At 39.2% G+C, this 210,818-nt stretch overlaps 3 protein-coding genes across 7 annotated transcripts; 1 reads left to right on the top strand and 2 right to left on the bottom strand.

Moving 5' to 3' along the window:
• Positions 1-12,676: 12,676 nt before the first annotated feature.
• On the bottom strand, positions 12,677-21,720 carry cutc (cutC copper transporter homolog (E. coli)). Of its 2 annotated transcripts, XM_063008558.1 has the most exons (9): positions 21,652-21,720; positions 20,469-20,539; positions 20,288-20,347; positions 19,128-19,337; positions 15,920-15,955; positions 14,850-14,983; positions 14,314-14,341; positions 13,510-13,615; positions 12,677-13,408 (listed from the first exon to the last, which is right to left on the bottom strand). In XM_063008558.1, exons 2-9 carry the CDS (start codon positions 20,536-20,538, stop codon positions 13,297-13,299), a joined length of 756 nt encoding a protein of 251 aa, XP_062864628.1. In that variant the 5' UTR covers position 20,539; positions 21,652-21,720; the 3' UTR covers positions 12,677-13,296. The 2 variants fall into 2 exon arrangements, with proteins under 2 accessions (XP_062864628.1, XP_062864629.1); XM_063008559.1 differs by lacking the exon at positions 15,920-15,955.
• Positions 21,721-23,614: 1,894 nt separating this feature from the next.
• LOC134326355 (cytochrome c oxidase assembly protein COX15 homolog) lies at positions 23,615-28,952 on the top strand. The gene is made up of 9 exons (XM_063008504.1): positions 23,615-23,795; positions 24,246-24,424; positions 24,786-24,908; positions 25,015-25,201; positions 25,849-26,016; positions 26,126-26,207; positions 26,670-26,824; positions 27,235-27,348; positions 28,098-28,952. Exons 1-9 carry the CDS (start codon positions 23,721-23,723, stop codon positions 28,227-28,229), a joined length of 1,215 nt encoding a protein of 404 aa, XP_062864574.1. The 5' UTR covers positions 23,615-23,720; the 3' UTR covers positions 28,230-28,952.
• An 8,486-nt stretch (positions 28,953-37,438) lies between these two features.
• Positions 37,439-198,477, bottom strand: LOC134325913 (Kv channel-interacting protein 2-like). 4 transcript variants are annotated; one of them, XM_063008110.1, is made up of 9 exons: positions 198,373-198,477; positions 43,681-43,780; positions 41,099-41,219; positions 40,427-40,496; positions 39,890-39,960; positions 39,695-39,802; positions 38,631-38,735; positions 38,324-38,386; positions 37,439-37,979 (listed from the first exon to the last, which is right to left on the bottom strand). In XM_063008110.1, the coding sequence occupies exons 1-9, from the start codon at positions 198,443-198,445 to the stop codon at positions 37,932-37,934; spliced, it is 759 nt and encodes a 252-aa protein (XP_062864180.1). In that variant the 5' UTR covers positions 198,446-198,477; the 3' UTR covers positions 37,439-37,931. The 4 variants fall into 4 exon arrangements, with proteins under 4 accessions (XP_062864180.1, XP_062864179.1, XP_062864182.1 ...); XM_063008109.1 differs by lacking the exon at positions 198,373-198,477 and adding an exon at positions 45,616-45,739; XM_063008112.1 differs by lacking the exon at positions 43,681-43,780 and having other exon boundaries at positions 41,099-41,223.
• Positions 198,478-210,818: the final 12,341 nt, after the last annotated feature.

The following is a 210,818-nucleotide window of genomic DNA, read 5'->3' as shown; positions in this document are numbered from 1 at the left end:
TAATGTCATTCTTCCCTCCACTTTAAACCACCATGAAATATGTATTCCAGATGCTCCATTGGGTTCCAGACAGGAAACTTTTGTGTTGATATGTTGTAAACATATAAACAAGCTCATATGATAGTTTGCTAATATAGCTAACTAACACGGCATATCTAGGCACTCCCTAAGAGTATAAGAATTCTTATATTGCCATAGGTATATGGTCATATATCCATTAATGACTTAGTGTTTCAGCAACACCTACTGCTAAAAGATGTAAAAAAAAATCAATTACAGATAAAAAATAATAGGCCTGTCCTGTCTCAGCATGACTTTGCATATTCACTGATCTGCACAGTCATGTTTGCAATTTAAAAGCCCACTATTTCATTTCAATAAATATTAACAAGGAATTATTTTGTATCCAATCTGTTTTAAAAGCAAAGTGAGCATAGTAAAAGACATACCTGGGTATAAGGAGCACACATCCTAAACCCCTTAACATAGTAGTATTATAGTATTATTGAAAAAGTCAACTTTTACCATGTTTCTGCATATGGACAGATTTCTGTTTGGGAAAAGCCTAAGAACGTTTCCAACCCAAAATTTGCCTTGCTTGGTCATATAACTCCAACAAACAGGACACACTTCATTTACCAGGTGCATGCTGTGGTGTAAATGAACACCAGAATGAAATCCAGTTCTTTTTATACCCACCAGATTTAGTAGGTCCTTGAAATCAACCCTCAAGCCATATGTAAATACACTGGACACTTCTGACTGATGTTTCATGAACATCCTGTTCTTAGGTTGCTACATAGTGAAACAATATGGACTATGTTTTCCTTCCTGGATGTCCTGGTTCGTGAAAGAAAAGTGCAAAAAAATACCACAACAATTTGATTTCAGGGCATTAACAAACTACAACAGAAATAAAACTGGTTTTCAATCAATTAAAACCCACATACATGACAAAGTAATAGAAAGTCATTCCCATCATTAAGTGATTTAAAAATGGTATAAACTATATATATATATACTGATCAGCCATAACATTACGACCGCCTCCTTGTTTCTACACTCACTGTCCATTTTATCAGCTCCACTTACCATATAGGAGCACTTTGTAGTTCTACAATTACTGACTGTAGTCCATCTGTTTCTCTACATACATTTTTAGCTTGCTTTCATCCTGCTTTCACCGTTATTTAATGGTCAGGACTCCCACAGGACCACCCCAGAGTAGGTATTATTTAGTGCGGTGACACTGACATGGTGGTGGTGTGTTAGTAAGTGTTGTGCTGGTATGAGTGGATCAGACACAGCAGCGCTGCTGGAGTTTTTAAATACCATGTCCACTCACTGTCCACTCTATTAGACAATCCTACCTAGTTGGTCCACCTTGTAGTTGTAAGGTCAGAGACGATCGCCCGAGTTGGTGATCTTTAAGATCTTCATCAGTGGTCACAGGATGCTGCCCATGGGGCGCTGTTGGCTGGATATTTTTGGTTGTTCTCAGTCCAGCAGTAACAGTGAGGCGTTTAAAATCTCCATCAGCATTGCTGTGTCTTAACCACTCATACCAGAACAACACACCTAACAACTAACACACCACCACCATGTCAATGTCACTGCAGTGCTGAGAATGATTCACCACCTAAATAACACCTGCTCTGTGGTGATCCTGTGGAGGTCCTGACCAGTGAAGAACAGGGTGAAAGCAGGCTAAATAAAGTATGTAAAGAAATAGATAGACTACAGTCAGTAATTGTAGAACTACAAAGTGCTTCAATATGGTAAGTGGAGCTGATAAAATGGAGAGTGAGTGTAGAAACAAGGAGGTGATTTTAATGTTATGGCTGATCGGTGTATGTTTACATCAAACCTTAAGTTAAATTGGCTTCTATAAATAATGTGGTCGTGTACTGGTTTGGAAAAAGTTGTCTTGGTACACACTGCACTTCCTATGATATTGTTGCTGACCACGTGCATTTCCTTATGGCCACAATCTGCCCAGCTTATTATGTTTACTTTCAACATAATAATGCACCATGACACAATTTACAAGCCATCTCACACTGGTTCCATGTACACAACAACATGAGTTCAGCGTGTTGAATCCTTGAGTGTGTTCCTAATAACGTGTTACAATGTTTAACTAACTATGGTACGTACAGTGCATACCACTGTGGTTAAAGGCAACACATTCACCAGGGATTTTTATGGGATCTGAGTCAGAGGTAAACGACTGCCCTTTGGTAATATTTTCACTTAATCATTACATGAAGTTGCATAACACCATGTGGCAGATGACTTTGCAATGACACACTGATGCAGCATTACAAATAAGGCAGGACATCAATACACAATTTGGTGAATTAGCCAGACTTCATGTAGACATCTGAGGCAGACATTTATAGATCTTAAAATCAAAAGTAGAAATCAGACTAGACATATGCTGCTTGTTAAACTTAGCATGTGAGCACACTGCTGGACAAACAACAAAGGTCTGTTTGATCAATAGGATTATTAGTGTAATCAGTCATAAATCCCCTCCTGTAATTTGTATATACAGGGTTCATATACAGGGTTTGTATATACAGATTCTAGTATCCAGTATTCAGATCCCTTGACCTTTTCTACACTTGATGGCATTGTGGATTTCATTTTGATTAATATAATTGCTATTTTACCCATCAATTTACACTTAAAATGTAAATAATAATGATAAAAAAAACTCAGAAATCTATCATTCGTGCCCAGGTGGCACAGCGGGATATTCCACTAGCACACCAGCACCGAGATTCTGAACTCCTCGGTTCAAAACTCGGTGTTGTCACCGGTCGGCAGGGCGCCATCTGGCAGGCATAATTGGCAGTGCCTGCAGCAGATACTAATTGGCCACCGTATCTGCAGGGTGCGGGCCGGACTCTGTGTGTGTGGGTGGGTGGATGGGTCTTCATACGCTGTGTAAGGACCCCGATTGGTGGAAGAGACGCCTGTGCATAGTGCATGGGTGAGAAGAGGAGGGCTGTGCACGTGTCTGAAGAGGCGTGTACAGCGACGTGCTCTCCTCAGATGCAATCTGGTATCTCTCAGCAGCGGAAGACAAAATTGAGTGTGCTAAATCGGGAGGAAAATGGGAGAAAATGCATTAAAAAAAAAAAATCTATTATTCACAAAAATATTAAATCCCCTTGATGATTACTAGCATCACCAGCATAATAACTAAATTCCTGATAAGTGACCAGCAAATGTCAGCAAACCAAAGCAAACACAGGTCAACTAAACTAACAAAACCTGCAAAACTAGCATAAAATGACACTTCAACACTAATAATGATAGTTCACTAGCAAAAACTTTAAGCACAAAACAGCATAACCAGTAAAAACTCAACAATTCTGGAAAAAAAGAACCAACAAAGCTCAAAATAAATGCTGGTTGGTGACCAGCATAACTATAATTTTGTTTTGTTTGTTTAGTAGGATTTTAACGTCATGTTTTACACTTTGGTTACATTCATGACAGGAACGGTAGTTACTCATTACACAAGATTCATCAGGTCATAGGTTTATATCAAACACAGTCATGGACAATTTAGTATCTCCAATTTACCTTACCTTAAAAAATGTTTTGATTATCAAGAGTGAAACAATCAGAAAATACCAAAAACTGCTGTGTATATGTATATATATACAGGGGTTGGACAAAATAACTGAAACACCTGGTTTTAGACCACAATAATTTATTAGTATGGTGTAGGGCCTCCTTTTGCGGCCAATACAGCGTCAATTCGTCTTGGAAATGACATATACAAGTCCTGCACAGTGGTCAGAGGGATTTTAAGCCATTCTTCTTGCAGGATAGTGGCCAGGTCACTACGTGATGCTGGTGGAGGAAAACGTTTCCTGACTCGCTTCTCCAAAACACCCCAAAGTGGCTCAATAATATTTAGATCTGGTGACTGTGCAGGCCATGGGAGATGTTCAACTTCACTTTCATGTTCATCAAACCAATCTTTCACCAGTCTTGCTGTGTGTATTGGTGCATTGTCAACCTGATACACGGCACCGCCATTGGATGCACATGGTCCTCCAGAATGGTTCGGTAGTCCTTGGCAGTGACGCGCCCATCTAGCACAAGTATTGGGCCAAGGGAATGCCATGATATGGCAGCCCAAACCATCACTGATCCACCCCCATGCTTCACTCTGGGCATGCAACAGTCTGGGTGGTACGCTTCTTTGGGGCTTCTCCACACCGTAACTCTCCCGGATGTGGGGAAAACAGTAAAGGTGGACTCATCAGAGAACAATACATGTTTCACATTGTCCACAGCCCAAGATTTGCGCTCCTTGCACCATTGAAACCGACGTTTGGCATTGGCACAAGTGACCAAAGGTTTGGCTATAGCAGCCCGGCCGTGTATATCGACCCTGTGGAGCTCCCGACGGACAGTTCTGGTGGAAACAGGAGAGTTGAGGTGCACATTTAATTCTGCCGTGATTTGGGCAGCCGTGGTTTTATGTTTTTTGGATACAATCCGGGTTAGCACCCGAACATCCCTTTCAGACAGCTTCCTCTTGCGTCCACAGTTAATCCTGTTGGATGTGGTTTGTCCTTCTTGGTGGTATGCTGACATTACCCTGGACACCGTGGCTCTTGATACATCACAAAGACTTGCTGTCTTGGTCACAGATGCGCCAGCAAGACGTGCACCAACAATTTGTCCTCTTTTGAACTCTGGTATGTCACCCATAATGTTGTGTGCATTGCAATATTTTGAGCAAAACTGTGCTCTTACCCTGCTAATTGAACCTTCACACTCTGCTCTTACTGGTGCAATGTGCAATTAATGAAGATTGGCCACCAGACTGGTCCAATTTAGCCATGAAACCTCCCACACTAAAATGACAGGTGTTTCAGTTATTTTGTCCAACCCCTGTATATATATACAGTGTATCACAAAAGTGAGTACACCCCTCACATTTCTGCAAATATTTTATTATATCTTTTCATGGGACAACACTATAGAACTAAAACTTAAATATAACTTAGAGTAGTCAGTGTACAGCTTGTATAGCAGTGTAGATTTACTGTCTTCTGAAAATAACTCAACACACAGCCATTAATGTCTAAATAGCTGGCAACATAAGTGAGTACACCCCACAGTGAACATGTCCAAATTGTGCCCAAAGTGTCAATATTTTGTGTGACCACCATTATTATCCAGCACTGCCTTAACCCTCCTGGGCATGGAATTCACCAGAGCTGCACAGGTTGCTACTGGAATCCTCTTCCACTCCTCCATGATGACATCACGGAGCTGGTGGATGTTAGACACCTTGAACTCCTCCACCTTCCACTTGAGGATGCGCCACAGGTGCTCAATTGGGTTTAGTCCATCACCTTTACCTTCAGCTTCCTCAGCAAGGCAGTTGTCATCTTGGAGGTTGTGTTTGGGGTCGTTATCCTGTTGGAAAACTGCCATGAGGCCCAGTTTTCGAAGGGAGGGGATCATGCTCTGTTTCAGAATGTCACAGTACATGTTGGAATTCATGTTTCCCTCAATGAACTGCAGCTCCCCAGTGCCAGCAACACTCATGCAGCCCAAGACCGTGATGCTACCACCACCATGCTTGACTGTAGGCAAGATACAGTTGTCTTGGTACTTCTCACCAGGGCGCCACCACACATGCTGGACACCATCTGAGCCAAACAAGTTTATCTTGGTCTCGTCAGACCACAGGGCATTCCAGTAATCCATGTTCTTGGACTGCTTGTCTTAAGCAAACTGTTTGCGGCCTTTCTTGTGCGTCAGCTTCCTTCTGGGATGACGACCATGCAGACCGAGTTGATGCAGTGTGCGGCGTATGGTCTGAGCACTGACAGGCTGACCTCCCACGTCTTCAACCTCTGCAGCAATGCTGGCAGCACTCATGTGTCTATTTTTTAAAGCCAACCTCTGGATATGACGCCGAACACGTGGACTCAACTTCTTTGGTCGACCCTGGCGAAGCCTGTTCCGAGTGGAACCTGTCCTGGAAAACCGCTGTATGACCTTGGCCACCATGCTGTAGCTCAGTTTCAGGGTGTTAGCAATCTTCTTATAGCCCAGGCCATCTTTGTGGAGAGCAACAATTCTATTTCTTACATCCTCAGAGAGTTCTTTGCCATGAGGTGCCATGTTGAATATCCAGTGGCCAGTATGAGAGAATTGTACCCAAAACACCAAATTTAACAGCCCTGCTCCCCATTTACACCTGGGACCTTGACACATGACACCAGGGAGGGACAACGACACATTTGGGCACAATTTGGACATGTTCACTGTGGGGTGTACTCACTTATGTTGCCAGCTATTTAGACATTAATGGCTGTGTGTTGAGTTATTTTTTTGAGTTTTTTGAGTTATAAATTGGACAGTGAGTGTAGAAACATATATATATACAGTATATATATATATGTTTCTACACTCACTGTCCAATTTATCAGCTCCACTTACCATATAGCAGCACTTTGTAGTTCTCCAATTACTGACTGTACAGTAGTTCACCTGTTTCTCTACATACTTTTTAGCCTGCTTTCACCCTGTTCTTCAATGGTCAGGACCCCCACAGGACCACCACAGAGCAGATATTATTTAGGTGGTGGATCATTCTCAGCACTGCAGTGACACTGACATGGTGGTGGTTAGTGTGTGGTGTGCTGGTATGAGTGTCACTGCTGGACTGAGAATAGTCCACCAACCAAAAATATCCTGCCAACAGCGCCCTGTGACCACTGATAAAGATCTAGAAGAGGACCAACTCAAACAGCAGCAATAGATGAGCGGTCGTCTCTGACTTTACATCTACAAGGTGGGAGTGTCTAATAGAGTGGACAGTGAGTAAACACAGTATTCAAAAACTCCAGCAGCACTGCTGTGTCTGATCCACTCATACCAGCACAACACACACAGTGCTGAGAATCATCCTGCACCTAAATAATACCTAATCTGTGGTGGTCCTGACCATATGGTAAGTGGAGCTGATAGAATGGACAGTGATTGTAGAAACAAGGAGGTGGTTTTAATGTTAGGGCTGATCAGTGTACATTCATGTATCTTTTGTTTTCCTTATTTACAAATGCACAATGTACCCCACATTATAATATGAGCAACAGAGCATAAAGCTACTAGTACCAAGCGTGCATGCTGTAGTCCTGGGTACATTACAGAAAAATACAGACCGTGTTTATTAGAGAGGCTTGATAATGAACATTAGATAATAACAGATATTTAAATATAAATGTTAATTCATTTGTTGTAAATACTAGAGGCTAATTAAGCAGCTATTCCTGGAAATATCTAGGTCTGTAATTTAGAATAGCAGTAAGAAAGAATGGACTGAAATGTAAGCTTCGATTGGTTGTTAAAAAGCATGTTCTGTCCTTTGTTTTCTATAACCTTCGTATACAAACTGGGTCTGCTTTTTTCATAAGAGTTTGAAATCAATTAGATTTGTTTAATGCAATTTTTGGTAGTAAATGTAAAAAACAAGTGAGGATTTTAATGGGTTATTACAGATGGCATTTAACTAAGTGGACTAATTGTATTAGAAGCTTTCAATTAGCATCAGTAAAGCAAGCTTTTAAAATCATAGGAAAAAACAATGAAGTCATGTGATGAAGACAATGGGTTTCCAGCTGAGTGAGGTGTCTCACATTATACATCAAAGACATCAAATATGATGCATAAGCCAATCACAATACATGAACTGTGTAGGTGTATTAATAGGCACACTTATTGCAGAAATGCGACCACTATTGTCAGGTCAGGGCAACTGCATGAGTGGTGGATGACTAACAGAGGGGATAGCATGACTCTACTAGCATGACACGGCTCTTTGCAGTAACATTGGGAAACATTAAACACCCTGGACAGGGCACCAGTCCATTGCAGGGCTTCAGTCCCAACAAAATATAGTGTAGTCTTGTGATGCCAGTCTTTTAGCTTGACAATATTAAAATCTGGAGAATCTGGTGGGTAATAATGGCTTAAAAGGTGAAAGGGAACATGGTAAAGGAGAAAATGAAAGACCATTTTGAATTGTTTAAACCAATCTGTGCCTCTTGAGAACAAAGCTGAAATTTAGAACACTGGAAGCAGCTCTGTCCCAAATCACATACTACAGTTTTAAATAGTATGTCTAATTAGTGCACTTTGATTTATTATTACACAATCTGAAGGATGTAGATTGGGACACAGAGAGCCAAGAAATCCTATTCCTTAAACTATTGCCAGGGTAAAGGGTATTCTTGTCTTGTGCCCAAAGTCTCCCACTTGCCTGGGGGTCATGGCAAGTGGGAAACGCTGAGCACAAGACAGGAATGAATACATCAAATGTTGCTTGTAAAATGATGAGCATTTAGGGAAATTTATTTCAGCATTTGTAGCCAACGTTTGTGATTTTGCAACCACTGAATGTGCTGACTCAAAAGTCAAATTTACTCAAAAACAATCAAAAACACTGAATTCCCAATACTGCTGGTAATTTGTGCCTTTAGTACTCCCCGATAGATACCACTGCCAATGTTTTGTAGGAATGCACTGAGAACTTCACTGATTAAGCAAAGTGTCTCAAGAAGTCACCTTTTAAATGGCATCTGTTATTAATATGCATAGTGTAACGGTTACTGGGCTAGACAGACAGGAGGGGCGGACACACACGCAGAGATGTATGATACAAACTATATTTAATAATAATAAAGACAAGACAAAGGAATACAAACAAACATACAGAGCTAACAGGGAAAACAAAGCTAATAGGGCTAAACGGGCTAACGGGGCTAAACAGACAAAACAGAACTAAACAAAGACTAAACAGGCTAAATGCTAACAAGCTAAACTAAACACAAAGGAACTAAACTAAATGCTAACTAATCTAAACATACAAAGACTAAGCTAAACAGGATTGAACAGGGACTAACAGAACTAAAGCTAATTAACAAAAGGCTAACACAGAGAGCTAACGAACAAAGGGCTAAGGATAATAAAGGGAGCTAAATAAACTAAACAGACAGGAACATGAACTAACTAGACAAGAACAGAACAAATAGACCGGAAGGGACGGAACTGAGCAAGGCAGAATAGTTCAGACGGAACTTCAGGTAACAGAGTCAGGTAACAGAGTCACCTAACAGAGTCACCTAACAGAGTCACCTAACAGAGTCACCTAACAGAGTCACCAACCAGCCTTTCCCAGAGCCTCTCTTAAATTCTGGCAGATGGGGCTAATTAGCCCCAGCTAACCAATCAAGAGAGGGGAGCTGGCTGGAGACTGAATGGGCTCATGGAGAGGAGGGCGTGGCACACAGGAGCTTCAGAGCACACTGAGGCTCCAAGCGTGACACATAGGCACTTGTACAGACTACATTAATCTAGAAATTATACAAAGAACCATTGTTAAATGCCAGTATTTTAGACTATTCCAAAACTACGAATAAAAATTTTATAAAACTGTTAGTTTGCTAATGAACTGTTGGGTTTGAAGAGTGGAGCATGTTGCATTTTGTGATGGTACATGTGCTAAGAGCATGGCACCCTCTGGTGCCCAGAATTTACCATATCAGTCAAAGTTTACATGCTGAAAAAATTGTAGTTGGTTAAATATTAATACATGTATCTAAACTTTAATTTTATAAAGACAGTTGAGCTGATACCAAGGAAAATGGACTGCTGCTGACCTTCCCGTCCACACACTGGCTACCACTAGCAGATGTAATCAAACTGCACTTTGTGAAGGTCCAAAAATGCAGACAGAGTAGCTGGAAAAAGTGAAAATCTTTGTGGATTCAAAAACATTACAATACAATCAAATGCAACACCTGCCTTTGTGGAAAGACAAGGGCAGTCAAGAAGCAGTTTCATTTCATTCAACACCCTTCCAATAAGCGTAGAGAGCACTGTGATTGTTTTGCTATTGCAGGGAGCAGCAGAATCCATCAGAGAGCTTAGATACTATGGAAATGCTAACATACTGGATCCTGAGTAAAGAACAGACTTCAAGTACAACTGTGAGCTTATCAATTCTAAGCCATGTCTTGCTGGCCACTGTGTGATTAATAATGTACTACGTCTAAAAAAGGACAGGGGATTAGTTTCAAGGTCACAATCATTGTTAAAGATGAAGATTTTTTTACCAAAGCATCATCTTACATTTTGTGACCAAATTTGACAATGTATTAGCAGTAGAAGACGAATTTTATTATTCCAATATTGTAGTCCAATCTACAGCTGCTTTTTGACTAGTAAATTATCCTGCCTCCCCTGCGTGCTATATATTTTAGATATACACCGATCAGCCATAACATTAAAACCACCTCCTTGATTCTACACTCACTGTCTATTTTATCAGCTCCACTTACCATGTAGAAGCACTTTGTAGTTCTACAGTTACTGACTGTAGTCCATCTATTGCTCTGCATGCTTTGTTAGCCCCCTTTCATCCTGTTCTTCAATGGTCAGGACCCCCACAGGACCACTACACAGTAGGTATTATTTGGATGGTGGATCATTCTCAGCACTAAAGTGACTGACATGGTGGTGGTGTGTTAGTGTGTGTTGTGCTGGTATGAGTGGATAAGATAAAGCAGCACTGATGGAGTTTTTAAACACCTCAGTGTCACTGCTGGACTGAGAATAGTCCATCAACCAAAAATATCCAGCCAACAGTATCCTGTGACCACTGATGAAGGTCTAGAAGATGACCAACTCAATCAGCAGCAATAGATGAGCAATCGTCTCTGACTTTACATCTACAAGGTGGACCAACTAGCTAGAAGTGTCTAATAGAGTGGACAGTGAGTGGACACAGTATTTAAAAACTCCAGCAGCGCTGCTGTGTCTGATCCACTCATAGCAGCACAACACACACTAACACACCACCACCATGTCAGTGTCACTGCAGTGCTGAGAATGATCTAACACCAAAATAATACCTGCTCTGTGGTGGTCATGTGGGGGTCCTGACCATTGAAGAACAGGGTGAAAGCAGGCTAAAAAAAAGTATGTAGAGAAACTGATGGACTACAGTCAGTAATTGTACAGTAGAACTACAAAGTGCTTCTACATGGTAAGTGGAGCTGATGAAATGGACAGTGTGTAGAAACAAGGTGGTGGTTTTATTGTTATGGCTGATCGGCGTATCTTTAATTTCCTTCAGTATAATATCTATCTATCTATCTATCTATCTATCTATCTATCTATCTATCTATCTATCTATCTATCTATCTATCTATCTATCTATCTATCTATCATACAACCTTTGGCAGATCCTTCGTAGTGCAGAAGGGTCTTGATCTAATGATATGCTAATGATAAATCACTGCAAAATACAGAAGTGCTGGTACAAATTTAAATTTGTACACATAAATAATGCATGTGGTGCCATTGTGTGAATAAACTGCATCAATAAGGTCTGTTCAAATTTTTAGTAAAAAAAAATGTTTTTCTGTCTACATTTCAAGATCAAAAACAAGTTAATTTTCCAACTGGAACATCAGTACAAAACGAGAAATGTATGTTTTTGTTTCTGTGCCTTGAAGCATGATGGATGGATCAAACCCAGCTAAACCTGAGGCAGGTAGGGCTCGAGATTCACTGCAGGATTTAAACACTGTCATTAGACAGCTGGAAGCTGATCCATTTTTGGCTTTGTAAGCTAGCATCAGGGTTGTGAGTCTAATGCAGGCAGTTACAGGAACACAGCAATGTACTGATGTGGATAATCTTAGATAGATGGTGTGAAGGATGTACACGCTATGGCACTCTTGTGAGTTTAATGATTTCTGAAACAGCTGAAACACATACTTCTTTGTCAAGGAAAATTTGAGAATTAAGAGTTCATTGTGGGTTTTCTAAAAATAAAGCAAAATTTAGGTCAAAAAAGTGCCTTAAGAGAAAGTTTCTACAGATAAAATACAAGAAACAATAAAAACAGGTCAGTCATGAATTGCAAGCTGCAAGAAAAGGCTGGTTTGGGTATTTGGGGGAAAAAACGGCTTTAATTCTAAAACTAGCATGTCTAGCATTAACAGCCATGGCACAATTAAAATACTCATTACATTTTTTTGCCCATTTGTGTTTGTGATATTTGATAAGAAAATGGCCCATGTCTGTATGATTTAATGCACTGCGCTGCTGTTACATGACTTGCTGATGGGATTAAATAAGTGTACAGTCAATTCCTTGTAGAGTGGCCAGTAATTTAAAAAAATTGCACCCTTGATGTTTTAAGTGTCCCTGCCAATATATGATTACAGCCTTGCTGCACACATAATCCAAACACAGCATGAGGAATCAACTTATTGAAAAGGAATAAATTTATGCCAGGGACGCCATCCCTTCCTTACCTTCACTCTAGTGCTCAGACACTGGTAATTATTTTTAGATTGCTGCAGATCAGACACTGATTAGTATTTGTATCTGTGTGCAAATCAAGGTCCATAATGACAAAATTTGACAAGTGAGGTCTGTAGGAACTCCAGCAGCCTGCACAGAGCCCTTAAGTCGACCCCACTAAATGTTAATTATAAGCCAGTCTGATGTTTTTTGTCTAACATTAGTGCATGAGCTCACAAATAAATAGGCACAAATTCCTGTGCGAGTCTCCAAAATCATGTGAAAAGCTTACCTAGAAGAATGAACACTGTTATAGCTGAAATGAAAAAAGAACCATGTATTAACAGTTTTAAAATGGGATTTCAGACGCTGAATCAGTTTGTCAACACAATACAGCACGTTGTCATTAAATATCACACAAGAACACAATGCAGACATAACAGGTCTCAACTGACGTGTTCATTTTGACTAAAAATAAATCTGGCAGACTAAATAAAATGATACGATTCAAGAGGCTGCACTCGCCAAATCCAATCATGATTTATTTGAAGAATTACAGTGTAAGCAGGAGAATTATTTAAACCTTTTCATAATGGAACATAATTAGACTTGAACACGTCCGCTAACAGCCAAACGCTTATAATGGGTTCAAAAAGCCACAATTATTCAAGCTGATTGTGAGCATTCAAACCTGGTAAATCAGAACATTTTGATTTAAATAATAAAAAAAAAAATTTGTTGCTATTCAGTCACGTTTTCAGCACTTGAAACAGTTATTGTCAGCTATAGAGAATAAAAACAGAAAATGTATGAATGACTTCTGTAAACATCAAAAATGGAACCTTCTGAAATCCCATTAGCACACAGGGCAAAGGGACTGTTCCAATTCAGAAGGGACCTGCTCCCCTGAGAAATACGTCCCTTGGTTTGCACCTACAGAGTGTTCTTGGCAATGGCATTTAAAGTGCGCACTTTACCCACGTCAGCTACCTTCAGCGAATACTCAGACGCAGTTAGTGAGGCACCCATGCACACGCTGGAGTTCCTGTGGAGAAAAAGATCAAAAGAAACATGGTGGAAAATGAAGTAAATGGTTCAAACAAAAAAATCTTCTCTCTTGTTTCTGTCTTTTGTTCAGTGCTTCACCTGAATTTCATGGCTGAGTCTTTAGTGGAGCGGGATGAGCAGTGAAACTCCTGGGCACCGGATCCCTCGAGAATTCTTTGAAGATTGCGCTCAGTGATGCCTCCTCCTGAGCAGAAACATCAAAAAATAATCGGTTCTGTTTATTTCACATTTTCTATTTCTAATTTTGTTTGGTCTCATGTATTCTGTATACACCAACCAGGCATAACATTATAACCACTGACATTTGAAGTTCATAACACTGATTATCTCTTCATCACGGCATCTGTTAGTGAGTGGATATATTACGCAGCAAGTGAACATTTTATCCTCAAACTTGATGTGTTAAAAGCAGGACAAATGATCAAGCATAAGGATTTGAGTGAGTTTGACACCGGACAAAATGTGATGGCTAGACGACTGGGTCAGAGCATCTCCAAAACTGCAGCTCTTGTGGGGTGTTCCAGATCTGCAGTGGTCAGTATCTATCAAAAGTGGTCCAAGAAAGGAACAGTGGTAAACCGGCGACAGGGTCATGGGCGGCCAAGGCTCATTGATGCACGTGGGGAGCGAAGGCTGGCCCGTGTGGTCCGTTCCAACAGCTGAAGACGTTAATGCTGGTTCTGATAAAAAGGTGTCAGAATACACAGTGCATCACAGTTTGTTGCGTATGGGGCTGCATAGCCACAGACCAGTCAATTAGGAAGGTGGACATAATGTTATGCCTGATCGGTGTATGAGGTGTTTTAAGACAATATGTTGTCTTAAATGTATGTAAAAGCAGTAATGCAATACAATATTCAAAATGTATTGTCACTAACTTACCTGGCATTATTATAATCCTGCCTTTAGCCTGTCAGGAAAGAGAAGACAGAGCTTTATAATAAACTCTTATAGCCTCATGTGCCTTTTCTTTACTGTCTATGTATAGAGTCAAAAGCTCACATACAATTGTGAGACTGATTGTTTCCCTAATTTTGCACATTTGTCACACTTAAATCACACTTAAATGTTTCAGATGTTCAAACTAAATGAGACAAAAATGTAAGTAAACACAAAATAAAACAATTAAAGGATCATTTCTCTAAAAGAAAACTGTCCTACATCAGATGACCCTTCATAAAAAGGAGATACTCCCTTAAGCAAATCATTCATCCAGTTAAGAAATGTCATTAATAACTTGCTGATTAGATTTGCCACACCTATTAGTCAGCCCTGTTTAAACATTAAAAAGAACCTTTTTAGCACAGTGAACTACACTAAATTGCTCATTTCAACAAGCAGCACACTATTCTGTAATGAAAAGAAATTCTGAAAGAGATAATGTCATTAATGGTATTAGCCTTGTATATAAATATGACCTGTTCAACAAGGCGCTTAATGATGGGTAAGCCCTCCAACGCTGAGCAGTCACAGCCGCTGGTCAAAATCCTCTCAAACCCCAGGGACACCAGAGTTTCTAAAGCAACCAATGGATCATGGACCATATCGAAAGCTGAAATGCACACAGCAACACATCTTAATAAACACTGTTAACATATTATATATCTACACTGATCAGCCATAACATTAAAACCACCTCCTTGTTTCTACACTCACTGTCCATTTTATCAGCTCCACTTACCATGTAGAAGAACTTTGTAGTTCTACAATGACTGACTGTAGTCCATCTGTTTTTCTGCATGCTTTGTTAGCCCCCTTTCATGCTGTTCTTCAATGGTCAGGAGTCTCCCAGGACCACTACAGTGGAAGATCATTCTCAGCACTGCAGTGACACTGACATGGTGGTGGTGTGTTAGTGTGTGTTGTACTGGTACAAGTGGATAAGACACAGCAATGCTGATGGAGTTTTTAAACACCTCACTGTCACTGCTACAAGGTGGACCAACTAGGTAGGAGTGTCTAATAGAGTGGACAATGAGTGGACACGGTATTTAAAAACTCCAGCAGCGCTGCTGTGTCTGATCCACTCATACCAGCACAACACACACTAACACACCACCACCAGGTCAGTGTCACTGCAGTGCTGAGAATGATCAACCACCTAAATAATACCTGCTCTGTAGTGGTCCTGTGGGGGTCCTGACCATTGAAGAACAGCATGAAAGGGGACTAACAAAGCATGCAGAGAAAAGTGCTTCTATATGGTAAGTCGAGCTGATAAAATGGACAGTGAGTGTAGAAACAAGGAGGTGGTTTTAATGTTATGGCTGATCAGTGTATATTTCGAAGTAAACAGTGCACTAAAAAGTATTCAGTCTTCTACACTATGTTTACATTCTACTGATTTTAACTGAATATTTTAAATGAATAAAAAAAACTGCATCGTCAGATCGAAAGAAAAAGTTCAAAGCTTTTATAACACAAGCTGAACATTTTTCTAAGACACAGTAAGAATAATAGAGTGAGCACTTGAACAAAAACTATTTACCTCTGTGAAACGTAACTGGAAGAGGCCGACAAGCCGCTATATAACATAAAAGAGAAACAAACATATTAAATTCCATCCATCCTAATCCTACATCCCAGCTGGTATGACTTTGATCATTCTGATATATCTATATACAATCCAGAAGATTAAAATAAATAAAACTATCCTCCTGTATTGAATATTGTACAATAAATAAAACCAGCATCCAATCAATCAAGTCTGGTAAGTGCCAATCTGTTACACCAGGTCTGAAGAGGACAGAACCGTGAGCTGGCAACACGGTGCCTAATATGCAGCATCACTTTCTTCAAAGCATGGGAAACATTACTGATCATTGTTCCAACACTATAGGGCCAAATATAAGTGGACACCGCTCTTAATTATTGATCTTGGGTGTTTTAGACACACCCAAAGGGGTAAAAATTAACAACATAAAACAACATCATGGCAACATTAAAACCACCTCCTTGTTTCTACACTCACTGTCCATTTTATCAGCTCCACTTACCATATAGAAGCACTTTGTAGTTCTACAATTACTGACTGTAGTCCATCTGTTTCTCTACATACTTTTTTAGCCTGCTTTCACCCTGTTCTTCAATGGTCAGGACCCCCACAGAGCAGGTATCATTTAGGTGGTGGATCATTCTCAGCACTGCAGTGACACTGACATGGTGGTGGTGTGTTAGTGTGTGTTGTGCTGGTATGAGTGTATCAGACACAGCAGCGCTGCTGGAGTTTTCAAATACCGTGTCCACTCACTGTCCACTCTATTGGACACTCCTACCTAGTTGGTCCACTTTGTAGATGTAAAGTCAGAGACGATCACTCATCTATTGCTGCTGTTTGAGTTGGTCATCTTCTAGACCTTCATCAGTGGTCACAGGACGCTGCACACGGACGCTGTTGACTGGATATTTTTGGTTGGTGGACTATTCTCAGTCCAGCAGTGACAGTGAGGTGTTTAAAAACTCCATCAGCATTGCTGTGTCTGATCCACTCATACCAGCACAACACACACTAACACACCACCACCATGTCAGTGTCACTGCAGTGCTGAGAATGATCCACCACCCAAACAATACCTGCTCTGTAGTGGTCCTGGGAGAGTCCTGACCATTGAAGAACTGCATGAAAGGGGGCTAACAAAGCATGCAGAGAAACAGTGCTTCTATATGGTAAGTGGAGCTGATAAAATGGACAGTGAGTGTAGAAACAAGGAGGTAGTTTTAATGTTATGGCTGATCAGTGTATTTCCACATTCCACATTCCTCAGGGTTGTGAAAGAGGATAACCAACAAGCGTGCATTCAGGTGTCCACATACTTTTGGTCACACAATGTATTTGTTTTAACAGTAACCATGCATCATTGTTCAGTGCACCTTTACTTGTGGTCATTTTAAATCATGATTATTAGTATGGTAGCATGACTAGGACAGGCCTAGTGTTGTGTTCATAATAGATGTCATTTATTTCAGCAGAGGGAAGTAAAACTGGGAAATAAACACACAATATTTTCTGACTGCTTCAAATAAAGCTTCCAGATGACACCAAATTCCTTCCTTTTTATTTGTATTTGTAATGTTTTCTTTCACGTATTTGTTTGCACTGGGCCACCTCCAAAACCATTTTACATTCTTGCTGATGGAGTTGGAGTATGGAGGTGGAAGCAATCTTATACTGCCAATAAAGTATTCATTTAGGAAAGACTTACCGCATGAATGCATTACTCCCAGGCTGTGAGGACACTCGGATTGGAATTGTTTTCATTTTTTCCAAAAGGTGTGCTCACCTTGTGCACAAAACAGACACTATACAGACACTGTATGAACACCGGACCATGAGCTTGTAGGACGTCCTATTCTAAACCATGTGCATTATCATAAAGTGCATCCCCCCAATGTTGCAGCTATTACCAGCCTTCAATCTTCTAAGAAGGCTTTCCACAAGATTTTGGGACACTGTGGGTTCTTGCCCATTCAGTCAGAGAGAGTTCCTCCACAACAAACTCGTCAAGCCATGCTTTTATAGATCTTGCTTTAAATTAAGTAATGGAACCGTAGCTCTCGGGCAAATTATGCTAGCCTAATACCGCTGGGTTCCTGGGTTCAAATCCTCATCCCTTTTCACAACTGTCAGTTTGGTTAGTTTGGTCTTTTAATACAAGCTATTCTCTAATGAATTCCATTTTGTCTCTAAGGCAATTACCAATGTTCCAAGTTTCCTCCTGTTTCAGTGGAGTCCAAGAGATTAAGATATGGCTTCTTTAATCTTACAGGACATATATTTTAGCAAAACTGTTTTCCTGAGGGGGAAGCAAGGTCCTGCAAGGTCCTGCGTTCGATCCCCATGTTCTCCCCGTGTCTGCGTGGGTTTCCTCCGGGAGCTCCGGTTTGCTCCCACAGTCCAAAAACATGCAGTCAAGTTAATTGGAGACACTGAATTGCCCTGTAGGTGAATGGGTGTTTGTATGTGTTTGTGTCTGCCCTGCGATGGACTGGCTCCCCATCCAGGGTGTTACTGTGTGCCTTGCGCCCATTGAAAAGCTGGGATAGGCTCCAGCACCCCCCCCCCCCTTCCACGACCCTAATTGGATAAGCAGTTAAGAAAGCGAGTGAGCGAGAGTGTTTTCCTGAGCTCTTGTAACATTTCCTTCAAACATAATAGGGTCTATTCGAAAACCTAGTGAGCTCTCTTATCTACATAGACAGTATTTTATGTCATCATACGCGCTCCTAAGAAGAAGGCTGTTTGAATTCTTAGATACCTTAAAACGCTGTAATCTCTGTCTAAGTAGTGTGTCTAAATAACCTTCCTTATAAGTCAATGTCTTATTAGAATCCTATCTATTTAGGCAGTTGCCCAGGTAGGCACTAAACAACAAAGCAGCTCACTAGGTTTTCAAACAGACCCATAGTGTTTTGATGGTAAGGTTAAAAAATTCAAGATAAGTCAGATTTATATTTTACAGGTCAGACTGAAATCAAGCCTGGCCTTGTTTAATAAGTTAACCTGACCTCAAATAAAATTTTGTAAACGAGTTAATTGCCTAGTCACAGGGAAAATGACTTTTCATAAGCGTGATAATTGTGTTTAATTACTTCGCTCCTTAAATAAATAAAAATATATTTAATGACGTGTATTAATAGAAACCCCGGCACTTAAAATATTGCCTATTTTATCCCCATGTCCAGACTTCAGAACTCACCCAGCAGCTCCATGCAGAGCTCAGCATCCACCCGCCCGTCCTCCGTCAGTGCGCCCAACACCAGGCCATCAGCCCTGTGCCTTTTCATTAGCTCTATGTCCCTTTTCATGACCTCCACCTCCCGCTCGCTGTAGAGGAAATCTCCTCCACGGAGTCGGATCATCACATACACAGGGATCTGTACGTTTTCTTTGACCACCTGCAGAAGACCTGCGAATTGAGATTTCAAATAACATTATATACTGTTCTCAGGTTTTTAAATCCACCCGGACAATCCACAACACTCCTAAAGGGCAATGTTCTGTGGACAGATGAGACAAGGATTTTAGAAGAAATGCACAACGCTATGTGTGAAATGAAAAACATTGTGCACGTCAGTAAAACCTTGTCCTGACTGTGAATCATAGTGGAGGGTGCATCATGGCTTAAGATGCTTTGATACCTCAGCATGGACAGCTGACATGATTACAGGAAAAAATGGAATTAAAAAAATACATAAGAATGTTAAGAGTAATGATCCATCACCTGAAGAGTAGTAAAAGTTGGCTTATGCAAAAATAAATAAATAAAAATTGCAATGCAATTTACCAAGTAAATCAACAGCAGAGTTATTTGCATAGCTAAATAAATTGTTTTTGGGATTGGGATGTCCAGTTTAGACCTAAACCCAGTTGAGATAGTGAGGCATGACTGAACTGAGTGAGCTGTTAATGCAAAAGACACTAGAATGGTCTACAATCTGTCTTCATTGTTGAGCAAGTCTGTTTGTTTGGTAATTGGGATTTTAACGTCATGTTTTACACTTCGGTTACATTCATGACAGAAACGGTAGTTACTCATTACACAAGATTAATCAGTTCATAAGTTTATATCGAACACAGTCCTGGACAATTTTGTATCTCCAATTTACCTCACTTGCATGATTTTGGACTGTGGGAGGAAACCGGAGCTCCAGGAGGAAACCCACGCAGACACGGGAAGAACATGCAAACTCCACACAGAAAGGACCCGGACCTTCTTGCTGTAAGGCGAAAGTGCTACCCACCGAGCCACCGTGCCACCCCGAGCAAGTCTGTTAAACAAGTGTTCTTTTGTGCCAATTTAAAGTCAGAGAGTGCTGTCAAACTTTATTAATGGACAGGACAGGTTTGAGTACTTACCAACGCTGGGTGTGATGCCTCCTTCTAGTAAACTGGAACACAACTCAATACGACCAGCACCTGCATTTAAAGTAAATTTAAAACTACACTTTTTAGTATAGAAAACCTAATATAGGTTATAAAAACCTAATTGAATATTATAAGATATTAAAATATTAGTAAACACTCTTTGTTATTGTACCTCCTCTTTCTGCATTTATCGCTGACTCAACTGAATCCACACATACCTCCATCAGAAAGCCTTCAGCCATCCTAAAATATATAACAGTAGAAAAAAGAAGAGATTTGTTATTCATCATTTTATGGTAGGCTGTTAGTATAATATTGCTAAAACATAACAAAAACAAAACAAAAACTTGGACCCCCCTGCTACATACTCATCTTGTCCCAGTCAACTTACCCAACTGGGATACTGCCTATTCTTGGTTTGTTTGTTTGTTTGTTTATTAGGATTTTAACATCATGTTTTACACTTTGGTTACATTCATGACAGGAACAGTAGTTACTCATTACACAAGATTCATCAGTTCACAAGTTTCATGTCAGACACAGTAATGTACACTTTTGTATCTCCAATTCACCTCACTTACATGTCGTTGGACTGTGGGAGGAAACCGGAGCTCCCGGAGGAAACCCACGCAGACACGGGGAGAACATGCAAACTCCACACAGAAAGGACCTGGACCGCCCCACCTGGGGATCGAACCCAGGACCTTCTTGCTGTGAGGCAACAGTGCTACCCACTTCGCCACCGAGCCACCTGTCCATTCTTGGGAGATTTGTGTCTACCTCTACACTATTAATAAAGCCTTAAATGTGTTTTGTTTGTAGTTAATACTTAACTGAATAGCTAAAAGTATGCAAACACCTGACCACAAGCCTGCTGTACATCTTATTTCAAAGTCATGGCATTAATACAGTGTTAGTGTTCCTTCAGACCAATCTTGTCAGAACTTGGGACTGGTGTTCATGAACAGTGCACAGTGGCACTGCCATACTGAAACAAGTCTTTACCAAACTGTTGCCCTAACTTTTATACACCTTTTAGCAACAGGTGTGACTAAAACCAGCTACCATATGTGTGTATGTGTGTATGTCTATTTTTCACCCATATGCAAGTCGTTGTGCGCTATTAACACAAAGTATCCAGCTTTTGTGACAGATAAACCACAATTTATTGAATTATTTAAATGTTTTACTACTTTACTTTGTCGACAAGTATCTGTTTACTTCGCTGTAGCCAACATGATTAATTAACTTGTAAGGTAACGTTATAACACATTTTCCACCGTGTGCTTTAAACATTTATAAAGCGACACAATGAATCAACAATGAAGGCCGCAATTTCACCCCATTTATTTTACCTTGTTACTGGTTTGGTTTCACATTAGCGTCCTACACGGCTTTAGCACCATTAGACGTCACATTAAGGCGGATCGGTTGCAGCCCAAACAACCTCTTGCTCCCTACACATGTGCACTGCAGGAGAATAGAAGTAATGGTGCTCAGAGTCTATGCAGATCACTACATTACAAATTATAGGATTGGCCCCACTGTTGACGTGCTGCCAGCCAGCTGTGAATTTAAACGTGTAGAAAACTTCTATTTGTTGTAATAATAATAGTAATAATAATAATAATTATGAGTAATAATAATATTATTATAAGTAGTTAAGTAGTTATGAGCTTGAATAAATTATGAACAGAAGCTAAATTATAAAAACACAAAAATTACAGGTTAAATTGGATAACAATAAACAATTTCCAATAGCATTTATTATTATTATTATTATTATTATTATTATTATTACATAACTAAGCACTTAAGCTGACTTGTACTTATTTACTAACATCTTGTTCCATCCTTTTCCATTTCCCAAAAAAAACAAAAAAACCCACTTTGGTTCTAACAGGTTTTAGCAGATTTGTGTTCTTCGACTGTTGTTTACCTAAACTTGAGAAATGAAATGTTCACTTTGGAAGCACTTCTGTAAGTCGCTCTGGATAAGAGCGTCTGCTAAATGCTGAAAATGTAAATGTAAATGTAAATATTACTATTATTATTATTATTATTATTATTATTATTATTATTATTACTATTACTATTATTATTATTATTTTTTTATTTTTTATTATTATTACTATTATTATTATTATTATTATTATTAATACTATTATTATTATTATTATTACTATTATTATTATTATTATTATTATTACTATTATTATTATTATTATTATTGTTACTATTAGTATTATTATTATTTTTACTATTACTATTCTTATTATTATTATTATTATTACTATTATTATTATTACTATTATTATTATTATTATTATTACTATTATTATTATTATTATTATTGTTACTATTAGTATTATTATTATTTTTACTATTACTATTCTTATTCTTATTATTATTATTACTATGATTATTATTATTACTATTATTATTATTACTATTATTATTATTTTTATTTTTACTATTATTATAATTATAATTATTATTACTAATATTATTATTATTATTATTATTATTATTATTATTATTATTATTACTATTATTATTATTATTGTTGTTGTTGTTGTTGTTGTTGTTGTTGTTGTCGTCGTCGTCTAGGGTGTTTCTGCCTTATGCCTGGTGTTTCCCCGGTGGAAGGGGACCAGCTGCGACCGTGACCAGGATAAAGCGGTTGATAAAAACTAAATCAAGATTATTATTACCAATAAAGTTTTATAACAATTAACAAAATAGCTGTTAAGAAAAACATTTTTTGTTTAAATTATTATATAATTATTATTATAATCCTAAAACAACAGTAATTCATTTATTAATTGTATTAACTTAAATGTTTATATTAAATTTATTTTGATATTAGATTTTAATGCATTATATAAATTATTTATATTATTAAAAGTGTATTAAATATTTGAAGAACTACAGATTTTACATCTGTTATTAAAAAAAAACTTTTACGACATTATAAAGTGATAACATATTTGACAACTACTACTATTTAATATAAAATGTAACAATTATAATGCATTTAAAATATTTTATTACTTTTTACCATTCTATTGTTATTAATCATAATAATTCATAATATTAGCTGCATATTTTTACTTTATTATCATTTATTTTAAACGTATTTAGTGTTTAATTGCGTTTGGTTAAACGCCTTTTGGCTATGTTTATTTGTAAAGTATATCTTTATTATAATATCTTATTAAATATATTTTAATACAATTTTAATAAGCGTTTGACTTAATACAAAATAAAAGTGGGCGCTGTGACGTTGCTGTGACGTCAGAGGGCATCGCAGAACGAAAGCGTGAAGCAGCATGGCGCTTCCCTGCGAATGTCATCAGTGAGAGTTACACATGTGTACATGGATGTGTTCTTTATTATTTTGGATAGATAAGATACACTGACCATGCTGCTGCCCACGCTAAGACATGTAGTCCAGTGTGGCTATAGAACTACAGGAAAAGGATTTACACAGAATCACGTAAGAACATATGATTACATTTATTATGTTATTTAATGTAAACATCATGCTTGTTCTGTACTTTCAGTTTTACAGCTCGACAGTAAGATGTATCATGGATTAGTGCAATATATAATATTATAGCATTAATGTGCTATTTAATATACTCGATATACTCGATCTGCATTAGCTTAAAGGTTTGGTTAGCTACAGTTAATTACAAAGCATCAGTACATCTGTGGAAGTTTTGCAGCATTTAAGTGTCTGTTACAGGAATTTTACACTTTATTAAACATTAAATGACTGCATCTGTATACGTATGCAATGATCAAATGCATTTATCTCAGTTAAACCCTGATTAATATAAGATAATCTCAGAAATGACTTGCCCCCCATTCTCACCCAGTACTACTCAGTAAGTTGTTTATTTATTATTACTGTAGAAACTCACCTGGCTTGTATTTTCCTCAGGTCACACCTTTAAGACAATGGCTGCTCCAGAGAGGCCAGAATACAGCTGTTGCTCAGACTGGATCTGCCATGGGCTCAGTGACGGTTCCTAATTCAGCAACAAACCGTATCGTAGGACGCTGGCTGGTGGGCTGTAGTGGCCTCGTCCTGGGTGCTGTCGTTCTTGGAGGAGTAACCAGGTCAGTTGATGAAGACATGTCACAGTGAATCATTCTGGTCTGCATACCTGATTTGGCACTGTTTTTACTAAGAATACCCTTCCTGGCGCAACCCTACTTATTTTTCCGGGCTTGGGACTGGCACTAAGAGTGCACTGACAGGTCCACCTACCAGTGGCTAGGCTGTTTGGTGACCGGTCGATAGCAGCACTGAGATTCGAACCCCGGATCTCATCGATAGTGGGCTAGCATATTTTACTGCTGCGCCCTTCAGTCTGAGACCATAAAATATTAAAATAGTTTTATTTTATAAGACTTAAAATGCTGTAATACATGTGTAATAACAATAAATTAAATTAATTTAATGAAAATTAAATTCCAGACTGACAGAATCTGGACTCTCCATGGTAGACTGGCACCTGGTGAAAGAGATGAAGCCGCCTCGGACGCAGGCTGAGTGGGAGGCAGAATTCTCCAAATACCAGCAGTTTCCCGAGTTCAAAATGTCAGTCTATTTATTTTAAATTTAGTAGCTCTAAAACCACTTTTTTTTGCTATTTTATCCATTACATTTTCTCCTGTGTATCACTTTTCTTCTTCATTGCCAACAGAATGAACCATGATATGACCCTGACCGAGTTTAAGTTTATTTTCTACATGGAGTGGGGGCATCGGATGTGGGGCAGGCTTGTGGGATTAGCGTACATCTTGCCCACTATGTATTTCTGGAAAAAAGGTTACTTTAACCGCTCATTGAAGGGGAAAGTCGTCGGCCTGTGTGGCTTTGTTTTCTTTCAGGTATGGTGCTGATCTTAATCGCAATTGTTTTAGATTATATTAATGGTTTGGGGGACACTTTACAGTGCAAAAACAGATTACCAGGGTAAAATAACGTCACAGTTGAGCTGGCCATTATTTTGATAACAGGATAGCCAAGTAAGCTGTGCCTGTGAGTGGCATGTGATGGCATACATTACATGGTCAAAAGTATGTAGACGCAGCAAGAACACAATATGTCCTTATTGAACATCAGATTCCAAAAACACACATTCACTATATGGCCAATAATCTGTGGAGGCCTTATTATGAACCTGTTTTATCTCCAAACATGGGACAGCCTTCACAAGATTTTGGAATGTGTCTGGGGATAATTTGTGCCCATTTAGTCAAGAGACCATTTGTGAGGTCAGACACTAATGGTTTGCCGTTAGTCTTACAATGTTATCAGGCGGTTTTTGAGGTCAGGTCTTTGTGCTGGCCACTAAAGTTCCCAAACTCATCATATTCCCATATCATATAGACCTGTTAGCCTTGAGTGTGGCTAAAACTTTCCACCTTACTGTGTCCAAATACTTTTGGCCGTTTGTGAGTTATTAAGTTATGTATCTTTGTGCAGAATGTACTTTACTTCAGTAATATAATAATTTTACATATGATGATATTAGGGACTTCTGGGCTGGTACATGGTAAAAAGTGGACTGGAGGAGAAGCCAGACTCTTACGATGTTCCCCGTGTTAGTCAGTACAGACTGGCGTCTCATCTTGGTTCAGCTCTAGTGCTGTATTGTGCCAGTCTGTGGACCGGTCTCACCCTCATGTTCCCTGCAAATAAGGTGTGCATTCACACACACACACGTTTCCTCATGACCTAAAATTGCAGTTTGTCACGAGTCAAGTGATCCTGACAAGGATGATGATAATTGTAGCAATTTATGTTCTCAGTTTCCTGACACCAAACAAATTGTGCAGCTCAGAAGGTTCGCCAAGGGCACAGGAGCATTGGTCTTCCTTACCGCTCTCTCAGGTAAATTCTTCTCACTTAATGTTTATAATTGGGTATTAATTAACAAGAACTTTATTAGAAACCAGCGTATGGGTGGCTGAGCAGGTCTATTACAATCGCCCATCACCATAGCTTGAATCAGTCGGCCATCTGCTCACACAATTGGCTATCTCTGAGGGCTGATGGCCGAAGCCCTCTGATAGATTGGCCCCTTGTCCAAGGGGAAACCTGCCTTGCTCCCAGAGTTTCCCATTCTAATTAGACCCACCAAAACCCTGACCAGGATAATGTGAAGACTTTACCTTCTGTCTGGATTTCCATCAGCTACACTTTTCTCCTTCCTCCCAAAAATACCAGTAACACCAATAAGTGGATTAGCAGCTCAACTGTGATTGAGTGAGCGATTGGTGACCCAAACCAGTAAAAGGTGTTCAGTAAAAAGGAATAAATAGGGATATAAACGATCTGGTTTTGTCTTACCAGGAGCTTTTGTAGCTGGCCTTGATGCTGGATTGGTGTACAATTCGTTCCCAAAAATGGGTGATTACTGGATCCCAGATGATCTACTCGCCTTCTCTCCAACCATCAAGAACATTTTTGAAAACCCCACAACAGTTCAGTTTGACCACCGCATACTGGTAAGCAGTTCAGCATGGCTTAAAGAAAAGCTTTTACCAGACATATGATGGAATTGGGTTAATGGTTAACAAAAAGCTTAACAAATATGCTACATTTTTACAGAATCTTCTGGCTTGATTGAGTACTAGAACACATTTGCTTGGCTTGAACAAATAACAATAACAGAAATTGTAAGCAAATTTAAAACGGGTGCTTTGGTAGAGACCTGACCGTGGGAACAACCACTAAATAAGGGATTGCAGAATTAAAAATGTGGCGTACTGTAGGGTACTCCTCCATGGAAGAGGCTGCATAAACACCACACAAAGTATTTTCATTCTTTTGCTGTAAGAAGTGCCTTTACGTTAACTTGTGTTGCTGTAGCCTTGCTCTCCTGCTGTTTTCTAAACACTTGTTTATGTTCTTCTAGGGCATTAGCTCATTAGCAGCCATCACCGGCCTCTACTTGTTCTCCAGACGCATGCTGCTGCCTAGAAGAGCAAAGATCGCGATCAGCTGTCTGACCGCCATGGCTTACACTCAGGTCAGCGACTCATTTCATATTCGCTTAAACAAACAAGGTCATTAACAAGTCAGGAAAGCAGCTAATCACAAGCTGTCAGTTTGTATTAGCAGATCAATTTTCCATTTGACCCACCACCTTGTCCAATTTAGTTTGTTTTTTTTAAATGCAGACTTTGGGACACGACTCATGGTGACACTAAAACGGAATGCATTTTTAAGCCAGCTATTTGTTAGCAATGCTTTTGACCAAATTATTGATAGACTTTTTAAGGTGAACAGATTTAAGGTGCAAATTTTTAGATCATGGGGTTGATCCTCACCTCCAATGTCCCAGTATCTGTGGATAGTGGAAGTATAAAGCATGACATGGCATAATTCACTGCTGACTGGTGGAAAGAAGCAGCCGGCGACTGTGTGTCTGAGGGGGGTCCAGTGGTAGTCCTCAGCCAGCACAGACATGGTGAAGGGAATTGGAAATGTCTAAATTTGGAAAAAAAAGGGAGAGTTAAAAATTTAAGTCGTATGTAAAATGTGTGTCACCGGTGTCCCAGTCCCAACTCAATCATAACTCGTGGTATACTGGTTCCTGCTGGGACTGTGGCTAGAACAAGTGGATGGCCTTCATGGCAAACAACTTGAGTAAACAGTTAGATAAACAGAAAAGAGGAGAGAACAATAAAAGCCCTTCGAATGAGAGACTCAAATACCAGTTGTGTTGTTTATCTTGTTGAATTGCTGTTCAGTCACATCTCGTTGTTTATTTCCCAGGTGGCTCTTGGTATCAGCACCTTGCTGATGTATGTACCCACATCTATGGCTGCCACTCACCAGTCTGGATCAGTAGCGCTGCTCACTTTCGCCATTTGGGTCCTTGCAGAGTTACGGAAGGTGGCTAAATAGATCAGCAGAGACTATTATTATATTATACTATTAGACTATTGCAGATCTATAATCTATATATTAAGATTGTTTCAGGGATCTGCAGAGCTAATTAGGGCACTTACTGTTGAGATCTGATCTGAAGAATGATGTATGCAATCTGCAATAATGAAATATTTCATTGTGGTCTGAAAATAATAATAATTAATATGTCATGACTTGATAGTAAAGCTGCATGGTTACTGTGACATGAATGAATAAATAATACTCACCATCAAGAATTCTTGCTACACAGTTCTACAGTAGAATCAAATGGAAAATAGGCCCTATATCAAGTTATGTATGAATAAGTGCACTGGTTGATATTGTTTCCAGTAACATAACATATAATGTGGAAACATTTGGACAACACAAACAATTATTAGAACAATTTAATCAGTGCAAGTACGTCTTAAGCAACATCATTTGAAAAGAGCAGAGCTTTGCTTAGCTTGTGAACATTCCTCCCAAGAGTTAAGTTACAACACACTGCTCACAAATGTAAACATATTGATAAATAATTAGCATTTTTTTACATTATGGTTGTGGGGGGGGAAGTATTTACAGCTGTTGTTTACCTTGTTTGGTTAAGACTAAAGACTACACCATGAACCTTTAACTTATTGCTTCTGATTTGTCTGTATGCTTGGATGTAAAGTAAAACAGTGTGGTGTCTTTATAAAATAAAAATGGATACTGACATAATATTTCAATTTTTTCTCTTACAATAATTTCTGACATTTGTATTAAAGAGGTCCACAAATTCCTGATTGAAGAAAAATGATTATTTTTGGGTTTAACTATTTGCTGCAGAGAAGCAATAATCAGAAAAAAACCCCCAAATAAAATAACTAGTGTTGAAAATAGGACAAAAATGAAATATGTTGCAATTCACATCAACAAAATGACAAGTTTAGTAAGTTTGTGAGAGACATAATTGTGTTAATTTGATTCATTATAGTTTTTTATGTAATATATATAATTATATAAAAGTGTATATTACTTTATATATACACACACACATACTTAGCATATACACTGATCGGCCATAACATTAAAACCACCTCCTTGTTTCTACACACTGTCCATTTTATCAGCTCGACTTACCATATAGAAGCACTTTGTAGTTCTACAATTACTGACTGTAGTCCATCTGTTTCTCTGCATGCTTTGTTAGCCTCCTTTCATGCTGTTCTTTAATGGTCAGGATTTTCCCAGGACCACCACAGAGCAGGTATTATTTAGGTGGTGGATCATTCTCAGCACTGCAGTAACACTGACATGGTGATTGTGTGCTAGTGTGTGTTGTGCTGGTATGGGTGGATAAGACACAGCAATGCTGCTCCTCACTGTCACTGCTGGAATGAGAATAGTCCACCAACCAAAAACATCCAGCCAACAGCGCCCCGTGGGCAGCGTCCTGTGACCACTGATGGAGGTCTAGAAGATGACCAACTCAAACAGCAGCAATAGATGAGCGATCGTCTCTGACTTTACAACTACAAGGTGGACCAACTAGGTAGGAGTGTCTAATAGAGTGGACAGTGAGTGGACACGGTATTTAAAAACTCCAGCAGCGCTGCTGTGTCTGATTCAGCACAACACACACTAACACACCACCACCATGTCAGTGTCACTGCAGTGCTGAGAATGATCCACCACCTAAATAATACCTGCTCTGTGGGGGTCCTGACCATTGAAGAACAGGGTGAGAGCAGGCAAAAAATTTATGTAGAGAAACAGATGGACTACAGTCAGTAACTGTATTACTACAAAGTGCTTCTATATGGTGAGGGTAGACACAAGGAGGTGGTTTTAATGTTATGCCTTATCGGTGTGTATACAGTAGTGTTAAAAAAAATAGCAGTGATTTTAAAAAAGCGAATAAAGCACAAAATCATTATAATAACTTTTATTTCCATAAATGCAAATGCACTGAAAATACTACACTTTCAATTCTAAATCAAAACATTAACACAATGTAGCCAGTTTGTGTTCATCCTTTACAGAAAGTTAAGAAAAATGAATATTAGGCTGCCAGCATTTTTCTTTAAAAACTCAAAAAATGTATCTATAAACTGAAAATGTTTGAGGTTTCACTTTACTTGAAATTACTGAACTAATATTTAGTGGCATAACAATTGTTTCTGAGATCTGTGTTGCATGGAGTCGACCAACTTCTGGCACCTCTGAACAGGTATTCCAGTCCATGATGATTAGACCACATTCCACAGTTCTTCTGCATTTTTGGGTTTTGCCTCAAAAAAACGCCTTTCAGATGTCAGAACACAAGTTCTCTCTGGGACTGAGGTCAGGGGATTGTGCTGGCCACTCTATTACCTCAATCTTGTTTGTCTGTGAGGTGTCTTCCTTAACGATGAGGTATAGACGAGGAATGAAGAAATTACTCCGTCGACACTGTTCTGGGTTTACAAGCAAATCATTTATTTCAAACCAAAACAGTATTGATCCGAACACCCAAGCTGATCGGGAGAGGAGGAAGCCAATTTGTGCTCGCTCTGGCTCTCGGCCGAAAACTCCTCTCCTTATATACTCAGGATTTACATACAGGAGAACATCTGTTTTCAAAAGCTTTCAAACACAAAGAATGGAAATAGACACGTGGTCTATAGAGACCTTGGCTCCCAACTTCCAACTTCACCAGGAGATCCTTACAGTTCTTGAAAAGCTTTCCCCAAACAGAGCCTCACATAGATGCATTCCAGATGTGGGGACATACCTATATGGGCCTCTCATAGGACAGACTTTGTTCATAGTAGGGTCTCTCCTTTACATAAACCTACATAGACCCATCCAAGCCTAGTGACCCCAACACCATGAGACCCTTAAACACCAAACGAAGGCCATGATGAATGGTGCCTTCTACAGATTTGTGTTCCCTAACAATGCACATATGAATAAAATACACATATGAAGTAATATATTGTATATAAAATACACCTCATCTGTAACCAAGATGTTTTGGGTCATTGTCATGTTGAAACACCCATGTTAAGGACATTTCTTCTTTGACATAGGGCAACATGATCTCCTCAAGTATTCTGATATATTTAAACTGATCCATGATCCCTCGTCTGTGATAAATAGGTGTAACACCATGGTATGAAAAACATCCCATATCATCATTTTGTACCACCATGCTTTACTGTCTTCACAGTGAACTTTAGCTTGAATTCAGTGCTCAGGGGTCGTCTGACATACTGTCTACGGCCACTAGACCCAAAAAGAACAATTTTGCTTTCACCAGTGCACAAAATGTTGAGCCATTTCTCTTTGGACCAGTCAATGTGTTCCTTGGCAAATTTTACCCCATTCAGGACATGTCTTTTTCTTAACAACGGGACTTTGCAAGGAGTTCTTGCTGGTAAATTGGCTTCACTTAATCATCTTCTGTACTCACTGGGAACTTCAGATGTTCCTAATTCTTTCTGGAGGTGATCACTGGCTGAACCTTTGCCATTTTGGCTATTCTTCGATCCATTCGAACAGCAGTTCCATTCTTCCTTCTGCATCTTTCAGGTTTTTTTGTCACTTCAAGGTATTTAAGATCATTTTAGATGAGCAGACGATAATTTGCTGCACTTCTCTGTATGTTTTTTCCCTCTAAAATCAACTTTTTAATCAAAGTACGCTGTTCATCATTACAATGTCTGGAACAACCCATTTTACCCAGTATTTCAGAAGGAAATGCACTATGATCAACCTGTGCAACATTTGTCACCCTCCTATATTAAATAAGGGCCAAAATTGACACCCGTTCTTCTGCAGAATGAATGACTTCACCAACTGAACTCCTCACTGCTATTATTTTGAACAACCCACTTTCAATCAATGCTTCGATTACTCAGAATGAGCAGCATGCATGTCCTAATTGTTGGGTTTGTTTTGTTTTCATTACTCTACTACACTTTCAAGTAAATTATTTGCTATGTAGAAATAGCATTTCTACTAAAAACAGTGATTTATCAGGTTAACGGTGTTGGACTGCTATTTTTGTGAACACCACTGTATATACGTATATATTTCTTTCCACAATTATTCTAGGGTCATACCATCCACATCCTGTATGTTTAAATGAGACACCTCACACAGATCATTGCATAGCAGGTTGAGATTTTTTATTTGCTTTGTACAAAATATACACTTTTTTTGAGGTTTGAACGCAGTGCAACCAGTTGAGGCTAGCTAATACAGCACATTATTATTTTTTCATGCCAGTAGAGACCAGAAGAGTGGCTACCTGAACAACACTGCCGTCTAGTAATGCAGTTTACAATTGCACAGAATGAAACCAAGGTGGGAGTTGTTTGCCATCCAGGACTTCTGCCAGGCTGCACAAATAATCCAACATCCGTGTACATTCTTCTAATTATGATGTTAACGTGGTTTCAGACAATGAAGCACATATTTCTGACAGTCTGACTGAAAGACAACAAACTAAAGGTACCCATGAGTCGAGCCCTACACTAACACATATTTCATCCATGTTTAACTCATGGGTACATAACAGTAGACTTATTAATGCCTCAACTTCATAATCCTACATTATAATTGACTTGAAAGTGTGCTACGTTTAAGGACATTAATTCTTGTTAATATTTTTAGAGAAATTGAGGAGACGCTATATGCTTGATATCCAGAAGCCATTAGCGTGTGCACAAGTTTGCAAAAAGTTGTAACGGCCATGTCCACCTTTTTACATTCCAATTTTACATTCCAATTCATAACAATGTTCTGTTATGGTTTTAACTCCAGTTGTTGTAGGTGTAAGAGGGAACTTTCCCCATTCTTGCTCAATATAACACTTCAACTGCTTAACAGTCCAGGTTCTATATTGTTTACCGGGCAGCGGTAGCTTAGTGGTTGTAGCACTGTATTAGTGATAAAAAGGTTGGTGGTTCAATCCTTTAATCCACACTGCCACTGTTGGGCCCCTGAGCAAGGCCCTTAACCCTCAATTGCTTGCATGGTTCTCGCTAGCACTGGAGTGGATACACGAGGTTAATGTTAAGTATTTTTGGTGACCACAATATCCCTTTTCTACAGTATATAATGTATATATAATTAATATTTATTGAAGCAGAATTTGAATAAACAAATTTGACAAATTTGAACAAGTTTAGACAAATGTAAATAAACACTCTTAGATAAAATATCAATAATATATATATATACAGTGTATCACAAAAGTGAGTACACCCCTCACATTTCTGCAAATATTTCATTATATCTTTTCATGGGACAAGACTATAGAAATAAAACTTGGATATAACTTAGAGTAGTCAGTGTACAACTTGTATAGCAGTGTAGATTTACTGTCTTCTGAAAATAACTCAACACACAGCCATTAATGTCTAAATGGCTGGCAACATAAGTGAGTACACCCCACAGTGAACATGTCCAAATTGTGCCCAAAGTGTCAATATTTTGTGTGACCACCATTATTATCCAGCACTGCCTTAACCCTCCTGGGCATGGAATTCACCAGAGCTGCACAGGTTGCTACTGGAATCCTCTTCCACTCCTCCATGATGACATCACGGAGCTGGTGGATGTTAGACACCTTGAACTCCTCCACCTTCCACTTGAGGATGCGCCACAGGTGCTCAATTGGGTTTAGTCCATCACCTTTACCTTCAGCTTCCTCAGCAAGGCAGTTGTCATCTTGGAGGTTGTGTTTGGGGTCGTTATCCTGTTGGAAAACTGCCATGAGGCCCAGTTTTCGAAGGGAGGGGATCATGCTCTGTTTCAGAATGTCACAGTACATGTTGGAATTCATGTTTCCCTCAATGAACTGCAGCTCCCCAGTGCCAGCAACACTCATGCAGCCCAAGACCATGATGCTACCACCACTATGCTTGACTGTAGGCAAGATACAGTTGTCTTGGTACTTCTCACCAGGGCGCCACCACACATGCTGGACACCATCTGAGCCAAACAAGTTTATCTTGGTCTCGTCAGACCACAGGGCATTCCAGTAATCCATGTTCTTGGACTGCTTGTCTTCAGCAAACTGTTTGCTGGCTTTCTTGTGCGTCAGCTTCCTTCTGGGATGACGACCATGCAGACAGAGTTGATGCAGTGTGCGGCGTATGGTCTGAGCACTGACAGGCTGACCTCCCACGTCTTCAACCTCTGCAGCAATGTTGGCAGCACTCATGTGTCTATTTTTTAAAGCCAACCTCTGGATATGACGCCGAACACGTGGACTCAACTTCTTTGGTCGACCCTGGCGAAGCCTGTTCCGAGTGAAACCTGTCCTGGAAAACCGCTGTATGACCTTGGCCACCATGCTGTAGCTCAGTTTCAGGGTGTTAGCAATCTTCTTATAGCCCAGGCCATCTTTGTGGAGAGCAACAATTCTATTTCTCACATCCTAAGAGAGTTCTTTGCCATGAGGTGCCATGTTGAATATCCAGTGGCCAGTATGAGAGAATTGTACCCAAAACACCAAATTTAACAGCCCTGCTCCCCATTTACACCTGGGACCTTGACACATGACACCAGGGAGGGACAACGACACATTTGGGCACAATTTGGACATGTTCACTGTGGGGTGTACTCACTTATGTTGCCAGCTATTTAGACATTAATGGCTGTGTGTTGAGTTATTTTCAGAAGACAGTAAATCTACACTGCTATACAAGCTGTACACTGACTACTCTAAGTTATATCCAAGTTTCATGTCTATAGTGTTGTCCCATGAAAAGATATAATGAAATATTTGCAGAAATGTGAGGGGTGTACTCACTTTTGTGATACACTGTATATATATATATATATATATATATAAATATATATATAATTGATATTTTATCTAAGGTTATAAAGTTGGGGTGTTTATTAAAATGTGTCTAAACATAAATACTTTGTAAGGTCCGCTGTTGTCTCCGCTGCTGGGGGATCCCTGATTGCAGTCGAGGTGGTTATATTGCTGCTCACGCCTCCTCCGACCCACGTTCAGCCCTTTCACCCATGCACTCTGCACAGGCCTTTCTCTATCTGCTAATCAGTGTCCTTACACAGTGTTTGAAGACCCCACCCACATAGTCCGTTCATCCCACCCTAGCAGAAACGTGTCTGCTGCAGGCACTGCCAATTATGCCCGCTAGATGGCGCCCAGCCGACCGGTGCCAACGCCGAGGTTCGAACCGAGGAGTTCAGAATCTCGGCGCTGGTGTGCTAGAAGAAAATCTAATAATTCTATTGATACTTTGCCGTAATTAAAACCTCGGTCTACATCAGATTAACCTGTTTATCTTGAAATACAAATAAGATTTTTGTTTTTGCCACAATCGTGGCTTAAATTATAACTGGAACAAATGAAGGACTTTCTTTTCTCCTCTTCTAGTCTGGCTTGGTCGTGCAGAATTCACAGGGATACTTAAACTGCAAGATGTCTGTGTAGCGATGGCTTCATTAAAGGGACTTAATTTTAATAGATTTTTCTCTAAAAATATTACTGCAACTGCATCAGTATTGATTTACATCAACATTGCAATTTAAACTGTATATGAATAACGTTACTGACATTAATTGCTTTAATTCAACTTAAGTTGACATTCATCACATTTTATTACTCACCTCTATATTTTTAACATGTGTGAGATTCAACCTCTTGTTCTACAGTCAGTGTAAGTCAATATGTAGGTTGTGTAGAGTAACATTGTTGCATTTTATTTCCCATTTGACCTTTAGGTAGAAAAATGCTCATCTAATAAGGGCACAAACTCTATTTTTGCGTCATACAAACATTTTAAGATACTAAAATTAATCTGGTGGCCTTTAAAACTCTTATTTGCATAAATTCTCAAGCAAAACATGATAATTTGAGCTTTTACTGCTAAGGTAGGCAACACACTTAAGCAACCATTAAACAAACATCCATATGCAATGGTGGGCCAGTACTGGCCGGTTTTAATCGATAGTTATTGCTTTATATACTAAATCTGGACACAGTTTATTGGAAAAAGTTTTTTAGTTAAAAACTAAAAATCCAGTGTCAGAATGATTCATTGTGATAGCAACTTTACATAACACAATCCTTAGATCTGATTGTGTAGAGTATGTATCAACAATGCAACTAAAGTGTACACCGATCAGCCATAACATTAAAACCACCTCCTTGTTTAATGTGTTCCACCACACATTGTCCATTTTATCAGCTCCACTTACCATATAGAAGCACTTTGTAGTTCTACAATTACTGACTGTAGTCCATCTGTTTCTCTGCATGCTTTGTTAGCCCCCTTTCATGCTGTTCTTTAATAATCAGGACTCTCCCAGGACCACCACAGAGCAGGTATGGACACGGTATTTAAAAAATCCAGCAGTGCTGAGAATCATCCACCACCTAAATAATACCTGCTCTGTGGTGGTACTGTGGGGGTCCTGACCATTGAAGAACAGGGTGAAAGCAGGCTAAAAAAGTATGTAGAGAAACAGATGGACTATAATCAGTAATTGTAGAACTACAAAGTGCTTCTATATGGTAAATGGAGCTGATAAAATGGACAGTGAGTGTAGAAACAAGGAGGTGGTTTTATTGTTATGGCTGATCAGTCAGTGTACGTGCACCACAATACTGAACTGACCCCTACGTTCCACCGTCTCAATGCTCAGCAAATAATTGTATTTAAAAATGCAGTATTGATTAATGATAAATCTGTGTCATTAAAATGTATACATTTACTACGATTTACCGTGCATTTTGCCTAAATTGTTTAAAAACTACCATGGTACTGTGGTCTTGCTTACTGGTAGCCTTGTCAGCATATTGGCTGGCAGATGGAAACAACTTAAAACTAGAGTCTTCCTATATTTTAGTGCGGATTTTTTTACTTGAAAACAGCATTTTAAATGCATCAGTAATAATGTGGACAAGATCTAAGAGTTATAATTGATTCACGGTGAAAACATTGGGTAGCACATGATTTCACTAACACAAAAGAATGGACAAGGGCTGTGAAATTCAAGCCATTAAATCCCTATAAACCCAGATTGCACAAAAGTATATAAACACCTGACCATAAGCTTGTTGGAATTCCCACACAGTTGGAAGCATATAACTGATTCTATACACCAGGTAGCAATTCTAAATGTTTACAAGGGGTGTTCACATATTTCTACTGGCATCAACCACTTTCTATGGACCTTGGCTTTAACCTGGGGTTTTCTTAGTAATGGCACAAAACAGTAGCACACAATCCGAACGAGGCACACATGGATGGCAGACCGACAACAGACAGGCTTTGGACTAGCTCAGGTAATAGATTATATTGTGTTGGTTATTTGTGACATCATGCGGTAATAAAAATCAGTCTGATATTGGGGAAATGTCCAGTTGTTCATAACGTTTATCCATTCATGGTACCATATACCTTCATGGTAGCGAACGTTCCTCCAAATTTCTGTATAATGTCAGACTGATGTTGTGGTTGTCTCTAGTCCAGCTCAGTTCCAGCATGTAATGTAAGATAAACAAGAGTAGATCTAAAAGCCAGTTTGATGCATCATCTTTTAGTATGTCTCTGGGAAAAAGAAACAAACATAATGTCCTCTGGCTGTATAGAAAGGAAAAAGGAGGAAGCCTCTGGCTGACCAGTTCTAAAGTTTTTGTAATTTCTCTCTGGTCCTTGGTCTCCTCTCTTTTAGAACATGTACCTAAATGACGTTGTCAAAAAGTTGCATGGACTGCATGATATTTTCATCCTGGTAAGGACAAAAATAGGTAAAGAAACAGATCAACACATGAGCAATATCTACAAACCAACCGTCCTGATGGTTGATAGCATTAAATTGGTTAAACTGATAAGTAGAAAAATTCAATATCAAAATTTTATAGTACATCTGCTGCTTTAAAGTGTGTGTGATGCATGCAACACATTACAAACAAACACGGTGACCGGATCATGTTTACACCTGTGTTATATCATCTTTCTTTTTAACATTTAATAATAAACTGAACATTTAAACTGATTTCATTTTAATTGTTTGCCTTAAACTGGCCACTGTGTGTATACTGAGAATGTCATGCTATGGCTGCAACAATGTACCTTTTGGCATGATTCAATAAACTCATCAATGGTGACCACACCGTCATTGTTACGGTCCATTTTCTGGAAAACACAGACATTAGAAAATATGTTTAAAATTCAACAATTACCTTTGAGTATATTGATATTGCTTATAAAAAAATAAATAAAATATGAATATTAGATTAAATACCAATTAGATACCACAGATATACACAAAAATACAGATTTTTCAGATTAGACAATTAAAGGTAAACATTTAATTAAAAACGTATTTTAATTAAAACATATACACAAAATGGCATATTTATATATAAAGATGGCACACCTGAAAGAAGCTCTCAACATGTTCTCTGGGAGCATCCTCTTGAATACAGGGGTATGTGTATTTACCCATCATGTCATAGATTGACTTCATGATGTCTAACATCTCCTAATAGTCAGATCAAAACACACACACACACACACACACACACACACACACACACACACAAATATGAATACAAATTTTATTTATTAGTTTAAACAAAACACCTGATTGATGTGGGAAGTCATTCTGACACAAAATAATAACTTTAGTTACTTTAGTAACATTAGTACAATTAGTGCAAAGTCAATACAATTACAGTTTCGAGACCTCTAAAAAATACAATTTAAGAGCATTGTGGTTCATGTTCTATAAATCATTATAGAAAAATTGTTTAGCTGAATCATCCAAATTTACTTTCTTAAACAATGAGACATTCTCGTTAAATACGTATGTCCTGGTACATCACTTCATTTATGTTTTCTTTAACGTGTAATGCTCCAGTACCATTTGCAGTCAGCAGCCCCATATTATATACCTTTATACATATGAGGGATCAAAAAGTTTCCACACTTTTATATTTTGGTTGTAAACAGTGATTGGTCGTGTCTGAGAGAGGGCTTATAGTCCGGATTTAGCGCCATCTGATTTCCACCTTTTTGGACGCTCAAAGAAGCTTTAAGGGAAAGAAGATTATCATGTGATGATGATGTGAAAGCAGCGGTGCATCAGTGGCTATGTGCTCAACCAAAAAAATTTTTTGCTGATGGCATTAAAAAATTGGTACGATGCTGGGAAAAATCGCCGGAAGTAATAAACTTGTGTAATTTGTTTTTGAAATTCCTAATAAATAGAGTTTAAAAAGTGCGGAATCTTTTATGACTCTCACTATAAATACCATTATGAATTCCAAATAAACAAAATTTCATGCACATAATTTCACAATAAGTCAAAAAAGCATTAAAAGCAAAGAACCAACGAGAAGTTATAATTGCTTCAATGATATGATTCAATTGTGTGACAATCTTCTTAAAATTCATTTATATGAAATACCCACAAATACATCTTTTTTACATTTGATTCACCTCTTTGGTAATGCACCCATCTTTATTGAGATCGTAAAGGTTGAACGCCCAGTTGAGACGATCATTTATTGTCCCCCTGAGGATGATGGACAGACCAATGACAAAGTCCTGAAAAAAGCAACACAACAATTCAACTGGGATTCCGCCAGTATCAGGCTTTGGTGAAATAGGAGCGCACAAATGAACTGCACTTACCTCAAAACTTACTGATCCATTTTTGTTAGTGTCAAATGCTTCAAATAAGAAATGTGCATACACACTTGAATCTGAGGGGAGAAAAATACATTTATGTCTTTTCATAGTATAGATACAGAACATTCAGCCAGTTATATTAGATATTTTATACAATAATACACACAACAAATATCAGACTTTTGTTATTGATTAATTATTGCATAAATGCAGGTAATTCAAAACCATTATATTCATTATTTACATTATACAGTGCTGTAAATACAATATTACCCCCATTTCAGTGTTGCCACTATTAGCAAGGCCCTTAACCCTCATTTGCTTCAACTGTATACAATCAGAATTGGAAGCTGCTTTGAATAAATGTGCCTGCTAAATGATGTACATATAAATAATATTAATATAATGTCTGACCCTACACATTATTATTGTGTCAAAGATCTATACAGGATCGCTCAGTACTCCAGAATAAAGACAAAGAGAAAATATTGAGAGGAAAAGTCTGCAAATAACATATGAGAGTGAATTGTGCTGACTCACCTCCTTGTGGGAAGAACTGGGAGTAAATTACTTTAAAGGTTTCTTCATTCACAACACCACTGGGACATTCCTACAACACAGAACAGTGATTTGTGTTAAATTAATGTGATTTTTAAATAATTCAGTACAAGCAGATATTTCGGCAGCACACCAGCACTGGGATTCTGAACTCTCTAAGTTCAAATCTCAGCTCTGCTACCGGTCGGCTGGGTGCAATCTAGCAGGCACAACTGGCAGTGTCTGCAGTAGACAGAATTGGTCACTAGTGTGCTGGGTGGGAAAAGAAAGGGACACTAATTGGCCATGCTAAACTGGGAGAAAATACATAAATAAAATACTAAAAAATAATAACAATTCAATACATTATTTCACTTTACCAACAGTGTTACAGATATTTATTTATATAATTATTTACAAGATAAAATTGGATTTATTTTTTGTTAAAAGCCCAGCAATGTTAGATTAACTAAAGCAGTGGCCCTCTAGTAACTTTTAGCTGTAAACAGTTGCTTAAAGAACTTAAATGGGAATTAAATGGAATGGAAATACCTTTAATATTATAATATGCAATTTAAGCTTTCATGTTAATCTTAAGCTGACTGCTCAGGTTGGGTCAGCATGTAAATGTGACCCTGGTAAATAATAAAACTTCAGTATGGAGGAGAACCTCACATTTTTAAAGCCTCTGTAAAGCACTTTGAGTTCCTTCCTGGTGAACTTGGTTTGCTCCTGCAGCTTCTCCAGCCCCTCTGGCCGATGACACACTGTAGAAAGCTCAAAATCATCCTCGATGCTGTCTGTGAAACACATACAAGCTTGTCAGAACCTTAACAAACACCTCACTCTATTCACACCTTATAAACATGACTTGCGCTATCATTTCTGTGCTATATGCTGTACAAAGAGGTAATAGCAATATATTAACATTAACCCATTATTGAATAAAATAGTCACCAGTGACATGTTTATGGAACTTTTTAACATTATTTGCGATACAACTATTTAACATATGTACTGTAGATATTTCATTCAATTATAATAATGGAACACTGGACACAATATGTGTGTTCTGATTTTTTGGCTGCCATTTATTTTTATTCATTTTTAAATCCATTTTAAATCCATAAGTACATTTAGAAAGCTCTTTATTTTTCCTGACACACAAGGATGCATAATACTAATAGTAATAGATAGAAAATAATTGTAGGTGGCCATATTTGCCCATATCTAGCCTGTGAAACAACTAAAAAATAAATGAAACAAAGCTTGGTCATCAATGAATGTATCAATAAATATAATGCACATATTGCAGTTGTGCCTTGTGTTTCAGACTAATGCAGTTCTAGTGTGGCACAGCCACAGTTCTACAACAGAAAAAGTCATCTTCAAAAATATTTTGAATATAAGCAAGATTCTCTTACGTTCATCATTAAGAGATAAGATACATAATAGAAAATAATTTAAATGTATTCTATTTTTGTAATCATTAACTAGAAGTAAAATGGTCTTACTGCACAGGTAGATAATTTTGCCTGATAGTCTATTCCATTTTATAATTATTTAATCTATCCCTTTCATGATTCTGTAAACATAAACAATCTGAAAGATGAGTTTTGCTAAAAAGAAAATGACATAAAGAAGTACCCATAAATAATTTATAGTAAGAATTAAAAATGGCTAGGTGTTCACATTTAGCCTACAACATCTGAGGGGTAAATTATAAATGTACAGTATACAGTCAATTATAAACTTTATACCTTTGAGGGGTGCCCCAAACAAAGTAGCTGGAGCACAGGTGACACTATACACAATCAAGTTTAGTCTAGATCACCATGGAATTAGAGATTAAGACATCTGGAAAACACTGCTTCAAAATTGGCCACTTAAAGCTTAACTGATGTATGTCTATTTAAGTGGTACTTGATCATTTAGACATGTTTACATATTGTCATCCAGCCACCTAATGCACTACATCCATGCTGGCAGAGATGAACATCAGACTCACAAACACCATCTGACCCTTTTTACCCAGTCAGGTGCAGGCTTCTACATAGAATCATAAGACGCCCAGAGAAACATGCTATAAATATTCCTTGGCCGTTTATGTCGGTGCCACAACCAGACGGGATCAATTACATCTGAGTTGTGCCCAAGTAGGTCATCAGTGGCCTTGCAGAACAGACTGCTGCACCTCCAGAATGCTCCATGGTAGTAATAGTTTCTTCTTCTTCTTATTATTTTCCTTGGCCTTTTATCCCGTTCAGTTGCGTGGTCGGCTCTCGGCGGATCACGATCCGCGTATCGATTTGGCACAATTTTTACGCCGGATGCCCTTCCTGACAAAACCCTCCCTATTTTTATCCGGGCTTGGGACCGGCACTACAATGCACTGGTTTGTGCATCTAGCGGCTAGGACAGTTCAGTGTTTCCAATTAGCCTGGTGGCATGTTTTTGGACTGTGGGAGGAAACCGGAGCACTCGGAGGAAACCCACGTGGACACGGGGAGAACATGCAAACTCCGCACAGAAAGGACCCGGACCCGGACCGCCCCACCTGGGGATCGAACCCAGGACCTTCTTGTTGTGAGGCAACAGTGCTACCCACTAAGCCACCGTGCTGCCCACATGGTAGTAATAGTTTACTTTACTTAAAAGGGAAGATGTAGACTCATGTATGTAATTAACCCATAAAATATGTAAATAGTAATACATAAAACATTACATATAAAGCAATTAATATCAGCTTTTACAAAGGTAACCATACAATGGCTGACCCATGTGCTTTGACCCCAGCTTCCAAACAAGCTGGATATGCTGAAAAAGAAGTTCATTGTACTGTACACCTATCTATCTATCTATCTATCTATCTATCTATCTATCTATCTATCTATCTATCTATCTATCTATCTATCTATCTATCTATCTATCTATCTATCTATCTATATCTGACAAATAAAGATGTTCTTCATTCTTCTTCTTCATTTTCTACTTAAGCAGCTGCCTAGGTAGGCAGCAAGGCAGCTTACTACGTTTAAGAACAGACCCAATATCTTATATAACTGATTTTATACACCTGTTAGCGATGAAAATGAATTTGACTGGAATGGTCTTGACTGCAAGGAAAGGGGTGTGTCAAATGGTGAATGAATCTTCTGTTATGTGTGTGTTCATCAGTTGTATATGTCTTATACGTGTGTGGTGGGATTGGATACAGGTTTATACAAAGAAAAGAAAGTGATGCGATGGTGAGTCACTTGCATTCACTGACTGAGGGAGGGGCACTGGGCCCACAGCAGGGCAGCAGCATGAGGAAACACTCTTTAATGCTTTTTTTGCTTTGGCTTGGAGTGTTACCTGCAAGTCACCAACCACAACAAAAAGTTAGATAACGAGTGAGATCATATGAGAATGCATGCAAAAGGAGCAGCTACGAGCACATACACAAAGAGACTGCATGCATTTAAAAGGCGGACCACATCTGCAAATAGCCACAGATGAATAGTCTACTCTTGGAATTTATAAGCTCATGAATATAACAAATTTAGCTTCAATGACGGTTCATGAGCTGGAGTCAGAAAAGAGACAATTCCTAGCTTCATGTCTCTCAAGGCAAGTATGCTAGCCCTGAACCTTTTAGGTTAGTAACTTAAATGTAATATAATAGAAAGAATTAGATGACAAAAAGGGGAAAAAATCTTTAACAAACTGTCTCTTTTTTGTTTTTAAAAATAAGTGAATTGAACAAAAATGGAAAGGGAAATGGAGCTCCAAGTATTTAGTCATAACAATTAATTAATTCTGTAAGTTATGCAAATCCCATGCAACACAACACTCTGCAAGCGACTTTGCTGACCGGGCTTTAATAAACACTTTAAACACTGAATCAGTTTTGCCAAAGTAAACATTCATCAATCTCAAGGAAATTCAAATGAAAACTGGCTTTTGGGGTCAGGTGAGCGTATGTAGTGAAAAACGTTATTTGACTTCAAAAAAGTCTCTGAAATCAGTAAGAATACAATGTGTGTTCTTATTGTCGATGGTATAAAAACAATTGTATAAAATAAAATATATGCTTCAAAGTTTGTGGCAACAGTTTGGAGAAGGACCTTTACTGTTCCAGCATGACTGTGCCCCTGTAAACAAATTAAGGTCCATAAAAACAAAGTTTAACTATTTTCGTGTGGAAAAACCTCAGTGGCTTGGACAGAGCCATGTGCAAACACACAAAACAAACAATGTCTTTAATAAGTACTTAAATACACAAAACTATGATTGGGAATATGTTGTATTTTGTTACAAAAATGACGCTCTTTTAACCAGTCACAATCCTCCGGGAGCTCCGGTTTCCTCCCACAGTCCAAAGACATGCAAGTGAGGTGAATTGGAAATACTACATTGTCCATGACTGTGTTTGACATTTGATGTGAAACTTGTGTAATGAGTTTGGTTGTTTGTTTATTAGGATTTTAACGTCATGTTTTACACTTTGGTTACATTCATGACAGAAACGATTACTCATTACACAAGATTAATCAGTTCACAAGGTTATATCAAACACAGTCATTGACAATTTAGTATCTTCAATTCACCTCACTTGCATGTCTTTGGACTGTGGGAGGAAACCGGAGCACCCGGAGTAAACCCACGCAGACACGGGGAGAACACGCAAACTCCACACTGAAAGGACCCGGACCGCCCAACCTGGGGATCCAACCCAGGACCTTTTTGCTGTGAGGCGACAGTGATATCTGTGTAATGAGTAACTTCCATTCCTGTCATGAATGTAACCAAGAAGATGAAGATGAATCCTTTACTGTCATTGCACATTGTACTTGTACACTTGCACAACAAAATTGAAATACATACCCAAACAACAGCAAACAATGATAGCACTATATATAAATATACAAATCTAAATCAACATTCAAACAAAACAGAAGCTGAACAGAAGCTATTGCACATGTCCCATTGCACATGTCCCATTGAAATTTTTTAATTTCAGTTATAAGTTGCACATTGGCCCATTAAAAGTGAAATATGAATGTGCACGAGACCCGTTGAAATGACACATGACGTTAAAATCCCAATAAACAAACCAGTCACAAAAATTAAACCAATACCCTTGAAACAATCCAAATAAAAAAAGACGGTTGCATAATGATCTCGCAATGCTTGTCTTCTCATCTTACCTTTATCAGAAAAGTCAAGTATTCCCAAAAAAAGCAAGAGCCTGAGAGAGCTGCAAAACACTAACAGAACGCCAAAGGTCTGTAAGCCCTCCACCTCCCATTCCTCCCTGAAGAACACCAACATGATTCTTTCAGAAGCTTAAAAGTCCTTCCATTCTTTCTCAGAGTCAGATGTCTCATCCACAATACTCCAAGTGGACACTTTTCTGGACTACAGTTCCCTTGAGATTTCCAAATTCACAATTTTTTGGTTATTCCTGTTCTGCGATGAGCATGGTGATGTCTTTAAAAAATCCTTAATCTGTATTAACTTAATAGTCCATCATATCAGATGAAAAAAAGCAGATGAAAAGAAGCAGACCTCCACTCAAACCAGACATTTCCCCCAGTGAATTTAAGTCACGCCTAATTTCACCATTCCCCTACCTCCCTAAGCATAATTGGGTCATTCTTTTCGTTTTTTGAGTCACTGCTGGATCAGGAGGAGGAGTAGGTGGGCATGTAGGCGGGCAGCAGTGGGCATGCTGGCAGATGTGACATTGTCTCTTGCTTTCTCGAAGCCTCTTTCTGTATCTCTGTATATTAATCTATTTCCTAAGGCGTGCAGCCTCTTTCCTGCCAAAACTCCTCATCTCAATGTTACAACAAAGCAGCCATTGAAATATGAGGGAGTGGCTATTTTGGGCTCTACTACGTGTGAACTATCAAGCATACAGTCACATAATTCATAGAGACAACCACTGGCAGTAAAATGGGCTGATTACACATTTACACTGGAGATTACACTGATCAGCCATAACATTAAAACCACCTCCTTGTTTCTACACTCACTGTCCATTTTATCAGCTCCACTTACCATATAGAAGCACTTTGTAGTTCTACAATGACTGACTGTAGTCCATCTATTTCTCTACATACTTTTTTATCCTGCTTTTACCCTGTTCTTCAATGGTCAGGACCCCCACAGGACCACCACAGAGCAGGTATTATTTAGGTGGTGGATCATTCTCAGCACTGCAGTGACACTGACATGGTGGTGTGTTAGTGTGTGTTGTGCTGGTATGAGTGGATCAGACACAGCAGCGCTAAGTGTGTCCACTCACTGTGCACTCTATTAGACACTCCTACCTAGATGGTTCACCTTGTAGATGTAAAGTCAGAGACGATCGCTCATCTATTGCTGCTGTTTGAGTTGGTCATCTTCTAGACCTCCATCAGTGGTCCCCCACGGGGCGCTGTTTGCTGGATATTTTTGGTTGGTGGACTATTCTCAGTCCAGCAGTGACAGTAAGGGGTTTAAAAAACATACCACTCATGCCAGCACAACACACACTAACACACCACCACCATACCAGTTTCATTGCAGTGCTGAGAATGACCCACCACGCAAATAATACCTACTCTGTAGTGGTCCTGGGAAAGTCCTGGCTATTGAAGAACAGCATGAAAGGGGGCTAACAAAGCATGCAGAGAAACAGATAGACTACAGTCAGTAATTGTAGAACTACAAAGTGCTTCTATATGGTAAGTGGAGCTGATAAAATGAACAGTTAAAAAAACAAGGAGGTGGTTTTAATGTTATGGCTGATCGGTACAAGTAGAACTAGTAATGAAACTAGAAATCCATCCCAAATCACAAGATCTATTAATCACCAAGTGCATCAGAAATCAGATGATTCTCACCTGCAGCCAGCTGCCCCTTTATTATAATTATTATATTATTAGTAGTATTAGTAGTAGCAGTAGTAGTATTACTGCTGTTTATAATAGCATTTACTAAGCTTTAGTTAAGTTCAACAAGTTACAGACCCAAACAGCAGTGTGTGTGTGTGTGTTTGTGTGTGTGTAATGTTAATCCTGCACAGCATATGAATCACAGAGAGACAGAATCATTTAACAATCGCCAGATTTAGACGTGTACCTGCAAACCTATCCCACTCCAATTAGATTAGAACCACTGGAGGTGAAAAACAGACAAGTCGTATAACAAATGACCCCCATGTTCTCAAATTTGGGCGACTCGATTTCATTTAATGCTGAAAAAAGGTTGGTTATTTTTATAGATCATTGTCATTACTTATATTTAATATTCTGTCTGGATGTTGGCTACATTATTACAAAGCTAATTACAACTAATTAGATGAGCATGTTGAATCCACTTTAACAGACCAAAAAGGAGGGAGGTTTATAACAGGGGTCAGGATTTGGTGCTGTAGTGTATATATATACAGTATACACTGATCAGCCATAACATTAAAACCACCTTCTTGTTTCTACACACACTGTCCATTTTATCAGCTCCATTTACCATATAGAAGCACTTTGTAGTTCTACAATTACTGACTGTAGTCCATCTATTTACATACTTTTTTAACCTGCTCTCACCCTGTTCTTCAATGGTTAGGACCCCCACAGGACCACCACAGAGCAGGTATTAGTAGTGGATGATTCTCAGCACTGCAGTGACACTGACATGGTGGTGGTGTGTTAGTGTGTGTTGTGCTGGTATGAATGGATCAGACACAGCAGCGCTGCTGGAGTTTTTAAATACTGTGTCCACTCACTGTCCTACACTCCTACCTAGTTGGTCCACCTTGTAGATGTGAAGTCAGAGACGATCGCTCATCAGTGGTCACAAGATGCCGCCTACGGGGCGCTGTTGGCTGGATATTTTAGGTTGGTGGACTATTCTCAGTCCAGCAGTGAGAGTGAGGTGTTTAAAAACTTTAGAACGGCATGAAGACAGTATGAAAAAGGGCTAACAAAGCATGCAGAGAAACAGATGGTCTACAGTCAGTAATCTATATGGTAAGTAAAGCTAATTAAATAGACAATGTGCGTACAAACAAGGAGGTGGTTATAATGTTATGACTGATTGTATATATATATATATATATATATATATATATATTCTTTCACAATTCCACAGTGCTTAAATTATGCTCCTGATACGAAAGCTGGATAGAATTGTCACACAATGCATTAATTTATTTTATATATTTTTAATGGGTGCAGGCAAACTAGCCCTCTCTATATGGGCACAGAGAGACGTCACCAGATGGAATCACTATATGGCAAACAGCATCCTCTAATACGTTTAGGTGGTGCGGAAATACCAATAGCTGACAGGTGTTTGAAATCAATTAGATAAGGACTATGTGTAATACAGTATTTTGCACGAAGCAAGGTCCATAAAGGCGTGGCTTGTTGAGAGTTTGGTGTGACCGCAGAGCACTGACCCTGCCATTGTGTAAAGTCACAACCATACTGGACTTTTACTACAAACGTTGCCTGGGCAGAGCGAGAAACATCATCACGGACTTTTCTCTCTGCTTCCGTCTGGCAGGCGTTACAGGAGCCTCCGCTCTTGCACCAGCAGACCCAGGAGGAGCATCTTCCCCGAAGCTATAACCCTCCTGAATTCCACCTCAACACTTTAAAAAGTATCACAGCACACTTTGTACTGCACTGAACACTTTTTACAAGTATACTGTTTCATCTATATTTGCACAATGCACTATTGCACTATTTACACCCGCAAAACTGTAAGGTATATGTTGTATATATGTTATACTTATATACTCTTGTATTACTACAATATTTCTGTGCATTTTAGTCACTTTTGTCACTCACTGTAAATACATACCATTCATATACACTGCACAATCAGCAACACCTGTACTACTACATACTCTATACTGCCAAAAGTATTCGCTCGTCTGCCTGCACACGCATATGAACTTGAGTGACGTCCCATTCTTAATCCATAGGGTTTAATATGATGTCGGCCCACCCTTTGCAGCTATAACAGCTTCAACTCTTCTGGGAAGGCTTTTCACAAGGTTTGAGGAGTGTGTTTATGGGAATTTTTGACCATTCTTCTAGAAGTGCATTTGTGAGGTCAGACACTGATGTTGGACGAGAAGGCCTGGCTCGCAGTCTCCGCTCTAATTCATCCCAAAGGTGTTCTATCGGGTTGAAGTCAGAACTCTGTGCAGGCCAGTCAAGTTCTTCCACACAAAACTCGCTCATCCATGTCGTTATGGAGCTTGCTTTGTGCAGTGGTGCGCAGTCATGTTGAAACAGGAAGGGGCCATCCCCAAACTGTTCCCACAAAGTTGGGAGCATGGAATTGTCCAAAGTCTCTTGGTATGCCGAAGCATTAAGAGTTCCTTTCATTAGAACTAAGGGGCCGAGCTCAACTCCTGAAAATCAACCCCACACCATAATGCCCCCTCCACCAGACTTTACACTTAGCACAATGCAGTCAGACAAGTACCGTTCTTTTGTCAACCAGCAAACCCAGCCTCGTCCATCGGATTGCCAGACAGAGAAGCGTGATTCTCCAGAGAACACATCTCCACTGCTCTAGAGTCCAGTGGCGGCGTGCTTTACACCACCGCATCCGGAAACCCATTCCATGAAGCTCTCTACGCACTGTTCTTGAGCTAATCTGAAGGCCACATGAAGTTTGGAGGTCTGTAGCGATCGACTCTGCAGAAAGTTGGCGACCTCTACGCACTATGCGCCTCAGCATCCGCTGATCCAGCTCTGTCATTTTACGTGGTTACCACTTTATGGCTGAGTTGCTGTCGTTCTCAATCGCTTCCACTTTGTTATAATAGCACTGACAGTCGACTGTGTAATATTTAGTAGTGAGGAAATTTCACGACTGGACTTGTTGCACAGGTGGCATCCTATCACGATACCACACTGGAATTCACTGAGCTCCTGAGAGCGACCCATTCTTTCACAGATGTTTGTAGAAGCAGTCTGCATGCCTAGGTGCTTGGTTTTATACACCTGTGGCCATGGAAGTGATTGGAACACCTGAATTCAATGATTTGGATGGGTGAGTGAATACTTTTGGCAATATAGTGTATGTCTCCTCAATTTAAAATGGGCACAAACTCCCAAAGACACACCGAAGGTTTGTGGGAAACATCCCAGAAAACTGAGGGCAGTTAAGGATCCAATATAAGAAGCAAGTCAAGAAATAGAGAAATCAGTTTAGAATAATTGGCTTTTGAACCATTTTCTCTCCATTTCAATTAAGAAAAAAAGGCCTTTCTTTCACTGTGCTTGTATTCAGGATTTTATCTCCAAACCTTTCTGCAACCAGGAGGTGGCACTACATAGTTATAAATCCATGCATTTTTTTACTTCGTCACACCTAAACCTACAAAGAAATGTTATGTATATTCAACACTTCAGATAAACAAGAATAAAAAAGGCACTAAAATCATACTACACAAAATTAACATATAATAAATAATATATAAGGCCTTAAAAGTTCCCTTTCTGATAGACCATAAATTGTTTTTGTTTGTCTCATATTTATTTATTTTATTAAGATTTCACAATTATGTCTACAGGTAATTACTGCTTACACAAGATTCATCAGTTTAAGTTTTAATGTTAAACACAGTCATGGACAATTTTGTATCTCCATTTAACCTGACTTTCTTTGGACTGTGGGAGGAAACAGGAGCTCCTGGAGAACATGCAAACTCCACACAGAAAGGACCCGGAACACTCCACCTGGGAATCGCATCCAGGACCTTCTTGCTGTAAGGCAACCATGCTACTACTCTGAGAAATGCTAATGGCCACCTTCTGCTAAAAATAAAACACCTAAGGTATCATTAGATATTCCAAAGCCTCACGGCTATGGTGAAACCACTCACACATCCTGCTGCTGTATTGAGTTCTGTTTTTCACACCTGCTTTCTCCAGCTGGTGCAACAGATCTCTATTAGAGCTTATAGATGCCAGGAAAGCTTTCACACCGACAACTTTAATGTAAGGAAAATATAGCACAGCTGGACTGAAGACAGGAAGAGTTCATCATAAAAAATGATAAAAGTTTGAGCTGTTTGCTGACAATATGTTATCAGCATTGAAAGAACAGTCTGGTTCAGAAGTCCAGATGTCAAAACAATAAAGGATTGTATTATTGAGCTTACAACTCCATTGCATTGCACCCTGCTTTGCAGCAACAACAACTCCTCCGGAAATATTTCCCACATGATTTTGAAGAAAGCATATGGGGATTTGTGCCTATTTAATCAAAAGAGCATTTGTAAGGTCAGACGATGTATTAAATGTATTGTAAAATGTTCAGGAATTTTTAGAATAATCCTAGACACAGTTTTTCTGGTTTGCATAAGAAGAAGGGAAGGAAAGTAAAGAAAGGCAAAGAAAAGAAAAGAAAGAAGGAAATAAATAAAGAAAGAAAGAAAGAAAGAAAGAAAGAAAGAAAGAAAGAAAGAAAGAAAGAAAGAAAGAAAGAAATGAAGGAAGGGAAGTAAGTAAGAAGGAAAGAAAAGAAGAAAGAAAAAAAAGAAAAGAAAGAAAAAAGAAAGAAAAAAGAAAAGAAAGAAAGAAAGAAAAAAAAGAGAAAAAAGAAAAGAAAGAGAAAAAAGAAAGAAAGAAAGAAAGAAAGAAAGAAAGAAAGAAAGAAAGAAAGAAAGAAAGAAAGAAAGAAAGAAAGAAAGAAAGAAAGAGAAAAAAGAAAGAAAAGGAAGGGAGGAAGTAAGAAGGAAAGAAAAGAATTAAAAGAAAGAAGGGAAAGGAGAGGAAAGAAAAAAGAAAAGAAAAAGACATTTACGTGCTTCCTCTAAAGCTGCACTGTAACCTACCCACCCACCTTTCCAAAACAATGTAATTTTATTATTTCATTATTGCCGGACTAGCAGAATAGCACTTCAAACACTTGAACCTGGTCCTACATAACTCAACACACAATATCATAATATATAAATGATTAATAAAGCCAATTTTCCTCCCAAGATAAACTGTTACAGGACACAGAATATCATTAACTGACCTCACACGTGAATATAGTGTGTAATGACAGCTTAATTGCTCCCTTTTGGAAGACATAAAAGTTCTGTGGTTATAAATACATAGCAGATTCCCCTAAAGCCTCCTCAAACACCTGCTAATGAACCTGCCCTCAAATCCTAATGAGTTTCAGTTAGTAATAGGCATGCAGGAATAAATCACCTGGCCAGTATTAATTATTCATCTCAGTCTGACTCTGTGAGTGGAAAAAAAGATTCAGAGTGTGATCTAATCCACCTGCAAAGTGATGAAGATTAAATTGATGAAGGGTTTAAATTGAATTTTTAATAAGGGTTCAGGCCTGATTTGCTGATTAAATGCTGCATTATGTCACTATTTAAAAAGATAAAAATAAAAACATCTGGAACCAACAACAGCTGATTAATTAAGCAGCAGCTTAGATATTGTCAAAAGGTATTGTTCATTCTGGTGAAGGAAAATCCTAATGCTACAGCATTAAGATACCGTGACATAATAGAGCTACCTGTTGCTACATGCAGCGCAAAAGCACACATTTCACGAGCTTGAAAGAGATGAAACAAATATGATTGCTATTAAATGTAATGAAAATAATTAATGGTTTTTGCTAGTTATACATATTTAATACTTAAAGCTAAAGCATACTTCGCAGGGAGTATACTTAAATACTAAAGCATTTAGACACCTGACCATTAGCTTTACTGAGAAAGACAGACAGACAGATAGACAGACAGAAAGAAAAAACAAAAAGAAAAGAAAGCATAAAAAAGGAACAAAAAGAATTAAAGGAATAATAAAAAGGAAGAAAAGAAAGAAAGAAAAAATAAAGAAAGAAAGCAGGAAAATAAAATAAGAAAAGGAAAGAAGGAAATAAGAAAGAAAAAAGAAAAAAAGACCCATTTTAGAAAAAAGAAAAAGAAAGAAAGAAAAAAAATAAGAAAAAAGAAAAAGAAAAGAAAAAGAAAGAAAGAAAGAAAGAAAAAAGAAAGAAAAAAATAATAAAAACAAAGAAAGAAAAAGAACAGAAAGAAAGAACAATGAAAAAGAAAGAAAAGAAAAATAAAGAAAAAACAAAAGAAAAAAAAGAAGAAAAATAAAGAAAAAACTAAAGAAAAGAAAAGAAAAAAAAAGAAAGAAAGAAAGAAAAAAAACAAAAGAAAAGAAAAAAAGAAAAGAAAAGAAAAAGAAAAAAAGAAAAGAAAAGAAAAAGAAAGAAAAAGAAAAGAAAGAAAAAAAAAGAAAAAAAAGAAAAAAAGAAAAAGAAAGAAAAAGAAAATAAAGAAAGGGAAAAAAAGAAGAAGAAAGAAACAGAAAAGAACGGACAGATAGATAGATAGATGTTCTATCATGTTCCAAATCTAGTGCAAAGCCTTCCCAGTAGAACAGAGGCTGTAAACTGCAGCTTATGTAGAACCAGATTCATATTAACAGCATCTAATGACTGACTGAGAGAAACACAAGTGAAATTATGTAAAAAAATCTCTTTCCTACAAACTTCACTCCATCCAGCTAACTAGCGTCTGTCACGTATAGCACTGCAGAAGACTGATGGAGACGGGCTGCATTGGTTTCTTGCCTTTTACTCTGTCTAATAAATCACAGCTTTAACTGCTGGATCAATATTTACATTTTGTCTGGGGAAAAAATTACGTTGGGCTCCACATGGGGCTAGAAAATGAAAAATACAAAGCTATTTCTCTATTTGAAGCAGCACTTTGACTCTGAGGTAAGATTTTTCATTTCAGACTGAAATCATTACATTTTATCAGTACAGGACAGCAGCTGTCATCTTTTTTTAAGAAGCAATACACAGACTGACCACAGTCAGACCTGGAGTTGTGTTTATAAAAGAATGACTATATAAGGCAGGGTTTTATTACTAGTTATGAGTTCTCTTCCCTAATAAAATTCCTTTGTTGTTGTTGCTGCCTGTGTTGCTTTTACTGCGTCATATCAAACAGTTCGTCTCATTGGAGGCGCTTTAAAAAGGTCAGCGGCAAACTGGGTCAAGGTTCAATCAGGTAAGCGCAAAAATTGCGAGTCCAACACGGTAAAAGTGAGCGGTGCACTGCTCAGGTAAGTGCCACACTCCTTAGAAAACCACGGCACAGTCAGCGCAAAAACGGTTTTGCCGCTTATCGTGTGAATGCACCCTTACCCTGTGATGCTCTGTCTAACAGTTCACAGATGTTTGCTTTTAGAGTTTGCACATGCTGACAGTGTAGACTAGGGCTGCAAGTATTCTATCGATTATTCCAGCGATTAATCGAGTAATCGGATAAGAAATACTTTTGCTTTAATAAAAAGCAAAAATAAATACATATAAGATTAAATAAGACGTGTCTCCTAAAATAAACTGCATATTTTTATGCCTCTAATTTGTGCAACTTTCAGAACTAAGTTTCAGCTACAGCTCACGCATTACATAAACCTTTTATGTTTTGTTGGGAGGCTTTGTGGCATTTGTAGGAGGCAAAAAAATTTCTGTCAGGATTGTATCTCCCAGATGAGGTAGATTTGGCGTTTGTGTGCGTGTACATGTGTGTTCGCCTAAGCCTTCAAAAAAGCCTGTGGTGGTTGTAATGAAGAAAAGTCAGTGTATCATGGTGTGGATGGTGTAGATCAGGGGTGTCAAACTCACGGCCCGCGGGCCAGATCCGGCCCGCCACGTCATTTTATGTGGCCCGCGAGAGCTTAAACGACTGTACGATTGTTGTGATGGTTCAAGTCGTTACAGAGACGCACTTATAATTTAATAGGACACCTGCGCCTACTGGTGACATCGTAGTCATGGCAACTAACTTTAACCTTCGCTGAGAAGCCATGTGACTTTTATGGCAAAAGAATGCGGGTAGTAATGTAAACAATAATAATAAATATAAATAATTATCTTGCAGTATAATACCAAAGCATCGTCTGTAAGTAGTGGCGTTTATATTCTCAGTTGTTTGTAAATGTTTAGTGAGTATATCACAGCGTTTTAGTTACAAATTTACCGTAATTAAATACAATTGTTACCGTTACTATAGCAATTAGTATCTTTACACAAAATGATAACTCCTTACCTCTATTTTACGTTTGGTTAAATCTCATATTGTACCAGATGTAACACTTGACTACAGCTGTGTGCTTTTACTGTATTAAGTTCTTTATTGTTTTTATTGTTTGTATTTTTACTTCATTCTGGTGCACACAGTGTATCACACAGCTGGGAAGCAAATAAAACCGACTGTATTCTGAAGAGAGCTGTCTGTCTGTCTGTCTGAGCAAGGGGGATAAACTATTAGTGAGGGCAGAACAATTGTCTTAAAATACACTGTAAAATCCTACATTAACTGCATCTCTCAAAATGCATGCTGATTTTGTGACCTGCAAAGTGATCCCATCCCACCAGTAGATGATGTTAAGAAATATTTACACATAATCCCAAAAAGAAGATAAGTAAGAAAATTAAGCAGAAGGAGAAAATGTAATGAAAATGAAAACAAGTTTGTGCTTCAGGAAGAGAAACCGGTGCGTCTCTTGTGTTATGAGGCTGTGTCTGTGGTAAAGGAGGACAATATAAATGCAGAATTTAACCTCCAAGAAAAACAACAGACTGCAATCACAGCAGGATACGTTACAATCGGCCCTTTGAGGGCCACCATAATGCTGACGTGGCCCTCGGTGAAAATGAGTTTGACACCCCTGGTGTAGATGGACGCTCTGATGGTGTGGATGTTAATTTTTTCCAGATTAAAATAATCCCCAACTTTCTGTCGTTTTCTCTCTCTCTCCATTTTGCAGTCCGCGCTATCAAATCTTGGCTGTGTTTAAAATCGCACTTTCATACTGAACAGTATGCAGGAGCGGCGAGCGTGTCCAAATACGTAGTATTCATTAAACTGTACACGGAAATTACCCGGTTTAAATCCTGTTAAGTACTGTTTAAGTATGAGATTTCTGATGCAGCCCTCGGCTTCTTCACGTCACCTGCCTACAGCGTGAACGCGTTGTGCAAAAGCAAAAGTCAGTGCGAAACACCGTGAGCTGTAAATAGTTGTATGGATTAAACAATGACTCGATGCGAAAAATTTGCATCGATGATTTTTCAGCCCTAGTGTAGATGTATTGTTACAATAGTGTTGTGTCTTGCAGTCATTCTTAATTTTTACAAATTTTCAAAGGCTCTTTAGAAAAGCAATTTCTAAGTAATCAAGCTAACACACTTACGGTAACCATATTACAAGACGGACTAATGGACTGCAGAGAAACAGACAGAGAAAGGAATATGAGATTAATTTCATTATGGAAAGTTAACGATACCAAATCCAAGTACCATCCATCAGAGCTCATGTTTCTATTAAACGTGTTCCAACGTATGGCTGAAAAGATCAATAGCTGCTGCTGGTCCTGGACATGAAAGTTTTATTGAAAGATTGTGTGATGACAGGCCTCTGGTTTCTACCCGCCCCATGCATTTTTAATAACTTGTCAGACACCAGAGTGAAACAAATCTTAATATTTTCTACAACCTGCCATGATGGCGGAGCTCTTATTCAATGTTATGATATCAATCTGTTCAATCTGTTCTTCTCTTATGCTTTCTATGAGATCATTGAGATGAATGTGCAGTAATTTGTGTAAATTGTTTAATTCTGATTTGCTGTTCAAAGCAGATTTATTTGACCACTCACATAAGCTTTATGTATATATTATTATGTATACTGTATATACCTAATATACCTAACACTATATGTAAATAGCTATAGTTATAATTATTATACTGACCATAAATACACTGATCAGCCATAACATTAAAACCACCTCCTTGTTTCTACACTCACTGTCCATTTTATCAGCTCCACTTACCACATAGAAGCACTTTGTAGTTCTACAATTACTGACTGTAGTCCATCTGTTTCTCTGCATGCTTTGCTCTGCATTCCTTTCATGCTGTTCTTCAATGGTCAGGACTCTCCCAGGACCACTACAGAGCAGGTATTATTTAGGTGGTGGATCATTCTCAGCACTGCAGTGACACTGACATGGTGGTGGTGTGTTAGTGTGTGTTGTGCTGGTATGAGTGGATCAGACACATTAATGCTGATTACGTTTTTAAACACCTCACTGTCACTGCTGGACTGAGAATAGTCCACCAACCAAAAAAAATATTCAGCCAACAGCACCACAGGGTTACCAGGACTGGATTGTTACCACTGTGTGACCCGACTGTATAACTATGTGGTTTTAAACTTGAGGCAACAGTTTGGGGAAGGACTTTTACTATTTAACTATGACAGTGCCCTCATACGCAAGGTTACTTTTAAATGCAACAGTGACTGCAGAAAATTGTGTCCTTATAACTGACAATGCCTTTATGAACAAAGCAAGGCCGGCTGAGCAGTGGAATAAGATCTTTATCAAATACAAATGTTTAGATGTCCACATAATACACCCCGCCTAGTTACTGAGTTAAGGTTTTAGCCACACCCACTACTGACAGGTGTTTAAAATCACTTATATTCAAAAGAATGGTGGAATGCCTTAGCAGAAAATTGGAGGCTGCCTTTCTATCAGAACCAGCATTAACTTCTTCAGCATTGTGAGCTACAGTAGCTCATCTGTTGGATCGAACCACACAGGCCAGCCTTCGCTCCTCACGTGCATCAATAAGCCTTGGCCGCCCATGACCCTGTCGCCGGTTTACCACTGTTCCTTCCTTCGACCACTTTTGATAGATACTGACCACTGCAGACCGAGAACACCCCACAAGAGCTGCAGATTTGGAGATGCTCTGACCCAGTCGTCTAGCCATCACAATTTGGCCCTCATCAAACTCAATCAAATCCTTACGCTCACCCATTTTTCCTGCTTCCAACACATAAACTTTGAGGATAAAATGTTCACTTGCTGCCTAATATATCCCACCTACTAACAGGTGCCGTGATGAAGAGACAATCAGTGTTATCACTTCACCTGTCAGTGGTCATAATGTTATGCCTGCTTGGTGTATATGACAGAAATTTTTTTGCAAATGTATAAAATGCAGCTGCATGCAGGACTGCAGGAGCATTCTATAGCTGGGTTCCACAAAGCTTTTACTGTTTCACATATAAAAGAAGACATACTATTCACAAACAGCTTAAATTTATTTCAATTTTATATATTTTTTTAAGTTGTTGACTCTTTTTAGGACCTTTGCTTTTTAAAATACAGCGTCTGTGACATTGCTTGTGACATTGCTTATTTAGACAAAACAAATTCCTCTGTGGTTTACTGCTTTTTGGAACCCTGCTACCTCTGGCAATTACACATAGGGATGTCTCCGCTTGTAAACTTGCCATTTTATCTATAGAGCCATAAATGAAAACGAATAGGCCGTCTCTTTCTTGTAGTGCTTGCCAACGCCGCCACCCTCCCCATCCTGCAGGTCTCTTACCGATTTTCTGACCCTCTGTTGCCTAAATAAAGTTTGTCAGTCAGCCATTTTAATCAGAATAATGGACCAGTGGGACTAAACTCATCAATAGAATAATGAGAATTAATCAAGACATCTCAGGCAGTCTTAATAAATCTAAATATCTATGCTATGGCTATGATATAATGAAAATAAATTAAAAAATAAAAAATAACTGAATTATCAAATTGGTTGACTTGGAAATTTGATATGGTCAAAAATATGTAGACAATTTTAGATTACTGACTTCAGATGTTTCAGCCACACCCATTGCTAACAGGTGTGTAAAATAAATGCTATGGTTTTAACTGTGACAATGGTTTGGGGAAGGCTCTTTTTTGTTCCAGCATGACTGCGCCTTGAAAAGTTTGGTATGGGCGATGGTTCAATGGTAGTTGTCTGCACAGAGCCCTGACCTTAACCTCACTGAATACTGTTGGGATCATCCATATGGATGGATGGATGGATGTAGATAGATGGATGGATGGATGTAGATAGATGGATGGATGGATGGATGGATGTAGATAAATGGATGGATGGATGGATGGATGTAGATAGATGGATGGATGAATGGATGGATGGATGGATAGAAAGATAGGTAGATAGGCAGATGGATGGATGGATGGATGGATGGATGGATGGAAAGATAGGTAGATAGGTAGATGGGTGGATGGATGGATGGATGGATAGAAAGATAGGTAGATAGCCAGATGGATGGATGGATAGACAGACAGACAGACAGACAGACAGACAGACAGATAGATAGATAGATAGATAGATAGATAGATAGATAGATAGATAGATAGATAGATAGATAGATAGATGATTGATAGATGGATGGAAGGATGGATGGATAGATTCCATGGATAAATGTGTCCACTACCAATTGCGATATGCCAACCAGTTATTGCTTAAAATAAAAGAGCGATGTCAACATCCTCCACACACACTCCCATGTACACTAATCATTGTAGGGTGCCCATGCCCCTTTTGCTATATAAATAATTCCTACATGTCAACAAAATGCACTGTAATGTACTGGTGACCTGTCTAAGGAGAGATCTACCAAGTTTCGCCCAGTGATTTGGACCCACTGTGACCTTGAATAGGACAAAGCGGTGGTAAAAGAGACCATGGGTCTGCCTTGTTGCCTACTGCCTACCTAGACAGCTGCCTAAGTATAGAGGATTCTAATAAGACATCAAAGTCATAAGGTAGATTATTTAGACGCACTGCTTACACAGTGATTACGGCGATTACGTCACCACTGTTAGCTTCAGGCCATTCAAACCAATGGGCTGAGGCGGCACAACCCGCTAGCATGCAAGCTAAAATCTTCCTTTGTGTAACGAAAACAGTAAAATTGTCACTGACAGGCCTGAATTTGCAAATAAATGACACTTGTACACCTTTATACAAATAAAAAATCAACGGGAATGTATTTATATTTCACAAGAGCTCGTCCATTATATTTGTATTTTTTGTGAGAAAAGTTGTGCCGCACTGAATGCTGGGATTGCCTTCACCGCTATGGAAGCATCGGATGCTCCCTTGTTATTCAGTCAGATTATCGTTCAGAATTAAGGCACCTCAGTAAGCAGCATTTTAAAATATCCAAGAATTCGGACAGCCTTCTTCTTGGGAGCAAGTGTAGGGTGATGTAAAATGCGTCTATGTGGAGAGATCACAAGGTTTTTCAGACAGACCCGATGAATGAATGCCATTTAAATATAGAGTCTTCACACCCCATCTGCACAAGACGTACTATTATAAATACAGAATGTCCAGACCGATTGCACCTATTGTAGGTCATCATCATGATTACTGATTAGGTGTATTTGTAGCTCATTAGTCTCAGTCTGATTAAACACTACTCCGGATTGTCACAGCAATTCCAAACCATGTGCTCTAAGTACTTGTCTGCATTTAATATGTTTAATATGTTTGACCTTGGACTTTGTCCCTTATGCTCTTCTATGCTTTTTTTTTAATTGTATTAGCATTTTGGAAATTGCTTGCTTGAGATTCACTGCATATGGACCCCGATAACTAGTCATGTTACAGGAAAATTCTAGACTTTTTTAATGAGCCATAAATAAACATTTCACCACATTGCAAATCTTTTTTGCACCTTATTAATAGCAAAAATAGCTCATGGTGTTTCGGGACTCCTAGTGCCCTGCATCATACATAAGCATCATGTCCCCAAAGAGCACCATTTCTAATCTGATTAAAGACTCTGGATCAACTACTCACCATAAAACTCTTTGAATGTATAAATATATCAGAAACATGCTGGCCTAAGTTGATTCCAGATTCCAGACTCATGTATCAAAAAAAATGTTGACATTGAAGGTTCTTAGCATTTTATTATATGATTTTACATTTAAGTAGCTGTTGATAAGCTAAGTTGATTGGGTATAACTGGATCTTTATGCTACATGTTGTCCTCGCCCAGATCAGTGCTTGGCTCAGACAGGCTTTTACAATGGTATAATATATTTATCATCAAGCTAGGGCTATGTTCCCAACATGCCCCAGAAGGTGGACTGACTTTTTTGTTGTAGCTATAAGTATAGGAATGAGTCTGTAATACCCAATGATGACTTGTGCCCTGCCCAGGGAGTACCCCCCACCCCTTAACTCTATTGTGGTGGGATAGCCTCTGGATTTACTGCAAAATCTAATCGAGATAAAGCAGTAACTGGATATAAAGGAAGTATTAGTGCATTAAAGCTTTAGCGTAATGGATTTGATCATGGTCTCTGCTTACAGTTGGTATGGTTGATCATGCCCTCCCCGTGTCTACATGGGATTGTTTTGAATATCCTCATGCCTTAATCAGGCTATATTTACACCTGGTGCCCAATATTCCCTAAAATTTGTCCTCAAGCCGCTCAGGTGGTGCAGCGGTAAAATACGCTAGCACACCAGAGCTGGATTTTCGAATACATCATGTCGAATCTCAGCTCTGCCATCCGGCTGGGCTGGGCGGCTGCATGAACAACAATTGGCTGTTGTACTGAGTATTGAGTGCATTTTATTCGGGGATTCCATAATCAATGGAAAAGTGTGCTTCTCTACACATATGATCATCTCGGTAGTCTGAGCTGCGCCTCAAAAGAACAAGCCAGTAAAGTATTTTGCTCCTGATAGTTTGTATGTACAGTTTATTTCTTACTTTATAAACTCTGAGAACTCTAAAGATGCTCAGTTACACTAGGACACCTCATAGCGCAGATTAACCAGTAAACATGAGACACTTGAACGCAATGTGAATTAAAACCTTACATTTTGAATTTCACAGGAAACGGTCGTGAATTAGGTATATTCTTAACAATAATCATCCAATTTCCAACCACAATCTCTGTCTAGGATGTTGGATTAGTCCTGTGCTAGTAAAGCTGGTCTTGCATCTAGCTAAAGTCAATGAGCTGTAGAGCAGCACTTCTCAGACCATTTGAAAAGACTTTTTGCTGGCAAACTGCAAAGTATTGTTCTTGTTATAATTGGTTGAGTGTGTAGCCACTGATGCACCGCTGTTTTCACATCATCATCACATGAAAATCTTCTTCCCCTTAAAGCATCTTTGAGCATCCAAACAGGTGGAAATCTGATGGTGCTAAATCCGGACTATAAGCTCTCTCAGTCTCTCAGACACAATTAATTACTACTCCTCCCACCCTCAGTTTCCAAGTAAAATATAAAAGTGTGGAAACGTTTTGAAGATCCCTTGTACATGTATTAGGTCAAAAAGTACTAGCTATCAGCGCCCAGCTTGCACACCAGCACCGAGTTTCTGAACTCCCCGGTTCGAAACTCGGTGTTGCCTCCAGTTGTCTGGGCGCCATCTAGCTGGCATAATTGGCAGTGCCTGCAGCAGATATCTGCAAGGTGGGGGCCGGACTATGTGTGGGTGAGTGGTTCTTCAGACGCTGTGTAAGGACCCTGATTGGCGGAAGAGACGCCTGTGCAGAATGCAGGGGCGAGAAGAGGAGGGCTGTGCACGTGTCGAAAGAGGCGTGTACGGCGACGTGCTCTCCTTGGATGCAATCAAAATTGAGTGCGCTAAACCGGGAGGAAAATGGGGAGAAAATGCTTAAAAAAAATTACTAGCTATCAATGATTGTAGTCATAGTCAATATCACGTTTACATAAGAATAGCACTTACAAGGTCTATGCCAAGGACAGGACCAATCAACTACTACAAAAAAAGACATGAATGTCTTGACATTTACTGAATAATCAGCTCCAATTTCCATCGACATCTCTTCTTGTGTGAGCCAAGTTGTTGGGGAGACAACCTGTCTCAAGCTGCAATACCCCACAGTTGAGAGACTAAGCCAGACATCCCTTGAATAGAAATGCCCTCTGCACAGTTTGACTCTTGTTCACCTGACAGTACTTTGACACGTATTCATTACTCTACTTCACTGACATTAAGCTATGTGGTGCTAAACAGAAGCAGCAAGTGTTGGCATGCTTCTTGCTATTAATAATTTACCGCTCTAAAGGCGCGGTGCAGTGAACTCAGCCTCCACCAGAGACAGAATAAAAATAATGAAGCTTGAAGTTTTCCAACAGAACAGACGGGCAATAAAACCCCTCCACCCAGAGCTTATTTCAATTCCTAAGCCACTTTTTATTATTAAAACAGCTGCTATTAAAGATAGCACTTTACCTAATTTGTCTGGAAAATTTATTGGATTTTGCCCACGATGTATTCCTCTAACGCTTTGCCTGGAGACAGATAAATATATCTATATTTCGCCCAGGCTGAGTCTGGCACGAACCCCCGGGCGAGGACGGTAAAAAGAACTTTACTTTTTAATCTCAAGATGAGCAACCGGAGTTGGCACGTATTCTTAGCTGGGCACACTCCAAGAGACACATCAGTAGGGAGGTCTGGGCTGGGAGTGTTATGCTTGTGCTTTGATTTATTCAGCTTCTTTAACACATAAAAACGGCTGCTGCTCAGAGTACTGCTTTACTAAGTTGTTGCCAAAGACAATGAATGTAAAGGGGATCTGATCAAACAAAGGAAGATTTGTTTACATCAGTTTTATCATTAATCCACGGAAGCCTTTTTATTCTTATACCTACATTGGGCCCCAGATGTAAATATAACCTGATTAAGGCATGAGGGTACCCAAAAAAAATCATGTAGACACAAGGAGGGCATGTAAACACAGGGACGGCATGACCAACCATACCAACAGTAAGCGGAGACCATGATCAGATCCATTACGCTAAAGCTTTAAGGCACCAACCCTTCCTTTATATCCAGTTACCGCTTTATCTTGATTTGATTTGCTGTAGATCCAGAGACTATCCCACAACACTAGAGGCAAGGGTGGGGGGTACTACCTAGGCAGGGCACCAGTCATAATAAGGTTTTACAGACTCATTCCTGCACTTATAACTAGAACGAACATGCCAGTCCACATACTGGGAAATGTTGGGGAGTTAGGGGAAAATAAAGGTACCCAGAGGAAACCCGCATAGACACATGACAGCATTCCAAATTAAACTAAAGGTTTGTTGGCATAATGTTGATGAAATAAATAAATAATTGGCCGTTCAGGTGGCGCAGCGGTAAAAACACACGCTGTTCACCAGAGATGAGATCTTGAATACATCGTATCGAATCTCGGCTCTGCCTGCCGGCTGAGGCTGAGCGGCCACGTGAACAACGATTGGCCTGTTGTTCAGATAGGGGCGGGACTAAGCCGGATGGGGACTCTCTCTCAGACTAGTGCGATTACGACCTCTGCTGGCTGGTTGGTGGCACCTGCACGGAGATGGGAAAGGAGTGCGGTAGAGGGTGTGGCTCTCCATACACGGCGCTGTACTGCACTGCACTCGTCAAGTGTAGGTGATAAGATGTTCGATTGCTGTGCACGTGTCGGAGGGGGCGTGGAGCAGCCTCGTCCTCCCCAATCAATAGCGGGGACCAGCATTAGTGAGAGGATGATTGATGGGCAGAAATTGGATGCGCTAAAAAGTGGGAGAAAAAAAAAAGGGGGGAAGGGGGGAGGGGGGAGGGGGGAGGGGGGAGGGGGGGGTTTAAAATAAATAAATAAATAATTGAAGAGATGAGTCTAAAAGCCTTTTATGATACTAGGATGCGAAAGTACTGTGGGTACCTTGGGTCTTCCAGTCTTGGGCCTCAGAATGGCGTTCTTGTAGAAGATTACAACACAACACTGTATTTTCTAAAACACCACAAAGATTAGACTTGCTGGTGTTTAGACAATAAAACAACTGTTGGTTGAAGATAAGTGTGTTTGAATGGGTCAGAGAAATGATTGTTTTATGAATTTATTGGTTTTCAAATTAAAGATGAGATGAAGCAGATCACTTTAACATACAGCAAAGTCAACACTCAAAAATACTTTGATAAAACCCCTTGACCCATGTTTTCAGGCAGAGCGTTTACATTTACATTTGCGTCATTTAGCAGATGCTTTTATCCAAAGCGACTTACAATTATCACTGAATTCAATACAATTTGTGCAACTGAGGGTTAAGGGCCTTGCTCAGGGGCCCAACAGTGGCAACTTGGCAATGGTGGGGCTTGAACTGGTAACCTTATTATAAGAAGTCCAATTTGTTTGTTTGTTTATTAGGATTTTAACATCATGTTTTACACTTTGGTTACATTCATGACAGGAACGGTAGTTACTCATTACACAAGGTTATATCTAGCACAGACATGGACAATTTAGCATCTCAAATTCCCCTCACTTGCATGTCTTTGGACTGTGGGAGGAAACCGGAGCACCTGGAGTAAACCCAAGCAGACACGGGGAGAACATGCAAACTCCACACAGAAAGGACCCGGACCGCCCTACCTGGGGATCAAACCCAGGGCCTTCTTGCTGTGAGGCGACAGTGCTACCCATGTAGCCACTGTGCCGCCCAAAGAAGTCCAGTACCCTAACCACTGAGCTACCAGAGACTGGTCAGCATCGTACCCAGGTTAAAAAACAAGCTTTCCCCCAAACAAACCAAACATGTTCAAACAGAATCAAAGTTGGAACAAAAGTGAAAATATAACATCTTTACAACCAGACCCTCACTGTTCTTCAGATAAACAACTGATATGAACACAAGGTATCAATAAAAGGGTCTGAAGCTGATCAGGATAAAGGGACCTGTTCATATAATGTGGTAAACAAAATGATTAATAGACAGAATGGCTGTTTAATGTTGATGTTAAAGCATGTTCAAGGATGTATATTTATTTACAAATTTCTCTTAGCTGGCAGCATAGAGTTAAAGCCAGTGGTAACTTGGCAATGATAAGTCCAATACCTTAACCACTGAGCTACCACAACCCACTGAGCTACCAGAGACTGGAACACAGCATCACACCCAGGTTAAAAACAGATTTTCCCCCAAACAAACCAAACAGGTTCAAAATTGGAACAAAAGTTTAAGTGTAACAACTTTACAACCAGACTCTCACTGTTCCTGAGATAACTGACTGATATGAGTACTGAATAATGTATTAATAAAAGAGTTTGAAGTCAGAAGCTGATCTGGTCAAGACCTGTTCATATGATGTGGTTTATTTTATTAAAAATCTAATGTGCATATGGTTATTTTGTATTGCATTTCTGCCCAGGAGCAGATTACATTTACATAAAGCAAAGTCAACAATCAAAAATACTTTGATAAAACCCCTTGACCCATGTTTTCAGGTAGACCAGGTTTAAAACAGCTTTTCCCCAAACGAACCAAACCAAACAGAAATATAACATCTTTACAACCAGACCCTCACTGTTCCTCAGATAAACAACTGATATGAATACAAGGTATCAATAAAAGGGTCTGAAGCTGATCAGGATACCAAGGCCAGTTCATATGATGTGGTAAACAAAATTATGAATAGACAGAATGGCTGTTTAATGTTAATGTTAAAGTGCGTTACATTAAGAGAGTTCAAGTGGGTATAAAAAGTTGTATTTTTATTATTATTATTATTATTATAGAGGCTAGTCAACATACACTCACTGCGCTGACCAAATCTGCTAATGAGCACTATCTAATCTGCAAAACTCCTGACCACAACACACATTTCACATCAACTAATAAAGCAATAAAGCTATAACAGTGTAAAGCTCTTGGAAAACACCACTAAATTAGCTCTTATCCTCCGGAAATACACCGCCCATGTTGAGCAAAACAATTTGCCCTTATTCTTCAGAAATACACCCCCTGGTAAATGGAAATCAAAGACTCAGATTTCCTCATGGAGACATCAAATGAGCGTCACTGAAAGCCTGTTTGTGCTGGGCTATTGATTAGGCTGTAAATGCACCAAGCTGAAAAGCAGAGGGAGGTGAGGTGGGGTGGGGGCTGCTCAAGGTTTGACGGGTTAAAGTTTCAGAGCCAACAGTTGCAGCGAGTAACCAAACTCCATAACCTACGCTGCGGAGGGATCCTCAGGATGCTCGAGCATCACTCAGACTTTCTGTGCACAATAAATACATTCCCTGACCTCAGCTGACAATCTGAATGACCAACTGAAAACAACATTACCTTCTCCTCCAACTGGATCGAAAAGTCCAAACTGCTCCAGGACCTTGATGAAAAGTCCCATGACCACCAGGACGGCGATGATTTCAAGGCCATCCAGGTTTGTCATGTTGGAGCACACTTATCGCATTGTCCCCCAGGATTCCAAGGTCTTTCAACAGTTGAGCAAAAAAAAACTACAACAAAAAACTACAATTCCCGGAGTTCTCGTCTTATAGACAAAAAAATTGTCAAGCAAGTCAAGCCAGCCCTGTAGCCAGGAACATGAGCAAGAGGATGGTCGAGAAAGTCAGGGGATACCCTTGCTTGCTCGGCGTCTTCCCGTGGGATCTGAGACCTCCGGGCCACTTTCCAGTGAACTCCATCAGACGCAACAACACAAAACAGCCTGAGTAGTGATTGTCAGCGTGCAATCTGACAATGCAAGAAGTAAGGCAAAGGGAGGGAGGGAGGAAGTAAGAGAGAGACTGAGAGAGAGCAAAGGAGGGGGACAGAATGGAGGGAGAGGGGGAAAAAGAGAAGTATGCCCTCCCTATCCAGTGACACTTCCTTCATTGATTTGCTTAATGTAGTTTCCAAGGTAACTGCCAGTGGATATTTAGAGGCACCTAGGTGGTAGAAGCATGTTGGCAGTTGGAAGAGATGTATGACAAATGCAGTTCCAAATTAATATATTTGACTCATGTTCTGAAAAAAAATCTGTAGAATGTTCTATACCTCATGTTAGCACACATCCAGTTATATTTCTTATCTGTATAAAGTTCACTTGTCTTTTTTAGTGGAAAAAACAAAATCTGGAGGTCTGGAATAAACAAGCTTAACTTCACCGTGGGCTCAAAGGCCGAAGGGCTTTTTAATATCTGTAATTAGCAACTAAATGTAAAAAGACTAACGGTAAGACTTGGCCATCAAGAGCAAGCAGAAAGATGTGGTAACATGAGTGGAGAACCTCATGTAATAAAAAGCTTAAGCTTAAATTTCTCTTGCAACCTCATCTGCATCTGAGGTGACCTCATGTGGAGCAGCAACCCCAAGATTGAGAACCTCTGGCCTATTTTTTTTTATTTACTTTTATTTTATTACGATTAACATAATGTTTTACACACTTTGGTTACATTCATGACAGGACAGGTAGTTACTCATTACACAAGATTCATTAGTTCAAGTTTAAAGTGTCAAACACAGTTCTGGACAATTTAGTGTCTCCAGTTCACCTCACTTGCATGTCTTTGGACTGTGGGAGGAAACCGGAGCTCCCGGAGGAAACCCACACAGACACGGGAAGAACATGCAAACTCCACACAGAAAGGACCTGGACCGCTCCAAGGGTGGGGGGTACTACCTAGGCAGGGCACCAGTAATAATAGGGTTTTACAGACTCATTCATGCACTTATAACTAGAGCAAACATGCCAGTCCACATACTGGGAAATGTTGGGGAGTTAGGGGGAAATAAAGGTACCCAGAGGAAACCCGCATAGACACATGACAGCATTCCAAATTGAATTAAATTAAATTAAATTAAAGGTTTGTTGGCATAACGTTGATTAAATGAAGAGAAAAGTTTTAATGAAAATGAATAACTGAAGAGGAGGGGGCGTGTCAGTTGGGGCACTCCTCAGTCAGCAGCGGAGGGTAGTATCGGTACAGAGGAAGCGTAATGCAATCAGGGAAATTGGATACGACTAGATTAGGGAGGAAATTGGAAGGAAAATTGCAAAAAAAAAAAAATAATAATAAAATAAAAAAAAATACTGTAGACCCCACATGGTGAACATTTTCATGTCCAACTATTCTTTGCCTACAAGTAAGATTTTTGTTGTTAGCTTGAGCCAGGCATCCTAAAAGCTCCTGGATGGATTATTCTACCTGAGGCCGGAGTTAATTCTAAGGATGTTTTTAAGTCCTGGATAGCTCTCTCCTCTCTTTCTCTCCTTTTTGCCGACTTGTCCTCTGTTTCCATGGCTTTGTAGGGTTGATCTGTTTTAAATGCCATACAGACTCTGTCTCTCCTAATTCGTCACAGGATAATGAACAATTTCACACACTTAAACTAGATATGGGGGCAATTTTCCTGTCTTTCCTTGTCATTCTCAAATGCCAGAAGAGATGCCATTTTCTCTCTAACGTATTGTATTGTCCTTTTTCTTGCTGTCTATCTTTTGTTTTTTGTGACTTAAAAACATTAAGCCTTAAAACCGTTTGTATTTTATAAATATAGTAAAAGTTTTTTTCCCTCTAATTGTACTACAACATACAAAATAATTGCCAAATAATTGCCATTTAATAAATTGTCATTTAATTTATTTATAGCCAAGAAAACATTGTAAGAAATTTACAGAGAAGTGTGTGTTTATTATTATTTCACATCACTATGTGGGGTCTATCAGTATGGTAACAACCTTCACAAAACAAGTTTATGTAAGATTCAAACGGACTTAGAATGTAACCATAGAAAAGCATTGATTTAGAGCAGGGGTGGGGAACCTTTTATCCACTGAGGGCCAGATTAATAGTTACTTGGTCATGGGCCACAGACTACAATGACGCAACATACAGCCAAATAATATAGGCTTTATAAATACATGATGCTGATGGTATGCAGTGTTTATATTTGATCTCAGACTTACCTTATCATAATTTCAATGTGACGGTTGTGAATGTTTGGTCTTGACCAGCTGTGAAATATCTGGGGGCAATGACGTCGTGGCAAAACGCAACTGGTATGTGGCAACATAACTCGTATTTGTTATGTCTGTTGTCTCGTCTAAAGTTTAATTAATTGCATAAAGCCCAGACAATAAAATCTAGGAAACATATTTTGGGCCACATTTGATTGAGCGGTGAGCCGTATACGGCCCACGGGCCGGAGGTTCCCCACCCCTGATTTAGAGTAACAAAAGTAACCATCTCAAAGTCACTGAACATAATGCATCTCAGAGCTCATTTGAGTCTATTGCAAAGGAATTTTCATCATCATTTCTTAATGTAATTTGTTTAAACTAGGGCTGTTACATGATAAAACTTTTTAATCGAGATTAATCGTGATTAAAGAACCAAATTAACCGTGATTAATCGACTGCAAAAATAACTAAGCAAAATTTGAACAGTTATGCACATTTTTATTGCAAGAAAATGTTTACCAATAAAAAAATTTAATAAATTATGATAAAATGATTCAATCTAAATTATTTTTAGAAAGCCAGTCAATGCCTATATAAAGTTGTTAACAGCTACCCATCTTTCAGCCAGTTATTTGAGGATCTTTTCCTGTTCGTAACCCTGCCACTGGAAACAGGCGCTCAGAGTACTAATATGAACCATTTCTATGCAACACGTATAACGTCATGTCGACCCACATCGTTAACTGTGTTAAAGCGTCTAAAGTCTATGACGATCCATTTAACACCAGTGTTTGTAATGTTCCCACGATGTGTACAGTCCATGTCAGGCTTTAAATCCAAATTACTCTGAAATAAAGTTAGACTGAGTCTGAGCTCATTTTGCCTGTAACGTGTATCCGTGCGCACAGACGCCTGATGAGACAAATGTGTGTTTTGACCAAAGATGATATTAAAGCGTCAATTAATAACTGTAATTTTGTCTAGTGATGATTTCCCACGCTTTTTGAAGACAAAAATTATTATTTAAAGCAATATGTAGCAGCAGCAGCTAGAGTAATTTGTAGCTCACAACCGCAAACTGGAAAAAGAGCTGTTATCACTACACAGTATAAACACAATGTTGCTGTGTTAAAGCAGCGCAAATTACCAAAGTGAGGTATGTTAAAGTGGCACAAACATAGCCCAATAAAAATCGTTTGATTAAAAATGTTATTCTCGATTAATTTTTTTAATCACCCTAGTTTAAACCATTCTTACTATGAAACAGTGGTGTTAGCTAGGGTGACCAAATGTCCTCTTTTTCCCGGACATGTCCTCTTTTTTGGACCCAAATCACCAAAAATATCTGAGATTCGGCTCCATGAGCTATACTACAGTACTTTCACCTTTCTCTTTAGGTCCCACCTTCTCACACTTCTCTTAAAAACAGCCAAGCGCAAATACAAATTTACAAATGAATTACAGAAAAAATCTGTGTTTTTGTCTCAATTGAGATCCTTGGGAAGCAGAATCCATGACCTGCAATGCAGTGTTAAATTAAGGTGCCAATTCAGCAAAACATTAAACAGCACTTAAAGGAGAGAGAGTTCATCAGGTAAACAGGTTACTGCTGCAGAGGGAGTTTTTGCATTTCACACCACAAAGCATCTCAACAGCAACAGATCAACAGACTTGCAGCACGTCTGCCTTGTTTAAAAGTCTTTCCCTGATTCTAAAACAGAATAAACATTTCCAAACACGTGTACTAAGGTAGAGGTTATTGTCAATGCCATGACTGCGCCACATTCTAGCAAAATAGCTCTACTGATGAACTATTTTATTTGTTGTCGTTATTGTTTAGGGCCAAATACTGAATGGGAGGGAATAAGATTATCTGGCCATAAATGCATTAGTAAGCTGTAGCTGTTTATTTATTAAAGTTCAAAAATACAGCTGCATGGTAATTGATACATTTGTCAAACTTTATACACATTGCCATGGTGCCACCCCAAATAACTTTGCCAATCTCCCCTGAACCCGAGCCAAACATTCAACCCAGTGTCCGTCTGGCCCATGCTGCCATCCTGCCAAGTGTCCTCTTTTTTGAAAATCAAAATATGGTCACCCTATCTTAGCATTATGTTATAAAGATATTAAATAGACCCAAAACACACCAAACAAAACCTAAAATGACCAGACATGACCAGACCAAACTTACTTTAAGCTTAGGTTACGACAACCAAAGGTGGCTCAATCAGTACTAATCACATTCTTTCCCACACGCCAATATATTTTACCAATATTAAATGTGAGAGCTGTAACAGTTTGATCCAGAACTTGCTCAAAACATGTCATACATCATAATTCCAGTACAAGCAAAAAGGCTGGGGGCTTTTAGAACAAGTAATACACAAATCCAGCCAGTTGCAGGAGGTTTGTACTCAGTGGAGCTTGTAGATAGTGACCTTGGGCACAGCGTGAACGATAAAAGGGGAAAAAAAGACAGCAAGAGAAAAAGATATTCCAGGAGGGACTTCAGACTACATTATACCCAACGCACATTTTTAGGTCTTTCCAAATTAGAATGATACTTTAAAGTGTAGAAAGTAAAGGTGATCCCCTTGTAAGCAGAGCCTGAATTGAGAGCTGACAGCAATTACGTAACGCTAATGGTTATTCAGTGCACTTTTCTAGACGTTTTAAAAAAGAGCAATCAATACGTATGTAATTTACTCGCCCTGCCGATATTCCCAGGAAACGAGCACGTACCATCATCAGTGGAAGCCTCTACCATTCACTGTAATAGCGTATGATGATCACCTTACCTGGAAGGTCAACGTAATATAATCTTTAATGCAGCTCTAGTAATTGTTTTGATTGCCAAGGTCTTGGATAATAACCAGCTTTGAATTATAACCCATTTTAATCCATAAACGTTTGGCATTGTTTCTCAGAGGCATAACTCATCCAGTTTTATAAGGTACAGTAGACCCTTGAGTTACGAACGATTTACCATACGAACATTTTGGGTTACGAGCGATCTTTTTCAACTTAACGTACGAACGAATTTCGGATTACGAACCGAAATTCGTGAAACACATGACGTCACGAACAAGTTGACTCCAACCGTCTCTCTCTCTCTATTTATATATATATTTATATGTCAATGTGTATCAGACAGAGGAAACAGTGAGTAAGAGAGAAGAAGGAAGTTTCGTGCAATTACACCTACAAAATACAACGCTATTGAAATAAAGAAGGAAATAATAGAGAAATATGAGTTATTGTTGTTTCTGGTAGATACATTTTATAAAAAAAGAAGAAAATGTATTATGGTGTATGGTACAGCACACGTACTGCACTGAAATGTGATGTGTGTGTGTTTATGTACAGTACAGGACTACAGTGTATTGTTGTTTATAAAAACACGACTCGGGTAACTGAGTTTGGAAAACTCCCAACCAATTCTGTGGATGAAGAGGGGGGTGTCAAAACACAGATGAGTATTTTCGCCTTTAAGACATGAAGCCTCGCACCGTCGCTGGATGTTCTACACTATATTGCCAAAAGTATTCACTCACCCATCCAAATCATTGAATTCAGGTGTTCCAATCACTTCCATGGCCACAGGTATATAAAACCAAGCACCTAGGCATGCAGACTGCTTCTACAAACATTAGTGAAAGAATGGGTCGCTCTCAGTAGCTTCCAGTGTGGTAGCGTGATAGGATGCCACCTGTGCAACAAGTCCAGTCGTGAAATTTCCTCACTACTAAATATTCCACAGTCGACTGTCAGTGGTATTATAACAAAGTGGAAGCGATTGGGAACGACAGCAACTCAGCCATGAAGTGTTAGGCCACGTAAAATGACAGAGCTGGATCAGCGGATGCTGAGACGCATAGTGCGCCGAGGTCGCCAACTTTCTGCAGAGTCAATCACTACAGACCTCCAAACTTCATGTGGCCTTCAGATTAGCTCAAGAACAGTGTGTAGAGCTTCATGGAATGGGTTTCCATGGCCGAGCAGCTGCATCCAAGCCTTACATCACCAAGCGCAATGCAAAGTGTCAGATGCAGTGGTGTAAAGCACGCCGCCACTGGACTCTAGAGCAGTGGAGACGTGTTCTCTGGAGTGGCGAATCACGCTTCTCCGATGGACGAGTCTGGATTTGGCGGTTGCCAGGAGAACGGTACTTGTCTGACTGCATTGTGCCAAGTGTGAAGTGTGGTGGAGGGGGGATTGTGGTGTGGGGTTGTTTTTCAGAAGTTGGGCTCGGCCCCTTAGTTCCAGTGAAAGGAACCCTTAATGCTTCAACATACCAGGAGATCTTGGACAATTTCATGCTCCCAACTTTGTGGGAACAGTTTGGGGATGGCCTCTTCTTGTTTTACTAAGTCATAAGCATAGTAGAAATGTGTTTTTGCTTTAGTATAGTCTGTCGATACTGCAACACTTGACAGGCCGGTCACACCATGAATACTGCAATCTTACTTTGTCAGACACTATTCCAAAAATAAATAAATAAATAAAATACAGAACTTTGTAGTATTTTCAAAAAGCAAACTGCACAGGAAGTAAATTTGGGTGAAAGCTCGTCAACCAGTGGAAGGGAAAAAGCAATTTTGATGTAGAACAAAACAAATCTGTCTTGCTTACCCATTTTGTATCAATTTTCTGTTATGTCTCAGCACAAGATCCATCACCTTCATCTGCTAGCTGTAAGAACTACAATGGATATTTGTCATCATCCTGCAGGGGCATGTATTCAGAAATACACTACATGAAGAAAAAAATAAAATACCTGGACACCATCCAATAACAACAGAAAAATGTTTGTGAATTTTAGTTTATAGTTAAACCAGTTTATTGGCCTAACAGTTTGATTCCAAAATGACTTAAAATCTTAAAATAAGGGAAAATAGTACATACACCGATCAGACATAACATTATGACCTCTAACAGGTGAAGTAAATAACACTGATTATCTCTTCATCACGGCACCTGTTAGTGGGTGGGATATATTAGTCAGCAAGTGAACATTTTATCCTCAAAGTTTATGTGTTAAAAGCAGGAAAAATGTGTGGCTAGACGACTGGGTCAGAGCGTCTCCAAAACTGCAGCTCTTGTGGGGTGTTCCCGGTCTGCAGTGGTCAGTATCTATCAAAAGTGGTTCAAGGAGAGCCGCTCAGGTGGCGCAGCCGTAAAAACACATGCTGGAACCAGAGCTGGGATCTCGAATACATCGTATCGAATCTCAGCTCATGAACAACGATTGGCCTGTTGTTCAGATATGGGCGGGACTAAGCCGGATGGGGTCTCTCTCCCATGACTGGTGCAATTACGACCTCTGCTGGCTGATTGATGCACAGAGCCTGCAGCCTGCACAGAGATGAGAAAAGAGTTATCTCAGGGTGTGTCCTCTCCGTACACAATGCTGAGCTGCACTGCACTCGTCAAAGTCCAGGTGATAAGATGCATACAGTATGCTGCCCACGTGTCGGAGGGGGCGTGGGTTAGCTTCGTTCTCCTCAATCAGAGAAGGAATCGGCATTGGTGGAGAGGAGGCATGATGTAGTCGGGCAATTGGACGCGCTAAAAAGGGAGAAAAAGGGGAGAAAATGCATAAAGAAAAAAAAAATTATATATATATACAGTGTATCACAAAAGTGAGTACACCCCTCACATTTCTGCAAATATTTCATTATATCTTTTCATGGGACAACACTATAGACATGAAACTTGGATATAACTTAGAGTAGTCAGTGTACAGCTTGTATAGCAGTGTAGATTTACTGTCTTCTGAAAATAACTCAACACACAGCCATTAATGTCTAAATAGCTGGCAACATAAGTGAGTACACCCCACAGTGAACATGTCCAAATTGTGCCCAAATGTGTCGTTGTCCCTCCCTGGTGTCATGTGTCAAGGTCCCAGGTGTAAATAGGAAGCAGGGCTGTTAAATTAGGTGTTTTGGGTACAATTCTCTCATACTGGCCACTGGATATTCAACATGGCACCTCATGGCAAAGAACTCTCTGAGGATGTAAGAAATAGAATTGTTGCTCTCCACAAAGATGGCCTGGGCTATAAGAAGATTGCTAACACCCTGAAACTGAGCTACAGCATGGTGGCCAAGGTCATACAGCGGTTTTCCAGGACAGGTTCCACTCGGAACAGGCTTCGCCAGGGTCGACCAAAGAAGTTGAGTCCACGTGTTCGGCGTCATATCCAGAGGTTGGCTTTAAAAAATAGACACATGAGTGCTGCCAGCATTGCTGCAGAGGTTGAAGACGTGGGAGGTCAGCCTGTAAAAAAAACCCGCAAACAGTTTGCTGAAGACAAGCAGTCCAAGAACATGGATTACTGGAATGCCCTGTGGTCTGACGAGACCAAGATATACTTGTTTGGCTCAGATGGTGTCCAGCATGTGTGGCGGCGCCCTGGTGAGAAGTACCAAGACAACTGTATCTTGCCTACAGTCAAGCATGGTGGTGGTAGCATCATGGTCTTGGGCTGCATGAGTGTTGCTGGCACTGGGGAGCTGCAGTTCATTGAGGGAAACATGAATTCCAACATGTACTGTGACATTCTGAAACAGAGCATGATCCCCTCCCTTCGAAAACTGGGCCTCATGGCAGTTTTCCAACAGGATAACGACCCCAAACACAACCTCCAAGATGACAACTGCCTTGCTGAGGAAGCTGAAGGTAAAGGTGATGGACTAAACCCAATTGAGCACCTGTGGCGCATCCTCATGTGGAAGGTGGAGGAGTTCAAGGTGTCTAACATCCACCAGCTCCATGATGTCATCATGGAGGAGTGGAAGAGGATTCCAGTAGCAACCTGTGCAGCTCTGGTGAATTCCATGCCCAGGAGGGTTAAGGCAGTGCTGGATAATAATGGTGGTCACACAAAATATTGACACTTTGGGCACAATTTGGACATGTTCACTGTGGGGTGTACTCACTTATGTTGCCAGCTATTTAGACATTAATGGCTGTGTGTTGAGTTATTTTCAGAAGACAGTAAATCTACACTGCTATACAAGTTGTACACTGACTACTCTAAGTTATATCCAAGTTTTATTTCTATAGTGTTGTCCCATGAAAAGATATAATAAAATATTTGCAGAAATGTGAGGGGTGTACTCACTTTTGTGATACACTGTATATACAGTATATATATATATATATATATATATATAAAAAGTGGTTCAAGGAAGGAACAGTGGTAAACCGGTGACAGGGTCATGGGCGACCAAGGCTCATTGACGCATGTGTGGTTCGATCCAACAGACGAGCTACTGTAGCTCAAACTGCTGAAGAAGTTAATGCTGGTTCTGATAGAAAGGTGACAGAATACACAGTGCACCACAGCTGCAGGGCTGTTTTGGCAGCAAAAGGGGGACCAACACAATATTAGGAAGGTGGTCATAATGTTATGCCTCATCAGTGTATAATGTCATTACCTAAGAGTAATTAAAAAAAAGTCTTGTACAGTTATCAGCAACTTTGTCACCACCATAATGCGTCACATTTGCCACCACTATCCATTCATGACACCTCATCCACGGTGATCCATATTTTATCTCTTTAGTTCTGTCATTACAAGAATTGGCTCCAAGGATCCGCTCACCAGATGCTCCATCCAGTATTGCTATGCAGGGCTGATGCAAGCCTACAGCATGTTTAATGATGATAAACACAAGAGTCTGGCCTGTCCTCTGGAACAACATGAGAAGACAAAGACATCTCTATTAAGGGACAGGAACTAATGCATTGGCAACTTGAGTAGTAGCAAGTGTACCAGCTTTTTGACCTTGGTTAAACTTTTGATTTAAAAGGATTGGGCCCTTCATAATATATGCTAGACAGTTTTATAAAAGTAAAAGTAAAAAACAACCATGTATTAGAAGAGCATCTAGGTTATTTGTAAATGCTGCACGTTCTGTTTCTGATGTCTGAAATGTGGAAATCTTTGTCATCCGTTTGTTGTAATTGTTCAAAATTGCTCCACAGTTATTAAATAGCAGGTTTTTGTTTTATTAGGATTTTAACGTCATGTTTTACACCTTGGTTACATTCATGACAGGAACGGTAGTTACTCATTACACAAGATTCATCAGTTCACAACGTTATATCGAACACAGTCATGGACAATTTCGTATCTCCAATTCACCTCACTTGCATGTCTTTGAACTGTGGTAGGAAACCACAGAGACATGGAGACCCGCAACACAGAAAGGACCCAGACCGACCCACCTGGTGATCAAACCCAAGCCCTTTCCTTGTTTCTACACACATTGTCCATTTTATCAGCATCACTTACCATATATGAGCACTTTGTAGTTCTACAATACGCTCCATATGCTGGCAAAATAGGTTAATCAACAACACTGTTCCCACTAAAATTGAATAATGTATGTAGGTAATCTTTCACATGTAATTTATATTTCTTCCTCCTCCACATCTGCTACAGGCCCAGCCCGTATGTCAAGTTTTAAAACCCAGTGTGGCCCTTCAGCTAAAATGTTTGCTCACCCCTGATATACCTGAGGCACTTTACCATTTTTTTTCACTGCCATCCTGGCACCCATGCAAGAACACACTATTTACGATGAAAATCTAGAAAATCCTCGGAAATTGTTCTGTCCAGAAACAAAAGCAGAGAAGCAACAAAACCGACGTCCACGTTCACTGCTTATCTGATCTCCACTGCTATCGATTTTTCCAAATTGCTCAATTGATATAAAGGGCAGGATAATAAGGCTGCACTCCCCATTACTCCATGCTTGGGAGATGAAGAAGAATGCGCTTGATAAGAAGAGCTTTTGGGATAGCATTTCGTTTCACTTGATATACGATAATGGCCATGATTGCTTTTTGCTAGCTATAAATATGGCACCATGGAGCCGATGTGGATGTTCCATTGTGATAAGGACCTTTTTCAGGAAAGAATGAGCTGAACAGTGAATCAAAAGCAAAGTGATTTCATAAAAACATGCTCCGTGTGGCCAAGAGGTTTGTTACATTTACGTTACATTTTCAGCATTTAGCAAACGCTTTAATCCAAAGAGACTTACAAAGCGACTTGTCCTGTGACAGTATACTGTCTGAGCAATTGATGGTTAAGGGCCTTGCTCAAGGGCCCAACAGTGGCAACCTGGCAGTGGTGAGGCTTGAACCAGTAACCTTCTGATTACTGGACTAGTACCTTAACCACTAGGCTACAACTGCCTATTAGACATCCCATTCCAAAACCACGGCTTCCATTCAGGCTATAAACAGCTTATGATCAAGTTTGTGCCTCCGATCTTTGAAATGTATTAAATTAAAACAGTACAAACACTTGATTGTAATGCTGTACCTTATAAAACCAGCTTAGAAACACTTAGTCATATCACCTTTCATTTGAACAACACAATTATTTCAGGACTGAAGACTAACTGATCCAGTTCTAAACATGTTTTTTGCATTTTTCTATTTTCTATTAACTGTTTTATATTGTGCTTCATAATACACTACATGTATTTACATGTGTGAAGACCCATCAGGTTGATTCCAGATCAAACCTTCCTACATTTCAGGCAAGCTCAAACGCAAAGCGGACAGTGTTTCTTTTTTTACGCATTTTCTCCCCATTTTCCTCCCAATTTGGCACAATCAATTTTCTTTCTTCCGCTGCTGAGAGATACCAGATTGTATCCGAGGAGAGCACGTCACTGTACACGCCTCTTTCGACACGTGAACAGCCCTCCTCTTCTCGCATTCTGCACAGGCGTCTCTTCCGCCAATCTGGGTCCTTACACAGCGTATGAAGACCCACCCACCCACCCACCCACCCACACGTAGTCCGGCCCCCACCCTGCAGATACGGTGGCCAATTAGTATCTGCTGCAGGCACTGCCAATTATGCCTGCTAGATGGCGCCCAGCCGACCGGTGGCAACACCGAGTTTCGAACCTTGGAGTTCAGAAACTCGGTGCTGGTGTGCAAGCGGAATATCCCACTGCGCCATCTGGGCGCGGGACAGTGTTTCTAGACACTGCTGTTGAAATATGGCTTTGCTGGGCAAACAAAAAGAGTATTAATTTATTTATAATTTTTATTATTATTTTATTTATTATTCCAAAGCAAGGTTCAGTAGTGTGACAGTAAACATTCTGAGCAATTGAGGGTTAAGGGCCTTGCTTAAGGGTCCAACAGCAGCAACCTGGCAGTGGTGGGGCTTAAATCAGCAACCCTCTGATTACTAGTCCAGTACCTTAACCACTAGGCTACAACACAGTCATGGACAATTTAGTGTCTCTAATTCACCTCACTTGAACATCTTTGGACTGTGGGAGGAAACCAAAACTCCAAGAAGGAAACCCACACAGACACAGGGAGAACATGCAAACTCCACACAGAAAGGACCCAAACTGCTTCACCTGGAAATTGAACCCAGGACCTTCTTGCTGTGAGGCAACAGTGCTACCCACCAAGCCACCGTGCCGCCCCAGTATTAATTGAAATGTGTAGATGCAATGATGGAACATGTTTATTGATTACAGTTAGTCCATGCCATTTTGATTAGGGATGTAACCATTCACCACAAGACAGTTAATAATGATTCAAAAATTCCACGATTCAAATCGATTTGACATGTAAAATGAATCAATAGTCACTTTAAACAGCAGAGGGCACTGGCGCTATACACCTCGCCTGGTTGACGTCACTGGCGCTATATGCCTGGTTGCCAAATTCGGGTTTTTTCAGCCAAATTGGGCTTAATTCAAAATTGTTTTGCATAGTTTGTACCTACCTCAGAAATAAAAGGGCATACATTATTTAGATAAATAAAAGATAATCACAAATACAGTATTTTATTTTATTTTTAATAATAAAAGGAAACTTTGTCATATTTTTTCTTCAATTTCAGTTTAAAAAATCAGGAAAAAATCGTATCGTGAACCCAGTATCGTAAATCGCATCATGGGTAGAGTGTATCGTTACATCCCTAGCTTTGATCATAGGTCACAGTCATTAAGATCTGGTTTTGGTCTTGCTCTTAAATACTCCCCAAAACTTCTGATGATATTCCAGTTCCAGATGAAATTGATTAACAAATCATACTGTAACTGAGTAAATAAAATAATTATCATTTAAAGTCAAGGTTGATCCAAAATGAACTGAGTGGCATAGTAATTCAGCATTTAGATCACCATAAAGAGTGTGTGTTAGGTGCTTGTGTGTGTGTGTTTTTCCAGGTTGGAAAAGAGCCACCTACACACATTTAACTCACACCTCATTCACTGTCTAACTGACCTCTATTTACATCATGATTCCGTATGTTTACTCCTTCATTAAACTGTTTATTCTGAGGGACTTGTTGAGCTGTTTTAAAATAGCCACAGGCTTTAAGGTGTCTGTATTAAAGAACAACACTGCTGACAGATGTGCATAGACTGTAAATTACCCTATTGAAATGTCTTTTCTTTGTGTAGGGTATTTTCCAGTATTACAGTTGGATAAAAACACCTATCATTAGTGACATCACATGAATGGTGCTATTTAGTATGTAAATATATATAACGTTATTGTAAACAAATTGTTAGTCATGATAAGTTTTGGTTTTTGCTAACCATAATCATTTCATAATTTCTTTTGTTACCACAGCTTATTTTAGAGTCGCGATGGGTTTGTCTTCCCAGAAACACTAAACACAAAGCAGGAATACACCACTGACAGGGAATCTATTCATTGTGGGGTTTTGGCACAATGCAGTAAGCTATGATCCACTTGTGTTTGCAAAGACTGAACCCTTGGTTGATGCTTATTGTGGAATAATTAAACGGGTATAACAAATATCCTATAACTTTTATTTTGCTCTTTTTATTTGCAGTGCATGCGTCAACTTGTACATGAGTTTATATTTATAAATAAAAATCAAATTGGTCAAAGACAATATTAAAATATATTAAAATGAATATTTAGTTTTTTATTGCATTTTAAAACGTCCTGACTTTTTCAGAATTAGGGTTTGTATTATTAGGTGCAGGCGGTTCAAAGTTTAAGACACATATATTGTTTATTTCTAGAATATAATACATTTGTGGAAGGGGGGTTATAAAATGTGGCATATTCAAATGTTATGGCACATTTACCAATACAATAAATCAAGGAAATATAGTGAAATTCTACACTAACATCCACACAAAGACAATGGCATACGAGTTTAAAAATACACAATTATTATTATTATGATTATTATTATTATTACTTTTATATAGATTGATATATGTACTTCAATCATTGAAACTAATGCACTTTATTCGCATAAAGGTGTTTAAAAATTTTAAGTTGAAGACACATATATGGTTTATTTCCAGAATAAAGTAAATGAGGGGGAAAATAAAATGATAAAATGTGACATATGCAAAAGTTATGGCACAATTTCCAATACAATAAATCAAGGAAATACAGTAAAATTTTATACTAACATTTACACAAAAATATTGCATATGAGTTTGAAAAATACGCGTAATGTTATTATTATTATATAAATTGATTTATGTAATTGAATCAATTTTACTAATAAACTTTGAAAAAATTAATCACATAAAGTTGTTTAAAATTGTAAACATCAAAGTTAAAGCTGATTTTTAAGTTTAAGACACATATACTGTTTATTTCCAGAATACAATATATTAAGGGGAAAATAAAATGATAAAATGTGGCATATGCAAAAGTTATGGCACATTTCCAATACAATAAATCCATGATCCAATCCAAACATCAAAATTAAAGCAGATTTTAGACCCAATTACTATCTTTGTACCCACTTATTATTATTATATTGAGGTTTTTGTCTTTTGTCTGTTTCTGTTGCAGACATCAATTTCAGAATTCACAAGTACACTATATTTAATAAGGTAATGCAATAAATATAGTTAATTTTGGTAAAGGTAATGGTTAAATGGATTTACTGCATTTACTACATTTAACATACTTAATTTACTTCACCTTTATGTGCGTGAATCAATTTTACCAATAAATCTTGAACAAAATCACATAAAGTTTAAAATTGTAAATATCAAAATTAAAGCTGATTTAAGACCCAATTACCATCTTTGTACCCACGTTATTATCATATTAAGATTTTTTGTCTATTTCTATATTAAATATGATTCACAACTAGAACTATAGTTTTACAAAAATAAACAGACATACAATGCTCACCTGTTCTGAATGCCGAATAAGAAAATGGAAAGACCAAAATAATCACCAGAATATAAATCTCTCCGTAACCCTCATGAGCAGGCACTACACTTTCCAGGCTGTCACACATATTGATGCCAATCCACCACCTATCCACATATCTAACTGTTTATGACACTCTTACATGAGTGTACATGCATACATTTGTTCCACCTACACACAGTTACAAAGGTACACCCATCCACACTGTCCTTCTACTGTATTTTCCATCAAATCATGTGGTCTGGTACCAAACGCTCAGGTAGGGTGATCGTGGGGTTGTTTTGGAATAGCCACAGTTTTTACAGCCTGGTGTTTATCTTAGAATCATAGCATAACAAAACAACACTGTTGATAGATGTGCAGTAGACCATAAGTTACATATTGAAATGTCTTTTGTTGGTGTAGCATAGAGCATTTTCATAGAGCATGTTCAGATAAGAACGTCTGTCATCGACAGTGACTTCATGGGGATTGTACTATTCAATATGTTAAAAATAAACGTAACAGTAGGTCAGTTCAGATTTAATTCTATGCACCTGTCCACAATGGGGGTGGCTAAAGCATCTGAAGTCAATACTTCAAAAGGGCACACATGCTTTTGGCCATATAGTTTATCTTTTTAGAAATAGTGTGTGCCCGTATACTGGACATACTGCTGGAAGGATGTGTGGGCTACCAATCTTTAAATAACTGCTTTTAATTATTTACGCTGCTGGGCTTTCAGGCATGAGCTGTTTATTTCGGGTCTCACCACATGATCAATACAGGTTTTGCATCTGGGTTATGGACAGATGACCTCACACCCTCTTATTTAATTAAGTTGTCATGCATGGTGGTGAGAGTACTATGCTGTATAACTGGTCCATTGCAGAAAGTAAACTAAAGATTATCTCAACAATCTTTAGCACAAAACTGCATGTTTTAGGAGGACGATGAACCGAGGCACACGCCAAACTGTTTTAATGACTAAAACGAAATGCCATTTCCAAATTTCTGACCCCAACCCATTTATTCCACTTTATTCCATGGCCTATCTTAAATCTTGTGATTAAAAAACACAGTTGATCAACAAGGTCCAGTTTGTGTGTGTGTGTGTGTGTGTGTGTGCGTGCGTGTGTGTGTGTGTGTTTGTGTATGTGAGTAACATGAAGAGAGAAGCTCATTTATTAGTAATGCTCTGTCACTCCTCCTGTGTGAAATGCTAAAATATTTTCTTTTTTCTTTCACCCCAAGAACTCAAGTCTTGCTTTATACCCTCCACTCGCCAATGTCTCTTCACACACACAAAACAGAAAGCTTTAAGCTAGCACATCGGCAGGACAGTGATGAAAACATTACATTTACATAAAAATAAAACCATAAGAATGCTCCACTACCACTGGGATCCAGGGTTCGATTCCCCAGTGGTGGTATCGGCCAGTCAGGGCTCTACATACAGACATGATTGTCTATGTCTGAGGAGGGGTGGCTGAGGCCCTGCAATGGATCAGCGTCCAGTCCGCAGTAATAAAACCATATGAAATTAAATAAATAAAACCATTTACATGAAGGCCTTCATATTGTAAATACATGCTGCCAAAAGTGTTACTTCTTATTAACGATGTATTTAATTGTGTCAGAATACTTTTTCCTGTAATTTTTAACATAAACAAATATATGTTTAATAATGTATACTGTTGTATTTATGGATACAGAGTGAAAGATGTGTACATTTGAGTTCAATAGAAGCACCAGAGGCATATGAAGTCCAAAACTGATCAAATGAGATCACAGTACTACACTAATGTGCAAAACCTTTAAAAACAATTTAAAACAGTTTATTTTTAAACTGTTATTAGTTATGCATCTTTTTATATTTCTGTATTTCTATTTTTAAAATATGTATATTTAAGATATTTTATATCTCTACACTCTTGAAGCTGCAGTAACACTGCAAAGTTCTCAATGTGGGGGTAATAAAAAGCTATATTATCTTAAAATAAATGTTTGAATAAATGTTTTATATCTCAGTTTATCAAACATACACCCATAGCATCTTAAGTAAATCTAATACCGTATGCCAAGATGACACAAAAACGATCCCTGAAAGAACTGTAATAATAACTTAATGTCACTAGAGGGCAGTACAGTTATTGTATTACACCAGATCAAGCTTCTGCCAATAAACTGTCAAACACCCGTTGAAAAAGTTGAGACATTCACCGCAAAACATGAAAATACATGATTTAAAACAATAAAAAATAATGAAAGATAAGGGAGTAATTAGCAGTTATGACAGATTGGACAATATGGAACAAATGTAAAACCAAAAGCAGACAAATGAAAAGTGACAGACTAAAGTTGAAGGTCATTCTGTGTATGACAGTAGTATCAAGACATATTATAATATATACATATACAGTAGACCCTTGACTTACGAATTTAATAGGTTCCGAAGGGCTGCTCTTAAGTCAAAATGTTTGTTAGTTAAATCTATTTTTCCCATAAGAAATAATGTAAATAGAATTAATCCGTGCCAGACCTCCCAAACCCCCCCCTTACCTAACCTTTCTAATGTCTTAAATGCTCTTTTTTGTTATAAATACAAGTATATTTTCCCTTAAATCTTAAATTACAGAATAGACATTACTGTAATAAACAATAATAAACAATACACAGTAGTACTGTACTGTACATAAACACACATCACATTTCAGTACAGTACGTGTGCTTTACTCTCATATTTCTCTATTATTTCCTACTTTATTTTAATAGTGTTGTATTTTGTAGGTGTAATTGCACGAAAGAATACTTTACTGAGCCGAGTTCCTTCTTCTCTCTCACTCACTGTCCCCTCTGTCTGATACACAGTGACAGCTACTGGCAGGAGTAATTATACAACAACAAATGTAATAGATTCATTTTCTCACCACTACGCTTTCTCTGCACATTCTTTGAGGGCATTTTAATATTGAATTTTACTAAATATAAAGAAAACACCGAAAAAACACCGTCCACTCACTGTATATATATAGTGAGAGAGACGGTCAGAGTTAACTTGTTCGTGATGTCACGTGTTTCGCGAATTTCGGTTTGTAATCCTCACAGCGAGAAGGTCCTGGGTTCGATCCCCAGGTGGGGCGGTCCAGGTCCTTTCTGTGTGGAGTTTGCATGTTCTCCCCATGTCCGTGTAGGTTTCCTCCGGGTGCTCCGGTTTCCTCCCACAGTCCAAAGACATGCGAGTGAGGTGAACTGTAGACACAAAATTGTCCAAGACTGTTCGATATAACCCTGTGAAGTAATGAATCTTGTGTAATGAGTAACTACTGTTCCTGTCATGAATGCAACCAAAGTGTAAAACATGACGTTAAAATCCTAATAAACAAACGTTACTGATGTATGAAATGTCCATGTTAGTTTATACATCTACTATAATTTATAGTTTGTATATGATCCGTCTTCTGTATTCAGAAATGAATTCACAACTGTTGTTTTTGGTTGTTATGATGGAACCAGCACATTATATTCCTGCTTGAAGGTGCTTGACTGAGGCTGCATTGTAAATGAACTATGTAGTATGCCCTGATAAGACCTTTATAGACATTTATTTTAGTGCAAGCGATTGGTCACACATGCAGATGCAGAAAGCTGGTAGCAACAAGACTTCCAATATACAAAAGTCAAATAACCAATCACTGATGATCAGAGCATGGTCATAATCAGATACAGTTAATCCAGGTATGATGTCTACATAAAGTCAGATTTTAGTCAAAACCTTGGCTTAATTACAATCTAATTGTAAACACAGCACATCTGCCAAGCCAATTTAGTGATACACAACATGCATTATTTAATTCTAATCCTTCATGTGGACTGGCTTTTCTTAGACTGCTGTGTGAATATTTCAGCAGTGTCCTCCAAACTTTGCTGCACCTTCAGCAATGACCTATAGAGAAATGTGTGAATGTGTGAGTGTGTGCAGTGCATGATGAGCTCCGAGCGTACAGAATAGGACATCCAAAGCAACATCTTTCACTGAGCTAGTGCAACTCTCTTCGAATGCCAATGAGGACACACACAAATACACACAGACCAGGGATGGTGCTAAAAGGCTGCAAACATGTTGAAAAATATCACTTGGTGGGAATAATTAAATGTCATTTTAAATATAGAATATAGCTTTTTTGTTCTATATTACATAATTCCAAGCAGAATATTAAGCAACAGTTCTTTTAATGTCCACTCACAAAATTTTCAACGTGCAATGAATGCCTTGAAGGTTACCAGGTTTTTACCTGTATGAAGCTCTTACGATATGAGTGGCTTTTAACTGCTAGACCCTTTACAACAAGCAATTGCTTGGAGTGCCTCTTTGTTAGGTTAAGTAAGAACCCAGTGGTCACTAAAACAGCTACAAAGGTCTTGCATCGCTCCATTAATCAGGCCCTTATAGCATGATAGAAATCTGTTGAGCTTAGAGTTTGCTAAATGACATGTAAATGACATGTAAAACTATGGGTCTGTCCGAAAACCTAGTGAGCTGCCTTGTTGCCTACTGCCTAACTGGGCAGCTGCCTAAGTAGTGAGGATTCTAATAAGACATCGAGCTTATAAAGCAGATTATTTAGACGCACTATTAAAACAGCGATTACTGTGATTACATCACCGCAGATTTGCTTACTGAGCTAACACAGCCTCAGGCTATTTAAACCAATGGGCTGAGGTGGCACAACCCGCTAGTATGCCAGCTAACATCTCCCTCTGTGTCCCGAAAGCATCAGATGCTCCCTCGTTATTCATTTAGTTTATAGCTTCGAATTAAGACACCTCAGTAGGCAGCATTTTAAGGCAGCTAAGAATTTAGACAGCCTTCTTCTCGGGAGTGTAGATGACGTAAAATGCGTCTATGTAGAGAGATCACTAGGTTTTCAGACACACCCATTAACTTGTTGGGCAGAACTGTAAGCACTGTACATCACTTGGCTAATACTATGCCTACTGTGAAACATTTGGTGGCTGTTTTGGGGATCATTTTTAGAAGAAACTACATAAAGTCTGATACAAACTGAGAGCTGAATATCTTTGATGAAAAAAACTCAAAACTGTGACTAGAGGCTGCTCAGGTGGCGCAGCGGTAAAAACACATGCTGGAACCAGAGCTGGGATCTCGAATACATCGTATCGAATCTCAGCTCTGCCTGCCGGCTAAGGCTGAGCGGCCACATGAACAACGACTGGCCTGTTGTTCGGATATGGGCGGGACTAAGCCGGATGGGGTCTCTCTCTCATGACTGGTGCAATTACGACCTCTGCTGGCTGATTGATGGCGCCTGCACAGAGATGAGAAAAGAGTGCTCTCAGGGTGTCTTTCCGTACACAACGCTGAGCTGCACTGCACTCGTCAAAGTATAGGTGACAAGATGCATACGGCATGCTGCCCATGTGTTGGAGGGGGCGTGGGTTAGCTTCGTTCTCCTCAATCAGAGCAGCGATCGGCATTGGTGGAGAGGAAGCATGACGCAATAGGGCAATTGGACGCGCTAAAAAGGGAGAAAAAGGGGAGAAAATGCATTAAAAAAATATATTTAAAAAACTAAACAAAAAAAAAAACTGTGACTGGAGTAACCACTCGCCTTCCAACATGACAGTGACCCAAAGCATACTGCCAAAACAACACTAGAGTGGCTTCAAGGCAAGTGTTTGAATGTCCTTGAGTTAAACCCCACTGGACATCTGAAAAGAGACCTGAAGATGGCAGTTTTAAGATGCTCACCATCCAATCTGACAGTGACTGAGAGAATCTGCCATGAAGAATGAAAAGGGTGAATAAAGGCTCGCTGCCAAAAGGGTGAATAAAGGCTCTATATAATTTTGCAATAAGAGAATTTTAAGTAACATATAGAAACATATTTTCACTTCATTATGGGTAATTATGTGCAGATTGATATATAAAAATGTCAAGTCTATCCAATCAAAGCCAATTCCACAGCTCAATAAAGTCAGTAGTGGTTTGAATAAGGCTCAGAATTATAAATTGTAATAGATGGGCTACAATAATAGTACATTTATTATTTTAAACATACACTGAGAACTAAATTTAGATTTTCAACACGCTGCTGAAGTTAAAAGAACAGGCTGGTTGTAACAGGGGAGCGTGATTCATGATGCTAGCTCAGAGATTTGGATTAGGATAAATTAACTCATTCCCTTAAGCACATTTTACACAGGAACAAAGTGTGTAATGACTGAAACAGCAGCTCTCAAGGTTTTATATGCTTTATAACATTCCTTAAATAATGAATTTATATAAATTTAACGTGGTGATTAAATAGGATGAGGCCTGATGTATACACGTCTGCACCAGTGCCGGTCATTTCCCTAATTGAGTTGTGAAACTGAGAGAGGAATACAAACTCTCTAGAATGCACCCAAACCATGACTGGGGTGATAGTTCACCTCTCAACATGACAGTGACCCAAAGCATAGTGCCAAAACAACACTGGAACAGCTTCAAGGCAGAGTCCTTGAGTTAAACCTCATTGAAATAGCAGCTCTTATAGTTTTTATATGCTTTCACATTCCTCAAATAATTAATTCATATTAATGTTGTGAAGTGTTTGTCAAAAAGACAAGTAGTAATGTGATTACCTGAGGTTTACCTAAAGTACCAGTCATTTCAATACAAACTCTCTAGAATGCACCCAAACCATGACTGGGGTGACAGTTCATCTCTCAACATGACAGTGACCCAAAGCATAGTGCCAAAACAACACTAGAGTGGCTTCAAGGCAAGTCTTTAAGTGTCCTTGAGTTCAACCCCATTGGAGTTAAATTAAAATTGCAGCTCTTGTAGTTTTTATATGCTTCAACATTTCTCAAATAATTATATATAATTCATATTAATTTTGTGAAGTGTTTGTTAAAAAGACAAGCAGTAATGTGATTAAATAGGTTGAGGCCTGATGTAGCTGCCCGCAGTTTAAAACACTGATCCTCGCCGACAAAGCCAAAAATGGACCAGCCCCAAACTACCAGAGGTGGAAAGAGTGCTAAAATATTGTACTCAAGTAAAAGTACTATTACTTTAATGAATTTTTACTTAAGTACGAGTAAAGTTACTAGTCTAAAAATCTACTCAAGTAAAAAGTAAAAAGTAACTCGTTTAAAATGTACTCAGAGTAAATGTTAACAAACTTGTGTCCAGATGAACTGATTCAACGTTACTTTTTTAGCAGGAGGGCGTGTCTCTTCTGTGTAATGCAAACAGGACAATTAGATATAAATCTCACAATAGTTGTTTTTAATTAAAATATAATAGAAAAAAAACATGTTGATACAACATTTAAAACATTTAGGGGTGTGTAATGTGGAATTTTAGTCCCTTAAAACTTTTTCAAACCGTATAACCACTAGTGATGTGTCGTAGAATGATTCGATTTTATTGAACGGCCCTTTAAAATGAAACAAAGGAACCGAGTCGCGCTTCTGGGACTCGTTTTATATATATACGTCTCTTTAAAAGGAACCGAGCCAAAAGATCCGACTCCCCATCGCAGAATTCACTGCAGCAGTTTCCCAGACGCGATTTTTTTTTGCGTTTTTTTACTCAGTAACGGATGTTATTTAAAATGTAGCGAATTACAATTCTTAATACAAAACATACTTAAAAGTAAAATTACAGGCTGTAAAATCTACTTTAAAAAGTACAATTACACAAAAAACTACTCAATTACAGTAACGCGAGTAAATGTAACTCGTTACTTTCCACCTCTGCAAACTACTTAAGAAAAATAATCACACCTCATTGTGTACTACGCAACCTTCAAGCTATTAGTCTTGCTCGCCTTGTGTCTCCACTCAAAACTTAGGGAAGACAAGCATCAATATTTACTAAACACTTAAGCTGAGAACTAACATGTACTTACTATATGTACTAGCTAGCATGTACTAATAAATTGTTCTAACAGGGTTTCAGCAGATTTGTGTTCTTGGACTGTTGTTTACCTAGAGTAAGGAAATGTTTACTATGAAAGCACTTCGCAGTCAGTCACTTCGACTGTCAGTCGCTCTGGATAAGAGCGTCTCCTAAATGCCGAAAATGTAAATGTTTACCTGCCTGTCACTAAAGTGCCGATCATTTCCCTAATCAAGTTGTGAGGTGTGAGCTAATCCTCTTAGTTTTCATCCATACATGTGCACAGGACTGTGTTTCAGTGCCCCTGTGCAAAAGAACTGCACACATATTAAAGAATAGCTGTCATGATCCAGGAAAGAGACAGATCAATGCTGCATCAGTGCTATCAGGGCGACACGGCATGCTAGAGCACATGATTAGAGTGAGATTGGAGTCCTTCACTTTACAGATGGAGGACAAAAATAGAAGTTGTCGTCCGCGTTGCTGCCTGTCAGTTATACACTGTTGTGTTACGTACGTGCTTTACCCCGTTACTGACGTGTACATCGCTGTGCACTTTCCAGGGATTTGTAGGCTGATGACTGACAGATAGAACTGAGAACAGAAACACACATCCTAAATTAAAATTAGTTACAGTAGTATCACAACCCATAGTCATTACATAGACAATCATTCAGAAAGAATTAGTGTGATTGCAGTAGGCATAATAATAAGACTATATACTACACTGATCACATTAAAACCACCTCCTTGTTTCTACACTCACTGTCCATTTTATCAGCTCCACTTACCATATAGAAGCACTTTGTAGTTCTACAATTACTGACTGTAGTCAATCTATTTCTCTACATACTTTTTTAGCCTGCTATCACCCTGTTCTTCAATGGTCAGGACCCCTACAGGACCACCACAGAGCAGGTATTATTTTGGTGTTAGATCATTCTCAGTACTGCAGTGACACTGATGTGGTGGTGTGTTAGTGTGTGTTGTGCTGGTATGAGTGGATCAGACACAGCAGCACTGCTGGTTAAATACCGTGTCCACTCACTGTCCACTCTATTAGACACTCCTACCTACTTGGTCCATCTTGTAGATGTAAAGTCAGAGACGATCGCTCATCTATTCCTGCTGTTTGAGTTGGTCATCTTCTAGACCTTTTTTTCTAGACCCAAACCATTTTTGGTTGGTGGACTATTCTCAGTCCAGCAGTGACAGTGAGGTGTTTAAAAACTCCAGCAGCATTGCTGTGTCTTATCCACTCATACCAGCACAACACACACTAACACACCACCACCATGTCAGTGTCACTGCAGTGCTGAGAATGATCCTCTACCTAAATAATACCTGCTCTGTAGTGGTCCTGTGGGGGTCCTGACCATTGAAGAACAGCATGAAAGGGGGCTAACAAAGCATGCAGAGAAACAGATGCACTACAGTCAGTAATTGTAGAACTACAAAGTGCTCATATATGGTAAGTGGAGCTGATAAAATGGACAGTGAGTGTAGAAACAAGGAGGTGGTTTTAATGTTATGGCTGATCAGTGTAATAATAATAATAAGCCTATTGTTATCCATTAGTCTTATTATTATTATTATTGTTATTATTACACGTTTTTTGTTCGGTTTTTTTCATCCACAATTTTCAAGATAAGACACCATTCCAACTCTAAATCTAACTGTAATTCTAAATATGCGCACCCGTTCACCCATCATGCCCACTAACTACATGAGCAAAAGTATTCGGACACCACCAACTGCACGACCAAAAGTATTCACCACCCCCACGTACTGTACCACTGCTAAGCTGCAATCACTTCTCTAGTCATTATTATAATCAAATTATTCTACAATATGTTTTCTTTAGACCAAAATTCTGTATTTAAATGTAACTGTGTTAAATAAGTGACATGCCCTAAAGAAAAATGTGCAGCCGACTCGTTTCACTACTCCTTCAGGATAAGATTAGAGGTCAAAGGTGGCACTCCTCTACCCCGTCCTCGAGAGATTGGCAAATTAAGTCTGGGGAGGAAACAGAACTGTAGGAGGAATAAATGACCTTACTTGTCATCTAACAAGGACAGAACTGAGCGAGGTAGCAAGGGAGAAGATAAAAAAGAACAGAATGTGATTCACCATGACAATCGGGTGCTCCGTTGCCATGGAGACCACAACAACGAACCAAACCGGTCCCCATGGCGACACGACGTCCTAGCGTTTCTTTTCGCAACCTGCAAGACTGTGTTAAGTCGTATTTTGGTTTTGCTCTAAGACACAATTTGACTGTCTGTGTGTATTAACTCCCTCCCTATTAAAGTGCAGTTTTAAGCGGGTAATGATTCTCCTAACGGTTCAATGAGGGCAGATAAGATGTAAGTGGGATTTTGTTTGCTCCTTATTTACATAAAACCAAGCATAATCATTATTCCTATTAGATGGGTCAGTGAAGATGGGCGGATGTTTTTTCTGCTGCAGGAACTAGTAATCTTGACTGTCAGTATACGTTGTCAGAAATACCAAGACATTTAAAGGTGGCATGTTCTGCCTTCTGAGGTGAAATTGGACTTTCCATGAAGACAATAATCCCAAGTAAACAAAAGCTTGGGTAAAGAACCAGTGCAGGAATATCCTGAATTCAATTATTAGAGGTCATCAAGGCAAAAGAATGCTTCACCAAGTACTGACACTTGGGTTTGAATAATAGTGCACAGATGTTTTTCATTTAAACTCAAATGAAGTTAAATTGGACACTCATGTGGTGCAGTGGTAAAACAGCTCTATGTAGCACAACAGAGCTGATATATCAAACTCGTGGGTTTGATTATCAGTTCTGCTACCGGCAGGCTGGGCGCCTACACGGGCATTGATTGGCTAGTGTAACTGAGTGTCTTTAAAGTTTGCTGAGTTTATAAAAAGTAAGAAATAAACTGTATATAGAAAAAAAAACTATCAGGAGAATAATACTTTACTGGCTTGTTCTTTTGAGGACGTGTGTAGAGAAGCACACCTTTCCATTGATTTGAATCCCCAAAGGGACAAAATGCACTCAATACGAAAACACATCAAACACATTAAATATTGTCAGAAGTATGTTACACTAGCAATACTACAGCAATTCAGTTAGTAGGGCGGCACGGTGGCTAAGTGGGTAGCACTGTCGCCTCACAGCGAGAAGGTCCTGGGTTCGATCCCCAGGTGGGGTGGTGCGGGTCCTTTCTGTGTGGAGTTTGCATGTTATCCCCGTGTCTTTGTGGGTTTGCTCCAGGTGCTCCGGTTTCCTCCCACAATCCAAAGACATGCAAGTGAGGTGAACTGGAGACTCTAAATTGTCCAAGACTGTGTTCAATATAACCTTGTGAACTGATGAACCTTGTGTAATGAGTAACTACCGTTCCTGTCATGAATGTAACCGAAAGTGTAAAACATGACGTTAAAATCCTAATAAACAAACAAACAAACAATTCAGTTAGTAATTGGTTAGTCAAAATGTCCAAGATGTCAAAGACTAAAGCAGCTAAAAACACGACTCGTATATTTGAGGGAAAAGTCCCAACCCATTCTGTGGACGCAGAGGGGGTGTGTGTCAAAACATGGATGAGAATTCTTGTATTTGAGACAGAGCCTCAAACCATCGCTGAATGTTCTAGGTTTACATTGAGAGAAATTATTCCCTTCTCATCTGCTGCCATCCTGTCTCCTAAAACCCACCCCCACCCCCAAAATTTGGGCATTCGTATTGCCAAAGCTTAGTTACATATTTAGGAAATATAATTAAAAAATAAAAAGTGTGTGTGTGTGTGTGTGTGAGACATGGTCATCCACTGTCCCTCACCTGGTGGCAGGTGTGTGTATAGAGTGCTGCCAGTGTGCAGCTCTCTCTGTGCTCCCCCAGTAGGTGGGGCAGTTTGTTGGGGTCTGGGAGGGAGCTGAAGTTGAGGATAATGGTGTTAAATGGACTGCATCTTTTCACCTGCACGAGGCGAGTTCATATTCATATCAGCTTTGTGTACGGAGAGACACACCCTGATCAGCATTTTTCCTCGACTCTGCTCAGGCACCATCAATCAGCCAGCAGAGGTCATAATTGCACCGGTAATGATGAACCCTGATCCGGCTCCCACCCTGTATGAACAACAGCCAATCGTTGTTCATGTGGCTGCTCAGCCCAGCCGGATGGCAGGGCTGAGATTCGATACGATGTATTTGAAATCCCAGCTCTGGTGTGCTTGCGTATTTTACCGCTGCGCCACCTGAGCGGCAATTCAATAAATTTTAATTTACAGGCGCATAAACACAAAATAAACTTGTGCACGAACGCCCCCTTGTGAAGGCTTTATGTTACATCTTGTAAACTACAGTGGGACCAGATTGCCACAGTGAAATCTGTGATTTTTGAAAAATGTGGTCCATGAAATTAAACACATTTTCCTGTGAACCTAAATCACACTGAAACAATCTGCTAACTAACCAAGTAAAGACACAAAACTAGAGGCCTCCTCCCTTTTCTCTCTAGAGTCATAGTACTGGGAATTACTGGTTCTAAAATTCTAAAGACTTGCTGCTGTATGCAAAGAAAATTTAATCACACTGTCCAAAACCCAGAGAGGCCATGAGACGAGCGACGGAGGACTGCGTCAAAAGTTCAATTATTAATAAATCTGGGGCCAGGACCACCTCCTGATTTCATTTCGTTCCTGCCATTCCTGTAATTATCTCTCCTCCTCCTCTAATTATCTCAAACCTCGATCTTCCTGATGGTTCAGCTCATTTCTCATCCAGGCACCTTTCAGACACCTTTCTTTTTTATATTCCTCACTTTTCTTTATGAATTTAGCAGGACAGGTTTTTAGAGGTGTTTAAAAAAAAGAAAAATCAATGACTCTTATCTGGCAACTTTTACATAACAAATACCTGGGAGCTGGCTCTAGGAAGGTCCGGACAATGTCCTTCCCAACCTCGTAGGGGTCCGCTAATTATAAACCAGTGTTAATTGCTCACAGGACAAATCTACAGTAGATGCAACCAGTCCATCAAGGGCACGTCGACCAGAAAGATACGGCCGAGACAAACTGCCACAGCCGGGCTGAGAGAAAAAAAGAATGGGAAAGAACGAGAGACATACAATTACCTCTCCGGCACGGACCCTCCTGTGGGGATCGTATCAAGCCTGCTATATATAGCCAGATCTAGTATTCGGGTTAGAGCGGCAGACCCTGCGAGCGCACCAGAAGGAAGTGAAAGAGTTGGCACGTGGATGGCTAATAGCTTAATGCCGCCATTAGCCAGATAGGAAAACAATTCAGGTCACGCTTGGTTTAAACAGGAAATGCGACGTGTTAATTATGCATGGGCTGTACATGCATGTCAGGAAGGACATCGCACATGAATAATGCATCGACTTGTAGAGGACATTTACACTACATGGTCAAATTATGTACACCCCTTGTTAAACCCTGGGTCGTGACCTTTAGGGAGGTCGCGAGCCAAAAATGGGTCGCAGAGAAAAATAATAATAATTAAATAAATGATTTTTTTCTCCCAATTTTCTCCCCTAATCTAGTCGTATCCAATAACCCTGATTGTGTCACGCTACCCATCTACCGATACAACCCTCCACTGCTGACTGACAAGCTTCGCAACTGACACACGCCCCCTCCGACACGTGTGCAGTACCAACTGCATCTTTTCACCTGCACGAGGAGAGTTCATATGCAGATCAGCCTTGTGTACGAAGAGCCACACCCTGATCAGCATTATTCCTCAACTCTGCTCAGGCACCATCAATCATCCAGCAGAGGTCATAATTGCACCAGTTATGAGGAACCCTGGTCCGGGTCCCACCCTGTATGAACAACAGCCAATCGTTGTTCATGTGGCCACCCAGCCCAGCCGAATGGCAGAGCTGAGATTCGATACGATATATTCGAAATCCCAGCTCTGGTGTGCTAGTGTAATTTACCATAATTGTATCGTAAATGTAATTTTAACAGGCACATGAACACAAAATAAACTTGTGCACGAACACCCTCTTGTGAAGGCTTTATGCTACATCTTGTAAACCACAGTGGGACCAGATTGCCACCATTTTTATTAATTAAGTATATTTCGTTTTGTGTTTTATTTGATGCATTGATTGTGTTGTCTGGGTCACGGTAAAAATTCTGGACAAAATGTGGGTGCTTGAAAAAAGTTTGAAAAACCTTGACTACCTGGGACACACTTCAAAATCTTGTTAAAAGCCTTTCCAAAGGACAGGGAGCTGTAATAGCTGAAAAGAAGCTCAAAATCAGGTGGTAACGTGTTTTGAACATGGGACGCCAGTGTATCAAGCGAGTTTTTTTTTAAAGAACTTTTTTTCTAACACCCTCATCAAGGTAAACAACAACATTCCAACAATCAACACAACGCTACCTTGTGAATCATTTACCTCGATGTAAAAATCAGACAGTGCTGGGAGTGAGAACACAAACCCAGTTTAACAGATGTGATGTGAGACATCCAGAATGACGTCTTATTTAAACAATGTTCAGCTCTTAATTACAGAAGTAGACAGAGTGTGAGACGCGTCACGCTGAATTCCCACAGCAGAGAAAAGCAAAGAAATGGTCTATTAATAAGGCATTCCAGAGACTGACAGCAGGCAGTTGGTACAATTCAGCTGGTGAGAAATGGTTCAGAACTGTAGGAAAAAAGCACAGCACGTACATACATTTATTTCCAACATGGCGATCAGTTTTCAGCACAGATGGGAGGTAAAATGCTTTCCCCCTTGCAGCTATAACAGCCTCCAAACTTTATTTATTTATTTTTTTCAAAAGAGTGTGAGTATGAATTTACGGCCATTCAATCATAAAAGCATTTTTAAATTTCAGATTTCAACGATGGGCTTAGTGGGGTTGAGCTTAGGGCCAAGTCATTAAACCAGGTCCATATGGACTTTTCTTTGAGTACATGAGCACAGTTATGCTTGCATTGAAATTTTCAGCATTTAGCAGATGCTCTTATGTAGAGCGACCTACTGAAGTGCTTCCACAGTAAACAGTCCAAGGATACAAATCTGCAAAAACTGTGTTAGAACAAAGGAGTCAGTAAGTGCATGTCATTGCTCAGCCTACGTGCTTAGTGAAGAGGTGATGAAGGTCTTTAACACCTTTGATGACAGTGAGAGACTCAGATGTTCCAACAGACAGGGAAGTTTGTTCCACCACTTGGGTGCAGAAAAGAGCCTTGATTTGTGTCTTTCTCGTGGTCTGGGTGGAGAATCAAGATGAGCAAGACTAGTGGCTCGGAGGTTGCATGGTACAGACCAGAGTTTTATAAACAGGTATTTCCCAAACTGCCACAGGTGTCAACATCTAATTTAATTATTTTTTATAATCGATTCTATACACCTGTATAAATGAATAAAGGAAGCTTTTTAGCAGCAGGGATGTGCAGTCTGGTCAGGATTTAGTTTAAATAAATTATGCACAGTACACAGCAATCTTTGGGGATTCAAAATGCTTTAGCATACTGACACAAAAATAAAATTTTGTCCTCCCTTGCAGCTATAACAGCCTCAAAATTTTGTGGAAAGACTGAATTGTGTGTATAAATTTATGTCCACTTAATCGTAAAAGCATTTGTGAGGTCAGGAACTGTTGTTCCATGAGGTCTGGCTCATAATCAATGTTTTAAATTTCAGGTTTCAAAGATGGGATTAGTGGGGTTGAGCTCAGGCTTAGTAAGTCATTAAAGTCCATATGATCCCCAGGCGGGGCGGTCCGGGTCCTTTCTGTGTGGAGTTTGCATGTTCTCCCCGTGTCTGCATGGGTCAAGGTAATTGGAGACACTGAATTGCCCTATAGGTGAATGGGTGTGTGTGTGTGTGTGTGTGTGTCTGCCCTGCGATGGACTGGCGTTACTGTGTGCCTTGCGGCCACTGAAAAGCTGGGATAGGCTCCAGATTTTTTTAGCATATAAATGTAGCAACATAATAAGTGTGATTCTTCTTAATCGGTGCTACTATGCTCTGTATGTATAAAAGAAAACGGCCGAGTTGACCTTGGTTTTGGATCAAGCTGGCAAGTATAATATTCAAGTGATTTCATGTTATTATTCATTATTGAGGCACAGATAACAGAAGCTATAGTCCCAAACACCTAAATAGTGCCTAAATGGTGAGTGTTTTGCTCACCAAAAAAATGGCTTGTGTGCACGACTTCTTAAATCCTGCAATAACAGTGGGGTTCAGGTGAGGTCCGGTGGCTTAGGAACACATTTTTACTGTAATAGAACATTTCCATTTTAATAGAAAGTCTTTTCCAGGATGACAATGCCCTATTATACAGAGCATGAGGGGACCCTGAATGGCATGATGAGCAACAATGATTACACTGTTATTCGAATGCTGTAGAACACAGCTTCCAGAGTACAAAAAAGATTTTGGATGAATGTGTTAGATATTGATTTTCACTGATACATCAAACAATAAAGCTGTTCTGGTGGCACGTATTTCCTTAACACCTTCCTAGCCATCTTTTCCTTTTCCTTTTCCTCACGTCTATACATGTTATGTTACCTATAAATATTTAGTATAAGTATAAATGTTTTTATTTTGCATCATTCAATAGAACAGCCAATTCTGTAACAGTACTGGGGTGAAGATACCCAATGTGGTGACTATTATTAGGACCTGCTAAAACATGACGTGTTTGGACAAAGAGGAGCCGAGAAGGCGATGTGCCAACTGCCATTGAGTGACAAAGTTCTTCAATATTCTACAACCCCAATTCCAAATAAAATGCAACAGCGAAAGGTGTTTAATTACAAACAGCACAAACAAACAGATATTTAATGCTTTACCTTAATAACCTCATTGATGTTATCTCATTTTGTGAATTTATGCTACTTTTATGTCTGCAAAAGCAAAATTCTGCAAGTGTTAACACTGGCTTTGTAAAAACAAAATACAGAGTGCCGGTCAGGGGCGGCTCGTTCCTTAGGGCGATCGGGCGACGCACCACCAAAGGGCGAAAGGGAAGCCGTGACTGTTCTGGAGTCCTTCTTGCCTCGGAATATCGTAGTCCAATCAGCGTCGAGTTGTGTTCTGTACAGTACCGCCCCTTTTGGGCGATTTCAGTCTGATTGAAAATCGCCCCGGATTGCTCTCATAGACTCTCATGTTAAGGCTCTTTTTTTTCGAACTGCAGGCGCTGCAATACAATCTGTATGGGTTCCGGGAGGGCTCGCACTTACGTGCTTGCGTCACACGTAACCTGGTGTCGCGATCTCGTCACCATGACTACCATTACCTCAGTTCAGAGCAACTCCATCCTGTAATCAGGATAAATTAGCAACTTAAGAATTAGGGCCACACAGACCAAATTTAAACATCAATTATCTACAAAGGGGGGGAAATCATATAAGTTACAAGTAAATTACAAGTAAGTAATGTCATTTTAAATTGTGATTGCACTTATTGTATCTCCCCAATTGTTTAATTGTACTTCTTTATTCATTGCACATCAGCCCCGATGCCAATCTTCATTCAGGATCTGATGCACCTAAAATAAAAGGCTATCTGATGAAGACTAATTTTATGATTAATGGTAAAGCTCTCTCTCTCTCTATGTTCAAAGTTATTTGTGAGGGCAAACTGACAGATGACTTAAGATGTTAATTATTTAAGCTTTAATTTACCCATTGAACGGGTCACCTTGGCCATCATCGCAACAATTGACCCCCCTTTGGCAGGAGCCGCCACTGGTGCCGGTGCTATACTGGCCTGCCTGGAGTCCAGACCTGTCTCCCACTAAAATTCCAAATCACAGTAAATAAAATGCAGCAGTTAAAGGTATTGAATTAAAAACAGCACAAACTGACCATACCTGTCTTCCACTGAAAACGTGGAAGTGGAGCATTTAAAAGTGAGATATACTGCAACAGAGAATCCAGAATGCTGAGCAGCTTAAGTGTTAAATGAAGTAAGAATGGGGTAAAATTGATATTTTGTATTGCCAAGAAAAGGTCATGTAACCCAGTGGTAAACAGGTTCCTGTCCCAACTGTTCAAAAACAAGCAAGCAGATTAGTCCAAACATTAAATGTATTTCCTTGCACTTTTTACATACTGTCTTAACTTTGGAATTGGGTTCATACATCAGCCACTTCTCTTCATGATCATGTAGCACTAAATCATAACAGACTGATCTCTGTTATTTGAGCAGCCCATGAAGGTGACTCTCCACGACTCGGCCCATCGTTTAACTTGATGTGGCAGGTGTTTCTCCAGGGAAGCCACGTAGACTTTTAGTGCTTTTGACTACACAGTCCCACATGAATACCAAAGCCTTGCATTTATGTGGTTTTTTTTTACTTCTAACACACACACAAACACACTACACTCATACAGGGAGTTTGTAGTGATGTAACGACTGGCACTTTTGTTATGCAGGGCTATTCTGAGGCAAACAGGCGAGAAAGCATTTATGTGGTCAGGCACTGATGTTGGATAAGAAGGCCTGGTTCCTAACAAACCACACAATTTATTTTATAATTTTTTTTAAGTAGGGTCGAGGTCAACATGAGCATGTTAATTTGTACTAAAAGCAAATTATTATTTAAAACAATATTTACACAAACACATAACTAGGATCTCTTGAATAAAATATGGTCTAATTAGTTTTTCAGATCCAGCTGCAGTGTAGTCAAGCTGATAAGCCTCTATACCATGGTCATCATAACCCTCATGTTCTGTTTTGAGTCTTTTAAACTAAATTAATAGGAAATATGTCATATAAAGGTAAAGTTCACATAAAATAAACCAAGTTCTAAATAATTGTGCCTCAAATGGGCTTTGGCAAACCTTTCAAGCACAACAATACGTTACATTCACAAATGCCACTTAAAATTTCACTGTGCAAAAAAGAAGCTTATATATACGTATATATATATATATTATACACCGATCAGCTATAACATTAAAACATTAAAACCACCTCCTTGTTTCTACACTCACTGTCCATTTTATCAGCTCCACTTACCATATAGGAACACTTTGTAGTTCCACAATTACTGACTGTAGTCCATCTGTTTCTCTACATACTTTTTTTAACCTGCTTTTACTCTGTTCTTCAGTGGTCAGGATTCTCCCAGGACCACTAATGGAGAGTGGACAGTGAGTGGACACGGTATTTAAAAACTCCAGCAGCGCTGATGTGTCTGATCCAATCATACCAGCACAACACACACTAACACACCACCACCATGTCACTGCAGTGCTGAGAATGATCTAACACCAAAATAATACCTCCTCTGTGGTGGTCCTGCATGGGTCCTGACCATTAAAGAACAGGGTGAAAGCAGGCTAAAAAGGTATGTAGAGAAATAAATGGACTACAGTCAGTAATTGTAGAACTACAAAGTGCTTCTATATGGTAAGTGGAGCTGATAAAATGGACAGTGAGTGTAGAAACAAGGAGGTGGTTTTAATGTTATGGCTGATCAGTGTATATTAACCATGTCCAGAAGCAGGATCAATTTCTCTGGGCTTGAAGGCGTCCAAGATGGACCATCACACAGTGAAAATGTGTAGTGTGCACAAATTAGTATCCTAGATATTTTTATTTTATTTATTTTTATTTTTTAAAGAAATAGATGCAGTGCGCTCTGGACAAAAGATGAAAAGGACCATTCAGACTGTTGTCAGCAAAAAGTCCAAAACCTGTGTCTGTCATGGTATGAGGGTTTGTCAGTGCTATTGGCAAATGTGACTTACACCTCTGCGGTAGCAGCATTAATGCAGAAAAGTACAAGACAATGCAAAAACCACATGCTGCTTACATTACAAGCCATTTCTGTGGAAGCAGAGGATATGGGTTTTTAAATAAGCATTTTTGCAAATAAACAATATATAAAACTATATAACAATATATTATGTAATATACACTTTTATTTGGGATCCCAAAGAACAAGGCAGTAAGGTCAATGTCAACAGAACACAATGCTTAATGGACAGCTAATGAACCTGACATCTGTCATGTTCATCGTCTCAGGTAATTCTTCAGTGGCGCTGCAGCTAGTTGCTTTCTTCACTACACTGTGTCTTGGGTACCAACTATTGTTTCATGCCAGTGGTAGAGATTATAAACTTATTAGGACTTAACTGAAATGTGCTGGACTGTGGTCAGGATTAGTTTTGTGCACCATATTTACTGGTTATGAGGTTATCTTATAAGCTTATAAGCTCTAAATAGCAGGTTTAAGTAATTAAGCATTAATCACTCATTGAGATTTAATTATTAGGATTTTACTGTCATGTTTTACACACTTTGGTTACATTCATGACAGGACAGGTAGTTACTGGTTACACAAGATTGCAGAAATTGATTAATAAGCAATATGTTTATATTAATACCCTGTTCCAAACATCCCCTAATTTATACACATCTGTTTGGGGTCCCAAAGAACAAGGCAGTAAAGTCAATGTCAACTGAACACAAGGGTTAATGGACAGCTAATGAACCTGACATCTGTCATGTTCTCATGTTTACCATCTCAAGCAATTCTTCAGTGGCGTCTTCAGAATGGGGTTGTAACGTTTCATAAATACTGAATAATGTTTCCTCTACTTGATACAGATATATTTTTTTATCTATTTATATAATTGTAGAATATCTGCTATGTTTTACTTTGTTACAATTCATTAACCCCAAATATTATATTATACACTTTATGTTAAATTACTTTTCTATATAATAGCAATTTCTGACAAAACGTAATTAAATGAAGAATGTGACATCCTAAGAGATCATCATGCTTGATATAGGTATATCAGACAGCACCTGTATGGGTCTGTCTTTCAGTCTCCTTGACCGTAAAATCATTCTCCAAATGGGGAGAAGGAGAGGGGGGAAAATAGAGGGGTAAAACATCACCTACATCCATCATAGAGACCCACACCTCAGCCACCTGCTAAAAATAACCCCCTATTAGCAGCTCAGCTATCTGCTGGTGGAGGGCACAGGCGATGCAGAATGTGAGAGAATGTGCAACAGATATGAGATCGTAAAAAAAAGAAAGAAAAGGGGGCAGAATGGAAGAAAATCAGCCATCAAATAAAAAGGGGTAGTAGTGGTTGCTATGAACAGTTGAGTCAGTTAAGCTAAGATTTTATTTACTACACCAAATGTCTTCTACAAGACAATGATTCACTCAAGTTGTTATGGAAAAATGTGGTGAGAATTCAAACGAAGTCAAACGGTACCAACAGACTGGATTGAAGAAGATTTATTAAAACACAATTGTGGGTTCTTACAGCAGTATGTATGCTGAAGAACAAGTAACATAACTGTGGGCCTCTTTTTATACTACTCTAGTCACATTACGATTTTAACACTTGGGTGTTGGACTTTGGAACCTCCATTCTGTGCTAACTGTTGCCTTATCTGCTTACAACATTATAAGTTAAGATAAGATAAGAATCATTTATTGATCCCCATGGGGGAAATTCGAGTGTTACAGCAGCTCCAGTACAGTGTAAGTACAGTAAATAGGGTAAATAAAATAGAGTAGAATAAAATAAAAAATAAGGAAATTATAGAACAAATTAGCTATGCTATGCAATTACTATTATAAAACAATTAACATTAACAGCTTAACGACAGACATACAGATATATAATATCCTTTCTTTTGGAACGACTTCTCACTACAATTTGGTCAGGGTTTGTGCAAGCCAACAGGGGTCCTTAACAAACCATGTCTTAATGGACTATGGGTACAGGGGTACAGTCAGGCTGGAATTAAAAACAGTCTTCAACTGTTGCCACAAATTTGGATGCATATAATTTATTTTAAACCCCCGTTAGGAATGGATAGGGCTTAAACACCAGAACTCAATCATTTGGAGGGGTGTCCACATACTTTTGGCCATATAGTGTATTTATTGATTTGCCTAATGCGCTAAGAATATATTTCAAATTTGCAATTTATTTCAGATTCTTTTTTGTCTGTGGTAATGGTGATTTCCAGCTATAAGACAATGATACCAATTAATGGCCCGTTTGCATGGCATATTTTTGTTAGTTCAAGTTAATGACGTTCTGTCCTGGCACCTTCAGTTCGACTCCTTGACGCTTTAGTGCTCTTTTATTGTTAGCAAGCTCTCATTAAGACTGTGGTTTCTGCCACCTAATTGGCCCTTGGTCCACTAAAAGCACATGTTTAAGGACAAGTGGTTTTGTGGTGTGTTAAATGCCACCATCTGATAAATGTACCAACAGATAACAAGATGCCATCTTTTAACTGGGTTAAAACATACTTCATTATTCGCCTTGCTAATCGTGATGGGAAAAATAAAACCTATTTAAGTGTCTTGTTTATCACCTAGCATCATACCTGCGTGCCACTCGGCTTGTTGTAAAGCTATTTTGAATTGCTAGCCACTGGGCAGGGCAAAGCTGTCAGAGTCTGTGTGTATTATTAATCACTTGAAGAAGAGAGATGGACGCTCACCGCCCGCTACCATTCTCATCACATTATAACAGCAGGACAGCTTGTCTTTTAGACTACACTGATACTGGAGTGGATCCAACAATGCTGTTTGCGCAGATATCGGCTGGTCTGTCTGCTGTCTGTTCACATGTGTATAGACGCATTACATATCTTCTTCTTCTTCTGAAAGATAGATTATCACAAGGTTATATTGAACACAGTCATGGACAACATAGTATCTCCAATTCACCTCACTTGCATGTCTTTGGACTGTGGGAGGAAACCTGAGCACCCGGAGGAAACTCACGCGGACACGAGGAGAACATTTAAACTCCACACAGAAAGGACCCAGACCGCCCCATCTGGGGATCAAACCCAGGACCTTCTTGCTGTGAGGCGGCAGTGCTACCCACTTAGCCACCGTGCCACCCATAGATAGATAGATGGATGGATGGATAGATAGATTTTTCTATTGTTTCTTGCCTTTATAGAGCACATATACATTCGTGGCATTTAGCAGACGGTTTAAGTCCACTTTTTTCCAACATGACTTTGCCTCAATGCAAAACACAAGATCCGTTTGTTGTGGAGGAACTCCAGTGACCTGGGCAGAGACCTGACCTTAACCTCGCTAAACTACTTTGAAAATAATTGAAACCTCAAATTCTAGCAACATAATGGTCTGGTCTCTCAAATGCCTGGCCTATTGCATTCCCACAGACCTGAAGGTGGTGGGGTGGGATGGTGGAACTCCATGTTAAAGCCAACCTTCACCATGCATCTTGTGTACACACCAACCAACACAAACTACTTACTAGTTAATTTCAATTGCAACTAGAGCAGATTTCCTTTACTTGTACATTTCCCTATTTTTTGTAATGAAATACAACAATGTGCACTTCATGAGCATTATACTGCTTTTGCCGGTTCAAATCTCAGCTCCGTTACCGGCAGGCTGGGCGCCTACATGAACAATGACTGGATCATTCATAGGGAGAGTGCCGGAAGGAATTTCTCATAAATGATGCAATTGCTGACTGATTAATGAGGTCCCATCTTTCATTTCAACTGTTTATTGCTGTTATGTCAATAACTAACCTGCAATTTTCAAGACCTCATGGTTTTACCAGGCGTCTTGAGTATACACCAACCAACACAAACTAATTACCAGTTAATTTCAATTGTAACTAGAGCAGATTTCATTTATTTGGTGGGTAGGATGGAGCTATGAGATAATGCAGGACATTCCCAGCAGCCTTTAATTGTTGAAGCTTTTCTAAGACATGTATTCCTTGAGATCACAGCTCTGTTGTTTTCTTCTGATTTGATGTCCATACAGATGGAAATTAAACCTAATATGCAATACCCAGTCCCTAATCCGAAATATGTAAAATTGCTTTACTGTGTGAGCATTATACTGCTGTTGCCAATTTCCAGTCACTTCAAACAAGTTAATTTAACTCCAAACAAGTAACCTTGTGACAATCAGGACACTACACAGACAGTGCTATTCAAGGTGTTGTGAATCAGCGAGGGTGAACGCTGTGAGGTGTGAGGAATGCGAAAAAGAGGAAAATTAGGAAAAGCAATTAGCGCAGTGGTGTCTTGCTGAGAAACTTAGCATCTGTGTGGATGACAGGAGGAAATTCTTAATATAAAACTCAAAAACCAGCTTTGGTGCTTCTATATTTAGACTGTGAATGATATTGTAAATGAAGCACGTTATAAGAATTAAGTTATATTCTTAATACTTAAATATGTTGTGGCAACAGTTTGGAGACTTTGCCCCAATACAAACACAGTCCAAAAAGGTCCATAAAAACATGGTTTGACAAGTTTGGTGTGGAGGAACTCCAGTGGCCTGGACAAAGACCTGACCTTAACCTCGCTAAACTACTTTGAAATGAATTGGAACCTCAATTGCCTCAATGGCGTGGCCTCTCAAACCTCTTAACAAAAGATCATGGGGTGTTTAGGGTTAGCTCCAGTACTTTAGTCACATTTAAAGGCTTTTATAAATAAATTGCCTATCTGAGGTCCTGCAACAGCATCTTCATTCATTTCCAGTAGGAATCTTGACAAGGACCCTCCGAAACCTCTTTTGTTGTTTCTTCTAAACCATTCGGATCTGTACTTCCTCTTGTGCTTTGGATTGCTTTTTGGTTGCATAACCCATTGTGCTTAAGATTCAGATCATGTAGCGATGATCAGATTTAGTGTGCTGAACTCCTGTGGAGTTCTGTAGAGTTTCTGAGAGTGCAGGATTCATGGTTCCATCAATTTTGGAAAGTAATCCATGCTTTGAAGCAGCTAGGCATCTCCACATCATCACACTAGCACCACCATTCAGTGCTGTGAAAAAGTATTATTTCCTGTGGAAGAGTATTATTTCCTCTACAACCACAGATCATAAAAACACTTTATTTTTTAAACCTTTTATTTCAATGCAGACAAAAACTGAAGATATTTCATGTTTTGTCAGCCTAATTTTATTTGTTTTTGAAAGACATGCGTCATGTTACATCTAGAGCAAAGATAATACCACATTTAACCATAAGCATATCATTCCAACAGTCAAACATGCTGGTGATAGTGTGATGATCTGGGCATTAACCAGGCCTGGGTGTGTCTTTTTAATCATATTTGGCCAACTGGTTGATTAATTGACCAACCGTATAAGGTTGTTCTTTAAAGCATGGCCAGTTGGCATTATATGTATCTCAAACTCGTTGGTTCAAATATCAGCTCTGCTACCGACAGGCTGGGCGCCTACGTTCGCAGGAAGAGTGTCAAAAGGAATTCTTCATGCCTGATGCAATTTCGACCTCTCCCGGCTGATTGATGGCACCAGGGTGTGACTCTTCATGCGTGAAAGCTGATCCACATATGAACTCGCCTCGTGCAAGAGAAAAAGATGCAGTCGGCTACTGCACATGTGTGTTAGTCATGGCTCTCCTCAGTCAGAGTGGAGGTTAACATCAGTACAGGGGAAGAGTTATGCAATCAGGTAATTGGATATGACTAGATTGGGAAGAAAACTGGGGGGAAAATGCCAAAAAAAAAAGTAACTCAATAGCATGGATTAATTAAGCACCACACCATGTGTATTGGACAGTAGTAGCTTAGTGGGTAGAGCTTTGGGCTATCAGTCTGAAGATTGCTGGTTCAAATCCAGGCTCTGATATGCAGCCACTTTTGGGTCCTTGAGCAAGGCCCTTAACCCTTTCTGCTCCAGGGGTGCCGTACAATGGCTGACCCTGCCATGCGCTCTGACCCCAGCTTCCAAACAAGCTGGGATATGCAAAAAAATGTATTTCATTGTACTGTACGTGTGTATGTGTATATATGACAAATAAAGGCATTCTTCTATTAATAAAGCATAGTTTACATACCAACATGTATGGAGCTGCACCTTTTACATGCATGTCTGTGAATTAAGAGCTATGGGGTTTTTTTACTGACCTTCTAAAAGTAGACAGTAACAATTACTGAAGGAACAACTTTAGAGAATGTTGCAAAACATGTCAAATATCATCATTCATTAGAAGAACTGAAATGAAAAAAAAAAATATTCACTGTGTGATTTCATTTCATACTGCATGCTGGTAACTTTGCACAGCCAACCTAGAAGACATATTTCTGATCTCCAACTGGGCGCCACTCCAGCTGATTCCAGCTATTACAGAAATAATTCAAGCTGTTTTGACTGATTGATCTGATGAGAATACACACTCCATGCTGAGCTGCATGACACGCGGTGGCAGACTATTCCTAGGTTCCACACAACACCTCGCTATTCTTCCCAATTTGAGCTGAGCTTCTCGAGTGCCTGATGTTTTATTTATGATGTGATAAATTCTGAATAAGTCAAGAATAATAAATAAATAACGAACAAATAAATCACCTGCTGTAAAGGCATCATGTCTGATACTGCAGTAATGATTATTGTGATACAGTGCAAATTAACAGTGATACAGCATCAACACATTGTGATCTGCATCATAATGCTAGGATGTGATGTACAACAGGAATGTGTTAAATATGTGTCGAGTTAGATATCATGTCTTTTAAATATGCCATCTAAGAATTTTACCTTCACCTTCCTTCAGAAGGTAAAGCAACCATTAAAAATACAAAGTGGAAAAAGACAAAGTTGAGTAGTTAATTTGAATAGGGCTCATTCGACTGCATCCATTATAATTTTTATAAAATAGTAGTTTTGGCAAGTGGCAAGATGACTTTTTGGGTTCATTTCCCAACCTTAAAAGCAAAAATCTGCTTAATATACACTGATCAGCCATAACATTAAAACCACCTCCTTGTTTCTACACTCACTGTCCATTTTATCAGCTCAACTTACCATATATGAGCACTTTGTAGTTCTACAATTACTGACTGTAGTCCATCTGTTTTTCTGCATGCTTTTTTAGCCTGCTTTCACCCTGTTCTTCAATGGTCAGGACCCCCACAGGACCACTACAGAGCAGGTATTATGTAGGTGGTGGATCATTCTCAGCACTGCAGTGACACTGACATGGTGGTGGTGTGTTAGTGTGTGTTGTGCTGGTATGAGTGGATCAGACACAGCAGCGCTGCTGGAGTTTTTAAACACCGTGTCCACTCACTGTCCACTCTATTAGACACTCCTACCTGGTTGTAGATGTACCATCTTGTAGATGTAAAGTCAGAGACGATCGCTCATCTATTGTTGATGTTTGAGTTGGTCATTATCTAGACCTTCATCAGTGGTCACAGGACGCTGCCCACGGGGCGCTGTTGGCTGGATATATTTTTGGTTGGTGGACTATTCTCAGTCCAGCATTGACAGTGAGGTGTTTAAAAACTCCAGCAGTGCTGCTGTGTCTGATCCACTCATACGAGCACAACACACACTAACACACCACCACCACGTCAGTGTCACTGCAGTGCTGAGAATGATCCACCACCCAAATAATACCTGGTTTGGGGTCCTGACCATTGAGGAACAGCATTAAAGGGGGCTAACAAAGCATGCAGAGAAACAGATGGACTACAGTCAGTAATTGTGGAACTACTAAGTGCTCCTATATGGTAAGTGGAGCTGATAAAATGGACAGTGAGTGTAGAAACAAGGAGGTGGTTTTAATGTTATGGCTGATCGGTGACTGTATATATGACAAATCTTATTATAAGCCAATCCACCTAGCTAACTAAAAAGAATGATTTTTAATAATTTAAGTAACAGTACTTTGTATTGTATTGTAGGGTTTTTGGCTATTTTAATAACCTTTGAATCAGTATAGCTCAAGTATCCTGATGTCTAGACGTTGAAATAATAATAATAATAATCAGTTGTTTTGTAGCTTTACCCATGAAAACCAAAATGAGACATAAAATATTGATAAATCCGTATTACCAATTTGCTTCTCTGCTGTACTAAAAATGCACCAATAAAACTTTTCCTCTCTAGTTTTACATTTCCCTGCAAAACCATATACGTAATAGCAGGAGCTTTTTAGCCTTTGAAAAGCTCTGGGTTTTAAGAGCTCATTACAGCTCTTCACTGACAGCTGCGTCTGAGAGTCCTGAGCATGTAACAGAAAAGACAGACAGTCCACTTAACTCAGACAATACTGTAAGAAAATCAATAACAGGACTGGCGGATAAGCCGTTCTAGAAACACTTGAAAGGAATGTTCTAGGTCGCTGTTTAAATTTAAATGACGAGGCAGTCATAACAAAACTTTTTTTGAGGTGGGGCGGGGGACTTGTAGGCACCTTAGACTTATACGATGTTTAGAAAACTATATTTAGTACCACAATATTGCTAAAATAATGTGGAAAATGCTTCTAATTATAGAGTCTGATTATAGAGTTGCCAAATGAATGGCAAACAGGTATACAGAAATAATTCATAATCACTATGTAAAGGAAATGTGATCTAAATGACTTGAACATGACGTCCGTTTGATACCAGATGTGCTGGCTTAAGTATGTTTAAACCCTCTGCTGTCCTGGGGCGGCACAGTGGAATAGCGGATAGAGCTATCGCCTCATTGCAGGAAAAGCCTGAGTTTGATTCCCTGGCCAGGCAGCCAGGATCATGTCTGCTTTCTATGTGGAGTTTGCATGTTCTCCCAGTCAGACTAACTGAAGCTACTAAAACTCTGTAAGTGTGTGTCCTGTGCTAGACTGGTGAGCGGTCCAGGGTGTTTCCTCTCTTTTGCCCAGTAAATGAGACCCACCGCGACCCTCACCAGGATAAAGCGGTGGTAAAACAGACAGTGAATGAATTAATAAAAACATCCAGTAACCGACAGTGTCTGTTAGACCATTGAGCAAGGCCCTTAACCCTCTCTGCTCCAGGGGGACCGTACAATGGATGAACCTGTGCTTCCAACCAAGCTGGGATATGCGAAAAAAGTACTTTACATCTGTGTATGACAAATAAATGCCAATCCATCGTTGAGTCTCGGCAAACAAAATTAGCTGTCAATACAAACCACCAGAATAAAGTATTATGGCCAAAAAATTGCATTCTGTTAGAATTACATTTCACTTACGCTTGCACAAAAATAGAGGCCTGTATAAACTTATCAGCAAGGTTAAAAAGAATGAAAAGGATAACTCTGTATATATTCAGTCTAATTTCAGGAGTACAGTTCATTTCCATTCAGGATACCTCCACAGCCCGTCCCCAAGGCCACCAGTTCACCTAGCTTTAAAGTTTAAAGCTCTGATCTGGTCTGAGGTTGACTCTGAGAACTGACTTTGCTCCTTCGGCTGAAAATAACCGTCCTTTTTTTAGTTTTCATCACTGGAAGGCAGAGCAGGGGAATGGCACAATGCTTGTTTTGGCAGAGTCTTACGGCTTCAATAGGACCAGGTGTTGTTTATAGAGATTTTTGTAGTGGCTTGCCAATGTGGTTCTACAGGGAGCTGTGTACATTCTGGTTGTACTCATGCATATTCATGTGCAAATGAGCTATGCGTCACATTCAACATGTTTCTACCCACAATTAGAGGTTTATATACGCTGATGTCAAGCATAAATTACATGGATAAAGCGGTCAAGCAAACGGTGGCACTGAGGTCTAAGAAATGCAGCACCCTAAAACTCAATTGTTCCATTGAATGTGGGTAATACACAGATAACATAACATTATGACCACCTTCCTAATATTGTGTTGGTCCCCCTTTTGCTGCCAAAACAGCCCTGCAACTGTGATGCACTGTGTACTCTGACACCTTTCAATCAGAACCAGCATTAACTTCTTCAGCAGTTTGAGCTACAGTAGCTCGTCTGTTGGATCGGACCACACGTGCATCAATGAGCCTTGGCCGCCCATGAACTGTTCCTTCCTTGGACCACTTTTGATAGATACTGACCACTGCAGACCGGGAACACCCCACAAGAGCTGCAGTTATTCACGTCACCTGTCAGTGGTCATAATGTTATGCCTTGTCAGTGTATGTTAGTTTTTAATGGATAGCAAACAAATAAATAAGTAGCTCCCCAGGCTAAAATGATGTTTATATACGTCAGCATTAATTTTTACTACTGAGCAGCAACCTGCTGCACCCAGAGTAAAACCGACCACAGAAAGTGAATCTGGATTAATTTAATCAAGTCTACAGAACCAGATTTTAAAATGAATAATTCAACTGGATGGATGATTCTAATGATATTCAGTGTTGGGATGAATTTTAGATTTGATCAATTTAAGCAAAAACTAACTGGACACTATAACACAAACCCTGTTTTCAGAAAGGTTGGGACATTTTATAAAATACAATAAAAACTAGAATCTGTGATTTGTTCATTCTCTTTAACACACAAGTACAAAAAATGACTTGTAGGGTCTGTTTGAAAACCTTACAAGCTGCCTTGCTGCCTACTGCCTACCTATGCAGCTGCCTAAGTAGAAAAGATACTAGTAAGACAAACTTATAAGGCAGATTATTTAGACTCATTACCTTTTTAATTATGTAGACAGCGATTACTAAGCTAACACAGCCTCAGGCCATTCAAACCAATGGGCACAACCCACTAGCATGCCAGCTTACATCTCCCTCTGTGTACCGAAAACGGTTAAATTGTCACTGACAAGCCTGAATTTGCAAATAAATGACACGTACACTCCCAGGGAAAACCCACACAGACACAGGGAGAACATGCAAACTCCACACAGAAAGGATCCGGACCGCTCAAGCTGGGAATCGAACTCAGGACCTTCTTGTTGTTAGGTGACAGTGAGACCAGTGGTGGCTGCTGGTCTTTCAAAGAGGGGAAGCTCATTGTCGGCTTACATCATAAAATTTGTCCATTTATTTATACATAAATTCTGCCCTCCGTTCCTTTTCAATAAAACGGCCTGTGATCCTGTCGTACCAAGTAGGCGTGTTTTCCAGGGACTTGACCAGTGTCCTGAAACAAATACTATGAGTGTGTTTTATTTACACAATGAACAATGGAAATGGTCAAGTAATTTCACCAAGCAAATACCAAGAAATGGGTCGCAGTTTGTCTTTCGACTTCACTCGCAAAATCCGCGATGGGACTGAAGCTCCCAGTGATTATGTGACGTGTAGATCTCAAAATAGCTGTCAATCAAAACGGGATTCAGCCTTTCGACTGATCCTCCAATCATCTTGCAGAAGCTCAGCGTCCAGACCCGCCCACAGCTCCATTCACCCCCAGAGACGCTCAGCGTCCGGGGGCGGGACAAAATCGTGGCATTTATCCAATGACCGGCGAGTTTCGAGGCAATGAAAAAAAACGTTCCATGCAGCCCCATAGAAGTAAAGAGACGCTCAGCTTCTGCGGGCAAATGCATTGCGACGGGAGTTAACAAAATCGAGTCAGTCGATTTGTGATAAGTAGCTGATTCTGAACGAACTCGTCTTCGAGATGAACGTGTTCTAGCGCATTTGTAGTCAATGAAATGTTAACACAACTGTACATATTTGACCATTTCATTTTTGACATTTTAGGGGAAGCTGAGCTTCCCTTGCAGTATTAGAGAAATGGCCACTGAGTGAGACCCACCGCGCCGGCCACTTTTTAAATAAAGTTAAAATTTTCAGTTTGGGATGCAAAAATGGAAGCAAAAAGCTTAGTATATTTACATTGCATTTACAGTGATTAGATAGATTTAAAGCGACTTACAGTACTGTTACAGTTTATTGTCTAAGCAATTGAGGGCTAAGGGCCTTGCTCAAGGGCCCAACAGTGGCAACCTAGAAGTAATGGGGCTTAAACCAGAGACATTTCGATTACTAGTCCAGTACCTTACCCGCTAGGCTTAGTACAGCTTTCCATTGATATATTCCTTTTTTAAACCATGACAACAGTGACTCTCTACAGGAGAAACAGCAGTTTAAAAAACGAATCCCTCACATCAAATAAACAACAAACATAATACATGGTGCTGAAACTTCCTGTAGCAATGTCCAACCTACAAAACAAAATGACATAAATACTACCTACAGAACATTGCTGGAGCCAGGATCATTCCTGAGGTGTGCTAATTAACCCGTCTCCAGTGGCGTACATCATCCGAGTAATCATTTTAATGGCAGAATCATGAACGCTCGTTTGCACGCACATACACAAAGACCTCCTCCGAAGCCGTACTTGACAGGAGCTGATTCTTAATTATTGTTTTTATTGACAACTCAGATTATCACCACAGACTGCCTATTTATTTCCTCCCCTCTCCCATGGGGCAATGAGTGCTTTGCAAGATATCTGTCATGTTTATTCTGAGAAGCATGCTGTGGAACAGCTCTGCTAGAATAAATGATGCATGTCCTCGTAACACCTTCAAGGTCAGTGATGGATTGTGTATAACTTTATGATTCAAAGCGTTTTTGAATCTATTGTTTGGCCAGGGGTGTGCGAAGTTTTGCCTGCAATTGTTTGTTTGTTTATTAGGATTTTAACATCATGTTTTACACTTTGGTTAAATTCATGACAGGACCGGTAGTTACTCATTACACAAGGTTATATCAAACACAGTCATGGACAATTTTGTATCTCCAATTCACAAAACTTGCACGTCTTTGGGACAGTGGTAGCCTAGTGGGTAGAGCTTTGGGCTATCAACCGGAAGATTGGCGGTTCAAATCCAGGCTCTGCTATGCAGCCACTGTTGGGTCCCTGTCTGCTCCAGGGGCACCGTAAGGTGGCTGACCCTGTGCTCTGACCCCAACTCCCAAAACAAGCTGGGATATGCGAAGAAAGAATTTCATTGTACTGTACACCTGTATATGTATATATGACAAATAAAGTATATCTTCTATCTTCTTCTTCTGTGGGAGAAAATTGGAGCACATGGAGGAAACCCACGCAGACACGGGGAGAACATGCAGACTCCACACAGAAAGGACCAGGACCGCCCCACCTGGGGCTCAAACCCAGGACCTTCCTGCTGTGAGTCGACAGTGCTACCCACCAAGCCACCGTGCTGCCCTTTGCCTACAACTGTAGTGTTAGTTTTAGCAGTAGTGATAGACTGTACTATATACGTAGATTGCATAAAACATATGGGTGGAAAAACCCCCATAGAATATACGCCCAATGGCTTTTTTGGCTACATACGCTTACTACAAAGAGTACAATATACAATGATAAACCAACACATTAGGACAGCTTGCCTAATATGCTGTCAAAAAAAAGCATCCTACAGTGCATACTGGTGCCATGTCTTTCTAAGGGTAAGCAACGCACATGTGCCCAGTCAGTTTTAGTAACAATTATTTTGAGATTTAAAGATTCAGGGGTTTGTATTAAATATACTGAAGGTCACCATGATTTGAAATTATTTCTTTTTCTCTATTTATTTATGCATATTTTCCCTTTTCCCCCCTATTTTGTGTAACCAATTAGTCCTCCGCTGCTGGGGATTCCGATTGCGTTAGAGGTAGGTATATTTGCAGTCCTCAAGCCCATCTTTTTCGGCCGTGCTTCGGTGGATTCGCACATGAGGCTCACCCACGTCTACACAGGTGCCTCAGTCTGCAAACCAGGGTCCTTACGCAGAGTTTTAAAGACAACACCCACTTAGTCCAGTCTTTTCCCATCCAGCAGACTCGGTGGCCAATTTTGCAGGTACTGCCAACTGTGCCAGAGAGCCGAGATTCAAACCGCGGTGTTCAGAATCTCAGCGCTGGTGTGCTAGGGGAATACCACGCTGCACCATCTGGGCACCTGAAATTATTTCTAAAGGTGATAACTGCTAATGACTAAGAAAATTATGCCACCTAAAATGTTATGCCAGTCATTAAAACTTACTTGACAGTTTGGGATTACTCATATATACAGAATAACAATACACTCATTTAAAAAAAACAAAAAAACAATCTATTATAAATCTATTATACATCTGTTATACATCTGTTACAGTTATGCCCATTCCTCCTAGTGGGAAGGTAGAGCAGTGGTAGCTCAGTGGTTAAGGCACTGGATTAGTGATCAAAAATTTGCAGGTTCAAGCCCCACCACTGTCAGATTGCTGCTCCTACTAGATGGGATGGGTACCTGACGTGTTTGCACCAAAAATGTCCTGAACTTACAACAGACTTCATCACAGACTGGACTGAACAATGAGGAACTCCATTTATTTTTTGCTAGTTATAACTTTCGGTTCAATTTAACTTTGTGTTTGTATGATTTGTGTAAATACTATTTAGTATCCTCCAGGCCACCCAAAGAGGATTGGTTCCTCTCAAGGTTCCTTCCTGTTATTTTAAGGGAGTTTTTTCTTGCCACTGTCGCCCTCGGCTTGCTCAGTAGGGGTTTTTGGTCTGTTGGTCCTGGATTCTGTAAAGTTGCTTTGAGACAATGTCTATTGTAAAAAGCCCCTATGTAAATAAATGTATAATTTATTATACATTTCACTGATCTCAACATATGGTGTCTGTAGCATGGACGTGCTTTTAAAATCTAAGTATTTTTACTCCCTGCTGCTTTCCACCTTTCAGCTTACTGACTAGAAAAGCTTATAGTAAATAAAATTAAAAAGTTGTATTCTTACTAAAAGTAACATTAAGGCGAATGGTGATTAATGCTAATGACTAATGAAATTATGCCACCTAAAATGTAAATGGCAGGTATTAAAAGTTACTTAACACTCCTAAACTCACCTTTATTAAAGTTTGGGATTACTTATGTATCCAAAAAAACAATAAGCTCATTATTGAGCACAATATTCATAATCATCTTACTTATTATCTCAACATATGGCGTCAACGTTTATTGTGCTATTAAAATCCAAGTATTTTTACTCCCTGCTGCTTTCCACCTTTCAGCTTACAGACTAGACAAGCTTACAGCAAATCACATTGAAAGTTGTATTCTTACCAAAAGTAACATTAAGACTAATGGAAAGTTGATTGCTGTTTGCTGGACGACATACAATACGGTCATCCTGCCAAAAAAAGTCCTCAAAGGTTTTTTTTGAGCATGAATAAGAGATGAGGAGATTTTACTGAAAAAGCAAAGGGCCCGAGGCCAGAATTTACAGTAATGGCTTTGCAAAACAATGATAATGTGGTTAACAATAAATGGAAGAAAGTTCTTGATGTGTGTGTTTTGGTAATTAACTACCCAATTTTATTTAGGCAGTTTAACAAGAAGAAGTCTTGAAAACTCGTGAACTATTAAAGTAATGGAAAAAAAATATAAAAAGTCATTGAAATGATGTGGACTATAAACTTTTGGATATCCTATTCTGAAACCAATGAAGTTTATATAAGATGCATATAATTAACTTTTTAACAACAGATTTTATACAAATGTAAGCAGTAGCAAATCATGACTCCTGGCCATCTGACCCCCCCTTAATTCCCTCGTCTGAAAAAAACCCAGCCTAGTTTACTGTGTTCTCTCCTACAGTACTGCAAATATTAAGAAACAAAAAATCAAGACGACAGTTCAGCCTTAGAAATGCATCAAGCAAACAACATGGACAGTTTTCTTATTTTTTTTCCATTTTCCCAATTTTCCTTCCAATTTAGTCGTATCCAATCACCAGTTTGCATTATGCTTCTTTTCTACTAAAGTTGACCTTCACTCTGACTGAGGAGAGCCCTGACTACCAACACACGCCCCCTCCGACACGTGCAGTAGCCGACTGCATCTTTTCACCTCCACAAAGTGAGTTCATATGTGGATCAGCTTTGTGTATGGAGAGTCACACCCTGATCCCATTATCCCATGACTCTGTGCAGGCCCCATCAATCAGCCAGCAGAGGTCTTAATTGCATCATTATGAGGAATCCCCTCTGGCACCCTCCCAGATCAACAAGCCAATCGTTGTTCATGTAGGTGCCCAGCCTGCCGGTAGCAGAGCTGAGACGAGTTCAAGATGTCAGCTCTGGTGTGCTAGCTTATTTTACCTCTGCGTCACTCAATCCCCCAAACTGCTCATTTCTTAAGCAAAATGCAAATTCTCTTTATAAACATTTAAATCATCACACTCTTGTGTCCTCACAACAGGTGGAACTTGACATAAAGTTAGTGATAACAAAGTTCAACCTTTTAGAGGGACGATATGATTGGTCAATTTGTCATTTGAAATGGGTCTCATTTCATTATTTTTGCTTGTTATACAGTATAAGAACAGCAGCAAACTTCATCTGAAGTGATCAGTGCATGTGTACTGATGGTGAGCCTCAAACTCTAGTGCATGGAGAGACCTGTACATCTGCTATTCATACAAATCAACCATCAGTTTAAATAATTTGAATAACCTTTTCAACCAACAGAATTCATCAAACAGTGACTTCTTTCAACTGTTAGTTGCTAACTGTTCAATGATTGACATCACTAATTTAAAAAGAAGAGTAAAAAATCCTCCTCAAACCTTTACTCAGGCTGTGAATGTGACAGGTCTTTAAAGTAACATATGAGGGGTGGCTGACACCAATAAACCAGATTCTTCTAAACTGAGTTTCTAATCTTCTCCAAACTGAAGAGTAATATCAAGAGATGTTTTAGGATTTATCCAGCCATAAAGTGAAGTACATCTGTGACACTAGGTCTACCGGCTGGGCTGAGCAGCCACATGAACAACGATTGGCCTGTTATTCAGATATGGGTGGGATTAAGCCAGATGAGGTCTCTCTCTCATAACTAATGCAGACCTGCCAACCTTGAAAGAATTTTATGAGTACAACCCCCCCCGTCAAAAAAAAAAAAAAAAAAAAAAGAAACAATCCACCACCACCCGCCCACCACTTAGATTGCAGAAGCAAGCATAATACTTTCACTCAAGTTTTATTATCAGAACAGCTTGACAACGGTATTGCGGTCATTATAATAACAATACAGATTAACTGTAGAACACAGTTACTTCTTTAAACTGTTTCTGCTCGTTGCATGTAGCCCAATGCATTGCTTTCCTTAGTTACTCCATAAGCATATACTTGTAAACCATTACTTTTGGACAGTTACTGCAATCACACCACACACCCAACATTGCATTGAAAATAAACTATAGTACAAGAGGTATAGCCCATGGAAACTCATTCCACCTGAGAATTTTGTCAGAAATTAAAGTAAACTGAAGACATTCTTTGTAAATAAATAAATAAATAAAAACATTAAAATTGTAAGAATACAGGGAAACGTGATGGTTGCCATTGCAACACACATATTGAATAGATGAACCTTGTAACCTTGAGTGGTTAACAACACCGTTAAATCTTAATTTTACCTTTTCAATGTTATCGGCTCTACGGGCGAAAGGGGATTACCATTTGAACAATATATTTTACATCATTGATAAAATCTGATAAAAACCTCATGAACAGTTTGTAGCGTCTTTCTCAATAATGCACAAAAAAACGCTTGTTATGGCTACTGCGCCTGCGCACAACTCCACAGCGAGGGGGGGTTCGCCACTAGCACGCTGACCCCCCCTCCGCTCGCGGCACAAGCAGCAAGCTGATTGGCTCTTTTTGTTGAAGGGCGGGACTTAAACCTTAAACGGACGCCATGATTCGCGTTGTGAGAAATCCCATTCATACTGCAGTCCGTGACGGGTCTCATCATTAATACGGTCTCAGACTGAAGCGCGAGGCGGGGCAGGGTGGTTGGGTGAAAATGAAGCGCTCTGATTGGCCGAAAGCACTCCGCTTACACGCAGATCTCTGTGGCTCAGCGGCGGAATCAACTTTAGTGACAACCTGTCACCTGAAACTGGCGAAATGCGAGATGCGTACTTTAGAACATGGAATCGTACAAGCGTACTAGCAGGTCAAAATGCGTGCCCGTTACGCAAAATGCGTACATGTTGGCAGGTCTGCTAATGCAATTACGACCTCTGCTGGCTGACTGATGGCGCCTGCACAGAGATGAGAAAAGAGTCCTCTCATGGTGTGTCTCTCCGTACACAGTGCTGAGCTGCATTGCACTCGTCAAAGTGCAGGTGATAAGACGCATACGGCATGCTACCCATGTGTCGGAGGGGGCGTGGGTTAGATTTATTCTCCTCAATCAGAGCAGGGATTGGCATTGGTGGAGAGGAAGCATGACGCAATCATGGCAAACGAGGGAGAACTTTGGACAGTAAATGACATTAAAAACAGAAAGCAGTAGCCCATGTGGCGCAGCGGGATATTCCGCTAGCACACCAGCGCCGAGATTCTGAACTCCTCGGTTCAAAACTCGGAGTTGCCACTGGTCGGCTGGGTGCCATCTAGTGAGCATAATTGGCAGTGCCTGCCGCAGACCTATTTCTGCTAGGGCGGGATGACCGGACTATGTGGGTGGGGTGGGGATTAGCAGATAAAGAGGTGCCTGTGCAGAATGCATGGATGAAAAAGGGTTCCGTTAAGGGCTGCACGCGGGACGGTGGAGGCGTGAGCAGCAATATACCCATGTCGACTGCAATCAGGGATCCCCCAGCAGCGAATGACAAATTGACTATGCTAAATTGAGAGAAAATGGAAGAAAATGCATAAATAAAATAGAAAATAAAATAAACAGAAAGCAGAGATTTGTAAGCTGTATTTTGAAGGTATTCAATTAAACATAGTAAAAGAAGAGGTATTTTATAGCGAGGGTCCTACTAAATTCATGGCACAGGCTACCTTAATAGTTGAATGTAAACCTAGAACATCCAATGACAAAATTTCTCGCCCGTGTTTTCACACACTTCCCTCTGTGTCCACAGAATTCGTTGAGAGATTTCCAGTCTCGGTTATCAAAGTCGTGTTTTTAGCTGCTCTAGACTTCAACATCTTGGACGTTTTGACTTACCGATTGCTAACTGAATTGCCATAGGATTGCCTCATAGTGCAAATTAACCAGTGAACGTGAGGCACTTAAATGCTACACGATTCAAATATGTTAAATCGCTTAACAGCAAATTGCATATTACACAAGGAACGGCTCATTTCATGGTCCGTGGCGCAATTTTCACGGCCAAGAATTAGTTATAACCTTTGTTGAAAAATGTAATACAGTTAATAAAGAGTTAGCACATTGGCAATGTAGGATGAGAAAGTTTGTGAAATCTGTTTTGGAGCTTTCAACAGGTAAAGTGAATAGGAAACAGACGATGCTCTAATTATCGGATATGAAGACAGAATTAATGAAAGTCTCAGTCTAATACAGGTAGGCATGAGTCAATGTTTAGCACTTATGAAAAACTCTGCTGCATAAACAAAAAACTTTCTCAATGCGCGACTGAAAGGAATGTACCGAGTACAACATCTACAGCTCATAACATCATTTAAAAAGATTCATACAAATTCATAGAAAGGCAGAAAACCAATATTGACTTCCAGTGACCTTCTACTACTCAGATGGCACTGTGATAAAAACCATGAATACAACCACGTGGGCTCAGGAATACTTCAGAAAACACTTGACAGTAAACACTGCATCTACATGCACAGACTTTTTTATTTTTTTAATTTTCCCCTTTTTCTCCCCCTTTAGCACATCCAATTGTTCCTCTCTGTCTATGCCGAACCCTGCCCTGACCGAGGAGATCGAAGCTAACCCACATCCCCTCCGAAACAAGGGGAGCAGCCGGATGCATTTTTGCCACACACCCTAAGGGCACTCTTCCTCATCTCTGTGCAGGCGCCTATAATCAGCCGGCAGAGGTCGTAATCGCATTCTGACAGAGAGAGACCCACATCCGGTTCTTTGTCCCACCCCCCAACTGAGCAACCGGCCAATCGTTGCTCATACAGCCACTCAGCCTCGAACCGGTGAGGCAGAGCTGGATTCGATACGAGGTACTCAGAATCCAGCTCTGGTTGCAGCGTGTCTTTTTACCGCTGCGCCACCTGAGCGGCCTAGAAAGACTGACTTTTAATCAACATTCCCAATGATCTCGAAGGTGGCTGACTGTCTCTATGTACCACGCAACCTCTGAGCCACTAGTCTCGCTCTTGCTAGCACTTCTGTAAGTCGCTCTGGATAAGAGAGTCTGCTAAATGCTGAAAATGTAAATCTATGGACTTCACTTTGTGCATGGGGAATGGCCCATTCTGTCAAATCTGTGCCATTTCTGTCCCCAGGACATTATATGTATAAATGTATATTAAAATACATTTTAATTAAGCAAAGTGTCCTGAACATTGATCTAATTGCAAATTTGGGATATATAATTTAAAAAGTTAATAAAAACTCCCAATAAAACTGAGAAATAGGATTTGTTTTCATGTCCCCACTCTAAAACACTACACTTTACAATGAAGTATGAGTAAAATCTTTCAAAAATGCTTTTCCCCCGCATTGTTTAGTAACTCCATACCCAATCTATGTTTTTTTTAATGCATTTTTCTCCCCATTTTTCTCCCGATTTAGCGCATCCAATTTGTCTTCAGCTGCTGACAGACACCAGATTTTGCATCCAAGGAGAGCACGCCGCTGCCCACGCCTTCTTTACACGTGTACAGCCCTCCTCTTCTCGTCCGTGCTTCCTGCAGGGCGTCTCTTCTGCCAATCAGGGTCCGTACACAGCGTATGAAGACCCACCCACCCACATATAGTCCGGTCCCCACCCTGCAAATACAGTTAGTATTAGTATTTACAATTAGTATCTGCTGCAGGCACTGCCAATTATGCCTGCCAGATGGCGTCTAGCCGACTGGTGGCAACACCGAGCCTCGAACCCGGGAGTTCAGAAACTCAGTGCGCCACCTGGGCGCTCCATCTATGTTTTAAATATTTATTTTCCATAAGAAATGTATAATAATGTGGTTAAAATACATGTCATGTTTTAGTCATGTCCTCAGGTTTTCACTCAGTCCTGTTACCCTAACATATTCATACTTCCGAAAGATTCGGTAATATTCTACACAAGTCAGATTTTTTTACAAGAATTTACATTATCTGTATTTACTGAGGGCGGCACGGTGGCTCGGTGGGTAGCACTTTTTCCTCACAGCAAGAAGGTCCGGGGTTTGATCCCTGGTTTCCTCCCACAGTCCAAAAACATGCAGTCAGGTTAATTGGATACACTGAATTGCCCTATAGGTGAAAGGGTGTGTGTGTATGTGTGTCTGCCCTGCGATGGACTGGCGCCCTGTCCAGAGTGTTACTGTGTGCCTTGCACCCATTGAAAAGCTGGGATAGGTTCCAGCACCCCCTGCGACCCTAACTGGATAAGCGGTTAAGAAAGTGAGGCAGTGTATCTACTGAAGGCCATAGATAGACTTGAAGTAAGTTCTCCCTTTTTCCCCCTGTATGTTTGATATTATTGTAACTCTGAATGAGAAGATTAATCTCAACGTACATTCCTGTTACCTACATTTTTTCTTAGTTGTTATTTGCTTATTTTAAAAATACATTTTTGATAAATGACTAGACTTTGCCCAGTGTTCTCATGCTTTTAGCATGAACTTAGTTGCTATATTTCATGTATTTACTAATTCTCTGTCTGCATATTAAAACTCAGTCCTGTTACTTTCAGTCCTGTTATACAACAATCTTCCACTTAGAAACCTTTTAAAAATAAAACAAAATTGCCTAAGACTGACCAATACACATTCTGAGTAGTTAAGTATGTGTGTTAGTAGATTCAGTGTTGAAAAATTTTATTTAATTTCTACACGCAAATGGAACCCATTTGGTTGAATGGCCCGAATAGTCATGCTGGAATGGCACTGACGCAACAAAGTTGAAAGCACATGGTTTATTTCGTATGATTGATTGTATAAACCTTACAACAATGGATGAGGCCAAAATACCTGAGCCAGTAATTGGGGAGGGTGTCCAGATACTTTTGGCCATATAGTGTACATGGTGGTTAATCACGTTCCATAGAACGGCTAATTTACAAAATAGAGCCCACAAATTGTACACTCAGATTTATCACCACAGCTAAAGCTCTGGTAACAGCTTCTGCTGTGTGTGGCTGATAAATTGTGCATTAAGTGGTGAGGTTTTCAAACACCACTCACACAAACCACCAGCCTGAACCTGTCTATCTGTCAGCTTCCACTAATAATAAATCAGAGAGGAGTCCACATCTCCACATGAAACAGTTCTACCTGTCACACAGCTCATTTACTGTGTGGTACATTCACTACAGTTGCCATGATAACAAATGTTTGCTTTTAATGTCATACAGGAACACATCACAAACATTAAAATACCACAGTACATAATGCTACAGAAAAATATCATTTAGATACCTGCATCTGGACAGGACCCTTAAGTAGGACAGTGGTTTAGTTAGCTAGCCCACTACCATGGACCGTGTGAGTTTTCGAATTTGAATCTTAGTGGTACTACTGCCCCGACAGGGTACTCAACAGACACAACTGGCTGTGTTATGGCTGGGATTTTACATTTACATTTTAGGCATTTAGCAGATGCTTTTATCCAAAGCAATTGTGAATGTATGCATTGCAAGCAATTAACGGTTAAGGGCCTTGCTCAGGGGCCCGACAGTGGCAAGCTGGCAAATGTGGGGCTTGAATCAGCGACCCTCTGATTACTGGTCCTAGACCTCAACTGCTGAGCTACCACTGCCCTCTTTAACGTCATGTTTATACTGTAGGTGGAAACCGGAGCTCCCTAGAAACCCACGCAGACACTGGGAGAACATGCAAACAACACAGAAAGGACCTGGACTGCTCCACCCGGGAATCAAACCCAGGACCTTAGGACCTTCTTGCTGTGAGGCAACAGTGCTATTTACTGAGCCACCGTGCCACCCCAACTGGCTGTCTTGTGTACTTCAGTCGTGGAGGTAAACGTAAGGCATAAAATGACTCTCCCTTTATGTAGTACAGCTCTCCATGAGAATCCACTGCTGGCTGGTGTAAAAGATGTAATCAGTGTCAGTCTGTGTCTAATCGCAACCAGCACTGGAGGTGGCAAAGGACTTCTTAAATATAGAATTGCAAATAAAATGCAAGACACTACAAATACAAAAAACTACATTTATCCACTTAAACTGAGCTTCTGATTATTAAAACCAGATGCTCAAAGTTTAGCTTTTTTAGTACAAAAAATCAAACATGGTCAATATAAGAATGTATTTACTCACTACAATAATATATAATAATAAAATAATAACAATTCTGAATGTATTTTCCAAACAGTCAAGTTTTATTATATTGCTAAGCAGATTACATAACAAGAAGTACAAAGTGGTCTCAGATGTTTGACCCTGGTTGTATTTAAATTTAGTTTGAGATTAGATGAATAAAAAGAAACAAAAAATATATATTAGGCCCAAATTGATATACTGTACAATACTTAAATGGTAAAACCTACAAAGCCACAGTAAACACCTTAAGCATCCCTTTCAATAAACTTCTTAGGTCAGCAATTTTTACACCCCACTCAACACAACTGTACCATAAAAGCACAAGGATTATTAAATATTTCTTTATAAGCATTTGTACACATTAACAAAAGTTTAAACACAACCAACAATACACTTTTAGATGAAGATGCTTGCATGGCCAAACCAATCTTCCTACTTAAATCCTATTTAGAATCTATAGAGGACGTTCAAACATCAGGTCAATGGACTTAAAGACAACATGCCAAGAGGAAATGGGCCTATATTGAACCACAATGCAACTCAATGCCACTAAAAGTTAGCTATTTTTACAGTAGATGTCTTTAAGTGCTAATAGACAACAGTGGCTCTGAGGCAAACAAATTGTGACATCCAAAGATAATTTTATCTTGATTATATTTATAAATACATACTTTCCGTTCACATTTATAAAATACAGTCATAGAACAGAAAACTCAATTTTTACAAACTTTAAGATCAAAGTCAAACAATCACCTTAACGTATACCGATCAGCCATAACATTAAAATCACCTCCTTGTTTCTACACTATCAGCTCCACTTACCATATAGAAGCACTTTGTAGTGCTACAATTACTGACTGTAGTCCATCTGTTTCTCTCCATGCTTTGTTAGCCCCCTTTCATGCTGTTCTTTAATGGTCAGGACTCTGCCAGGACCACCACAGAGCAGGTATTATTTGGGTGTTGGATCATTCTCAGCACTGCAGTGACACTGACATGGTGGTGGTGTGTTAGTGTGTGTTGTGCTGGTATGAGTGGATCAGACACAGCAATGCTGGTAGAGTTTTTAAACACCTCGGTGTCACTGCTGGACTGAGAATAGTCCACCAACCAAAAATATCCAGCCAACATGGCCCCGTGGGCAGCGTCCTGTGACCACTGATGAAGGTCTAGAAGATGACCAACTCAAACAGCAGCAATAGATGAGCGATCGTCTCTGACTTTACATCTACAAGGTGGACCAACTAGGTAGGAGTGTCTAATAGAGTGGACAATGAGTGGACACGGTATTTAAAAACTCCAGCAGCGCTGCTGTGTCTGATCCACTTATACCAGCACAACACACACTAACACACCACCACCATGTCATTGTCAGTGCAGGGCTGAGAATGATCCACCACCTAAATAATACCTGCATTGTGGGGGTCCTGACCATTGAAGAACAGGGTGAAAGCAGGCTAAAAAAGTATGTAGACAAACAGATAGACTACAGTCAGTAATTGTAGAACTACAAAGTGCTCATATATGGTAAGTGGAGCTGATAAAATAGACAGTGAGTGAAGACACAAGGAGGTGGTTTTAATGTTATGGCTGATCGGTGTATTTACCAAAAGACTTCAGTGTTATTCCAAGGGTTACACAGCCATGTTTAAGTTCAATTAAATCAAAGTCATTGGTGTTACCCAATGAATCAGACCCACCATGACACTGATGAGGATAAAACAGACAATAAATGAATGTATTAATTACTAAATAATTAGACCTTGTGGTCTGGTGATGTGTGATTTGGGACACAGTTGCTTGAAATGCAAAAACAAACTGAGATTTTCTTCCCCAGCCACCTTAAAAAAAGCATCACTGAACATTTTCTCCAGACTTTAATCTAATCGAGCAAAAGTCTGTCCCTGTGAGACCACTTAGTCCAGTACGATTCACTTCAATCTTCAGGAAACCACACAAACATGACAGTGCTGAAAACTTCATGCTGTGAAAAGTCATATCTATTTACAGTAGGTATTTGGTTTGAGTGTCTACAGTACTGTGTGATTAAACAATAAAAAAGTCCCTTGTTTTACTCAGGAATTAAAATCAGCGTAGCACGACACCCGACCTAAACCCATCTGACACATATCGGCAGGACATGAAAGGAACTGGTGTGAACAATCATGCTAATGAAATCACTCCTTTGTCCACGTCGAGTCCTTTTTTTTTTTTTCGCTCGGAGGGCCAGGAGAGTGCCAGTGCTCAAGCCGTATCCATGGCAACTGATGATCGGATAAACTTACAGTGTATTTTCCAAATCTCATCTGGTTTATAATTGATTGGAATAATTCAACTTCGTTTTTTTTATACTAGACCGCGTTTTTATTTTCATATAAATGCTTTGAGGACTATTTCGTCCTTTGTCAGCACTGTATCTTTGATTATTAAATACCAAGGTCATTTTGGCCCTGCAGGCTGAAAACATAATCAGGACATGATGTGAAGATTATCTGAATCTGTAGGTTTCAAAATGATGATGGAAATTAAGTTTTAATGCAAATTTGAGCTAACTGCTGAATTCTTAAAGAAGAACCAAATCTTATTACATTACTGATGTGCATAATCAGTTCTTTTTTGGGAGTAAAAGATGTCACATAAGCTCCTGTAGTGTTACACTAAAATAAAAAGCTATATTTAATTTTAGACAGATATAGTGCAGCTGTTAAGTACACTAGCCCGCTACAGCTCAGATTTGGGGATCTGAGTTTGAATCTTAGTGGCATCTGCACAGACATGATTGGCTAATGTCTAGGTTTATTGGGAATGGCAGAAACAACCTAGACCTTGGGAGGTGAACTTCTCAGTGCGCTCTTAGTGCCGGTCCTAAGTCTTACATGGTGCCGGTAAAATAGTTGTTCCAAGAGGGGTATCCACTGTTAAACTGTTAAGTCTGGTATTAACTTACAAATTAATTAACTTATTCATTAGGATTTTAACGTCATGTTTTACACACTTTGGTTCCATTCATGACAGGACAGGTAGTTACTCATTACACAAGGTTCATCAGTTCAGGTTTTTAATACCAAACACAGTCGAGGACAATTTCGATTCCAATTCACTTCACTTGCATGTCTTTGGACTGTGGGAGGAAACCAGAGCTTCCGGAGGAAACCCATACAGACACAAGGAGAACATGCAAACTCCACACAGAAAAGACCTGGACTGCTCCACCTGGGAATTGAACCCAGGACCTTCTTGCTGTGAGGTGACTGTGCTACCCACTGAGCCACTGTGCCGCCCCCTAATTGAAGGTATGCTACACCCTCTAGATTCACTATGTCCTATTCTTTCTTTACAATTAATAATTACATTTGGAAAGTAAAAGTATACCACATCCTGTAGGTGTTTTAAGACTATGTCACCTAGATTACATTACAAATGATACATTACATTGTTTACTGTCTTTAGGTATGTACACTATGTCCACTAGATCCTTTATATGAGGGCGGCACGGTGGCTAAGTGAGTAGCACTGTCGTCTCACAGCAAGAAGGTCCTGGGTTCGATCCCCAGGTTGGGCGGTCCGGGTCCTTTCTGTTTGGAGTTTGCATGTTCTCCCTGTGTCTGCGTGGGTTTCCTCCGGGAGCTCCGGTTTCCTTCCACAGTCCAAAGACATGCAAGTGAGGTGAATTGCAGATACTAAATTGTCCATGACTGTGTTCGATATAACCTTGTGAACTGATGAATCTTGTGTAATGAGTAATCGTTTCTGTCATGAATGTAACCAAAAGTGTAAAACATGGCGTTAAAATCCTAATAAACAAACAAACAAACCTTTATATGAAAATACACAATGTCTAGGTTTTATTACTAGATTTTATTGCTCTATATTCAGTACCTTTTTTAACAAAATGTACATTATATCCACTAGAATCCTACACTAAAGATGCACGCACTACAACCTTCAGATTACTTAAGGTACATTAATTTGTTTAGTGTCTTTAGGTAAGGGCAGTAAGTCCACTAGATCCTTTATATGAAGATACACAATGTCTAGATTTGATCACTAGATTTTGTAGCTCTTTATTCCTTTTTTAGCAGAATGAACACTATATCTGCTACAATTCTACACTAAAACTAAGATTCCTTCAGATAATTTCACTACATTAAATAGATTTTTGAACTGAATGTACACTACGCCCAATAGACTCTTTATTTAAAGGTACCCTATGTCCTCTATATTCCGGTCATCTACGCTGATCAGCCACACAATAAAAGCAGTGACAGGTAAAGTGAATAATATTGATTATCACGTTACGATGGCACCTGTCAAGAAGTGAGATGTATGTTAGGCAGCAAGTGAACAGTCAGTCTTTCAGGTTAATGTGCTGGAAGCAAGAAAAATGGGCAAGCATAAAGGATCTGAGTGACTTTGACAAGCGCCGCATTGTGATGGGAAGACAAATGGGTCAGAGCATGTTCAAAACGACAGATCTTGTGGGGTATTCTTAGGTAGCAGTAGTTAAGACCTAGCAAAATTGGCCCAAGTAGGGAGAAGTTCATTTTGTCTGATCCCACAGAATAGCTATCATAGAAGAAATTGCTATAAAATTACATTTATATCAGCTTGCTGTGCATGGAGCTGCATAGACGCAGACCAGTCAGAGTGCAAATGCTGACCCCTGTCCACTGCCAAAAGTGCCTACAGTGGGCATGTGAGTATCACACCTGGACCTTTGAGCAAAGAAAACGATCTGGTATGATTCGTTTACATCATGTAGATGACCAGATGTGTGTGGGTCACTTACTCAGGTACACTAGGATGAACTGTGGGAATAAGGCAAGTCACAGAAGGCAATGTGATTGTTATTTTAACAAGTACAACCAACCTATACGTTGTTGCAGACCAAGTACAACCTTTTAGAATAATGCAGGCAGCCACACTATTTAGAAATGGTTTGAGTAGCATGACAGAGAATTTAGGGTTTTAACTTGACCTTAAATTTCAAATTTCCCAAATCTCAATCAGTTCACGCGTCTGTGGGATGTGCTGGACAAACAAGTCTGATCCATGGAGGCCCCACCGCACAACTGACAGGACAGAAAGGATCTGCTGCTATGAAAGTTATAGAATCCATGTCTCAACATATCAGATACAATGCAGTACTGAGCAAATTGTTTTAATGTTATGCCTCATTGATTGTAAATTAATGGTATATATTTTACACTATATTATAAGGTTCTTATAAGGGCTTTAACTAAAGTTCTTTAACTAGGGGCACACTACATCTACATTTTTAAGTAAGGGTACAATACAACGTCTTTAACTAGAGGTGCAAAACACTTTCTAGATTCTCTAAAAAAGCACAACGACAGCCTCTAGATTATTGTATTGATGTTACACCACAACACATCCTGGATTATTTATTTAAAGGTATACTATATCCTGTAGATACTTCAGTTCAAGGTACACAATGTCCTCTAAATTATTCAACCAAAGTCCTTCAGATCATTTATTTAAATCTCCACAACATCCTTTAGATTTTATCTACCTAACAAAGCACACTGTCTTATAGACTCCTTACATAATTGTACTTACATTATTGATGTTCTTTAAGTAAAATAGCATTAAAACACTTTTTAAGACTCAAGGAAAAACAAATAAGCGCTTTGGTGCAACTCCACCTCAAGAACTAATCAGGAGAACTCCTTAGTCGTGACGGAACAACCAGAAAGCTGCCGCACCATTCATGGACAAACCTTGAGACTGTAGGATGCCACTGACAGCTAAATAAGCAGATGTATGCTATAGAATAATATTAATAGCCATCATATAATGACTGAGTTCTGGTGAAAAAGCCAGACAGTAAGTCTGGAAGTCAGAGAGTCAGAGGATGCCGTCTTCAGGTCTGAGTAGGGCTGGGCGGTATGGCGATACATTCAGTATACCGTCTTTGATTCCTCATGCCGTATGGATTTTTCAAATACCGCCATACCATAAAATATTTAATACAACAGCTGTAGGCTTCAGTAGGCAGCAAATCATATAATATTCCTCTATAGACAGTCGAGAAAGAAGCTTTTAGAGCAATAATTAAAACAGTGGATTCCAGGTATGTCTTACCGGGGCGAAAATACTTCAGGTCAGTTGCCAAACCAGCGTTTTAAGCAACTGGAGTGAAGCGAAGATATATAAAGTTGTCCACTTTTCTACAACAGACCTGTGGTCAAGTTCTATGTACTTGTACTATGTTCTGTGTACGTATGACAGGAAAATAAGCCAAAGACATATACAAAAGTCCCAGTAACCCAAAAACATACTGTGATATACCGGTTTAGAATCTTAAAAAAAAACGTGATACAAATTTTTGGTCACATCGCCCAGCCCAGGGAATGCTTTGAGGTGTAGTTTTAAGAGAACTATACTTTCTCTCAACCTGTGCCTCCACACCCCTCACCGACCAGCATTAGTACAGCAGGTGGACTTGTTAAAGTATACTATGTCCTCTAAATGTATGCACCTAAGATAAAATGTCTTCATTATCTTTCTAAAAGTTGACTATATTTTGTAGATTCTAAAGGCACACACTACGCTCTGTATTATCTCTGTAATATTCATGTATCCTTTAAATTTTTAATCAAGTACAATATATTATCTAGGGTTATTCACCTAAGGCAAAACTTTCTAATTTTACCAATAATAATAGTAATAGTACATGATACCTTTTTAAATTGTGTAATATAAAGTACATTACATGCATTACATTCTTTTAAAATGTGCATTAAATTGTCTAGCTCTTTGATTAAGGGTTTATTATGTTCTATCATATATATATCCTTGCATAAATTAGTTACTTCATTTTAGTTTATTTTAATTAAATATAAACTAGATCCTGTAGATTAATTAAATACATAACATTCCTTATTTGGATCCATTTGGATACTTAAACTAAAGGTACACTACATATTTTAAAATATTTAACTAATGGTACACTATGCCCCTAAAAGACAGTGGTAGCTAATCAGCCCAATTACAGTTCAAGCCCAATTACTGCCAAGTTGCCACCCTTAACCCTCACTTCTGTAAGTTGCTTTTGATAAAAAAAAGTCTGCTAGGAGTGTACAGCATGTACAGCATTTAGGAGACGCTTTTATCTAAAGTGACTTATAATATGGTGCCAGTATACAGTCTAAGCAATTAAGGGTTAAGGGCCTTGCTCAAGGGCCCAACAGTGGCCACCTGGCAAAAGTGAGGCTTGAAACAGTGACCTTCCAATTACTTTAACCACTAGGCTACCACTGCCCCAAACGTTTTAGTTAAACAATATTTAATTAAAGCAGACCACACCCTCCAGATGTTTAAACTAAAGACAGAACATGCTCTAAATTCTTTGAATAAATTTACCCTACATCGTCTATATCTTCTAACAAAAGGAAGAACATTTGCACACTTCAATGTGCCAATGCCTCAAAAGACCTGCAGACAGATTACAAAAAAAAAAAACTTCTCAAAAGAGTAAACCAGCAGATGATGACATCTGGAGCAGCCCTACCTTGGGTTAAGGTGCCGGTCAGAAACCTGTAGAAGAAGCGGGCCACTTTGGTAAGCTGCCTCTTGCACCTCTTCCTGCAGTGGCTCATGGTGGGTCAGCTGGCTCTCTCGGACTGCCTGCTCCTGCCTTCCTTATCGTCCTTTTCCCCTCTCCGTTCCTCACTCGCGCTCTTGTTCCTTAGACCTTGCTTCGCTCCACCTGTAGGGTGCTATCTGTCACTCGCAGCCTCCTCCCCTTCTTTTGTAATAGCACTGCCTTCTTTAGCGGAGTGGAAAGCAACACCCTATAGGAACGCACTACTATTACGACTCCAACTGTGCTGGAGAGCTTTATTGGACACGCTGGGTGTCTTAATTTCTTCTGCCTTTCTATCCGTTTTTATGCTGTAAGTACAGAATGTCTCTCGGAGCAGATGCAAAAGTATTGCCAAAGCAGATGGCAATAAGAAAGTGTTACGTTGGCCTCGAGGGAGCCAGGACTCTGGAAGTAAGTGTGTGTGCGCATCTCCAAACTGTCACGCAAACAGACTACGGTACGAGTTCACAGTTTAAAAAATAGGAAAAACAAGCACAGAACCTTTGAAATATTTTCCTCATCTTCTTAGAAGGTTCCTTCAAAATTAATCTGTTTTTTTTCTTTTAATTCTTCTTCAAATATATATACAAAAAAATTCTTCCTTTAAGAAAGCTTTAAAGAAAATAAAGTAGTAGAGCAATCTCTGAAAGATCAGCAGGTGAAAAGAGACATCCAGTTTTCTTTCCTCACTCCTTATCTATCCGACGGTGATGGGAAGGCACCACTTCAGTCAATCTCTTGATTTTTAGTGAGCTTCCAGGCAGCTTAGACCGAAAGGTTATACACACACACACAAACACACACATACACACACTCATGCTCTGTTTTACTACAGGGAACATGCACGCTCCCACCTTTCCCGGCTACACTCTCTCTCACTTCGTTTGTTTTCTCAACGCATTGATCTCTCTCTCTCTTTCTCTCACCCTGCGCTCGCTTTGCTGGATGCTGTGAATTAGCTGTGATTACGGTTGCCCGGGCAACCACCGACTCCGTAGATTTTTCCGACGGCCAATCGTGCATGTGCATCCTATTCGCTCGCCTGGATCAAAGCAAAACAAACAGGACCGCGCCGCCAGGTCACAGTGGGTTTCCATCGAGTGTGTGGGGCATGAGTAGCGCGGTCATACACGGGGGCTGGTGTGTGTGTGAGTGTGATAAGGGTTAGAAATTAAGCAAAAGCCAGAACTTTGTCAAGTGTGACTGAAATATTGGAACATACAGTACTTCTCTGCCTAAAATATTTTCAAAAATGTATGAAAAAAATTGTGAATCTACAGTGTATCACAAAAGTGAGTACACCCCTCACATTTCTGCAAATATTTTATTATATCTTTTCATGGGACAACACTATAGAAATGAAACTTGGATATAATTTAGAGTAGTCAGTGTACAACTTGTATAGCAGTGTAGATTTACTGTCTTCTGAAAATAACTCGACACACAGCCATTAATGTCTAAATAGCTGGCAACATAAGTGAGTACACCCCACAGTGAACATGTCCAAATTGTGCCCAAAGTGTCAATATTTTGTGTGACCACCATTATTATCCAGCACTGCCTTAACCCTCCTGGGCATGGAATTCACCAGAGCTGCACAGGTTGCTACTGGAATCCTCTTCCACTCCTCCATGATGACATCACGGAGCTGGTGGATGTTAGACACCTTGAACTCCTCCACCTTCCACTTGAGGATGCGCCACAGGTGCTCAATTGGGTTTAGTCCATCACCTTTACCTTCAGCTTCCTCAGCAAGGCAGTTGTCATCTTGGAGGTTGTGTTTGGGGTCGTTATCCTGTTGGAAAACTGCCATGAGGCCCAGTTTTCGAAGAGAGGGGATCATGCTCTGTTTCAGAATGTCACAGTACATGTTGGAATTCATGTTTCCCTCAATGAACTGCAGCTCCCCAGTGCCAGCAACACTCATGCAGCCCAAGACCATGATGCTACCACCACCATGCTTGACTGTAGGCAAGATACAGTTGTCTTGGTACTTCTCACCAGGGTGCCGCCACACATGCTGGACACTATCTGAGCCAAACAAGTTTATCTTGGTCTCGTCAGACCACAGGGCATTCCAGTAATCCATGTTCTTGGACTGCTTGTCTTCAGCAAACTGTTTGCTGGCTTTCTTGTGCGTCAGCTTCCTTCTGGGATGACGACCATGCAGACCGAGTTGATGCTGTGTGCGGCGTATGGTCTGAGCACTGACAGGCTGACCTCCCACGTCTTCAACCTCTGCAGCAATGCTGGCAGCACTCATGTGTCTATTTTTTAAAGCCAACCTCTGGATATGACGCCGAACACGTGGACTCAACTTCTTTGGTCGACCCTGGCGAAGCCTGTTCCGAGTGGAACCTGTCCTGGAAAACCGCTGTATGACCTTGGCCACCATGCTGTAGCTCAGTTTCAGGGTGTTAGCAATCTTCTTATAGCCCAGGCCATCTTTGTGGAGAGCAACAATTCTATTTCTCACATCCTCAGAGAGTTCTTTGCCATGAGGTGCCATGTTGAATATCCAGTGGCCAGTATGAGAGAATTGTACCCAAAACACCAAATTTAACAGCCCTGCTCCCCATTTACACCTGGGACCTTGACACATGACACCAGGGAGGGACAACGACACATTTGGGCACAATTTGGACATGTTCACTGTGGGGTGTACTCACTTATGTTGCCAGCTATTTAGACATTAATGGCTGTGTGTTGAGTTATTTTCAGAAGACAGTAAATCTACACTGCTATACAAGCTGTACACTGACTACTCTAAATTATATCCAAGTTTCATGTCTATAGTGTTGTCCCATGAAAAGATATAATGAAATATTTGCAGAAATGTGAGGGGTGTACTCACTTTTGTGATACACTGTATCTAAAAAAAATCTATTTTCACCTCAAAAAGTTGCTTTAATTTCTTTAATTGTCTTCAGGATCAATAAAGTTTCTATCTATCTGTCTGTCTGTTTGTCTGTCTATCTATTTATCTGTTTTGATAGCTATTAACAAGATTCGGGCACAATTTAAGTTGGATCTTTGACCTCTCCTTCTAGACTTTATGAAGTTCAAGCATTTTTTCTGGCATTGACTTATTATGATTCTAATAATAAATTTTATTTATTGAAGCACCTTTAACAGACTCAAGGTTGCTGTCCAAGACTGGGGGTTAAAATCAGGACTCATGGAAAGCAAGTCCAAAAGCTTAATTGTTTTACTGATGTAACCAGTTTTAACACATTCTGTCCTGCTAAACCACACAAAGTGATTAAAACACACTAGATTCTAGAATTCTTTCTTTTTAATCTTTTGTTTTGTTATTATTCTATCCACTTTTCACTAAACACCAGTTCCGATGGCAGCAGAACAGCCCCAAAACATAATCTTATAACATCATGCATGACATTAGGTACAATAATGTTGGGATTGATTGCCTTGTCTTTGCCCATCATAAAATTAAAGCAAAAGCTTCTTTTCCAAAGCTGGCCATAAGCCCATAACAAATTAAAACGTACTTGACTGTGGACACTGACACCAGTGCTTCAACAGCTTTTTATGAAAAGAAACCCCGGTATGTGGTGATTCTTGTATTTAATCTGAGCATTTCTGCATAAGGTTTGGGTTACCTTCCAAAATTTGGCTAACACATCACTGTCCCATCTACTTACAAACAGCTGTACAAATGATCTTGGGACATAAAGTTGCTTAGAAATTGCCCCAGGAGACACTCCTAGTTTCCTTCTGCAATGTTTGTTACTCAGTGTAATACATGTAATGAAGAGTGCAACATTTGTATAGGCACAGAGAAATCACCAGCTGAAATTCATTAGTGGGGCAAGGATGGCAGAGAAACTCATAAAACATGCTCAACTGGCTCAATTTAATTGTGACTAAAATACTTAGCTTACATGCGCTTCTGAGAAAACAGTCTAAATTCTTAGAAACCTCAAAATGCTGCCTACTGAGGTGCCTTATTTTTAGGGATATTCTGACTAAATGGGGAGGAAGCATCTGACGCCTCCTTAGCAGTGAAGGAAATGATCTGCCTCATAAATGAGAGGTTATGTTAGAATCTGCTGCCTAGGTAGGCAATAGGCAGCAAGGCATCTCCCTAGGTTTTTAGACAGACCCAAAATCGACATTTAGAGCTATGAGGCAGATGTCAATGTCTGTAAGTAGAGTAGAAAAATATGGTAAATAATTGTTTATTAGGTTGATAAAAATGTCAACAATTTAATTAATTAACACAAAATTATCTAGACTGATTACTTGATTAAGATAGAAAATTCTATCCTAAGAGGAGTGTCTAAAGCTCAGCAGTTAAGGTACAGGTCTAGTAATCGGAAGGTTGTAGGTTCAAGTCCCACATCTGGCAGCTTGCCACTATTGTGCCCTTGAACAAGGCTTGCAATATATGCAGTCTTTGTGAGTAGCTTTGGATAAAGGCATCTGCTAAATGCTGAAAATATAAATGTAGTAGTAGTCTCTGTTAGGATGATGAGCTTCCATATACAGGTCACTAAACAATTGCATGCAAATTGTGGCCCAACCAATCAGCTCAACCTAAATGAACACCAGTGAGAGATTTTAAACTGACACGTTAGATTAGATAGTGCTCTGCAACATCATCAAGAAAACAACAATTTAAAGATTTTTTCTAGAAGTGCACTGCAGCTGTTTTAGTGATTAATGGTTGTCTAGTAACTTTAGAAATTTCTGGTACTAATTTTACATTTTCATTAGTCTATGGGTTGAACAGCTGGTGTTAATCATTGATTATTTGACATGTACAGTGTATCACAAAAGTGAGTACACCCCTCACATTTCTGCTAATATTTCATTATAACTTTTCATTGGACAACACTATAGACATGAAACTTGGATATAACTTAGAGTAGTCAGTGTACAGCTTGTATAGCAGTGTAGATTTACTGTCTTCTGAAAATAACTCAACACACAGCCATTAATGTCTAAATAGCTGGCAACATAAGTGAGTACACCCCACAGTGAACATGTCCAAATTGTGCCCAAATGTGTCGTTGTCCCTCCCTGGTGTCATGTGTCAAGGTCCCAGGTGTAAATGGGGAGCAGGGCTGGTAAATTTGGTGTTTTGGGTACAATTCTCTCATACTGGCCACTGGATATTCAACATGGCACCTCATGGCAAAGAACTCTCTGAGGATGTGAGAAATAGAATTGTTGCTCTCCACAAAGATGGCCTGGGCTATAAGAAGATTGCTAACACCCTGAAACTGAGCTACAGCATGGTGGCCAAGGTCATACAGCGGTTTTCCAGGACAGGTTCCACTCGGAACAGGCTTCGCCAGGGTCGACCAAAGAAGTTGAGTCCACGTGTTTGGCGTCATATCCAGAGTTTGGCTTTAAAAAATAGACACATGAGTGCTGCCAGCATTGCTGCAGAGGTTGAAGACGTGGGAGGTCAGCCTGTCAGTGCTCAGACCATACGCCGCACACTGCATCAACTCGGTCTGCATGGTCGTCATCCCAGAAGGAAGCTGACGCACAAGAAAGCCCGCAAACAGTTTGCTGAAGACAAGCAGTCCAAGAACATGGATTACTGGAATGCCCTGTGGTCTGACGAGACCAAGATAAACTTGTTTGGCTCAGATGGTGTCCAGCATGTGTGGCGGCGCCCTGGTGAGAAGTACCAAGACAACTGTATCTTGCCTACAGTCAAGCATGGTGGTGGTAGCATCATGGTCTTGGGCTGCATGAGTGTTGCTGGCACTGGGGAGCTGCAGTTCATTGAGGGAAACATGAATTCCAACATGTACTGTGACATTCTGAAACAGAGCATGATCCCCTCCCTTCGAAAACTGGGCCTCATGGCAGTTTTCCAACAGGATAACGACCCCAAACAACACCTCCAAGATGACAACTGCCTTGCTGAGGAAGCTGAAGGTAAAGGTGATGGACTAAACCCAATTGAGCACCTGTGGCGCATCCTCAAGTGGAAGGTGGAGGAGTTCAAGGTGTCTAACATCCACCAGCTCCGTGATGTCATCATGGAGGAGTGGAAGAGGATTCCAGTAGCAACCTGTGCAGCTCTGGTGAATTCCATGCCCAGGAGGGTTAAGGCAGTGCTGGATAATAATGGTGGTCACACAAAATATTGACACTTTGGGCACAATTTGGACATGTTCACTGTGGGGTGTACTCACTTATGTTGCCAGCCATTTAGACATTAATGGCTGTGTGTTGAGTTATTTTCAGAAGACAGTAAATCTACACTGCTATACAAGTTGTACACTGACTACTCTAAGTTATATCCAAGTTTTATTTCTATAGTGTTGTCCCATGAAAAGATATAATGAAATATTTGCAGAAATGTGAGGGGTGTACTCACTTTTGTGATACACTGTATATCGTTGTTGTCAAATAAGATAAACATATATTACTATTTACATTATCAGCATGAATGGTCATGTGACCTGTTATTTCTATACCATGCTGTAAAGAAATACTTGCATATTTAATTAATGCTTTTTTTATTACACACAGAAAATTCCTTTTAGGCTTATATCTAGCTTTAGTAGTTATTTCATGTACAGGATGTCTGATACAATGTTCAGCTCTTCAGAATTCCTGCAGCAAGGCCAAGCAGGGTGCATCAAAACTATCACCTGACAGAGACATCATGAGTTTCAGACAGCATCATGAAATATCTTTTTATGCTATGAGGTCGGTGTTACTTAGACGCACAACATACTACATCATATTACAAAAAATATTTAATTTACCAAAAATATTTAATGTTTTAATGCATTTGTGTTGCTGATGCACTGTTTTGGCATTGCAGCAACTAAAAGCTTAAACAAAATGAAATAAATTGCTTTAATGATGTGGTAAGCACTGTCGCCTCACAGCAAGAAGGTCCTGGGTTCTATTCCCAGGTGGAGCAGTCTGGGTCCTTTCTGTGTGGCGTTCTTCCCGTGTCTGTATGGGTTTCCTCCGGGTGCTCCAGTTTCCTCCCACAGTCCAAAAATATGCACGTGAGGTTAATTGGAGCTACCAAATTCCTCCTAGGTGTGTGTGTTTGCCCTGGGATGGACTGGCAACCGATCTGAAACCCACTGCCACCCTGAATAAGATAAACTGATGGTAAAACAGACAATGAATTAATAAATGAATGGTTTGATTCTTAGATCATGAATAATTCCTGTCGTTTTTGTGACATGGTGGTGTGTTAGTGTGTGTTGTGCTGGTCTGAGTGGATCAGACACAGCAGCGCGGCTGGAGTTTTAAAATACTGTGTCCACTCACTGTCCACTCTATTAGACACTCCTACCTAGTTGGTCCACCTTGTAGATGTAAAGTCAGAGACGATCGCTCATCTATTGCTGCTGTTTGAGTTGGTCATCTTCTAGACCTTCAGCAGTGGTCACAAGACGCTTCCCACAGGACGCTGTTGGCTGGATACTTTTGGTTGGTGGACTATCCTCAGTCCAGCAGTGACAGTGAGGTGTTTAAAAACTCCATCAGCATTTATGTGTCTTTTTCATTCATACCACCACGACACACATTAACACACCACCACCATGTCAGTGTCACTGCAGTGCTGAGAATCATCCACCACCTATATAATACATTTACATTTACATTTTCAGCATTTAGCAGACGCTTTTATCCAAAGCACAATGAGCAATTGAGGGTTAAGGGCCTTGCTCAGGGACCCAACAGTGGCAACTTGGTGGTGGCGGGGCTTGAACCGGCAACCTTCTGTTTACTAGTCCAGTACCTTAACCACTGAGCTATCACTGGCCATGAAGCTGAGACAGATTCAGAATGTGGATCATGTGGAGCAATACCTGCTCCGTAGTGCTCCTGTGGGGGTCCTGACCATTGAAGAACAGGATAAAAGGGGGCCAAAAAGTATGTAGAAAAACAGATGGACTACAGTCAGTAATTGTAGAACTACAAAGTGCTCCTATATGGTAAGTGGAGCTGATAAAATGGACAGTGAGTGTAGAAACAAGGAGGTGGTTTTAATGATATGGCTGATCAGTGTATATGTTATAGTTTTAATAGATTCCTGATTTTCCATTGGCATAATTATCTATAACACAATCAACACAAATCAACACAATTCTCTGATTGAAACCCTATTAAAAACCTTCAGGGTCACAAAAGTGGCCCTAGGAACTTGGCAGTTCTGAAAAGTATATTTAGATAACTTGCTCTGTATTTAGAAGAAGACTCAGTGGGGTTATTTTAGCAAAGGAAAAAGGCTCATAAGAGTAAGAGTACCCAGACACATTTCTGGACCCTTTTTATACCCATTTTCTAATTACTAAGTCACGCTCATCGCTAACAGGTGTAAAAATCAATTCTATAAAATAAGACTGTTATCTTGACCTTTGCGAACACTTCTTTTCCAAATGTACCAATCACTCTAAAGCTGACTGCACACTAAATCTTCCTCTCTGTACTTAACGTTTTATCAACCACCTCTGACTACTTTTACTTAGGTTACTAGCATAACCTCTTGCTGATCCACATTCTGAATCTGTCTCAGCTTCACCCAGAATCCTCAGTACTCATCACTATGAGATGAACAGTTCTGTACAGCTGACTCCACATTCAGTGCATCATATTCACTGCACATCTGCGCAGCACATGTGCACAAAGATGCTAAAAAGGGCCCATTGAAAATCCCCACTCGTGCTCTTTCAGCCACCAGCTGCTGCGGCTTCACAATCAGCTCTGAAGCTCTGAGCTCCTCTAGAAAAAATATGGACTTGAGATGTTTAATTCAAATGGATGCTGACACTAAAAACTGGGATATGTTTGGTTCAGTACGTTTTATTATGTGAGGGTGGTTTTACAATCAGTGTGGGAGAAAACCAGAGTACACAGAAAATGTGTGAAACTCCTCATTGACAGTGTCCAGAGGTAAAAAAACGATCCTAAGATCCCAGAAATCAAGTTACTTTGCATCTTTCACCATTATTAATACAAACATACACTTTCCTACACTTTACACACTTTTCTCCCTGCTTTCCTCAATTTTTTAAACTTTTTGTCAAGTGACCCACATTTTGTTCATGATTTTCACTGCGACCCAGGCAACACAAACAATGCATCAAGACATAACACAAAATTAAATATACTTTATTGATAAAAATTGTGGAAATCTGGTCCCACTGTGGTTTACATGATGTAACATAAAGCCTCCACTAGGGGCAGACATGTACAAGTTCAGTTTGTGTTTATGTGCCTGTTAAACTTAATTAATTAATTATTTTTTTCTCTGCGACCCCTGCTCTGTTGTACCTGAGCGAGTAAGCGGGTGTGTGTTGAACTATGAAGGACTGACCCCGTCTGGGTTGTGTGTCCTGCCTTGCGTCCAGTGTTCCCTAGTAGTGCCAGTAACTATTGAAACTGTTTTTTCCATTTGCATATTCAAATCTGACAGTCATGAGGGCACAACTGGTCAAAAGAGTGCCACAAAGCAAAGTGTGATCTGAGGTCCTGGGTTTAATCTTCACCTTTGGTCACTGTCCATGAGGAGTTTTGAACATTCATAGTCCATCATTGTACTGTAGGATCCATCATACACACTCCAATTGCCTCTCAGTTTCTAAAAGCGTGCAGTATGTTAATGGGCTTCTTATTGTACCTGAGTGAGTAAGTGAGTGTGTGTTGCACAGAGAAGGACTGACCCCATCTAGGTTGTGTGTCCTGCCTTGCGTCCAGTAATCCCTAGTAGTGCCAGATGCATGCAACCCTCACCAGGATAAAGCAGTATGATCAAATAATGTATAAATAAAATGAAACACTGTTAATTTAACTATTTAAATGTTAGAAAGGTGCATAAAAAGTACATTTCCGTGTACACATGATGTACACTATTAAAAAAATGTTATTTAAGGAATTATTAAATAGGTCCGAAAGAATTCTTCACCACACAAAAACACACACTATACACATCCAAAAAAAACAAACTTCAAACACTGTGCCTCTAGGAAGCACGACTATAGTTTCAGGGCAGGATTAAAAAAATAGCCAGGTTCAAAGCAAAGCACAGGTGTGTACAGATACAAAGAAATAAACCCCAAAATTCAGACCAAGAGTGTGTGGAATAAACATAAAGGTCCAGGATATCAAACTTTAAGAAGAAGTTCAGACTTTAAGGCACCAAAAACTTTGTGTTTACGTTGCTTTGCAAGTAGACTTGGTCAGGCTGAAATTAAAAGACATAAGAAATACACTCCTATTAGTGATCACAGCAGTTGTGCAGCTCCATAAATCCAATACACTAAGGGAAACAAAACAAGTCCTATATGTCTACAGTTTTATACATTGGGAGTTTTGTTTCTGATTAACAATCTAAGCCAACTCTGCTCCTGTAAACAATAAAACACCAACAAATCATATGTACACATTTTAATCCATTTTAATTAGTCTTCTGACTTATTGCAAACCAGGCTGTGTTAGGAGTCACAGCTGTGCTCACTTCTCTTCTGGCTCAACCCAGGGTGTTTTGGCGACTCCTGGTGGCGCTTATTGCAACTGCACCAGCTTAATTGGTTCTAGAGCCAACCAACAGATCTCCCACCTTGGCTAATTAGTCACACCTGCTTCCTATCTACTCCTCATCTACCAGCAGTCAAAAACCCCCAGTTTCCCCCAGTTTCTCTCAGTCTCCACCAGATCGTCTGTTGATGTCAGTGTGAACTGCTCAGCTCTCCTGTTTTTTTTTTTTTTTTTTTTAAATATATATATTTTTATATATATATATATATTCTGGTTCCAGTGCTGCTTCTCCCGAGTTCCTCCTGCCTCCTTCCCAACCGTCCGGTTCCAGTTCTGCTTCTCCCGAGCTCCTTCTGCCTCCTTCCCAGCCTTCGGTTCCCCTGCCGGCAGTCCCATCTGCCACCATCCCTGCCTCCCGGTTCCCTCGTTGCCCTTTCCGGTGCTCTTGCCCCGTTGCATTTTTCCCCCTGTATTTTCAATACAGTTTACTAACTAATCTCTGTGTCTGTGGTGTGGTGTTTGCCACCTTTTATTGGCTCTGCCAATCGTAACAGGCTGCTACATTTTTGTTTAGTAATGTATTGGACAAGATTGTATTAATTCAATAGTAAGCAACTCTGAAATTTAGGATTACGTTGTATTAATACGAAGAGTCCTTTCAAAAAGCAACACAAGCATTGGTGTCACTAACTGCATTGGTGACACAAATGAACAAGTTAAAGTTCTGCACATTTTATGTTGCTCAAAATTTTGTATCTTTGTATCTAATCACTACCTTTTGTCTGGACTTATACTTTTTTTTGTGTGATTCTAATTGCATTAGCATGAGAATCTCCTCACACACAGCATGTAAACTGTGTCCTTTTGCTTTGCCCCCTCCAACACAGGTGCTCTTAATCCTTGGGTTTTTGCCACAGTTTTTGTGTTCTTTTTTCCAGAATGCACAAGCTTAATAGTTTAGTATGTCAGCAGGATGGAATCCATATGTGCTGTACAAGTCATAATCAAAGCGAATTACCATGTCAGGTAGAACAATCCTAGAATTAACACTGGGTGTCTGTTTCCCAACCTCCCACTTTCTTGGACTTCTCATTTCGAAACCACTGGTATTAATATGGAGTTAAATTTACTTTGTGGCTTTAACAGGCTCCAATCTACTATTAAGGCTGTTTACAAAATTTTAAAGCACTGTTGTTGTTCCCATTAAGTAAACAAATATCAGTAAGGCTGGTGGAGTTACTCCACACCAAGCGTAAATCTACAAATTTATGGACCACAGTTTGTGAACAGCCATGCTGGAATATGAAAACAACTTCTCTATACTGTTGCTACAAAAATTTGGGTATGTGACTTATTTTATATAATTGAATGTATTCACCTGTTAGCAATAGACATGGTTAAAACATCTGATCTACCTATTTGGCAATGCAGTAATTTATTAAACCAGGCAAATAGATTGACTTTTATTACAATGCAGTTCAGCATTGCTAGCTAGGTTGAAATTGTTTAGCATTAACCAGGGTGCTAATATTTAAAAACACTGCTTTGAGAAATACCTTAAATGACAAAGTCTATCAATGGACAATTTATCAGGCAGCTAAAATGGTGTAAAAAAGGGTGTAAAGCAGTCGCCTGCACAACTACTGGTACTCTAAAAAGTGGTTTAGAATCCAACAGTGCCATAAAGTGCAAATTAAAACTAAACTGTGCTGCCATCTAGTGGTTAAAATGAAAAACAACTGTGTGTAAATGTGTTAACCTAAGTACAGAATTTGCGTGGTTTCATAGGTTATATGCAAAAATATGCTTGGTAAAAATAGAAATACTGTTCATACATGCTCTGTTAAGATGGTCAAAGTGATCCAAGAAACCCTAAAACAGATCTGCCCTAAATTAGAAGCTGCAGCAACATCAGTGTCACTGTCCACAGTCAAGCACACTTTACATCAGAATGTGTCTAGTAATAAGGTGTCTACTTTTGACCTCTTTTAGAACAGCATCAGTTAATTGTGCCACAAATTCTACAGTGTTGGAAACATCATTTTAATAATTTAAAAGTGATCTCACAAGCCAATTTACTGCAATTCAATCTCCTGTACAATCACATCCTACCGGTGCCTAATGGATTCAAATCTGCTGACTGGGATAGCCATTAATTTACAATAAAATTACAGTCTGTTGACATTGTGTTCATCAAGCTGAAACGAGCCATTAAAACCTGTTAAATCAGAGCTATTAAGGGATTTACATGGTCAGCAAAAAAAAATTGACTCTGGCAATCTAGACCCAGTCTGTGCTTGAATTTATGTTATTAAAGACAAAAACTATGTTTTTTCCAATCTCTAACTGAGCACTTTTGATAAGACTGTGTCCACTGTAGCCTCCTAAGTCTAATACACGAGTCCACCACCGAGAGCAGGTTTTGAATCCCAGCATTGCTGTCAGCCAACCGGGCATCTAGACACACATTATCAGTTATGCGGGGGATGGCCTAAGCCCTGTGATGGATTGGCACCTTATCCAGGGTATTCCTGCCTTGTGTACAGGGTATCCTGGTAGACTCTGGCACTACATGATCATGACCAGGATAAAGTAATAATAAAAGTAGGTATTTATATGATCCAAACATTCATCAAAGCACAGACTCAGTTTATTAGGAACAACAAAAAGTTAAAATTAAAACTAATTTTAAACAGTTCTGTAATTTAAAGTAATCTAAACACAAAAGAATAGTCAAAACTTACTAATTACATTAAATACAAATATATTATTGATTTAGCAAAATAACAATTTAGTAGTATTTATTAAGCACTTTAAATAAAAATCTTAATTCTATTAAGTCTTTTAAAGCATAATTGACAACCTTTTTTGAAGGCGTTTTGGTTTAGTTTTGGGGTGAAGTAGGAAGGAGGATGCCCTGTGACACATCATCTACTAACAGACATAAACAATGTGAGATTAGAATAAGGACTTACCAAAGGGTTACCAAAATTAAAGTATATGATAAAGTGTGCTGATATCATTCCTTTGTTTATATAAATAAGTGCAACTACAAAAGCACTTCAGTCAGATTGTGCAGTTGCAGTATTGAGACGTAAAGCTATGGATGTGACACTTAATCTAAGCACTAGAGAGCGCACTTACTCCAAAAATACTGAACAAACTGAACTCTGATTTAATTAGTCCTCAGTGACATTAATAACATTAAACATCTTTGGGGGGGATTAAGTCTAGGCTGTAGTAATGAATTGAACATTGGGGAAGTACCAGATCTACCTGGGGGGTCCCTACCATTCTAAAATGCTAGTGAGTGAAATGTGTTCATAATTTTAACATTACTATATTAAAGCCTTGTTTAATTTTTTTTATTAAATGTTTTGAATAAAAGTAGACAAATTCCCCAGGGTAGTGGGGTAGGTGTCTCCCACTCACTGTCCACTTTATTAGACACAACCTACCTAGTTGGTCCACCTTGTAGATGTAAAGTCGGAGACGATCGCTCATCTATTGCTGCTGTTGGAGTTTCATCAGTGGTCACAGGACGCTGCCCACAGGGCGCTGTTGGCTGGATATTGTTGGTTGGTGGACTATTCTCAGTCCAGTGCTGCTGTGTCTGATCCACTCACACCAGCACAACACACTAACACACAACCACCATGTCAGTGTCACTGCAGTGCTGAGAATGATCCACCACCCAAATAATACCTGCTCTGTGGTGGTCCGGTGGGGGTCCTGACATTGAAGAACAGGGTGAAAGCAGGCTAAAAAGTATGTAGAGAAACAAATAGACTACAGTCATAGTGCTTCTATATGGTAAGTGGAGCTGATAAAATGGACAGTGAGTGTGAAACAACTAGATTAGAAAAGTAAATGTACAGTACAAACAAAACAATTATGTTTAGTGGTTTCTACCTACGATGTTAATGTCAAGTGTAATAATAAAATCCAATACAATGTATATTTATAATTACAGTAGGTGGCAACTAGTGCATATTAAAAACATTTAATATAACTTACATAACATCCCTCTAATTCAAGGTTAACCTCTCTAAAGCATTAAGCCCCATCAGCCAGGTCATCACGTGGACAGTAAACAAACCACAGCTTCACTGCAACGCCAGTACAGCTCAATTACAGCAGGGTTGGCTTGCAATCATACACTGAATGACTTTAGAGAAGCGTGCTGAATTTTGGTCACAGGCCTTAATCCGTATCTAAAATCACACCTTATTGGAAAGGCGGCTGATTTGTAGTCCTGTCCTCAAACACAGGGCTGTATTCAGAGTTAGTGACTTGAGCAAAGTAAAGTATTTAAAGTGCAGCCAAAAAAAAGTGCAGTCAGTTTAAATTATTTAAATGACTTGTGTGCAGTTCACACAGAGGATGTGATGGTGTAAAAAGTCTTTATGTTCTGGTACAAACAGTACTTATGCTCAAAGAAACCTTGTAGGTACTGTATGTGCAATCTCTTTACCGAATTATTAAAATCTGTATTGCTCATCTCTGAATTCATTTTACTAACACGACTGATATGCTTTGAAGGACTGGTGTCGAATGATAAGCATTTTTTATATTTCTAAACAGTATAATAATAAAATGGAGGAAGACGTGTACATAAATTCAAACTAGGTACTTAAAATGCTTTCAGTGCAAAAATCCACTTTGTATACACACCTATTTAGCTTTTTATTTAAATATATATATTTTTATTAAACAAAAATGTATCAGTGGCCTCTTAGTGCTGGTCCCAAGCCCAAATAAACACTGTGGCAAATCAAATATACGAATCATGAACTCCTTGGTTGGAAACTCGACGCTGCCACCGGTCGCCTGGGCACCATCTAGCGGGCATAATTGGCTGTGAATGCAGGGAGGGATGACCGAACTATGTGGGCGAGGTCTTCGAACGCTGTGTAAGGACCCTGACTGGCGGATAGAGGCGCCTGTGCAGAGTGCATGGGTGGAAAAGGGTTCCGTTAAGGGCTGCGCACGGGTCGGAGGAGGCGTGAGCAGCAATATACCCACCTCGACTGCAAAACATCAGGGATCCCACAGCAGCGGAAGACAAACTGACTATGCTAAAACTGGGAGAAAATGGGAGAAAAACGCATAAAATATAATAAATAAATGATGCATACACACCAGATCAGTACTGCATGCAAATGTATGCTCTTATAAGAACAATAAACCAAGCAAATTAGTAACCTAATGAACTAAAGATTTTTTGTGTGTGGGTGGGAGTGTCCAAGCTGTGTTCTAACAATACAATCTAATAAAAGTACAAACAATGCATTTCTAAGACTGCAATGACCCTTGTAACCAAAGACAAACTTTAGCTCTTAATTGTTTGGGAATTGCTATTTGGATTATCTAATACTTAGTTGATTTTTTTTTTAATAATAAAGCTTTGTTATATAAGTCTGCCACTAAGCTATTCTTGGTCTTTTTTCCATAAGTACAAGAAGAATAAGATCTACTTCATGATCTACGTCAACACTTCCCACACAGTGTGGTTACAAAAGAAATCTGCAGTTCATGTGTGGTAGACGCTCAATAAAAGACAAAGGACGTGAATAAAATAAAAAAAATAACACATCCTGAGCTTTGTAGACACTGTTAAGCAAAGAAACACCTTCCTATCACCAAAAGTATCAAGTTCAACTCAAAAGCAGACCCCTCTGCTGCCTTGAACATGTTTGCCAAATAAGCCTTGTTTTTTACAAGCCATGATTACAACAGAAAATAGGCTTTTGTAGAACTTTTGTGAAGTGGACATGGTCAGGTTGAGACTGGTAGACTTTAGTCAGAAATGGTCTGCTATTGTGGCTCACTTAGTCCCCTAGGCCTTGACCTGTACTAGCATTCTAGTTAATATTAGTTGTTTACTAATATTGTAAACAATGCTACATTTTCATAGGATAATTTATAGTCACGTTGGGTAGCATTGTTTCCAATCATGACTGGTACACACCAGCACTGCCCCATTAGAAATCAAAATGTCAAAGCAGCTCCATTATTTGGCGTTAACTGGCGTTAAATCATTCGTTTTACATATTGAATTAAATACTGAATACAAAAAACGGAAGACAATTAGTGTGATTGTTTACTTATAAATTATAAGTAGGTGATGGTGTATTTAAACATTAGCAAAGCTGACAATGAAAAATAATAATAAAAATAAAGTTATTCTGCCTATTATGTTCTATTATTACTTTCAATTGTATTATTATACAGGATATTATAAAAAGCACAAATGTAAAGGCTCTTTCTAAGATTAAATAGGCCAGTGGTGGTTTGGTGGTTAAAGTACTGGACTATTCTTCTGAACGTTAAGACTTAAACAATAACTTGCTAGTCCATTGTTTATTCCAAAGACATTTCGCTCCAGATCCCACCCACAGCATGACCAGAAAGTGAATGAAAAAGTTGAATGAATGAACATTGCTTATAACATTGCACAGTGCCATAATATACAAAAATAAAAATAGAATGGCAAAGCATGGCATCAGAATCCTGGGACTGTTCCTCTGGTGTGTAAATAAGTTGGGTACGCTACATTGCCTTAAGGTGTGAGTGATGAATTGCATGAGTGTGTGTATCCCTGCTATGGATTGGTGCACCACCCAGGGAATATTCCTGCCTTGTGTCCAGTGTTTCTGGGTGCTGATCTGAATTAAACAGTTTGTACAGATGAATGAATGAATGAATGAAATGGAACTTTGCTACAAGGTAAACTTACAGTCTGCATTTCAAACTATGATGGAACAATAAAGCTCTTGCTCCAGGTGGTTGTGTGTGTGTGTGTGTGTGTGTGTGTGTGTGTGTGTGTGTGTGTGTGTGTGTGTGTGTGTGTGTGTGTGTGTGCAGAAAATGGAATAAAATAAAAGCAAAGCCTTTAGATTCGACTCCTGAAATACATATTGCACCTTCAGAAGACCAAAGAGAGAATCTATCTGTATCTGACAGGCACTTAGAGTAAGTGCATTTACATAAAACAAATGTTCAGAAAAAGTGTGTGGAAAAAAAATGCAATCCAAGCTGCACCGGTTGGAATTTTTGTTAAAAATAAAGAGTTGACATTAGCCGGATTGTGCGTGGTGATGGTCCCTGGTTTGCAAACATATGGTCACATTAAGATAACGTTAAAATGGACATAAACCCAGTACAGGATACAGAGCCGATGCTAAAATCTAAAAGACCAGCAAACAGGTAGAAACTTCCCATGTTGTACAAAGCAGTCTCATGGCAGACGGGTTGGTTGTGGGAAAGTGGAAACAAGAAAAGCAAAGGAGTTTTGAAGTTAAAGGTCATTATTGATCTGGGTGTGAGTCTTAAGTCCACCACTGAACTCACTGATCTTGTAAATACAGACACTTCACCGTGTGGAGAGTTGTTGAGAGTTCTTATGTAAGTAATCCAGAGAATCCTTGTGAGGCTGGAGTTCAAAAGCAGTCCTTCGACAAGTTTGGTGTGGAGGAAGTTCAGTGTTGTGTACAATGCTATGACCTCAACCCAGTTAACACCTTTGGGATGAATTGAGACGCTGATTGTGAGGTTCTCACAGCCAGCATCGGTGTCTGACCTTACAGACACTTTAAGAAATATTTCAGTCTCAATTAAAGCCTTTCGAAAAAACATACAAACTTATGGTTAGGTGTCAACAATATTTTGATCATTTTGGTCATAATGCATATCTTTATTATTTTTACCGTTATGATCCAACACTTACTCTCAGCACATTTGTTGTTAGCTCTAGCAGTGTAGGAAAAGTTCAGTGCTAAGTATCTGACAGTCCAGATAAATATGTTTTCAGTTAACCACAGTGCTAGGAAAGATAAATGGTCATTCACGGTATATCTGAGGTATGAGGTAAGGATGAGGTAAAACATGGTAAAAATAAGTGGTCTGGGCAGTCTGGTGCTTTCATAGTCTGTTGCACCTGTTGTTTTTATGTGATCATCTGGGTAATCTGGCATTCAACCACATAGAATACGGTTTTGGATGCAGGCAGGAAATCACTTGAAAATAATGTCCACGTAAGTAAAAATAACATGTAGGCAGCACAGTGGCTCAGTGTGTAGCGCTGTCACCTCACAGGAAGAAAGTCCTGGGTTTAATTTCCAGGTGGAGCGGTCTGGGTCCTTTCTGTCTGAAGTTTGCATGTTCCTTCCCACAATCCAAAGACGTGCAAGTGAGGTGAACTGGAGATACAAAATTGTCCATGACTGTGTTTGACATTTAACTTGTGAACTAATGAATCTTATGTAACGAGTAACTACCGTTTCTGTCATGAATGTAACCAAAGTGTAAAACATGACGTTAAAACCCTAATAAATAAATAACATTTCAGCAAAATGTATAGTCATGTAGTTAAAAAATGCAGAAGATTAAATAAATATAAGTTTATATAACTATACATGTTTATATGTGTATATAACTAAACAATGTGATGTCACCCATGAAAATGTACAATCGTTTATCAAAACATGTCCAAAGAAACTAAATAAATGGGAACATCTTCTAAAACATTTACTTTACAGCCTTACTTCACTCACCCAAGGAGGTTTTGCGTGTGCCATGTTTTAAATCTCTGCATGGTCACGCTTGATTTTAGCACCGTTCATGCCCATTTTTTTTTACCCTAGATGCTAAATCTTGTTTGGAGAATGGTGGCCACGAGCCTAGCACCACTACAGCCGAAGAGAGAGAGAAAATAGAGTGGGGAAACTCATTAGAGTAGAACCTCTCTCCAGTGATAGTGCCATTAATCTGCCCATTTACTTGTTCACCCGTCCTGCCCCCCATTCCTGAAGCGGAGTTTGATTAGTTTTTCTGTTAAGATTTGTTCCAAAAGCTGGCAATCTATTTCAGAACCAGAAGAGATAAACAAAGTAAGGACATCCCCAACACGACTCGTGCTATACCTTCTAAATGGCTCTGAACATTTTGGCAATTAAAGAATTACTGCCATTTTTTTCTTTTGAAGCTCAAAGGAATATCGGAATGTAAATAGCTGAAGGCAGGTCACAGTGATATGTCTGCTTAATGAGTCAGTCAATCATAAGGACTGAGATGTATTATTTTATGCTTCTACACTCATAGAAATTTAGAATTATACGTGTGGGCGGTAAATTTTACCATTCTAATACTATTCCAATGCACATCAGTAATAATGCATATATTCATAATTATTCATACAAAGGTAAACTATCTGTAAATCTAACTCACGTTTTAAATCCTTATGATGCATTATGATTTTTATATTTGCTAAATGGGTGTTTTAATCCACTTAAAAAGCCTGTATTCACTGAAGTGTGTATGTGTGTCTGTGTGTGTATTTGCAGTGTACTACCTCGTCACACACTGCATACTTACACTGTCCAAGCAGCATGCTTGGACAAACAGAGTTGCAAAAATTGCAAGCCAAATTAAATTAAGATAATATTAGTAAAATACTTATCCTCTAACAGCAATAGCATACAAATCTGCTACAGATTCATGATAAAACTGTTTACCCATAGAGAGTGCTCACCCCACATGTATGCTCGCTCATGATAAAGCATTATCATATATGGAAGATAGGAACCAGTGCATCAAATGTAAAAAGTGATTCAGTTAATTCATGCACACAAGAAGGTCCTGGGTTCAATTGCCAGATGGAGCAGTCCGGGTCCTTTCTGTGTGGAGTTTGCATGTTCTCCCTGTGTCTGGATTTCCTCCGGGAGCTCCGGTTTCCTCCCCCAGTTCAAAGACATGCAAGTGAGGTAAATTGGAGATGCTAAATTGTCCATGACTGTGTTTTACATTAAAGACTGATGAACCCTGTGTAACCAGTAACTACCTGTCCTGTCATCAATGTAACCAACATGACATTAAAATCTTAATAAATAAATAACTAGAGATGCATGAGTACCGATACTGGTATCGGGTATTTGCCCGATACCGCGCTCATTAACTTGTACGTACTCGCAAACGAGGCTCCGATACTAAACATCCGATACCGTGAGCCTAGTGCACGTTGCTGCTTTATGCCTGGTTCACACTACACGATCTTTGCCCTGATTTTCGCTCGGCGACTGGTCGGCGCTAGATTTGTCGGCTCGGGAGCAACTCGGCGTTCGCTCGGCGATCAAAACTCGGCTCTCGATCGCTAAGTGTGAACTACCCAACAACTCGATCCGACCGGCTCGCCGAGCGCTCGAGTTTTCTAGCACGTCAGATATCTGATCTGAGATGTGCGACTGGGAGTGAGTGACATGTCGAACAGCCAATGAGAACGCAGGATACGGTGTGAGGGGAAACGCAGGAGAGGAGTGTAAACAGGTGGGACGGGGGGATAATATAGTTTATATCAGAATACATCAGCACACACACACGTTTTACAGTATTTCTGACCTGATCGTTCTCTACAAAACATAACAACAAAACACCAACATTGCAAAAATATTTATTAACCTCCAACTCACTACAGAACAATCCATGCTATTTGTGTTGCCAAATCCACTCAGATTCATTTATTTTTCCTCCTTGATTTCATCACGTCAGCGCACAAACACTTTGATCACTCGCTACTTGTTGACGTGCATTTTTGGACGTGGTATCATTAAACTTCTCGTCACTTCTCATGTGTGTTTTTGTTTAAAAAAAACGGTATTCTAAATAGGTATTGGTATTGGTATCGGTATCGGCAAGTACAAAAATACATGTACTTGTACTCGTACTCGGTTGGGAAAAAATGGTATCGATGCATCCCTATAAATAACCTCCTATGTCACTTGTTTTTGGTTGCTAAACCTATTTTCCATTAGGGGAAAATATTAGAGAAAAAAATTTGACTCATTTTACTGAAATTGTAGTTAGACTATTGTTTCTTATTTTTATGTGAGGCTCCCAGCTGCCTCCATTACAATCATTCACTCCTGCTACCTTCTGTTTCCTGTCATCGTACCACACTGCACTCCTTGATTATACAATCCTCAAAGGAAAGTCACAAAGTCTTTGTCACCCTCATTATTATCATCAACACACCTGCATTTAGAATAGCACTGAACCTCATCATACACTCAACAACTGTTAGGCTCTGTGGCATCAGGGGAATGTACCATCTCTCCCTGATGCCACAGGCCTTACAGAGCAGAAACGAGCTGTGCCTTTTATTACCTGGCCAGCTCGTTAGGGCGAAGTGGCTACACCTGTGCCTTCCCTTATTTAAGGGATAGGTGCAGAGCTGTAGCCGTCGCACCTTCTGCTCTTGTTGGCTGTTTCTTTTTTCTTTCTTTGAGTTTGTTTGACACTGCGGTGTCCTTTTATGTTTATTGTTTTTTTTATCTTTAGGTTGTGCCGCCGCACTGTGCCGCCGCCGCCGTGCTGCTGCCGCCGGGCCACCGCTAGTGGGCGCCACCACGCCGCCGCCGCCGCCAAGCTGCCGCCATAGTGCCGCAGCTGTCGTGCCGCCGCCGCCGCCTGGTGGCCGCTCTCAGGTCGCCGTCGGGCCGCTGCCGCCGAGCCGTCGAGCCGCCGTGCCGCCGCCACCTAGAGACCCCACGACTGCGCCCAGAGGAACGTGACCCCCTCCCAGCTACCGCTGGTGACAGCGTCACGTTCCGCCCTCTGGAGCGCAGGAGCAAATGGCCACTTCCCAGCCACCCTGGCTGGTGACAGCGCCTTTGCCATTAACTTTTGAAACCCGCAAATGGATCACACCCGGTAGCTGGCATGGCTCTAGCCAGCATAAGTTGCTGGAAAGCGCCATGCCACGCAGCTATTTTCGGTGTTACCCCCCCTTCTTCGGCCAACAGCGCGAGGTGGTCCATCTCGCGAACCCACTCTTTGCTTCAATAGCGCCGGGAGCGAGTCTGCCACTAGCGCCGCTGTGGCAGGCGGTTAAAGCTCCCGGTCGGGAGGCAAGAGTCCTGGGTTCGCGCCTCGCGCTTCCCCTTTTCTTTTGTATGTTTTTTTTGTTCCTTTTCAGCCCCCGACGTCCGGCTGCCTTCGGGATTCCCCGAAGTGTTTTTTGTTATTGTTATTCCTTTTATTTTATGTATATTATGTTTATGATTTTGTAAATAAAACCCTTTTTTAGTTAAACCTCCGCATCCTTGGGTCCTTCCTCCCACATCATAACAACAACTATATATTCCCTATCCAAATATTCCCTATCCTTTATAGCTGAGAGACCACACATACACACACACACACACACACACACACACACACACACACACAGAGGAACATAAGTTTAATGCACAAGCACCAACAGGCTAACACCTACCTGAAGGATTAAATAAGCAAGCATGTGTTTGAGGTGCATTAAGGTTTTTCAACATCATTTCATTACACACTATGTGGTAATTATATAAAATAAACAGAACACTATCAGTCTAATTACATAAAATGCCACTTTTATCATTGACTTCCAATGTATTATAAACCAAACCATTACTCTGAGTACATAATTAACACATCCGAAACATTAAAAATGCATAAAACATTAAGACATCACCTGGTTTTGATCATATTTGCTTTCAAACATTTTAGTAGTGGACTATGAAGATTTTACATCACTACATTACACAAACACTGAACAGAACAGTTATTATGGATTCACTCAAATTGTGGAAAAGTGCATTATTATTGTAAACATTTGTTTAAGTGTAATAATTAAATGAAATACTATATAAGGCATCTGAAATGTATGTATAATTAAGGCCCTACCTAATTCACGGCCATGAAATGAGGCTTTTCCCGTGTAATATGTGATTTACTGTGAAATTCTGAATTTAAGGTTTGTGTTCAGCGATTTAAAATTTTTCATTCATGTAGCGTTCAAGTGTGTCACAATACTGGTTAATTTGCAATATGAGGTGTATCCTACAGCAGTTCAGTTAGCAGTTGGTTAGTCAAAATGTCCAAGATGTTGAAGTCTAAAGCAGCTAAAAACATGACTTAGGTAACTGAGTTTGGAAAACTCTTAACCAATTCTGTGGCCGCAAAACACCAGAGACAGACGAAGCCTCGCACCGTCGCTGGATATTCTAGGTTTACATTCAGCTATTAAAATAGGTTGTGTTGTGTATTGTAGCTTCCATTTATTATATCATTCAATTTATGTCAAATCAAATCAAATCAAGGTTTATTTGTCACATACATGGTCATACACAGTACAACTGGCAGTGAAATGCTTTAGTGACTGCTCCGCCACAGTAATTACAAAAACAAATACAAAATAGTTCAAGAATATATTATACAAAAAATATAGAATGTTTTTAAAAGTAAGAATCTAGAAACATTAGAACAATTAACAATATAATTAAAAAGAGCAATTTAAAGTAAAGTGAACATTAGAAGAATTAACAATATATTTATGTGTAATTTAATGACTGCCGTGAAATGTGGCACTTTTCTTTACAAATCTGTGATTTTTGAAAAACAAGGTACTTGAAATTAAGCACATTTCCCTCTGAATTTAGTAGGGCCATATGTATAATATATGATAAAATGATTTCATTGCCTAATCACATGCAATACTTACACACACAGTATATACACACAATGTAGCACTACTGCTGGTGTTCTGTTGTTGCAGTGTAAAATTATCAGGTAATATTTTAACGTATTAGTATGCAAAATATATTTATGTACTGTACATTTCAGCTGCCTAGTCACCTGCTGTAAATAATGCATCTACAATGTATATAAAACATTTGTATAATAAAATGATTTCATTGCCTGATTATATGCAATACAAAAAAACAGCAATACAAAAAGGTAAAAAAAACATAATTTTTTTTATTTACTTACTAGGCACAAATTGCCACAGACACACTCCAAAATCGTGTGAAAAGCTTTCCCAGTAAAGTGGAGGCTGTAAAAGCCACAAAAGAGAAAGGTGAGGGGTGTCAAGTGTGATGCTGAGTGTCAAATGGGTGCATTACTATGTGAAAGCCTTGAGGGAACTAAGAGCCGTGTCACTTTGACAGGTGCATTTTTATATAGTGCGCAATAAACGCTGACAAAAAACACACAGTCATAAAAAAAATCCCCGAGCCACTCCAGTCTAGCTGGTATAGCAAGCAGAAGATGATTGCAGGGATAGGTGGATGTCAAAATGACGCTCTAGACCACTACAGAAATGATCGCTGTCAATAAAGAAAAAGTAAAAACATTGATGGCACAAGCTGCGTAAATCAAAGTCTGTTCTCCACTATACCACTATACCATCTGAGAAGAACAGATAAATATTTTGAAGCTAGAAACTGGTGCTGGTCCTTGAACTACAACCTTAATGCTGTAGCATTATCACTTTTATGCTAAATATTAATTAGTCTCTTATTATTTGGAGGGAACTGCACACTAGCAGCACGCACATATGCCATCGGATGAGGGTCAGTGGTGACCATGTCACACACACAAACACACTTCAATATTTTCATTTCTACCTACATGAAATATTACTGTCATTTTTTTGGTTTTTTTATGATTTTATTTTATCTATTATTTTATTTTAAGTATCTGTAAGTACTTTGTATATATTGTACTATTTTACTGTTTTTTCCCCTTATTTTTTCCCTTAAACTGTAACTAAATTTGGCAATACAAATGTCTTTTTTTGTTATGCCAATATTTATTTATTTATATATTTATTAGGATTTTAACGTCATGTTTTACACACTTTGGTTACATTCATGACAGGACAGGTAGTTACTGGTTACACAAGATTCATCAGTTCCCGTTTAATAGCAAACACAGTCATGGACAATTTTGTATCTCCAATCACTTGCATGTCTTTGGACTGTGGGAGGAAACCGGAGCTGCCGGAAGAAACCCACGCAGACATGGGGGGGAACATGCAAACTCCAGACAGAAAGGACCCAGACTACTCCACCTGGAAATCAAACCCAGGACTTTCTTGCTGTGAGTTGACAGTGCTACCCACCAAGCCACCCCCTCATGCCAATAAAGCTTCATTTAAACTAAAGTGAATTTGGTACATCAGTTTAATTTATTATAATACAGTTGACATTGACATTTTATATTATATATTATTTAGTACCGCTAAACCAAACACTAATGGACACTACTGCAGTGTTTCTGTTGGAGCCTTCTGTAGCTCAGTTATGGTTTGCAAGGGGAAAAATCATCACAGCCAAAAGCAAAGCCTTCACCAGTTCTGCAAAAGCTCATGGTCTGAGAACAAAGACTTGGATTTTTTGTGCCAAATAAAATCTTTAGCCATTACGTGCAGTGCATGAGCTTGAAGCATTACATTGTGCTGTTCCCCAAAGTCAAACGCATAATTAGTCCGGCAAACAGGACGCTCATAGTAAACAGCTCACATCAGAGCACTGTGCCTGAGAATACATTAGCTCTGAGTATAATTCACCTCACTGCTTTGCACTTCGAAGGGAAATCCAGGACAGATGGATGACTGAGCAATGGCGCCGCCAGGTCTCGCTGACTAAACAGAAATACCACATCTAGCAAGAGATTGAGATGCTCACACAGGGTCTGTCTGAAAACCTAGTGAGCTGCCTTGCTGCCTATCGCCTACCTGGTTTGAATGGCCTGAGGCGGCTCAACCCGCTAGCAAGCCAGCTAACTTCTTCCTCCATGTACCGCAAATGGTTAAACTGTTACTGACAAGCCTGAATTTGTAAATAAATGACACTTGTGCACCTTTATACAAATTAAACATCCATGAGAACTTATTTACATTTCCTAGCAGCTAAGGTACTGGACTAGTAATCAGAAGGTTGCCGGTTCAAGCCCCACCACTGCCAGGTTGCCACTGTTGGGTCCTTGAGCCCCTCAACTGTTAAGATTGTATACTGTTGAGATAAGTTGTGCTGCACTGAATGCTGGGACTGCTAAGGAAGCATTGAATGCTCCCTCATTATTCAGTCTGATTATCACTTAATATTAAGGCACTTCAGTAGGCAGCTTTTTAGGCTATCTAAGAATTAAGACATGCCTTCCTGTATGCTCACTAGGTTTTCAGACAGACCCACAAGTTTACATTCCTATTAGGATGCTCAAGGTTGAGAGTTCGAATCCCAGCTCTGCCATCCAGCCACTGTTGGGCCCTTGAGCAAGGTCCTTAACCCTGTCTGCTCCAGGGGCGGCGTACAATGGCTGACACTGCGCTCTGACCCCAACTTCCAAACAAGCTGGAATATGCAAATAAAGAATTCCGCTGTACTGTACACATGTATATGTATAAATGACAAATAAAGGTGTTCTATTCTATTCTATAAATTATGTACAAAATGCTGCATCATTTAGCAAAGTCTAAATAAAAAGGGGTGTAAATATCTGGTAGTAAAAAGAAGCATTATCAGAGCTAGTAATGAGTAAACTGAAACACCTGAACCTATAAATGAGGGGTCTTCACATACTTATGGCCCTACACTATATAGAAATGCAAACATTGAACCCATACTAGACAGGTGATCCTAAGCAAAGCTGTGCTTCTGGTGTAAGTTTCTGAACGGCAGATGCATCAGGTTAGCACCAGGCTGATAGACGCATCCCTCGGAAAGTTAATTGAAATTAGACTTTTACCGCCCATTAAAGTAGAACAGCTTCCTGTTAAGTGCATTTATAAATTAGCCAATGCGATTAAACAGGATAAAGTGATACAGGGAATACCAAACTGATGACTGCAGTCCTGGCAGGAAGCCACCAAAGAGACATTCAGCAGGTTCTACATATATATATTTTTTTTTAAAGGGTGTCGGTGGCAGTCGCCCACAGCAAGCTGTTTCACACTGGAAAAGGTGAGATATTAGATGATCATTTAATAAGAAAGTGAACACAGTCGCTGCAACTGCTCAATGCAAATGGTGAACTAATCCCTTATGCTGGAGTCACTGCAGCACAAACTCAGAACAAGCACAGAAAAGTTTTAACTTGTTACATGTAAGAAACCTAGTGAACTGGCTGTCTGTGGTTTAGGATTAGGGTAATAATAAAATGGAAAGGCTTGATAAATGTTAATGTGAGTGTGAGTGCTTGCATAATTATATTTCTGCCACCCTTATAAACAAACACTATATACAATGATAAGCCATAACATTAAAACCACCTCTTTGTTTCTACACTCACTGTCCATTTTATCAGCTCCACTTACCATATAGAAGCACTTTGTAGTGCTACAATTACTGACTGTAGTCCATCTGTTTCTCTGCATGCTTTGTAAGCCCCCTTTAATGCTGTTCTTCAATGGTCAGGACCCCCACAGGACCACCACAGAGCAGGTATTATTTAGGTGGTGGATCATTCTCAGCACTGCAGTGACACTGACATGGTGGTGGTGTGTTAGTGTGTGTTGTGCTGGTATGAGTGAATAGTGACACAGCAGCACTGATGGAATTTATAAACACCTCACTGTCACTGCTGGACTGAGATTAGTCCACCAACCAAATATATCCAGCCAACAGCGCCCCATGGGCAGCATCCTGTGAGCACTGATGAAGGTCTAGAAGATGACCAACTCAAGCAGCAGCAATAGATGAGTGATCGTTTCTGACTTTACATCTACAAGGTGGACCAACTAGGTAGGAGTGTCTAATAGAGTGGACAGTGAGTGGATCCACTCATACCAGCACAACACACACTAACACACCACCACCATGTCAGTGTCACTGCAATGCTGAGAATGATCCACCACCTAAATAATACCTGCTCTGTAGTGGTCCTGTGGGGGTCCTGACCATTAAAGAACAGGGTAAAAGCAGGTTAAAGAAAAGTATGTAGAGAAATAGATGGACTACAGTCAGTAATTGTAGAACTACAAAGTGCTTCTATATGGTAAGTGGAGCTAATAAAATGGACAGTGGGTGTAGAAACAAGTAGGTGGTTTTAATGTTATGGCTGATCAGTGTATACACAATACACTATATAAACATACACTAATTACTGAGTTATTCCAGAGTTATAACCATATGGTCAATGTTTTTCCAGAATGCTCTGGCTTCTGTTTGAGACCTCATAATTCCTCTGACTGATGGTGATGTTTAAATATAATAATCATAATGTATTTATTTTATTAGGATTTAAACGTCATGTTTTACACACGGGTACATTCTTTGGTTACATTCATGACAAGACAGGTAGTTACTGGTTACACAAGACAGCTCCACCAGGGAATTGAACCCAGGACCTTCTTGCTGTGAGATGACAGTGCTACCCACTGAGCCACCGTGCCACATTAATAATAATAAATATAGTTTAACAATTGAATCGTCACAAATACTGTAGTGTTCATTTAGTGAAATAATTTCCACTTTCTTTTAGAAACAAACTGGAAGACAGATATACACCCTAAACAGGGCACCACACACTCACACATTAAAGAAATCACTCAAACCAAGTGGCACATTTAGAGCAGCCAAGCTTCCTTCTGCATTTTTATAGAGGTGAAGGACAACTGCAGTACAAGGCAAAACCCCAGCCAGATTTCAAAGAAACAAACTTTCTTAAAAAGACAGTAACTAGAGGTGAATAGTACCGGAGTGATGGTGTGAAAAATTGGTCTACACCTGACCAAATTAGCACTATGGGAAGTGTTCTACTACTAAATCATTTTTGTGCTGGCATGATAGTGCTTAGTTGTAGGTGAATGATGAAGCTGCTCAGCTGTAGTAAAAGCTGCCTCATTATTTAATATAACACAGTGTGTCGGATAGATAGATGAGGTGAGGGTTGAATCTGGGCCGTCCTTTAGTTTTGCTGAAATAAAACAGAAGGCAGCACTTACTCTCCTGAAAGTCTATAACAAGGACTCGAGCCTGGACTTTATTTGATGTTGGGGACCATCATGACTTTTTAACAAGTGTTAACAAATCAGAAGGGTTAAACACTCGCTTCAGTCTACGGTCTTACAGTCAAAGAATTGTACTAAATGGCCACCATGTGCAGCACAGACAGCAGCTAGATGGGCTGGGAGTGCCTCAGGAAGGTCCTGGTAGGTTGTCACAGGTATCTGAAGCCATGCTGATTGCAGTGCATGGAAGAGGATCCACAGAGCGAACATGACGATCCAGGTGGTCCCACAGATGCTCAGTTGGGTTCAAGTGTGAGGAATTAGGGGACCAGGGTAGTACTTGGAAGTCTTGGTCATGCACCTCCAACCAATGTCGGACATTTCTAGCCATGTGACATGTCGCATTGTCTTGCTGGAAGATCCCAGGCAAGACAATTTTACCCATGGTACTTTTACCCATGACAGCACTGTCGCCATCCAAATTATGAAGTGGTCATAATAACTGTGTAATCGACTCTGCCCTCTCTAGTGCTGCTTCAGTTAAATGTAAGTGTTGTTCTTGTGAAGCAGTAACATCTAGGAGCTCATATGCAAAGCATTAGGTCACACACAGAGTAACACCAAAGAATGTTGAAATTCCCCATGTACAACACACTACAGGGTTTCAAACTGTTTTGGCTGGCATCATGTAAATGTTGCACATCTTGGGACTGTGGGGGGAAACCAGCGCTCCTGGAGGAAACCCACACAGACACAGATAGAACATGCACACAAAAAGGACCCAGAGCGCTTCACCTGGGAATCAAACCCAGGACCTTCTTGCTGTGAGAAGACAGTGCTTCCCACTGAGCCACCATGCCTCCCTGATTTAATGGCATAGATTGAGGAAGCCCTCTTTTCTCTGTAGGCATTACAATTCTGACATTTATAGCATTCAGCAGACACGTTTAACCAAGGCAACTTACAATTGTGACCATATACATCTTAAGCAATTGAGAGTTAAGGGCTTTGCTTAGGTGCAGTGGTTTGGCTTGAACCAGCAACCTTTTAATTACTAGTTCAGTATCTTAACCACTGAGCCACAACTGACCTGCACACAGCCCTATTATCGGTTTAAACCAACACTTTTGGGATGGACTGCCTTGACCACTTGAGTCAACATCAGTGCTCAACCCTACTTCTGGCTTATTAAAACCTAAACCCTAAGAGACATGTTAGTGGAAAGTAGTGGAACATGTTTTCAGCAGAAAGGAGTGGCGATATTTATGGAATATTTATTTTATTTATTTATTTTTTATAAATGGCTGATACGCCTCTTTTTCCCGTTTATTTCAAATAGAGAACAATTGCTCCAAATTAATGGGAAACTTTTGTATTAAAATAAAACATACAATGATTTTGTGCAAATTTTAGACCCAAAACATTCAGGCTGAACACATTATACCGTCCTGAGTACGTCTCACCTTCATGCAGCAAAAATTCGGAAAACACTCTATAAACCTAACTGTTTAAAGTAAGAAACAAAAATCCATAGGCTTTCCACTCAGACCTGGCATGCTTAATCAGAGGGCTGAACAAAATCGACAAGACGTCAGCGCTTTAATACGATCACAGGCACTGGCTGAGGCTTTATTTATCAAGCACTGAGCGATTTAAACCCACCCCCTGGTCCAAGCAATTTCACACAAACAGGTGTGAGCGGAATAAAAATGGTATTTATAAGGCGCTTTGTCCTTCACTTGTTTTGTGAGTTGATGGTACGTTGATGGTGTTTATATGAAGAACAATACAGCTGTGATAATAAAGTCATGCCTTGAATATTTAATTAGCCTGTGTGAGGCATGACAAGGTGACAACACATGAATAATTAAATATAATACAAGATCAAAGTATTACATTTTCCAGATAATTAAAGAAATGAAATAATCATCAAACTACTTTTAATATTAAACAAAGATAACCCAAGTTAACACACAATGCTTCTGTATGGATGATTTTATTCAGCCCTACCTAGCCCTGTGTACAACAGTAATTGGTAATAAATCAACCAGTTAACCAAATTCTATTAACAACTGGATTCAATTTCACTAGCCACACCCAGGCATGAATACTGCCAGACCTGTCGAATCTAAACATCACTTAAATAGAACCTGAATATTTATGTAAAGCAGGTCAGAAGCAGCACATGATGCCACATTCTAAAGAGATTCAAATACCGATGTGAAATCTACCAGCCTGGAAGGGATAACAAAGCTATTACTAAGGCTCTGGGACTCCAGCAAACCACAGTAAGAGCCATTATCCACAAAAGAAGAAAACTTGGAGCAGTGTCCGGCCAACCCAAAATTTCAGCAAGAACAATTCAACTCATCCAGTTGACACAAAAGACCTAATTATTATAAACAAATTATCTAAAGAACTGCAGGCTGCAGTGCGTAATTACACCGCGGTACTCGCCACCACTCCCTCAGGCACAGCCAACTGTGTCTGCGTCTGTGTGGGCATTCAGCCAAGTCAAGAGTACCGCCTGGAATTCACGCAAGTTTAGATTTAAAATGTCAATTTAGATTGGAAATAATGGCTAAATTAAGGAATGTATAGGATTAAAGCAAGAATGTGATCAAAGTGTTCACTCTGATCATGCAGACATTATGTTCCATATAGTACACTTATTCAGGACACAGTGAAAAAGCTTATATAATATAAAAGGAACTAAGAAGAATTACATTAGGATAGTCAATTTATCCACCAATACAGCACAAAAGCTAAAGTCCCATTCACATTCACTGGTAGGTAACACTGATATAGGTGTGAAGGACATAAGAATAAATAGGCTGGAGCATTGTAATTTAAAGTCTCAGTAGCTACAGCTAATGTCTAAACTGGTTACTAACACTTCATAGAAAAGCAATGCTGATTTCAAGCAGAGCTTTAGAAACTTTCATGCACTGGGGTGCTGGATCTGTATGACTCGGCAGCTGTGGTGGCGTGATAAGGCCGATGCCCTCAAAAGCACTACTTTGAAAGGCGATGGGAGAGGGACGGGGAAGAGGCGAGGGTGTTGCATTGTTATGGGGCTTTAAATGAGCGATGAAAGTCCACACGTCCAACGAGCTCAAATCCACCGGCTAAATCCGCTCTCTTTTCTTAATGTGCCATAACTGATACAGTTGGATCTGTGCCCTCCTGATCACCCCAACCATTCAGGACAGCAATGCCATCTGATCACAATACGTCAATTCACCCAGAGTGACTGAAGTGTTAGACACTGATTTTTTAAAGCACTTCACTAGGACAATATAAAGATCATAGCAATAAAATTCTCTCTTGCTCTCTTTCTTCACAATCTTTTAATGTTAAAACACCACATTTTAGGTTAGGTTCCAGAATGTATTTATTTAAATTAGGTGTGTTCACATTTTGCTCGATCTTAAATCATCAGATTAATTAACATTACTAGGAAAAATGTTCCCTGTCAGATAATTCTATATACAGTAGATGAACATAAATCTACATCAAAACATGCCTGTCAAAAACATAATGAATTTTACCTGGCTGGCTATTCAGAATCAGAATCAGCTTTAAGTACTTTGCACATACAGTACAAGGAATTTGTTTCCGGCTGTTGGTAGCTCTCCACAATATACATACAGTGCAGTATACAAAGCACTAAGCAGACAATGTACAAATTATAAAAAATGTTAATATTATATACACAAAATGTAGAAAAATAGCCTAAGATAAATAATACAAGTTACAAATGAAATTACAGTATAGTACAATGCAGTATATATAATACTGCATATACAGTATATAATATAATACAATATATAATATTTAGGCATATCTTGCCAGCCAGACCCAGATCCACCTGAAGTACAGATTACATAACGGCTACAGAGCACACAACAGGATTTCCTTGTCACTGACTCATTTCAAAAGGTTGCTGACAAATTTTGGGTAGGTGGTAACTAAACTCTACTTTTATAAATAATAAAGTGTTCCTGTATGGTGCATTGAACAGCTATTGAGACCAAGATATTGCACATGAAATTGAGGAGTGCTGCTGTGTCCTAAATACCACACTGTGTAATAGACGGGATCTCAACAATTGTGATGTTATTATTTTTGAGCAGACTGTATAGTGAGTAGAGTATGATTGGAGATACAGCCCTCCAAGCCAATAAACACATCAACACATAATAACTAGGTACATACAAGCAAAGAGCCATTCTAACCATAAACCCCACTTTTTATCCCCTAAAAATGCTTCACAGCCATGGCCGCAGGGCATCATGGGCTTCCACATGGGCTGCCAGACTTCCACAAGCGATAATGCACGCAGGGGGAACCCTGCCCCCCCCCCCCCCCCCCCCATCCTTACTACAATGGTAAATGCTATTTTTTTCTGCTATGTTTAAGTAAATAAATATACAGTTAAATATTCAGTTCTTATATCAGTGGTATGAGACACCTCATGGGCTAACGTGCACTCCCTCGTGATCAAAAAATGACAATTGCAAATGACTAAATCATGTAGCGTGCACGATACAATGATCCTAAAGTCGTGTAATGTGCAATGGGCTTAAAATGTACAATTTAAAGCTACAATCTTGACTGTAAGAACAGTGAGGGAGTTGATGTCGATGTAATGAACACATTCAAGTCCAATATGACAAAAAGTCAGGCTACTCACCACTAGTAAGGAGATAATGAGATTTCTAAACAAAAAAAAATAACTAAGACTGAGATAAGAGTCATATTTCCTTTCTTTCAAGCTTACTTAGAAATTAACTTCAAAGTTATTTGTGAGGGCAAACTGATAGATGACAATTTCTGTTGATGACCAGAGCTGACTGTTCAGTCATTGTAGAGCCAAAATAATTTTATTTAAGAAGATATTTACATTGAACTCTTAGATATAGCAGTCCACAAATCCTGTACAGCAGTGGTTCTCAAACTTTTTAGACCGAGTACCACCCATTGTCAAACCAAAACTTCCAAGTACCACCTACAGTGTGTATATGTATATATATATATATATATATATATATATATATATATATATATATATACAGTGTATCACAAAAGTGAGTACACCCCTCACATTTCTGCAGATATTTAAGTATATCTTTTCATGGGACAACACTGACAAAATGACACTTTGACACAATGAAATGTAGTCTGTGTGCAGCTTATATAACAGTGTAAATTTATTCTTCCCTCAAAATAACTCAATATACAGCCATTAATGTCTAAACCACCGGCAACAAAAGTGAGTACACCCCTAAGAGACTACACCCCTAAATGTCCAAATTGAGCACTGCTTGTCATTTTCCCTCCAAAATGTCATGTGACTCGCCAGTGTTACTAGGTCTCGGGTGTGCATAGGGAGCAGGTGTGTTCAATTTAGTAGTACAGCTCTCACACTCTCTCATACTGGTCACTGAAAGTTCCAACATGGCATCTCATGGCAAAGAACTCTCTGAGGATCTTAAAAGACGAATTGTTGCGCTACATGAAGATGGCCAAGGCTACAAGAAGATTGCCAACACCCTGAAACTGAGCTGCAGCACAGTGGCCAAGATCATCCAGCGTTTTAAAAGAGCAGGGTCCACTCAGAACAGACCTCGCGTTGGTCGTCCAAAGAAGCTGAGTGCACGTGCTCAGCGTCACATCCAACTGCTGTCTTTGAAAGATAGGCGCAGGAGTGCTGTCAGCATTGCTGCAGAGATTGAAAAGGTGGGGGGTCAGCCTGTCAGTGCTCAGACCATACGCCGCACACTACATCAAATTGGTCTGCATGGCTGTCACCCCAGAAGGAAGCCTCTTCTGAAGTCTCTACACAAGAAAGCCCGCAAACAGTTTGCTGAAGACATGTCAACAAAGGACATGGATTACTGGAACCATGTCCTATGGTCTGATGAGACCAAGATTAATTTGTTTGGTTCAGATGGTCTCAAGCATGTGTGGCGGCAATCAGGTGAGGAGTACAAAGATAAGTGTGTCATGCCTACAGTCAAGCATGGTGGTGGGAATGCCATGGTCTGGGGCTGCATGAGTGCAGCAGGTGTTGGGGAGTTACATTTCATTGAGGGACACATGAACTCCAATGTGTACTGTGAAATACTGAAGCAGAGCATGATCCCCTCCCTCCGGAAACTGGGTCGCAGGGCAGTGTTCCAGCATGATAATGACCCCAAACACACCTCTAAGACAACCACTGCTTTATTGAAGAGGCTGAGGGTAAAGGTGATGGACTGGCCAAGCATGTCTCCAGACCTAAACCCAATAGAACATCTTTGGGGCATCCTCAAGCGGAAGGTGGAGGAGCGCAAAGTCTCGAATGTCCGCCAGCTCCGTGATGTCGTCATGGAGGAGTGGAAAAGCATTCCAGTGGCAACCTGTGAAGCTCTGGTAAACTCCATGCCCAGGAGAGTTAAGGCAGTTCTGGGAAATAATGGTGGCCACACAAAATATTGACACTTCAGGAACTTTCACTAAGGGGTGTACTCACTTTTGTTGCCGGTGGTTTAGACATTAATGGCTGTATATTGAGTTATTTTGAGGGAAGAATAAATTTACACTGTTATATAAGCTGCACACAGACTACTTTTCATTGTGTCAAAGTGTCATTTTGTCAGTGTTGTCCCATGAAAAGATATACTTAAATATCTGCAGAAATGTGAGGAGTGTACTCACTTTTGTGATACACTGTATATATATATAGGCAGTGATGGGAATTATGGCTTCTTGACAGGAGCCGGGTATTTTGGCTTGGTTCCTTTTAAAGAGCCATTCAAAAAGTGAATCTTCGCGCTGCTAGGTAAACTAAGACATCCCCGATATTAACATCAAATTTGCATTAAATGTAGGCCTAATTCAAACATCACTTAAATAAGAAAGATTAATTTCAAAAGGCAAAAAACTACAGGGAAGAGACAGACTGTGGTTGCATTTCATTAAGTTTTAGAAAAATCCTTTCTTGTACAAAGATGTGACTGAGTTTGATTCTGCTTTAAAACATAAGCACAATAAAATAATCAGATTTAACCTAATTAAACAAGTTTATAGTTTATTTCTGAATTATTTGTCATTATACTACTAGCTCTAGCTCTCTCTCTCTGTGTGTGTGTGTGTGTGTGTGTGTGTGTGTGCGTGTGTGTGTGCGTGCGTGCGTGCGTGTCGCTCGCTCATTCTCTGCGATACTGAAAGTGTTTTCGGATTTGAGTGAGTGTGCGTGTTTAGCGGAGCAGCCTGGTGATGTCAGGAACGAGATCAGTGAGATTCAAACACAGATCTGCTCTGACAAAAGCGAGAGAGCTACTGATAACTTTACTGATAACTTTACTGAGAACTTTACTGATAACTTTACTATTAACGTTTCGGAAATTTCGAGATGGAAACTGCGAACGTGAAGTATAGACTTAATGAAGTACGGTGTCTGCGTAGCCCCAAATATTTTTAAAAACACATTCGTTTAAATACAACTTGTTTTAATTAAACTGATTTTATTAAAACAGAATTATAAGAACTTTGAAACAGATTTTATTAGTAATTTACACATTTTGTTTCATATTATTTTTTATTTATAATTATTAAATGATTTATTTTTTCGGTCCATGTAATTACTTTTCCGAGATTATCTGGCGTACCACCTCATGCTGCTTCACGTACCACCAGTGGTACGCGTACCACAGTTTGAGAACCACTGCTGTACAGTATGTAGCTAAAAGAGAAATATTTATATTGCAGTCTAGTGGTTACTGGAGGTAATGCTACATAAGGTGACCACAAAAAAACAAATTGTTCAATGTCGAGTAGCCAGCTAATTAATTTGCACAATGCGAATTGATGATTGTCTAGTTAGCTAGCTGTTAATTTACCCATTGAACAGGTCACCTTGGCCATCATTGCAACAATTGCCCTCCCTGAGAGATCTGGCAGGACCCGCCACTGCTGTCCCACTGTGCTATTTTCCAGTAAACACCTTTACGATGAATTGGATTGCTGATTGCAAGCCTGGCCGCCTCGTCCAGCATCAATGCCTGACCTTAAAAACGCTCTTTTGACTGAATTCTCTTTTGACATTCCACAGATGCACTCTAATGCCCATGTGTGTTGGGGGAACTAGGGAATAGGGCATATGTGACTACATACTATTGTTATAGTACAGTGTATCGCATAATCCTTTATTCGATTGGATGTCTGTAGGATAGAGTGGATTGTGGAATGGCCAGCGCCTTACTTAAGAGGCATCAACTCAAGCTATGAGTCCCATAAAATCCCACGATTCTCTGAAAGTGCTGTGACATTTCACTGTAGTGAATTGCCTTGGGGGTTTCTATGTGTTATTATGGTGCCAAAAAAAAAACATTATAGTAGTATATTCAGCGGTTGCTGACAAAGCCCTTCCAAGAGGGGTAAAGGTGGCAGCATTCACAAGACCTTTAATATTCCTGGGGAAGGTGATTCAAAAAGTGAGACCTTTTTTAATTGAATTTATCTTTGTGATTTTTCTTATTACATGAACGTGTTCTAACATTCCAACCTTACAAGCACTCAAAGTGCAAAGCAATTTGCTGCTGACATTTCATTGGGTCTGTCTGAAAACCTAGTGAGCTGCCTTGCTGCCTATCTAGGCAACTGCCTAAGTAGGATTCTAATAAGACATCAAACTCATAAGGCAGATTATTTAGACGCACTACTTAAAAGCGTTCACATCACCGCAGTTTTGGTTTACTAAGCTAACGTCAGACTATTCAAACCAATGGGTTGTGCTAGCACAACCCGCAAGGATGCCAGCTAACATGAGTCCGCCCTAAAAATATGAATCACAGTCTTTTCAAAACTTATTAACAACGTCAAGCTGTTAACTTAAAGCTTTTACAGAACCACTGGTTCATGATCTATATAAATTCTGTAAAAAGCAGGATTACAAAACAATTTCTCTACTAAATCACAATTAAGAGCCATCATTTTCTAATAAATGGAAATTAGAAAAGTAATACATCTACCCAGGAGTGAAGTTTAGCTCTCTTTAAGATAAAATTGTCCTTTTTTTCTTATTAAAGCCTGTTTTCCCCTTTCATTCTTTGTGGGTTTTACTACCAATTTATCCTGTTTAGGGTTGCGGTGGGTCTGATTCATTGTGCAACATACCGGACAGGTCACCAGTCCATCATGGGGCAAACAGACACACACACAATTTTTAGTTGCCCCAATTGGCCAGAGTGCATGTCTTTGGACTTGTGGGAGAAAACAGAGCACCCACGTGAACACAAAAAGAACATGCAAACTCCACACAGAAAGGACCCTAACCACTCGGCCAAAGAATCAAACCCAGGACCTTCTTGCTGTGAGGCAACAGCGCTACCCGCCGTGCCACTGTGCAGCCGTAATGAATGAAGACAAACATTCTACTGCATTATTAGTGTAGGCAGAACTTATTCCAGCATAACTGTTCCATAAACTTGTCAAATACCATTCCATATACTTTAACAATGCACCAATGCTCATCTTCCAAATGTACTTAACTGACTCCATTATTTCTCCTCCAAGATACAGATAATTAGAGATCAATGTCACTCTGAGACTATACTTAGCAGCTACCAAACCTCCAGGGTCGGTATTATAACAGATATATAAATAAATACATTCAGCCATCACTGAATTGATTGCAGTAATCATGTACAATATAAACACAATTAAGGGACGAACCAACATCAGTTAGAAACAGAGCTTGAGTTTGTAGTGACTAAATCACAACTGAAAATATGGCTGCACAAATTAGTCCCACTAGGTTGATTGGTAATTAAAGGGAAACATTTACGTCTGGCTATTTTTTTATATTAGCAAAGACAATGTAATGTCATCATTGAAAAGCTATAAAAAAGCCATTAAGCAGGGTAAAACGTCAAAAACTTTCTATAGACTATTTTTTCACTGGCAAATAATGGTCCTTCTAATTCATGCGACCGCATTAATTCTAATGAGATGAGCCGATGTTTAATCAATGCACGTTACAGACACAGTGATGCCATTGGTTCAGCATGTTCTGGCTTTTTTAACAAAAGGTTAGATTTTGTAAATCATCAAATAGTGGGAGAATGTAAACTATGGCTAAATTGCCTAGGTCAGGCCACTAATCTCAGAAAAGGTAGGTCCTTTCTGTATGCAGTTTGCATGTTCTCCCCGTGTCGGTGTGGGTTTCCAGCGGGAGCTCCAGTTTTCTCCCACACTCCAAAGACATGCAAGTGAGGTGAACTGGACATGGAAAATGGTCCATGACTGTGTTTGATATTAAAGACTTGAACTGATGAATCTTGTGTAACCAGTAACTACTTGTTCTGTCAAAAATTTAACCATAGTCTGCAAATCAAGACGTTACAAAATGAGACAGCTGAGCAAATACATCAAGTGTTTTACTCTCTTTTTGTATTAATAAAATCCTCACTAAACACTTATTTATTTGTATGGCCAAAAGTATGCAGACACCTGACCATGAACTTGTTGGACAAGCCATTCCAACATTATTAGGACTAATATAAAGTCGCTAGACCCTCATTTACTATTCAGGAAAAGCTTTCAGCAAAAAGTTTAGGTGTGTTTATGGAAAATTGTGTCTATTTAGTCAAAGAGCATTTGTGAGGTCAGGCAGAAGACCTGACTCAATTAGAGTTCTACTTCATCTCAAAGATGTTCAAGCAGACTTTTGGAGGTAAAGCATCTCTGCAAAAAGTTGGGAAATGTGCATTAAAATGCTGTTTACTATGGAATACAAATTATGTATCAATAATAAAAAAGGCTCCACACACAGGCACTGCAAACACCCTTTCTGGTACTTAATTCACTTTACATAAGAGACTATGTTTAAAGCCAGTGGGAAAGTTTTATTTTAGTTTCTAATCTTGTTTATACCTCCTAATACTCAAGGGATGGTGTAGAGATGTGTTTACATAAAACAAAATGCCTAGAGAATTATTTTTCAGCTTTAACAGATCAAGCTGAGAAGAATTATGTAACTGCTTTAATGGAAGACTAAAGGTTCCTGCTGTTCAGCTGTCGACTTATAAAATATTCTATATAAACAATATGGCTAAAATTTGGATTTGGATACCACTAAATTTGATTATATAAAATGAATTCTATGCCTCCAACCTTGTGGCAACATTTTGGGAAAGGTTATTTTCTGTTCAAGCACAGCACTATGCGAGGTCTTTAAAGACACTGACAAAATTGGTGTGGAGGAACATCGGAACCTGCACAAAGCTCTGACTTCAAACCCTACTGAACACCAAATGCTCATAAATTAATAGGCACAAATTCCCAAAGACATACTCTAAAATATTGTGGAAGGCCATCCTACAAATTTATAAAAATGTAATTGTAAATGTATAGTCTGCATACTTTCAGTAATGAAAAAAACAATGGACTCAAAACACACCCTTGGGGAGCGGCACAATTGTTTGATCTATGCAAAAACATCACCAGCATCCGCCGGTTGTTTACCCGTAATAAATACATGTACACAACACATTGCTGTACCTAATGTTTCAACTCAAACTAATTTTTACAAGTTTCAGTAGCTGGTTAAGTAAAGTAGCATTCGTGGCCGTTCAGGTGGCACAGCAGTAAAAAGAGAGACTGGAACCAGAGCTGGGATCTCGAATACATTGTATCGAGTCTCATCAATTTCGGCATACAATGCTGCCCACGTGTCAGAGGGGACGTGGGTTAGCTTCGTTCTCCTCAATTAGCGCGGGATCGGCATTGGTGGAGAGGAAGCATGATGCAATCGGGCAATTGGACACGCTAAAAGGGAGAAAAAGCAATAAAAAAATGCAACAGAAAATGCATAAACAAAATATATATATATATACAGTGTATCACAAAAGTGAGTACACCCCTCACATTTCTGCAGATATTTAAGTATATCTTTTCATGGGACAACACTGACAAAATGACACTTTGACACAATGAAAAGTAGTCTGTGTGCAGCTTATATAACAGTGTAAATTTATTCTTCCCTCAAAATAACTCAATATACAGCCATTAATGTCTAAACCACCGGCAACAAAAGTGAGTACACCCCTAAGAGACTACACCCCTAAATGTCCAAATTGAGCACTGCTTGTCATTTTCCCTCCAAAATGTCATGTGATTTGTTAGTGTTACTAGGTCTCAGGTGTGCATAGGGAGCAGGTGTGTTCAATTTAGTAGTACAGCTCTCACACTCTCTCATACTGGTCACTGAAAGTTCCAACATGGCACCTCATGGCAAAGAACTCTCTGAGGATCTTAAAAGACGAATTGTTGCGCTACATGAAGATGGCCAAGGCTACAAGAAGATTGCCAACACCCTGAAACTGAGCTGCAGCACAGTGGCCAAGATCATCCAGCGTTTTAAAAGAGCAGGGTCCACTCAGAACAGACCTCGCGTTGGTCGTCCAAAGAAGCTGAGTGCACGTGCTCAGCGTCACATCCAACTGCTGTCTTTGAAAGATAGGCGCAGGAGTGCTGTCAGCATTGCTGCAGAGATTGAAAAGGTGGGGGGTCAGCCTGTCAGTGCTCAGACCATACGCCGCACACTACATCAAATTGGTCTGCATGGCTGTCACCCCAGAAGGAAGCCTCTTCTGAAGTCTCTACACAAGAAAGCCCACAAACAGTTTGCTGAAGACATGTCAACAAAGGACATGGATTACTGGAACCATGTCCTATGGTCTGATGAGACCAAGATAAATTTGTTTGGTTCAGATGGTCTCAAGCATGTGTGGCGGCAATCAGGTGAGGAGTACAAAGATAAGTGTGTCATGCCTACAGTCAAGCATGGTGGTGGGAATGCCATGGTCTGGGGCTGCATGAGTGCAGCAGGTGTTGGGGAGTTACATTTCATTGAGGGACACATGAACTCCAATATGTACTGTGAAATACTGAAGCAGAGCATGATCCCCTCCCTCCGGAAACTGGGTCGCAGGGCAGTGTTCCAGCATGATAATGACCCCAAACACACCTCTAAGAAGACCACTGCTTTATTGAAGAGGCTGAGGGTAAAGGTGATGGACTGGCCAAGCATGTCTCCAGACCTAAACCCAATAGAACATCTTTGGGGCATCCTCAAGCGGAAGGTGGAGGAGCGCAAAGTCTCGAATATCCGCCAGCTCCGTGATGTCGTCATGGAGGAGTGGAAAAGCATTCCAGTGGCAACCTGTGAAGCTCTGGTAAACTCCATGCCCAGGAGAGTTAAGGCAGTTCTGGGAAATAATGGTGGCCACACAAAATATTGACACTTCAGGAACTTTCACTAAGGGGTGTACTCACTTTTGTTGCCGGTGGTTTAGACATTAATGGCTGTATATTGAGTTATTTTGAGGGAAGAATAAATGTACACTGTTATATAAGCTGCACACAGACTACTTTTCATTGTGTCAAAGTGTCATTTTGTCAGTGTTGTCCCATGAAAAGATATACTTAAATATCTGCAGAAATGTGAGGGGTGTACTCACTTTTGTGATACACTGTATATATATATATAAAAGTAAAGTAGCATTCATTTATTTTGATGCATCGATAACTACAATACTAAACAATCTTTAAACTTCTGTCCTGAGCTCAGAAACATTATAGACTCAGTTTCTCTGTTTCCCTGTTCTCTGTTTTAGCAGGAAAACACAAAATAATTCATAACAATGTAAATGCATCATCACAGCTGCTGGTAAAATAATAAATGCAGTCATTTATGAGATTCTGCATAAAGCTTTTACATTTCTGTGTGTATCCATCACTCTAAAAGCTTTCCACCTGCAGGGTCTTTATCCGCTAGTCCAAAATTATATGATTTTACTGACGAGGGTGGTGGGATTAGGAAGAGTTGACATTTAATCAGCCGAGCTTGATGACCAAAAGTCTGGGCTCTCAAAGGCCAAGAGATAATATAATGTAGACTAATGAGGGAATAATTACACTAAGAATGGAACAAAAGCACTCTGTCCCTCAAGAAGAGTCCAATTAACATGGAGATTTAACCTTGACACTTGGGAGAAATTAGAACTGGGATTTACATTCTTATATTAGATATTTAACTCAACTGCTATTTATTTAACAATTCATCTTTACTAACCACTTTATTCTGGTCAGGGTTGTGGTAAATTTAGGGTCACTGAGTAATACTGGACGTGGGGTAGAAACAACCTAGACAGGGTGCCAATTCATCTGATGAAGCCAGCTCACATTCTGCATGTGGCTAAAATGCCAACTCAAATACATTATATGGTCAAAAGTATGCAGACACATGACCATGGACATCCCTTTCCAACATTATAGACAGTCGCTAGTCCCACACTTACTGTTCAGGGAAAGTTTTCGACAAGATTTTAAAGCGTGTTTATGGGAAAAGCATTTCTGAGGTCAGGCACTGAGGAAGTGTGAGGACCTGACTCTCAAAAAGCCCTAATTATTTACAAACTTTTGTCTATAAGGGATTTCCACCAGGTACTCTGGTTTTAACCTCATTGCTGCTATGAATTAGACCTAGATGTACATCTTTGACTGACTGCATGATGAAATTCCAGTATTCCAGTATTCCTGGGTGGTGCCAGACCCATCGCAACCCTCACCAGGATAAAGCAAAAAGCATATAAATAAATAAACAAGCCCTTGGAGCTGTAAAGCACACACAATAACTGCTATTCAGCCCTGCTGGCCCAGATCTTTAAAGGACATGAATACACCGCGTGCAGGGTGCCAATCCATCACAGCTTATTTGTCATCACAAGCTTAGCATTAACTAATGAACACTCACGATCAAGTGTATTGTATCAGTCATGGTATCATCCTGACTTAGCTACCCTTAATAGATTGAAGTCATTAATCAGAACGTGCACTGTACACCTAAACCTACTTTTACTTTAACAATACTGTTCATACAATAAGACATTTACAGTTACAACATTTAGTGGACGCTTTTATCCAAATTGACTTACAGTGTACAGTCTAAGCAATTAAGGGTTAAGGGTCTTGCTCAAGGGCCCAACAGTGGCAAACTGGCAGTGGTGGGGTTCGAACCAGTAACCTTATAATTACTAGTCCAGTATCATAACCAATTGGCTACAACTGCCCTTAAGAGAGTGACTTGTTGACTGAGATAGAAATTTCTTAACACCGTCCTGAATTAGCAATATTTAGGCGCTTTAGACAGAAAACAGGACTAAAATGGAATGGGATATATATGAATACCACCAGTCTAATACTACAGATACTTTTTTAAACAAAATCGTATTTTCTTTCATTGTGAACATTACACTATATTTTCAGATGCACGTCTCAAATGGCTTCAAACATGTGATCCAGACTTCTTTTCAGTTGTATAGTGGAAAATTCAACTGGTGGGTGACCTGGGTTTTTTAATACCTTCAGCTACAGGTTTCTCATTTCATCCAATATGAGACTTGCATCAACCATGAAAATGTCAATACATGGACATGACTTATAATTATCAAAGTGAACAGGTTCTACTCACAGGGAAATGCTCTCAAGAAACACTAATAATGCAACATAAGCACATGCCCAGCAAAGTTTTTATGGCACCACTGGATGTATTCCACCATGGATGGATGTATTCAGAGTCGGAAACTTTAAATGGAGCTATGCAGCTTTCCATTACATTAAATGTATCTGAACACCCCTCCTAATTATTGAACTGAACTCTGTTCCCCAGGGTCCATGTTGCTGCACCACTGTGTTATACATTATATATGGGTGGATATTATTTAATATTAAAAATATGCCTTGGTAGGCCGCTCAGGTGGCGCAGCGGTAAAAAGAAACGCGCTGCAACCAGGGCTGGATTCTGAGAAGCGTGGTATCGAATCCAGCCTTGCTTTACCGGTTCGAAGCTGAGTGGCTATATGAGCAACGATTGGCCAGTTGCTCATGTGGGGGGTGGGACAAAGAACCGGATGTGGGTCTCTCTCTGTCAGAATGCGATTGCGTTCTCTGCCGGCTGATTGGAGGCGCTTACACAGAGATGGGAGAGGGTGCCCTTAGGGTGTGTCTCTCCGCATGCAACGCTAGGTGGCGCCAAACTCGTCAATGTGTGGGTGGCAAAGATGCATCTGGCTGCTGCTTGTGTTTCGGAGGGGATACGGGTTAGCTTCAATCACCTCCGTCAGGGCAGGGTTCGGCATAGACAGAGAGGAAGCACGATGCTAATTGAACAATTGGATGCGCTAAAAGGGGAGAAAAAGGGGTAAAAAATTTAGAAAAAAATAAAATAAAATAATAATAATAATAATAATATGCCTTGGTGACAAAACATCTATGTCAACTAAAGTCAAGTAATCAGCAAGTTACAGTAAAATATTACTAACCACACATACTGTAAATAAACAGCAGTGAGCATGATGAGCCAGATGACATGCTGAAAATTAGATGGTTACAAACAAGTACTGTACCACGCAGAACAACGTTCACATTAACTTATTATTAAAATTCATATAAACAAATATTATAAATAAATAGATAAACATAAAAAAACACGACCAAACCTAATTCAGCAATCAGGATGTAAATTTTATACAAAAGGAATAGCTAATCAGAGATGCAGCCAGAATCTTAATGCACTTTTAAACACCATCAGCTGACACAGCAAGGTCACATACCTTTATCCTGGAGCACAAGTATGTAAAACAAACGCTTGTAAAATAGTTATTGTACACTTGATACTATTAAACCCACTACCCTTACAGAAATATCATATTAGTGCAGTCCCTCATGTGATAGACCTGTATCTGTGCTGTAGTGGATCGATGTTTATTGTGTTCGGCATTTAGCGAAATTCTAATAGCAGAGCTATTTAATAGCTTCACACCTACAGAATATGTAGAGCAGGCTGCAAAAATCGAATGCGTCAATGATTTCACACTTGCTGGTTTTACAACATCGTCTCGGTATCGGATGTGCCCTAAATCTCTCAGTCACCCACTGGAAACACAACAATGTTCTCTTGATTTTATATCCTGTGCCTAATTAGTCTTGATGGTCATGTTTTTAACCTTAATAAATCCTTTTACTGCTTGTTTTAGGTCTTTTCTGTCCTTCTTTTAACCTCTGCCAAGGAAAATGTTTATGACTCAAAGACATTTATATATCTATGACTCATTTAGGTGCATTTATAATCCTTAGCTTCACTTTAGCACGACTACTAAAACACTGTTGGAGTGAGAGGAATAATTTAGGTGCTTCTTTATTTCACACTTGTTACTGGGGTAATTGGCTCGGGAGTTTGGACCTGTTGGTGTAACTGACAGTCGATGTGTTTTCCATGCTCTTCTGCACCCTTTCTGTCCTGAGTGATTGAGTGTGAGGACACAGCCGAGTTGATCCTCCAATAACCTCTCCTCGAGGCTTTAGCTCTTTGATTTTTGTCTTTCTGCAAGCTCCGGGTGACAGTCGGAGTGTGTCAGGTCAAGATGACTGCATGACTGCTGCTCCCTGTGCTGCATGTGTGATCAGTGGCTTCCACTTTTATTACAATTTTTCAGACCTACAAACATCCTTTGCCTTTCTGTTTTTGTAAAATATGTTTAGCTTGTGTTTAAGGGCTACTTACATTTACATTTTTGGCATTTAGCCGACACTTTTACCCATTGTGACTTACAGTACTATGATAGTATACAGCCTGAGCAATTGAGCGTTAAGGGCCTTACTCAGGGGCCCAACAGCAGCAACCTGGCAGTGGTGGGGATTGAATCAGCAACCTTCTGATTCTAGTTAAGTACTCTAACCACTAGGCTACAACTGTCTACTTACAAAAGGGGTAAGACACAAAGGAAACATGTGCAATTTGTGCTTATAGTAAACTGACATTTGATTTTCAAACCTGTAGCTTATCAAGTGAACTATTATTGGTACCACCTACCACCACTCTGGGTGGCTGAGGTCCAGGGTGTGTTACTGCAGTGTGCTTAGTGATTCCGGGGTAGCCGGACCCACCATGTCCATGCCTAGCCACTCCTCTGAGAAGGCTTCTCCTAAGTATGTCTGTGGGATTTTGTGCCCATTTAGTCAAAAGAGCATTTGTATGGCTGGGCAATAGCCATACACTGACCAATGGAGTTTCTTTAAACCCAGATTTTATGTCTTTATAGTCCATGCTTTGTGCACAGGGGCTAGCCACAGAGCTCTCGTGGAAGGCGGACGCACTGTTCCCTGCTCCCTTATCTCTCCTGCTTGGCTTCTTCTGTATATATTGTCTCGTCTACTCTACTCTTCAGAGATTCTCTTAGCATCTGGAGCTCTGTTGCACAGAGGCTAGCAACAGAGCTCTCGTGGAAGGCGGACGCACTGTTCCCTGCTCCCTTATCTCTCCTGCTTGGCTTCTTCTGTATATATTGTCTCGTCTACTCTACTCTTCAGAGATTCTCTTAGCATCTGGAGCTCTGTTGCACAGGGGCTAGCAACAGAGCTCTCGTGGAAGGCGGACGCACTGTTCCCTGCTCCCTTATCTCTCCTGCTTGGCTTCTTCTGTATATATTGTCTCGTCTACTCTACTCTTCAGAGATTCTCTTAGCACTACTCTTCGAAGAACAAATTATGGATTTGGTTAAATGGTCTCTGAATGCTATTGACACCATCTTCTCAACGAGGAGTTCGGGTTCGGGGGAACCCACATGCCCCGGCAGAACGCAGATGGCAGGATACGCGATGGACTCGTGGGCGAAGTGGAGAGTCATGTGCCTGGCATCTCTTTCGTTAGAGGACATAGAAGATGTTTACCTATTCAGAACTTTGTGATTGTGGGGTTTTTGCTGATTGGATTAGGCTTTACTCTGCTGTATCGGGAAATTAAAAGAGTTGGGTCAGTTGTCAAGGGTCCCCAGAAACTGCCCAATTTGATTGATATGATGGGCAAAGCCGTCGGAACTCAGACTGTGACTATGAATCGCAATATGGAATTTATCTTGGAGAAACTAGCGGCTTTGCAAAGGGATTTGAATCAGAGACCGAATCAATCGCAGAGCATGTGTTAAGGAAATTTTTAACCGTGTTCGGATTACAAAAACAGGTCATTTCTGCTCTTTGGCTTTCCCTGCTATCAGCATGGCCTCGCTGATAAGGAAATTCCTCCGGAAGATCTGCGCTAAGGGTCATCTCACCCTCCCTCCCCTGTTCTATGTATGTTGACTGTTTTCATTCTGGGCAGCAACTGCTGTGTCGCCATCTTATCGCGAACTTTGTACAGACTTTTTGCAGGAATGAAAGAACTGACATTTTCCCAACCCATCACCCGACGCCTTCCAAACTTCTTAGCTTAATCCCACCAATACGGCAGGACGGGTCTGCAGTGCGCGCCGGCATACTGGCTGCGAATCGCTGGGGCTGCTTGTCGTAGTTTGCTTACTTTCCTATCCCTACATCCCTAACCCGTGGCTCGTTGTGTGACTATGTTATGTTCTTATGTTTACATGTGCTTGTGTGCTGTAAGGAGCTTTTTTTCGTGTTACCATAGTGTGCTCCTTAGGGAGCACAATGTGGTTGCTGTTTTTTTTTATCTCCTACTCTCCCAATGTGTTACCATTTCTTGTTTAACGATGTGAATTTCCCCATTGTGGGACTAATAAAGGATTATCTATCTATCTATCTATCTATCTATCTATCTATCTATCTATCTATCTATCTATCTATCTATCTATCTATCTATCTATCTATCTATCTATCTATCTATCTATCTATCTATCTATCTATCTATCTATCTATCTATCTATCTATCTATCTTAAGGAAGAGATGGCCAAATTCACTGACAAATGCTGCTCCAAGTCATGTGCCGCTATGATAACCCTATTAGAGTCAACCACCCGTCTATTGCTAGACCCTCACTGGATTAAAAGCCTAAATTCTACTGGCACTCAGCTCTTATATAACTTTCATTTATTAGGAATGACACACTCTTGGTATTTAAATAGAAACATAAACCAGCTTCATAGAAATCTTAAAGACTAACGTAACAGCTCCATTATTAATAAGAGAGTTACCTTTTCTCATACTATCACATTAACACCAAACGTAACAGCTCCATTATTAATAAGTGAGTTACCTTTTCTCATACTATCACATTAACACAAAACGTAACAGCTCCATTATTAATAAGAGAGTAACATTTTCTTACACTATCACATTAACACCAAACGTAACAGCTCCATTATTAATAAAAGAGTAACATTTTCTTACACTATCACATTAACACCAAATGTAACAGCTCCATTATTAATAAGAGAGTAACATTTTCTTACACTATCACATTAACACCAAACGTAACAGCTCCATTATTAATAAAAGAGTAACATTTTCTTACACTATCACATTAACACCAAACGTAACAGCTCCATTATTAATAAGTGAGTTACCTTTTCTCATACTATCACATTAACACCAAACGTAACAGCTCCATTATTAATAAGAGAGTAACATTTTCTTACACTATCACATTAACACCAAATGTAACAGCTCCATTATTAATAAGAGTTACCTTTTCTCATACTATCACATTAACACAAAACGTAACAGCTCCATTATTAATAAGAGTTACCTTTTCTCATACTATCACATTAATACCAAACGTAACAGCTCCATTATTAATAAGTGAGTTACCTTTTCTCATACTATCACATTAACACAAAACGTAACAGCTCCATTATTGAAAAAAGAGTAACATTTTCTTACACTATCACATTAACACCAAATGTAACAGCTCCATTATTATTAAGAGATTTACCTTTTCTCATACTATCACATTAACACCAAACGTAACAGCTACATTATTAATAAGTGAGTTACCTTTTTTCACACTATCACATTAACACAAAACGTAACAGCTCCATTATTAATAAAAGAGTAACATTTTCTTACACTATCACATTAACACCAAATGTAACAGCTCCATTATTAATAAGAGAGTAACATTTTCTTACACTATCACATTAACACCAAATGTAACAGCTCCATTATTAATAAGAGAGTAACATTTTCTTACACTATCACATTAACACCAATTGTAACAGCTCCATTATTAATAAAGAGTAACATTTTCTTACACTATCACATTAACACCAAATGTAACAGCTCCATTATTAATAAGAGAGTAACATTTTCTTACACTATCACATTAACACCAAACGTAACAGCTCCATTATTAATAAGTGAGTTACCTTTTCTTACACTATCACATTAACACCAATTGTAACAGCTCCATTATTAATAAGAGAGTAACATTTCCTTACACTATCACATTAACACCAAATGTAACAGCTCCATTATTAATAAGAGAGTAACATTTTCTTACACTATCACATTAACACCAAATGTAACAGCTCCATTATTAATAAGAGAGTAACATTTTCTTACACTATCACATTAACACCAATTGTAACAGCTCCATTATTAATAAGAGAGTAACATTTTCTTACACTATCACATTAACACCAAATGTAACAGCTCCATTATTAATAAGAGAGTAACATTTTCTTACACTATCACATTAACACCAAACGTAACAGCTCCATTATTAATAAGAGAGTAACATTTTCTTACACTATCACATTAACACCAAATGTAACAGCTCCATTATTAATAAGAGAGCAACATTTTCTTACACTATTACATTAACACCAAACGTAACAGCTCCATTATTAATAAGAGAGTAACATTTTCTTACACTATCACATTAACACCAAACGTAACAGCTCCATTATTAATAAGAGAGTAACATTTTCTTACACTATCACATTAACACCAAACGTAACAGCTCCATTATTAATAAGAGAGTAACATTTTCTTACACTATCACATTAACACAAAACGTAACAGCTCCATTATTAATAAAAGAGTAACATTTTCTTACACTATCACATTAACACCAAATGTAACAGCTCCATTATTAATAAGAGAGTAACATTTTCTCACACTATCACATTAACACTAAATGTAACAGCTCCATTATTAATAAGAGAGTAACATTTTCTTACACTATCACATTAACACCAAACGTAACAGCTCCATTATTAATAAGAGAGTAACAGGTCTATTTTTAATAAGTGAGTTACTTTTTCTCACACTATCACATTAACACCAAACATAACAGGTCTATTTTTAATAAGTGAGTTACCTTTTCTCATACTATCACATTAACACAAAACGTAACAGCTCCATTATTGAAAAAAGAGTAACATTTTCTTACACTATCACATTAACACCAAATGTAACAGCTCCATTATTATTAAGAGATTTACCTTTTCTCATACTATCACATTAACACCAAACGTAACAGCTACATTATTAATAAGTGAGTTACCTTTTTTCACACTATCACATTAACACAAAACGTAACAGCTCCATTATTAATAAAAGAGTAACATTTTCTTACACTATCACATTAACACCAAATGTAACAGCTCCATTATTAATAAGAGAGTAACATTTTCTTACACTATCACATTAACACCAAATTTAACAGCTCCATTATTAATAAGAGAGTAACATTTTCTTACACTATCACATTAACACCAATTGTAACAGCTCCATTATTAATAAGAGAGTAACATTTTCTTACACTATCACATTAACACCAAATGTAACAGCTCCATTATTAATAAGAGAGTAACATTTTCTTACACTATCACATTAACACCAAACGTAACAGCTCCATTATTAATAAGAGAGTAACATTTTCTTACACTATCACATTAACACCAAATGTAACAGCTCCATTATTAATAAGAGAGTAACATTTTCTTACACTATCACATTAACACCAAACGTAACAGCTCCATTATTAATAAAAGAGTAACATTTTCTTACACTATCACATTAACACCAAACGTAACAGCTCCATTATTAATAAGTGAGTTACCTTTTCTTACACTATCACATTAACACCAATTGTAACAGCTCCATTATTAATAAGAGAGTAACATTTCCTTACACTATCACATTAACACCAAATGTAACAGCTCCATTATTAATAAGAGAGTAACATTTTCTTACACTATCACATTAACACCAAATGTAACAGCTCCATTATTAATAAGAGAGTAACATTTTCTTACACTATCACATTAACACCAATTGTAACAGCTCCATTATTAATAAGAGAGTAACATTTTCTTACACTATCACATTAACACCAAATGTAACAGCTCCATTATTAATAAGAGAGTAACATTTTCTTACACTATCACATTAACACCAAACGTAACAGCTCCATTATTAATAAGAGAGTAACATTTTCTTACACTATCACATTAACACCAAATGTAACAGCTCCATTATTAATAAGAGAGCAACATTTTCTTACACTATCACATTAACACCAAACGTAACAGCTCCATTATTAATAAGAGAGTAACATTTTCTTACACTATCACATTAACACCAAACGTAACAGCTCCATTATTAATAAGAGAGTAACATTTTCTTACACTATCACATTAACACCAAACGTAACAGCTCCATTATTAATAAGAGAGTAACATTTTCTTACACTATCACATTAACACCAAACGTAACAGCTCCATTATTAATAAGAGAGTAACATTTTCTTACACTATCACATTAACACAAAACGTAACAGCTCCATTATTAATAAAAGAGTAACATTTTCTTACACTATCACATTAACACCAAATGTAACAGCTCCATTATTAATAAGAGAGTAACATTTTCTCACACTATCACATTAACACTAAATGTAACAGCTCCATTATTAATAAGAGAGTAACATTTTCTTACACTATCACATTAACACCAAACGTAACAGCTCCATTATTAATAAGAGAGTAACAGGTCTATTTTTAATAAGTGAGTTACTTTTTCTCACACTATCACATTAACACCAAACATAACAGGTCTATTTTTAATAAGTGAGTTACCTTTTCTCATACTATCACATTAACACCAAACGTAACAGCTCCATTATTAATAAGAGAGTAACATTTTCTTACACTATCACATTAACACAAAACGTAACAGGTCTATTTTTAAAAAGTGAGTTACCTTTTCTCACACTATTACATTTTGTTGATTTGGAGACAGAAAACAGATTAATGCCGAGTACAAAACACATGCTGAGAAAGATATATCTTTGTCAACAGGAGTTGAGTATTGATCGCTTCCCTAGCTAAAGGGGAAGGCCATACACTATGGTCTGCATTAATGCAATTCCCATGAGACTCATTAGCGCTGTCTGACCGTTCCCTATTCACAACAATGGAATGAAATAAATAAGGTAAGATGATCATAAATCTTAACAGTTTAAGAAAGAGCCATGTGTAAGCGCCTAGCAAAACATGATTCAATATCACATCTTATTAAGTATCGCTTGGTGTGACTCACTCTTCCTGTAGCTTCTATGCTAAGTATAGATGTTAAAAAGAAAAATGGACACAGAATAGGCTTTATAGGCTTTTCAGTTATGTTAATATCAGTGTAGAGTTTGCTTAAAAGGTTTGCTTAAAAGACTTGAAGTAAACAATTCTTCAGAAAGCAATATTAACATAAATCATCTGGGGCTACTGTTCATGGTTAGACTGACAATTTTAGATCCAGTGGAATGGAAATCTTAATTGTCCAATATACAGTAACATTACAGATAATTGTATGCATTGTAGTAATCATTGTGGGAAAGCTTTTTTCTTGCAGAGAACACTGACCTCAACCCCATCAAATAATGTTGGGATGAACTGAAATATGAAAAGCCAAAAGACATTATCACCAAACATCTGTGTCCAACCTTATTAATACTTCCATGCTAAATGGAAATCGATCCTTGAAGTCATGTTACAAAATCTAGTTAAAAAGCCACAAACCACAGGCCTGGACAGAAGATCCTTTAAAATATGTTTAGTTAATAGGAATTTGGGTTCTACACTAGGAATTAAAGGCTCTTAAGTGCTTGGATTGTACTGTGTCAAACATGAGTCACTTTAAATAAACACTTCAGCCAAATGACTAAATGTACAGGTCAATGATATGTACAAAACTGGAATACTATTAACTTATAAACACAACATCTAAATAAAGTAGAAAAATTTAAGTGCCACAATTACTGACAACCTTAAAACTTCTACAAATAAGTTTAAAAAATGTTTCAAACAATAATCCATGACTTTCTGCCTCACCGAGGTATAACTACATGATGTGAGACAAATGTCAACTTCTGTTAGTTTTTCTTCAACATGGGAAAGACAAGAGAACACGATTCAAATAAAGGAAAAATCAGTTGACCATCTTGTGTCAGGAAATGGCTAAAAAAATAGCTACTCATCTAAAAATGTCTGGACAATACCTGAAAAGTTCAAATCAACTGAAACTGCTATAAACTTGCCTGGATAGGGCCCGCATTTGTTTTGCCCCCATTCACAGTGCAGAGGGTGGTAAGAGAGGCGAAAAAACAAGGCTCACAGATGGAGGGTGACAGTAAAAAATAGTTTCTTGGTACTAACAAGTCTCCCAAACTACTATCAGACACAATGTCTATGTCAACAGATGGAAAAAAAAAGCTTTCCTCTCATCTAATTACAAACGTACATGCCTGGAGTTTGTCAATTGCTGATGCGACTTTGGAACCATGTTCTATGGTCAAGTGAAAGTAAAATTGAGCTTTTTGGAAATAAACACTGAATTTGGTACACAGCATCACCAGGTTGCCCAAAGTGCAGTGGTGCCAATAATTGTGGCATGTGCGCCATGTGTAAGGGTTTTTTCTCAGAATAAATTTACATCAGTAAAAGACTGGATTAAAGATTTTACAGTGAAGTTAAGGTAATTCACCAAGTGAGGATCTTGCCTCTTTTCAGTTACCTTTACCAGGGAGGCCAATAATTGTAGAGGTGACAGCATGTTTCTAATAGTAAGTGGTGGTGTAGCAGTTAAGGTTCTAAACTAATAATCAATGTTAAAGGGTTCAAATGCCCATACCGCCAAGCTTCCACTTTTGGTTCTTCATCCAGGCGTTTTTACTGCTACTAGTTTTTCTGTGCTGCTGCTGCTACCTCTGTTGGAGAGATGCCATACAAAATTTCATTGTACCTGTGTATAGTGACAATAAAGATTCTATTCTATTCTACTAATGGTATGGACTGTAACCCGTCACATTTAATAAAAGCTTCTGCCAAATGTCAATGAAAAAAAGAAAGCATTGGTAGTGCTGACTAAGCCTCTATACACAATATGTGTGGCCATAAAGTGTTGCTATACGTCACTGATATGCAAAGACAGACTGAATGTACAATTCATGTACAGTATAGTCAAACAGAACTACAATTAAGTCAATGCCTTAAAAAATAAGTTCTAGTGTTTCCGAGTGATTTACCAGGTTTGAAACACCAAGAAAATCGTGCTGCACTAATGAAAACTGACTCTGCTAATGAGGGTTTCATCTGCCAACATTCATGATTAGTTTGCCAGAGCTGCAGCAAACAGTTGTATGAAGAAGCTTCATCTCTTAATAGCCGTATGTTCCACCGAACAGAAGCATATTTCTGTTTAAACTATCCAAACCATCCTTATAAAACTATGCTTCTGGTATCTCTTAGCACCTCAAAATACACAATACATGCTGTCATTCATTTTTACAAATCCCCTTTATCTTAAAGGTTGCAGCGGGTTCAGCGCCAATCAATCACAGGGCAACATGCTCACACTGACACTCATTTCCTTACAGCTAGGGCAGCCTTAGGGCCTATTTAATTTCTGCATATTTTGGAGGGGTGAGGGGGAATCCAGGGTATACAGAGCAAACCCAAAAATAGCAAAATTATTCGAGATTATCCAAAATTATGGCAGTGGACAAAACCAGTGACAATGACAAAAAGTGAAGTTTGACTATATGCAAATGAGGAATGAAACTTAGGCATGACCAGACTTGATAAGGTTCTATTTTTATACTATTAAACATAGTTTCTCTCCCAATTTAGCAAAGCCGATTCGCTGCTGGGGACCCTGACAGCGTCCAAGGAGGGTGTATATTCACCTAACACACACTCCCTTTGACGTGTGCGCAGTCCACCAATCCCTTCTTATTCATGTGGATTTGCGCATGAGGTCAGCTTTGCACACGATGAGTCACAACCCAATTTCTGCGCTCTTCCACTCTCTGTACAGGCAATTTTGTCTGCTGCAGGCATTAGCCAATTATGCCCAGCCGACCGGTAGAAGAGTCGAGATTTGAACCCGGGAGCTCAGAATCTTGCTAGCGGTATATCCCGTTGCACCACCTGGGCGCCTCTATTAAACATAGTTTGATAGTTTCTACATTGTTTTGTTCTAAATATTTGATAAAGTCAGTATAATTCACTGCTTCATATACGTGTGTTCTAGACATACAAAAAATAGAGTGGTCAGGTTTTTAAAATTTTCGGGTTATTAGCTTACTTTAAAATGTGAAGATCGAGCTATGTTTTCTAAGTGAAGCATTCAAGACACCTCCCGCCATGTCCAGTTTTCCAGAGGTAAAATCTAATAAAGCTAGTGACTAGAAGTACACTCTACAAAATGTTCTCTGGTGATAAGCAACAGCATTTTGCAAGAATTAAAAAATCTCTTCTGGAGTAAACATAAGGGTTTAAAGACTGCTCGATATTTTACCATTCTGTTATGCCATGTCATCTACAGATGTAATGCTAGTCAAAAACACAACTGTAGTCCAGCCGTTATCAATTCCACCACACAGTGCAAAGGAAATGAAGGTTTAATACTTTATTTAAAGAGACTTTTCTCAGCAGTACCTTCTTTTTTCAACTGTTACAAAATAAAATGTCCCAGCGGACACTTCAGAAAAAGTACCACCAGGATCCGCAATTTCCACAAAGCACTTTGAGAATGCACCATTAAACATGTCTGCAGGGAATAACAACTGGTGAGACTGTATGGAGACAAGCCATGTGAAAATACACAGTTTCAAGTGCTTTAGGCATATTAGTCCATTTGTAAACTAGTTCAGTGTGAAGTGTTGCAAGTGTTCATTCAATTGATCAAAAAAAATGAGTCAGTCTCTGGCTACAGGATTACATGTACAGTATGTATAGAATGTCTACAAATTAGTTAATCTTAAATAGTAATCATTCTTTTATAACATTTGCTGTAGAACATGGCAAATATCACAAGTGGTTATTTACTTGTGTGTAAATAACCTGTACGTTATTGTTTGTTTCGTTTAGTTGTTTAGTTACTCATTACACAAGGTTTATCAGTTCACTAGGTTATATCGAACACAGTCTTGGACAATTTAGTGTCTCCAATTCACCTCATTTGCATGTCCACCCCACCTGGGGATCGAACCTTCTTGCTGTGAGGCGACAATGCTACCCACTTAGCCACCTTGCTGCAGCACCTGTACGTTAAACTGTTTTACTATTTAGGTAGCAGAGTCAGCATAGCTTGCTAAATCCTGGCTTGAACAGAAGTATAACTTTTTATGTAGGGCTTGATTTGGTCTCCCAGACTAATTTTGTAATGTTAAATTGAATCTAAAATTGCAAACCTTCCATTTGCATACTATAATTTAGTCATAGCCTAAATGCTACGTTCCTCTGGCTTACATGCATTTTCTGAAATCAACACAGATTTGCAAATTACAAAGAATAGAAGCAAATATGTAGCTTTATTGGAGCAAACATTAACTACTTCCAATATTAACAAATCAAGATTGTGCATCCACAGTGTTTTTTAATTAATAAAAGAAAAAGCTGTTTATTCTTTATAAATTACAACTATTTGATTTAGTATAATCTCACATGGCAGCATGTTGGTCACCAGCTTTACTGATCTATACAATTCCATGTATGCATGGTATTAGAGCTGTCTCCATGAGCTAGACCTTCACAAAACACAAAACCGACCCTTAATGGACTTCGCAGATCTAGAGCGAGCGAAAGCCTTTCACTATAACCTGATTTTTGCTCTTTTTCCATGAATTATTAGTTGTAACATGAATTATGAACACAAGCTCTAAAATGTGCGAAGGCTGAAATGCAAGAACGTCAAATTCTCTTTATTCTGGTCCGAGTTCTTTTTTTCCCTCTGCATTTTAAACCGAGAACACATTTCCATGACTGAATGCATAGTGACTCAGTGAAGTGATTTAATCCTGTGGACTGAAATGGATTTGACCCCTCCAACTGTACGGGGAGGAAATACAAACACAATTACCTTGAAGAAAGGTTACTGTGGGTCCCCAGGCATAGTCAGCAAAAAAAAAACATTTGTTTGTTTTCTACTAGTAAACATTTACCGGCATTTAACCTTTTAGCCCTCTATGTTGTCATGTCTTAACGTTTCTATTTTGTTTACACTGCGCTCTTCCTAGCAGCAATTCAGTGTGACAGAGCATGAGGAAATAGTTTATTTTCAGTTAAAGTTGGTGATATAGAGAGACAAGTGTGACTTGCGGTTTTTAAATTGAAGCAGTTTAACTTGATGCAAATAAACAAAGCAGACAATGTCAAGAACAAGGACAAAACAATCCATCAGTTTTTAGTTTAAAACAGACTGTAATTATGAGGGGAATAATTATACAAGACTGTGATTACTCAGCTCAATGTTACCTAAATTATTTACAAAAGCCTTTTCCGCTCGCTCCAAAGTGTTTTTATTAATGGGGTTTAAGTCAAGGGACTGTGAGGATCATTGGATTTGAATGTTAGTTTTGTAATCAGCAATGTAAAATCTTAATCTAAACCAAATGAAAATGCTATGCATGCATAAAGAAGGCTTTTATTTTTAAGAAATCCCCAAACAGTGTGCATTACTTCCTCACTCTGTGCACATCTAATACGCAGCTACAGGACACTTTATTACTGCTAAAGTAAGTTCCTCCAAACCTGATTTGGCTCTGCAATCTTGATCTTTTGGCACAGTATGATTTAAATTACAAAAGAAAAGAAAAAAGACATACTGCAAGAAAGCTATTTCTAGAACGCTGGATTTCTGTTCAAATCAAAGAGGCAGTTTTGAAAAGTCTGCAGTCTCCCACGCTACCTTAAAGCAACCCGGGTCAGCCCTGTCACATGTGCACAGCTTGCACCCGGTGCCTCTGAGGAGCTGGATCTGAGTCATGTTAACTTCTCCCACACAGACACACTTTCACACCAACAACCCACATTGCTGAGGAACAGAACTGTACACACAATCCAAATCTAATAAACCTGATTTGGAATTATAATAAATAGAAGAAAAAAAAAAGTTGGCATGAGTGGGCTTTGTGAAAACTCTTCAGTTACGAAATCCCTGCTACTTTTGGAAGTCATTTGATGTACCTAGATTAAGTAAATAATTGAAACCATTATGGAGTAAGGATTGATAAACTTTAAAAAGTGTTATCCTTGTTCCAGCAGATTCCAATTCATGGCAAAAATGTTTGGCAAGAACATCTTGTTCCATGTGCTTTGTAATGCATACAGGCAAACTATTTCTAATTATGCATGTTTCACTTAGCACACTGTGTACAATTTCTTTTTCGACAGGTTTAATCACCCAAGTTAATGACAATGAAGGTGTACAAATGCATTATTACTTGTGGGAATTCCTGAGTATGTGTAAAATGAGTCTAGACAGCCTAAAATTTCCAACATTACTATTTCCTGAAACGTCCAAAAACATGATGCAGAGATTAGAAAAAGATTATTACTGAGGTGAAGTAAAAAAGTACAAAAATAGAAATAAAAGAAATAAATAGTTACTGATCCTTGTCTGGTAAAAGACTTCCTGACGCCCACTCACTTGCTCTTTCCCCTCACTACTCCTTAAAGCAAAGGCAACAATTCTGCATCGTTTCAGCTCTGTTGCTCTATAGGTTTCGACCATGGGCTATATCTTTTAAAATAGAATCACGACTCCTCAATACTCTCTTTTAAGACAGCATTAATTTGCATTTTAATTTGTCTGTTTGCCGTCTCCTACCGTTGTCTGTCAAAATGGCTCAAAATGACAATCATTTCCTTAAAAAAAGTCATTTCATTGATGTTTTGGCACCTGGGATTAATTATGTATTATGTCTCTCCTACAAACCACATTTCCAGAAAAGTTGGCACAATTTCAAAAAATGCAATTTGTAATTTGTTAATTCACTTGAACCTTTATTTAACAGACAAAATGACAAAGAAAAGATTTTTATCATTTGTTAAAAAAAAAAACACTGAATCATTTGGGAATCGAAGAATCTAAGTGCTGTAGTTTTGCAAGTGGAATTTTTGCTGTATACAAGACTTGAATTCCTCCAGATTTAAACAGTCAGTGGTCACCATTGTGTGATAGTCCTCTTTATGATGCGCCATACATTTTCAATAAGAGACAACAGACAGTCAAAATTAGACTGCAGGCAGGCAGGCCAGTCAACACACACTCTGTGTCTACAAAATCACACTGTTGTAACTTGAGGTGAATAAGGCCTGGCATTTTCCTACTGAAATATGTGGAGTTCCTGAAAAAATGTGTCATGTAGTGTATTAGTACCAATGACATGGGTAACCTGCACATCTGTGATAGCAACATAAATGCTGAGGGGTACAAATGCATTCTGGATCAACTTAGTGCCACCTTGATAATTACTTTTTCCAATGTCATCCCTCATTCTGCACTTCGTACAACAGCGTGGCTTTTAAGTAAGACATTGCAGGGGCTAGACAAGCCTCCATGCAGTCCAGACATGTCTCTCATTAAAGACGTGTGGTGCATAATAAAGCAACAACTGATATTATAATATACGACAACTGAGTCAAGTGTGATGTAAATCACAAGTAAAATTGTTGCCTTGTCACTTCAGCTGCTCAACAGTCTAATGCATGTGATGTAAATAATTAGTTTCATTCATTATTTGCAACTAAAGTTGACTCAGTGAAAACACTGGAAATCGTTTCTTTGCACTTTAGTCCATTGAATAAAGACACACTGTATATTGGGATTGGTAATTAAAATGTGGTAATTGTAATCAATTACATCGTCATTTAATGTTTTGAAAGAAAGTCACTGTTTTATATCAGTCATAGGACTACTGGTGTATCCTTATAAAAACACAGATACCTACAGATGGTCTGCTTATACGTATCACAAAATACTAACCCATTTACTACTTCAACTTTAAACACACAGGTAATTTGCACTTAACTTGCTAGAAACAAAAAGCCAGACAGAACAGTTCTCACAGCAATTTACATTTATACTGAATTTTATACAGTTCAAAATGACTGCAAAATAAAACCAAAATGTAAGATTTTCACACTGAACAATGTTCACTTTTATTTTTTTTATCTATGTGTAGTCTCAGAAAGTACACTGCTATTATTGAAAAAAACACAGCAGTGTAGTGCTACTGGTTATTTTACCTGGTTTTACACTGGAACACTTGAACTGCTGTAATCATGGCTTTAAAGTCAGAATACAACAACAACCCTTTTCCAAATCCCTTTCTCTACTTATTGCAGCACAGCTGATAGAGCATGTGCTAACCATCAGCATGCTTGCAGTTACTGTCTGTGAGGAGTTCTCCCATTGCTTACATGGATTTCCTCTAAACACTCTAGTTTGTATTCTCAGACTGGCCACTTTAAACTGCCTTTTCATTTATATCATCTATATAACTCATTTCTAAAAAAAAAAAATACCATGGATGTTGCCTAAACGTAGATTTAGTACAGTACATCTGTACTGATAAGGGTTCAAATGCTGCTGTTGTGATGTCCTGTATTTATTGGTGTTTTTTTTTTTTTTTTATGGAACTTTCTTTGTCATGTGGAAGAAAAATTCATAATTTAAAATAACGAATTAATTAGCTTACATGGATTTCCTCTAGTTTCTATTCTCAAAAAAACATGCAGGAAGCAGACTGGCCACTTTAAACTGCATCTCCTCTAGTTGGAAAGTAAATGAAGATCTGTGTTGCATTGTGATGGACTGGCAGCCTGTTTAGTGTGTAATCTGCATTACACCCGGTGTTTCTGGTTGGTACAGTACCCACCAGCACCCTGTTTCCTTTTTCTTTATTACAAGCTAGTGATATAATAGAGACTTGACTTAAAAGGGCTATTTTGGTTTAAACCTGTAGCATTTTAATAATGCACCAACCCAGTGCTTCGGTTGACACAGTACACACCAGTACCCCCGTTTTCTTTTTCTTTCTTACAAGCAAGTGATATAATTGAGACCTAACTTACAAGGTTATTTTTGATAAACTTGTAATAAACCTTTTATTAACAAGGTGTTTAATGTGTCAAACACCCCATGTTGGGACAAGTTAGGTAAAAAGACTTCCTCTATATAACTAAATTCTTAAAATGCCATGGAAGTTGCCCAAAAGTAGCTTTAATACAGTACATCTGTAATATATACTACTTACTGATAAGGGTTCAAATGCTGCTGTTGTGGTGTCCTGTATTTATTGGTGTTTTTTTTATATGGAACTTTCTTTGTCACGTGGAAGAAAAATCCATGATTTAAAATAATAAATTAATTAGCTTACATGGATTTCCACTAAGTACTCTAGTTTATATTCTTAAAAAACATGCAGGAATCAGACTGGCCACTTTAAACTGCCTTTCTTCTATGTAAGAAAGTAAATGTGAAGATCTGTGTTGCCTTGTGATGGACTGGCAGCCTGTTTAGTGTGTAATCTGCATTACACCCGGTGTTTCTGGTTGGCACAGTACCCACCAGCACCCTGTTTCCTTTTTCTTTCTTACAAGCAAGTGATATAATCAAGACTTGACTTAAAAAGGCTATTTTTGCTTAAACCTGTAGCATTTTAATAATGTGCCAACCCAGTGCTTCGGTTGATATAGTACACACCAGTACCCTGTTTCCCTTTTCTTTATTACAAGCAAGTGATATAATAGAGACTCGACTTAAAAGGGATATTTTTGTTGAAACCTGTAATAAACCTTTTAATAAACCCCATGTTGGGACAAGTTAAGTAAAAAGACTTGCTCTATATAACTAAATTCTAAAAATGCCATGGAAGTTGCCTAAATGTCAGTTAGGTATAATGAATTAATTAGCTTATATGGATTTCCACTATGTACTCTAGTTTCTATTCTTAAAAAAACATGCAGGAAGCAAACTGGCCACTTTAAACTGCCTTACCTCTATGTGAGAAAGTAAATGTGAAGATCTGTGTTGCCTTGTGATGGAGTGACAGCCTGTTTAGTGTGTAATCCTGCATTGCACCCGGTAATTTTGGTTTAAACCTGTAGCATTTTAATAATGTGCCAACCCAGTGCTTCTGGTTGACATAGTACACACCAGTACCCCTGTTCTTTATTACAAGCAAGTGATATAATTGAGACTTGACTTAAAAAGGCTGTATTTTGTCTAAACCTATAGCATTTTAATAATGTGCCAACCCAGTGCTTCTGGTAGACATAGTACACACACCAGTGCCCTGTTTCCCTTTTCTTTCTTACCATCAAGTGATGTAATTCAGAATCAGAATCAGAATATCTTTATTGTCATTATACCAGGTATAACGAAATTTAGGTGCAATATTCTCTAGTGTTATAAGCAATAAATTTAAAGAAAAACTAGAATTTACAAAATACCAAAATTTGCATTTACAAAATTAACAGAATTGACAATAACAATAATGACAATAACACAATAACATTAACACACAAAAATAGACTTTCTGTCAGTAACAAGCTGGTGGAAAATTGCACATTACTCTTTGTAAACATTGTAAAATTGCCCAAAAATTGCACATTTCCCTTGTAATTGAGACTTGACTTAAAAGGGCTGTTTTGTTTAAACCTGTAGCATTTTAATATGGTGTTTAAAGTGTCAAACACCCCATGTTGGGACAAGTTAAGTAAAAAGACTTACTCTATATAACTCAATTGTAAAAAAATACCATGGATGTTGCCTGAATGTAGCTTTAGTACAGTACATCTGTGATGTATACAACTTACTGATAAGGGTTTAAATGATGTTGTTGTTGTTGTTGTTGTGTGTGTGTGTGTGTGTTACATGGACCTTCCTTTTAGTCATGTGTAAGAAAAATACATCATTTAAAATATAAATTAGATGAAAAACACTCCACACAAGAACCAGAACAGACAGAACCAGTAGTCTGAGTTTTAGGTGCAACAAGCATCATAACTCCATTATAAGCCCAGTCAGCAAAGTACAGTATAAGCCTTCAATAAGACACATTCAGGTACAAACCAAACCAGCATGCAGACCAAATTCGACAACAAAATATGCACTTCAGTTCAATTAGAGATGCTTTAATTTAGAATAAATATTGTAAATATTGTCGTGATGCTCTATCATAACAAACATAAGCATATAACACACTGCATGCTTTGTTTGGTAAATAAACTTTGAAACTTACCGGTTAGCTGGTCGTAGGAGCCGTCGAGTTCTCTTGAGTCGGACAAGCTTTGTTTTCTGTTTTTTGCCTTCATTTCTCCTAAAACAAACTCCTAAAAAGGGAGAAAACGACTAAAATAGTTACTCCTTGCAGTTAATGAAGTTTTTAAGAGTAAAAATAAAAAGATAAATCGTGAGGTAGTTTGGTGTGGTGGTTTCTCTGGCCGAGCTTTCTTTCTCCTCAGGTTGTTCTGTCTCGAGCGAGCGAACGAGCGCGCGCGAGTCTCTAAATGCCTCTGCGCCTTTCTCGTTCAGCGCCGAACCCAGTTAAACCATGAATAATCCTCCTCATACTGGAAAAGCATCCATACACATACACATGGCGCGTATTTCCGACTGTCTGCGCTTTTCAGATGAATGCAGTCAGTAGTCTGAGATGCACAGAGACGGCGTCTGGTCTGAGGAGAGACCACCGGGAGTTTGACAGGCTCAGCGCGCGCAGCCGAGCAGGTGCTCTAACACGCGCTCACAGAATTCAAGTACAGCACACTGATGGAAAATCCCCCCTTCATAAGAGCAAATAAGGTAGAAGAGAACGGGGTGGGTTGGAGGTGTGGGGTATTAGAATGTTCCTGTTCATCTACACTCACTCTCTATTTTTAGTGTTGGAGCCTATCCAAGCTCTCAATGGGCGCAAGGGACACAGGTACACCCTGAACAGGGCACCGCTCCATCACAGGGCAGACACACACACACAAACATTCACACCTTCACACACACACATCTGAGGGCAGTTTTATTATCTCCAATTAACCTGGCTGAATGTTTTTGGGCCGGAGCTCCTGGAGGAAACACACATTGACACGGGGAGAACATGCAAAACTCCACACAGAAAGGACCCAGACCTCTTCCCCTGGCCCTGACCAAACCCAGGCCCTTGTCGTAAGACAACAGTGATGTCAGGTTTACTTCAGGTTTGGTTTATAATATACACTGATCAGCCATAACATTATGACCACCTCCTTGTTTCTACACTCACTGTACATTCTATCAGTTCCACTGACCATATAGAAGCACTTTGTAGTTCTACAATTACTGACTGTAGTCCATTTGTTTTTCTGCATGCTTTGTTAGCCCCCTTTAATGCTGTTTTTCAATCAGAGAGTCAGGACTCTCCCAGGACCACTACAGAGCAGGTATTATTTAGGTGGTGGATCATTCTCAGCTCTGCAGTGACACTGACATGGTGGTGGTGTGTTAGTGTGTGTTGTGCTGGTATGAGTGGATCAGACACAGCAGCGCTGCTGGAGTCTTAAAACGCCTCACTGTCACTGCTGGATTGAGAATAGTCCACCAACCAAAAACATCCAGCCAATAGCACCCTGTGGGCAGTGTCCTGTGACCACTGATGAGGGTCTAGAAGATGACCAACTCAAACAGCAGCAGTAGATGTGCGATCGTCTCTTTATAGTATCTACAGGGTGGACCAACAGGTAAGGGTGTCTAATAGAGTGGACAGTGAATGGACACGGTATTTAAAAACTCCAGCAGCGCTGCTGTGTCTGATCCACTTATACCAGCACAACACACACTAACACACCACCACCATGTCAGTGTCACCGCAGTGCTGAGAATGATCCACCACCTAAATAATACCTGCTCTGTAGTGGTCCTATTGAAGACCATTGAAGAACAGGGTGAAAGCAGGCTAAAAGGTATGTAGAGAAACAGATGGACTACAGTCAGTAATTGTAGAACTACAAAGTGCTTCTATATGGTAAGTGGAGCTGATAAAATGGACAGTGAGTGTAGAAACAAGGAGGTGGTTTTAATATTATGGCTGATATTCACACAGCACTGTTGTTTCAACTTAGGAACAGTTCACAAATCACTATTTAGTGGAATAACCTCAAACCCCTCTTCAAGCAGCTCGTCTTTGTTTGATGGCTTTTACATGTAGCGTCTCTATATTTAAACATTCTTATACACAGATTTGACACCTCACTTGCTTAATACATGCTAGCCAAGCAAAAACTTTGATAGTAAAACCTTCATGTGGTGGATTTGTATGTTTCCTGCTTCAGTGGTTCACATTATCCAGGGAATTTAAATCAGTCATGTTAGAGAGCATTAATGCTTTCAGCCATGAAGCTACTGAATTATATAAGCTTATGGCTTATATGTATAGGTTCCAGTTTATTATAAGATTTTCACCTTTAGGCCAATATGCACGACATCTGGATTCACCTGGATTTCTATATTATTTGCTAACAAAATGTGGTCTGTTCTTAATATACGATACCCTCCCCAATTATTGTCACCCCTGTTAAAGATAAGTAAAAAGGGTTATAACAAATCCCCTTTTTAGTGAAACCTCTTCACCCCTCTAGCATAAAAATAGAAAAGTCCAACCTTTAATTAAAGTAATTTATTCCAAGAAAAATCTTTATATGTAACAAAACCACATACCACCATTATTGGCACTAAATTTGCATTTAATTTGCATTTTTACAACCTCCCTTTGCCAATAAACCAGCACTTAGTCTGATCCTATAACATCTTATAAGGTTGGAGAATAGAGGGCAGGTAATTTAAGACCATTTCTCTTCAAAGAATCTCTTTAGATCTACTAAGGTTGAAGGTCGTCCTCTCTTGTGCACTTTCCTCTTTAGGTCACCCTACAGGTTTTCTATAGGGGTTAGATAAGGGACTGAGATGACCATGGCAGAAGCTTGATTTTGTGTTAATCTGGACTTTTGTTTTGGATCATTGCTTTGCTGAAACATCCAATGAAAAGCTGTTTTAGTTATGTAGAGGCAGAAAAATTTTCATTTAAAAATGTTCTGATATTGCTTAGAGTACATGATGCCTTGTAAACCATTGAGGTGACCAGGACTTTTGAAAGTAAAACAGACACCCAATATAACAGTCCCTCCACCATCCTTTTTTACGTCAAAGCCACATTGAGTGTCCAAAAAGTTCAATTATTTGTTTCATCTTACCACAGCACATGGTTCCGGTCAAAGTCTCTGTAGCATTTAGCAAACACCAGACTTTTATGTTTTGGCTGGATGACAGGAAACACTTTTTCTGGGCAAGTTCAAATAATTATCTGTTGGTATGATCTCTAATATAACTTTTACAGACTTAATGACCTCAAGATGCTGTTTACTGTTACTCCCCAACTGTGATCATTAAGGCAAGTTCACAAATTCAGTTGACTGGAACATTTCAATTACTGCCTGAACTGTAGATATGCACATTTCAGGTGAGAACCACTTTTCATTTCCTGACTTATGAAGGTCCTTTACTTTTCCTTTATTCCATCTGTGTAATATTTTGTCTTTCCCATGTTAAGAATTTGACCTCTGTGTCACCATATATATAATCTGGTGAAATAGAAGTCTTGGATTACTACTGGTTCTTGTGTGGAGACAATCAAAAAAGCAAAATGAGCTGGGATCTTGAATACATCGTATCGAATCGATGGACTGGGTGGCCACATTAACATGATTGGCTGTTGTTCAGGCATGGAAAAGCTGGACCAGGATTCCTCATAACTGGTGCAATTACGACCTTTGCTGGCTGATTGATGGCACCTGCACAGAATTGGGGAATAATGCTGATCAGGGCGTGGCTCTCACAAAGCTGGTCTGCATATGAACTCACCTCGTGCAGGTGAAAAGAGGCAGTCGGTACTGCTTACGTGTTGGAGGGGGCGTGTGTCAGAGGTGACGCATAATGCAACCAGGGTAATTGAATACGACTAGATTAGGGGAGAAAATTGGGGGGGGGGGGGGGGGGTTGGAGAAAACGAGGGGGGGAAAGCTAAATTAACTGGAAAAATGCTTTAGTTACATTTTTTTTTTAATCTAAAGATGCCAATAATTGTGACACATGTGGGTTGCTAAAAAATAAGTTCTAAATAATAGTAGGTTGGATTTTTCTCAGTTTTTCTATTGTGAGATTAAGCTAATTTACCAAACGTTGAATTTATTATAATCCTTTTTGCTTATCTTTTGCTCAGCAAATCCTTATGAATAACTGTAAAGACTGTATATAATAATAAACACATTTTTTTTCTAAATTATTAGCAGGCAAGTAATTGTACTTTCCATTATTTTTTATAATATGTCAATTTTTGTATTTAATAATTATAAAACTCTTCTTCAGCAGCAGTAACATTTGCTGTATCCTCTGTTTTTGTTTGGACTACAGTGAAAGAAAAGACAGAATTTTGGGGTTAGGGTAAGACTTTAGCCACTATTCTGACAAGTTCCTGTAAAATGATGGGGCTGTTTAGAATTTTTACATCCCTAAATAATTTTAAACTGCCACAGTAACTCCAGACCACAACGCTGGAAAAAGGTAAGAAGTTTAATTGAAATAGGGTTTCGTGTTGATGTAGTATCATTTGCCACGACACATAGCCAAAAGACATGATTCTAGACCATGTTTGGTTCTAGCCCTTTCTGCCAGAGAGAGGAGTGCCTGAGCTGGGAGTCACCTTGCTGCTGCTGCAACAGCATTTCCTACTGTCTGGTTGAGGTGTTGGCGGGGAGAGGTTAAGGAATATAGAGTTAGTGTTCTTTATGTAAGAATTTGGCTCTAGTCTGTAAAAAAAAAATGCAGTCAGCGGTTGCACACGTCAGAGGACGCATGTGGCAGTCTGTAGCTCTTCTCAGCCACACTGGGTGTCATGCATAAAACTAGGGTCACAACAGCAATAGGGAATTGGATATGAATTGACTAGACTGTAACAAAAAGGGAGAAACACACAAATAAAAGAAACATTTGGCTGGTTTGGCTTAATAAAAATACATTTATAGGTGATTTCTTGCCAGGATTGTAAAAATACTGTCATATTCTGCAGAGAAGAAATCAGTCTGGATGGTGAGATCTAATTCACAACCCTTTCTATAGGCCTTATATCTTAAAGGAAGAGGATGCAACTCCTTATTAATTATGTATGGTATTGAAATAAAATGTCAAACAAGCTCATGGTCAGGTGTCCACATAGTTTTGGCTATATAGTGCATGTTCAGTGCATTAGGATGTTCAGGACAGGGGAAATTGATAGTCTTCTCTGGCAATCCCTTACGGGAGCAGCTAAATAAACAGAAAAAGGAATGCAAGTTCAAAGACTTTAGGATGGCATTGTATGACTGACTTGTTGTGGAGAGCCTCTGCCATACTGATAGACCTCAGAGATGGGCACTTTAATCCTGTGAAGTGACTGAAAGCAGATGACCCATAAAGAATTTGCCAGGGGTTGTCTGTGTTGGCAAGGTAATATATTCTGTCATATAAAAGGTAATGTTTAATAGTTATTAATAGTTTGTTTGTTTGTTTGTTTCTGTTCCTCACCACTGGAGACTGTGGTGCCTCCACTGCATTATTTCTAGCTGCCAAAGAAAGAACATCAATATAATAATCTGTGCTGTTTTCATTGCTTATAACAAGACAATATCTCACATCTGTGATTGAATTATGATTGAATTTCAGAGCAAGTAAGTCAGCAGGGGCAAAGAAAAAATCAATAAGAGGAGTCCGTAGGTGCCAGCCATCATCAGTATGGGTAAAGAGGAACAGATTTCCTCACACTGATATTGCCTAAAACTTAAAAACTGTTGCCGTCACAAGGCCCTGCAGTTTCATAAAATGTGAAATACGCGGGGACGTTGTTTTCCAGCACTGATAGAGAGAAGTGAAGTTCTCTGGGGCAACATAGTTTTGTATCATATTGTGAGTTTGGGCAGTGCACTGTTGAGTCAGATATGCAGACCTGATTCAATTCTATAATCCAGCAAACAAGAAACCCACACTGCCTGTACTGTATATATTTAATAAATGCAGCAAAATTTGCGTAATCAGTTTAGGTAACCAGTCGTCCATGGAATTTAAGTAATATGCAATACATTTATTTACCTGTTAGGCCCTTCAAAAAACACACACATAGAGGAGGTTGAATGCATTTTAAAAATGTAAGTGTGTGTCAAGGGATTTGTTTACGATGCAGGTAATGGCTGCACAAATTGATTTTAAACCAAATGTTTAATAAAATGAGGCACAAATCTATGCCTAGCCGAGAGAGAGAGCAGGTGTAAAGTCATATTTTTTGCTTTTTTAAAGCTCTTTCTGTTGTACACTGTAGCTAACAGCAGTCGCACATTAGGTCATTGAGTCTGTTGTTTTCATACTGATCAGGCTTTTAAGCTACAGATGGTCAATAGAGAGGAAACATAATTTATGCATATAATTTATAATTCTGTAAATATATTCAAATTTTGATCAATTAATTCATTTAATTATTTTCACAAACTGCTTTATTTTGGTCTGGACAGGGTGCCAATGTATTGCAGGGCACAATAATGGAATTAGAAGCCATCCTGCAGCTCCTTATCAGACGAAAGTATCTTACGGCTGTCTGGGTCCACAATCAATTCATCTTCCTCTCAACTTCTGACTGACCTCCCTCTTGTTCTGATTGCTCAGGGGATGAATCACTTGTCCTTAATTATTCTATTTGCAGTCCTGAACTCCTTGTGTATATAGGTATTGTAAGTTATAATTATATGGTTGTGTGTGGGGGTCAGCGCTCTTTCCAACAGTTCAACCCTAGTGGGGGGAAAAATGAGTGTATTGGATGTAAATAAACTTCAGCTAATGCTAAGCTAAAAATAAGAGAATCTCTGACTTTTAAATCTCATGTTACTTTAAAATAACCATTAGCTTTTCTAATCAACCCAAAAGGGACTGTGTGTGTCACTAGCACTATGACCTTACCACTGATTTGTTGCTTTTCAGACACAATTCGCTGTGCCTGAGAGAGGGATGGCTGAGTTGGGAGTCGCCTTGCTGCTGCTGCAACAGCAACTCCTACTGTCTGGTTGAGGTGTAGGCGGGAGAGCTTGAGGAGATAGTGTTCTTTGTATGTCTTATGTAAAAATTCGGCACACATGTGGCAGTCTGCGCCCCTTCTCAGCCACATTGGGTGTCATGCATGAGACAAGGGTCACAACAGCAATAGGCAATGGGATATGACTAGACAAGAAATATTCGGCTAGTTTGACTTAATAAAAAATATATTTATAGGTGATTTCTTGCCAGGATTGTAAAAATAAATACTGTTATATTCTGAAGTGAAAAATCAGTCTGGATGGTGAGCTCTAAGTCATAATTGAAATAGGAACCTAAAACAGATCTGCTATGAGTTAGAATTAAACACAGGTGAAACATGGGTGATGCTGTAAAAGTCAGTGTGAGCTTTACATCACCATAGACTTACAGGCTGCTGTGCTAAAAAAAAGAAAGATCCTCCCTTGGTTTTTTAAAGCAACAAACTCTAGTCAGGATTTAAGGTGACCATTAATCATGATCATAATGACTAAAAACTACATCAGGTCCACCAGGTCAAAAAGTTACATAAAATGTATAAAGCTTCCTACACCACCAAATTAATAATCCTGTATGGTCCAGTGTGTAGATTTTTGATCCAGTACATTTTCAGACAACCCACAACAAACTTATAAAAGAACTGAAATTTGTGTTTTATTAAAAGTATTTCATGAATGGGTTCCCTTCATTCAGTCACATGAAAAAAAGAAAAGGTCTTCCAAAGTTTGACCTGACATACGTACATGTTCCTTACATATCTTCTGAGGATATACAGTATATGAGAAATTATATCAAAAATATTTATATTACAGTAAATACGCATGTAAGAAACATGTATGTCAGGTCAAACTTTGGAAGACGTTTTCTTTTATATATATATATACAGTATATATACTGTATATACCCTCACTTATATATATATATACATATAATATACTATCAATGGAAATTTCCTTTTATCATCTGTGTCCTTGTGGTTATTTTTTCACTGCTTTATGGCCACTGTTTCATTGCATATCACATGTTGTTTTTTAGCTGAATGATTCTAGACAAACACAACGGCCGAGGACAAGAAGGTTAATGAGGACAATCTCAGCGGGCATTATCTGAATGATATCATCAGCTGGCATCTCCTCTTATCTTTCCATAATTTATACAAAAAATGTTTTAGAAAATACTGATCAGCATTATAAGGTTTTTTTTAATGGATGCAAATATGCTACACGGCCACGTATGCAGGCATACCTTTTTACACCCTGGGTTCTGCAATATCAGCCATGAATTTTGCAAAAAAGGAAGCATACAGTCATTTCCATAGACAAACTCTAAAAAACTGATCTAATTGAATGGGATTTCTGTCCTTGTAAAATGGAAACATTTAGAAGCAACAACAGCTCAGCTGCAAAGCACTAGGCCTTATGAGCTCTAAAACCAGCACTGTTGAGGGCTATACATGTTGTCCACTTGCTACCAAGTTTTAAATCGCTTCTAAAAGCAATGTAAGCAAAGAAATTGTTCATTGATAGCTTAATGGATGAGAGCTTTGTATACATTCTTGGTTTTCAAACTAAGATAACCATGCAAGCCTTAGCTGGTGTGGCATAAAGAACACTTCCAATGAAATCTGAAGGTAAACATGACTTACCCGAATTCATATTTGCAATCGTAAAGTACGTTAAAGGAGAATTAACAGTCTAGATCTGTTTTTTAATTGCTTGTGCTGAGCCTCTCAGTTCCAGTAAAGACTAGTCCTACTGCTACAGGATACATCCAAGTTTGTTCTATATTGCCCTAGCATAACAACATTCCAGTACACAAATCAAAATCCTAAGAGAATTGATTTCTGTTTGTATTTGGTGTAAAATAACTTGACTGGTCTGCACAAATCCCTGACTACAACCTGACTAACAAGTTTAAGATAAATTGGTATCCTGACTAAGAGACCGACCTTATCGTACTTCATTACTTCCTGACATCACTAATAGCTTTGCTGCTAAAAGGTTGTGAATCATTTTAGTGTTTCCTTCATTTATTAATTCAGTCATTTACACTAATAATTTAATTTTAGTCAGGGGCACATGGGACATGGGGCCACCCAGAAACACTGGGTAAGAGACAATACACACTGGACTGTGAGTACAGACTTAATTCTAGCAACCAAGGAAAAGGTACTAGAAGGGATTTATGGTTTGGAGGCATTTGGCATACAAGGCATTTGTCCAGGACACGAGTCAACCAATGAGAAATGAATTAGCCTCCCAGCCAGGGGGGTTGAATTAATGATGCATCTCTTTAAGATGATTTCCTTGCTAGAGCAAAACAGGGTAAGAATATAAATGCACATGAATAACTCGTGAAACCAGAATACTGGCAAATTCTCTCTCTTTATTCTAAACTCTTTTTCAGGTTTTTCCAGGTGGGGTCTGCTATTGGACTATATGGCCAAACGTGTTTTTACACCTCTCCTAATTATTCAGTTTAAGTGTTTTAGTTACACTAATTACTAACTGAAGTAAAAATTAATGATATAGTGAAATAAATGCACGGTTTGGTGTAGAGAAATTTCAATAACCCTCCAAAAAGCCCTATTCTCAACCTACTGAACAAATTATGGATAAATTCAGTAAATTTTAGTGTCCGACCTTATAAACTTTTTTCTTCTTCTCGATTGCATCATGCTTCTTCTCCACCAATGCCGATCCCTGCTCTGATTGAGGAGAATGAATCTAACCCATGCCCCCTCCAACACGTGGGCAGCATGCCGTATGCATCTTATCACCTGCACTTTGACGAGTGCAGTGCAGCTCAGCACTGTGTACGGAGAGACACACCCTGAGAGCACTCATTTCTCATCTCTGTGCAGGCGCCATCAATCAGCCAGCAGAGGTCATAATTGCATTAGTTATGAGAGAGAGACCCTATCCGGCTTAATCCCACCCCTATCTGAACAACAGGCCAATTGTTGTTCATGTGGCCGCTCAGCCTAGCCGGCAGGTAGAGCTGAGATTTGATACGATGTATTCGAGATCCCAGCTCTGGTTCCAGCGTGTGTTTTTGCCCTTGATTTTGGTCATGTAGCACTTGGGTGCCACAGTGTGACAGCTAAGTAGGTGCTGCACAGCAACGTGGCTTCTGGAGACTATTCTGGATTCAATCCTCATTGCAAATCACTGTCTGTAATAGTTTTTTTGTTTTGAGTTTTCTTTGAGGTACACTTGAGTACATAGAGGTTATTTGTATGTTTTGCATAGAAGGAACACCCAAAATACCCAAACACCCAACCCTGTTCATGATATATTGAATAAAACATGTAAAATGATACATTATATTGCCAAAAGTATGAGGACCCACCTTTTGAGTGTTGTCTAGCTGGACAACTCCATATTATTGCCCCTGATTTCAATTAATATAATTTTGGCCATGGTCAGTAATTTTTGGTCTAGGTCAGTATTAGTAATCATTAGTCATATAGCACTTGGGAGCCAGTGTGCCAGCTAAGTAGGTGCTACACAGCAACATGAATTCTAGAGACATTGCTAATTGCTAATCACTGTCTGTAATACGTGTTGTTCTTTGTGTGAGTTTTCTTTGGGTTTTCTGGGTATTCATACCTCCTGAAAGCATGCAAAACATACAAAGGACCTCTATGTACCCAAGTCTACCTCCCAAACCTGACCCTGCTCATGATGTATTAAATAAAACATTCAAAATAATGAAAGGGATCTTCAACAACTTTTTAATGCCGTCAACAAAAACTGTTTTTAGTTGAGCATGTACCCATTGATGCAGCTCTGCTTTCACATCATCATCACCTGAAAATCTTCTTTCCCTTAAAGCTTCATTGAGCGTCCGAAAAGGTAAAAATCAGATGGCACTAAATCCGGACTATAAGCTCTCTCTCAGTCTCTCAGACACGACCAATTACTACCCCTCCCACCCTCACTGTTTCCAACTAAAATATAAAAGTGCAGAAACTTTTTGAAGATCCCTCATACATTACATTGCCAAAAGTATGAAGACACTCTTCTTGAATGGTGGGGTTGGTTAGCCACAACGATGGTACCTGATGCAGGATGCCAGACAATTCTAAAGACAAACATTACCAGTGAAGTGAGTCCTAATGTTCAGATCAGTAACTTGCTTCTACAACAGTGAGCTACATAACACATCTAAGTGGCCACTAACACTCATAAAAGCATCGTTTGGACAGAATATAAATGCTGCAACGTTAAAATGAAGGTTTTATAGATGCGAGTAGAACAACATCACAATGATGACAAATGATGGCTCAGCTTTGGCAGTCAGGCTGCAACGGAGAGCACCTGAGACATGGACCCGCTGGTCTGTGTTGTGATTAAATTTTGACAGTGCTGTTACAGTGCTCGTCTGGGATTTGTTTCACTGGGTGAGTGATATGTGTGTGGTTATTTGACAGAAGGAAGCTGATTACCAAGATGGATGGAAAACGCCTGACTTGGCGAAAAATATAAGATGGATGGTAAAAACAGATGGTGGCTGGTTTTTGGCGGAAAGCTACGCTACTCCATCTTAACGTATTCAGTAAACATAATATTTCTTCCCACTAAGCAGCACATTAGATCATTTTGTTTACTTACTGTATGTGAATCATTTTTATAATGTGGACCATTCAGGCAAAGTTACTTTAAAAAAAGACATGAACTGACAGGACTATAAAACACTGAGGAAAACAAGAATTTAAATCTAGTGTTTTGTCTTTAAATCTACCCCCTGTCTTTTCATCTATATAAATAGCAGCATAGACAAAAAGGTATAAAAACAAATTGCTAGTAGGAAAATGTGATTGGTAATTAAAAGATTTATTTATTTATTAGGATTTAACGTTATGTTTTACACACTTTGGTTACATTCATGACAGAAACGGTAGTTACTCGTTACACGAGATCCATCAGTTCACAAGTTTAATGTCAAACACAGTCATGGACAAATTTGTATCTCCAATTCACCTCACTTGCATGTCTTTGGACTGTGGGAGGAAACCAGAGCTCCCAGAGGAAACCCACTCAGACACGGGAAGAACATGCAAACTCCTGGGGACTGAACCCAGGACCTTCTCGCTGTGAGACGACCACCGTGCCGCCCACCAGTTAAAATAAGAAGAATGCCTTTATTCGTCACATATACACATATACACGAGTACAGTACAATGAAATTCTTTTTCCACATATCCCAGCTTGTTTTGGAAGCTGGGGTCAGAGCGCAGGGTCAGCCATTGTACGGAGCAGACTTAAGGGTCTTGGGTCTTGCTCAAAAGCCCATCAGTAGCTGCATAGCAGAGGCTGGATTTTAACCAGAAATTTTAACCAGGCTACAACTGTCCCTTTTACAATTTGGACATACACAATAGAAACTGTTATACTTTGGGTAAGTGAAGATAGTTTTGTAAGATTTAACACTGTTGTTCAATTCAGTTTCCAGAGGTAGATAAGTTTCTCTTTTCAACAAGTTCGTTGTTCTCTATGTAACTGTTGATTCTGCTCATTTTAGATAATTCTGCTTTGTTTTTTTTTTTTTTTATAACAACCCCAAATA

This window comes from Trichomycterus rosablanca, chromosome 14 (genome assembly GCF_030014385.1).
Source record: "Trichomycterus rosablanca isolate fTriRos1 chromosome 14, fTriRos1.hap1, whole genome shotgun sequence".
Lineage (NCBI taxonomy): Eukaryota > Metazoa > Chordata > Actinopteri > Siluriformes > Trichomycteridae > Trichomycterus > Trichomycterus rosablanca.
The sequence above is the reverse complement of the archived record's forward strand: the minus strand, read 5'-3'. Positions and strand labels throughout refer to the sequence as shown.

Coding starts and splice junctions, on each gene's coding strand:
- cutc (XM_063008558.1), bottom strand. CDS start 20,538: ATGGCTGAAGGCTTTCTGATGGAGGTATGTGTGGATTCAGTTGAGTCA. Junction 15,956..19,127: donor GCTCTGCATGGAGCTGCTGG/GTGAGTTCTGAA, acceptor TATGTTATATAG/CGGCTTGTCGGCCTCTTCCA. Junction 13,616..14,313: donor CAGGATTATAATAATGCCAG/GTAAGTTAGTGA, acceptor GTTTCTGCTCAG/GAGGAGGCATCACTGAGCGC.
- LOC134326355 (XM_063008504.1), top strand. CDS start 23,721: ATGCTGCTGCCCACGCTAAGACATGTAGTCCAGTGTGGCTATAGAACT. Junction 24,909..25,014: donor CAGTTTCCCGAGTTCAAAAT/GTCAGTCTATTT, acceptor CATTGCCAACAG/AATGAACCATGATATGACCC. Junction 26,017..26,125: donor TCATGTTCCCTGCAAATAAG/GTGTGCATTCAC, acceptor TTATGTTCTCAG/TTTCCTGACACCAAACAAAT.
- LOC134325913 (XM_063008109.1), bottom strand. CDS start 45,739: ATGTTGGTGTTCTTCAGGGAGGAATGGGAGGTGGAGGGCTTACAGACC. Junction 39,961..40,426: donor CCAGTTCTTCCCACAAGGAG/GTGAGTCAGCAC, acceptor TTCTCCCCTCAG/ATTCAAGTGTGTATGCACAT. Junction 37,980..38,323: donor TTATTGAATCATGCCAAAAG/GTACATTGTTGC, acceptor TGTCCTTACCAG/GATGAAAATATCATGCAGTC.